The sequence below is a fragment of the Carassius auratus genome, unplaced genomic scaffold (assembly GCF_003368295.1).
Source record: "Carassius auratus strain Wakin unplaced genomic scaffold, ASM336829v1 scaf_tig00028583, whole genome shotgun sequence".
Classification (NCBI taxonomy): domain Eukaryota; kingdom Metazoa; phylum Chordata; class Actinopteri; order Cypriniformes; family Cyprinidae; genus Carassius; species Carassius auratus.
The window spans coordinates 117,229-365,523 of NW_020525705.1; the positions used below are offsets into that span (position 1 = coordinate 117,229).

The 248,295-nt window shown below is 35.6% G+C and overlaps 16 protein-coding genes across 18 annotated transcripts; 9 read left to right on the forward strand and 7 right to left on the reverse strand.

Moving 5' to 3' along the window:
* Positions 1 to 33,388: 33,388 nt before the first annotated feature.
* LOC113079576 (uncharacterized) lies at positions 33,389 to 45,884 on the reverse strand. Its single transcript, XM_026251815.1, has 6 exons — positions 45,820 to 45,884; positions 44,695 to 44,921; positions 42,779 to 42,938; positions 40,496 to 40,654; positions 37,315 to 37,526; positions 33,389 to 33,965 (listed from the first exon to the last, which is right to left on the reverse strand). The coding sequence occupies exons 1-5, from the start codon at positions 45,824 to 45,826 to the stop codon at positions 37,321 to 37,323; spliced, it is 759 nt and encodes a 252-aa protein (XP_026107600.1). The 5' UTR covers positions 45,827 to 45,884; the 3' UTR covers positions 33,389 to 33,965; positions 37,315 to 37,320.
* On the reverse strand, positions 45,877 to 71,196 carry LOC113079577 (zinc finger B-box domain-containing protein 1-like). The gene is made up of 15 exons (XM_026251816.1): positions 71,130 to 71,196; positions 70,380 to 70,494; positions 69,974 to 70,087; positions 65,939 to 66,020; positions 65,745 to 65,796; positions 64,554 to 64,666; positions 61,952 to 62,047; positions 57,943 to 58,125; positions 56,167 to 56,320; positions 54,642 to 54,753; positions 50,101 to 50,204; positions 47,182 to 47,300; positions 46,977 to 47,041; positions 45,982 to 46,730; positions 45,877 to 45,908 (listed from the first exon to the last, which is right to left on the reverse strand). Exons 2-15 carry the CDS (start codon positions 70,439 to 70,441, stop codon positions 45,877 to 45,879), a joined length of 2,037 nt encoding a protein of 678 aa, XP_026107601.1. The 5' UTR covers positions 70,442 to 70,494; positions 71,130 to 71,196.
* Positions 71,197 to 106,485: 35,289 nt separating this feature from the next.
* On the reverse strand, positions 106,486 to 116,124 carry LOC113079573 (programmed cell death protein 10-A-like). Its single transcript, XM_026251811.1, has 8 exons — positions 115,987 to 116,124; positions 112,155 to 112,309; positions 110,786 to 110,839; positions 109,857 to 109,974; positions 109,161 to 109,287; positions 108,376 to 108,454; positions 108,205 to 108,287; positions 106,486 to 107,036 (listed from the first exon to the last, which is right to left on the reverse strand). The coding sequence occupies exons 2-8, from the start codon at positions 112,242 to 112,244 to the stop codon at positions 106,955 to 106,957; spliced, it is 633 nt and encodes a 210-aa protein (XP_026107596.1). The 5' UTR covers positions 112,245 to 112,309; positions 115,987 to 116,124; the 3' UTR covers positions 106,486 to 106,954.
* Positions 116,125 to 116,481: 357 nt separating this feature from the next.
* Positions 116,482 to 129,939, forward strand: LOC113079584 (neuroserpin-like). Its single transcript, XM_026251826.1, has 9 exons — positions 116,482 to 116,585; positions 124,882 to 125,151; positions 125,394 to 125,624; positions 126,600 to 126,794; positions 127,431 to 127,635; positions 127,762 to 127,871; positions 128,189 to 128,275; positions 129,253 to 129,342; positions 129,602 to 129,939. Exons 2-9 carry the CDS (start codon positions 124,899 to 124,901, stop codon positions 129,673 to 129,675), a joined length of 1,245 nt encoding a protein of 414 aa, XP_026107611.1. The 5' UTR covers positions 116,482 to 116,585; positions 124,882 to 124,898; the 3' UTR covers positions 129,676 to 129,939.
* A 3,178-nt stretch (positions 129,940 to 133,117) lies between these two features.
* Positions 133,118 to 136,278, forward strand: LOC113079572 (protein tilB homolog). The gene is made up of 4 exons (XM_026251810.1): positions 133,118 to 133,232; positions 133,668 to 133,810; positions 134,538 to 134,735; positions 136,030 to 136,278. The coding sequence occupies exons 1-4, from the start codon at positions 133,143 to 133,145 to the stop codon at positions 136,139 to 136,141; spliced, it is 543 nt and encodes a 180-aa protein (XP_026107595.1). The 5' UTR covers positions 133,118 to 133,142; the 3' UTR covers positions 136,142 to 136,278.
* A 1,125-nt stretch (positions 136,279 to 137,403) lies between these two features.
* LOC113079570 (Golgi integral membrane protein 4-like) lies at positions 137,404 to 154,972 on the reverse strand. The gene is made up of 16 exons (XM_026251808.1): positions 154,381 to 154,972; positions 151,597 to 151,671; positions 151,265 to 151,314; positions 150,985 to 151,038; positions 150,683 to 150,833; positions 150,378 to 150,460; positions 149,452 to 149,535; positions 143,914 to 144,054; positions 143,567 to 143,806; positions 142,281 to 142,531; positions 141,339 to 141,415; positions 140,891 to 140,955; positions 140,207 to 140,395; positions 139,953 to 140,021; positions 139,776 to 139,862; positions 137,404 to 138,778 (listed from the first exon to the last, which is right to left on the reverse strand). The coding sequence occupies exons 1-16, from the start codon at positions 154,565 to 154,567 to the stop codon at positions 138,638 to 138,640; spliced, it is 1,944 nt and encodes a 647-aa protein (XP_026107593.1). The 5' UTR covers positions 154,568 to 154,972; the 3' UTR covers positions 137,404 to 138,637.
* A 283-nt stretch (positions 154,973 to 155,255) lies between these two features.
* On the forward strand, positions 155,256 to 164,681 carry LOC113079583 (CUB and zona pellucida-like domain-containing protein 1). The gene is made up of 13 exons (XM_026251825.1): positions 155,256 to 156,700; positions 158,019 to 158,212; positions 158,427 to 158,564; positions 158,700 to 158,829; positions 158,983 to 159,175; positions 159,798 to 159,939; positions 160,257 to 160,412; positions 160,496 to 160,551; positions 161,281 to 161,456; positions 161,549 to 161,949; positions 163,310 to 163,406; positions 163,492 to 163,666; positions 164,197 to 164,681. The coding sequence occupies exons 1-13, from the start codon at positions 156,575 to 156,577 to the stop codon at positions 164,349 to 164,351; spliced, it is 2,139 nt and encodes a 712-aa protein (XP_026107610.1). The 5' UTR covers positions 155,256 to 156,574; the 3' UTR covers positions 164,352 to 164,681.
* A 1,857-nt stretch (positions 164,682 to 166,538) lies between these two features.
* LOC113079571 (integrin beta-like protein A) lies at positions 166,539 to 170,127 on the forward strand. Its single transcript, XM_026251809.1, has 6 exons — positions 166,539 to 166,733; positions 167,679 to 167,872; positions 167,962 to 168,102; positions 168,236 to 168,374; positions 168,813 to 169,107; positions 170,057 to 170,127. Exons 1-6 carry the CDS (start codon positions 166,539 to 166,541, stop codon positions 170,125 to 170,127), a joined length of 1,035 nt encoding a protein of 344 aa, XP_026107594.1.
* Positions 170,128 to 170,170: 43 nt separating this feature from the next.
* LOC113079582 (CUB and zona pellucida-like domain-containing protein 1) lies at positions 170,171 to 173,836 on the forward strand. The gene is made up of 9 exons (XM_026251824.1): positions 170,171 to 170,571; positions 170,651 to 170,792; positions 170,903 to 171,046; positions 171,130 to 171,185; positions 171,582 to 171,760; positions 171,851 to 172,251; positions 172,367 to 172,463; positions 173,311 to 173,494; positions 173,583 to 173,836. The coding sequence occupies exons 1-9, from the start codon at positions 170,211 to 170,213 to the stop codon at positions 173,729 to 173,731; spliced, it is 1,713 nt and encodes a 570-aa protein (XP_026107609.1). The 5' UTR covers positions 170,171 to 170,210; the 3' UTR covers positions 173,732 to 173,836.
* An 8,216-nt stretch (positions 173,837 to 182,052) lies between these two features.
* On the forward strand, positions 182,053 to 185,585 carry LOC113079575 (uncharacterized). The gene is made up of 9 exons (XM_026251814.1): positions 182,053 to 182,723; positions 183,182 to 183,323; positions 183,414 to 183,557; positions 183,655 to 183,713; positions 183,808 to 183,983; positions 184,342 to 184,742; positions 184,845 to 184,941; positions 185,080 to 185,269; positions 185,432 to 185,585. The coding sequence occupies exons 1-9, from the start codon at positions 182,183 to 182,185 to the stop codon at positions 185,572 to 185,574; spliced, it is 1,893 nt and encodes a 630-aa protein (XP_026107599.1). The 5' UTR covers positions 182,053 to 182,182; the 3' UTR covers positions 185,575 to 185,585.
* Positions 185,586 to 193,926: 8,341 nt separating this feature from the next.
* On the reverse strand, positions 193,927 to 195,724 carry LOC113079585 (regulator of G-protein signaling 9-binding protein-like). Its single transcript, XM_026251827.1, has one exon. It carries the CDS (start codon positions 195,032 to 195,034, stop codon positions 194,306 to 194,308), a length of 729 nt encoding a protein of 242 aa, XP_026107612.1. The 5' UTR covers positions 195,035 to 195,724; the 3' UTR covers positions 193,927 to 194,305.
* An 8,317-nt stretch (positions 195,725 to 204,041) lies between these two features.
* LOC113079574 (palmitoyltransferase ZDHHC7-like) lies at positions 204,042 to 213,573 on the forward strand. Its single transcript, XM_026251813.1, has 8 exons — positions 204,042 to 204,208; positions 205,401 to 205,477; positions 207,138 to 207,431; positions 207,519 to 207,643; positions 208,534 to 208,630; positions 209,394 to 209,475; positions 209,812 to 209,942; positions 210,600 to 213,573. Exons 3-8 carry the CDS (start codon positions 207,144 to 207,146, stop codon positions 210,774 to 210,776), a joined length of 900 nt encoding a protein of 299 aa, XP_026107598.1. The 5' UTR covers positions 204,042 to 204,208; positions 205,401 to 205,477; positions 207,138 to 207,143; the 3' UTR covers positions 210,777 to 213,573.
* A 494-nt stretch (positions 213,574 to 214,067) lies between these two features.
* On the reverse strand, positions 214,068 to 216,940 carry LOC113079581 (60S ribosome subunit biogenesis protein NIP7 homolog). Its single transcript, XM_026251823.1, has 5 exons — positions 216,793 to 216,940; positions 216,396 to 216,482; positions 215,630 to 215,768; positions 215,051 to 215,191; positions 214,068 to 214,398 (listed from the first exon to the last, which is right to left on the reverse strand). The coding sequence occupies exons 1-5, from the start codon at positions 216,846 to 216,848 to the stop codon at positions 214,279 to 214,281; spliced, it is 543 nt and encodes a 180-aa protein (XP_026107608.1). The 5' UTR covers positions 216,849 to 216,940; the 3' UTR covers positions 214,068 to 214,278.
* Positions 216,941 to 216,987: 47 nt separating this feature from the next.
* LOC113079579 (conserved oligomeric Golgi complex subunit 8-like) lies at positions 216,988 to 222,872 on the forward strand. 2 transcript variants are annotated; one of them, XM_026251819.1, is made up of 5 exons: positions 216,988 to 217,354; positions 218,283 to 218,490; positions 219,332 to 220,150; positions 221,221 to 221,389; positions 221,556 to 222,872. In XM_026251819.1, exons 1-5 carry the CDS (start codon positions 217,020 to 217,022, stop codon positions 221,894 to 221,896), a joined length of 1,872 nt encoding a protein of 623 aa, XP_026107604.1. In that variant the 5' UTR covers positions 216,988 to 217,019; the 3' UTR covers positions 221,897 to 222,872. The 2 variants fall into 2 exon arrangements, with proteins under 2 accessions (XP_026107604.1, XP_026107605.1); XM_026251820.1 differs by having other exon boundaries at positions 221,492 to 221,723.
* Positions 222,873 to 223,174: 302 nt separating this feature from the next.
* Positions 223,175 to 227,449, reverse strand: LOC113079580 (RNA-binding protein NOB1). The gene is made up of 9 exons (XM_026251822.1): positions 227,311 to 227,449; positions 226,142 to 226,274; positions 225,892 to 226,025; positions 225,729 to 225,800; positions 225,193 to 225,333; positions 224,858 to 225,115; positions 223,915 to 224,012; positions 223,682 to 223,826; positions 223,175 to 223,534 (listed from the first exon to the last, which is right to left on the reverse strand). Exons 1-9 carry the CDS (start codon positions 227,377 to 227,379, stop codon positions 223,268 to 223,270), a joined length of 1,317 nt encoding a protein of 438 aa, XP_026107607.1. The 5' UTR covers positions 227,380 to 227,449; the 3' UTR covers positions 223,175 to 223,267.
* Positions 227,450 to 227,460: 11 nt separating this feature from the next.
* LOC113079578 (GATOR complex protein WDR59-like) lies at positions 227,461 to 241,620 on the forward strand. Of its 2 annotated transcripts, XM_026251817.1 has the most exons (27): positions 227,461 to 227,562; positions 228,130 to 228,179; positions 228,368 to 228,503; positions 228,738 to 228,823; positions 229,120 to 229,200; positions 229,283 to 229,320; positions 229,411 to 229,499; positions 229,612 to 229,728; positions 229,843 to 229,920; positions 230,823 to 230,979; positions 231,064 to 231,143; positions 231,222 to 231,351; positions 232,115 to 232,239; positions 232,356 to 232,520; positions 232,605 to 232,706; positions 232,794 to 232,938; positions 233,541 to 233,610; positions 233,753 to 233,906; positions 234,331 to 234,387; positions 235,341 to 235,474; positions 235,621 to 235,702; positions 237,845 to 237,957; positions 238,035 to 238,185; positions 238,330 to 238,408; positions 239,474 to 239,597; positions 239,673 to 239,815; positions 240,892 to 241,620. In XM_026251817.1, exons 1-27 carry the CDS (start codon positions 227,509 to 227,511, stop codon positions 241,125 to 241,127), a joined length of 2,976 nt encoding a protein of 991 aa, XP_026107602.1. In that variant the 5' UTR covers positions 227,461 to 227,508; the 3' UTR covers positions 241,128 to 241,620. The 2 variants fall into 2 exon arrangements, with proteins under 2 accessions (XP_026107602.1, XP_026107603.1); XM_026251818.1 differs by lacking the exon at positions 234,331 to 234,387.
* The last annotated feature ends 6,675 nt before the right edge of the window (positions 241,621 to 248,295 follow it).

Here is a 248,295-nt window from a genome sequence, read left to right on the forward strand (position 1 = left end):
CCTATATACTAAAAGGCCAATTTTGAATTGTAATGAATAAAGAACCAGCATCATGGTGAGGTTGCAGTATCTAACTGCTAAATTTAACCAGCCAAACATCCAGCCAAATCACCTTTTTAATATATATATATATATATATATATATATATATATATATATATATATATATATACTGTATGAATTAGAGCTTTAAAAATGCATATAGACGTGCAGTCCAACTATACTCAGCTTTTGTGCTTGACCTTGATTTGAAAAAATAAATAAATATAAAATGTAAGAAAGCAAAAGAGAGAGAAAGATTAACACAAAGACATACATCCCAACCTGCAAAAAGTCATTTCTGGGAGGTATCCCGGAAAACATGTTGTTTTCATGTAGCCTTTGCAACTAGCCTGAATAATATGCAGATGAAATGAAACTTGTCAACTCACCTCAACATGACTTTTGCAATCGTTTAACCTGCCATGGGCAATGCTTGAGCAAGACTGTCATTATGTTTTACGTCTATAAGACAGGGGTACACTTTCGTGTAGTCTGCCATAAAATGTGTTTTATACTTTTTTTTTTTTTTTTTTTTTTTTTTTTTTGTGGCACTTTCCCTCTGCCATGGTGCTCCTGTTCTAGAGCATAGACAGTAAAAGAAATGGACACAGCGACCCCATTGGAACTCAATTGAGACAAATGAAGCCCAGTTTTAGCGTTTTTTTAGCACTTCCGTTTCTGACGCGCAGACTCAAACGAAGCTTGACGACGTCAGCAACCTGTCTGACAGATGTAAATCCTCTAGTAGCTGTGCGTGCAAACTGCCATCGTTAATCTTGCAGAGACGGCGAGCTTGAGCGGGGAGTTCTTTGTCGTGAGTGAGCAGGAGTAAGTCTTCTGATTGATTATTTTGTATAGTATTTTAAAATGTAACGCCAGTATGCCATATTAAGTTAATTGCCTGCGAGCTTCTCCTCATGTCTGTACGGTAATGCGACAGAGAGCCGAGTGGTTATGACGCAATCGTTAGCCTATTTTTTACAAAAACTGTTTATACGGGGCCATAATGTAACATAGAAGGTAATGGAGCCCTTTATACATTGTCGTGTATCTTTAGAAATAAATAATGGACAAACAGAGTCTTTAAACGCCTCAGATGTAAAGTTATTCGCTGTCAAAGTGACGCCAAATTGAATGGGAGTCAATGGGAATGCTAACGCAAGTGAAGTTCTGCTAAAAGATGGCAGCCCCCACCCGACTTCAACTTCCGGTCGAGTTCCTTGCCCCTTGTTCTAGATAGATGTTAACTGATTAATTTTGTTCGGGAGAAGAGATAAAAGCCCGCCCACACTGACAATTGATTGGTTGATTTGCAGAAACAGGCCAATCAGGATGCTCTCTGTCTGACATGCGCTTCGCACACACGCACATTAGCACACACACGCAAGGTCTCTCGCTCCCTCTCCCTCTCTGCCGTGCGCGCACTACACGGTTTGAGACACAGTATCTGTTTCGCTTGCGTGCTTTTGCTCGCTCGGTCTAGATTCCGGGAGATTTTCTAATTTGCGGGTTTCAGGGAGCCGCTTTCTATATGCGGGAAACTCCCGGAACTTCCGGGAGACTTGGGATGTCTGCACCAAAAACCAACCTTTCACCACTGGGTCAACAGGACACTTAGCTGATGTGACATTTACATTGGGTTACGGAGACCGCCAGCAGGCATTTATATGTTCTCACAGTCAAGAGGGCACACAGGATCATGAGGTCTCATGATCATGATTCATCTCTATCGGATCTCCTATAAAGCTGTCCGTTTCACATTGTAAAGCTCAGGATTGAGACACACATGCTGGGGGAAGTTCGGGGTGTATATCGCATGTCAGTTTGTCCTTTCAATAATTCCTTTCTGTTTCTAAGAGGCCCGTGTCTTTTTGATCTCAAGCACACGGTATGGCTGCGCAGTCATATCTGACTGAAAGAAATCACTGCAGGACTAAACTGTGCGGCTGGGAAAGCAGCACAATAGATAAATGCAGGTAAGGTTTCTGAGAAATTCAGTAATAGATTTCAGGGTCCTTTCTGGGTGATATAGTCACACACATTGTTGCACAATGTCAGGCTGAAAAAGACAGTTTCATTCACTGAGGAAGTTCAAATTCAGCAAACAGAGAGCCGGTCCATTGGGACATATTTGCTAGATTCAAAGTGTAAAGTTAGCCTTAATCAATGCTTTCAATGATTACTTTTCCTGATGTATATATGTACACACAAAAAAAACATGCACTCCAGTCTGGATGACCAAAATAAAAGAAAAAAGAATAGAGAACATAATTAGAATTTTAATTTTACTACTTTTTATTTATAAATAGTAGTAAATATGTTTCAATGTGTTTATTGAATTTCTTAAAACATACAACTCACTTGCTTAATGGATGTGGGAATTTAATTAAAAATAAAATTAGTAAATAATAAATATAATGTATCTTTTGCAATCAAATAGGTATTTTACTGGAAAACAACTCCAAATACACAGATTAAATCCGAATACTGATTTACCAAGAAAACTGAAATATCACAGTTGTTTCATTATAATTGAGGTACTATTAAACCGTAGTTTTAAATATTATTTTTTTTACAAGAAAATCTGTTTTAATTTTAAAGTTTTAGTTTATTATTATTATTATTATTATTACTCTTAAATTTCTTAAATAATATTTCTTCAGAAGTCATGACATCTACCAGCAGGGGTTAACTGGATGCTAAAAAAAAAACATTGACCCCCTTTTTTTTAATATCCAATCTACACTGCAAGCAATGTGCTGCTATGCAAATAAAGCTACTTAACCAACCATGATCTGTCACTAATCATTCTTCTGGGACATCATAACTCAACAAATAAGCAGTGTTGTGTCGTCCGGGCTGGAGCTCATGGCTCATGTCTATGGCCTATTTGTTTCAGTGGGCAGTGAGGTTATGGTGGCTCTCCTTCAGCACACATCACTTCATGAGGCTGGACTGCAGCCCAGATCACAAGCACACACTGGAGAATTGCTGATGGAAAGCAGCAAACAATCAAATGAAACAGCAGACCTCAATGAAATGAAATGTTGCGTTTCATGGTCCGCAAAGGCTCTCGTTTTTCACAGCACTTTGCATTTGCTAATTTCACAATCCACTGGCACTGTGAAACCAGGTGAATCCCAAAAAAACACTCAAAAGATGTTTGGGTGTCAAATTGTATCGCACCCTAAAAATACAATGAAAGAAAAAAATATATAAGTCTATTTAATGGACCATTAAAATTATAAGCTTTATTAAAAATAATTTTCAATATGACAATGAAGCACAATCTACCAACTCTTAATACTCTACACTGTAAAAAAATTTCTGTAAATTTACAGCATATTAACAGCGTAAATATACAGTACTGAACTGTTTTCTAAAATTACGGTGTCTTACCGTAAATGCACACGTGATCGGTGGGAGAGGGGGAACCAAAGGCTAGCCAACACATGGAGGAGCATGGTTTCAGTCAAAGTTTTATGGATTTCATCTCAAGTTGAGGCTCATTTACAGGTAAGCAGATCAAAGTCTGAATACATTTTTATCTTAAACTGCAGCGTTTTTTTAATGTGGGAACAATATTTTAATTTACCTTTGACAAATCTTGCTAAGACGGTGAACTAGCATGTATGCAATTTTTACAAATTTCTCCTGAAAGTTAAGTGTGTATGAGTGTGTTTGTGAAGGATTTGCATCGTTTTTTTTTTCTTTCCTGGTGTAAAATCCTGTAAATGTTAAACTTGTAAATAGTTAAATATAAAATACTTGCGTTCGCTGATTATTTAATTGGATATGAATTGAACATATTTGGCAACTTTAGAAGATGAGCACGTGATCGGTGGGGGAGGGGAGCAACGGTTAGCGTCTGATACCAGAGAAAAGCATCATCAGTCTCTGTGAATAAAACGGATATTATCTCAAATATAATCTCTATTACAGATTGCAGATAACGAGGATATGAAGTAAGTGTGTTTTCCTGATTTTCTGAAACACTTATTTGCACAATTATATTTACATTTTGCATTGGCGCCAACCCAGTGTAGTTTAAAATGGAGGATTTGTTTTATTTGCATTAATGTTGCTAAGTTAGGTGCGTATAAAGTTGGTAACTTATATATTATCCTTATATGTTGGGAAATCGAAAATAGGCCTGTAAACTTAATTTTACTTAGGAAGCATAAACTCATCGCCTTTTGCATGAGCACTTGACTGGATAGATGGAAAGAGTAGCGTTAACGTTATGGTGAGAAACGTTTGTTTTTTATGGAAGCATATGGGTAGCATTATTCAATTTGGGATGTAATATGCAAAATGACAATGCAATATGTAAAATGACAATGCATTTCTGTATTTACATTTACATTTTCCAATACATTTGTGCAACGTTTGGTGCAAAATGAAAATGAAAATTAAATTACATAATTTTCATTTGCCATTTACTACACCAGTTTTAATATGTAAAATGAATATTAATTTTAACGCTTTATAAGTTGCAAAATTAAAATGAAAATGTATTACTGAAATGATTAGATATGTCTAACATGTTAAAGCAAAAACTGTGGCAAAATGATCATTTAAATGCTATTTTTCTTAATTGCATTAACACTCACAGTCAAGATACTTACGATTGCATTTTCATTCGGTGTCCCGCAATGAATGTAGCAAAACTCAATGTGCACATTGAAAATGCATTCCGAGCCGATCACGTGTCCCCGCCCTCGCGCCACGTCAATCATTGTGTGAACAAGGCGGGGCTTGCAGAAGGTCAGAGACTCAAGAAGAGGATTCAATCAAGTGAGACAACATGGACAAGACAGTTGGTCCGTGTATGTTTTGATCATTTCGGTTTATGGCTTCAATATTTCATTCGGACTTGTGGGCGGAGCTGAAACGCTGCTTTCATCTGATTGGTCGAATCGGAAAAGTAGTCAGTTGAAAAAGACTGGTGTGACTCATTTTGGCTACTAACTTTTTTTTTATTTTTTTTTGAGTACATGCACACTATTAATCAGTTTAGTTGGTCCACTAATGTTGCTCAAATGCACCGTTACCTCTCCGTCCTCTAACCGTTCACCCCACTTTATTCCGGGACCTAGCAATTTACAAATTAAGTACTGGTCATACTAATAGTGTGGAAACAATGAGAAAAAAAAGAGAAAAGAAGCATTTCCCATTTCTTTGAATTATAAAAAATTGTATGCAAGCGCTCAACTTTGAAAAAAATTAAATAACTTTTAACTTTTGCGAAAAGTATATTATAAGTAAATTTGACTGTTCTAATATAAAGTGCAACTCACCTGTCATTCTCAGGTAAAATCTGCTTAATATTTAACTTAACACTCATGAAGAAATTAAGTAAATATGTTTTATAATTTTTTTTTGTTTTGTTTTAACTTTTTCAAATTACATCTTAATGGTTAAAATACATTTCAGAAATATGTTTTATTCTCAAATTCCATTTTTATTCCTGTTACAATTAAAACATGGAATAACAATTGTGTAATTATTCCGTAAACATCATTTTTAATGATTATTATTATTTTTATTACTATAATTCTTATTTGTATTATTATATTACTTTGAAAATGACATATTCTACTGTACAAAAGTGATATATTTCCATCACAATCACATCACATTAGACCGAACCTTTATTTTGAAGGATCGATGTGAAGACGCTTGATTTTTTTTTTTTTTTGTGTATGTGGGATAGAGCTGCAACTATTGATTATCTTTTCTGTAAACTAATGTGACGTGTGGGCGGAGCTAAAGAATCACGAAAAAAAACCATCATCCAAAACAAACCATGGTTAACAGTCAGATTCAGCCGTTTATTTATGATCCAGAATCAGATCCTGAGGCTGAAACTGAACGAAAGCAGCAGCATCAACGACTCGCTCCGAGCGGGGCTCGAACCCGGGTCTCCGATGGGAGGTGGACGCACTAACAAGAAGGCAGAGATATTTTAAGCAGTTTTACTCACCGCCTGCGGTTCCAACACACGATTGTGACCCTTTTTCGTTGGGATTGCATCATCCTTAAGAAATAAACGATACGCAAATCCGTTGTCAAACTGGGCCTTGTTTGTAAAACAAGCATCTTCAAAATGCAGGGAACAAACACAAACACTTGCACAACTCCGTTGATGCTCTGTAAAAATAAACTCCATCCACTGGTCCCTTAATGCTGTTTTTTTTGGTAATCTGTGCAGCGTTGTCTTGCCCTGGCAACCAAAAACACACTTCTTTTGTGACTTCTCGCAACGCTCTCGCTCTGATCAGTGAAGTCTGTTGTGCTCTCAGTGCTCTGCTATACGGGAGCACGCGCTCTTCCGGGAGAAATGCCCTCAGGACCCATATAAGGAAATTCCGCTCCATCTAACGTCACACAGAGCCATACTCGAAAAAAACTTTCCCAAACTTGTGACAAACCGAAAGGAGTATTTTTGGAACTTTGTCGATGTTTAGCATGGGAATCCAACTCTTTAACAGTGTAAAAAACTCAGTATGCATGAAATAGCATTTCACCCCCCCCCCCCCTTTAATCTAGTGTTCCTTTTTTTGATTAACTAATTAATCATTTGGATAACTTAACAAAAATTATAAGTACAACTTCTAACATAATATTGCAACTTTTATTAATTAATACACTAATCCACATCGCGATTTCAGTTAGTGTACAACACTATTTTATTGTATTCATCACAAATGTGACAAATTCTGTGACAATCCACATTATTTGCCTAATTCCATTTTCATGATTTGATTCTGTGATTGCCTCCATGTTTTTCACATCGTGGAAATCGTAGGGTCCTAAGTTTCTGAAATGTTTTATATTATTATACAGTATACATGTTTTTTGTTACGTTCTATTAAAATTCTGCTGATGTTATTTTAACTTAAAAAGGATTTTTCTCAATGTTTATGTTTCAGACTACACCCCTCCCTGGCTACACTTGCATCAGAGTTGGTGACAGTTTTATGCTTCTGAAACGTTCTTGGACTGTTCTACAAATCCTTCCCAGGTTTTGACTTATTACACCAAAATAAGATTCTTGTTCAGAAGTTGTTTGCCATTTCTTAAAGGCTGTTTTTAGGGGAACGTACACTCCAAGCCCATGCCCATGCATTGTCATACTCATAGCACAAAGCTAGACCTAAAACGGCTGCTTGTTTTGTGTTTTATATGGTCAACTTAAATTAGTTTAAATATGTCCACAGACTTCTGCAGGGTTCATTTTGCACATTGTCTGTTTTGTAAATTGGTTAATTTTCTTCTCTCTTCATCTCATCTTTCTCTAACACATACAAAGACTGATTCTTCCATTTTGATTGCTTATTTTTTTTTTTTTTTTTTGAGAAAGCATTTGAATTATTGGTTGGGCACTTAAATAAATAGTGTTCTATAAGAAATACCCCCTTGGTCCTCTCTTTTCTGTCTATTTGCTGCCACTTTTTAGTATAAATGAAATGCCAGTTTGTGAATTTGTTAAAAAACAGGTATTTTTAATAAAGTTAATGGTTGGCAAAATTGCCAGTTCTACGGTTTAGAAAAAAAAAAAAAAACTAGAATACAGTAATGATCCTGAAAAATTACGGTACACCGCTGGAAACCCTGCTGCCAGTATATTACTGTTAATTTACAAAAAAAAGCTGTAATTCAGAAAACTGTAAAATAACGGTACACAGCTGGAAACCCTGCTGCCAGTATATTACCGTTAATTTACAAAAAAGCCGTAATTCAGAAAACGGTAATAAAACTGTAAAATTACGGTACACTGCTGGAAACCCTGCTGCCAGTATACTACCGTTAATTTACAGGACAATTTTTTACAGTGTACTGCAATGCTAAAAAAAAATAAACTTTAAAGTAGAAGATTTTTTTAAGATAATGTAAGTATAAATTATGTAAAGTAAATAAAAAGTAAATAGATAAAAATACAGTAATGAGAATTTATTATACAACATATATATATATATATATATATATATATATATATATATATAATATATATATATATATATATTATATAATATATATATATATATATATATATATATGCACTAAATCTGACTCATATATTTCTAAACAAAATGAAGCCCACCCATCATCCTGCTATTATTCTTTAGGCAGTTAAATACATCCACAAAACACATTGCAAAGAAATGGCACAAATGTGAAAAGCTAATACTTGGCAGTCTGAGAGCAATTCAAGGATATTTCGGCCTTAAACTGTGTTCAGCCACATCAACGGGAGACTTGCTTAGCTGCCAGGAACAGTCTAACGATTTCTCTCCTCTCTCTCAATCTATTTTGCTCACTTACTTCCCTCTTCTCACTAGTTCTTTAATATCATCAATCAGGGGATATGTGAGAGAGCAGTCATTTAGAACCGCATCGATAAGATGCTTTATACTGCCATTTTCGAGATAGGATTTTCAGATGGATTCCTCTTCAAGGGCTTGATTGGAAAATAAAGGAATGATGGGATAGAGCCTCAGAATCTGAGCAGAGCAGGATACGCAATCAGCTAAACACAGTGTGGATTTCACATGTTCCAACACAGTCAGACGGGAAGCTCACAGCACTGTTTCCAGCTGAATTAACCCATAAACTGCTCAGATTTTGGTCAAGTGTTAAAATATGCATTAATGCAAACAAAATGCATTATTTAATAGTTGCTGATCCCCTTTTACAGTCAGTTTTCAGAAACTGTGTTATGCAACAGACCTTAATGACGTAAAATATTAATAACCTCAGGGGAACAGTCTCTAATGAACTACATTAAATTAACAGATTCAAACAAAGAAGATGAACTGCTTTACTTAAATGCAATGTCAGACATGTAGGATAGTGGATATGATAAGATAAGATAAGATAAGATAAGATAAGATAAGATAAGATACATTAGTTAATTTAAATTAGTTCAAATTCAAACATATTATTATATAATTCAAATTATATTCCTCTAAAAAAAAACTTAATTTGTAAAATAATAAACTCAAAAAGTAAACGCATCTTCTGCAATTATAATGCATCTATTTTTATTGGAAAACAACATATTAAATTAGAATAGTTTAATATAATATTACCAGGGTTATTTTAGTATCATTGAGATATTATAGTATCATTGGTCTATTAATATGTTGATCAGTTTGTATTTTATATATTCTGATTTCATTTTCATTTTAAAGTTTTAGTAATTGTGTTAGTTCTTGTAATTTATTATTATTATTATTATTATTATTATTATTATTATTATTATTGTTGTTGTTGTTGTTGTTGTTGTTGTTATTTTTATATTTTTATTATTATTATTATATGTCCACATAGTTTTCATAAATTTTTATTTCACTTTTAGTCATTTTGATACATCAAGTTAAACTAAATGATATTTGCAATGGCAGCTGCCTGACTTTTTTTTTTTTTTTTTCAAGTAACACAAATCTTTTTATGGCTTTAGATTTAGTTGTAAATTAAAATAGAGAAATACAACAACATGTTAAAGAAAATTGTGCATGACAAACCATTGGGTGGGATGTTTATGAAACGGATTATTTTACAGCATGCATTGAAATGATGAGAAGAGGGGAAACATCAGCAAAGACCCCTGGCAGACGATGATCTACTATAGGCCAGTGAAGATTAGAGATGAACAATCGGCACGTCACACAACATCAGTCAAGGACAAGATGATTCACAGCTCTGTTTAGATGCCGACTGTGTTCATATGTTGCTCTGACAGCTCTTTAGAAGCTCTGTTACTGTACGTGTCACTGCAAACACATCAACATGAGAATGTCGCTCTGATGTATTACAGTTAAAATGGATACCAGAGAAGAAAATTACACAGTTGCCCATACAGCCTCAGCCGCAGGTAAACCTTCCCAAACTCATGAAGCACACAGTATGCATGTCTTAATTTCATCTTTTCCTGTCTCACTCTTCCTCTGTAATCTATTAATTCCCTCTACTTGACCTTCTCCTCTTGCCTCTTGGTACTCTGATATTGTCAGCTATAATTAACGGCTTCCTGGATGCGTCTGAATATCTTCCTGATGAAAGGAGACTATTGACTATCAGTTGTGAAATTGACTTATTTACCCAGATACTATTCCACCTCATACTGTACAGATCCTCTCGCCAAGCGTGACTGTGGTTTAGGCGAAGGTCGCACTCTGTTCTGCGCTTTGTTCTGCTTGTTACTTTGCATGCCTGGTGAAGAATTATGTTCATTTAAGACTTAAATGCATTTATGCACTTACCTGGACTGCACATTTCTACACAGGTTTAAGGATTATCATCACATATTTGGGAGGTAAAGCTACAGGACTGACTCAAAAACAAGTTGAGGACAGCGCTTTGTTCTCTTCAGGGTAAAGTAGGAGTGAGAGCTGGTGAATTAACCTATCACTCTCCTGTTATCGGCTCAATCGCTGCTAATCTCTGTGCCAACAAACCACAGTCATCAAAGTCAAAGTGCCACCGCTCGATATGTCACAAGGAGATGGCCAAAGCATTCACAATCTTTATATTTGAGTGTGACTTCACACGGCACTTCAGTCATAAGACAGTCCCTAATGCACTGGGAAAAGCTCACTGGATGAAAAATGTATTGGATTTTAAAAAATTGCATAGTTGTAAAAGTCAATAATTTTAATGAAATAATTAAATGATTTTAAAATTATCCATTGTTAATGTTGTTGTGTATTTTTATATGTCAATATAATTTAATGTGTTTTAACAAAAATGTTTATTTATTTAATCTTATTTTATTTGACTGTTTTTTAAAGATAGGACCAGTTATTGAGAGGAGGCTCAAAATATGTTAGAAATTAATTAACAAAATAATATTTTATGTAATATACTATACTATAATAATTATGTATATAGGTAAGACCAATTATTGAGAGTGCTTCAAGTTGCATTGCCAGTGCAAATGAAAAAGCCAATAAACAAAAATAAATGACTTTTTTGACTACAACTTGCTATCGGTGGGAATGGCCCTGTGAAAAAAACACTGTCTACAGGTAGTGAGTCAACTGACTAGTAGATTTAACGTTTCGGAGCAGTAAACCGGCAGACGACCGTTAGTTAAGAGAAGACTAATCACCTTGATAGATGCACAGGGTTGTAAATAAGCAGTCATGATTAACAGTACAAACATGAACAAATCAATCAGTGCTTTCAAAACAGGTCTGATAAAGACTCTTTTTCAGCTCCCTGTGGTCCTAATTAATTGGCAATACAACAAAAAATACAATATCTGACGCTTTCTCACTTACACACACTACCCTGCCAGTCAATGTAAATTTTTATCACCTCCTTCTGTAGTCAGAGACGAGGAAGTTACAGAAACAGAGAAAGTCTCTCAGCATGAAAATTGTGTATTAACAGAGACTAAAGTGCTTAAAAGGAAGAGGGAGATTCAGTGAACCTTTATTCTTCCGGGTGTCTTTGTTTAAAGGCGTCCACAGGAGTCGCACTGGCCTTCGGCGAGTGGACTTCAGATGCTCCGGCATTAATGATCGTGGGCTGCAGTTCAGTTTCCAGCCCAACTCTTATTACCGTCAAGGACGTGGGCCACTTTTCATGAAAAAGGAGAAAGTTATCATCATTTTTTCTCTTATAGCAAAGCCATCATCTATCCGAGATCTTAATAAAGGAGGATATTCATCGAATAATGTTGAATTGAATTTAGCAGTGCTTTCAGAGAGGTTATTTAAGTCAATGTCAACCTAAATTGCTTGATGACTCAGTATTTGTTCAGAGGTCTGTGTTGTTAAAGACTCATAAAGTTCAGAATGTGAAGAGACTTTGCTTATATTTCTATCATACTATATCAAGCAGGTCCTTATAAGAGGGTTCCCACACCTGACTAATGCATTTTCCCAAATATAAATATATTCAGCAACACTCTGATGTCATGATGTGTAACTTAATAAGACCAGGATTTTTTTAGGTACAAAACCAATCTCAACAATCTGAATATTCTCAACATTTCACTGAAAAACTTTTACTTTCAAACAATTATCACTCAGAAATTGCTAGTCATTTTCAAAAATAACCAAAGTAACTTTTGAAGACTGAAAGAGTATGTTTTTGTAAAAACATACTCTAATAATCTTTATTTACAACTTCAAAAAAAAGTTTTACCATTCGTAACATTTTTGAATCATCCAAATGATTCACTATGAATCAGACTGCTGAATCGCTTCTTTGTGTTAGTTAACGAGTTAATCTTCACCTTCTCATCTTCCTCTGTTCGCCACTTGATCTGCTTTCTGTTCATTCTGAGCTCACACACATGAAACTCTGGGCTCTGTGTGTGTTTATTATTTCAGATCTTACCGCTTATGCACAGGAGAAATATTGCGCTCGCGTACAACATTAATAGCTGCACTCCATTTCAGGTGCTGAATATTTCATGGCCCACAATATGAGAAACTGTCCTGGTTAAAAATCAGCACGCATCTGTAAAATGAGAGCTGGGAGCTCGTATACTGTAATCTGATTCATAATTCATGGATGTAGTTCTCTTTATGCGCCGGAGATAGGAGACACCTGTAAAAAATAGAAATATATTTTATGATTAGAATGAAATGAATATGAAGTTATGTCACTATTTGTATCCTCTAATGCATGTTTTATTTTAACAGCAAGATTGATTAAATCAGAACACTGACCTGGATATTAGTTTTTTTACACATATATTACATGTGATTGCTCCCTTGAACTATTCATTTATTCTTTAATTGCATATTTTAATTATAAAGTATATTCTGATAAAAAAAAAAAAAAAAAATTGATCTGAGTAGGACATGTGCTCATTTGTCATGAAAATATTAGCAATCTGGGGTGAAATTCACCCTGGGCATTTCTTTGTGAGATTTACCCAATATACTGTGTTAGGAAGCCCATTGTATTGATATTGACAGTACGATCTATCCATATATGTTTTATCCATAACAGTGCATCCTATTGACGGGAAAACAGCTAGAGCAATTATTTTCCCCAGAAATCGATTTGTGTGTCATCGTATCGGTGCGATACACATCTGAGAGGTAAGAAAGTCCTGGAGTTCAATGGACAGAGGAAAACCATTACCTGTTAACTGATGCTCACAAAAAACAGCAGATAATGAGATTGATTATCTTCACGGGAGAGCTCAGGTGCTGCTCACAACTGCCTGAAACCAGAGCAAGCAGAATTATTAAATGAACACTTGAAAGCACACGCTATGTAAGAAATGACATGGAAAACATTAACAGCAGGGAATGTCAAGGTACTTTCTGAAACGGCTTTTCAAGGAAATAAAGCAGGTCAGAGGGTGACAGCCCAGACGACGACCGCTGGAACACTGAGAAACTTTCAGCAAGATGCTTTTCATGATGAGAAAGGACAGGAGTGTGAGGTGAGGTTAACAAAATCTGCGAAGCATATCAAACGGATCCCTGCACGTCTCTACACACCTTTTTTCTGTCTCTGTCCTTTTCTGTCCAGAACTGAAATGTCCAACTATTACCTGCTCTGTTGGACTCAGTGTGGCTTTCAACAGCTCGCTGCTCCTGTAGGGGGGTCCCGTTTCTGCCTGTCAGGAACTCTGAATAATGGCTATTTTCGCTCTTTCACATTCAGATCGGTTTTCCTGCTTACATTTCTAGGAACCCTTTGATTTATTTTCATCCATTCATTTAATAAAAGAGTGATTCAAAAACTGGCTTCTCGTTGCATTAAAAGTTTGTGAAATTGTGCCTTCCATTATAGAAGTTATCTCGAGAGAGAGTTTGAAAAGGGCAAAAGAACTGTTATTTTACTAGATTTGAATCGAAACCAAGTCAAAACCTATTTCAACAAATAAAAGAGGATTGTGCACACCTAAGGCCTGAAAAACATGTACTGTATAGGGATTCACACATGCATGATTTCTCATGAGCACACACTATGATGCCGGACAATAAAACTCTGTGTCCATTAATATGCTCATAGAGAGGAGAGAAACAGCAATGTGACTAAGTAACCACTGCAATAAAGTATTGTCCCAGAACCAGTCTGAAATTGTGGGAACTGTTAAATGTATTAATTACGCAATCCTCTGTCCTTTACCTACAAGCAGTCATACCTGGGACACAATGAATGAGTCTATCAAACTGAGCGGCTATTATGAAGTGCTATATTGCTGAAAGGAGATGGCTAAGATTTTGTTTAATGGAAAAAAAAAAAAGGATCTTTTGTTTTCAAAAAAAAGATTATTAATAATATATAAAGAAAAAAGTATACTCAAACACATACACACATAAAGAAAATCAATTCAAAAGCTGAATGGTTAAAAATGGCTGTAAAAAATTGCTGACTCTATTAGACAACATGCAACAAGGGTTAATCATTTGTATAAAAAAATTGAGAAGTAAAAGTCTTGCCACAGGCAGTGAATATAAAAATCTCACTAAAGATTGATTTGTGCTTAAAACAAGACAAATCAAATTGTCAGTGGGAATAAATCTTGCTTTAAGCAAGATGGACAAAAGCAGTATTTACGAAGTCTTAGTTTTTATCCTTCCAGAAAGAGCTACTTTCTTTTCTTTCTGGGTTTGCCTTATCTGTGAAGGATATATGTTGGTCCGACACAAACTGGGCCAAAACTTTGAAGGCAACATACCTACTTTATGATGCATAAAAATGCTGTTCAAGTAGGGAGCTCACTAGAGTTTGGAACAAGGCTGTAGAGACTTGTTAACATTATCACAGACATGAAAAGCAACCCAGGAGTGTTTTTTTTTTTCTTTATGTGAAAGCTCTTTGGAATACTTCCAGATAACCGAAGCACTCACATACAAACCCAGAAAGAGATGTGTCTTCATCTTAAAGAGCTCATAATCTCTGTCTCACTGTGGCATCAGTGTGTACAAGTGCCAGAGAGTCAGAGATGCACAGCTTTAAGTCTAAAGAAGCCACTGGAAGAGCTGTACGCTTTAGAGAGAGCATCTGAGATAGCACAGCATCTGTCAAAGCTTCAACATATCTCCAGGGTGCTACAAAAGAGATTTATATATATATATATATATATATATGTAACATAAAAAATTATTTAAAAAACTGAGAACAGAGTTTTAATGAAAAAAAAACTATAATAGTTTATCTAAAATAAAACTAATCTAGTGTCTGTAAAAGCTGTCTGTGACTTAAAATCACACATACAGCTCATTCAGAACATTATTTGTGCAAAAAATATGAATAGGAGCCTAAACATAATATGCATATTGTCAAACCGGTGGTGAATGTGAATGATTGCTCGTCACTGCATTTGTTTTTGTAATGTCGATTGACTTTTGATAGACTATTCAGAAAAGCACCTCTCTCTCTCTCTGAGCTGTAACATAGCAGTCTCACAGCATCCAGCATTCAATGCTGCTGCCAACCCTTACGAAAGAAAAATATATTTACCAATATATTTCTTAAAATATATTTTGATATATTGTAATATATTATTTTCCCTTTTTATTTTCTAATATTGAATATATTTGAATACATTTAATAATATATTGATGATACATATATTATATAATACATTGCAAAATATACAAATGATTGCCGCTTTTAATATATTGCAATTTATTGGAAAAATGTAAATATATATAAGAATATATGCCTAATATATTACATGATATTTTCCAATATATTGCAATATATGTTTGTTTCATAAGGGAAGCACTAAACCCTCAAACTCTCCCTTCACACATTCTTCCTTTCTCAAACATACAAGCTCTTATGGACTGTGCCAGCCAACAAGGCATGGCCTTTTCCTGGCACCCCACCCAGACTGAATTAGGTCTCTTAATTAAAATCTCTCAGCAGTGGCCCCAAGCGCTCTGAGTTCTCAGTTGCTATGATCTAAGCCAGTGGTTCTCAGCTGGTGGGTTGCTGGTTTTCTAGTGCTAAACAATGCAACTAACCATTATATCATGTGTACTTAGGAGGACAACAAAACAAAAAGGCTTATCGACTTTTAACAAGAGGAGAAAAAGATTACAATTTATTTTGTTGATACCAAAGACTTTGAGTCCAATCAAACTCCTCTTTCATTTGATAAAAACTAGTCAAATTAGATATGCCAACATACTGTAGATAGGTATAGGTTTTGCGACATCCTCAAAACCCATTAGCAAAACTATGCAAAATAAAAGTATTTAAAACACACTTGCAACAAGAATACTTTATATATGGTTTGTGCTGACAAAAACAGTGAATTATTTTCAACCAAGAAAATGAAACTAAATTACATAGGGATTGAGGTGTCTGAACCAGAGCATTCAAATCGCTTTCACGTGTTTGTTTATTCATTGACTTGAAGCATTGTAGCGCACTTTGGTTTTTTTTTTGTTTTTTTTTTTTGTTTTTTTGTTTTTTTTTATTTGTGCGCAGCGACGCTTCAAGTCAATCGAACAAACATACACGTGCGCATATTTGCATCGCTTTGAACATTCCCTCTGGACCTCACTTTCTCACACACAGCCCCACGATTGGTCGATTATGTACAGTACTTGCATGTTATTGGTCAAACTGCTCTGGATGTTTTAGGCAATATTAAAATCTTGGCCAGGACGTGTTCCATATGAATGGTGCATATGGCCACCTTACTTATAAGTTTTAATTGTACATACCACATGTACAATGTTACAATAAATGTTTTGTACAAAGTATAATAACAAAGTATAGTAACCCTTTGTATAGTAAAGCCTTCCTACCGGCCTTAAATGGGTTACCACGTCCTGGTCAGCTTGTAAAAACATGACAGATATAGCATTTGTAATTCACCAAGGCAGTCTCGGGTCACACTCCCTTGACAGGATGGCACATCACCTCCTTTTATGGGCACAGTCCATCTCCTCTTGCTGAGAGCAGTTCATGTGCCTGGCAGACTGGACCAAGGAGCAGACATGCTGTCCAGGGACAAATGATGTGGTCTGTCTACCAGGAGGCACAGGTAGACCTCTTTGCCTAAAAAGACAACGTTCACTGTCCAATTTTCTTTTCAAAGCAGCGAGATGCCCTGGCCCAAAAATGGCCCAGTGCCTGCTTGTATGCCTTCTTCCTGGTTGCCCTGCTCCCTCAAGTCAAAAGACTGGTCAGGGAAGTCAGATGCTCCTTGAGGCGCCACTCTAGAGGAATCATATATGGTTCCCCAAGTTGATTCAGTTCCTATCGGCAGCCCCTAAGTCGATACCACTGAGGACGGACCTCCTCTCACAAGTGAGAGGAATGATTTGGCATCCCTGGCCCGAGATATGGAGCCTTCATGTTGGGCCACTTGATGGGAACCTTTACAGCTCTGATGGAAACTCAGAGACTGAATCCGGCTTGTCCTCATACTGTGCCGACCTGCGACCCTCCCTTTGAGCCATTCCAGTTGGCCAACTTGCGGCACCTGTCACTCAAGTCCACCCTCCTTTTGGCATTAGCATCAGTCAAGTGAGTAGGTGACCTGCAAGTACTGTCAATCAGTGATTCGGGCCTTAACTCTGGGCCTAACAACTGTAAAGTCATCCACAAACCAAGGTGTGCCTAAGGTACTCTCAACCCCATTTAGAGCACAGGTTGTTAACCCTTCTCACTCTTCCTAATTCAGAAGATGAGCAGGGTCCCAATCCATTCTGTCCAGTTTTGGCTCTTAGAGTGTACATTGAGTGTCTTGGCCCATTTTGGCACTCAGTGCAACTATTTCTATGCTCTAAAGGGCTACAGTTACGAAGCAAATAGCTGATGCCATAGCCCTGCCTTATGCCTCAGAAGGCTAACAGTGTCCTATCCAGGTGAGAGCCCACTCCACCAGAGCGTTGGCCTCATCCTGGGCATAGTACAGTGAGATATCTGTTGGTGATATCTGTGTGGCCAGCTAGTCATTGTAATCAACCTTTACTAGGTTTTGCAACTTAGACATCCCTACCCTCCAGGCACAGTTTTTGTCTGGGATTCAGAGATTTTTCAGATTTTGTCTTAAATCACCTATGTGAATGGAAAGGGTTCTGCTATGCAGTCCCTAGCTGGGTGGCTCAGGTCTCATAGTTAGCTCATGCTTTTTAAAAGCCATCATTACGGGCACTCTGGGGATGGTTTCAGAGAATGGCTCCGTTCTGCATTATAGCAGAGCTTTACTGGATGTATTCCCAAATGGATGTGCAACGGCTTCGGTTACTAACATAACCTCAATTCCCTGAGATAAGGGAATGAGCATTATGTAAACTTCCATGCTATTAGACTGGCAGCGAATCGATGGCTATCACTTTCAGTCAGAAGATTCAAAAAGCATCCACGTACACAACAAGTATTTAACTCCTCAGTGAATCGATGTTTAAATGAATCAGTGCTTCTGTCATTAAAACAGTAACATGTTTGGTTACTGAATGAATCAGTGTGTTTGAATGATTCAGTTAAATTATTGATTCAATGATCCACCCATAAAGGCTTGTTTCAGTACTAAATGATTCAAGGTTTTTGAAAGAATCGATCGAATTAATGATTCATTGTTTAATAAAGAAAGACATTTATTGCCACCTATAAAAATGAAAAATCCCACTTAACAATTAATCAAATTTGTACAACAACTGTTGTATAAAACAATATGAACACATATTTCAATGTTTTAATGACATTTTTGTTCACTCTTGTCCAACAAACAGTTGCCACTTGATGTTCAATATGAAATGTGTGTCCTGATGCCAAACCAATTGAGAACCGCTGTCAGAGAGCACTCAACATCTGCCTTTGAAAACAACCCTCACTCTAAACAGTCAAAAAAAGAGTTTTGGTTTTGAGGATAAACCATCTGTGGTTATTTATAATTGAATGAGAGGTGAAAATTGGTATGGAGGTGAGAAGGATCAAAGAGATTTGTGTACCGCTGGTGCATGATTGCGTGCGTACTTTAGTCAATAGCACTTTACGAGTGAAAGTGATTCGATGAGGCACAGAGGTAATGCAATGCAAAGCCCTTTTCCTGAGAAGATGGACAGATGACTGAAAGAGTAAAGCATGCTGCTTTCATGCGGTAAGAGCTGTAGCGCAGAGGGAAAATGTATGTGCAAGGGGGTGTATTTAATAGAGAAAGTGGTGCAGATGGATGATATTCAAGGGTTGACTTTGAAAACGCTGTATGGACTCAATGCCAAAGTATAAGACGACAGGAAAAGAGCTCAGGCTGTACATTTTCTGTGTGCTGTTTGTAAGAGCAGGAGTGAATTGAAATCAAGAATCTAAAAGCTTTCAAGTCATTTCAAATTGATGTTTGCTACTAATTTTAAGATACTTATTTAATGTGATCCATTGTTAAGAGGAATATGATATTTGACGAGAAAATAAATGTAAGGTGGGACTGAATTTTATCCACTGGGAATTGGATGGATTGTTAAATTGGATATGAAGTTGCAAAATAAGACAGACCAGAATGTAAGTTTGATAAAAGCAATGTCTAAACAGCTCTTTGGCTCTTGGTCAAAGCTATAGCAAGGTCTTGGGACCAATGTACAAAACTTATTTTATTTTGAGAAATTCAATAAATAAAGGGTTGGATTTAAAATGTTTTTTTTTTTTTTTTTTTTTTTTTGTGAAGTAATCATTTTGTAAATGCTTGCTAATCATTTATATTGAAAAAATACTTACATGGTACCTCGCACTCTTTCAACTTTGACAAATATCAAATACTGAGGAGGTGGGGGGTGGTAATTTATAATATTAAATTAATTTCTAATTATTAGGGTGGTTACAGCCCTGCTATTGGTTAACTGTATCCAATGGCCTGCAGGGTACATTTAAACAACAATGTACTACAAAAATAAATTATTTATTTTTGTGTTTTTGAAAATATTTTTATTAAGAATGACATTGTTGTCAGAACGATCGTTTCTCACAGATCTACAAAAACGACAAAAAAATGCTGTATCATTCATGCCAGGCCAGTTGGTAATGTCCTTTTGTACAGAAACGCTACATATCTGCGCATAGACCGAACACATAATATGCATGAAGCCACCTTTTTCCCAAATATACATTTTTAAATGTTTACATGGTATAATTTTCAGAAACTTACAAACCCATTGAAAAATGTAAGCAGGTTAAAAATAGTTCAAGTAAATGCTTTTAAATTACAGCAGCAGAAAGGTGGGCAGATCTAGTTAATTAGGTTGATATTATTGAATTTGAACCAATAGATGTGCACATAACTCACCATGAATAAATAAATAAATGCTCATGCTCATGCTCAACTAGTTTTCTGCAAAAAAAAAATGGGGGGCCTAAAATTCACTGCAATTAGCTACTGTGAATTAGTCCCAGTAAGAGAAAGGGCCCCATTTAAAACAAGCACATTTTGAAGATTAGATGAGCACACAGTTGAACTTTCTCTCCAGTAAGAGCAAATGTTCCAGCTGTGACTGCGGGATTGTGCTTTGATCCGGGACATCCAGTATTAAGGAAGGATAATGTCTTTGGAGAGACACTCTCTGCTTGTTACCAATGCTTTATTCTTTTGTTTGACCTCTTTGGACAATAGAGTACAGAAAAAAGATCCAGATAACAGAAAAATGAAGAAAAGAAACAGACATTGTTCTTTAAAGCTGTATAAATCCAAATGAACTTCTTCTGAACTTCCATTCGACATTACAAAAAACATGACAACTACTGTTTGCCAACCAGAGGGGTGTCTTAAAAATGAAACAAAAGGGTTGTTGCTATTTCATCTCAGTGTTTACCCTCAGTCCAGCAAGTCTTCCTCGTTGAAACGGTTTTACGTTGGTCTCTGGGGTCTCTGGAGTCTCTGGGGTCTGTCATTTCAAAAACACAGCTACTAATTAGTGGCTTCACAAACCTTGTAAGTCTTTATAACTCAACATACTGAAAGCTAGGGTTGGGCGATATAGCTCAAAAGATTACACTTCAATAGTTGTCAGTTTTTTTTGTATTTGGTACTATGTATATTATTATATATTTATGTTTATTTATGCATTTGCTTCTTGCCAAGTATATTCAAAATGCTTCATATGTGATACTTAAATGAAAACTAGTATAAATATAGTTTAAAATAAAGCATGTTGTTCTGAAGTGTAATAGTTTGGGGTCATAAGATTTTTTGTCGAAAGAAGGGCTTACCAAGGGTGCATTAATTTGATAATAGAATAGATTGTGAAATATTAATACCATTTGAATGTATTATTTTCATGTAGTAATATTTTCTAAAAAGCAATTTAGTATAGTATAGTATTTTTTACATTACTATACAAGTTATTAAGTAAAATTATTATTTAAGTTGTAAAGTTGTCCTTTTTTTAAGTGGAAATAGTTAAGTGACGAGTTTTGTGTTACTAACGTAATTCCTGTGATTATGCTTATAAAGTTGTTTTTAATTGTATTTGAATGTTTATTGTCAGACATCATGCATTATTTATGCCCTTTTTAAATTATTTTTTGTGCAAATCAAGATTATACTGCTTTAAAAAAAAATGTGTGAATTTAGCAAACACAGACTATATCCACATTGACTTTATCCATTAAAGGTAAATACAGTTTATATAGAAAGTTAAACACAATGACACAACTCCCTGTCTGTTTTTCTTTCTAGATTGAGACTCGCTTGCAGTTACAGGAGGGCAGCTTATCTTAACACGTTCCCAAGCTTTGGGAAAACTAACTGAAATTTTGATTGAGTTTTAATGTTGTGTTCATATCCAAAAGATGCAGGTGACAGTGTTCCAGTCTGTCTCTCGCTTCTCTCTAATGTTTCCCTCTATCTGTTTACTCGGGGGGTAAAGCTAAAATAATAGAGAGGCTTTTGTAAATAAACTAGCCGTGTTTTCCTTTTGATATTCATTTCAGCTCTGATGGAAACTCTCTGTGGATGCGGCCAACAGAGGATTCACATTTTCACTCTGCGTGTTTGGATGAGAATGACTAGAAGCTGTGTGAACCTCAGTGTTCACCTGTCAGCAACATGACTGATGAGTCAAGTTGACAATGTTGTCTTGATTAGGTTTTTGATTTAGAGTGAAATTAATAAATGACAAAACACTGACTATATTGTGGAAAATAATTTTTTGTCAAAAGAGTCATAATTGCATGCTGAATTCCATCTAAAACTATCCTGTAGAGACAAGAAAATACCACTTCAGTCTTTCTAATTCAAAATGTCATGGTTAATTTGATGTGTTACTGGGTGTTTGTTTGTAATTGCACTCGAAAAAATGCTGGGTTGTTTCAATCAAACTCAGTCATATATGGACTAACCCAAACGATGGGTTCATCTTGGGTTAATCCATTTTTGACTCACTTGAAGTACACTGAAAAAAAAAAAGGTTTAGAAACAATTTTTACTAAGAAAATAAATGTGGACCCACACTCAATTTAACATGAATTTTTTAAGACTGAAATATAAGTATCTTTTGTAAAAGACAAGTGTCTTTTGTAAGAAATAGTTCAGTAAATGTAATTTTATTGGCAATTCTTATTTTTATTTTATTAATTATTATTTTTGTAGTGTATTGTCAACAGAAATAATGCTCATGTCATACACTGAAAAAAATTAGTATATAAATACTTCAGAAATTAGAAATGATTGGTAAATTTCTCAAATAATTAAAAAGAAACAGTAATTAAACACATTGAGTTAAATGTCAAATTTATGAGTAGAAAGACATACATAGTGTGTGTGTGTGTGTGTGTGTGTGTATTCGACTTTGAAAAGATAATTGTATACACTGTACGAATGTTAACCTAAAATTTTGATTTAAAATAAGTTCATTTACCAGTATTGGGGATGGTAAAATTTACGCTGAATATAACTGAAATTACATATCAGCCTAAAATAATGTTATTTCTGATTGTTTGGCATTTCAGCATATGATTGGGTCACTTACAACAGCAGTAAACGTTTACAGCATTAACGCTTTGTAACATTTGTAACTGTCATTTACTCACCCTCAGGTTGTTCCAAACCTGTATGAGTTTTTCTTCCGCTAAACACAATTAATGAATTTTGAAGAATATTGATAACCAAACGTTTGCTGGTAGCCATTGACTTTATAATAAATAAATAAAAATGTCTCCATATTATGGAAATCAGTGGTGAGCAGAAACTGTTTGGCTAACAACATTCTTCGAAATATTCTTCTTTTGTGTTCATACATTTATACAGGTTATGAACTTGAAGGTGAGCAAATGATGACAAAATGTTCCATTGTTGGGTGAACTGTGCTCATCTGTGAGAAGGAAGAGTCAGGCTTAGCGCAGACAACACAGTTGTATTATTTCAACCCCAGGTGAGGACATGATCTTTGCTTGACTCTGAGCTACAGCGTTTGCCCTTTGACTTTTCATCTTTTTCTCAGATACAGATCACACAGTGTTGCTTCTAATGAGACTCAGCCACCAAAGAGCATTCACATTTTATTAGATTTATCTCTCTGTCTTTGTACAGCAAACTTATATAAACTTGGCGTCTGCACTTTTATTTTAAAGGACTGAACATGTGAAGAAAAACTATAGGAGTTTTAAAGTGAATAGGTTTGAAAGAAACAGGAATTTACTAAAGAAGACAGAGAGATGCCTTGTGTTTTACTCTTCAAATCAGTCCCACTTTGTTCTTTAAATAATTCCTTACCATCTATTTTATTCAATTTTTTACCTTCATGTTAAAATCAATTATCCTTTGTCACTACCGCTGAGCTATTTTCAGAGTTGAGCTGAGCATGAAGTGAACTTTTAATGTTCGCTGCTCATTAAACAAGTTTCTGCGTGATTGTCTTAAGCATGTCGCTATCATATCTTCTCAAATTGGGTTGGCTGACTCAAAATCTCTCCACCTGGAAGAAGAGTGATGAAATAAGTCTTTTGAAGAATTTTGTCTTGATGTAGTGCATTCATCTTTCAGAGAATAATTCATTTATAATCAGTTTTGTTGAAAACTCTCTCAGTTTAATGATATTAACGATTGAGCGGGTCTTTTTAAGTGAGATTTCAGCCTATGGTTACATGTGGAGCCCATACAGACGGCCCTTCCGCAGATCGATAAATCTCCATGTATTTTTTGATGTCGATCAATAGAGTTGCCCTCTCAGCAAAATACTGTCTCACATCTACCTCGAGTCACCTAAAGGTTGGGAGAAATCCATTCTGCCTCGCTGTCAACAACACTGATGTTATTTTTATACTGGTTGAGAGCAGCTGAAAGCGTACGCGGTGAACGCTGTACTTTTGCGTCAGCCATCAGCTCCTGTCTGAAAATGTGAAACTTTGTAATTGGATTCATGCCTCGTTTTAACCTCGTGCATGTGCTGTTTCCTCTTAATCAATTGTTTTAACCATCACACCTCTAGACAGTCTTTTGCAGTGCAGCAAAAAAAAAAAATTACAAATCACAGTGCAACAGGGTTAGAAGTTAACCATGGTAAAATAAATTTGGCCATTTTAATCTCACAAATGTCCCAGATGTGGGGGCATATAATGCCTCTGTTATCTAACATTTGATGCACTTCATAATATCCTATTCTAGTCGTGTCTAGTTAAATGTTTAATTCATCTGCGGAGACCGCAGTGACCTGTAGCTGTCAGATATATCTCAGAGCTGAGCGTTGTTAGACTTGTGGCTAATATGAAATGCTTTTTGATGAAAAAGATCTAAAATCAGCTCTGAAAACACTGGAACAATTCAAAATAACTGCTGAACCTCACATAGGGACAATGTTGATTTAATTCAACAGATAACAGTGAGATTCCAGATCTTGACTTCTTGATCCTGCATGTGTCTTCATGTGTTTATATGCCTAAAAAGATCTGTGACCCAACTTCCTCCACAGCAAACTGGGTGTTAAAAGAGTTGACAGCGAGCCTTAACACAGGCCATGTTATTTTAGACATTGACTCTTATCTCTCCAGCACCCACGTTTCAACATGGCATTAAACACAAATTACTCTGCACCTTTGATTAAATGTTATTTTACATAAACTGAGTGCAGTGCCCCAAGTAATGAGATATCTCTGTTTCTCCTCTCACACAGCTCTTTGACTTGGACTAGTAAGGTAAAAGTTTTACATGTGCAAGCACCACTTGCATTTTCTTTAAAAAATGTGGTTTAAAATACTTTAAAGTGTCCCATATTGGATGGTCTTCTCCAATTTTTAATGCTCATGTATCATTTCTGAACGGTCTGGTTATGTGTGGCTGTGACTGGCAGTTTTGGAGAGCGTAGGGCTCTTGACAGAACTCCCATCTGCCTCTTCCATCCAAAATCCATCAGAAAGCAGTTCACTATAAGAGGCCTGAAGGAGAGCGGAATTCTAATTAAAAACTCCAGGGGCATCAGGAGAAGGTTCTGTGGTAACAAAAAAGCCAAGTTTAATTCAGTCCAGTTAATTGAATCTACAAGCCCTCCGACACTTTTTGCTGCTCAGGCGTTCTGCGGCGTTGGCTCTAAAGGACCCTTCTTTCTGCACACGTTTCCTTTCCAGTGCTTCTCAGGGATGAAATCAATTTCATTCAGAGGTCACTTTTGAGTGCCCTTCTGTAACATACACAGAGCTCTTTAGTAAAGGGTCACCATTGACATTTTTAGTGCATGTAATGCCAATGTTTGGTTAGGCATGGCACGAACAGTGAAAATTAAAAGGTGTCATTAATCACCTTCACTTATGGGGCTGCCATGTGGCCTGCTGTGACGGATTCAGACCTGACGATGCAAAAATTAAAAACAAAACTCCAGCCACACCTGGTTTATGTCTAAAAACAAACAGTGGCAAAATGCCACTTTCACACCAGCCATATGAACCATACTGCAATAATGCTTTTTGATGAAAAAGATCTCAAATCAGCTCTGAAAACTCTGGAACAATTCAAAATAACCGCTGAACCTTACATAGGGACAATGTTGATTTTAACATGGTTAATACCAAAATCTGTGGTGTGAAAGCACATCAAACACTCCAGAGATTAAAGCCAAAACGAAATCACAAACAACCTTGTTTATTTCCTTAATGCAAATTTCAAGTCATATTTTGGATGTTATTGCAAATACCAAATTGTTTGGTTTTACGATCCAAATTCATTAAGAAAAGAAGTGTATATATATATATATATATATATATATATATATATATATATATATATATATATATATATATATATATATATATATATATATATATATATAAATAGTTTATATTTATTCAAACGTATGTGTGTGTGTGTGTGTGTGTGATATAATTTACAACATAAACACATAAAGTATATAAAATTTTAGTTGTATTATTGTAAATTATATTTATTATAAGATATATATTTAGTACCTTTGGTTTAAGTTTTATGATTCACTAGTTTGATTAATCAAACGCATATCATTCTTCTATTAAAGTTTAAATTAGAGATTAATCATCTGTCTAAACTCTGATTTACAAGACAAAGAATGGTCACAAAACTAATCTAATGTCTTTTGGAACTTGATGAAAAAATAAAAAGTGCATTTAAATGATTACAATGTTGCTAGAGTTCATGAATATTTGATATATTGCCCAGCAAGTCCATGTTACAAATCCCTTCAATTTGTTTCTATTAGCACGGAAGAATAAGTCTATGATCTTATTCTGTCAATGTGAAGTGCTTTTCCTGCTTCTCCTTAATCTAAATTAACATACTTACTGCCCATTCGTACAGCTCACAAAGAAGCTGAAATAAATGATGAAGCAAGACAGGAGGAGAAAGAAAGAAGAGAAGGTAGCAATCAGAGAAATCGATATCTTGATATATTGTTCAGTGGCAGATAATGAGATTTTCATGACATGGTGGCGGAGTTATTGAATTTGGTGAGATGGCAACATGCTTTTGATGACTGTCGATCCATCCAGGATAACTCTAAAGATCAAACAGATTGTTGGCCATTTAACCTTCTCACCTTCCCAGTCGATGTTTCAACAATGTCGCATCAAATTAGCTCGCAGAATTCACCCATTCGTCTACGTGACTCTTATTGATGCGGAAGATCAGACTGGTCGAGTCAAGAAGGTGCAGCAACAGTAGATTTTGATTATGGTGCTGGCGACTGTTTCAAATCCATAATTTTTCTGGGAATAATGGGACTGACATCAACCTATCCACAAAATAATAAAAGGAGTAAAAAGTAGGAGCACAAATTAGCTGTTAATGAGAACACAAAGCCTCTGCTGTCGTCCTCTTATCCAATCAGAATGCTCATTAGAGACTCTAACATTTGAAAATAACGTTACACATGATATTTTACAGATCAGTCAGGAGATCTAATTACATTTTAATAGGCCTACTAACCTAAATTGTAATCTGTCTCATTCCTGTTTCCTTTTTAATACCTCAAACAAGCACAGCCCATGAAGTGTCCGACACCTGAACAAATGACTCTTATGAACCGGTTCATTTTTAACGAGTCAAAAGGATTCGAAAACTAAATTCGTTCTCACTCTTCATAGTTTTGAAGCAGACTCACTCGGTTCACTCACTCAGTCGTTCAAGGCTGTTACTGATTCCCTTATTGAACTAAGAGTCATTTTTTGTTGATGGCCGATTTGAAATGAATAGTGATACTTGTTGCTCACATGATCATTTCGATTTGTGTTGTAATAGAGAGTATTTTAACAATAATATAAATATTTCACAAAAAAAACAAGAAATACTACTGTTCATTGAATGTAATTCAAGCTGCTGGCAAATAATCATCTGAATGAAATGATTCATTAAAATGAATCACAGATTTACTGATTCATGTCAGGCCCTGAGTGAGTCATTTTATTTTATTTTTATTTTATTTATTTTTTTGTGTAGAAAACTAGATAATTCTGAGCATGAGTATGTTTTATTTATTTACTGTATATTTACTGGTTCAAGTTCTATATCGTCCTAATTAAGGCCTTTAAAATAAATGATAATCTAAATTATAAATAAATCAAGAATAATATATATTTATGAAAATGTGTATATTTTTAGAAAAGCATTACAATTATATAATATCATTTTTATTGTTTTGTAGAATTAAGTCCAACAGAAATTTTTGGATCGATTGCTTGAGATTAGTGATTGAAATATCTGAATCAACACTATATTCGACACAAAATGTATTTATTTAACAGGCATGGATATTCTTAAAGAAAAGAGTGATATTGATTGGCATAAATACAATCTTTTCTTATTAATTAATTTATTTTGGCTCTTTTATCCAACAATTAATTTTAAAAAATTAACTGTAATAAGTATACTGTAAGTTCCTTTGGATAAAAGCATCAGCTAAACTGCCAAATTAGCAAATGGCACAACTCATTATGTCTTTATAACAGGAAGGTGTTGTTTCATGTGTTAGGTCACCACTTCCCTTTTGCCATTCGAGTCACACAGTGGGCTAAAGCACATCACTTCAACTAAACGCAGCATTTTTAACTCACTTAATCTCAAAGGCTCGGTGTCGAGTGAGGGCACACAGGTCAAAGCACACACTCGGCCACTCCATGAGCTTTAATTGACTGTCACTGGAGACAGCAGCCCAACTATATAGAAACCCACTGCAGTCATCATAGTGATCGTTCAGGACAAATTAGGAAGCTGTTTGAGAAGTCTCTTTACCTATTTCCCACAGAGAGAAACATCTTGAAGCGCTAGGATAAAAGACCTCAGTGACTCTCCACAGCTTCCACATCCCTCTGAGATGAATCAATACATCACTAAAATGGACTGCTGGCCTAATGTGTTTAACTGGCTCTGCCCCTCCCTCCTGCATTGGTGCAGTCCAGGTTACTGCACTGGCAGCAGCCAACTGAGGGAAATAGGGGAATACAAGCTTAATAAGAAACCTATCTTCTGGGCACAGGATACATCCATCAGACTAATTAAAATCAGGTCAGATGAAATGATGGGAGCCTAATGTCATCCTGTGTATCGATGTGTATCATTTATCTGTGTGCACAAAGAGAGGGTTGTTTCTTGCTTCTAATGGCAAAATTTACAGTAATGGTTGGACAGGCAAAGTATATGATTCACTGGATCACTTAATTTTGATTAGTCAATCATAGCAAGTCTATTTTTATATATTATAACTCAAAATGACTGCACAAAGATGGCTTTGAAGGACTTTAGCAGTCTAATTATTTTCAACTCTCAAGCAGGAAAAATAAACACTTCAGCTTTTACTCTCAAAAGCAATTAAACTATTGTGAAAAGAATAGAAGAATTCACGTCAAATTAGATAAATGTGTCAAGTGCATTAAAGAACATTAATTTTTTTTATCTTAAATACTCCAAACTTTTGACCAGTAGGCTACTGTAATTATGACTTTTTTTTTCATAAAATCCAGTTTTTATTCATAAAATACTGAATTCATGACGTGTAAATTTTATTATACTGTATTTAAAAACTGTAATAATTTAGTGTATGCTTAATGCCAACAAATGTATTTAAAATGGAGTGTAACATGTTTAAAAAGTTGGGGTTGATAAGATATTTATTATTTTTATTATTATTGTATTTTTTTTATTATTTGGGTTGTGAAATAAGTATCTCATGCTAACCAAGAGTGCATTTATTTGATCAAAAATATAGTAAAAATGTAATTTTGTTAAATATTTTGGGTGCTTAGTATTTTTGTGGAAACTGTGATTCACTACGATATAAAGGTGTAGATGTATACTTTTAATTTAGAAATGATGCATTAAACTGATCAAAGGTGAGATTAAATATTTGTGATGATCATGGGAAAATAAAATCATAATTTTCACAAATGATATGAAGCAGCACAATGCCTTTCAACACTGAAAATAATTAATGTTTCTCGAGCAGCAAATCTTGAATGATTTCTGAAGGATCATGTGATACTGAAGACTGGAGTAATGATGCTGAAAATTCAGCTTTATATATTCAGAAAAGTTATTTTACATTCTAATAATATTTCACAATATTAATATTTTTGCTTTATTTTTAATCAAATAAATGCAGCCTTGTTGAGCATAAGAGACTCTTACATTTTGAACAATAGTGTACAGTATTTTGTAAAACTCTCGCTCCATTTTAAAGTCAAACTAACGCTCGCTAATGCAACACATTCAGATGTGCTCGCTTGTTTGATTTCTGGCATTCTTGTCTTCAGTAATGAGAAGCACCTGTTATCTGACCTCTGTCTTCAGTGCCCATTACGGTGGTCTGCTTCAGCTCTCCCACCCACTGAGAAAACAGCACACACCCCGTTCATTAGCTCATCCTTCCCAGCACAGCTGATTGGAGGACAATGAGACGTGACAAACAAACAGCCTACGTGACCTTCCGGTACATGAAGCAACAGTCTAATGAAAGCACAGCGAGACCTCAATCAGCCCAGAGACTGTGTGTTCAGATACGAGGTTATAAGAGGTGAAATGCTGGCAGTAAAAAATGTACTTATTTTATGGATCTGAATATACATTTCTGGTCATAACATTTGGACTCTTTCAAACATGCTCATATACATGCAAACATGAGTGGATGAAGACATAAACATGTATTTGAGTGTAAACATATACATCAACAAACCCCTCGTGACATGTAATGGCATGAGTGGGTTCATGAGTAATACCTGCTGCTGTTCTCCAGTGCCTGGTTTATGCACAGGGTGGAAAAATCTGTGTGGGTCCAACTGGAGACCTGTCACCGGAATGACAGATCAGCTCTGGAGCGACAAACACACGGAAAATGTATTCATAAACACATGCATTTGGACAGCAAATAAGTCATTTCCGTTGACCAGTTTGCAAATAAATGCACATTTCAGCTGACAAATGCCTTGTTTTTATTCTAGACATGCTTCTGCTGCTGCTGTCTGTCAGAAATCACATTGTGTTTTCAAACATCATATGCATTAATTGATTACAGCACCATGCATCATCTTTGCCAAATAAAATCCAATACTTGTATCTAAAAATCAAAAAAATGTTTTGTTCTAGCACGTCACATTTTCTCATAAAAATATGATGCATTTCATGGCATTTTGTCTTTCGATAACCATTTCTAAGAAGAAGTCTTGTATTATCCCATAATCAGTATAAAACTGATTTCTGTCTCACTCTGAGCCAGGTTGGAACTATTCTAAGGTTAGAATTATGGCCAGTGACAGTGACAGTGCTTATTTTGCAAAGTTATTTGACATTAAATACTTTGCAGATTGTAAGTTGAACTGAATACTTATTTTTGACTGTTATTTTGATAAGTGCATTAAAGGGGTCATATGATGCTTTTTTAAAATATCATTATTTTGTGTATTTGGTGTAACAGAATATGTTGACATGCTTTAATGTAAAAAAAAAAAATCTATATTTTTCAAATGCTGTACATTATTGAAGGTCCTCTATGCCCTGCCTCTCTCAAACACATTGTTTTCTTCAAAGTCCCTCCTTCTGACAAGCGCAGTCTGCTCTGATTGGCCAGCTGACCCAGTGCAATAGCTGATTCAGAAGCACCAGATTGTTGCACCAAAATCAGAATTACATCCTCTCCTAGGTTCAAGAAACAGCCAAATAAAATGCTTTTGCTTTCACCTAGAAACACACAGCATCTTCCTGACATGACTGCTTCAACACTAACTGTGTTACTGAAACCACAACTTCTTTCTTTGCGTGAACATTTGGGTGGCATTACACAAATATTTCCACATAGTGACATAAATATGTGGGGGCGTGTTTGAACGAGTCATTTTACTTACTCTTGGAGTCTTAACTTTGATAAAGAATATCTCTTTGGATTGAGACTAGTCTTTGCAACTGTACAGATCTTCTTCATGCACCAAGAGCTTGTAACACTCAAAAAAGAAAAGAAAAAATGAAATCGCATCATATGACCCCTTTAAAGCTGATACATCATTTGAAAAAAAAATACATTTAATTTTGTGTTGGAAAGCTTTTATTGATATTTTTAGTTATTATGCTGATAACTCAGCATCATTAAATTAGATAATATATGGCCTTTTTCCCCCAAGATGCAGGACTGTGTTATATTTTGATTATTTATGGGCATTTAGTATGTTAAACCAATTGAGTTGGAGTGGGAGACATTTATTAATGCCTTATCTAAGTTTTATATAGTTACTTTTATCTTTCATGTTACACAATTGGTTTGACTGTATTTGAGTCCAAAATGTCAGAATCCTTGTCTAGTTCAAGTACAAGTCCATCAGAGTCCAAATACTCCAAACCGTATTTTGTATAAGTATATATTGGAGGTATAAGGCAGGACAAAAAATGTGGAGTAAAAATATTCTATGGGGTGTGTGTGTGTGTGTGTGTGTCCTCTAGGCAAAATCTTGCATTTACATTTGGCAGACACTTTTATTCCAAGCAACTTGCAGTGCATTCAGGCTATACACATTTTTATTTTTTGATCAGTATGTGTGTTACCTGGGAATTGAACCTACAACCTTATGTACTGCTAACACAATACTCTACCACTGAGCCACAGGAACACATGAGTATGAGTGTTAAAACCCCAGCAGCTCTTTCCCACAGTGCATTGAGAGTGAAAAGTGAGAGTGTGGTAAAAAAGACAACAGTGTGTTTTAAAAATGTAATAGCTTGTATCCGTCACAACGGGCACTTTCATACACTGCCTCTGCAAGCCCGTCTCTGATAGGAATCAATGAAGCGGGTCACGGGCCGCATCTCTTGTGTCTGCTCTGAGAAAACAGACCCAGTGAAGGGTGAGAACTATAAAAGGCATTGTTTTCAGAGAGCAAGGGTCCATGGCTGCAGGAACTAGCTGTCCTGGGAGAACGATGACCGAGTTAATTCTCACTTTCTCCGGTTATGAAGGCATCAGGATGGGAGATAAAGAAACGTCTAATCATTTTGAACCTCCAGATCTGTTATTGTTGTGATTGTCGTGTTTTTCTGATATTTTTATATTATCATAAGTGCTTCAGAGAACATCAGCAGGGTTCCCAAACTAAAAATCCCCACGGAAAGATTGATTTGTAATGATAATGTATGAACCTTACAGTTTTCATACGAATTTAGACAAAAAATAAATAAATAAATAAATAAAATTAATGAATTGTTGAAATTGACAGGGAAGCGAGATCCACAAGTTTTTGAAGGCTAGCAGAGGCTAGATTGGTACCATTATATTTTACATAAATATTTTTTGTCAATTTGACCATCAGAGAACCATGAACATGCAACAGTGTTGTAAAATATTCATATTTTAAAATCCCAGTGGGAATTTTCAGTAAATATTGTACGTTTAATTGGCTCAGGTGACAAAATATATTTGGGAAGCCCTGGTTTGAATAATATAATAAATAGAACAAATATTAACATATTTGATTTTAAAGACATTTTATATTGAATATAGCCATTGAAAATAACGCCCTACTGAATTCAAGACCTATCTGCACAGTACTGACTCTGTTCTGCTCGCCTGATGTCCCTTAAAATGAGGATGTCCTGTGGGAGGTTTCCTGTCTGCGCTCAGTGACCACGTGTGGATTCTCTTTCTCTCTGTAGGGGAAATCCCTCTGCTTCCCATGCCTTCATTTGCATGCTGCCGCTTCATGCAGTCTTCAGTGCTTTCATCTTCCCTTCCTCCAGAACCCTCATGAACCCTGTCAAGCTATAAGCAGCTAATTAGAAAAGCTAAAAAGGCAATTGCATTCTTGTCATTTAGCGGATACTTTACCAGTAACAAAAGCAAATCTTTCAAAACAGTTTCCATGAAAACAAACTGAATATTGTTGCAATTTACAACCAAAACTATAACAACATAGGAAAGCATTGGGGGACTGCAAGGTTTGGACTTTGATTGGCTGGATTTCAGGAGCATGGTGAGAGTGCTGTAATCAGGGCCTGGAAATCAGTCTCAGGTCATCAGACGCCTCATATCATTCTTGATGAAGATCTCCTCCTCTTCATCCTGTCACATCAAAAACAGAGACGAGGTTTGAGCCGCCGGGTGCCTGGAAACAACTAAAAACCTGCACACGCACATACTGTAGTCACAAAGAAATGTCTAGAAAGAGATGCCATTTGTCACCTCAAAATGAAAAATATGAAATATATTTTGCATTGATGTATTTATAGTTTTTTTTTTTTATGTAAACCAAATGAGAAATTTAGAAGTTAGAAACTGAAATATAACAAACTGAAATTTAAGTACTAAAATTACTAGAACAAACCAACATATAAATGCTAACAAAACACAAGATTTAAGTACCCTTAGGAAAGGAAAATATATTTACCAATATATTTCTTAAAATATATTGTGATATATTTTAATATATTATTTTCCCTTTTAATTTCTATATATATTTGAATACATTTAATAATATATTGATGATACATATATTATATAATATATTGCAAAATATACAAATGATTGCCGCTTTCAATATATTGCAATATATTGGAAAAAATTAATATATATAAGAATATATGCATAATATATATCATGAGATTTTCAAATATACTGCAAATTATACTTAAACTTATGTCTCTAAATAAAAATATAATGTTTCTTCTCTGAATCGAATAATTATTAAAACTGAACACATGACTCTGTACAGACACTCAAAATTATCTTATAGGATATATATTATAGGATTTGATCATGTCATCATCTCATGTCATTTTTTAATTCTTCACAAAAAAAAACTAAACATAAAATTCCTCCTACTTTTTCACCTTAGAAATGTTGTTCTTTATGCAAACTGAAATTTCTCGTTGATTTTGGAGTGAAATAACCAGGACATTTCTCTACAGTTTTCATGAGATTCAGCCACACACACATGCTCTCGCTGTCTGACATGAATGAAACATGAGTCAAAGTGTGACAGAAATGAATGTTCTTGTTTGAGAGAAATTTTACAGGAAGTGAGAGAGAACATATAAGAGTAAAGATGTGTTTTGCGTGAGCTCAGCTCTGGGCCAGTCTGAGAGCATGTGTTGATACTCACACACACACACACACACACACACACACACAGAGCATGTTCAGTAGGCCTTATAATCCAGTTTCAGCTCCACACAGCACACTAGGCTCCAAAAGCAAAGCAGCAGTCAGCCTCCAGCGGAGATTTGTCTGTCTAATCATGCACAAACACGTACACAAAGCACACAAATACACTCAAACACAACCGGGGCTCACAGATAACGCCATTTTGCAGGCAACTCTTGAGCCACGCCGGAAACACAAAACACTTTCCCAAACCATGCCATAGATTTTAGACATGCTAATATTTCATTACACGCATAATTTTGTCAGGAAAGGTAAAGCAACACTGCTAGAGGAGAAATCTGTATCATACACCATCATTACAGCAGCAAACACACATGTATAATAACTCTTACATTATTGCTCAAAGCAAGCTGTCATGGTTAAAGGTTTACAACTAATGCTTTAACAAACGCTTGTGGCAATCTTGAATTTTAAGAACATGGCTGACGGCAACAGAGGCGGAAGGAGTTTGGTGAATCTGGAGCTATTTAAATTACTGACCTCTTTATAATTTGATTAAAAGAATTTGGAATTTATATGTATGTATTTCTAATTAGAATTTTGAAAAATCAGCATATTAGAATGATTTCTGAAGGATCTTGTGACACTGAAGGAGTACTGATGCTGGAAATTCAGCTTTGCATCACAGGAATAAATTACAAAATATTTTAAATAAAAAAAAAACGCTGCCTTGGTGAGCATAAAAACAACAACAACTTATTTTAAAAACATCAACAAAATGTTTCATTATACTCTACCGAATACCAGTATTGATAAAGTAATGAATCAAATACTAAAACTGTTCACTCTAATTAAAAATGAAAAACTTTACCGTTAAGCATGTTCATTTTTTACATTTTGCTACCAACTTTTCAGCTGCCACAAATATGAAAATGAAAATTCTGGTTATAAAAATCTCTTTGAAGACATGTTATGAAAAATATGCAAATATTTCCACTGGGTTTATTACTTGTTGTATGTCATTACTAAATTACTGAATCACTTAGGGTTAGGGTTAGAAAGTGAATGAGAACCATAAATCACTGATATCTGGCTAGATTTAGCTGGATTTACGTGTGTGTGTGTGTGTGTGTGTGTCTGAGAGAGAGCGCTGAACCTCTCCGGTTGGTCTCACCAGTTGTATTTGTGTGTACGTGTATAAGTGTGTCTGTTCACCTGATGTGAATGAATGCTGAAATAAGCAAATGAATCAAGGCTGAACGCGTGTGCTGGGCTAGAGAGGCTGTTTTAATGAGTGTGCAGACTGAACACTAATGAGCTGACTCTAATGAGGGCATCTAATGAGCGAGTTGCTGTGGTAGCAGGTACCCGGCGCGTGGTGTGTGCTGTTTTGCGGGACACGTGCCTCTCTGAACCAGACGGGCTATCAGGAACATAAGTGTGTTCTTACTGTGCTAGGGAAAAATCAAGAACCTATGCATGTTGTAGGTAACACCTTATAAGGACTTTCATTAATCATTCATTATAGTTATTATCAAACTTAACATCAATTCTTAATAATGCTGTAAAATATTTATCCCACACACACGCACATACACACACACACACACACACACACACACACACACACACAGTATATTATATTAAAATGATTTCTGATAAGTAATGAAAATAAATAATAAATTACACCTTAAAATATATAAATATATAGATAGCAGTTATTTGAAATTGTAATAATGTTTCAAAATATTACAGTTTTTACTGTATTTTGTTTCAAAACTATTTTGAAATAAATGTTTCAAAAATATTCCAAATATTTGATCAAATAAATGTATGTAATAATCAAATGAATGTATAAATATCAATTTATTTTGTTATTATTAATTTGTGTTTATTATATAATGTTTAAAAATATATCGGTGCTACGATATTAAAATAGATATCTGTTGCAGCTTGTATGATTTGGACATGACTAGGTATAAAAAAATGAAATTAGTTTCTTATTCAATTAGAAACAAAAGTGTCAAAATTCCCTCTGTAATATATATTTAAATTTTTGCATGATGCAACATTAATAGCTCTTAATAATTAGTAAAACGTTTCAATACAATGTAAAAGAAAGAAAAATAAATGCTATGAAAGCCATTTTATACTATATAGCTGTTTAATAGGCTAACAACAACTGTAGACCTAACTTTTACTTCTTCTTGTCCTCTATTTACACACTTTTTAATCAATTATCACTACTCTTAATGTGTGTCACTGCAGTCCAGACAAATCTAATCCACTGGAATGTGTCCATCCTCACCCTCATCTACTGTAACTGTGTAGTGCTCATATTTCTGAATTCTTCCTCAAGGCAGGCCAGAGCCAGGACATCCTCCTCATCCTCATCAGAGTCCTGGAGGTCGAGCTGCTCCACCGACTGGACCTCCATGATCTCCTGAGCGGCACGAGACAGCGGCCGGTTTGATGGGTCTGGACGATAAGTAGAGAGGGGAGAACATCTGCTTATGGTGCCTAAAAAAGAATAATAATAATAGCTGGATGAGGTAATGAGAGAAACATGAAGAAAACAGCTGCTAACACACCCTCTGATTTGATGGTCACCCAAGTTTAATGTTCAAATATCTAATGCCAAGTACGAGCAGCAGTAACAGTGATGGTTTCCTACAGTTATCCTGCTTGTGACTGTGACATAGAAATGATGGGAAAAGGAAACACAGAAAGACAGCTGGGATTGGCGGCTTGAATTAACGGGGTCAGGATTATTTACTGTCACCTGGTGTCTTAATCAGCTTCAGTCGAACACAGCTTTAAACGCTCTCTGATCCAGCAAATCACAATAATACACTCACACACGTCTCTCTCTTCCATGTGACCTTTTCATTAAATTCCCTAGTTTCTTCTTGTCTTGTGTGATCTTTCTCTTGCTCATAGTGAAATTAACTCCAATTAGACAACTCTACGTTCACCAAACAGCACTCAGCTAACATTACAGTAGTAGTGAGGATACTGATTCACCAAAATACTGCTTCAGATGTATTTAGTGACTTTAGTAACATCACACCTCACACCACTCAGTGTTTATGCATTAACTGTGGAGTCAATCAAATCATTTACTCATCAGATTCATTTTAAAAACAGTGTTTAATTATCATAAGCATTTTCTCCATGAATTATATCACCAGATCTATTACTTTGTCCAATTCTGGGATATATCAAGCTATAAAAAAGAGAGATGAAATAAATTGATTATGAGTCATTTATTAAGTTTATAGTACATACACTACTGTTCAAAAATCTCTTGTGCTCACTAAGGCTGCATTTATTGAATCAAATATACAGTAAAAACAGTAATATTCTGAAATATTTTTACAATTTTAAAAAACTGGTTTCTATTGTAATATACTTTCAAATATAATTTATTCTTGTGATGCAATGCTGAATTTCGAAATCATTCTTTTATGCTGATTTGCTGCTCAAGAAACATTTCTGATTATTACCCCAATGCCCCAAATATCTTAATATTATTGTGTGGCTTAATATTGACATTTTTTCAGGAGTCTACAGCATTTACTGGAAAAAGAAACATTTTGTAACAATATAAAATCTTTTCTGTCACTTTTGATCAATTTATTGCATCCTTGCACAGTTGCATTATTATTTCAAACATTTGAAAAATACTGTAGAAGCTAATCAGAATGATTCCTTCACCGAAAAGATTTATTTAAAAAGCGAGTAGCTCACAACTGAAATGCCCAGATGACACAGCAGGAGTGATCATGTTTTAGCTGATATCGCCTCCCATGATTTGGACTCGGGAGGCCGACGGCTTTGAGTATCCTCTGATGCAAAAGGCTCAATCTAGCGTGTCTAACCTGACACGAGTGTATGAGATATACAGAGAATGAACAGGAGAGAGAGAAAGAAAGCAATGCATGGACAGATATCTGACGCTTTGATTTGCACCAGCCGAAATCACAGCTGTCAAGCTGTTAAACAGATTATTTCTCCCTCCTCTGCAGACCTGCAAGTGATGAGCCGAGAGACAGAGAGGAAGATGTGTCGCGAGGTAGAGAAAGCGAGACTGATAAACCGAGCTAGCTAGCTGAGCTGAGAGATTGAGGAGCATGTAGTTGGCCGCATTCCCTGCACTCCTGCACGCTGCAACACACAATAATCTCTTTATGAAGCCTCAGCCGCGTGTGCTGGCGCAGGAAGCTCAGGAATCAGCTTGGCTTTAATTACGGGCACAAGCCAATAAATCACACCACGGCTGAGAGTCAGCGCGACTCTTCTACAGCCATGTTATTGATGTCCCGTTGTCCGAAGGCTCTCTGTAAATGATCGTTTAGTCACGGCAAAGATATAACATCAGACAGGCTCAACATTTTAAACACAGGTTTAGCCACATAAGTCTGGATTAAGTCTGCACACAGAAAGGAAATTAAGAAGAGAGACGAAGGTTTTATTTTACTCAGACTGTTTTCTAAGGGCCTAGATTTGGGAAATAGACCAGAGGACGCAATTAATAGAATTGATCATTTCGATTAAAAGGACAGTTCAACCAAAAAATGACAAATCTGTCATTGTTTACTCATCATCATGTCAATTCCAAACCAGTTTGAATTTCTTTCTACCTTGGAACACTCAGAAAGCGACATTTTCTTGTCCATTCAATAAATACAGACCATGACCAGATGCTTTCAAACGCAAAAAGCACCATAAAAGTAGTTCATACGACTTATATCATTATATATTTTCTTGAAAGAAATTCATTTTTATTTAGCTAGTATGAATGCATTGAAATTGATCAAAAGTGATAGTTAATACATTTATAAAGTTACAAAAGATTATGTTTATACAAAAGGATTTTTTTTTTTTTTTACTTTTAGGTTCATTAAAGATTCCTGAAAAAAAATATATAATTAGTTTTAATATACATCAGCACAACTGTTCTGAACATTAATAATGATCAGAAATGTTTCTTGAGCAGCAAATCATCATATATTAGAATGATTTCTGAAGATCATGTGACACTGAAGTCTGGAGTAATAATGCTGAAAATACATCTTTGATCAAAGGAATAAATTACAGTTTAGAATATATTAAGACAGAAAACATCTATTTTGAACTGTAATAATATTTCACAATATTGCTGCATATTGCTGCATTTTGATCAAATAAATGCAGCCTTGGTTAGCATAAGAGACTTCTTTCAAAAATATTTAAAAAATCATACTGATTGTTTTCCAGAATTTCTCTGAGCATTTTTTCTCATAGCCTTTTTTGACAGACAGTCTGAGAGCATGATGAACATGTCAACGGGAAAGATATTTTCAATGTTTTCTTTTCTGAAAGATTGATACACCGGTATGACATACAGAACAGAAAAGGTTATACTCTTCACAGCCACTTTTTCATTCAGATTGAATCTGGTGTCTACACCCATGTCTGTTGTTGTACAAGAAATGAAAGCAAATGACCTTTGAAACACAGCCTCTGTGATGATGTTCTTCCACGGCATGGTGTGAACGTACGAGGAGTGCTACTGACGGGCCGAACGTTCATCAGCGCAGCGACCAGCTCTTCCTCTGCGTGATGCTGAAGACTGCTGCTGGAGCTCCAGGACTCCTGCCCTACAACTACAGATCAAACAAACAATGAGATCTCCACACAGCAAGACACCCATCATGATGTGTTCAGAGCTAACATAGTTTACACAGGTTACTGTACATCACAGCTCTAAATATCCATACTGAACGTGGAAACCTTCTAGCAGTAGACGCAGACTTAGATAAAACATACTCAGCATACTCAGGCTACACGACCACATTCAAACAAAAGACTTTCTCAAGGACAGAATAGCAGTTCGCTGCTCACTCATTTTTGGTTTCATACCAGCAGCCTACTGTTAACAAACCCCAAACCTATGCTGAAAAACCTTGCGCCTGTGATAGCCTGACGTGACATGCAGACATGCCATCTTAAACGCCTGCTGTAATTAAGCCTTTTTCCAGTCGACTGGCCGCTGCTCCTGTCAGTGTACGGCAGGGATTGCAAATGCACAGACAGGGCGATAAAAACGGCTGGACTGTGACAGAGACAAAAAAGATGGGAACAGGAAAAGACTGCAGAAAATTGACGGAGTGACACAGCAGCCAATGAAAACAGAGATGACAGAGACGGAAGTGAATCAGGGACTTATCTGTCCTCTGTTTTCATCAACCTTGAAGCTCAGTGAACCAAACAGATGCTTCATTTTTTACGGTTTATTAGATAAAAAAAAAGTGCCTTTGCATATATCGATTCTGCATACTCAAACAACGGCTTTAAATAGAGCTGTTTAAAAAGAAATATTAGTGTTTACAGTCAAGCTAATGGCCTTGCCAAGGTAGCACATTAGGAGCCAAAGGAGAATGCCAGGAAATGACTGAATGAATAAGAGAGAGGCATAATTTATACTCCTCTTTAAGCTAGCAGCTCTCTTCAATGGCCAATCTATCTAAGTATGCAATAATTAGGTATCTAAATAGCACGAGCAGAACAGAATGCACGGTTTAAGAGAGACGTCAATGGTTCTCATTAAAGCGTGGTCATATATTAGTGTTGGAAAAAAAACGCTGCTTTCCAAATGTCTTATCTCTATTATTAGCATAAAGGATGTATTAATGTTGGGAAAGATGTAAATAGCACACACTGAATGTTTTAACTAACACCTAGAATTGCTTTTGTGGTAAGTAAGATTTTATGGGCATGATTAGTGAGGTGTGTGTACACTACTGTTGTTTTTACTGTAATGTTTCAGTTTTTTATATATTGTTTTATTCAGCAGGGCTACATTAAAATGATCAGTAATAACATTATAAATGCTACAAAATGTTTCTATTTCAAATAAATTTTGTTTTCTATTCATTAAAGAATCAAAACTAAATCATGGTTTTCACAAAAATATTAAAGCTCCGTTGAGAATATGCGTAGCTTGCATATTGCTTGTTTTCAATGTGACAATGACAATATTAAGAAATGTTTCTTGAGCTGCAAATCAGCATATCAGAATGATTTCTGAAGAATCTCTTGTGATCCTCAAGACTGGAGTTGATCACAGGAATAAATGACTAATATGAGGTAATAATTATTTTTAATTATAAAAATATTTCACAATATTTCTGTTTTTAATGTATGTTTTATCCAATAAATGCAGAGCATAAGAGACTCCTTTTATATTAACACTGAAAAATCTTAACCAACCCCAAACTTTTGAAAGATGGAGTATATGTTTTTAAAATAGCTTCTTATTAGGGCTCAGACTTGATTCCTTGTTGGTTTCGAGAGCTTCCATGGCAGTCATCTTTCTGAAATTGTTAACCTCTGGTCTCTGTCAGATCATGCGGTACCATGCAGTATAATGGATGCGGATCTTAACTCAACAGAGCTCTGTCATTTCTAATGAAATACATATTAAGTGTACTTGTGCTCCTGTGAAAAGGAGATATTCTGCTGCAAGGTCAGTTCTTACAGAATAATCTGCTGTGTGTACAGTAACACTTGACTATTATGAACCTTACTAAGGTCTAGACAATGTTTCATTTCTGTACGAACGTCATTAAGGCATCTTGACCCAAACATCTCTGCACACGGAAATGTCAAGAGCTTCCTCATAATGGCAGGCTCTACGCTGACTGAGTGATTTTAAAGAATTTCCACTTGTATTAATATCTGAATCTTGCCCTTTAATCCTCAGCAGTCTTTATACTGTATATATATACCTAGCAAACTTCCTGTGTGGCTCTGCTCTTCTCTAAAGGTTTGAGCTGGAGCTGGGCTAGGCTGCAGGACTCCAGGGTCCACTCCCAAAGTCAGGATCCCCTCTAGGTCTTGGTACTGCCCCGACTGGATGTCCTGTCGCTGGGCTACAGAATGAACAGCCTGTGGGAGAGAAGAAAAACAGAAAGAACATTAGTCAGTAGTAGGTCAATGACATGGCGCTAATGTTTTCAAAATGATATAAAAATGCAATTTATTCAGACAATGACTTGAATACTTCTCTTATATTTGTTGGAAATATTTTCAATTTCTGCATTAAAATTAATTTAACATTTCTGTCAGGCTTAAAGTAAATAAATAAATAAATAAGAAAAATAAATTGAAAAATCAAATTAATCAAAAGGCTACTATTGTTTTTTTTTTTTTGTTGTTGTTTTTTTAAGTTATCTGTTATCATTCACGTTTATCTCAGTACCATATATACTAACCTTTAAATGTTTAAGGTCAGAAAGACGTTTCAGAAAAAATGATAAACTAGACTGTAGATTTTGTATTTATTGTTTTATGCAGGAAATTAAGTTTAAATTAACTTAAACTAAATGTAGTGTTTATTTTTCTTTCTTTTTAAAATTATAATGGTAAGGTTTTATTTCAAATAATTTCAGCCTTCACCAAGGCTGAAATTATTTGAAATAAAATACAGTAAAATCAGTATATTGTGAAACATTATTACACTTTAAAACAACTGCTTTCTATTTCTATAAATTTTTAAATGTAATTTGTGATGCAAAGCTGAATTATTAGCATCGTTAATTCAGTTTTCAGCTTCACATGATCCTTCAAAAATTATTCTAATATGCTGTACTATTTGTGCACAATAAACATTTAATATAATTATCAATATTGAAAACAGTTGTGCTGCTTAATATGCAGGATACATTTTTTCAAGATTCTTTAATGAATAGAAAGTTTAAGAGAACAGTATTTCTTTGAAATGTTGTCACAATGTAAAATAAAAACTTTTATTTTAATAGAAAAACAAAATTGTATACTCTGCCTGTTTGTGGTAATGTTTTGCTCATTTTTGGGCATTTAAGCACGTTTTTATTTCTTATGCAGGTTAAATTAGGCCGAATTTAATTAGTCAATTTCAGATGAAACACATGGACAGACAGATCTTTTTAAAAGAAAAAAAGAGTTGTAAACTGAAAGGAAATGAGAAACAATTATGTTTTGATTGAGTCCCAGTCAGTGTCCTTTAAATGGAAAATGAGGTAGGGGAAAAAGAATGGCGGGTGGTAGTTAAGGACACAAATTTTCTGATCGCCAGACAAAAGAGCAGAGATAAGGCCGCTTTCTGATCAGACATTTAATTTCAGCTGTTTAATGTACTTCATTCTCTTTTCTCTCTCTTTCTGTTATGCTATTAAACGCTGATGGTCCATTTACAGTTATATTTCCAGCAGAGAGTCTATGAAAGCTCATGTTTTTCATGATATCTTGTGGCTGCATTTCCATCTTCATACAATCAATAGACTAACAAAAGTTTGGGGACAGAAATATATATATATTTTTTTTAAGAAATCAATATTTTAAATGATCAATGATGCATTAAATTTATCACAACATTTATGTTAAAAAATATGTATATTTCACAGAAATACAGTTCTTTCAAACTTTCTTTCTATTCATCATAAAATCCTGAAAAAATAATAATAATGAAATTTGAAACCTGGATATTTTAACATTGATAATAATAAGCAATATTTTTGACAAGGAAATCAGCATTTATATAATAATATTTCACAGTTCTTATTCTATTTTTGTTTAAATGGATGCAGAGTCAGTGCAGACTCTTGGGTTCTGGGTAATCTTTTACAAGTAACTGAGGTTGAGGAAGCGACAGGTCTCTGATCACCTGGGAAGATCCTGTAAACAGGTCCGGTTCTGTGTTGTCATGTTCTGACTTTGTGAGGTGTGTGCAAGTGAAATGAGGGTCTGCCAGAGGCGTTGTGGTCGGACACGGAGAGGGAAAGCCATTCTTTTGCTTTTCTGCATCTGTGATTCGCCTCAGTTCTTCATCAGATGAGTCTTCCTCACTGGGCACCAGGCAAGCATCTTCACCTGTCATTTCTTCTTCTGAATCTGAGCAGTGACAAATAGTGAGAGAAGAGAAACCATGAGGACAGGAGGAGAGAAAACACTGAGATGTTTCAGCAAACACACACACTTATCTAATGCTCGCAGTGAGCCGCCTGGACATGGTCTAGCAGAGCCTGTGTGTTTCTCTTCCCTGCTTCCTGACTGCTGCCTCCTGCATTAATAATGCTTATCCTACACAGCTTGAAGTTTCCATCACTCTGCTAGTCAGCAAATACTGAAGAAACAACCACTGTGTGAATGAAGGCTGATGTCTACACTGGTGTTTTCTCATCATCTTTGTGTGCTGGACCCCAAGGGATTGGTTCTAAATCAGGTTTTCTGTCATTTGTTAAGTATTTTTTAATGTTTATCAAACAGCTCTTTGGAATACTTGATTTGGATTGGTCATTCATGCATATATTATTGTAAAAAGATGATAAAATGTATAATTGTCCAACACATCCTTCATATCTGTACTAGTTTCATGTCTCTCGTCACTCCTCAAATTCATATTTCATGCCATACCCAAACATGACCCTGAACTTGTGAACGGTAGTGTATATGTTACTTATTATTTATGAAATTATTTATTTTACCATATTGGTGTTGCGTCATTTTGCATTGGTTAAATGTTTAAGGCTAAATAACACCGCTTAAGCATAGTAAAGTCTGTAATGCACAGTCAGCTTCGTGTGGTATATATTGGTTTTAAATATATTTCAACTGCTATTAATTACAAAGGAAACAGTTCACTCACAATCATTTTCAAAGAATAATTATAAACATGGTGGCTAAAGCACATCATGGAAGAAAAACAAAACTGCAATTAGATACTGCCAACTAAACTTTTTCAATGTTCAGACAACTTCAATAAAAATGTACCTATATAAATCTTACTGACCTGACATGCTCAGCTGTAAGGACAGCACTGTAGCTTTGGGTGACCTTCGCGGTGCCTTTAACCATTTGGAGACTGGAGGTGAACGGTGCCTGTAAGTATGAGAGGATTCAACTCTCAGCGTAGAGGACCTGATGGAGTCATAGATAGGCCTAGCAGACGTACTTCGATCTGAGACTAATCCAGACTGTGATGATTCTCTAGGTGACGGATTTAATGAAGGAACTGCAGTGCTTTGGGAAGTGATAGCAAATTCTGAAGACAGTTGAGCTAATTTTGGTTCAGAAACAGGTGTTGAATGAGTAGGTATGGACTGGATTGGGTTGACTGGAGAGGAAGCTGATCTAGACCCTGGGGATGGAGAATCTGGAGGTTTAGGACTTTGTTTAGAGACGAGAAAAGCAGGAGGATGACATTGAGAAGCCCTAACAGATGGCACTCTACCAGGAGAGGGGGTGACAGTGGAAATATGGTCCTCAAAGCCTGGGAGAGTTTGTTTTAATTTGGGTGTTAGGAGTGAAGGAGATGATGTTGGCAGAAGCGCTGAGGGTTTATCCCATTGTGCTGCGGAAGATCTCGTCCGTGGGCTCGGTTTTGGAGAGTCACTGAGTTCTACTTTCTGGCTTCCTGTTTGTGAATTCAACAGAGATGGCTCTGAGGTAGTCGACAGGTGCTGTGACTTCTGAAGCCTCGTTTGAAGTGGAGAAAAGCTTTCTGATCTTGGCAATGATGGCGAAGATTTGTCGGTCTCTTGAGACTGGGGCCACATCTCAGAAGAAGAGCTGATCTCTGTGTCAGAATTACATTCACTGAAGGATCCTTTGGTCATCTCAGAGAAATACGGTGTGGAAGGCAAGACCGAATATCCAAAATCTCCTCCTTCAGATAAATCTTCATTTCCTACAGATGCAAACCTTAAGGAAGAAAAACAGACATGCATATATAACATCTAATAACTTACTCCCACAGTTTTATTTCAAGTCTAGTTGTGGCTGATATAAATGTAAATGTCAACATGACTGTATTTGTGTCAGTTCTGAAATAAGAAAAACACAGCAACTTCAATAATATTGTTGCTTCAACACGACACTCCTACTGTGAACTTTTCTGTCGCTTTCTTTCAAAGCATCTCATGTTTGCCTTGATCTTGAGTTTCTTACATTTTGCTCTCGTTTCTCTGCTTGACTCCAAAGGATCTGTAAAATGTAGCATCTCCAACCATCTTCTGGAAAAATTAAAATGACAAAAACAGTTTTTCAGAAGAAGACAGAATGATAAGTGTAAAGAAACATTACTGAGGAGTTATTCTCTGGCCCCCACCCAGCAGTCCATTAGAGAAACTGGGGTGCTGGGGTTCAGAATTACCTCATCTAACTCTATGATGCTTAAACAGGGTTCTGCAGGGCTGTTCGCTTTCCCAGCATCCTCAGCGGGAGGGATCGTGAACAGAGAGGTAATGTATTTATGCAACTCCATCCGCTCTGCTGCAAATCAGAGATGCAGTAAAACAGATTTATGTTTAGAGTTAAACACTGAAATTAAATCAGCTAAATTTTCAGTTTGTACACACTTATTCATAACACAGAGTGACAGATCTTATTTCAGTCCATGCCCTGTGAAAATGTTTATTTATTTTTATTTTTTTAAGACATTAATTTATTTTCTGAATAAACACCCCATCCGTGCACAATTCATTCATGCATATATTACTTAAAGAAAAAATGTTTTCATAATATTTCAAAATACACTACTGTTTAAAGATATGGGATCAGCTAGATTTTCGTATTTTTACCAACAGTAAATACATAATGTTAATAAATGGAATGCATTTTTAATATTTATTCCATTTAAATAACAATGTTTTTCAGTTACTGTAACAGTTACAGTTGCTGATCAAATAAATGCATTATTGGTGAGCATAAGACTTTTGAATGCTGGGGTCTTGAAAAAAAATCAGAATACACAGGATGCGTTTGAAAAAGTGACTAAAAAATGTTTTGGGTGTGAGCATCATGGAGGGCTTTAGAAAAGATGCGACAGGCTTGGGCTGGTGCTGACGAAGAGAGATGCCACTCATCGTGGGGCTGTTTGGGAAAAGCTGAATGTGGTCAGTTCCTTGACAGCTGTGATCAACCGGCCTCCCAACAGCACCTAGAAACTTCTCTCAATCAGCTGTCGGAGTGCTCTGTCAGACCATCGCCCTCCCTCCAGTGTAATAAGAGCTCTGTGATTACCCTTCAGGGACGGAGTGATGGATCCGAGTTGCTGGCTGTGAGAGGAAAGCTGCCCTCTGCAGTGACTCTTACAGCTCATTTCTCCAACTTTTTTGGTGAGAGTGCACTTGTACGGGTCTATGTGAATCACAGCATGTACACGACCAGTCACCCACTATTCCTTGTCATCCATTTTCTAACCCAGGTATGATGAGAAGACAAGTTTACAGTGACAAAAAAAAAAGAAATATATATATATTTGCAAACGTATTTTATATATTTTTCTGGTCCTGTTTTGTACAATAAATTCACATCAACAAACAGTTGACGGTAGCCATTGGCTTACAATATTTTTCCAATGGCTACAATCAACTGTTTGCTTTCCAACATTTTTCAGAACTTCTTCTTTTGTGCTTAACAGAAGAAAGAAACTCATACAGATTTGGAACAACTTGAGGCTGAGTAAATAATGACAGATTTTTGGAGAGGGTTATCCCTTTAAATGTTTGCAAGAAGAAGAGAAAAAGGTAAATATGAGCAAAGAAGAACAAAAATCTAACATTTCACTGAAGTAAAACAGTTGAAAGTGGGGGGGGATATACAGGTGAGGACCTCACCTGTATATTATGAGGACTGTCAAGCAAACTGGATTCAAGAATTTTAGAGAACTTCACAAGGAATGCATTGAGGCTGGGGTCAAGGCATCAAGAGCCATCACACACAGAAGTGTCAAGGAATTTGGCTACAGTTGTCGTATTCCTCTTGTTAAGCCACTCCTGTACCACAGACAACGTCAGAGGCGTCTTACCTGAGCTAAGGTGAAGAAGAAATGGACTGTTGCCATTGGTCCAAAGTCCTATTTTCAGATGATTATAAGTTTTAGATTTCATTTGGAAACCAAGGTCCTAAAGTCTGGAGGAAGGGTGAAGAAGCTCAAGTTACTTGAAGTCCAGTGTTAAGTTTCCACAGTATGTGATGATTTGGGGTGCAATAACATCTGCTAGTGTTGGTCCATTGTGTTTTTTGAAAACCAAAGTCACTGCACCCATTTACCAAGAAATCTTGGAACACTTTATGCTTCCTTCTGCTGAATAGCTGACTAGCTGACCAGAAGATACTGATTTCATTTTCCAGCAGGATTTTTCACCTGCCCACACTGCCAAAAGCACCAAAATTTGGTTAAATGACCATGGAGTTGATGTGCTGGACTGGCCAGCAAACTCACCAGACCTGAACCCCCGAGAGAATAGATGGGGACTTTTCAAGAGGAAAATGAGAAACAAGGGACCAAAAAAATGCAGATGAGCTGAAGGCCGCTGTCAAAGAAACCTGGGCTTCCAAACCACCTCAGCAGTACCACAAACTGATCAGCTCCACGCCACGCTGAATTGAGGCTGCAGGTAAAGCAAAAGGAGCCCCTACCAAATATTTAGTACATGTACAGTTAATTAACATATTTTCCAGAAGGCCAACAATTCACTAAATGTTTATTTTTAATTGGTTTTATGAAGTATTCTAATTTGTTGAGATAGTACATTGGTGTTTTTTTTGTTAAATGTGAGTCAACACTCCTTGTGAAGGGTGTCAATGATTGTCGGAGACTATTTTGAAGGCTCAGGAAACCTTTGCAGGTGTTTTGAGTTGATTAGCTGATTGGAATGTCATCACATTCTAATTTGTTGAGATTGTGAATTGGTGGGTTTTTGTTAAATGTGAGCCAAAATCATCACAATTAAAAGAAATCAAAGACTTCAGTCTGTGTGCACTGAATTTATTTAATACATGAGTTTCACAATTTGAGCTGAATTACATATGCATGAATATAAATAAATATAAATAATTTGTATATTTACATTCATATTTACGTTTTTTTGACCTTTTTACAAAGGGGGCTAATAATTCTGACCACAACTGTATGCATATATATATATATATATATATATATATATATATATATATATATATATATATATATATATGAAAATTGTGTGACGTGAATGTCTATTATCAGTTTACTGTTTTATTGTGTGTGTGTGTGTGTGTGGTGTGTGAGATGAAACCGGCCACACACCTGTCAGTTTTCGGCTCAGTTCATCTGTCTCTGCGGGTGGAGGTGTGGGTGGTTCTGGTCGGCGTTGGACAACAGACCGGGGCTGAAATTCTTCAATTTGTCCTCTGAGGGAGAGAAAATAATGCTGCTCCCAGTAAATCACACTCAGAAATTTGAGGATAATTAATCAGGCTCCCTTTCCTCAATGGTACAACTATAAATAAACGACATTTCAGCACAGCACAGCACTTTAGTAATAGCTTTATACTCCTCTGAAAAATATTTCCACAGTAGTAAAAAATAACATTAACCAATAATGCAATAGCCTGACATGTTTTACGTCTTTTCAGCATTTTTTTAATCGATTCCTGATGCATAAAATCAAGCCTTGCCTTATATTATTTTAGAGATGTGTACAACTACACATTTTCAAAAACAGTTGGCTGGTGGGCTGTTTGACTGAGTAGTTAATTTGCCCATGTTGTAGGTATGTAAAATTAGGCCACTTTTGGTACAAATACAATTGAGCGTCATTGAAGTATAGAGTAGCTGAGTGACATACCATGATTTATGAATGTGACAAATACGTAATCATTGTCTTATTATTTTTTCTTGTGTTCTAGTATAAACATCTTAACTTCTTTGAAACAAAATTTACTCTAAGAAGAAAAATTAGATTTTCGAGGTTTTGAGGTTTAAGATGAAAGAAAGAAAACCATGTTTATATAAAACCTGCTTACATAAATACTTACAGCAAAATGTATTTTATTCCTTTTATCAAATTGTCTAATCATTCCTCGAGTCTTCAGTGTCTCATGATCTTCAGAAATCATTCTAATATGCTGACTGGCTTCTCAAGCATTTCTTATTATAATCAATATTTAAAACAGTTGTTCTGGTTAATATTTTTGTGGACATCTTGATATTTTTTTAAAGGTTATTTAATGAATACAGCATTAGTTTGATACAGAAATCTTTTATAACATTATAAATGTATGTCCTATCACTTTTGATCAATTTAATGCCTCCTTGCTTAATACAAATATTTATTTCTTTAAAAAAATATTACTGGCCCCAAACTTATGTCACAATATGAAAGTTAAATGTAAATGCTGTTTCAACAGAGCATGCAAAGAGTTTATTCTCTCCTCAGTTAATACAAAAAAGCAACATAATTTCAATCCAAAACAAATGAAATTGGCTGAAGGAAGTTGATGACCCAGACTTCCTGGGTCCGAGAGTAAATCTCAGCTCAGCCAGATTTTCCTGACCCACAGGTTTAGTCTTTTAAACCTTACAACCATACAAACGTCTCTCTCTTTTATTCGTTGTGCTCTCATCTCCCTTCCTGAAGCCAACTCTTGCTGCCTGCTTTCCTCATTGCATGTGTGTGTGTTTGTGAGTGTATGAAGGGATTAGACACCCCTATCACACACTCCGTTCCTCCAGAGTGTGAGCTGCAGCCCTGGGCCACGCGTCTGCCCTCCTCCCACAGAACCCAAATACACAAATGCACATGCTGGAAAAATCCAGCTTCCTGTTCCGTGATTCTTCACAGAAAGAAGGCAATTTAACGGATTCACAATTAGACCCTTCTTAAATAGCCGACCTAAATACCATCTCTGCCAGAGATACCATAACGCTCAAGAAGCGGTTCAAAGCACTTAGGAGGGTTTACAGATACTGTGTTTGTGTGTTTTGCTTGCTTTTGTCAGGCTCTCTCATTTCGTAGGCGCGCATCACAATCTTTTTCGGGGGGGCAGAACAACCGTTTCACTGGCTCTTTTTCGAAACTTAGTATGCTGTCTTCAAAAGCAGCACCCTAACTGAAATGGAAGACCTAGAATGTACTACAAAGGGTTTATTTTAGTATTATTCATACACTGTTAAATTTTTTAGTGTGAATTTCCAGGTTAATATTTGCATTACTTTCCCAGTGGGACTTGAACAGCATCACACTGTGTATCTACAGTGCATATGTACTCTGAAGGCACCCAGCAGGCAACACTTCATGAATAGAACATGCTGTAGATTTTTCTAATTCATGTTGGTTTTATTTGTGCTACTGAACTTGTTTTTGGTTCACTTTTAGCAATTTGTGCTGTTTGTTTATTTTGTAACGTTGACTTATGTTGTAAATGTTGTTTTTATAGTGTTATTGTTCAGTTTTGTATGTCGAGTAATACAATTTTAAATTTAAATTTATGCATTTAGCAAAGGCTTTTATCCAAAGGGACTTACAGTGCATTCAGACTAACATTTTTTACCTAACATGTGTTCCCTGGGAATCAAACCCACAACCTTTTACACTGCTAACACAATGTTCTACCACTGAGCCTTCCACAAACAGCTATGAATAGAAAATGCTAAAATTTTGCTTAAATAATGCTTAAATAAAATTTTATCATTATTTATCATCATTTTTTTTCATTTGATACACTTCAGATATGACTAGATCAGAAATTAATGAACATGCAAGTTCAAAGAGTCCAGAAAAATGGGATCACCATTATGGTGACTTCAAAACAATTACAGTATAAACATCAAAATTTCTCCCAGTTAAAGACAACTTTTGTATGTATATATTTCATATATGTTTGTTTTAATTTGAGTAATTCTGTTATGTTCGTTTTTCATTTTTACTCATTTTTTAGCTTTTTTTTTATTATTATTCAGTTTTGAAAATTTTAGTACTTCAACACAAACTTTTTTATTATTATTATTTCAGTTAGTTTCCAAGGTTTTTTTTTCAAAAAAAATATTTTTTCTTTTTTTATTTTTTTATTTTTTTTGCAAAACATGCATATACATACAGATATTTAAGTATTTTAAGAGAATGCACAACAGATTTGTCTTTAAAGGTTTATAGGTTATTATTAAAAATCAATTCCCTATGAAGAAAATCAATGGAGTTTTTACTTCTGGGGCCCAACTGCTGCACTCTATGCTGCCTTTAGACTTTACTGCCCTTTACTATTTGGAACATTCTTCATGTTAGGAGTAGGGCTGTGCGATTAATCGAAATCGCGATTTCAGCTGTTGCTATTTGCTAATCGCAAAAGCCTGCGATGTGGACGCGATTTTACGCGGTTCCAGAGCATATGCAAGACTGCCAGCCTTGAATGGAAGTCTTACTAACCAATAGAGTGAGCGCACCTCTGTTCTCCCCAATCAGCTCTGTGTAAATGCCCATCATAAAAAAAAAAACTACTAAAAAAACAAACACAGAGAAAGCAGGAGAGAGACAGAGTGGGATTATGGCGTCTACAGGGTCAGACCAATAGTTAGGCAAATTATAACTAAACAAAATCGTTATGTAAATTAAGCTTCGAAAAGACAGACAACAAACAAAAAGATAATTTGCAAGAGCTGCGTCACAATGCATATCAAGAGCATCCCTTATTGCATGTTCGCTATTCCCAATTCAGAAGAGCGCACACACAGCCTGTGTCTGAATGCTTCTCATTCTCCCTCCTCTCTTCCCCACGCGGCGTGAATCCCGGGTCATAGACGAGTCGTTCACACTTGCTGCACTCACACAGTCTGTTTCGTAAAGCTCGGTTATATTCTCGCGCGGCCCTGCACCGCAAACCTCCACGAGCGCATCTGGCAGTATGGATGGCTGGATGCATGCACGCAACCTGGCTCTGCTTTTAAAACCAATGTAAATTCAGTCTAACCGCTTGCTAATTTCACTTGGATGAAATGAAACATTCAGCACATTTTCCACTTGTTCTTAAAATCCCAAATACAATGTATCATGTAATACTTTAATAATTTACTAAAGAAATAGAGTTCTTTATTTATACAAAAATTTAAATCTTTCCAGTGAAATGCAGTAATTAATTTGATTCGGTAAAAGTAGTTATACCATTATAATCTTGTCTGCTTAATATATATATTCTGCAGACCTCTGAATAAATATATATTTGTCCCAAAACACAACTGAAAATGTAATGTATTTCAGGGTCATAATGGGATTTGTATTGGTGTAATGTAAACTATAATGGTGTCTACTTGATAGATTCCTATTGGAATAATGCCTAAAACAAAAAGGAATTTTGTAATGGTTTAATGGAAACTGTAATTTCAGCTTTTTTTCAGCAGGGTAATGATACTAATACTGTGCTGCACATTATTGACAATATTGAGCTGAAGCTTGCCTTTGCAAATTTAAAATCGCAAACCAAATTGCAATCGCAATATCTGTCAAAAAAATCGCAATTCAATATTTTCCCCATATTGCACAGCCCTAATTAGGAGTGTGCCTATAATATCTTAAAATGGTCCCTACATAGGCAGCTTGCTAGGTTTGTGTGCCAGTGTGTTTGTTTAAGGAAGATTTTACAAATATAAAGCTATACCATGAGGCTTTGGTGCTGATTAGCTCAATAAATTCCAGTGACTCAACTTAAAGGTAAGGCTTTGTAATTAGCAGCCATAAGTCATTAATTGATCTTAAATGGACCTTAATTTGGGCCTGGGAAGGTAAATGAAGCTTGTAATGCTCTTATTCAATGGGTGCCTGTTCGGTTATAAAGTGTTAGGTGACAAGCACTAACCTGCGGTGCTTTTTCAAGAGGAGTTTCTCCATGTAGCACAAAGTGTCCTCCTTGAACTCCACATAAATTAACGGCTGGGATCCTTTCTCTGTTTGTGTTTCCATCACGGACACTAGAGAGAAAACCACACCAATCAAGCCTTCAGTCCAAACTCTGTGTGTACAGAACAGGAAAATAACCGTACACTGAAGTGTGCATGTAGCCTAGAAGTCGTTCACACATTCTTTTTAGCAAACCCTTTTCTTTTTAGCCTCATGCAAACCACTAAAAAATTTATATTAAACAAATACTCGCTGTTGAGTGCAGTATTTATTTTTTTTTAAGTTATTTTGCTGTATTGTGAGAATTTAAAGGGCGGTTAGACTTCAGAGCATCTGTAACCCCCTTAACACAATAGTCATTATCACAGTGAGCACAAGCCAAGCACTGCAGCAAGAGAGAGAGGGACAAACACAAGGAGTCTGATGCATGATACGGACTAACTTTACTTTGCTGCAGTGTGATTCAATCGAGTGTAAGAACGGCTGTCCTATTCAGCTTTAAACCCAACTATACATAAACAATGTTTGAAATTACAGGCAAGCATATATATATATATATATATATATATATATATATATATATATAAATAATCAAATTTCACATAACACCATGTCTACACTGGATGTGAAATATGTGTCACCATGGATCAAAATAAATTTCTCCTCTATTAATTCTGACCGTTACATCAAGGCCAGCTCATGACATTTCTTGTCTCTGGTTTACTAATTTAAATAACAGTTTGCTTCAAATTATAATTGTATGCAGCTGTAGCAATACTATGTACTATAAATAATAAAATCATTGCCTTTGCATTAATGTAAAGTATTATCATTTTCCCTTTGATAAAGTCGAGCATCAAGATCACAGCTGATTAATCTTCTAAGCTTTATTATTATGAATCTGCTACTAATAAACTGCAAGATAACCTGATGAGATCATTGTGATGAGGTTGTGATGTTCGTCATTGTATAAAGTAAACTACTCCTAAAGCATAGTAAGTTTAGAATTAACAGTATGCACAAGACCTCACGTCTGCTCTCATTTAGCAACAAATATCCTGCTGTTCTTGACTAATAGCCCTAACAGATTGAATTTCTTGTGAACTGGCATCATCATTCAAGTTTCTGAGAATAGTTTTTTAAACTCATTGAATCATATGTTGTCAAATCATGGAGGCGTTTCAGCAAACCGCACGCAGCGCCTGAAAACACACACACGTTATCATCGAGAACATGTTTGTCATGCATATACTGAATGTAGTTACCTGGCAACCAATCAGCAGCCCTGACGCACTTGCAGCGTGCGTTCTATCAGTCAATGCCACACATGAGTGTGCTTTATGAGAGACTGTTTGTGTGTGTTCAGACAGCCTGCAAGGGTATATATGTGGCAGCTCACACCAACCGGACAGCATGTCACTTTATTACCGTGGTTTGACTGTAGACCCTCCACACACACTCAGATGCATAAATGTGTGTGTTACCTGGTCTCTGTCTTCCCTCTCTCCACTCTTTCAGAGCCTCCTGGAAGGACCTGGCTGACTCTTCTTCATCAAAGCCTCCTCTCTGCAGAGAGCTGTCCTCTTCCTCACCAGCCTCCTCATCCTCCAAGTCAACACCGTCATTCATGAACAACACCTGAGGCGAGACACAGAGAACACAATAAGAGTGACAGAGACAGTGAGAGATGGAGATTCAATTAAATGGAGCACATGGCCAAGTTTCCACAGGTTTTGTGTTTAAATGTTGACTTCATTCCTGCCAGCAAGAACACAAGATGTATGCACTGAACTGATCAGATGTTGCAGTACTATACATTTATATGTTGCATAGATTAAAAAACACAACAACAAAAAAACCTGCTGTTCTTTTGAACTTTCTATTCATGAAATTATATGAACAAATGTCCTTATTTCCAAAAAATGGCACAACATTTATGTGTAACATTGAAAATGTTCCTTGCGCATCAAATCAGCATATTAGAATGATGTCTGAAGGATCATGTGACACTGAAGACTGGAGTAATGATGCTGAAAATACAGCTTTGCATCACAAAAATAAACTACATTTAAAAAAAAACATTTAAAACATTTACAACTTTTTTAAATGATAATTATATTGTACAATATGGTTACACTTTAGTAGAAATCTTCATATATAATGCATCATAAAAGTATATTTAATGCATTAATTCTGACTTTTAATGCACCTTGTAATGCATTGTGTGAGCTCATCTATCTATTCCTTGTTACACAGAAAAAGTAATGCATTAAAGTAACACCAAACTTTAAAAAAAGAAAAATAGGCTAATATTCCAACTCCCCTACAGTTAAACCGTTGAGTTTTACTGTTTTCGAATCCATTCAGCCGATCTCCGGGTCTGGTTGTAGAACTTTTAGCTTAGCTTAGCATAGATCATAGAATCTGATTAGACCGTTAGCATCTCACTCAAAAATGACCAAAGAGTTTTGATATTTTTTTCCCATTTAAACTTGACTCTTCTGTAGTTAAATTGTGTACCAAGACCGATGGAAAATGAGAGTTGTGAATTTCTAGGCTGATATGGCTAAGAACTATACTCTCATTCTTGCGTAATAATCAAGGAACTTTTTGCCGCCGTATCATGGATGCTGCAGGCGCAGTGATATTACGCAGCACCTGAAGATAGTGCCCAGCTAGTTTGTGTAGTTGCTGCAATAGCAGAGTTGCTGGGGACGATTTTCAGGCCTTGCGTTATAAAGTGAGACTTTTTTTCAAAAATAATGGAGTGTTCCTTCAAAACACATTTCTCAAAAGATCCATTTCAGATGAACCAAATCTGAAAATATAATATATTTTAACTTTGGTTATAATTATTTATGAAAATATACTGTATAATGCATTGCATGTACATCATAAATACCTTTATAATGCACTGTACAGAAAAATAAACTTCTTTCCTTTAAAACTCCTTAACTCATGCTTCTAATGTCTGTCGTTGTTTTGTTGTTTTTTTGTGAACATGTGCTGCTAAAAAGTTTGATATACAGTACAATGCATTATAAACATTTTTTTTAATGCCTTAATAATGTTTTTCAATTTCAATCTGCAAATATTATAATGCAGTTTAAATTTGGTTACAATTATTTATGAACAGAAATAAAAAATTACAATGTACATAATAAATCCGTCTTTAATGCATTTTCCATTTCTAACTGGATTTGACCTAAAGAAGCTAAATGTATGATTCACTGTTCAACCCCAAACAATCAGTGGCTCACCTGTGTGTGGTGTACATTGTTATCAGAAGTGGGCCAAAGGCTCCTAGGAGTTGATCTTTTCTCTGTAGCTTTACTTTCATCAGCAGATTTGGGGGACGCTCCTTGTTGATTCTCCTCGCCGCTTACCTGCTGCTGGAGGCGGCCCAACACATCCCGAGTGCTGACAGGGGTCTGGAGCTCTGCCTGGAGGACGAAGCATAGATTTCAGTCAGACTTTCAGTTCAAAGTATACAAATGCATCCTGTTAATGATTCGGCTAATGTACTGATGCAACTGAATGAATGCACACTCTTTATAGGTAAAGCATTCATCCAAGTCATTAAATGGGATGTCCTGTGTTCAAAACACATCATCTGTGACAATTGTAAAATACCTGTTAGTTGTAAAAACCAGAAACAATAATGTAGTCTAGTACTTGGGACAGCAGGGTTAAAACTAAAAAGAAAACTTGAAACTTGAACTTAATCTATTTTATTTCAGCTCATTTGTATTTAGATTAACTATTTATATAGTACAGACCAAAAGTTTGGAAGCATTACTATTTTTTATGTTTTTGAAAGAAGTTTCTTCTGCTCATCAAGCCTACATTTATTTGATCAAAAATACAGAAAAAAAGTAATATTGTGATATATTATTACAATTTAAAATAATTGTTTTTTAAATTTATTATACTTTAAATTATCATTTATTTCTGTGATGCAAAGCTGAATTTTTAGGATCATTATCACATGATCCTTTAGAAATCATTCTAATATGAAGATTAATTATCAAAGTTGGAAACAGTTCTGCTGCTTAATATTTTTTCAGAACATGTGATACTTTTTTAGGATACATTGATGAATAAAAGTAAAAAAAAAAAAAGAAGAAGAAGAAGCTATGTTTTTAAAATATAAATATTTTGTGATAATAATATACACTACTGGTCAGTAATTTGGGGTTTGTCTTTTTTTCTTTCTTTTTAAAAAAAAAAATCAATACTTTTATTCAGCAAGGATGAGTTAAATTGAAAAAAGGTGATTATTAGTGTTATTGATCAAATAAATGCAGGCTTGATGAGCAGAAGAAACGTCTTTCAAAAACATTAAAAATAGTAATGTTTCCAAACTTTTGGTCTGTACTATATAAATAGTTAATCTAAATACAAATGAGCTGAAATAAAATAGATTAAGTTCAAGTTTCAAGTTTTCTTTTTAGTTTTAACCCTGCTGTCCCAAATACTACACTACTACACTATTTATATAAAAATATAATAGTGTCTTATATAATGAAATGACACTAAAATAACACCGTTGGGCAGGACATTGTACACACTGGGGGAAAAATGGTGTAGAAGCAATTTTCACTCAGAAATTGCTAACAAATTTCACAAACAATTGCAAAGAAATGGCAAGTAACTCACTGCATTAAACGTGAAATTTTCTTATATAACATCCAATAAAATGTGCTTTATGTACAACTTTGAAAACAAATTAGTGCACTTTTCATTTTAAAAGTAGTAACCATGAAATATGTCGTACAATACACTGCGAAACCTAAAACCCAGAAAACACTTACATGTAGCATGGTAGGGTTCCTTTAATTTGATCATATTTACACTAGGTAATTGCTCCTTTTATTACTGATTACTGCAAACATTATCAAATCTCGCCGTAAAAAGTGCAAATGAATAATAGTCATGAAGAAAAGTTTGATTAAATCATATATTACACCCAATAACTGGTACCCAGACAACAAATTCCTCTTTATGACATTATGTCCTTAAGATAACATTGTTAGTGGCCATTACGGTGGTCGTGGCTGCTGAATAATGCTTTCTCTTACCTCACCAGATAAAACCTTGACTGTCTTGTGAATAGATTTTTATTATGCACTCAAATTACAGTAAACAATAGCAGATGAATTAGTTTATCTCTGCATAGTGATTTTCAGACAATAGAAAGCAATAGGAAACTATTAAAGGGAGAATAAATGTGTGCAGTTTGAGATAAAAGAGACTGAATCAAAAGCAAATGGACAAATGCCTCTCTATCAAAAACAGACGGAGACAAACCAAGCTTGCAAAGAACAAACCCTAGGGACAAAAATATTAATATTTGTTCCCTTTTCCCCCATGGAAGCAAATTCAACTGGATTAGGATGCATAAAGCTGCATCAGAGCCCAGTGTAGTTAAATACAATTCTTAGTTTCTTGCCAAGACTGCACACTCCCTTCAAGCAGCACCCAGAAAGGACAATTTTGTCATAATTTACTCATAATTTATGTTTTTTTTTTTTTTTAATCCTGTATAAGCTTCTTTTCTTCTGTTGAATATGAAAGAAGATATTTGAAAGAATGTTGGTAACCAAACAGTTGCTGGTAGCCATTGACTTCCATAGTGTGGAAAAACATTACTATGGAAGTCAATGGGGACCAGAAACTGTTTTGCTACATTTATCAAAATATATTTTGTGTCCAACAGTAGCTAGAAACTTACACAGGTTTTGAACAAAATGAGGGTGAGTAAACAACAGATTTTTTATTTTTGGGCAAAAAAATAATACATGTAATACCTTTAATACATTTTCTAATGGTATATTATACTAAAATAACAGCGAGGAAGCTCACTAGAAGAGAGCCTATGGGTTCCTCTGTTTCTCCTCCATCTGGACTTGTTTGCTTGTGTTTGTGTAGCTACATCTTTCAGTATGCGGCAGTGCAGGGTGAGCGTCGCACAGGGCAGAAGTAAGTTTGGTGGTGCACATTTGCTGCCTAATGCTGCATGATGGGATATAAACATGAAGACAGATGCGAAGGGTTTATGTGGGCCACTCAATGTCATCTTCTCAGAAGAAGAGCTGATCTCCACACCATTCCAGCATACCCATAGTGTGCAATAATTGGAGCACCTCAAATGCTACGATCAACACTGACACACACATGATGATGCCTTAACATATTTGTATGCATATGTGTAGTGCTTTATGACATGGGGTCATGGTGAAGTATGTTCCCTGCATGCCCTGGGGTCAGACTTTTCCCAGTTGACTCAACAGTCTGACTGACTGAAATACAGTAAAAACAGGAATTTATTTTCTATTTAAAATGTAGTTTTATGCAAAGCTGAATTTTTAATTGTGTCACATGATCCTTTAGAAATCATGCTAATATGCTGATTTGCTACTTAATATTTTTGTGGAAACCGTGACACACTATCATGCAATATTTGAAGGTCAGTAAGAACACTTTTATTTAGCAATGGTGCATTGAATTGTTAAAAAATGACAGTTAAGATAATTATGTTGCAGAAGATAAAAATAAAAAAGTCTAATATTGTAATAATAATACATAATATTTATTTTTACAGTTTTGATCAAATATATGCAGCTTTAATGAGTTTAATTGAGAGTTCAAAAAAACTAAATAACCTTAATGATTCCAAACTTTTGACGATATTGTAAATGGTTGTATTAATTATGATTGTACATAGGTACACATAAGTGTGAATAGTGTCAACCTTCATTAGTCAATTAAGCAAGTGTAGATCATAGTGATAATATAATAGTAAAATCACATAGCTAAAAGGTAATTTAATGAGCACAGTTGTTTTAACATAAAGTTCATTTAATGGGAACAAAAAGAAATGAAGAAAAAAAAAATTATGCTGCTTATTTGTTGCATTGGCTAAGGCAACCTTCCTGAACGAAAGTGGTCAGACTTACAGTTTTCACCTTATAAAACCATGGGGCCGCTCAACTCTCTAAAACAAACTCAAGCTGACGGAAGCGAGTGTGTGTGAACACACATCAGCTGTTTGTGTTTGTGTGGCTGTTCTCTAACCTGGGAAAGGTGTGTGTAATTAGAGTTGGGTTCGAGTGAGCAGATTGTCCACTAATGGTCACCAGCATTCTGCGTTTCTAAGAAACGGCATGGAGGAGGAAGGCTGAATCTGGAGGTTTGTGCCTGTCGCTGCTGAGGGTGTGTGTGTGTGTGTGTGTGGGATGGAGGGTGGTTGTCAGAACGCCTCCTCACCTGTACGGGAACCATACGATGGCGCTTCAGTGCCCCCTTCTGGTGGAATCTGACGAAGCAGCCCACACAATAATCTTCTCCGCATTCTGCACACGTCTGAAACAACAATTAAATAAGCCCAGGATTTCTACAGCAAGGTACATTCACCCAAAAAAAACTTTAATATCAGCAATATATATTTAAATATCTTGCACTTTTTGCTTAACACGATACATATTAAAATGGAGAGAAGGGAGCCGCACATATCTTAAGGGAGCTCATTATTTTGTTACAGATTGTAAATGGATGCGGAGGATGATAGGATAGGCCGTTTGATGGACCGACGGACAGATAGAAAGACAGACTGCATAGCAGCACAAGAATTTCAAAACCCACTATCAAACCCACAGCTGAAGAGCCACTTGTAAATGAACCCAGCCTGCTGTCTTGATTCATTCGGTCTGAACATCTGTATGATGATGCAGCACTTCAGCTGGAGAGATGCATGATGCTCGGAAGAGTTTCAATTCCATTTGGACAGACTTTGGATATGTTTGGAATATTATATCTGCAGTCTACATGAACATTTTTGCACATAGTATGTTTGTATCCAATATCTATTTTACCTATTACATTTGCCAAAATGTGGAGGCAAAGCACGGTGCATGAAATAATGTATCCCACAATGCAGTGTGCTTTCCTTGACCTTCCGTTACCAGCATGACAAATTAATAACACTGACTATAGTCTGATAAATAGTTTTGCAACTTAAAATAGGTGGAAACATATACAGCATACACCTCACAATATTCTGTCAGATAAAGATCAGCAACATATAGGTAGTATGCTCTTCTGTGTGCAGCCATAGTTCATTAGGCTAAAGGTCAAGTGACCGGTCACAGTTTGGTTTGTTTTACATGCTGTTTAAGGAAGAGCTTATCCAAAGTAGTAAACACCAACTCATTCAAATAAGTGGAAATGTGTAGACTTCGCAATGTCTGTCCAAACATTTCCTATATCAAAGTTGAAGTTCTGCATCTTCAAACTGTACATAGCAGATATTTACAGATAATTTCACAAAGCTGAATATACAGTTCTGCTCATGGATTTTGGTTTACTTTCAACTAACTAGTGGATGTGCCATGCAAGCCAGTCAATCACGAGAAACTGGAGATATCAGCCATTTCTATGTACAGTACAGTATGCATCTTATTTATCTTACTTATCTGAGAAGTATATTTCACATATTGAAAAATTAAGTAGGCAGGCAGTATCCAGTGTTACATGAATTTTAGAGTAAATAGTATAGTACATTCTATTCTGAACAAAACAACAGCTTTCAGTTCAACTTTAGCTCCTCTAGGGATGTGTGAGTGAGCACGGAGGAAACCCTTAGGATGCCTTGGCTCTACAAATCCATAAATACATCGAGACAGACATACACACACACCCCGAACATTCACTTTAACACACTTGCTGTCTTTGACAGCCAAATGCCTGTGTGCAAATTCCACAGGTACATTTCCCCTCGAGATGTCTGTCTCAAAGCACTCAAGCAGAGCATGAAAGTCCCAAATCTCCCAAGGGTGACAGGGTCCCCTTTAATACGGCCACACAAACACGCACACACACACACTCACGGTGAATAAAGAAAAGGGTAAATACAGTGCTGCTCTGTGAATCTACAGCTGTGCCCATTACCGGCTCCTTTAATGGCCACATAAAAAAGGTCTAATTTCAGCACGACACCACTGAAATAAATGACAGCAGTGGCATTCTCCCCAAACTGATTTTTAAGAGGGCTTCCGGACAACAGAATCTGCACTTCATGTCTTCGTTGCTGAGAAATCCTGTTGGATGAGTAGAAATATATTTGCAGCTCTGTATTTATCAGCAGTTCAATCTAGTGCTGCCAAAGTAAAAAGTGGAATCTTACTGTTAGGAGCTAAGGAAGCTCTTTTATTTGAACTGATGAAGGATAACAGACCCTTATATCATGCACTTTAGTCTCGAAGAGACAGACTCTGACTATCTGTACCTTAGTCTGGTTGAAAAAGCTACTTAACCGATATGTCTGACTAGTGATGGGTTTATTTGAAGTTCATGGTAGTTCTATAACAGCGTGGGAAAACAGTAATATATGAAGTGGCATGGCATTCTTCATGAAAGATCTGTGTAATGTCGGCATGTGCAGAAATAATTGTATAGAAAAAATGTTGTGTTTCTCAAGGATATTTATATTAGTTGCAGAAACACTCATACCAAAAAAAGTTCAAAAGGTCAGTGATATTTTTTGGAAAACAATTAAATGCTTTTATTCAGTAAGGATGCATCAATTGATCTAAAGTGACAGTAAAATGTGCAAACTGTAAATTTTACATACTGTAAAATATTTTACAGTTTCCACAAAAATATTAAGTACCTTTGTGTCACAGGAATACATTTCATTTTAAATGGTAATAATAATTCACAATATTACAGTTTTTTATCAAATTAATGTAAAAAAATGCTAACTTTAGAGCAGCAGTGTATACCTGAGACATGATGCGTGATGAATGAAAGGGATGGATAGTTTGGAATTAAGAATAGTTCTGTTCACATAACAGAACGGATGAAAACTCACCAGTCCGGCCAGCTGAACTTCACACTGTCCACAGACTTTTCCCCTCAGGTTGAGCTTCCTGTTAGTGCCGTGTACCTTGGCGACTCGTTCCGCTATTACCTGCTTCTGTACTGCTGAAGTAACAAAAACACACAGACACACACACACAATTCAGAACTCTGCACATGAAATCTGCATAGGATGGTATCTTCTGAGAGAATCATGCCATCTGACTGATTTGGAATGTTCCACAATGGCATCGACTCTCTCAACAGTTCAGCACGTGCATCACACATGTGAGACTCAACAGTAGATTAAAACAGAGCTGGTGCATAGCATGTTACTAAGTTAATGATTCAATATGGAAGTAAATCCAAACTAACGTTCCAAAAAGTTTAACCCAGGGAACAAAGGATCCTTTGTAATGTGTTCATTATGTGCCATATAAACTAACCTGCATGAATGCTCTTAAAAACAAAACTTTTGGATAAAATAGTCAATTAATTAATAAGACGGGGCCATTTTCATCTAGACTGTGCCAAAATGGCCAATAATGGGTGGACTCTTTGTGTAAGCTATTGAATGTGTGATCAGCATAAAGATAGGTATCCGATGAACTCAATTAAAATTTTGTTATGTGCAAAAGTTATAACGATTTGAAAAGTGAATTTTTGAACTGGTGGTGTCACTATAGAGTTGGTCCTAGGGACCCCAAAGTTGGTCAGATCACTACAAATGTGCTAAATTTGATCATTTTCCTATGTTCCACTCTTACGGCTGCCGTAGACTCACACTGCAGTAGACAGCTATAGAGATGGCCCCTAACCACAGCCCCTTCAGGGCTTGGCCCCTAATAATTCAATAACAAATCTTATCCTATTCAGTGTGTTGCTTCTCCAGTATATTTATCTAGTTATAAGGATGTTTACTGGAAAATAAGTCAAAAATAATGACCAAGAAAATAACTTTTTGCAGTGAAATGTCTGCAACAGATACAGTACACATGTTGCCTTAATAATTATGTACCCTACTGTTTTGTTTCAGTTACTAGACGTTTGACTTGTAACATTTGGAAATTCCTACATAAAAAGAAGGGGTTTGTAGTTAAGGCTTCACAATGCTTGTATCCAAGTGATAAATGAAAATGAGGAAATGGGAAAAGGAGTCAAAAACAAGCCAGGCAAAACACACGTCAGACTCCAGTCCACCCACCTGGTACAGGCTCGTCCTTCAGCACTCTAATCTTCATCTTGCCTGGAGAGAGCTGCCCGAAACAACACATTTCAAACACAGTTTCATGCAGTTACTTCTAGAAAGGCTATCCCTGGCATGAATGAAGCTGAAGTCAGCCTAATTTAGACTATTTGAAACAGAAACACAGGCAGACAGATGTTTAAAACTCTTACTCTGTGAGGTGAGTTCTCCTTGTTTGTCTTGACGCTCTGAACTCCGGGCTGTGCTGAACGCCAGTGAGAAGCTCCCATCTTCCTGTGTGGAAATATCATAGAAAGTTGCTCAGTTTAGCATAGAACTGCAACTAGTTTTAATAGCTAATGGTGTGTGTCTCATAAAGCAAGAAACATTTGGAGGACTTTTTATTACTTTTCGAAACCCCCCTAAGTAATAAAATCTTGTGCGTAACTCATGGTAAACTTTTAATTAAGCACATATCAAATAGTGGAAAACAAACACAAACAGTACATGAAAGCATTTGCCCTACATAATTCAGCCCGATACACAGACGGAGGGTCGACTTCATTTGTTTTCTGATTTGTTGTTTTGGTTGCCACATCAAATCAACAGTCTAAATAATTCACGGTGTGATTGCGGGGGAAGCCATTTGTTTAGAGTGGGCTGTCATACTGGCGTCGAGCCGCAAGCCCGAGTGTGTTCAAAGGATGGAATTGAATCTTATGTGTGTCTGGCTGTACGATATAATTTTGCAAGTAAAGAGGTAACCGTGCTTTTGAAATGTCTCTTTCTCTCATATGGGTAGTGAAAATTCTGAAAACTATAAATCAGGAATGAGACTGTTTAATAATAAAAATCTCAGAGGTATGTGTTGTTGGTGACAGGGCATATGACTGTCTACTTGTCTACTTTTACTTCACTGACCAGGCAAAATAATAAATCTAATCGCTCAGTAAAGTAATACTGTAATACTTAGGAGTTTGTTTAAATATCTAACCCCAAAAGCAATAAGAAAAGTCATGAATAGATCAAACTAAAAATACACAGCTCAGCAGCTCCACTAAAATCCATCTCATTTTATAAAAGAGTGAGATAGTCAGAGACTTTGGAAGGGGCCAGCAGGGAGAGAGGACACTTCCTCTGCATGCTGTCCACTCTCATTAAGGGCTGTTTATGTGCTGGCCTTTATCAGTCTGATGGAGACGGCGTTTGGGACGGGGATTAACTGCGCTCAAGCCTGCCTGTCAGCATTATGGAGAAATGCACAGGCAACGTGGCAGTTGTGCTAACAACTGGCGGATTACCATCACATGCACACTGAGTGCCAACCAGCAAGACAAACACTTATCTCCAGTCAGGGTCACAGACATCAGACCTCTCTGCTACTTGAGTTCATTGCGTGGCAGCAGTGGGACAGGTGAAGGGTTATTATACTGCACATTTAACCTGGTGTTAAATAAAATTTCAGAGTGATAAAAAAATTACCTCTAAAAGTGTTAGTCTTTTCAATAAATGAACTTAAACTTCATTTAATATAACAAATATTAAATTGTTTAAAATAGTCCCATTTTAATCATCTTGTACTATTAATGGAAATAGATGTATACATATATTAACTTTTTAACTCCCAATACTATAACTTTTTTGTATCATAATTTCTTCTCAGAATTCCAAAACATAAACTCAGAACTGCAAGATATAGATGCAGAAGGGCAAGCTATAAACTTACAATTTCTGAGAAAAAAAAAGTCATAACTGAGATAAAATGTAAACAGAAAACAGATTTGCGAGATGTAAGCTGAAAATTCAGAGAAAAAGCTTGCAATTGGGATATGTAAACTAAATTCCCATTTATCTCACAATTCATATATATATATATATATATATATATATATATATATATATATATATATATATATATATATATATATATATATATATATAATGTTTTTTTTTTAAGTTCAAGTTTATATTTCTCAATTCTAAGCTTAAGTTTCTGAGACAATTCTGAGATAAAACATTTAAATTATGAGATATAAACTTGCAATTACAGAGTTCGAAAAAACTTTAAGCTTTAAGATCCAAATATTTTCTAACATTATAAAAGTGTTTAATCTTTAACCTTATTGAATAAAAGTATTAATTTCTTAACATCCTTACTGACCCGAAACTTTTGAAATGTAGTATATACTGATGTTCAGGTCTGAAGAGAGAAGCAACAACAAAGTTTTTAAAAAGAAACTACAAGTTTGCTTCAGCGGTCCACTTTGTGAGTACAGTTTATTCACCCATTGAGCATAAAGCCCGAGCCCATCGGCTCTCATCTGCTCTTATGAATTCAACTGTGGCCCTTTAGTCCTCTACCTTCGCTACAGTAAACAGCAAACAGGTTGAGCGAGGAGGAAGATAACATCAACCATTCCCAGCACGGCACCAGCAACAGAAGTTCTGCTTTGATTAATGGCTGCTGATAAGAGCTAATCTGAAAGAGTTTTATTTAATAACATCCGTATGGAGGCAATAGTAATTGAGATATGGTACCACTCACATCCCCTAAATAAGACAGTTCCGGTACGTGGCCCAGATCTCGCAGGCATCTTGTCTATAGCTGCATTCTCAATGCATTCATTCCTCTGATTATTGCGAAGTGCTGTCTTATTTTATTGATAAAGGTGCACATCCTTTATAGGTCCATAAAGCTCCATCCCCATGAAGAACTCACAGGAAAACCTTCATGCTATTGTCTCCGATTGGCCTTCTGCCTTACTGATATATCTGCTTTCCAGACACAAATATTTAAAACAAAATTCGACTGAATATATATGTTTGCATTTGTTCGGTAGCATATATGAGAATATGATGTATTCACTGTATCTACCCCATTCCTGTAGTGTTTGCATCCCCTGCTGCATTACGAGCGAATGACTAAAACAGCCACCCCTTAAAATTCATGAAGTCACATTTTAGTGTTATTAATGAAGAGCTGAAGGAAAGGGGCCGGGTCGAGAAGAGGGATAGAGAGAGAGACATCAAATTAATAACTAGTGATGTTATTTTTTCCTATTCTTTTATTTTGACAGAAAACTAATTTCCTGTCTTCCTCGTTTTGGCACAGGGTTTCACTTAATCTTAATTTGTTTGGGAGAAATGGGAAGACAAGCATGGCGATGCAGCGAGAGCAGAGCTGCTGAAGCCGAGATGACTCAATTTCCTTCCACTCGATGGTTAAGCTGATTCCATCACACCAGATCGCTCTGAAGTCAAACCATGACCCAAGATTACCTGCAGGAGCTGCATACTCCATGTGACGATCAGATTTCAAAGCTAATGGCATCCCTGTCACTCCATTTCCAATTCTTTTCTACCTTGACTACATACACTTGCATTTTTTTTCCTCTAACGTTATCCAAAGTAACGAATGTCAAGTTAGATTAATATTTATTTGCAAAGTCAAATAAAAGTATAAAAAGTATATACAAAGTATAAAAGTGACTCAGACAGGTACGGAAAATATCAGATCTAATGTGTATTAAAAATAAATATGTATAACTTTAACATGACATCACATAAAGGAGGACCTTCAATGCAACACTAATAACTTTAGGAAAAAGTCTGCCAAATAAATGAATGTAAATGTATGGCTTTAGAGGAATTGTGTGAGATGCACTACTTTTAGGAAGATTTTGTTGTTGTTGTTTTTAAGTTTGACAGCCGTAGTCACTTTAAACTGTCATTGTATAGGGGAAAAAAATATTTGCATACAAGTTTTGGAAAGGTTAAAAAACCCTAACAGAATGTTTATTTAAATGGGGACGTCGTGGCCCTGTGGTTAGAGTTTATGACTCCTAACTCTAAGGTTGTGGGTTTGAGCCTCGGGCCGGCAAAACCATGACTTAGGTGCCCTTGAGCAAGGAAGTGAACCCCAATGCTCCCCGGGTGTGTGTGTTCCTGGATTAAATGCAGAGCATGAATTCTGAGTATGGGTCACCATACTTGGCTGTATGTCACTTAATTTTGGGTGAAGTATTTGTTGAAGTCGCTCTGTCCTTGCCAGCACACTTACCCTCACAGTCTTTCTCTTGCTGTTTCTTCCTACGTTATTCATTTTATTCATTGTCGTTTCATTGTTTACATTTCCTCTTTTATCTCAGCGCTCTCTGTCACAGTCATTGTTTGGCCCGTTAATTTATTCATCTACTCACTCATTCATTAATTCAACAAGCTGTCCCACCCCTCCCTGTTTCACTCACTCCCTCTCCTCTTTCTCCTGGTTCATACACTGTCTGAGCTCCTCCAGTCTGCTCTCCATCTCCTTGGCATGTTGATCCAGCTGCACTGTTTCCATACGCAGTTCCCGGAGATTCCTTGGAGGGAGAATAGACACACACACATACATATACATATATATATATACTTTTTACATGCTATATATAAACTTGTACAAACCAGTTTGACTGACTTTTTCCTGTTTTATTACCACCACTCTGCTTAACACAATAATTCAACTAAATACACAAAATCATGGTATTCTGCTAAAATGAACAGACTACTCTGAACTTTTGGAGCGCCGCCATTTACAACCGTGACGTGTAATGTGCTAATAATGTGAAAAATCTGAAGCGTGAAAAGAAACTCAAGGGAACCGACTGTTCAAACCTGACATTTAACTTCATTGACTTGGGCTTGCTGGGAAGTACCACAAAGTTGTTTAAATTCATGGTGCTCTCTGATCAGACCGCAAGCTTCACAGGCTGCAATTTTCCAAAGTGTCCTGAGAAAATAGAGATCTGAGTGAGAAACGCACAGCGCACAATAAGACAAATTTCACTGAATTAACCCACAAAGAGGCCAGTGAAATAAATAATAGCAGCAAAAAAAAATGTAAATAAAAGACATGGAGCACTGATGGTATGAAATCATGGTACTGAATGATTTGCATATTTATTGGTATTTTCATGGTGTTCAAAGATATCTAAATGAATACCAGGGTACCACAATGTTGCATGGCCAAAGAACCATGGTAACAATGTAATGTTTACGTTACATTTGACATAAAATATACCATTATTATGTATTTGTAAGCTCAAACGTAGCCTACTTCAAATAATATTTAAACTATCATCTATAAACATTTCATAATTCCTTACTTTTTATGTACGTCAATCGTTTAAGATTAAAGAATAGGCAGATTATAGAGATAAATTGTCATATAACGTTATATATAACGTTACTCATTAGACTTCGTTTCCTGTTCATTTGGGCGTAACTAAATAGAGCTTTCTAAAACAAAGGCGATGGCTGTTAAAAGGAACTAATATATTTGTTTGTTGGTTTGTTTTTCAGAGATAAAATATTCTAAATCAACAATTCTTTATCAGAATTTATGAGGCTTTTAAAAGTACTTACACCAACAGCGTCCTTGTCCTCGTCCAAACTACCGCTTGTGGAAACTGTGTACATGTGTCGTTATAGCAACGCGTCGCGTATTAGCGGGCATGCGCACGTGCTCGTGCATTGAACTACTGATTGCCACAACAAAGAACAACAGCGATAATAATAATTTATTATTTTTATTAATTTATTTAATTTCTCTCTATATATATATATATATATATATATATATATATATATATATATATATATATATATATATATATATATATATATATATATTCGTATGAAATGCTGAATTATAATTGAGCAATGATTCAATGCATAAACATGAACCCTTAAAAGAAAATGCTACAACGGCGAAATTACTTGAGCTCAGGAGGGTTGTTGAGGTGTTTCCGAGTTTAGAACGCGTGAGGAGTTGTTAAAAAGTTTCTTGGGGGAAAAAAAAAATGTATGCAGAGATTTACTGTTTTCTTTGTGCTAATGAAGTCCTGACGTACATCAAGCGTGCTGTGTCTTTCTGACACAGAGGAGAGAGACCTCTGTTGCTCCTATAATTATGGACAGCTTGATCTCTCTAATTAAAATCATTTCAGCACTAAAATCAAATTTCATGTGGATGTTTTGATTGCAGTCATAAGAACTCTCATTAAAGCGTCAGCATCTTCTGTCTCAATTAGTCTACAAAAATCTGTCTACTGTTTTGTTTTCACTAGTTTTCAGAGTTATGCATTTATTTCACTTCATCAAATTAAAATAAAATTTTCAAATGTATTCATCTTTTCAAACACACTTTCATTAAATCAATGTAAACTCTGGCCATCATTTGTATATCTCTGCCCAATGGCCAAATTATCCAGATGTAATAATAAACTGATTGCCAGAATAAACCCTCGGAGCCACACACAGATATTTTAAACCTGGTGTTTATTAAAAATCATTTTCATTTCAAAATATGTTTTGCATATTGATCCTAAACTGTATGATTGAGCATCATCCCAGCAGAATGATTTTCAACACAGCTGTGATAGTTTCAAGTTTCTCGTACCACTCTGCGCTCTCTTTCTGCTCACTTAATAAACTCATTTAAAATCCAATCAATATTTCATGTCCAGTTATTTATTTATATGCAGCCGTGTAATAATCACTCGTTATTGAAAACGAAAACCCCAACATTAATGTGATCAAGACCCTGACGTGAAGTGTGTGTGTGCTCATGGACAGAAACTTCACAACACAGCCCGTCCTCATTTGTATTCGGCTGGAGTTGAAACTTTCAGATCTGCTATTGCAAAGGTACTCTTCCAGATCTGGTCTTGCCTCTCCATTCCTCTTTACTTGCTGCTTCCCTGCCTCTTTCTGTACCAAGACGAAAGAGAGAGGGAAGCAGGCATTGCCCTCCCTTTCTCAAGGCTACACTCCATCTCACCTTCCAGCATGACACTGACCAGAGAGTTTGTGACCCACAGATGGATCCCGTAATATTTGTGATACTTTCTACAAAAGTTATACAACAGTTTTTATCAATCTATATTATTATTTATATTAAAAAGAAACCTTACATGTGCTGCATTAAGCAAACTGAGATTTTTTATATATATTGTTATGTGTGTGTGCGTGTGTGTGTGTGTGTGTGTGTGAGAGAGAGAGAGAGAGAGAGAGAGAGAGTATTTGCATGACAGAGGTGAACTAAAATCGTCATGGTCTTAAAAATAGGCTTTGTTTTCGTTAAACAAAATATAATCTCTTATGATACAGTATAAGACCCAGATGTGGTCTTGACAGTTTCGTGAGATTCAGTCTAATATCTATTCAAATCTATCCTATGCCACAACTTTGGCTCCAGCCACCTGCAAGATAGTCAGACTAGCACAGCATACAAATGAGCTGGACATCGCAATCAGAGAGAGAGAGAGAAAGAGAGAGAGAGGGAGATTAAAAGCACAGAGGTCATTGGGTGTAACAGTGACAGATGAGAGGTAAAATGTGGCGCATGTGCTGAAATGTCAAGGCTATTTAATCCATTATGGTACTCGATCACAGAGGCTTATTCAAATGTCATTTGTTAACGCTGGCTTTCATTCGAGACGACCGATTTTAAAATATTGTGAAATCCGCTGAGCTATGACCAGAGGGCGGTTAACAATTTAAAATCATTAGTCTGACTATAGGCGGCAATGTAGCATATTAATAAGATGTTCTCTTTCTCAGCATTTACATACATATTGAGCTGCACATATCTTACACATTCTCGAAAATGGCAAGTCGTGGATAGTTGAAGAGACAAGAAAAAATGCTGAAAAGAGTATTGATAAAATAAAAAACTGATTATTGGAACCAATATGTTTGCGTACTATTTATTTATTATACTAAAATATGCCTATTTTAATTATTAACTCTATTTATTTTAAGGTATTTGAAAGTTCAGTGAAAAAAAAACATAAAAAAATATATAAAATCTGGAGAAAAAAAAAAGACTATTTTAACTCATATTTGTGCACAACATTTATTTAAAAGTGATTTTTTAAACTCAAATTAGTCAAGAAAACATTTTAAATGTACATTGAAAACTTGATAAAATACCAAAACTGGATAAAATACCAAAATGTGAATCTAAATTCAATGAAAAAGTTCATTCATAATAATGAATGCTGAAAATAGAAAATAAAATGTTCCAGAAAAAAAAATGGATAACATAATTAACTTATTAAAGCAACTTTACTGTACAGTATGTATTTTAGGGAAGTCGTGGCAAGGCAACGAACCCCCAGATGCTCCTTGGGTGCCGCAGCATAAATGGTTGCCCACTGCTGTGTGTGTGTGTGTGTGTGTGTGTGTGTGTGTTCACTGCTCTGTGTGTGTGCACTTTTGATGGGTTAAATGCAGAGCATGAATTCTAGGTATGGTTCCCCATACTTGGCTGAATGTCATGTCATGTCACTTAAAGCACCCAACTGTTAACATAATTACAGTAGATTGCTTAGACAGTAGATTACAGTAGATGCATGCATTTGCTACTGTCGTAAAGCAATTCATTCTTTTTGCCGAATTTCACACCAGATATTCCCAGAGCAGACATTTGGAAAGAAACAAAAGCCATTCGCCTTATTTGAGTCAGTGTACCATCCAGATTGATTTTAAAACTTATATTAAAAACAAAAACAAAATAAGTACATTATTTTGCTTTAAAAAGTGACTATTTTAACCAATATTTGTGCATGCTATGTATTTCTATGACTAAGCTAAGAGGCATAGAGCATGCTAACAACAGTGTCTATGGAAATCAATTATAAGTGGAGGTCCTGCCTATGGAGAGCATTCCAAATCAATTACTTATGCGGTTTCATTTCAGTTAGGATACTGTTTTAGTAGACAGCTGCCTGTGGAGGCAGGAGCGATAGCGATGACCTGATCACGGTGCTTAGAAAAGTAAAAAGACATGCAGACCTTGTAATAGGTGCTGTGGTGACAACATGATGGGTCAGTTTGACAAGCTAGTTCAACCCGGTCAGATTTTTCTCACCACTCAGTGACCTCCACCATGCTGCCAGTGAGGAGAGGTCAAGAGGTCGTCAAAATTCAAAGGGCGTGGTGGTCAGAAGCGTCGATCTTGGAGCAGCCAGAGATGAACGTGATATAGGGGCGAAAATGCATGTAGTGCTGACTGCTCCAGGAAAGAAGTGGGAAAAAGTGATCTTTTCACTGACAAAGCAGATGCTTTTTTTGACCACTGTTAGAGAGAGAATAGAGTTAGAGAGATAAGCATGCTTTGAAAGATAGTCTATGGCAGTGTGAGAGATTATGTTGAGAAATATGAAACTGATGGAAGTCAGACAGGCGTGAAAGTTCCTCTGATCTGAGTCTGGCAGCCTGCGGCCCGTTGGGCTCTACAAAGCCACGGGCCCGAGCCAAAGCAGCCGGCTGTGACGGGCTAGTGTTGTGATGATGCTGTCACTGGCTCACATCCACTGACATCATAAGTGTGTTTTCACTCTTCACATTAACACAACACACTGTCCTGACAGTCCTCCTGAAACCTGGAAGTAGAAACATTAGAGGACATAGTTCTAATAGTTCTCATAGTTCTAATCCTGTTTACTTTCTTAAACCTGCTCCAGGTCATATTGTGAGTGCATGTTGTTCTTGTTGTTCATGTCTTTCATCAAACTTCCTCAATCTCTGAGACAACCTTTCTTCTCTGCTGAATTCACTAAGGCCTGCGACAGTTTTATACTGTTGTGCATTAATTGAATATAGAGTATGACAAAAGCAAATAATTATAGATTTGAAAAGTCTTACCTTTAATACAAGGAGACACTCTGAAGGGAAAGTTTGACCTTTGACCTCATCGCCCAGGTCAAAAAGCCTCGTAAAAGTACATTCAAATCTACAGAATCAAGTTTGCCGAAAAACAATTATGGAGGGGATAAGAAAAACGTTTACAGAAAATACAGAGAGAGTATGGATAAAATAAAGTTATAATTTATTCCAAACATTATATATTTATTTGATAATCGATAAGTCAAGAAATATAAGAAAAAAGTATACTGAAAATACAGAATTATTATTATTAATTTTTTTAAGGTTACTACTTTGACCATTATGTATTTATTTATTTAGCCATTGAAAAATACATTTAATTGTAATTTGACTTTTAATATTAATTGGCTTATTTCTTTTAATTCATTTAATAATTTTAGAAGTTCATTGGAAATAATCATTTAAAGGGACACTAAGTAGGAATTACTCCCATCTAGTGGTGAAATTGTATTTTGCATTCAAACTAATTTTGCTCTCCAGCGCCTCGCTTTTTCAAATGCGCGTTGCATCTACGGTAGGCGATATGTACCAAAAAGCTTTGACAGGATGTCTTCTAATAGCACTTCGTCGAGTTTTCCTTCAGGTGAACAGGTGTGTTATTTCAAACAAACTGCAACATGACCATAAACAAACGAATGTTACAGTATGAATTACTGACTGTGGAAAACATGAAATATTGTAATTAGTAGTTATGTCTTCTTTATTCGTTATATTTTCTGAATAATGTGCATTGTTAGATATAAAAAAAATATTGTAATATAGATTGTAACACTGACTTACCTGTCGAGAAGAAAACTGGCCACTTCAGCGTCTCTTTTGAAATCTTTATCCAGCATTAGCTCTTTCCACCTAGAAAAAGCTTCCCCGACATTAACTCTTGTTTTCTGTAATCTACACGACGATGTTTTCTTCTCCTGTGGCGCGGCATATGTATGGTCCATAATAAGAATGCAATCCAGACTTTTAAACTTGCCGGTGCAGTTTCAAGCGCCTCTCACTGCTCTGCACCTGCGTTTCTGGCTCTGACCGAAAACGCGCTGTGGAAACGCGTTGGCTTAGTACTTTTTGTCCCTCTCTGCTATTATAGTTTTGCAAGATGGCGGAACTACATGGAAGCCTCCGTCAACCTACCCGTCCCATGTATATAAAGATAATAAATTCTTCATTTACGAGGATTAGTTTAAACATTGGCATAGGTATTTGTACACCATTGAGGGCATATTTATGAATAAAAATATTGATTTTAGATAATAAAATACCTAAAAAGTTACTTATTGTCCCTTTAAGATTATGGACAAGCATACTAAAATACATTTAAAAAAATTGAATGCAGAAAATAAATGATAATTTAACTGTTTTAACAAAGGTTTTTTTTATTTTTTTACAGAATTTCACTGAAGAAGAAAAAAGCATTTAAGATATGTAATTTTCTATCATACAATTATGCTTAAAAAAATATATGATACTAAAACAATACAAATGTACTAAAAATGTGGACTATTAATTTAATTGAAATGGACAAAACAAGAAAAATATTCAAAAGCAAATTGAAAATACCGGTAAGGAAAAAAGAAGAAAAAACATATATGATAGAGTCAGATCTGTAAAGCAGAGTGTGCTAAAGCACTGACACAGGAACCTGCCAAAAGTGTCAGGCCTCATCCTGTGTTTCAGAGCTGGCAGACAGACTCTTCACCGAAGCCCCAGGACTTTGAGGACACACTTCTGCACTCCAGACAACGTCCATTTCCATCCAGTGCAATCTTTTTTAGGGTGTGACCAAACGACTTTGTTATGATGTTGTTGAAAATTAATGACGTTCCTATTTCATCTCTACAGGTGCTGCCCGGTGTCTGAGGAGTAAATCAGCCCACAGCCCTCGATAAAAACACTCCGGCATGGCTTCTTCCTTCCAGGATGTTTTCATATGCTGCTCATTATAATCAATGAAAACAACACCATTTGACCTTCAGTAACCTTCCCTTTTCAACCATTTGCTGAACATTGAACCTGTTTGGGTTACATATAGAACAATTCAATATCTTAGAAAGAGTCAGATTAATGTACTTCACTGCATTGCTCAGCTAGACTTTTTTAATAACCACACTGCCATCTAGAGGTCACTACTGGAACTAGTAGGACTCTATTTGTCCAGATCTTACCAAAATGACTTCTTTCACAGGATCTTTAATGTCCATTTTGCCATTTTTCTAGCCAGAATTGATTAAAAATCTCAACCCATCCTTTCCTTTCTAGGTCAAAGGAGATTAGCATGCATTTGATCCTGCTTTATAGGCTATATTTATTTGGCCAGCAGGCTGGTTTCTCACCTGAGGTTTAATCTAAGCAGGATTTTTTTTTTCAAGACAGCATAGAGATAAGTGTGAAACCTCTTCAGAAAGTCAGGGCTGCTGTGGGGCGATAAGACATGTGTCCTCATGTGACCAGCGGCTGTGGATGTCCAACACGGGGGACACCATTCACCAGATACTGATAGTCTAAGGTGGGTTTCGTTTAATAATCGTGTGACTATATCTGTGCACAGATGCTCAGCTACTCCTTATGAAAGTTTACCATGAGTCTACCATCATAACACTTGCTGTAGTTCCTATAGCATTTAGGAAAAAATGCTGATTCAGATATGAATGACAGAAATGAATGATTTCTCAAATCATGCAGTAAAAAAAAAAAAAAAAAAAAAAAACATTTCAAATACATTTTATACTGAGGATATTCTGATACAGCCAGGGAAATATTTTTGATATTCTCAAAAAAAAAAAAAAAAAAAAAAACCTTGAAGACAGAGATAGATAGATAGACAGATATTTGTAATTATACTGTTTGTGCCTCATTGTATAGTAAAATGTATCTTATTAAACAGAGAGCCACAATTACTATTAAATCAAGTCTCATTGCCCCTGGCACATTAATTAAAACTGTGTTATAGGTATCAAATGTTCAGTGAGAGAACAATGAGTTTAGTCTGGAATTGACTATATACAGCCGTCTCTATCAGCGCCACAGGGCTGCAGCGTCCTGCAACTCAACAGCCTTTGATGGACCACTAAATGATGCTGTTTTCCTATAAGGTAATTTTTTTTTTCTTTATAATGAATGGTCTGAAAAGTGATGAAGTGCCCCTCACAGGAAAACCTGACACACACCGAGTACTTTTCTCTCGCCTCTGAGCACAGTTATTATTATAGCATATAAATGGCTTGCATTATTTATAATAAAACTTTGGTGATACAATGCATCATTGTAATCTTCTTAGGATAATCTTTTAATTCCCTCATTATGAATTAGCAAATGTCTTACCTCAAGAGTAAGCCAGTGGAAACATTAGCTTAGCCCTGCTTTGATGTGTTACTGAGATTTAATTAGCAGAGTAGGCATGAGTCAATCTCCCCCACAAGATAAACAAACCCACAATGCTTTGTGCCACGTTAGACAGCTCAACAACAGCGTCGTCCTGCACAGAGCCTCCTGGAGTTTTCAATCATTCCGATATAAAACTACCTCCTCCCAAAATGTTGAGTTGTTTCTGCCTTGTTGAGTCTAAAATGCATCTAAACATTCTGATTAAACACGTGGAGAAAAACATTAACATAACAGCACATGCACAGCGGCTTATGCGGCATAAATGTTTATAATTTCACTGCAAAAAAAGTGTTGTCTAGGGTAGTTTCCAAGGTGTTGCTAAGGTGGGCTGAGTGTTGTTTTACTAGTGTGTTGTTATGGAGTTGCTAGGTAATTTCAAAACAAAACAAGTCGTTGTTAGGGTGCTGCTGGAGTGTTCTATCGATGGAAGCTTATTTTGGCCACAGGATAAAAAATGTAAAATTAAATAAATAAAATAAGGTAATTGTGACTTAATTTCTTTTTTAATTCTGACATTTATTTTTTGCAATTCTGAAATGATATCTCACAATTCCGACTCTTCTTTTAATTAAGAAAATCTCTGAATTGTGACATATAAATGCCGAATTGTGAGATATAACCATGTCAACTTCTATTTATTTTTATTTTTTTCTGAATTAAGAGAGAAAAGCCTGAATGGAGATAAAAAGTCACCAATACCTTTTGTATTTTTTTTATTCTGTGGCAAAACAGGCATCCATACCTCTCCATACATACATCCCATCAATAGAATAATACAGTTTTTCAGATACTATTAACAGAAATGAGGTCATAAAAATTATTTGGTTCCATTATTTGTTGCAAAAAGGGATTCGGTTCTTGATTCCAAATTCTAGTCTCAAAGCAACTGAGACCAGTCACTTAAAATGAGTGCTTGCTGACAGCACCCTGTTTGTGTGAGTGGTTATTATTCAGAGCTCTCTGAGCGCCTGGGTGTCTCTCCAGAGACTGAGACTGCAGTGGGAACCAGAGGAGAAAGACTAAATGTTCTGTATGCATAACCCCTCTCGTGCCCCTCTGCCCCGTGCCCACAGAAATTGGACAAGGCAAGATATTAGAGCTAAAGTTATATCTGTGGACGTGGCCGAGGGGCTGCACTGTCACACTGCATTCTGGGTATTTTTCTGCCTAAATGATTAAACACACTGAAATGACACAGCACCAACAAAGTAATATCCAGGCATTAATGCATCTCCTTAACGCTCCCATGTCGTCTGAACAGAAAATGCAGTCTGGCCACATTATACATTATTGTGGTAAACTCATAGGAAAGTCTCGGGTTATTTACAACTTAATGTGAACAGACAGCATCTGCAACCCACTGTCTGCTATCACAGAAAATAATTTTGACTCGTCCCTCAATGTATAAAATGAATGGGTTTACAGTAATGCACAAAGCCAAAATGTGCTGTTTGTATTTCTGTTGCATAAAACCTTGAGTGGAAATGTTTGTTATTTGAGTCGTAAAGTGGTTTACATCATCCTTTGGGGAGGAACTTGTGTTTATGAGTTACTGACTCATGTAAACAATTCTTTATAGATAGTTACATCATGTGCCGTTAATTTACAGTATCCTCTTATGATGCTGCTTTTCTACCATTGTTCTGAACAGTTCCCATTTTTGAATGTGTCTGGTTTTTTAAGTTTGAGTTATTTTTAACTTAGCCATTTGCAGTTTTTTTCATTCCAAAGCCCTGCGTCTTGTATTTTCAAATGCAAGAATGTGTTCAACAAAGAAGTTATCTGTTTGTTAATGCAAAGACGCATTGTGTGTGAACACAGGGTAAGGGAATTAACAAGAATTACACTGCTTTCCCATTGTTTTTCTATGTAAACATGCAAACACGTGTAATGTTTAATAGTTGCATTATACTTTCGGTATTTTAAACATTCATTTAAGGTGCTTGAACTGCCTGAGGGACGAGTCGAAATTATGTTCTTCTTCTCATAATAAACAACATGCCTCAGAAGAAGTACATGAAGATTAGCGTGAAAACACACTGCCAAACCACCTTTACCGGTAAATGCACCTGTCTCTCAATTTTTTTATTGAGAATTTTTAACAAATGCACCATCTATATAAGGGATTGCTCACCCAAAAATGAAAACCCTCGTAATTTACTCACCCTCATTTCGTCCGAAATGACTTTCATCTGTGGAACACAAAAGCAAATTTCATCTGGTTGGGTGAATTCAATTCATCTGATTGTTATATGTGTGGATCTGTCTCATAAAGAAGATTTAAAAAAACATTTAATCATAAATCAGTGACCTTGAAGATGGCTGCAACAGTGGCTCCTTAAGAATGAACCCCACACACACATGCACAATCTATCAATCTCAGTTGGGATTGGTGGGCATAATCATCTGTCAGTGTCCTAATGGCCTCTCCCTCACGTCAAGATGATGAAAGTGCCGGGTGGACGAGGGATAGCTTGGGAAAAAAAGAGTGTGTGAAGCTTCAGCTCGGTTCCCTTCCTCATTAACCTCAGTGATGGTCTGACAGACAGCTGTCACGATGAACAGTTGACTAGTATCTGAAGAAGAAGAACGGCTGGGTGGAAGGATGACAAAGAAGAGATCGAGAGAGAGCGGGGAAAGAGCAATGAGAGACACAGCAGATCAAATCAGCCAGAGAAAGATTGAATAAGCTACTGACACGTCATTAGCTTCACAAAAAGATCTAGATGAAAAGTTCAGGTCAAACTCAGCTGACTAATCCCAGAGGCTGCTCTTTCATAACTTGCTTAATCAAATTCTTAATCATGATTTATTCCAGCTTCAAATGTCTCATGATGTTCTTGAAAGAAAAAAAAATATTAGAAATATTTTTTGGGGGAGGGGGTGGTCCTCATGGGTTGTCAGGGTCTTCCTATGTTTGCTAAGGTGCTCTGACTGGTTTTAGTGTGTTGCTGCTACAGTATATGTTTACTGTACAGTACAGTTCAAATAATGCATCTGAATTAAAACTACACTTTAGACAACGTATGGTTCCATAAGGAAACTTTAACATCTACGAAACCTTTTTACTTGCAGAAAAAAAAAATTATTAAAGGAATTATAGTGAAAAAGGTTCTTCAGATTATTAAAATATTCTTTATGCTAAAGGCATCTTTACATAGTACAGTTAAGACTATGCTGTGCATGCTTAAAATACTTTTTTTTTTTTACTATTGGGCCAAAATACAAATACACAGAAGATACAAAGTTAGATGCACTGAATGAAACGAAGCACACTCTTAAAAATCATTTCTTTATTGGCGTTCAACTGGACAAAATGTTCTTGAAAGTGGAAAAGGTTTCTTTAGGTTGTTAAAATGTTCTCCACACTAAGAATGTTTTTATTTTTAGGACTACACTGAAAGGTTCTTTGAGAAACCAAAAACGGTTCTTCTGTGGCATCACTGTGAAAACCCACTTTTGGAACCTTTATTAGCATAGTAAAATAAAGACCTTTAAAGCAGCGAGAAAATATTTTGTTAATGTCAAAGACTGTGTGTCCAATAAAACACACACATGCACAAATTCTTCATTATTTAAAGGACTGTTTTGTTTACTGTAATAAAACTGTTAGCGGTGAATGTTAAACAATATTCTTATTGTGTTTGGTCGCCATTGGATGCCCAATGTTAAATCTTGGACCGAAGCAAAGCCAGATGGGAACCACTGATGTAGGAGAAACAATTGAGGGCCAGGCCACTGAGGGTTCGGCATGAGTCAGTTTCCCTGCACACGGTTTGAGACAGCTAAGCCGCGGTCTTAATCACTCTGAAGTGTGTGTAAGTAAGTGGGCATCCGTGGGCACGGGGTGGGCTGTGACAGTCTGGCCATCTCGCGGTAATGAGAGTCAGGAAGAGGGTGATCAGAGACGAGGAATCACATCATTAGGACCACATTCTCTTGCAGTCAAGAGCCAGAGAGAGAAAGAGACAGTCAGTCACTCCACCGAACAGATCAAACTCTAATGAGGCTGTCTCTTTGTTCAGCGCCAAGACCTCTGATGCACTCCTGCCACACACACACACACACACACATAGAGTAAAGGCAGAAAGACTTACAGTATACTCAAAAAAAAAAAACGTCTACACATGAAGAGACTCCCTGTGCATCTTTATTTGTCTGAGACTCTAAGTTATGGCAGATTAAGGAATAATGGCTCTGTTCCAAAACCTACTGAGCTTCTTTTGTAGGCAGCATTTTAGCATTATAAGTGTGTTCCTGAGGCAAAGTCTGTTCTGAAAAGTTGCCAGTAATATTATGCTGCCTCTTTGGTCTGATTCTAAAGTATGTACTTGACTTTCACCAGTGAAGTATGTACTTATAGTCCATATCGCAAGAAGGCATTTGTTTTGAAAGAAGTCTCTTATCACATTGCCATAAACAACAAGCTCCAAAAGTTCAGGGTTTGAAATATATATATATTTTTATGTTGAATTATACCTTCAGTGTTACATTATGCTTCAGAAATAATTCTTATATGCTGATTTACTGCTTAAGAAACATTTCTGATTATTATCATTGTTGAAAACAGTTGCTGCTTCATCTTTTTTAAGAGACTGTTATACTTTTTCAGGATTTGTTTTCATTAATAGAAAATTTAATGTATGAAAGTAAAAATCTTTTGTAATGATTTTTTTTTTTTTTTTTTTTTTTTTTTTTACTGTTGCATCTTCCTTTTTAATGGCAGTATATGCATTCAAAGCTTTTATCGAAAATCGACTTACATTGCATTGCAAGACATTTGATCAAGTTGAATTCCCTGTGAATTTAACATGTGATCTTTGCATTGCTGGTGCTTTACTGTTTGTGCTGGAGAAATCCCCGGCAGAGTATTTTGTTTACAAGGCTGAGTAACTTTGGGGTTTAAAGTCTCTGAAATGTCCTACCTGTCATCTCTGAGCCTTCAACCACAGGGTCAAACATCCCCCTGATATTAAGCAAAAGCATAGGCTTCTGATGCACCTGAAATACTAAAAAATTAATGTCAGTTTAAAAGCATTTTCCTCTGGAAGATGTGCTTATCCAAAGCAACTTACGGAGCATTTAAGGTATACATTTTATCAGTATGTGAATTCCCAGAGAAGCATCATGCTTTATCAACTGAGCAGTCTGTACTCATTGCTATCAAAAATACTACTCTGTCCAGACTTCGTCAGTGTGCAGTTCACCGTATGAGTACAGCATGTTGCTCTTTGTGTGCCTTCTCCTTGAAAGTGTGTTTTGTTCTTATTACCAGTAACCTCTAATCTGCCTCTGCCGGCAGAGAGACGTGAAGAGGCACTTTTGACACCTCTTCCCCATCTGAGCTCCAACACAAAAGCCTCCTGAACAAGTTCTTTTCAGATTGCATTTGCTCTCAGCCTGTTTATCTCCCCGATTGCCCGCCGTCCAGAGGAAACCCCACTCTTATCTGAGCAAAGAGAGAGACAAAAAACGTGTGCTTCGAGAGAAAGAGGCAGAGAAGGAAAAGTAGTCTCAGATCTTGTTACCTCTACGCAGAAGTAAGGAAGACAGGCGGCTGAAATATACATCTCTTGACGTCTCACTAATGGACTGCCTCCTCTTTTATTTCACTACCATCATTCATCTTTGCTCTGTGGACCAGAAGCTTTCCAGACTCCTCAGGAACCCCGCTGAGCATTTTCTATGAAAATGCAAACCACTGCATGTATTATACCTGAGCTGGTGATCTTCTATGACTTACATAACCTTCACAGTCTGTGGTTTTCACGAGTTTCTATGTCAAATCTATGGCTAAGATGACTATGTGGCACATACAGGAGTTAAAGCATGCCCAAATCAATATGGCATGGCACCTTTCAAAATCAAAATCTAATATAAAAAAAAGTCTTAAGTATACTTGCTCAGAAAACAAAACTAAAACAAAGGAATACAAATACATTATTGAAAAATGTAAAAGTTAAAAAATATTAATAAAAAAATGTAAAAAAAAGGCAGGCCAGAACAATATGAAATGGCACCTTTATTATGAAAATAAAATAAAGAAATAAAATGTAAAAAGTCTTAAATGTACTTGCTCAAAAAAAAAAAAAAAAAAAAAATTAATTAAAAAGTCCTAAAAATTATATATATATATAATAAAATGAAAATAAAAGTTCTCAAAGAAGCAGGCCGAAAAATCTGAAAGGGCAAAAAAAAAGCAGTGGCATTGGCAGTGGTTCAAAACCCGAAAGAATCAATGAATGCCAATAAACACTTTTTGTGTTTGTTTTCCAGCAAATATATTTATTATTGCCTACTGTACACATAGCACACTGTAGACTGTAAATAGTCAAAAGTCCAGCTATGACAGAGAACCTGTATGAAACGATTCCATACACCTATACACAAACACAACTCCTTTTTATGCCTAATTGGCCGAAATCATAGATAGCAATTCTACACATGCCAAAATGACAAGTCCATTAGCAGCTGCAGTGCAGAGAAGGTTATGTTTACTGGCAATCAAACTGCAAATAAAAATGTGAATCAGCAAACCAATGCTAACGACTTAATGAAGAACAATAAGTGCTCTCTGAATTAATTTGCATTAAAAGGGGCAAATGAGGACATCTTAAATGGTCCAATCATATTATCTTTACACTTATTATAATCGACATCCCTCAGGGGTAATAGATTTACACACCACCTTGATTCATTTACACAGCTCACCTTTTTAGTTCATAAACAAAGAAAAACTTGTTTATTTTTTGTAGACTATAACTTTAAACCTTGATTTCCATTGTAAGTGCATTACAGTAAATATTTTTTGGTAGTTTTGTCAAACTAGAAGTACATTTTGAGTCATCAGACACAAGGATTAAGTCTTGATTAGCTGTTAGGACACTAGAATAGAGTGATGAGAGTATAGAATAGAGTATTAGATTTTTGTCAAGTAAAAATGATATTTAGTGTTCCTGTAGCTCAAGTGGTAACGCACTGAATTAGCAAGTAGCAAAGTTTGGGGTTCGAATCCCAGTTAACATATGTTAGGAGAAAATTGTTAGCCTGAATGCAATGTGACTTGCTTTGGATAAAAGTGTCTGCTAATTGCATAAATGTAATTTAGTTGACTAAAACTAAATTCAAATTACTAAAATATGACTAAACCTAAATGAAACTTTAGTCAAAAGACTATGACTAAAACTAAATAAAAGAATTGTGTTGAATTTAACACTGGTTTGTTTGCTGGCTTGCAACAGCTGCAATACACTGCGTTTCCCGCCAACGTTTAACCCAGGGTTTTGAAATCCTATTGGATAAACTGGCAGTGGGCGGAATCGCACACCAAAATAAAAAGTCATCCGGACACGGAACACACATTTCGTTGCTTTTCTGAAAAAACAAGTATGTGAATTTAGCATGTTTCCAAAATATCTGCAATCATAGTATAGTTTTTTTAAAAATAAAAAATTACATTCAGTACTTTTAACTAAAGCCCATTTTGGTACGATGGAGCCGGAGATCTACAGTATGTACAAATCTGATTTAAAAAAAAGAATCGTCAACTGGGCTAAAGAAACAACTCAATGTAAAACCCGCAGGACACAAAAAAACTGACAGTTTCTACGTCACTCTCTACTAAGCATCTACAGCAGAGTGTGTTTGACCTCAAATCCCCAGATTGCTATTGTGTGTGTGTATATATATATATATATATATATATATATATATATATATATATATTAGTAATATATACCTGACATAAATCCCATAGAAAATCTATGGAGAGAACTGAAGATCAAAGTTCATAAAAGAGGCCTTCAAGATTTAAAGACCATTTGTGTGGAAGAATGGGCCAGCATAACTCCTGAGCAATGCAGACTGGTCTCTCCATACAAGAGGCATCTAGAAGCTGTAATCACCAACAAAGCCTTTTCTATAAAGTTTTAAATAAAGCGTGTTCAATACTTATTCCCAGTGTCATTTCACTTTATTTATTATGACTCAACTTGTATACTTAAAAGTTCTAAATTCTTTGAATGAATTCAATATTTGGCTTGATGGCTACATCTGGTTGAAATTTTGTGTCAATAGCCCACTTAGAAATCCCCTTACTGATGTGTCAAATACTTATTTTCCCCGCTGTATAAACTGTACATGACAGTTCACAAGAACATTTAATGGAGACATACGTATATATTATGCATGCATGCATACATTAGGATTTCCATATGAACACTGTATGTTTTCAACAGAATACTAATATGCTGGTGGATAAAATAAAATATCCTGTTCCTGTTTGAACAAGTTTTCTGCACACAATCTGTGAGTTTGAGTGTGTGTGAAGAAGCATCTCCTCACGCAGAGTAATCTGCATAAATTCCAGCCCCCTCAGCATTGCACTTGTGATTCGAACAGAAATTCAATTAAAGTATTTTTTTCTCTCCCTCATATAAAATTGCTTAATAACAAACAACAATAATGACACCATATCAGCGAGTGCTGTGAGGAAGGACAGAGAGTGGGTATTAAAACACCATCTTTGATGCCTCGTTAATGTTGTGACAGTGTAGAGGACCGTTAGGTCTGCAGTAGGCGTTTACATTTATTAATCTTTCAGGACATTAAATTTTATTTGCCCAAATGAACCACTTCTGCAATGGGTCTCAGGGGAGAATATTAAAGATGAAATGAATTAAAAATTAGTTTTGTGGTTCTTAGTCCATGTCTGTTATCTTTAAGGATAATCTATATGCTATTGCACACCTTTTGATAAAAGTAAGTTTTGGAACATGTACAGGATTTAAATGTAAAACTTTTACACCAGGATTACAAATTACTGACAACTCGCTCGCATGATGTCAGAATGAGAGTCCAAACAGCTGATAAAAACATCACAATAATCCACAAGTAATCCAACACCACTCTAATCCATCAATTAACGCCTTGAGAAGTGAAAAGCTGCGTGCTTGTAAGAAACAAAACCATCATTAAGACATAACTTCCAAACTGTCGCTTAGCGTTAAAATTTGAGTCCATGACCCATAATAACACTTCCTCCAGTGGAAAAAGTCCATCTCCTGTTGTCCTTTCACATGAAAATCCACAGAAACTTCCATTGAGGACTGTTTTCACTCATGAACAGTACTTAAACTGTGCAGATTTCTCTCCTGATTCATACAAGAAGAAAGCAATATTATGAATAGAGGACTTGTTTGAGGTTAAAAACGTCCTAACGTTGGATTTTTTTCTTACAAGACAAGACTGATGGACTGGAGTGGTGTGGATTACTTGTGGATTATTGTGAGGTTTTTATCAGCTGATTAGACTCCCATTCTGATGGCACCCATTCACTGCAGAGGATCCATTGGTGAGTAAGTGACGGAATGCTACATTTCCACAAATCTGTTCTGATGTAGAAAAAAAATAACTAGGAAGGGTAGAACCCTTTTTGTAAGTGTTCAAATAAATACTGGAGTAAAAAGAGTCTGACTGCAGTTTTAGGGAATGCAAGACAAATAACAGTGGTCTCTAGAAAAGAGCACCAGGAGCGTCTACGCTGCTTGTTTAAGCACATGACTCAATTTGAAATGCTAATACTGGCACAAAATGCCTTTCAGGCAATTACTGTTTTTGTATTTTGCCAAAAGCTGTAAGCAGCACATATATTATACGCTGTGGATCAAATTAATAGAGAATCTGGGCCTCAAATAATTCATACAGGGTGCATTTGAATTTCAGATGAGTACAATGGCGTATTTTCCCCCTTCATGAGCATGCTTCTTCAGGCAGCTTGAGGAAGCTCCGAGTTTGCAGAAAGAAGTGATGCGAGAACGATAATGAGTTTCACAGCATTCATCCAGCATGCATTACTGAGATCATTTTAGCAGATTAGTTCAAGTGAAACCGCAGCACCCAACAGCCCATCTTAATGGTGGCAAAATGGGGCCAAACGCCAGTGATTGAGAACGACATGCGTAATGAGATTGAGAAAGCTCATGCACTACCTCTTAGAAGAGCCAGAGCTGGAAAAAGTGCTGACAGTGAGCAGAAAGATGAGAATAAATGAAGACGAAAGGGGCAGTCACAATAGATTTTAGGTGTGCAAAATTATTTCTGAGCCTACAATAAATTTAGGCAGGATATGAGGCTTCTGTTTTGAATAAATAATGATAAATTCAGGCTGTCCCACAACTCTCTACTTAACTGAACTTTGCCAATAAAAGAATTTTATTCTGAGGTCAATCTGTGGTATTTACATCCTCTACTGCGCAAACATATTTTGTTGTGCAAATCTGCAGGTCCAAGTTCACAAAACTTGAACATAAATGACAATGAATTGGACATAAAGTCTAGCGTATTCATCCATTTAACACGATTTTTGCTACCCATGAAATCTTTAATGGTTTCTATAAATTTCATGATGTGAAGATGCAGTTGGATAGTCTGAAAATGGTTCTATTCGAGGGACATTGACTGCACACATAATGTCTAACCTTTTTGAAACAGATGTAGAGTCTTACAATTTCCACGATGCAGAAAATATGGATCAAATCATGAAATCCAGTCATGAATGGAATTCACTTTTTAATTTGGAATTAATTTGGATGCATAAATCAAGACTGTAAACACAATGAAATCACAATATGGACTACAGTTTGATCCTTTTTTTTTTTTTGTTCTCAAAATGGGAATCCGCTGATTTATATTATATGAATTCAGCTAAATTCATAGTTTCAGCTAAAAATCTTCTACTGTTGTACTGAAGAAAAAAAGTCACCTACATCTTAGATGGCCTGAGGGGGAGTTCATTTATAGAAATGTTTCATTTTTGGGTGAACTGCCCCTTTAAAGAGCCTTTTGCGCAATGGAAAGTTTCCATGGATGTTAAAAGTTCTTAAGTGACCCACAGATGCCAATAAATGATCTTTATATTTAAGAGTGTAGCAATACGTTGGAATAGAGAACATTGTATACTTACACTATATACAGTAGATAGACCAAGCTTTTATAATTTAGCTAAGTTGTAATCTTATTTCCGTGGTGACCGTCTCCCATCTCTAGGGACTCCAGAAGCAACAGGTAAACTCAGAATCTGGAATACATCACACACAGGAATGATTTGGTTAGTATTTGGCTTCTATCCACATCACTTTTGACTTAACTTCCCTCCAAAAGTTCCTCAACTTTAATTGACTCTTCTGCCAGTGGGGGCACAGGCGGAATCTGTCCTCATTTCTCTCATGGTTATTCAAACCCTCTGTGTCAGCTGAGAGATTAGACGGCCGTACGGAGCCATCAATAACAGCACTGCTGCACCCGTCTCACGGGCCAGCGCTGATGATGGAGCGAGCAGAACCGTTGCTTGGTAACGGATGGATGGTCTTATTCAAGGCAGAATCACCGCTCTGATGAACTGCACCCATTTTTTCTCCCACAGACTGGCTCACATCCAAACACCAACCCAATTGCTTCCTGTGCAAAGCCGAGTAGAGGAACTTATCTCTGTTGAGTTTGGTAGCCCGATTTTTAATTTTCTTCTCTTTGCTTTGGAAGCCATAAAACTCCAGCACCCGAAACCTGCATTGCTTCCTGTTTCAAAAAGATAACCACATCTGTTGCAGAAAAAAACCTGTAGCATCCCGTTTGGATTCTTCCATATATTACAGATCTCCACCTGAGTGAGAACTCATTGCACAATAATGCAGAGGTCATTAACTTCATTCATTAACTCCAGAGCACTTACTGTATAAATCATTCTGATACTTCAAATAAGCTCTAGTCACAAGACTTATATCATTTTGGGGTTACTTGTCAAACCAAGCTGCAGACTCTATAATGTTACACCAACCAAAATCACAGCACTTTCAACAGTCAAAGACCCAATGAAATCAAATCATTTAGTTTTATCAGTCTTAAAAAAAGCTAAAGCAATTTTGTTGCTTTAGCTTTTATCACTGAAGCAGTTTTATTTACTATATATATATATATATATATATATATATATATATATAAGCACCCATTTACACATATATGAGTGTAATAATAAAATATTTATAATAGTTATATTGTATAATGTATCATTATTACATTATGAATAAAGTTATATAAAGTATAGTATAACATTTACATGTAATAATAATATTAATATCTATATTATTATTATTATTATTATTATTATTATTATTAAAATTAATAACGTTTTAACGTTTGTGAAATGGATAGGCTCCACATAATAATAATAATAATAATAATAATAATAATAATCATCATCATCATAATCATTTTATATAATTTTTATATACACTAAATTATAAATCAATCAAAAATGAATATATGTCAATTTCTATTCAATTTTTATGAAAAGTGATTTGATGGCATCTTCAAAGCATATACAAAGAGATAAATTAATGTCACTAATCTCACGCATTTTATCAATCTTACAAAAAAACCAACAGAAGTAATAATTGATGAGTGAATATTTAACAGATTGGAACTGACGTGAAGGCGCATACATACAAACACACACATACACACACATAGGACTAGATGGACACTCACACAAACAGCTTGAGAGCAGATCTCAGAAATTTGCTAATGTGCTAACTCAAGGGCAGGGTGATAACATCCCAGTATGCAGAGACACACACCATAGCATCTGTTCAGCATGGCCTGCCAAAACACAACACCTAGACACACACGCACACACACAAATGAACAGAGGAGCCAAAAGAGATGTAAATCTATCAGATCCAGCTGGATTCTGCTACTGTTCCACAAAACAACACAATTAATGGAAACTAGTTCATTCCAAAGAAATATTACCAAAGGTTATTCAAAATTACAAAATGCACGTGTGTGACATTAATGAGCAATGTTAAAACTAATAATAATAGCAATTAATATTATTATTAAAAAGAAGAACAACAACAACAATAATGCATTTTGCATTAAAACCAGTCTCATAGGAGTAGAAGTATTACAGTCTGTGTTTAATGGACAGTAAATTCAGAATTTCTCCTGATAGTAAAAATGTTAAGTATGAATGCTTTTTGAATATCCTTTTCCAAAATCCCAGCCACCATTTATGATGTTACAAACATCAATGATGATTTAAGACTTAGCAACTTGGTCCATGACAGTACATAAAGCCAATCATAACAGAGGTCATATAAAAACTGTATACTTTAAAAGCATTATATTAGCTGCATGTACAGTCTAACAAAACCGAACAGATGTGATAGAAACAGAGTATAAAAGGACAAACAGGTGACCTGCATGTCTGTCTAAACATCTGGTGTGGCTGAGACATTACTCTAGATTCATATGTACAGTTATTAAAGCTTGTCTAGGTCGAAGCAGTCTGTCTTTAGCTGGTTCACAAAGATGCAAAGACAAACACGTTTGAACAGTCACAAATAAAAAACATGACTACAAATGCAGTGAGACTTTCTGAAAGTGCACCAGCACATACTTTTGAGGACGCTTTTGACCTGGATGTGGAGGCTCAGTTAACATCTTGTGAAGAAAAAAAGCTGCATGTTTGTAAGAAATAAATCCGTCAAGATGTTTTAAAGAGTCCTCTATCCATAATATTGTTTTCTCTAGTGGAAAAGACATCTTATTTTGAATCAGGAGAGAACTATGCAGAAATCAAGCACTGTTTACAATCCAAAACTTTGTAGGTATATAAATATGTAGGTTAATTTCGATGTAAGAAGACAACAGGAGATAGACTTTTCCACCGGAGAAAGCATTATTCTGGATTATGAATTCATATTTTGCCCAGAAGGGACAAAGTAAAAATGCCTTAATGTTGGATTTGTGGTTCACAAAAACACAGCATTTTGCTTCACAAGATATGAATTAATGGACTGGAGTGGTTGAGGATTAGTTGTGGATTATTGTGATGTTTTTATCAGCTGTTTGGACTCTCATTCTGACGGCACCCATTCACTGCAGACGATCCACTGGTGAGCAAGTGATGTAATGCTACATTTCTCCAAATCTGATGAAGAAACAAACTCATCTACATCCTGGATGGCCTAAGGGTAAGTAAAGCTTAATCAAATGTTCATTTTTGGATGAACTATTCCTTTAAGAAAAATAAACACAGCGGATTATGCATGTCAGAGATTAAATGAAAACAGCAGCTACACCTATTTAGATTTTGTTCCTGATATACACATGAAAATCCCTGATTCTCCTAATTCTGTAACAAGAATTGATCTCACTGGGATCCTCAGGGAGTTATTAACCCTGATGTAGTTGTCACGTTGCGAGCTGTTCCTCATATCCGCTGGAAATCTCATAAATCTGAGCTGAACTATAAATGTCACAAAGGTCTTTGCATTCAAACCCAAAATGAGATAAGGCCACTGGATCAAAGAATAAAAGTGAAATATAAATATATATATATATCCAAACCTTGCTGAAGTTACCAGTTTACCAACAAATCCAGAGGTCACGCTGAATGCTGACTTAAGCTTCCGGCCCCCTATTAAAAATGCATCTGCTTTTCAAGTGCACATATTTGGCTCAGCATGATGTAGAAGGTTAATCGCACTATTTTTCAAGAGCAGATTACCACATCCCTCAGATCCAGTGCATTCACAGTTTGTCCTGACTCCGTATGTGTGTTCTCCTGCAGAGGAGCAATGCAAGATGTAAATAAGCTCTTCTATATTTCATCACACAGATTATTAACAGGATATGTACAGTCATAAATAATATATGCATTTAAAACAGAAAGCATGAATCTTGCTGTGCTCTAACTACTCTTAAGTTCATTCAGGTAATATTATGGACTGCCCTTTTCAGTAAATTATGGATAAGTAATACTGTATCCTGGTGTAAACTCGGTTTGACCAAAACTTGCATTTTTACAATACTCGAAAATGTGGTTTATGTGGTTCTTTCAAGAAATTAATGTAGAGATAAAAAAAAGACAAACAATAATAAAATTAATTTGGATTACAGTAATGGAGAACACCGTCAAACCAGCCTGACCTTTGACCCCTTTCCATAAAGTTAAGTTTATAAAAGGCAAATCAGTTTAAACACAAATTCGTATCTCATCAAAGAGAGACAGATGGGTTTTGAACCGCTGCCACACTCTCCTGGAGAGATACGGTAGTAATCCATTACATGGTCTGTTAGGCCATTACATCAAACAAGCGTGCTGTCGAAATGCTAAATGTGAGGCCACAAATTATCATGAGTTGTTAAAGCAGTAAAATGAGAATGAATACCCAATCCATCCTCATTGGAAGGAGCCGTTACATTTCGGCAAAAGTTATGAGGAATTGACAAACACCCTGCTCTGGAGTCATCAATCACTCTGTTGTGATGTCAGGCCCGCTTTGTCTCTCAAGGACAAAAGGGTACATCCGACAGTAGCGCTGATGAGCGGGAACATTTCTCTCCCAAAAATATCACCCGTCATGAAGATGGTAATGATTTTCTCTTTTTTTTTTTTGAGTTGTGCTTACAAGCAGAATCAATGATTTTAACTTAGAGGGAGGTTTATAGCTAACGTGAGAGACATGCATCAGCTTTTACTATTATCATTCATTCAGAAGACACTTTTCCATTTCAAACAATCTCCTGGAGTTAAAGGGATAGTAGACCCAAAATAAAAAAAAGACGAAGAAACTCAAAGAAGATGTTTCCTCCACTTGACCTCCTGGAAAAACCTACTTCTACAGTAGGATTATGGTATAAGCTAACTACCAAAACTATCCTGTCATACAAATGTTTTTGGACATGTTCATACCATGGTGTTATTTGAAGGTCAGGTCAGTAAGCTTTTTAAAATTAAAATTAAATTAAATTAAATTAAATTAAATTAAATTAAATTAAATTAAATTAAATTAAATTAAATTAAATTAAATTTTTAATATGTAATATTTAAATATATTATTTATTACAATCAATGTTGTTGTTGTTTCAGTATTATTTGATGAATATAAACTTCAAAAGAACCAAATTTATTTAAAATAAACACCTTTTGTCTTTGTTTTTTTTTTCAGTTTTGATCAATTTAATGCATCCTTGCTGAATCCACACACACACACACAAAATCTCACTGACTCCTACAAATCTTGAAAAACCATCCTAACACCATGTACAATACAAATACTATAATTGTACCATCATCATTTTGATGCTACTAACTTTGTGTTCCTCCATGAAAAAGGGGCTGAAGTCCTTTACATTACAGAACACAGCAGAGTCCAAAATGAAGCAAATAAATGAGCAAAATGACAAAATGAGGTCTTTATGTATGATTGTATTTACAAGTTAAGCACAAATTAACGAGATCATAAAGTTAAATTGAGCACTGGATTTTCTTCAAGCACTCAATGTGAAAATTTCAAGTAAATTAGTATAAATCATAAGTTTTTAAATGTGATTGTTTTACTCATTAGATGTACTTTTAATGAAGAACAGCAATAAAGCTTGCTCATTTAGTCAGTTTATGAGGAGGCACACTCGTTCAGCCAAACAACATTTCTCTTCATTCTCTGTGGCAGCATGAGAATGATAAAATACACTGAGATTCAGTTACACACCTAATGTGCATCCTTTGCTCTTTTATTTGTTGCTAAAAAGCCTCCTGCATTTGTCAGTAAGTGATAGAGAGAGAAAGAGATATGAAATCTGACCAAAATCACCTCTTGACAGAATAGTTCACCAAAAAATGAAAAACTGCTGAAATGTACTCACTCTCAGGCCATCCGAGATGTATATGAGTTTGTTTCTTCATCAGAACAGATTTGGACTGCAGTGAATGGGTGCCGTCAGAATGAAAGTCCAAACATCTGATAAAAACATCACAATAATACACAAGTAATCCACATCACTCCAGCTAATTTTAGCAACAGTTTGAAGTTTAAAACAGTCGTGGTTTTTTTTTTAAAATATATTCATCATTTTTGCTTCTCTAGATGGTAATTGATGGGCTGGAGGGATATGGATTATGTTTTTATCAGCTGTTTGGACTCTCATTCTGACAGCACCCATTCAGAGCAGAGGATGAACATCAACTATATTGATATTCTGCTCGCTAAAAGGGTTTGGTTGAAAGACAGAGCATCTGAAAGCTCTGCTAAGTTGCAAAGTGCATATGTTACAACGACTAAAGTTTTGCCATCATCCCTTAAAGTTTCCGCAGGGCATTTTCTGAGCTGTTTTTCCATACAATCATCTTGCGGTTTCAGCTCCTAACAAAAAACACCATCAAACTCTCATTTCAAAAAGTTCTTATTGTGTTTGTCAAACTCAGACGCAGATCACACGGGAGCAACACGAGGAATGTTAAAGACGTCTGTGTTATGGCTTCTGGTGTGGAGAAAATGAGCCACGGCACTCAACTTCCATTATTCATCTGCCCACTGGCCATATACTTATTCAAGGTCCCGAACAACTGTCCCGTACATGCTATTCATCCACCCCAATCAGTGTGATAATGCAGCCGCTGAGGTGTGCAGAAGAGGCAGTGGCCGGCATCTCAACTCTCCTGAGAGAATATCGTATACTAAACCTTGTGATTCACAATGTGATTATGTTGAAGGAGTAGTTAGATAGTTTTGTGTGATAAACCAAACCAATATTTAGGTTGTAATTAAATGATAATTGGATGATCAGACCACTGAATCATTTGAGTGCAAAAACTGAATCAGTCCAAATTATGAATGATTCACTTGAGATCAGTTTTATGTACTGGATCTACATAATTACTCAAAAGAATGATTCAGCCACGAAATATATAAATACATTACCATTCAACATTTTGGCAACAGTATTTTTATTTTTATATGTGTGTGTTTGTGTTTATGTAGCAATGATACATTGAACTGATCAAACGTTTTTACTGTATTTTATGCAATAAAATAAATAAATGCAGCCTTGAAAAGCATAAAAGACATTTAAAAGTTTACTGACCTCACACATTTTTCTGCCCTTTATGATGCTTTTTTGCTTTCACTATATTAAAAAAAATACAGAAAAAGTAAGCCACAAGGATTTAAATGACACGAGGGTAAATAAAACATGACATAAATCTCTTTTACTCCTTTACAGAAACACTTTGTAAATGTTGGTGCTCTAGCGGTTAATAAACAAAACTGCTGCACGCATCCCGCGGAAGAACATTCTAACCGGAGCTACTTCTTCAAGTTTATATCTATGGCGATTCACGCGGGTATGTGTTACTCCGCAGCGGTGACGACCCGAACAGGCTACAATAGTCCAAAATATAATCATTTCTAATTAATGTACCGTAGTGATTTGGGAATACAAATTTATGATGTACTCGTCTCGCTCATTATATACATCTTGCAAATTTTGAACACAGAAAAAGTTACATAGTGTTTAGGCATGGGTCTTTGAGATATTCGTGCCTGGAATTTCGTTATTAAGCTAGAAATAAATATGGCCAATGATTTGATTTGATGTACAGTAGAGTCAATAAACACTTAACAAGCAGTGAAAAAATGTTTTGTGTGAAGAAAAAAAAAAAAATCTTACGGAGCCAGAGTCCAGGCGTGCGCTGTCGTAGCTGTTTCTGTGAGAGAGAAAGTCAGGGAGTTTGAATATTGACGATGAGAGGAAGAGTCAAAAGAGGCTCTTCTCTTATGCAGATTCACTGCGCCGCCGTCCACGCCTGTGACGCTCCAGTACACATAATTTAATTTGAGCATCAGGATAATCCAGACAGGAGGAATGTTTCAAATAGCTTGTTAGTTATGCTCCGTTCAGACTGCAGTGCATCCTCTTTTTTTTTTCTTTTTTTTTCAAACACACAATGTTTTGCATGCTGCTTCTTCTCCACTTTATCACCCTCTAATTGTCTCCTCAGTGTTCTTTTGAATTGCAGGACAAACTGAACCCTGGTGCGACCTTTCTACTTTTTTATAGCTTTCAAAATACTATACCATGCAGCATATACATGGTACATTAATCTATAAAAAAAAATAATGCATTTAAAAATAGATATTATGAAGAAAATGTAAGTGGCGTTCACCAGTGAAATACCTGGCATCATGATGCAAGTCTGCTTCTAAAATGCACAGCAACTTGTAAAACAAAACAAAATAATAAAATATTAACCCACACACACACACACACACACTATATATATATATATATATATATATATATATATATATATATATATATATATATATATATATATATATATATATATATATATATATATATATATATATATATATAAAACAATAAAGTAAGTAAATTAAACATAACAATTAAAAAATGCTAATAAAAAAATAAAAATAAAATTTAAAACAAAAAATATATAAAACAATAATCCAATTAATAAACAACCTCAAAACACACCATAAAATAACAAAACATTTACAAAAGAAAACAAAAAATGTAATAATAAAATAGATTATATATAAAACAACATAACATAAAACATAATATAAAAACAATAAAATGCAGAAAATAAAATACAAAATTAAATCAACAATAACAAAATGAAACAAATAACATAAGCTAAGAATGGAATAAAAAAATAACAAGGCAAAAATAATGCAACAAAAATATATAAATCTGAGATGAAATAATTTTACTGTGCACAGAAGAAAGGCTAACCAAATGATAGTGGTCACTGTACTGCAGAATGTCACAGTCAGAATAGTAAAATTTTCACAGTCTGTGCTGTCATTGACAAAACCCTATAAAAATATGTTTTTGCCTCCCGAAATGATTGTGTAGAAGGAGATAACTTGCATTATTAAAGCCAGTGTGCGTGTTTGTGTGTGAGTTGAAGTGGAGTTCATTACGCTGTATAAAATGGATTGTTTCCTTTGGAGGACGACAACATGCGTTTCAGCATCACAGAGAGGAAGTGAAGTGAACACACAATCACACAGCCAGCTTTGATAAAACAAGAGCAGCTACTAATGAACCTTTTATCTTTCCCAGATTCTTTTTCAGTGCCCCAGCGAATTTGTTTCAGATCGTCTTTGAAGAGCATGAGCGTTCAACACAGACACACAGACAGACAGACAGACAGACTTTCATTTACATAAACGCAGACTGTTCCGTGTCTTTCTGAGACACCCAGACAGAGATAAAAGCGAGCTGTTTTGATTTTCTCTTTGATGAGTCTTGGACAGAGACAAGCACATTATGTTAAGATGCCAAATAACACTGGTGAAACAGATGAAGCCTCTTCAAACACCCCCTGCTGGTTATATCTTCAGGAAATGAGGGCGAGCGAGACGAGGGGCCATAGGGCACAGGAGGAGTGTGGGACACGGGCAGAATGAGAGAAGAGATGCGGTTATGTCTGCCAGGAGCATCACTGCACCCGTCCACCACAGGTGGCCAAAATAAATACAAAATAAATCACCTTCACACTGGGCCCTAAAACCTGCTGTTCGTGAAAGATATCATTAATGTTATAATAATGGTATATAAGACCCATTATGATCAAGAAAGATGTCATCACTGGAAATCAATTAAATGCAGTCTTGATGAGCATAAGAGACTTTCACAAACATAAAATAATCTGACCGACCCCAACTTTTGAAAGGTAGATATATATTAATATTATGGACTACTTTTCTAGCAAAACACATACTGAAGTAATACACAATAAGGTGACGAACACAGCAGTCCAGTCATTTTTATTCCCTACACATCTAAAGTGCAGTATTTAATTCACAAATATTTGTCTTTACTTAAAACAAAATCACATTACATTTGCATTTAATAAAACTAATAATGCTGAAACATAACAGGAATAAATTACATTTTTAAATATATTCTTAAAAGAATAATTTTTACCGCAATTTTGATTGGTGAGAATCAGACTATTTTTTTAAAAATCCAACAACTCTATACTTTTGAAAGGCAGAGTATGTCAACACAGTGAGCAAATAATGATCATTTTCATTTTCACATCAACTCTTCCTGTGGAAGAATCAGCTGTACTGAAAAAGAGGGGAAAACAGTGAGAGAAAAGAAACAAAGAGAGACATGTGTGAGTGAGAGAGAGAGAGAGAGAGAGAGAGCCACAGGCTTCAAGAACCAGAAGCAGAAGACAAGCCCAAACAAACATTTCCACTCTCTCTGTCACATCTGCTGCTCTGCCTGTTCTTCCCACCGAGCTAACAGTGTCTCAAAAATAAGTGATTTAACCAACAACAAACGACTTTGTTCCATCAGTATGAGAAAAACGAAAGATGAACCTGCTGCCAGACACTGACACACAGAAAACAAATGTTCAGGGAAAAAAAAAGAAATGCAGAAAAAGACAAACCCTCAGTCCTGTTCAGATGATATGATGTTGTCAACCTCCTGCTCACAGCCTGTAATTAGTAAACCAAACACGTTTCATTCATAATAATGAAAAAGTATAAACTAGTCTTAAAATGTGACCCTGCAGAACATTTCACCTATTAAATGACCTCTGACCTCCCGCGTCTGCAGTGAACCCATGTGTCTGTCTGTCATCCAGTGCCGTGGTTAAAACCTCTGTGCTGCCATGACAACGAGTAAATTGGCTGACCCTTTGACTCACATCCATCAGCAGCACGTCACTGGAAACCCCATAAATGACCTTAGAGGAGAAGCACAGATTACATGATCCTGTGCTGCTTCAGTCAAGTTTTCAATTAGTGGAATAACAGTCTAGAGAACTGACGAGTTACTGTCCTCTGGGTTCTCTCATATTCCCAGTGGAAAATTACGTTTAGGTATCAACCTGATCTCTGATGTTCTTCATAGAATGAATTAATTACTGTAGTGTAGACCATGGTGTGTCATACAATGAGAAAGTTAATTCACGTAATATCGCTTTAATTTGATTAGAACTGTTTGAGTTCATAGTGAAATCTTTGTCTTTTGACTGCAGACCAGTGATATTACCTAAAATAAAAGCCATAATAAAAACATTTGTTACTTAAAACAAAATAAGATTAAATTTGCATTTAATAACATTAATGATGCTGAAACATAACAGGAATAAATTAAAATTTTAAATATATTCAAACAGGAAACAGGAATTTTAAATTACAATATTTCAGGGGGGGGAAATGTGTATATATATATATATATATATATATATATATATATATATATATATATATATATATATATATATATATATATTTTTTTTTTTTTTTTTTTTTTTTTTACATATATACATGTGGGTTCAGAATGGGAGACAGAACATTAACTTGTGTGCATTAAAAAAAAAAAAAGCTATTTCTCTAAAATAACCACACTAATAAATAAACTAATAAAAATTAATAAAAGCTACATAGGCATATTAAAAAAAAATGACAAGAAGTAGCTAACTAAAAATTAAAAAGAAAACAGTAAATCCAGTAAACACATTCCAATTCAAAATTATCTATCTATACATTCTACTTATGCAAACATTCAATGAATGCAGTGCAGTGAAATCCACTCAAACATCACAAAGGTTCGAATCGAATCTGTTGCGCAGCTCCACACTGCCCCCTCCCGTCTGAACACGCCCTCTACACGCCGCAGAGGAGCAGTGTGCTGGAGAGAGCAGCTTACTCACTGACATTACATGTTGAATGCATCACGTCTTATAGGAGATAAGAGAGAACTCACATGATGTTGCCAACAACATCACACTGTAAAAGTCAAATCATTTGTTAACTGTGTTAAAACAAAAAAACTACCTGAGTACATTTTCTCAAACACATCGCAAACCTTTCCTCTGCAGTCTCATTTTCTTCTTTCGTTTCAAACTATTCTGTTTCTCACAGCTCTCACCTTGACACTTCTGTTTGACACCTCCTTCTTCCCATCGCCTCTTCAGTTCTTTGTCACCTCGACAGTTTTATTTCCTCCGTCAGCATCTCTCCGTTCTATCATTTTCCTTCTTGTTTTTCCTTCCTTTGTAGAAACTGAACAGGGTTTCTTCGTCCCCAAGAAGACTCAACTGCTGTCTATAAATGTAATATACATACACTGATAAACAAGAACAGGCCATTGCATCTTCTCTCTCCAGGAAGAGGAGAATCAGCAGGTAGTTCAGTAAACCAGAAGGGAAGGTAGAATTTTTTATTTATTTTTTATCTTAGTGTGAAGAACATTTGAATAATTTAAAGAGCACTATAAAGAATCTTTTGTGCAATGGAAAGATTCCATAAATATTAACGGCTCTTCATGAAACCAAAGATGCCAGTATTTTTTTAAGAAGAGAAAAGCTTCCCCTATCATGTCAAAAAGGGCATGCGTCCAATCAAATTCGAAAGTATCTTTGTGCAAAAAAATTCAGTCATTTAGTGGAAGCTAATCAAATCCATACCGATCACAGTAGTACAGTTTTTAAGTTTTCAAAGTAAAATTCATAAATGTACAAAACATATGCTTTGAACGCTAATACAAAGCTTTAGAAACTTTCTTGTATAAACGTTGATCCATGAAGGTTATCCTTAAACTATTTATATTGTTTTACGCAATTAAGCATGCAATTAATCATGCAATTAATCACAAAGTGTGAAATGTATTTAAAATAAATACCTTTAACATTAATTAACATAAAAATGCCAATGATTTACTGGTTCAATAAGGTTCAATTTGTTGCCATAAATTAAAAAAATATATATTGTAGAGCATGCATTAATCCTAATTTCTATGTAATCAATTTTTTAAATTTCAAGTTAAATAAATTAACATCGTTTACCATTGTATCAAATCGTTTCAGCACCATGCTGAGTGACTAATGATGTCAAATCTGCATCCTAAAGCACCGACTATAGAGCTGAGAGATGCACTGGCTCTTGATAAGTATCAGATTGAGGTTATATAGTGAAATTAGGACGTGCATATAACAAACAAAACCCTCCAAACTGAAAACAATCAAACGCTGATGCAGTATGCTCAAGAGCTACTGAGGGATTATGGGAAATAGCATCTATCAGGCCAGACTGCCAACAGGATTGGGACTCCACACACACACACACACACAGAGAGAGAGAGAGAGAGATGCTGAGACGTGCTGCATGTCTAATCCTGAACACTAGACGATTCCACAGGGAGGTGAGACTTCAAAAAGGATCCCGCCCACAGCTACAGAGATAAAGAACCCAACATTTTTCAATTAACTAGTCTTTTTCATGTTTCGTTGAGTTCCCTCGGTTTGTTTGTCTTGTTTACTTCAAATTCCAATTTTCCATCCTTCCTCTCACTATCTTCCGGGGCAAAGGTAACCACACATGGAGAGACGAATGCATAATGTCTTCTTCACGCTGTGAGGTGCATATAAAGCACCAAGTTACGGTCTCTTAGTGTAACAATTACAAATAACGATAATGGCCCGCATCAGAGCACTTGCTTCAGGCTACTCACCCAAGATATGTGCTGTTTACTTCTTGTTGTGCGTGTCTGTCAAAAACATCTACAAAAACCCTGGAAAATGCTTCTCCCTGGCAAGTTGCACAAGTAAATATATGCCTCAGGCCTTGATTTTCGGTGGATTGAGAAAGGTCTAATATTAAATGAAATTTAAAAGCAGTCAACAACTAATCTACATGTTGGCTGAAGATGCATCTCATGACAACCCAAGCACATATTTGATGACAAGGCCAAATTGTGAGGCAAATAGGAGTGTTGATAGCTACCGAAACACTGAAGTGAGCAATCGCTCGAGGGCCTGCATCACCAAAAAGCGCTGAATGAGTGACAAGGTGGACGCCTGCTGAAAAAACGAGTGTTTATTATATAATTCAACAGGAGGGCATATATGAGCGCTTATACGGGAGCAAGAGCGAGAACATGATGTTACATATTAGGGAGACATTAAAACTCCTAACTGCCCTGTTGAAACTCATCGGGTGTGACATCAAAAAGACATGAAAGTAAAAAAAAAAACAATAAACCATCTACTTGTTTGCCTTGAGTAAAAGGCAGCTGCTTTGTATATTAATTGATATACAGGATGATAAGAGGAGAATAGCGGCGATGTGAGATGAAGCGTCCTTCAAACTCTCCGTCTGTATAAACACGAGTCGGCACAACATGGCAGAAGATATTTAGATGCTCAGACAATGAGGTGTTCACTACCTGCGGCTCTGTGTGAAAGAGAACAGGAACTTCTCAAAGTGACAAAAAGGAAGTTGAAATATGTTGTGTTGAATTATATGTGGAATACGGTCAAACTACAAATGACTGAAATTAGAAATTTCAGCTGTGAAGCAGCAGTATTTGATGATGAGAACCAAGTCCTGATTAAACCAAAGAATTAAGAAAAGATTGGCCACTTTAATCTACAAAACATAACACAATGTGTGTATAATGTATAAAATCGACTTCAATCTTATTTAGGGGTCTAAATCCTTTGTGGTTTAAGACACAAAACAGTTACACACTGCATAAAAGTTTGGCCTGAAATAAAATGTGTACCATATGAATGCATTTTCATGTTTTAAAATACTTAAGCCATTAAATTGATCACGTTTGATTATTTCTTGTGCATAATAAAATCAAAATAAACATTCGGCTGAATTTTAGCTTAGGTTGAAGTTAACATTTTTAATAATGCATGTAATTAAAAATGAGTATAGTACTGTATTAATGCATTTACTTTACAATTCTCACAAAGTCACTGAGATAATCAATTCTGAATATTTTTGGTGTTTACTTTTAATGCTTTTTTTTCCTCACAAAAATTTGTTTGAGATCAACTGCCTACCACCTGTTGAAAACACCTCGTATATTTTACAAAAATATCATCTTGATGAAAATGCACAATTAATTTTTTGACAAAATATCAAAGTTGGAAAAAAACACTTGAAAAACCTTTGTCCAAATGTCAATTAGGAATCTTTTTTATGACTCTGTGAACGTCTCATAAATTAATGCAATTCGTCTTTACGACCTCGTGTTATTTATTTAAAAGACTGGCGGAAAGTCAGACTTTTCAATGCTGGTATCAAAAATGATATTCAACACAGTAGTGCAAAAACATTTGAATGTTTCACAAATCATGGAAACAAGTATCAGTAAACACGAAGATCAGACTAAAGTATTCTGAGCTTGAATGGAGAGCTTTAAAACTCCAACATGCTCTATCAAAGTGGACTTCAAAACACCTGCCGCTCATGTTAAAATATTTCCTCTCACAGAAAGAGCCTTTGCATGTTCACAAGGTCCTCTCCAGTCAGAAGTCATTCCAAACGCTCACGGTCTCCCTGATTTCAGTCCTTAACAGCTGTCAATCAAAGTGCACTGGAGAAGGAAGAGGTTGCTCTGGGACATGGGGCCTAGAGTTTATACGGGGAGAACATGCATTATGCATAACAGCAGTAGAGAGAACACCTGAGGAGAAGCAGTAGGACATGATGTGAATAAGATCCTAATGCACTGCAGTCTGGCTACAGAGGAAAGAACCTCAAGAGGAACGGCAAAACTGTTCCACTGCAGGAGACTAAAAGCATATAATGGGTACATCCACAGTATTTCCACACAGATGCCTAGATGTTCATATTTTAGAACCGTGCAAGTAATGGACAATCTCTTGGTGCCGTTTAAAAAGTTAAAGAAACCCTGGAGGTTCTCAAGGAATCGGTGATCATAAAGAGAAGGAAGAAACGTCATAAAAATGAAAAGAAGGACCATTGAAGGTCTTCAGATTACAAATTGCCAGAAATCTTCAGGGAACCTCGAGGCATACTTTAAGTTTTTATTTTTAAATGATTTGAATCATAAAGGGAAGGAATAAACACTATAAAAATAAACATCTACCAAACCAAATGAACTGGCTGTGTGGATACAAATGTTGCAAAACCTTTACCTATAGACTTAAAACAAAATACTAAACTAGCCTAAAACTAACCACTTATTATCCAGTGTCTCCGAAACTTTGTGGACCTCAAGTTCAAGCAGCTGGAGTAATAAGAGCACTTCCGTCAGAAGGAAACCGTAAGCGAGGCATGAGAAGGAGTAAGTCCAGAAATTAAGAAGGAACTGTGAGTAATCTCAAAGCCCACACGTGTGACCCTTTCTCTACCAGTACTCTGTCTCAGGTATGTTTCATAGCAACCAGGATGTGAGAGAGGACTGTGTGTTCCTCCGTTCACACTGATGCTGGAGACACACTGACGCTGAAAAGCATTTTACAGTTACACAGCACCGTTTCAAAAACCCTCAAGTGGTGAAGTGAAGCTTGGATCTTGTTCAACTTTAAATTAGATCAGACAACACATCGTCTAAAGACCCGTTCACACCAAGCAGGATAACTAACTAGAAAGATTACGATATAAGCGTCCACACCAGAGAACGGTATCGTCTGGTTTTTTAAGCACATGCGCGTCTGATGCTTTAAATTCTCTTTCTTTGTTACAGCAGGATGGATTTTGATTGGCTGTAAAGTTTGTTTTAGAAAAAAAAATCTTAAATGGATTTAAGTTTCAATTCAGTAAAAGACAAAACAAGAAAAAAACTACTTATATTTGTGCACGCTCATGTCCCTTCTACAAAGTCAGTCTATGTTTTTATTAGCATGACCGAATTATCAATTATGCCCCATGTGCAACCAAAGCTTAACACTTGAGGTTAAGGCTTTTGACTCAAAAGTATGAGATATAGTAATAGTGATGCCTACCTTAGCATATCTTTAGGCTGAAATGAGGCCGAAAAAATAAAATAAATAAAAAAAACCAAAATCTTGAGTTTGACATGTGCTGTGTTTATTTGAACAATTCTGTTACCAAATATCTATTAAATATACATCTTTCATTCAAGTTCAAAGCAGGAGACAGCTAAACCCCAGCATTTACAAGCACGTCTGGACGCCCCGTGTCCCGTCCCGTTAAGGCCCCCAGGCATTTGGCTTTCTTTTGGACTGACCAGACAGAACGAAACACGTCGGAAGCGAGACAGGAGGAGAAAGCAAGCGAGAGCGCCTCCACAGCAATAGCGTGACTTTAAAGCTCAGATATGAGAAACTCTGGGCGGTCACTCCAGCTCATGAAGATTAGATTTAGATGGGGTTAGAAACATAAGAGAAGCCATCTTGTCATATGTGTTACCGCCAGGAGACAAGAATCATAAATTACAGTCCAGAGGATTTTTTTGTGTTTTTTTTTTACATTGTTCATATAAAGGTTATATTAAAAAAAACATTTATATGACTCCTACGCAACAGTTTTGAAGGTCTGCAGTATCAAGTTGGTTTGGTGGATGAGCCGGTTGGCACTGGTAAACACGTTTATTGCCCTGGAACAAAGACGTAGAGGGAAGAAACACAAATTACATTTGAACACGAACTAATGATGTATATGAAATCATAAATGCTATGCAGTGAAATTCCAGGGCTTTTTTCAGGCAAAGACCTGGTTTAGGTTAACACTTTATTCAAAATGAGCTTAAAAATACCAAAAAGTGCTGTGTGTGGGTGAAACGCCCATTTTCCAAAAGTTCACATATTACGAGTTCAAAAACCATTACCTCCAGTTTCCAAACCAAACCATTTTCTCCTCTGCTCTTATTATAATATAATAGATAACTTCCAAAGTCATGCAGTGATAATAATATACACTGCTGTTCAAAACTTTGTCAGTAAGATTTTTGTGCGTGTGTGTGTGTGTGCAATAGATGTATTGAATTGATCAAAAGCGTCAGTAATGGCATTCATATTACAGATGTTCTCTTTTAGAAATGCTGTTCCTTTGAAATCTCTATTTATCCCAAAATTGTTTTTAATACTGATAATAATTATAAATGTTTCCTGAGCAGCGAATCAGTATATTAGAATGATTTCTAAATGATCGTGACACTGAAGACTGCAGTAATGATGATGAAAATTCAGCTTTGCATCACGGGAATAAATTACATTTTTAAATACATTTAAATGAAAAACAAGTTTTTAAATTCAAATAACATTTTACATTATTACTGTCCTATTGCATGTTTGATCAAATAAATGCACCCTTTTTCAAAAATCTTATAGAGCCCAAATTTTTTTATTCTATTATTTATGTTATCTAACACACACACACGTCTACAAGGTACTTAAGTTATAGTTTTTACTTTAATATGCCACATTTCTCCATGCTTTATTGAAAATAATGTAAAAAGCAACAAAATAATGAATTATGTTGAAGCTGGTTCTCAATAATTCTTTTTTTTTTTTTTTTTTTTTACAAAAAATGATTAAAATTAATCAAACATTATTATGTTATTTAGTTCATAACAAATCATTAAAACCACAACACTGCTTATCTGAAGCCTCGCCTATGGATTTGTCATTTATTTAATTTGAATGTTTCTGTTGTGTTGACATACTACCAAGAACTTGCCGTTTCAAATATGAAAGAACTTTTTTTGCAAAGAAAAAAAGCAAAACAGGTGAAGATAATGAGGTAATTCTTAAAAGCGTCCATACTTTCCGTCTTTGAAGTATGTTTTCAGAGTGTCACTGAAGCTTTTGGAGTGTTTGACAAACTCTTTCTTCTGATGCTCAAGTGCCTGGAAAACACAAAGATGATGTTATACAGTATACAGACTGCATCCATCTCATAATGACAGCGTGTGTGTGTGTGTGTGGGTCACTTACCCTTCTGTTCTGATACTGGTATTTCTTAAAGACGTTGTTCACTGTGTCCAGCAGTTCTTTTATGGCACTGGCTATATCTCTGTGAAAAATCAGACATACTGTATGAATGTCTCAATCAGGTGACGTTTTTTGCTTTTTATCAGCAATATTTATGACCTTGATCAGGGAAAAGGAATAGAGATGAATACACAAGATTTCAATGTTAATATTAACTTTTCCTGTTCTTTTTTTACATACAACTAGGATTGTCGAAAGTACAGATGTCGGTAGGGAAATGTAAAAAAATATGACAATGCCAGGATTTCTGCTAGTATTCTGAGCATTTTTGAGAGGATTTTTAAACACCTCTGATTGGCTGTTGTGTTCACACGCTCAACACTGGCTACAATGATCCTCGCTTCACACTTTTCACAGAGTGCTTACTTACACAGACACACACGGGAGTTTTTGAAAAGTCATTATTACAATTTATGACAATTTTAGAACTGTCAAAAATAAAATTTCACCCCAAAAGGTATAAGAAAGAAGGGAAAAGAAATCAAAATCCTATTACTCTTCATAAAAAAAATGTAAAAAAAGGCTTCCCATCATATTTCTTCTTTTGGATTTTGGGTAAAATATGAACCAGTTGTCAAATATTGACTTCAAATATTAAAGAAACTCTGTCAGGGCACATGCACACGCCAAAACTGATGTAATGAAAGACAAACCATGATGCAAAGGGATAAAAAACAAAGGTAAGTGAAACTTTTTGTGAGTATTTGTGGTCCTAAAAACGCTCTTACTTGATTGTCTGCAGGAAACGGACTCGGTCGTTGATCTCATCAGGGATTTTGCTGAGGATCTGTTTCAGAGCGCGAGCTCTTTCATTCAGGTCCTGGAACTCCCGCTCAGGCCTGTCAATCTTGTACTCTGCACACAAAGAACACGCCCACAGGAAACACTCAGTCACCACAGAAACACTTGCCTCTAATAGCCTACCATTAACATGCGCTACACTTAAAGACATAATGGAACTTTTAACTACTTTCACTGGTTTTTGACAGCCATCAGAGAAACTCGAATGCGTTCCCCTGAACAATTCTAGATTATCCTGTAAAGTACGGTAACACAGTCAGGCACCTCACAAACACAGCGTTTACAAGGATAGATTACAGCAGGAAGATCAAAACGAGGATTTTAAAATGGGCTTGGATTAAATTAGGAAGTACATTTATTATTCTTTACATTTCAAATCAACACAAGTGAGCATTTATCTGGAAACCCGGTGCGTGTCTGCGCATTCATTAGCAGTATAAATGTCAAAAACACTTGCACAAGATCAAATTATGAGGGAAAATAGTTTGCAGTCATTCCTGGGGTTTAATTCATGAGGAAACAGCGCCCCCTAGAGGCACGAGGCCGCAACGTTAACTACACTTTGCATTGCAAACCATACAGACAGTATTCTCCTCTTCGAAAATGTGCAACATCATACACACCCTCAACATCGTCGGCAGCCATTCGTAATAAAGACTCGGTGAAGTTGATCTCCACGTTCTTCTTCTCCAGAATTTTCATGATGATATCCTGAGTCAGTCCCGGGTTCTCCTTTTCTGCCTGACGTGAACAAACCCAGAGCACGAGTCAGTCCAGCGCAACCACAAACAAAGCAAGCAGCAAATCAGTCTTATAAAGATTTGACACGAGCTGAATTATGAATCCATATATCAAACTTTTCATCTCTTCAAACTTAAGACATCATTTCATTTGATTAAATATTGACTTTCAATCGATCTTCTATTAGGCAAAGAAAAATAAAAACCTCAAAGCGCTTTCATGATTTGTCTTCTAGCATTATGATTTATATGACTGTTACACAACAATATTGCGGCTCCTGAAACTTTCTTCTTCTTGACTTTCTTTCTGAAATCTTGTGGTAAGAAACCCAGAAGACTCCTAATCAAAACTTTTTCCTCCCCTGTGATTCATTTATAATGTTAGTCAAGGTGCAGAACTGTTCCTCGTGACTAACTTTCTCTGGTCCTTATAATTAAAATGTTAGGAGCTCTGCTATGATCAGATGCATTGGGATAGGCAAAGGTGCTGAATAGGCAAAGTTGCTCTTCCAAGAGAGCAAGGAAAATAGAAACTACTCCTTATATAGCTACTTGACTTCTGACTAGCATTATTTTCTGGCCCTGATGACATCAGCAGAAAAGGAAAGTCGTTTTAGAGGTAGAGCAGTTACTACATTATGAAAAAATAACATGCTGATAACTGATTAATCCAGGAACAAATAAATGGGATCCGGTTTGATTTCTATTTGATGTAGATTAAATTCTTCAGATTTTCTGACACAATAATACAAATAAAAATACAAATTAAGTAGAAGAAATGCTAATAACTGAACGGTGTCTTATTTCCTCACCTTTATGAAAGCTGCTCTCAGAGTCTGTGCAGCAGACAGGTTTACTCTCTCCAGCTGTAAGACACACAAAAGCCATTTGAATTTACTGCAAGATGAAGAAGGCCGATTGGTTTCAGTGTCGCACACATAACACACAGTCATTATCACCACATTCAAATGGAATATAGTTGGCTGAAGGTGTAGATTTTACCTCTAATTAAACAGAATCTAATTGATCCTCAGAAGTACATGTAGGCTGTGTGTTAACTGTGCACATATATATGAAGATTATAATGTTAAATAGATTTCTATTTTAAAATAAAATGTTTCTTGAGCAGCAAATTAGTATATCAGAATGATTTATGAAGATCATGTGACACTGAAGACTGGAGGAATGATGCTGAAATTCAGCTTTTATCACAGGAATAAAATACATTTATAATGTTTTTTTTTTTTTTTTTAGAATATTTCTCAATATTACAGTTTTACTGTATTTTTTTATCAAAGAAATGCAGGCTTGTTGAGCTTAAAAGACTCATTGAAAAAAAAAACATTTTAAAAATCTTACCAACCCTACATTTTTGGAAGCTTGTGTTACAATCTAGAAACTAAAATATTTAAAATATAAAATGTGCTTTTCTTAGAACTTGGACACAAAATAATACACAGTTTAAACCTAAAAGATAAAAGTGATACTACAAAATGTTATTAAAGTTAAAAACAAAGCAGATAAATACATTGAAATACGTACATTTTGCAGGCAGTCAGTTGAATTTTATTCTAAATTTACACACATTACAACTAATAAATTTAAACGGTGTATTTTATATTGAAAGACATTGAAAACAGCCAAATGTAATATTTAATATTTAACTTAAAGCAATTATTTAGCTACAAAAAAAAGACAATGTCACACAAATGTATTTCTTTTTCTAACTTCTCAATAAATTGAAAGAATTGTACCAAAGAAACTAACTGCTGAAATAAATTATTATTATTTTCATTTTTACAAGTCCAACTTAGCAAAGTTCTTTGTTTTAGTTATTCACATTCCAATGCTGATGCAGTCCTCATATCATTGGAAAGCTGAAATCAACTGAATTAAACGTTCTCATCTTAAGTTAGTTCTTCAATGTGTTGTAAAAATGAAAAGGACATTTCATATTTATGTTAAAAACATTAATGATAACTTCATTTATCTTCTTATCGTTCAGTCTGTTCAAATAATGTGAAAGCATCCAGACCTAGTGTTCTCAGGACAGAAAGAGAGCAGTGTGACCGTGTGTAGTCCGTCCTGAGCACGAGGGTGTGCATCATTTGCATCTGAGCTTCAGTTTGTGTCAACTCAACCATCACTGAACTCTCTCCTACCGGGGACTAACCACCGTACCTCATTGAAGACAGGGTACATCACAGCATACAGCGTCATGGATACCATCGAGGTCGCGTCCGCTTCATTCTTCATCTCTTCCATTGTCATCCTCGTCAGGGCGTGGGAAGGGATGGGGGGAGCGTCATTCACTCCTGGGGGCTCCCAGACAATCGCTGAAAGAAAACCCAATGAGGAAGTGATTATAAAAGGGTAGCGGGAATTAATTTTACTGTTAAGGAAACAACATTTTCAAACTGTGTTCAAAAGGTAGAGGTGATAGCTGTGGGAAAAGAACAAGTTTTCATTGAGATTTACGCCCCTTAAAATTAAAGGAATGAGAGATGTGGCCAGTGAAAGAAAAATCAAGGCTGTTTCCAAGACATGCATTAGAAAGATTTTTAATTAGCCCTATCATGTTGTACAGACCAAGGAATATAATGATGTTTTGATACTTTATTGTTCAGTCATACTTTATACATTAAGGCCCCATTAGTTAATTTATTAGTAAAACATAAACTGCCAATGAAAAATTATGCTAAACATTCATTAATCTTAGTTAATTTTAATATTTAATAACACGTTGCTAAAATCAATAGTTGCTACTGTGCTATTTAACGAATTCGAGCTAACAAGAACTAGCAGCTGTATTTTTTTAACAAAGATTAACCACGAATAAATTTAATTAACTTCTGTAGCAAATGTAGCTATTGCTCATTGTTAATGTTAGTGCATTAAATAAGATTAACTAATTAGATTTTACTATTGGTCTTTATAATTCTTTTGCAGTTTAATCTTTGTGAAATTATTTACTTTATACATTTTTGTGTGTATTTGTGTATTGCTTTATTGTTTTTAAATGTTCCGTTTGTTTCTGTTATAAGAAAAAAAGTTATTAAACCTGATGTCAACACTTATAATACCATATACCGTGATAAAAGCATTAGCATTTAATCGCAACATGAAAATTTGACACAGTCACATGCCTATAGCAAATAAAAACTCATTCACAAAGCGAAAGGGGAGCAATTTAGTGTTCACACTAACGTACGAAAATCTTCAGTTTATTATAAGTACATGCTGCAGTTTTATCGTCTACTGATTTAAATTCTCGAGTGGATCCTGATTGGTTGTCAATGTTTTTAAACGTTCTTCAGCTAGAATAAAATCATTCTGAAAATGGATCCAACAATATCAGTCGTTACCGTAGTTATGGTGTGGGCTTATTCTCCTCCCCCGGTGGGCGATGTTAAGAGTCAGATTGCAAAATTTTAAAAACATAAAAAACTGCAATATTTTATCATTAAAACTTTTTTTCTGATCTTGACAAAACATTTTCGAAAATTCTCAAAGTTCCATATTTGGTAGATATTTTGTGATAGAAGTAATACCGTGACAGAAAAAAAAAAAAATACAAAATAGTAAAAAAAACTCAATTTTTGTAATAACAACTTCAAATTTGGAACATAATCGATTTTAGATTCAAAAATATTTTGGCAAATATTTATTTTATATGAAAAATATTTATTTATAATATTAAATAGTACAGTAGAGCATTTTCTTTACAACATTATAGGATTTTTTGTTTATTATAAGCATGAGCTGTAGTTATGTCTCCTGCCTCTTTAAATGCTTGAGTTGATTCTGATTGGCTGTCATTGTTTTTGTCATCAGCTGAAAAAAAAAATCAATTTTTTAAATGATTCCAACAATATTGTTCCTCAATTTGATTATCATTATAACTGAAGTATGGATGTTGGTGTGAACAGGCCTCGAGTCACCTTATTTTTCTCAACATCCACAACAACATGCCAACGTGTTTATTCCTTCACCCGACACGTGTGAAACAATAGCGCTTGTTGTTATAAGGTCACGGTTCCTCTCAAGCTACAGGGAACATTACAAACCACTGAAAGTGAGGCACGCTTATCTCAATGCTGTTGATTGAGACTAACTGACAGGAGGCCGAGTCATTCCCAGCTGATCAGAAGGCCTTTGGCCCCGCGCTGGGAAGCGCCTTATCTGGGATCGCTGTGATGTCATCACATAGAGCAGGACTATGGTTGGAAATACCAGCACTCCTCTTATAAAACATGGTTGCCAGGTTACACATGCATTATAATAGCGCACCTTTTTCCTCCTGACAAAGGCCAACCAACACCTGATTCCTATAGAGTCTCTAGTCAGAGTCTGACCTTGGCACTGAAACGCCCTAACGCAGGTGAATCCTGAATTATATCCACCTATACTACATTGTCACCATATAAATGCATAAAAGATTAATTAAGCTAAAGAAAGTTAGTCAACATATTCACTGTCAAGTAAGGAAAAATTCTGCCATTTAATAAACAACAGCATTATTAAATTAAGCAGCTATGCATGATAATATTATTTTTGATTTAGTTTATTACACTGTTGCATTTCTGTTAGTGAATTTTGAGTGAATAGTAATAATTTCAATATTATTTTTATATATAAGAACTGCCACTTTACTCAAAAGATGAAAAAAAAAAATCCACTAAAATCACCTTTCAAAAAGAAAAAGTCAGAATACAATGGTTTCTCAATCTGATGTCGAAAAGCTGGCTCAAATCATAGAATCATATAGCTGGCTTATACATATAATAGTTATGAATCAATTAAATTTTTCAAGTAGTCATATAACAAATAATTTTCCACACCATTAAAATCTTTGAGAATGTCTTCTAATGTGATTTAAAACAAACATTTATTCCATTCAAGATTATAAATAAATGTTGCAATAATAATAATAATGTCTATCTAATAATATAAATCTATCTATCTTTATACACACACACATTTTAGAAGATCAATAATCACTAATTAGAAATGAGTTAATAACTACAAAAGCCATGAAAATGTTTCTATATTATACCGTATACATCTTCTCCAGGCAACTCAGGTCTCCTTTCATTTTCCAAACAACATTTTCCATCAGTCTAGCCATTTTTTCTCACACAATATAAACGAATCTTCTTACTTTGATCTTTTTCTGCCTCTTATATAAGTGGATAACAATTCTGAGGGACATCAAAACAGTGACACTGAGCTCTCTAAAAACTAGTCTCAATTCCATTTATAAGAAAGATCTGATCATCGACAGAAACACAAACTCGGTGACAGCTTACCTACAAAACTCTAAAATAAATCCATTTATCAATCCAACGCCGTAAGCATTTGCCAGACTGATTCAAGCTATCGAGATGTTTCAGGTTAACACCACTGATGTATAATATATAATATACACACAAACACACACACACACACACATATATAGATCAGTGGTTAACACCCAAATGTGACGTCATCATATTTATCAAAACTGCAGTTGTGTGAAACACTGTAACAACTGCCTAATTCTCATATCCGATCTGAAATAGATCTAGGATTTCAATACTTCAACATTTGTAATGATATAACAGCTATGTAATCTGATTCTGATTACTGATTGGTATAAGATCAAAGGCTATTTCGTGGTAAATTTTGTCATTCTAAACCTGATTGTTGTTTAATTACATCTCGTCTTCAGCAGGCCTAACTTTTGCGGTCTTTAAACCGGATTTACTCCACATTACAGTTTGAAGCCTGGAAAATACTGATCTGAGATGGGCTACCTGGCATTGGACAAAACATATAATCAATCAAATTTAAACATTATTACTTTTCTTAGTTTCTGATCTGTTGTGAGGGTCTGATTAGCTGGATTGCTAAAGTCACTGCTAGCTAACGTTAGGTAACTGCCAACTAATTTTTTTTTTCATAGAAATCGCAGCGAAATGAACACCGTTAATAACAGGTTGAAATTACAAAATGTGTTTTCAGCCTCTCCTACCTGCGTGAAGCTCGTAGTAATGTTTATTTGACTCCTGATTAGCTCGGTAACTCTTTTGAATATTTTCTTTTCTGTGTGGAATCGCTCGCCAAAGACGGAAGTTTTCTGCGTGACCAATCTAAAGAACGAGGGGCGGGGCTACGTGTCGGCGAGAGCCAATCAGCAAACAGCCAGGGGATAGAACGACGCGAGGTGTGACGTTCTGTAGTCAATTTAGAAGACCTCAAACGATGCAATGCTAAACCCAGAGGCTTGACTAAAAACTACAACTCCCATAACCGCTATTTTAAAACCTCACAGTCAAGAGACTGGCGTCTGTTTCGACATATCGCAGCATTTATATTTATATGGTTAATATTTATTTATTTAATTAGTTGTTACATTTAATGCAAAATACAAAGATAGCACGCTAAAGGTAACAAATAAAAGACAAACAAGTCTGTCAAAATGACTGCCAATTTAAAGCGAACGTTACGCCTGACCAATCAAAAGAGAAAAGGGGCTGGACTGTTTCTTACAATAAAGGTGTGTGAAGAAGCAGAGACTAGCAGATTTAACATCAGCAGACCGGAGCATCAGCATCTCTCTGACATCTCAAGGTAAGAGCTATCCACGCATCGTCTATTCATGTAATCCAAATGACATCTATCCAAAATGTATCCTTCAAGTTTTATAATTCATTAGTGCGTTGTATTTGGTATGATGGGCTTATTTTCTACAAGAGAGGGTGTGCAGATGTGAATTTCCTTAACAAGTGATGGGTCTGTACATTATCCATTTAACCTTCCTGAAATTTTACATTCATAACATTTCATTTTGGCATTTGCAGTTTTGCATGTAATTCAGATACATTCTGCACAAAACAATTTAATTTTGTAGAAATAACCAAAAACATCAAAATGAACCATCATAATCCTTGCTGAAGGAAATATCATCATATTCTTGGCTTTATCTTCATTTTCTATGTTTAAACCCTGGATTTAATCATTAAAATGTTTGTATTGAATATGGATAGCACAGGCATGCACACATCTGGGCATGGGGGAAGGGATGCGTAAATCACCTCCTGCAAGAAAATCCTATTTCATGTTTCTGTAAATGAGACACGCAGGGAAAGCAGAACGGAGAATGTGCCCCCCTCACTACTGCTGGTGTGAAAAAGCTGGTTTGTTCTGCGCGACGCATTCACATGGAGATCAGGTGTGTTGGAGAGTATGTGTAATCTGGACTATATGAGAGACAGAAAGAGAGAGGAGGCCACTAAGTAGAGGGGAGGGAAAATGAGGTGTTAAAGTGCAATCGGTTTGAGTCGGGAGGCAATGAAAGCAAGGGATCGATAGGAGAAGGATTAGGAAAGAGAGAAAACTAAGAAAGCAACAACGGTGAAAAAACAAGCTGCATAAAGGTGCAAAGTGGTTGGAATGGAATTCCATGGAAATGGAATGGAAACACACACACACACACATACATGTGAACTCCTTGGTGGTCACATCCAATCAGTGGATATTGATTCCCAGATTGATTGCTGGTTTGCAGGCGTGCATGAGCCATTTATTTAAAAGAATGAATAACAGTGACAGTTCAAGTGCTTTCTCAAATGTACTGACACTGTTAGCAACACAAGATATGAAATATTGCACAAGGTTTTCTAAAAAAGGATGAGAATAACACAAGCATCGGTTAAAATTGGTCATAATAATGGTTAAAAAAAAGTCCATAAGCCAAAGGATTGTAAATCTACCTGCAAAAAAATATAACACTGAAGAACGTTGGTTAGCTATTTTATTTTATTATTTTATGTTATTGTGTTTTATTTTGCATGGTGGATGATAAAATATGTTTAAAATGTTGAAATAGGTTTTTGTGTCCAAACAAATTTATTTGATCAATGCTTTGGCTGATGTTTTGCTGTTGGATTAGTATGTGATTTTTTTTTTAATAAAATAAATAATATTAAAAAAATGTGCTGTTACTTTCACAAACAAGTATTCACATTATATTTCACAAAGTGTTTTTTTTTTATTTTTATATTATATTTAATTTTGCATGGTGGATGACACTTTTTTTTTTTTTTTCTTTAAATAGGTATAGTAGTTTTTTGTGTCCAGATTTACATTTTCTTTTCATAAAATTTTCTTTTTCATTTAGACTTATTTTTTAATTAGTTTTAAATTCATTTGATTGATGTTTTGGCTGATGTTTTCACTGAACACTGGATTAGTATGTGATTTTTGGAGTTTAAATGAGTTGGCTCATTGTCAGATTTCATCATTGGCGAGGCCGACAGAAACCCAGGGATTGTGTCTTCTCGCTAACACTCGTCTCTTGGCCTCAGGACAGCACAGATGGCATAAAGAGTTTTAAAAACATCTGCGTTCTCTCAAAGGCTGTGTCACTAAGTGTGTGCAGAATATACTGAACTTCACTGTTGCTCTCTGAACATGTTCCTTGAGCATCTGTGATGGCCTTTCCTAACATATGCAAAGCTCCAGTTATTGATCTCTGTTCAGTTATGTGTCAAGCCTGTGAAGTGCATCTGCTAAACGTGCCCTACAGCAGAAAGCAGACCAACATGGACCAATCATTTCTCTGCTTCTGAGAAGATTCCATCAGTAATAATCCATTAGATTTGTGCAATGCTAAATAGTAAGGAATACTAAGGAGATTCACAGGAAGCTAAATAAGAAAAGACAAAATCCACACTCCATGGTGTGGATGAATTGTGGAAGATCACATATGATTCATAACATATGATTTTTGTGTATAAAATTAAGGCTGTTTTCCTTGAATATAATTTATTAATTTAAGAATAAATTGCTATTAAACATTAATATATGCTGAGACTAATTTATCTGATAACCTTTGCTTAGGTTTTTAAAGTTGGCATGCAATTGTATCATAGTCTTATGTGCAATTAAGCGCAGTCAAAATTAACAAAATTAACCTTTTTTTTAAAAAACATAGTTATAGTTAATTGTTATATTTGGGTTTTTTATTTATTTGTTTTTCTTAATTGTTTTTAATAATAAGCTGATGTGAACCCATACTATTTTAATATTTAGTAAGCAATGGTATGCTTGTTATTTAATATGTTATTTATATTTAAATACTTGATATATTTGCATTATCATTATTAGATTATTTTTAGGACTTTAAGTAGTTTCATATTTCTATTAATGTTCTTTTTTAGAAATAAATTTTTAACATTTCTATTTGATAATTATTTAAAATATCTGATTTATTATTTTACTATTTTTATTAGTAAGCTCAAGTGAAGCCAGATTTTTTTAAATAATTTTTTTTTTATTTAGCAGTTTAAATTGTAGGACTTTTCGATGCATCAATAGGAGCATTGCTGATTATAGCTGTCTCTGCTGCTGATAAGCATTTCCTGAGTTGATGTGGAGATCTGAAGCGTCTGAGCAGTCCGTGAGGGTTTGTTGAAGGGCGTCTGCATTTCTGAGTCACGTCTTCTCTCGTCAGCACATGGAGGAAGTGACTCTGCTGTTGAACTTGTGTTGCTGGAGGACATAGAGCCAAACTCCGATAACCTGCTGTTTCAAAGAATCCGTTCACTTGAAAATGATCATTCTGTTTTCCCATTCCAGACCCCTCTTCTGTGGAACCAAAAATATATACATTAAAAAACAGGTATTATTTGGTCAAGATGTGGGTTATAGCTATTATAACAACTATTATGATGATTTTTCATCACTATGTTGTCATTATAAATTGTAGTATGCTATGCGAGCGAAATGCTTGATTTTTGCTGAAAAGCAACTGAGGATGCGACGTGCATCAGTCTGGTGCTCTCTATGGTGGCAGTGATTTTTGGCCCGGATTTGTTTATTGGGCAGTGTTGTTGGACCGCTGTGACAGTGGAGATCGAAGGAGATCATATCACACACATACTGCGGTTAAAGCCTCTTACGCTGAACCTCTGCCACAACGCTGTCAGGAGGACGAGGCAGATGCTAACCCTCTAATGATAGACGCCTGCTGTCATGTGTTGACCTGAGTGATACAGGACCGCTGGCAGGATGAGAGCTTGCCTACTGTAAACCCATACAATCTGGATCTCTTTGGTTCTGGGAACTTTTCCCAGCAGACTGAGATGGAAACCATGAAGAATTGAGTTCAATGATTCTGCATGCTTAATGGGCTCATTAACAATTTTGTAAGAACTTAAATGTTTGGATAATAGAAATGCCACTACATTGTTAAGTGCTCATTTTAGTGGTCAGACTTTTTCAAAAAGCTTCTAAAAAACAGAAATGAATGACAGTTATACAATTGTACTGATAAATGATATAATTTCCCTAGTGCACTTGAAGGCAGTAAAACCTGTTTGAAGACTTCATATGCCCGTTTAGCTCAGTTTCCTGCATCTATTTCTCTACCTGAGGATGAAGATCAGAGTGATTACAGTGCTTTGGTTCCTGTGGGTGTTGATTGCTTTAATAGAGTTTAATTAAAGCTGGCCCATGTCTTGCTCTTCTCTGGTCTCCAGTGGATCTCTCACACCTCTGCGGTGTCGCTGCATGGCTCTTAAACTCCTCAACTAGTGTCTTCTCATCTGCAGCTTTACATCTGAATATTTGGTCTCGTTCCAATCCCGCAATGTACATGACATTTCACCTGCTGTCAAATCCTGCTCCGCAGCGTCCTGTTTCTCCGTGTCCCCATCGAAATAGCACTGCACCACTGGGTCTGTCCTCTGGAGGCTTCTGGAGCCAGGATGGGAGAGCGATGGCAGTTTCCCCAGCATGCTCTGCTCTATCTGGGCCATCCTGTCAGGATAAAGGAGGCTGATGGATGTAGATCGAGTGTTCTGGTGCCACCAACTGTGTTTCTCGCTCTGATGATGGCAGATCCGTTTGTATGAATGAACGATCATCTTTGGGAAATAAGAGCTCCGTTCCGAACTTGATGGAAAACCATGTTTGTTTGCTTTGAATTGCCTCCCTTATTAAAGATGAAAAATGTAAAACTAAGAAAAGAAAAAGGAAAACGGAGATCTCTGAAATGCCTTAGTTGTTTCTTGTACCAAGCAGTGCGATTAAATGAAGAGCAAATGTAATGCTTCTCAGGTTTTTTGTCAATATCACGAATTGTCCTCTAATTTGTCAAGAAAGGATTTGCAATTGTAGAAATTTAAATTAAATGAATAATATATATATATATATATATATATATATATATATATATATATATATATATATATATATATATATATATATATATATATATATATATATATATAAAGGGTCATGTGACACTGGAGACTGGAATAATGGCTGCTGCTTTGCCATCAGGAATTAATTACATTTAAATATATAATATTATAGACAACTGTTATTTTAAATTGTAATATTTCATAACAATGTAACAACTGTATTTGTGATTAAATAAATGCAGTCATAACATAATTAAATAAATGTAATATTTCATAACAATGTAACAACTGTATTTGTGATTAAATAAATGCAGTCTTAGTCTTTTTCTCTGGTGTTTCCACTTGGCTTCTTACTACATTTACCAGTAAGACATACTAGGTCAACTTCACTAGAAACGGCATGCATTCATTAAGTTGTATTGGTTATTTGCATGGCTATCCAGCATGGACATTCATGATGCTGCTAGCTATAGTCTAGCAAGCCGTGTTCTTTGTCCTTCTGCTCTCTTGTGCTTCAGCTCCAGCTCAAAATGAAAAGCGTAAAAAAGGAAGACCTAGAAAAGGTCTCCTACGCTGCCCCCGTTTCAGAAACATCTTGACTATGTGCTTGTTAGTACAGTTTTGAAGGCAGTTGGGAGGATATAGGACATATTTAGAGCAATTGCTCTGTACATGTGTGAAAGGAATAGTGTTTTGTGGCACTTTGAAGCTTGATTTCACTTGAGCAGAAGCTTGACTCGACTTTGCTTTAGATATCAGTGCATTGAGGTTATAAAAACACTTGCAGTTTCAAAACTATTAAACTCTGCCGGCTAACTCATTCCTCACTTTTATGCTATAAATTATACCTCATTAATGGTATCTTGCAGCATATTATTTTCACCTGGCAGACCAGAAAGGACAGCTCAGGATTTCTTGGTTGCTGATTTCTGTCTGGTTGGGTCCATTAGTGTGGTTGGTGGTCTCGTTGACTTCTCCCAGGTGGCGGGCAGACCTTTGTCCAGAACTTGGCACAGGTGAGCAAAAGGTCAGGCAGGTGCAGGCTGGTGCTGTTTTCACGTGTACCTTCTCTTGTCCCCACCGCTCACAAGCGGCCATCTGTTTTTCAGTCCAGACCTCGATCACCAGGGTCAGGTCCAGTTACACAAGACAATCCAAGATCCAGTGTTCAGGTCCTGAGAGATCAGGAAAGCTCAAGGAATGAGAACAGATGACCGGAGTGCTTCAGATGATTTTAGATTTAAATACCATCTTAAATCACCCTAGGACTTTTGAACACCCATAACACCCTAGCAACAACAAAACAACACCCTGCCAATCACACATAACACACTAGCAACTGCACGGCAACACAGCCACTGAGTTAATAATAAAGTTTATGGCAGCATTTCAATTGGTGGGTCCAATGTCACTGCTGTCACTAAGGTTTTTTTTTTATTATTATTCATACGAGAAAAAAAATCATACAGGTTTAGAACAACCAAGACTACCGAGACTCAAACCCGCGACCTTGGTTTACAAGTCTCAGACTCTCTAACCATTAGGCCACAACTTCCCATAAGGGCAGACCAAATACCACAAAACAAACTGTGCACACATCAAGTTCTAGACTTTTACATAGTGCATTCTTGTTCCCCACACTGCATTTACACACATTTCAGCTCAACCTGTTCACTCTCTCTCTCTCTCTCTCTCTCTCTCTCTCTCTCTCTACATCACAGTGGCACAAGGCCACATTCTCCCATGCATTCTTGGTTTGTGTGGAAAACACTGTTGCCAGGCAACGACTAAAGCACTGAGACTGTGCTATGCGAGGATGAAGGTAGAGCTATATCTGTGGATATGTGGGTTTGTTCAATTGCATGAGCAGGTATATGCTGGTCCATTGAGCCGTGGCTGCACATCCATTATTAACTTCCATTATGTGGTGCATTATGCAGAGTGAAACAGGTTATTCTCAAATTTCATACATTATTAATGTCAAATTGCACCAGTAACTGTAACAATACAAACACAATTTAATTCCCCCATGTACTGTAAATAAAGGTGATTCATTACAAATGGATTCAGTAAAAGTCACCAAAAGCAAACAGTTGATTGTAAGAAATTGACTTACAGAGTATTTTATTACTATGGAAAGTCAATGGCTACCAACAATGGTTTGGTTCTTTAAGCCTTAAACCTCTAGCCTTTAGGGCTGAAAAAAACACAACACAGCTTTTTAAATTCAAACTGATTGCAGTAAAAAAATAAAAAATAAAAACTGGGCTTCAAACGCTAAATGGGTGACTTTAAATTCGTCAAGGTCTTTGTGACACATGACAATTAAGCAATGTGTTTTAGAATGGGCTCATGTTTGATATCCTCTTGCTGGACTGAATCACAGTCTGAAGCTGAGTTTGTGGTCATCAGGGCCGTAGCTGGGGTCAGCGGGGCCCCGGTGCAGGTTGTACCAGTGGGCCCTGCTTGAAAGTGTTTAATTTGTATGTTTGTTCTGTTTATTTGTTTGTGCTATTTACACAATGTTTTAAAGTTTTTTCAAGTTTGTAAGTGTCCAGGTATAAAAAAACCGAATAATTAAATGTAAAATAGCACTGCATAGTCTTCACTGTAAAAATTAAATATACAGTCAAGCCAAAATTTATTCAGACACCTTCAACATTTCTCACATTATCACAGTTTATTTGCTATAGTTAAGAAAATGGTAATAAAATATTACAAGAACAAATTCATCTTAATATCATCCTAATATCAGATAATTTTGATAGAAGATATGTAATGGATTACAATCAAACTAAACTTTGGTCAAACAAAATTGGTCAACTTTGTTGACCAATTTCCAAGCAATGATTAATTTTGTTCAGTTTGTGGTGTGAAAAGGTTGCATAAGCAATTCCGGGAAAAACACGTAAGCAAAACATGGTGAGGTCAAAGTGTGAATAATAATTGGTCCCAAATATATATATATCAATTTCACTAGTAATCCACTGTATGAAAATGTTATGGGTATAATATGCCACAGTTCGCTTTATTTTGCTATACTCACTTACATAAAAAAAAAAAAAAATACAATTTCAAAAATGTTTACAGTTAGTGCTTTTCTTTCTTTCTTTCTTTCATTTTATTTTTTATTTTTTATTTATTTTTTTCATTGGATTAACATTACAGCAGCTAGTAGCTACAGTAAATTAGGCACGGTCACTTTAAGAGACAATGAATGCATCCAATATAATACTCATTTTACGAACATACTTTCCATGACAGTTATTTTAAGTTGAGATTTGTGTTTGCTTTAAACGCTTTTGGATTTTTAAATTGGCAAGTGGCAAGTCTTAAAAAAAAGTGAAAATTATAAGCTTCCGTGACGACACGCAGCAATGGCCTGTCAACTGTCCTGATCGTCCTTTTTAGACTGGCTTCTACCAGATGGTTGAGATTGTTGGGGGTCACCCCTCATTCCCCGGGAACACATGATAGGTAAAAATTGATAGCCTGAATACACTGTAAGTCACTTTGGATAAAAGCGTCTGCTACAGTAAATGCATATTTTTTTTTTATATATATATACCAGCCTTTAGTTTCCATAAATATTCTGGCTGATCAAGGAAGTTTTGCATTGTGAGTGTTAGAATATGTTAGAATATAGAACCTATTTTTCATGATATAGATGTCCTTCTCTCTCTGACCTGACTCACTCTTTCTCTCCTCTCTCTCTTCAGCTCGTCCCTCGTTCACCATGTTGCTGCTCGGACTCTTGCCGCTGATGCTTCTACAGGGGTGCGGTAGTCAGGCGGCAGACGTTCCCGAGGATGTGACGGCAGAGTTCTCGGTCAGACTGTACCACCAGCTCCAGATCACAGAGGGAGAGGAGAACATCATCTTCTCGCCCCTGAGCGTGGCCCTGGCTCTGGGCATGGTGGAGCTGGGCGCCCGCGGCTCTTCTTTAGAGGAGATCAGACAGGCCGTGGGCTACAGTCAATTCAGAGAAGGTAGTTATCTCATCTGTGTAACATATAGTACCTGTTCTCTTTAATCTTTTGAGTTTTTCTTATTGGCTACAACAGCGACCACCCACTTTTTCACAATCACTTTCTCCAGAAGTATGACCCTTGACATGTTCTTGACAGGTTTAGAGAGATTCAGAATTTTGAATGGGATTATTACTTCCACGACTGTAATATTGCATCACATTGTACAAAAACCCTTTTCTTGTTGTCTTCACCTGCTTCAGATGAGGAGTTCTCTCTGTTGAGTAACCTGACCCAGGCCCTGTCCGCAGACGAAGAGCAGTACGTGGTACGGCTGGCCAACTCCCTCTTTCTGCAGACGGGGGTTCACTTCAGCGAGGACTTCCTGCAGCTCATGAAGAAGTACTTCAGAGCGGAGGTGGAGACGGTGGACTTCAGCCAATCAGAAGCTGTGGCTGATCGCATCAACTCTTGGGTGCTGAACCACACGGAGAGTAGGTCATCTATCATCACAGAGAAAAGAGTGCTTTAATGTATTTGAAATAGTATCTTTGTTATTTACTAAGACCTGACTAAATGGCTTGAAAACGTTTTTATTCTTGAATTAACATCTTTCCTACTGACTTTGAAAGTTGGGATGTAGTGAAAAGGTTTTTTTTCTTTTATAGGTACAAGCAGAATTATACAGATGGCCTCGAAGCTAACAAACGTAGAGTAGAATTCAGGAAATTCTTATATATAGTTATCTACTTGCATTACCCTTAAATTTGGGGTCTGTGAGATTTTTGTACTTTTTTTGAAAGAAGTCTCTTGTGCTCTGCAAGGCTGTATGTATTTGTTTAAATAAAGTAAAATCAGAAATATCTGAAATAATATATCACATTTAAAATGCCTAAAATACTAGGATTCTTTGATGAATAGAAAGTTCCAAAGAACATTTATTTAAAATAGATATATGTTTCAAATGTATTTACTGTCAATTATCATCAATTTAATGCATCCTTGATGAATAAAAGTAATATTTTCTCAAACCTTTGAACCGTTTGTGCTGGAATATATATATATAAATGTTTACCTTTTAGATTATATGCCATTTAACAACTGAATACAGTCATAGTTTATAATCCCATTTAGAATGATTTTACTTTCAACTAAAACTCTCTTCAAAATGAATAGATGGTGTTAAGAGGAATTAATATGAGTTTAGTGAAGGAGGACACTAAAGTAGATAATGGCAGATCAGTCATATTCTGCATGATAATGACATTTCCAAGCCATTTCCAGGCAGATCCATTTTCTCACAGTCAGCTTTGGTCTTTGCAGGATTGTCAGATAGCAGCACAAATCCCAGAGCTTTGGAAGAGAGATGATTTTATGCCACTGCAGAGATCATGCCGTCTTTCCTCTTCTGAGAAATAGAGGATTGTGACGTGCAGCGTTTATTTCAGTCCGAGTTTTTGTCATTGCAGGCAAAATCCAGAACCTGGTGTCTGCGGACGACTTCAGCAGTTCCACTATGATCATGTTGGCGAATGCAGTGTACTTCAGGGGCAGCTGGAAGAACCAGTTCAGACCAGAAAACACCAGAACCTTCTCCTTCACCAAAGACGATGGCAGTGAAGTTCAGACCTTGATGATGTACCAGCAGGGAGATTTCTATTACGGTATGTTCAACAGTCAGATGGAGGTCAGTGACAATGGTAGAGTACATAACCTTAACTTTAAAACATGAGGCTAAATTACATGATTAGCCGATAGGATAAGTTCTTTCAGATCCAACACAGCATGTCGATCCAGAAAAATGTCATACTTGGCAAAATTATGTATTCACACTCCAGGGTTATTATAATTAACTAAATTATTTTAAAAGATTTAAAAAATTGAAAAAAATATATATTAATTTAAAAAAAATCCAAACATTTTCATTAAGTTTACCTTTATGTGCTCATATATTTTTTTTATTTCAGGTTTAGTTATTTATTTAAAAACAACAAAAACAAGAAAAAATTTAAAAAAAAAAAAAATACAATAGTATTACAATGATAATAAAAATAACAATCACACCAATTATGCTCTCTATCTCAGGGTTATTATTGTTAACTAAATCTAAAACCAGAAAAAAAATGGATAATAAGATGTACATGTGTTTGTGTGTGTGTATACGTGTATATATACAGTATGTGTGTGTGCATATATATATTAGAGAGAGAGAGAGAGAGAGAGTGAGAGTGAGAGAGAGATCTTTCCATCCTCAAACAGACCGTTCTAATCACTAACCTCACCATGTCCTTCATCCTCAGGAGAGTTCAGCGATGGCACCACAGAGGCGGGTGGAGTGTACCAGGTGCTGGAGATGCTCTATGAAGGTGAAGACATGAGTATGATGATGGTTCTGCCCCGTCAGGAGGTTCCTCTGGCCTCCCTGGAGCCCATCATCAAAGCCCAGCTGCTGGACGAGTGGGCCAACAACGTCAAGAGGCAGAAGGTGGAGGTCTACCTGCCCAGGTGAGAAACACAGTGTTTTCATTTCACTTATCAATACATTTGCTTTTAGATTTGACTCATATAATACCTGTTACTTGTTGTTTCTGGACAAAGTTCACGCTGTCCTCATCATTTGGATTTATTTAGGTTCAAGGTGGAACAAAAGATTGATCTGAGAGACACACTGCAGCAGCTGGGCATCAAGAGCATCTTCACTAAAGATGCCGATCTGACGGCCATGACAGCCGAGATGACAGGTAATCCATAAAACACACGTACTGAACGCTGTTATTCTGCTCACGCATGCACTCAAATGCTCAAGATGTGATTGACGGCTCAAGGACAGGATGTAATGCACTTGTTTTGCTCTGGCAACAAACCAACATTGCGATGGTGATTTGTGCTCGCACAAGCACCACTCACATTTTCATTAGTACATTTATCTATCTATTATCTTTTTACTGTATATATGCAAATAATTTAGTTAAGCATATTGAGTAAAATTTATCAAGCATATTGAGCCTTTTTTCATATTCTGTGACCTTCTTAATTTCTATGTTCTGCTTGTTTACAGATGGACAGGATCTGTTTATCGGGAAGGCTGTGCAGAAGGCTTACCTGGAGGTGACGGAGGAAGGTGCCGAGGGGGCGGCAGGATCAGGTGACTTTTATTTCCATTCTGCCACATTTTACTCTAATTACATTACACGTTTAATATTCACACTGTCTTCCTACACAATTCAAATCATCCTATGCAATTCTAATTAAAATGTTTCTTTTTCAAGCTCTCTTATTATTCAATTGTACCTTTTGTGCACCTTTACTTTCCTCCCTGTGCTTTTTTTCTCAAAGCCTAGGTAAATTGCTTTGTGAAGATTAACACATACTAAAGCGCCCCCTCCTGTTCAACATGTCTTTTTTAATTAAGGCTAGTTAAGGTTAATAAGGAGTCATCATTTAATGTTGCTTAATTCCTTTTAATATTAGTTTTCAGTTCTGCATTGACGTCAAAAACAAGTAAAGAGGTCTGAGATTATGAAAAGGAATTAAAAATAATTATTTATGTATTTATGTTGGTTTAAATTAAAATTAAATGTTTATATTATACCATTTTCAAAATAAAATTGTTTAATTACTCAAATAGTATACCGTTTAATCAGCTAATTTATTCATCTACTTATTCTATATTATTATTATTATTATTATTATTATTATTATTATTATTATTATTTTATTATTATGTTCAAGGTTATACCAGTTAAATAGCATTTTACAATTTAAACTAAGCTTACCATCTCTCTCACACTTACACACACACACACACATATATTTCTGGTTTTACAGCTTTTCTTATAAAATAAAGGTCACACAGCACTGCCTGTGAATTTTTTTTATAAAAGATATTAATAATATTTTATCAAAAGGTCATGCTAAACACATTGAATGAGACTTTTTTTTACCATCTAGACATTTTAAATCCACCAAAAATCACTTTTAATTAGAATTTTAATTATTGTTCATTGTAGAAGAGCATCAAATTCACATAATTCTCTTTTTGCACTGAAGTTTTTTTTTTATATATATAAATCTCAATCTAAATAATTGTTTTACATCACTGAGCTACTATCTTTTTTGCAGGTATGATTGCATTGACGAGGACACTGGTGCTGTACCCACAGGTCATGGCTGACCATCCCTTCTTCTTCATCATCAGAAACAGAAAAACAGGTCCATGCCATCTTCAAAAACCTATGACCATAACACATATTAAAAATTAAAACAATATATATACTGTCATTCAAAAGTTTGGGGTAGGTAACGATTTTTTAAATGTTTTTGAAAAGGTATTTTATGAAGTCTTGTGAAGTCTTTTATTATGAATTTATATTATGACCCCAAAATTCTGACTGTTTTACAAAAAGATTTGTTTCTGTGAATGTATCAGGATTTGATGTTTAACCATTGTTCTCATTTTGTTTTCTCCTAGGATCCATCCTCTTCATGGGCAGAGTTATGAACCCTGAAGTCATTGAGCCCTTCGACAATAACTTTGACATGTGAAAGCCCAGCAGCAATCCCAATCTGACACTCACCTCAGTTCATGCGTATCTTTAACATCGTCACGGAAAGCAAGCTCATTACATCGCCATGGTTTTCTAAACACACAAGACAATATTATATAAACAGGATATTTATATGATAAAAGTGACTGTGTTTTGATACTCGTAAGCTTTAACCGCACCAGGAAGTACAGAGCTGTAAATATTTGAAGTTCCTGTGTTTCTTCTCTTGTATATTTGTGTTCTGTAGAGAAACACAGTGATATTTATTGGCAAGTATGTGAGCACTTCTCTATGTGTAGACTCACTTAATGTCTTTTCATTCTTTTCTCTCTTTTTTGGTTTTGTACATGGCTGAATACTGCTGACATACTAATATGCCTTATTATATAAATATGAGTTTTTGATTTCATGAAAGGTTGCGAATGTACAGGTACGTGGAGCGCTGTTGCCATGGAGACTCAGGCGAACCGGAGGAGAGTGCATTTGATATAAGGGATGAAAAAATTACCAGCTGTATTCTCTATTTCAGAAATAAAGATGAATGTCTTCAACTTGTCGTCTGGTGCTTAATTTTAGAGTTGATATATATATATATATATATATATATATATATATATATATATATATATATATATATATATATATATATATATATATATATAAGAAATGTAGGCCTCTGTGCTGTTCACACAATCTCAGCACACGCTTTTGATGTTGAAAATAACTTCTTCTGAAGACTAGAATTGTGCACCTCAAAGACAACAGATGCACTCGATGGAAACAGTCAAATTAATGTCATAGGAAGTTAATGTAAAGGCAAAATGCATACTGAATCAGGTCTGCAACATTCAAAACATGTCTGGTGCTCTATTTTGCATGATAAATGTCAGTCAGATGTGTCTCAAAGCATGAGAAGATGCTCAAAGCAGTGTTCAAACAGAGCAATGATAAGAACAATGGTTTCATTTCTACAGAAACTAGTTGATGCTTTGTCTGCTGATTGATGACCACTGCCACGACCTGCTTAATTGAAGCTGGAGCTCTGTGCGGTTCATTTCTGAAACACAACATTTGTCTTAACCTGTGGAATACAGTAAGCTTAGGCAAATAAATAATAATACAAAAAATACAAATAACTTTCTATGGTTGGTTTGTTTGGCCTTTTTTGAAAAATTAGCTCCTTTGTTAGTTGCTGCTAATTTAGTTTTTCTAGAAAAATGTAAGCAGTAAAACAAAAAAATGCAATTAAAATTGTATAAATTGTAAAATTGTAAACATTTTAATGTTACATTTTATCTGTATTCTATAAAAAGCATGATTGGGGACACTGATACTAGTCACTAAATATTAAATTTATTTGTTGAATTCTGGAAGCCATAGAATCAATACTTTGTTCTTAAAATATTTGTAGCTTTATTCATTAGGCTACAGTATATCATTATCATAGGATTATTTCTTTGTTTTATTAAACTACATACAATATTATGCAGTAATTTAAATAACGTTCCAGTTTGTTATTTTATTTATTAATTTATACATTTCAGTTTATTTAAATGGTCCTGTGTACCATTTATAAATTAAATTAGATTAAATCAGATTAAAAGTACAAAATTGTCGAGAGGCATAATGTTAAAACTGCTGCTGGAATTGTCTCTCTCACAAAGCCTGGGGCTAGTTGCATAAACCTAGCCATTAAGACGGTGTCTTAAGATCATGTTTGACCAACTTGCAGTTAGCTAAGGGGTAAGAAGTTCAAGTTAGACCAAGCTGCTTTTTAATGTAAACGTTAAACGTCTTTAAAAAATAGATTACTAACTTTAAGACTAATCAAAGCCTTTTATGCAACCAGGCTCAGCATACAATTAAAAATTTCCCAAAAGTCACTGAAGTGCAACCTGACGCCCTGACTGACCTCGGATCAGTGAAACCGACGCTGCCTCGCGCATGCGCAGAGCTCACACTCACCTGTCTCACTTTATTCATCCAGCATCACTGCTAAACCGCGCTATATTCCTTGTAAATAATTCACTTCACTGCGTGTGAAATGCCAAAGGGATTTGTCAGAACCAACGGACATGTCCGAAAGGTAGGAAAAGTTTTGACCTAATATTAAACGCATTTGCTGTTTTATTTCTGAACACCGTCTGGAAACGCGTAACTCCTTATTAATCGTCTTTTTTTTTTTTTGCATAATTCATTGGAATTATCACTGGAATGAAGATTAATAGGCTACTACATGAAGATCGACATTTAGGGCTAATTTATTCATGGACTAAAAAGTAATTATTATTATATTGTTACAGTTATTAGACATTATATAAACGATTACTTTTATAACTACTACATATTATTTAAATTACTTGCTAAGTAAAAAGCAATGTGCATTTACAGGCAGCAGTTTCACAACACATAGACCTACTAGCTACATAATCAATAACCACTACTAGCGTTAAGATGTGGGCACAAATTCTAAAATGTTCCGATATGATGTGCCGGTGTGCTCGGGTGTCGTGGGTGACTTTAATCCGGATCAGGGTGCAGAGTTCACGGTAAACCACACCAGAACCTCAGCTCAGCGGATGTAAAGACGCGCAGGCTCGCGTTACACACAAACTCTGTCTCAAAACCTGCTGAGCGCCCTACATAGGCAGCACACTGGGGAAGCGTAGGTGCGTGGAGTATTAAATGGTTAACAGCCTAAATTTTATAATCATATTAAATTTTCATGTAACATGATACACGCTGCTTATTCCCAAAATGCCTTCTAAATAGTCAGCTCGCTAGGTTTTGGGACACAAACAAGGATTTTCCCAAGGACTCTATTCGTGCAAATGTTTTGAAATTGAATACATTTTTATTATAAATTTACTCTTAGTTAAAAATATATTCAAACTGTGATTAAAATACATCAAATTTGAATGTAAATGTACTGATATCTGATCCATTAAGCATTAGGCCTCTGTAATGTTAGTTAATGGCTCCGGTCTCTCTCAATCTAGTTCCTCTGGAGTGAACACCAGCAGTGAAAGTCTTCCAAAGTCACACTCGCACTACTCTGAGTTAGGCGACACACACACTCCTTTCTCTGTGGAACTGACTCCAGACTCGGGCATTGTTGCCACTCCAGTAAGTCAATTCAAACTCAGTATAATTGCGAAGCATCATGTGTGCTTTGATTGACAGCTCACGTGTCTCTACGAACACTGAATGCTGTCATCGTGTTTGTTCCATGCAGCTGCCGTCCGGCCGGTTTAGGTTTGCCTCGTGGCACTGGCTAGAGGAACATGATGTCCGTGGAGACCAGCTCGCCTGCCCCAGGGTCAGAGAGGGTAAGAGGTCATTCGGGGTCACCCTTCTATTATATTTATATTTCTCAGTGTGAATAAGATACAGTCTCTGGCCACACATCAGTGATGTCATCAAACAGGTCCTGCTGAAGACGAGCTGTCTATTAACAGTGAAGATATGTTTCTCAGAGGAGGCAGGAGGAAGAGGAGGGAGGATGAAGGACAGAAATGGGAGGAAAGACTCCAGGAGAACTGGGAGAACTGTGCGGTGAGACAGCAATCATCTATCTATATCTATCTATCTATCTATCTATCTATCTATCTATCTATCTATCTATCTTTTTTAAAGAAATTTATTATTCAATTCAAGTTTAGTAGTATAACACTTTTTACGATGCAAATCATTGCAAAGCAACTTTACAGAAGCTTCTACAATATTTAGTAGTAGCTTATCAGTGGTTAAACCTGTATCCTGTTTTCTGGGTAACATTGAGAATATCACAATATACTGTTGCAACATCTCTGCAATGATTTCTGAAGGATCACGTGACACTGAAGGCTGGAGTAATGATGCTGAAAATACAGCTTTGCATCACAGGAATAAATGACATTTGAAAATATATAAAAATGGAAAAAAGTTCTTTTCAACCAGCTGGTTATCTTCGTAATGCGTTTATGGTTCTGTCTCTGTGCTGTATCCCAGGTGCTGAACTTGTCTTATCAGGACTTAGGAGATCCGTACCAGCTGGAGAACTTCATCCGCATCCTGAGGAGACTGATCCGGGTGGAGCGTCTGCAGCTGGTGGATAACGCACTGAGAGATCTCAGCTCTGTCAGACTGCCAAGGTAGCAAACTAACTTCTACAACTGGCAGATGTTTTCATTTTAGTGCACGAGTGTCGTTCTAAACGCTGCTGACACTGTAAGTGTGTTATAACCATATAACATATAACACAAATTCCCTCTTGATCCTTGAGGCTGTCCTGTCATATTGCATTGGTTGTTTTGTAACAGTGCGTGTATGGCTGTGTAAAAATACATGTAATGCTGTAATCTCATATGACGAGTTTATTTTACAGTACAAAGGAAACTGTTAATTATGTACAAGCATCAAACTCAGCTTTAAAAACAGCCTTAATCACATTATTTTATTGGAATATGGGTCTTACTGATAGAAGATTAATTTACCATTGCAGATTTTCAAATTATTTGTGATTCTGTGAAGTTTTGGGGGGAAATGTAAAATTGCAGGATGTTTGCTCTTTTTTTGTCCTACAGATATTCAGGACAATTTCTGGAATCAAGTGTCTTTTTCTGGGAAAACTAAAAATGGAAAATTACATTTCTTAGTAAATTAGGTGTTGCCATGCTAAACGAGACTTGTGGTTGCAGTTTCTATTTGGACACTAGATAATTAGACATTTATCCTGCTTGCTTTCCTGTTTTGTCATCTAGTGCAGTGACATTCATACAATTTTAAGCATCAATTTTGGGACCAGTGTATATGAAGTAGAACTCTGTGTAACATTACTAACAGCACTTGAGAATGATTGAGAATGTGCATTTGTTATAGATGTAAAATCCTGAATCTTCACCGGAACAACTTGACGTCCATTCGTAAGCTGCCAAAGGTTCCTGAGATCCAGCACTTGTGCCTGTCTGAGAACAGTATTTCCTCTCTGGGCGAACTGACCCTGCTGAGGAGCACGCCGCTCCGATCTCTGACCCTCAAACGCAACCCCTGCCAGTTTCTGGAGGACTACCGCTCACGGTGAGAGGAATAGAGAGCTAAATTATGTTACTTATAGTTATACCCTTGTAGAAAATGTGTCAGCATGCTTTTAAAAAGAGTACTTACTACAGAAATATATATATTTTTTTAAATAATAAACATAAGAGCGAACTGAATGTAGTTTTCAGACACTTATTTTCATTAATTTGCAATTAAATGATTATTATATGATATGTGCAAATAAATAATTGCAATAATTATAATACAATTTATATTAAATGCAATTAGCTGAACTTGAGAATGACCCAATTTAAGTTGGGTAATTTCTTAATTTCTTACATTGTCTTGGAAATATGCTAAGAAATGTACTGTCGAACTTACACGTACTGACAAGCATTTATAGTAAACTAAAATATACGTTGTTATTACTATTGAAACTTGTATGTCATGTATTTAATGTATATTTTAATTACACATTTGTAATTATGAAGCTGCAGTTTGGTACATTTATAATTACTATGTGTTTTAGTTAGTCAAAATAAGTGCTTTAAAGAACAATAAGAGTATGATTAAGACATGATTTAAATAAAACTTTTCATTTGACTTGCGTACTTAAAGGAATAGTTAATCTAAAAATGAAATGTTGTTCCAAAACTGTTTGAATTTCTTTCCTTGTGGAACAAAATAAGATATTGTGAAGAATGTTGGCAACCAAACAGCTGTTGGTAACTTTTGGCTTCCATAGTATTTTCCCCCTACTATGTAAGTCAATAGCTACCAGTTGTTGTTTGGTTACCAACATTCTTTAAAAAAATAATTATGTCTCACACAAGAAAGAAAATAATGACAGAATGTTTTCATTTTTGGGTGAAGTATCATTTTCAGTATGTAAAGAAACAATCATAAAAGTGTTCACTACATATACTTAAGTGGCCTTTTATTTAATGAATATTATACTATTGAAAAGTTTTTTTTTTTTTTTAAATATACTTTTAAGATTTGATGTGCCCTACAAGTGTACATTCAATTAAGTGCACTTTTTTTCACACAAAGGTATATAGAACACCAATGAGCTTTTAATAACTTGCTGTCAAAAAAGAAGATTGATTAAAACTAATCAGCTAATTACAGCTTTTAATTAATTTAAAAAGCCATACACAGTCTGTCTCCAAAAATCACATTATGTTCCAAGTTAATATGCCTGAAGATAATATCATAATTAAAAAAAAAGTTTTGACCAAAGATGTGATCGATCGTTCCAAGTGTTCATAGAGAGTCAAGAGAATAATTGTCTTAAGTCGAAGTCTAATCTTGAGACACGTTTCCTCTGCAGTGTTTTCTCCTGTTTGCCAAAACTCCAAGTTCTGGATGGCATCCCAAAGCTACAGGAGGATTCGATGCCTCTCTCTTCACCAGCAGCGTCCAGATCTTGTACCATTCTCTGAGGATGCAACAGGAGAACCTGAAGCCAAGATCTGAATCCAGTGTAATGTACCATCAGAATTAACTCGAAAGCTCTTAAAATGCACTTCTAGCTCTGTAAACTCTATTGAGCTGTTAAAACTACATTTATACCACTTAATAAAGCTATTTTTGTACTTTTACTTCACTTTTTCACATTTCAGTAACTCAAAATAAACCTGCATTTGACTTTGGACAGCAGCAGCCAAGATATAAATGAGAAAAGACAATTATCACATTGTATTTAGGTGTGTTCAAGGTCAAAGCATGTCTGTTGCAGGTAATTCAGGCTATTTGGTGCTCAATGACATGCCAACCCTGAGCTTTGTTAAGTGCAAACTTGTCCTGAGGACTGTTTTGAAAGACAAGTCCTTTCTTAGGTGGTATTGCTTGATGCCCGGCTGACATGGTGTGAAAGAAGGAGCACAGAGATTAAATCAGATACAGTCACGTGACACTGTTAGTGGCAGACAAAACTGATAATATCAAATTTACTTAAAATAGGACAAATGTGCAGATCAAGCTGCCGTCAAAAACCTGACATGACGGCAAACAGAATGGCCAACATAAACATTAAACCAATTTCAGTGTGGGATCACCCCAAATTGATTTATTTACTATGTTTATACACATTCAGTTGCCTTTGTCGTGTGAAATTCAGCTCATCCTTTCAGTAATTCATATGCGCTTCAGTGTTTTGTTATAATTTTGGTGTCAATTTCAGCACTGCTGAAACCCGAGCCGAGGAGACTGTGTGTGCAGGAAAGCGAATAGCAGAGGGATGACAGATCTGACAAAATTATACAGACTATTACAACTGTAAAGTGGCTTTGTTTGTCAGCAAATCAAGTCCATAACAATTCAGACACAGGTAGGCTACACAAAATACAACCAATTTAGTGCTTTTTATGAAGAATGAGAAGCAGAAAACAGTTTTGATGTACTATTCATCCGGAGCTCTCGTTCTTCTGACTGACTGAAGAACTGGGTCTATATGTTCCCTCTCGGTCACTTACTGCAGCTTCTCATCATCAGCCTTCCAGGAACTGCAGGATGACAGCAGTGTAACTTTACTTTGGGTTTATCTTTACATTTGTGTTAGACAAAGAGATTTTTCCCTCTGCTCAAGGTCACCAAACATCAAAACATGCCAGAATTTGGGCATGATTAAAAGAGCACGAGTATTAAATCCACCCATATTTATTCCGCTCACATTTCCTTTATCAAAAAAAAAACAGCACAAAAATATTACTCAGAATGGTTTTATTTGACTTTTACAAAACTTTGGAGGTGGGGTCTGTACACATATAGATATTCATTTTAAATATAAAGTATTAAAGCTGAACACTTGACAGGAGAGCTGGTTTAAGCAATATTACAGTACATTAACTAATAAATCTAAAATTCTTATGCGTCCTGGAAAAAAAAAAGATTATTTCATTTATATAAAACTAAGTATATACGAAAAAGACAAAATAAATAAAAATTTTCAGTATTGTAGTGATTTAGCATACATTCAGAACAAATCATTTTGAGTAAATTAATCCAGCAATTTTATTTACTCGTCACATATTCTAGATCTACATGTGAATATTATGTCTCATCAATTCTCATTTCCAATGTACCGTTAATTCTCTGCTGTCTGATGTTGTGTTAAAGACTTACAGTGACAATAAGATTTTTTAGGCCCCCGTTCATTAGCATGTAGAATACTAGTACTAGTTTATACTAGAATAGAAGTTGACAGGTCCAAAAAAAAAAAAAAAGATAAAAATGTGTTTCCATAATGGAGACATTGGACAAAGTATAATATAATCTCTGAGGCACTTAGTGAAAAGCAGATGAAAATCAGTATTAAACTGAACGATTTTGGTTCTCGTCTAGGCATCATATAATCCAATTAAGGTAAATAAGCACATATAGTAACTTTTAAAAACTTGAGCTTTCGACAGCTACAGTTATCGGCTTGAATTACTTGTAAACATTCCTGTTGACCCAAGCATCTTTCCAAACCCATCCTGCATTATTCATCGATACGATGGATGAATTAGCACCACGTGTTTGGGTAGGGCCAGGAGAAGATTCAATGCTGATTGGTGACTGCTGCCAGTCCATCAGAATAAGTCTTAACTACTAAAATAAGGCTGTTTAATTTCAAAAATGGAATATATCTTGAATTTGGAGCGCGACTGATCAAAAAAGGCACTTGGCAAAACTTTCAGTGCAAGACTTTCTGGTGGTTGGAATCTGATCTGTCGTCCAGTTAAAGAAATCATATCAAAACATACTAACTAGAAATGACAAGACAGTATAGACAGAGCATTTGGTCTGTAAATGGTTGGGCATTTAGGTGCATCTTGGTTTCAGTGTCTCAAAGACCAGAAGTGAAACCCGTTTCCTATTCCTCAGAACAACCCAACAGGCTGGGAAACCCAATCCAAACAGGTAGCAGCGATTGGCTGTCCTTGCTTTCAATCAGCTCACATTTCTGCCCTGCTATTGGGTGGTTTATCACCGTTGCCTCCTTCCTCCTCTTCTTCTTCTTCGTAGTTCTCCTCATTGGGATGTTGAGCGGCCTGATTATCCTGCTTCACCGCTACATCCTGGTCTCTGGCCTCTTCCTGTACAGACAAACAAACAGAAACAAAAATATTAAAACAAGGTTGCTTGCTACTAACCACTTAAAATTTCTGTTTCATAGAGAAAAAAAAGGCATTGGTTTAGTCCAACATGAGGAGTAAATGATGACACATTTTTAATATTGGGTGACCTTTCCATTTAAAAGTGCACAGATGTGGATAAAGATTCCCTGAATCTAAGAGAAGAGGTGAAAATGGAGGAGAGGTGTTTAAAGTGAAGCTGGACTCATGGCAGTAACCGGACACCGTTGAGAACGCTGCAATCGATCCGACTCACCCAACAGTCTACAGTTACTGCGGCAGATTGTACAGAAGAAGAAGTGAAAACCTACAGACGTAAGCACTACACAACTAACCATGACACATTACAGTAACCATAAACTCTTTGTCTTTGAAACAACGGTTTCTTGTCAAAAAAGTTAAGCGGTTATGTATTTAATCTATTTTATATATATGTGCTACTGTTTAAAACATTGGGGTTGGTAAGAATTTTGAATGTTTTTCGAAAGAAGTATTTTATGCTCATCAAGGCTGCATTTCTTTGCTCACAATACAGTAAAAACTGTAATATTGTGAAGTATTATTACAATAAAAAAACTTTTAGATTTCAATACATTTGTGTAAAATGTAATTTATTCCTGTGATGCAATGCGTAATTTTTCACTTCAGTGTAAATCATTCTAATATGCTGATTTGCAGCTCAAGAAACATTTCTGATTATTGCCAGTGTTGAAAGTCTCTTGATGCTTAATATTTGTGTGAAAATATGTTTTTATGTCAAATACATTTTGACACTGCGAATATATCTTTTAATCAATTTAAAGCATCCTTGCAGAAAAAAAAAATCTTACTGACCTGAATAAAGGAACAAAGAAGAAATATTAAAAACAAATATTAAAGATTTTTCTACTGAACTAAAACAGTATTGTATAAAGCGCTATATAAATAAAGGTGACCTGACTTGACTTGACTTTTATACCTGTTCTCCATTCTCCTCCTTATACTGGTCTCCCTCTTCCTCCCGCACTGCCTCACGCTTCTGATTATCTACCAGCTCATCCTGAGCCTGGAGAGAGAAAGCCATCACAGTAAAGGAACAAATAACAATTCTTAATTTGTTTTAGGACTGTGTGTGCATTAGCACTTGTTATCCGACCTCGTCATCTCCATCTTCCTGGTACTGCTCATCCAGAGCATCTTCCTGTTGGTCTGGGTTTCCAGCCATCTGCACAAAACACACAAAATCAATTTCTGAATTTCTCAGGTACACAATAAATAACCCACAGAAGTCAACAACAGGGAATTCTCACACTAAATCAATGTATACTCAGTTACTTTTTATGTATCTTCAGCCACAGACAAATCACATTACTGCTCCAAATGCATTTTATAAAGTACTCGGTCACTTACCACCGGCTGTTCTTCGGCGGGTGGCTGGTGCTGATTCTCTACGGCCAGGTGCATGTCAGGGTGGCCAACGGGTGCCACCTCTTCTTCCTTCTCTCCCTCATGGGGCTGCTGATGCTCCGCCTCCTCAAATTCATCCTCGCCCTGGTTGTTTGGGTCATGCGCCGGATCAACTTCTGCTTCTACAGGATGCTATAACAAAAGATATTTATCATCATTACACACACTGGGTTAAAACAAATATATATTTTTGAAATATATATACAGGTGCTGTTTATATAATTATAATATCATCCAAAAGTTGATTTCACTAATTCCATTAAAAAAGTGAAACTTGTATATTTTATTCATTCATTACACACAGACTGATATATTTCAAATGTTTACTTCTTTAAATTTTGATGATTATAACTGACAACTAAGGAAAATCCCAAATTCAGTATCTCAGAAAATTAGAATATTGTGAAAAGGTTCAATATTGAAGACACCTGGCGCCACACTCTAAACAGATAATTAATTTCAAAACACCTGCAAAGGCCATATTATATATATATATATATAAACAATTGATCAGTGTTTGTATAAAGGTCCTTGAAAAATGTGTTTATGCAGTTTATACATAGTAAACCTAGCCTTGTTTATACTGGTGCATGTACATGTTTTTATAATAACATAAAGGCAACACACCTCATCTTCATGATGAACATGCTCTGCTTCATCTGGCCTCGCCTCCTCATGGTGCACATTCACCTCTACAATTGACAGAGAAATGAAAAATATGTCTTAGGTTGCTGGGGTATATTTGTAGCAATGGCTAAAAACACATTGTGTGGGTCAGAATTATAGATTTTTCTTTTATGCTAAAAATCATTAGGACATTTAAGTAAAGATCCTGTTCGATTTCCTACCGTAAATATATCAAAACTAAAGTTTTGATCAGGAATGTTCATTGAGAAGTACTTCATTTGGACAACTTTGATTTTTTCCATACAATTGAAATCTTATTTATTCAGCCTTCGGATGATGTATAAATATCAATTTCAGAATTTTCACATATAATGCAAAGCCAATAAAACTGTACCAGAGTAAAAGAAAAAGTAGCACTGCTAGGATGTAAAAGCACATCAGCGGTCACCTTTCTCCTCAGCTATCTGTGGCTCTTCTTCTCCCTGGACTATATCAGCATCCATGTTTTCATACTGTGCCTTTTCCCTGATAAATACAGAAAATAAAAGGATTTATAAAATAAACCGTAAGAGTTTCCTAGTTTAGATCAGTAACAGTAATACACACAACCAATGAATGCAGAAAGAAGCTTGCTAGTAGTTTTTTGCAAAAAAATAAAAATAAAAATATTTATTTACTGATTTTCATTTATTATTACTCATTTGGATCAAAGACGAAAAGGAGTTTTCAAGCACCAAAACAGTAAAAATATTAAAAAAAAATAAAAATCCAGCTTAAATTTTTTTTCATACACTAGAATGTGTTCGGTTTAGTTTTGTTTCTGAACAAAAAAAAATTCTACCGTGATTTACTGAAGACTCCCACTAAATGACATTCAGTGTAGTTCATATAGAACAAGAATCTTTATTTGACATTAAAAGACTATTTAAGGACCACAGTGCAGCCAACAAAAACTAATTAACTGTAATTTTACATATTTTCCAATCTTTGCTACTATCCTTCAAACCACTAGGTTTTACCCATTAGTCAGCAAGAAGTTTCAAACTATTTTAAATATGATATTTATTATTTAATTTTATTATATAAGTACAGGTTGGAATAAATATGTTAATTTTTACATAAATATGTTTGTTGCACTGAAAAGACAATGGAACATTATTTCACCCGTATTATTTGATATTCACAAAAATGGTTTGAAATGTTAGGAGACCAACATGGGACGTCTCATCTTCATGTATATTATTTCTACAATAAATTGTTGTCGCAACCATTTCAGTGATTTGATACCCAGATTGCCCACAACTCTCAAAAATATTCTTTAAATATTCCTAATAGAATTCACTTTTTGAAATCAATTCCTAACTGCTTTACTCAAGGAAGGGTCTCTGACCGAAGCATTTCTTGCTGGAGTTGTTGCTCTTTGAGATCGGCTTCTCTGTTGTGCTGTTCCTCTGTCTCTCTCTGCAGACGCAGCTTCTCCTCTTTCTCCTTCTGATGCTGCAGCTGCTGTTTCTTCAGGGCCTCCTGATGCAGGTTCAGCTGTCTGCGCTCCTCCTCCAGATGTGCAGCTAGACGCTGCTGCTCCTGCTGCTGTTCATACGCTGACTTCTCGTGCTGCACATGAGCCTCAGCTGGCGCCACCTGGGGGAAAAACTGAAGAGCTTACAACAGAATGCAGATCGAGTTGGAGGACAACGCATGAATGGAAGACTGTTAAAGATGACAACTCAGTATTCATAAAAAGCATAAAAACATATAGCGCATACAAATATTGTATTAAATAATGATAATTGAACTGCTTTCTAGTGGTACTTCTCATCACAGAATAATGCATCATTTCTATAATTTTTTGCCTTTCAAATTTAGTTGAAAATAAGGCATCTTACAAAACAGCATTATTTGGCTGCCAACCTTCTGGAACAAATATATTTCTTAAAGCAAATCATCATATAAGAATGATTTCTGAAGGATCCTGTGACACTACAGACTGGAGTAATTCAGATTTGCATCACTGGGATAAATTACAGTTTAAAATCTATTAAAACAGACAACAGATTTTTTTTTATTATAGTAATATCAAATTTAGTAAGCGTATTGATCAAATAAATGCTGTTCTGGTGAGCTTGTCTTTCAAAAATCTTACTACAAAATCTTTGAGACCCCAAACTTTTGAAAAGGTTATGTAGGCACACTAGTTTATTAGTAACCTGTCTAACATACATTTCACAAAAAGAGACAAAACTCAAAAAAATCTATCTTGACTGAGGACTGTCTGCCAAAAGTTAACATTGCAGTATATTAAAATCTACTTCTATTCTCTTGCTAAAAAAAAAATAAATAAATAATAATAATATATATATAGAATATAGCATATATATATATATATATATATATAGCCTCCCCCCCCATTATAAAATAATAATATTATTATAATAAAAATAAAACAACTTTACAATAAAAAAGCATTTTTTTGCCTTTGCAGTTAATTGAAAAAAGGTAAAAAAAAAAATAAATAAAAAATTATAATAATAAAAATAAGTTAGATAAATGTTTTAATTTAAATTAAATATAAATACTTTTTTTTTTTTATATATATAAAAAATAAATCACAGAACAACTTTAGCCCAAGGGGCCCTATTTTTGACCACTAATGTTTGTGTTTGGAAGAGTTCTGACCTCATGACCGTGATGTTGCTCCCTCTCCAGCGCGTTCTCATCTGGTTGGTTGGCCTTTGGCTCCTCCTCCTCTGCTTCATTATGTGCCACATCAAACTCCTCCTCCAGTTTCTGTGGTTGCCCGGCCTGCTCCATCTCCTCCTCTGCCAGCTCTCTCCTCCTCTCCTCAGCTCCTCCCATTTCTCCATCCTCCTCCCTGTGCTGCGACTGAGGCTTCTGAACCTCATCATGCTTCTCCACCTGACGAGATCCACATGAGACAAACCTCAGTGACAGGAGTGGTTTGAAAAGAAACAAAAAAAAAAAGAATACATTTTGAATGTATGATGGGTAAACAGCTTCAACACCTCTGGCTGAGCCTCTTGGGGTTGATGGGGCTCCTTTGCGTTCCTGTTCTGGACCGGCTGGACCATCTGAGCAGATTCATGTCTCAAACTGGGCATTTTATTGAGCGTTTCCTTCAGCTGTTTATATTCATCCAAATGAACCTGGAACACATGGAGACCAACCACATTAGTACAATATAACACATTAGAATGACAGCGTCATATACACTGCTGAAATGTTTGGAGGTGAGCGGAAACAGGACACAAAGCAAGCTGAAATCAAGAACCTGACAAAAGGCAGAAGAGAAAGAGATTTTAAAGACCATTATTAGTGAAAGACACCAAGAACAGAATGAAAGCCAAAGCAATCTACCCTGTGTGCAGAATTATTAGGCAAATGAGTATTTTGACCACATCATCCTCTTTATGCATGTTGTCTTACTCCAAGCTGTATAGGCTCGAAAGCCTACTACCAATTAAGCATATTAGGTGATGTGCATCTCAGTAATGAGAAGGGGTGTGGTTTAATGACATCAACACCCTATATCAGGTGTGCATAATTATTAGGCAACTTCCTTTCCTTTGGCAAAATGGGTCAAAAGAAGGACTTGACAGGCTTCGAAAAGTCAAAAATAGTGAGATATCTTGCAGAGGGATGCAGCACTCTTAAAATTGCCAAGCTTCTGAAGCGTGATCATCGAACAATCAAGCGTTTCATTCAAAATAGCCAACAGGGTCGCAAGAAGCGTGTGGAAAAACCAAGGCGCAAAATAACTGCCCGTGAACTGAGAAAAGTCAAGCGTACAGCTGCCAAGATGCCACTTGCCACCAGTTTTGCCATATTTCAGAGCTGCAACATCACTGGAGTGCCCAAAAGCACAAGGTGTGCAATACTCAGAGACATGGCCAAGGTAAGAAAGGCTGAAAAACGACCACCACTGAACAAGACACGCATGCTGAAACGTCAAGACTGGGCAAAGAAAAATCTCAAGGCTGATTTTTCTAAGGTTTTATGGACTGATGAAATGAGAGTGAGTCTTGATGGGCCCGTGGCTGGATCGGTAAAGGGCAGAGAGCTCCAGTCCGACTCAGACGCCAGCAAGGTGGAGGTGGAGTACTGGTTTGGGCTGCTATCATCAAAGATGAGCTTGTGGGGCCTTTTCGGGTTGAGGATGGAGTGAAGCTCAACTCCCAGTCCTACTGCCAGTTTCTGGAAGACACCTTCTTCAAGCAGTGGTACAGGAAGAAGTCTGCATCCTTCAAGAAAAACGTGATTTTCATGCAGGACAATGCTCCATCACACGCGTCCAAGTACTCCACAGCGTGGCTGGCAAGAAAGGGTCTAAAAGAAGAAAAACTAATGACTTGGCCTCCTTGTTCACCTGATCTGAACCACATAGAGAACCTGTGGTCCATCATGAAATGTGAGATTTACAAGGAGGGAAAACAGTACACCGCTCTGAACAGTGTCTGGGAGGCTGTGGTTGCTGCTGCACGCAATGTTGATGGTGAACAGATCAAAACACTGACAGAATCCATGGATGGCAGGCTTTTGAGTGTCCTTGCAAAGAAAGGTGGCTATATAAAAAAAAAAATTATTTAATGCTTTTGAACACCATATATATTTGTAAATAAACATTTCTATAAATATTAAATAAATACATGAATAAAAAAAAAACTTGGTTTTGTAGTATTTATTCAATTAAATTTTGCTTTAACTTTAAATTATATGCTTTTTAACTCACTGTTCTATAAACATTAAATGATTAAATGGGTATTAAATATAAAATTAAAACAAGTAGTTTTTTAGCATTTGTTTTAAATTAAAGTTTGTTGTAAGTTCTAAAAATATACTTTTGAGCACAATTGATTTAAAACATGTTAAATGTTAATATTAAATTATTAGATATGTAAATAAATTTCAGGCACTAAATGAATTTAAAGAAGTAGTAGTTATTTATATACAGGGAGTGCAGAATTATTAGGCAAGTTGTATTTTTGAGGAATAATTTTATTATTGAACAACAACCATGTTCTCAATGATTCCAAAAACTCATTAATATCAAAGCTGAATATTTTTGGAAGTAGTTTTTAGTTGTAGCTATTTTAGGAGGATATCTGTGTGTGCAGGTGACTATTACTGTGCATAATTATTAGGCAACTTAACAAAAAACAAATATATACCCATTTCAATTATTTATTTTCAGCAGTGAAACCAATATAACATCTCAACATTCACAAATATACATTTCTGACATTCAAAAACAAAACAAAAACAAATCAGTGACCAATATAGCCACCTTTCTTTGCAAGGACACTCAAAAGCCTGCCATCCATGGATTCTGTCAGTGTTTTGATCTGTTCACCATCAACATTGCGTGCAGCAGCAACCACAGCCTCCCAGACACTGTTCAGAGAGGTGTACTGTTTTCCCTCCTTGTAAATCTCACATTTCATGATGGACCACAGGTTCTCTATGTGGTTCAGATCAGGTGAACAAGGAGGCCAAGTCATTAATTTTTCTTCTTTTAGACCCTTTCTTGCCAGCCACGCTGTGGAGTACTTGGACACGTGTGATGGAGCATTGTCCTGCATGAAAATCATGTTTTTCTTGAAGGATGCAGACTTCTTCCTGTACCACTGCTTGAAGAAGGTGTCTTCCAGAAACTGGCAGTAGGACTGGGAGTTGAGCTTCACTCCATCCTCAACCCGAAAAGGCCCCACAAGCTCATCTTTGATGATAGCAGCCCAAACCAGTACTCCACCTCCACCTTGCTGGCGTCTGAGTCGGACTGGAGCTCTCTGCCCTTTACCGATCCAGCCACGGGCCCATCAAGACTCACTCTCATTTCATCAGTCCATAAAACCTTAGAAAAATCAGTCTTGAGATTTTTCTTTGCCCAGTCTTGACGTTTCAGCATGCGTGTCTTGTTCAGTGGTGGTCGTTTTTCAGCCTTTCTTACCTTGGCCATGTCTCTGAGTATTGCACACCTTGTGCTTTTGGGCACTCCAGTGATGTTGCAGCTCTGAAATATGGCAAAACTGGTGGCAAGTGGCATCTTGGCAGCTGTACGCTTGACTTTTCTCAGTTCACGGGCAGTTATTTTGCGCCTTGGTTTTTCCACACGCTTCTTGCGACCCTGTTGGCTATTTTGAATGAAACGCTTGATTGTTCGATGATCACGCTTCAGAAGCTTGGCTATTTTAATAGTGCTGCATCCCTCTGCAAGATATCTCACTATTTTTGACTTTTCGAAGCCTGTCAAGTCCTTCTTTTGACCCATTTTGCCAAAGGAAAGGAAGTTGCCTAATAATTATGCACACCTGATATAGGGTGTTGATGTCATTAAACCACACCCCTTCTCATTACTGAGATGCACATCACCTAATATGCTTAATTGGTAGTAGGCTTTCGAGCCTATACAGCTTGGAGTAAGACAACATGCATAAAGAGAATGATGTGGTCAAAATACTCATTTGCCTAATAATTCTGCACACAGTGTATTGCGTGTATGTGTGTGTGTGTGTGTATGTGTGTGTGTGTATTTTTTCTTTACATAAACTTTTTTTTTTGGTTTTTTGCTCATTTCAAAATTGCACCAATTCAAATTGCTAAATTTGAATAGATGCAAAAACCAGTTAGAGAGAAGAGCTACACAGGAAGTAAGTAACAACTAAAACTTTGGATCTGATATTCAAACAGTGCTAGTGTCTGGTCAAAACATTATTCTTTTAAACCATACTAATGTTTTATCATCCTCAGTTCATACCCAAATAGCCTCAATCCTAACCTAACCTATTTCCCCCCACTTCTCCTTCACTTGGGTACCTGTTTTTTTCTTTTCTGGTTGAAAGGCAGCTGCTGGAAGCATATGGAAGGAAAGTAACACTCAGAATGTGTGAGTTTGAAAAGAGAAAAAGTGCAAACACAAACACGCTAAACCCACTTCCTCCCAGCATCCTTTCCCATCATCCTGAGAAAGCAGATAGTGACAGTCCTAATTAACAAGCATCTGTTCATCTGTTTCACAGAGCCGCAGAGACACAGCGAGTAAACAGGAAGTACAGCATGTATTGCTTATCAGAGTCATGCACATTTTTGCATATTAAACCAGGGTAAGAAGTTCTGTAGAGCAAGTGAAGGAAAGAGAGAGTGTGCAAGAGATCATTACGGCCTTGTGGAAAGGAACTGGACTTGAAATGCAGGCGTAGGCCTGTTTAACACAGCTCAAGCAAGTGCACTGCAGTCTAACATTTTTGATATTGATAATTGATATGCAATACTATGCAAAAAATAAAAATTCTGGCTTAACATATTAGCTCTGCATCAAAACCTAATGAGTTGCCTTGCTGCCTATCCTAAATGCCAAGGAAACACATAGACAACAGGCATAAAAATAAAATTTCTCAAGCAAACTGCAAAAGAAATGCAACTTAATTGTTGCATCTTACAGTAAATGCCAAAAGAGTTAGGTTTATGTTGTTAAGCATGAAAATGCACAGCACCCACAAATACTGTGTAAAGGAATTAATTAATAAATTAAAATACATGCATACAAAGTAATTTCATTTAATTAAAAAGAATATTTCACATTTCTTGCACTTTGTCCACTATCTTGAATTTACATGTTCAATGTCATATTTATTTAGTTATTGGTGTTTTTGGATACTAGGGACGGTACAAACTCATGACTCCAGCCAAAAAATTAATAAATAAATTAATAAATAAAACTAAAATAACTAAACTAAATCTGAAAAAAATAAAATAATAAAATATAAATATAAATATATAAATATAAATAAAATATATATATATATATATATCTACTAGAATGACACAAAATAACAAAATTTATAAAACATTAAATTGAAATTGATATAAAAAATGTATATTAATAAAAACATATTTCTTAAAACTATAATAGCATCTTAATGATACTAAAATAACATGATAAATGATTTTGTTAAAGTTATACAATTATTTTGTGTATGTTTGTACAAACAAAATACAATAATTTCACACTTTCTGAGCTTCAGTAATAATTACATTTCACCAAACAAAGCATTCAAACAACTGTATTTTTATCTATTTTTATGTAGACTTAGTATACATATATAACCATGGGCATCTATAAGAGTAATTATTAAAGTGTAAAATATTGCAATGGATCATGCTGATAAGTAGGTTTACAGCTCATGTTCACCATATTTTCTATTTTCGCTTCTGCTAAGCGTAGCAAATATTTATCTTGTGCAGCAAAAATAAGGTCAGTCCTGAAATGCTACTTTCATCTACAAATCTGATAAACAGCGTTGCTTTGCTTACACACACAGACACAGTGTGACTACTGGAACCTGCTGATATGGGTGCAGAAATAAATACATGCCATTTGCACGCTGCTTACATGAGCTATGTGAAACTAGACTTGTATTTCCCACAGGATATGCTCTGCTCAATGATTCATCAGTCAGTAGGATGCATACACAGCAAACACACACTCCTGCACTCGCTTAAGCACATACACACACACACACACACACACACACACACACCCTGACCTGTGCTGCAGCCAGCGCACTCTTGTGGTCCTCCAGGGTCAACACAAGTTGGTCGTGGGTAGATTTTAAGTTCTTGTGCTGTTGCTACAAAAAAAACATCACAGGCAACACAGATAGAAGCTTTCAGTACAACCAAACTGAATGCAAGTATGGATAGTGCAACTGAAGTGCAACAAGATGGATCAAGAAACCAAGGATCATGGCTAAATAGAAATTCTTATAGGGTGAATTTCATGCAAAATTGTCAAAACATTTGCGGGTAATTTCACTCAAAAATCTAAAGAAAAATATATGCATATATATTTATCATTAAAAAAAATAAAAAATAAAAAAAAAAGTAGGATTTTTTGCAATGAGGAATTATTTCACATTCATAACAATGGAGCACAATTGCTCCCTAATTTGTAATGTATTGGAATTGTAAGCACAGTAACAATTACATCATTATAACATCTGTTGTACTGATTTAATTAAAAATATTTTAAACAAATAAATATAATATTTATTTATATTAAATTTTACTTATTAAATAAACACTAATTAAATATACATTAATAAAGAAATAAAACTATGTACTTTTATATTGACATGCTTTGAAAGTGCATTTTATTGACGTTAAACATTTTTTTAAAAATCAAATCGCTTTTAAAAAGAACTCAGTTTCTTCATGCAAAATATATTTTCAAATCGTCATATTTATCTTTATTTTATTTTATTTTAGGTGAATTTTACAGCTACTATATCAGACATATCGTGACTTCACAAGATTATATTATTCATCTTTGGCAAAAGGCACCAATGGCTTAATTAGACTTACAACCATAACACATATTTTGTACTATTGTTTTAAAAAGAAGTTGCTTTTACTTTCAAGCTGAAGCATTGTGCTAATATAAAACAAAACCCATAGTGCTTTTCGGCATTACCCTGGTGTCCTGGAGCTGCACATAGACTTCCTGATGAGCTTTTCTCAGCTGCTTGTTCTCCTCACGTAGGTTTAATATATTCTCTGGAGAAGAAAAGAGAAAATAGAGTCAGCTGAAATGACCACAGCTGGTAACTCCTCCATACAGACTACAGTAGGTGGCATAAACGACTGTGGGATGCACAGGGCAAAATAAATGTTCACATTTCTTGCCTGTGCAAAACACACCACCTTGACTCTTTTAGTTGACGGATGCAAGGGTGTTAATGTGTGACTGCTATGAAAAAGATGGTGGGAACGTAATACCTTTGAGCTTGGAAATCTCTGACTCTTTAGTCTGATGAACCTCGTCGAGCCTCTGTTTGTGTTCATCTAATGCCTTGTTGTGTTCATCTTCTTGCAGCTGATGTTGCTCTTGTAGCTCATAAAACTGCTTTTTTAGTTCGTCGTGCTGGTTCTGATGGTAAGCAAACACACACACACACACACACACACACAACAGTGAATTATTTGTGTTTGCTGTGGGAAGAAAAGACATGCATATTTTACAGTACATCACAAAGCATTATTTTTGAAAGCAAGCATGTAGATGTGTTTTTCCCACTGACCTTCAAAATCTGATGCTGGGAATGCAGAGAATTAAACCTGACGCCGGAGTCTTGCTGTAAGCAGACAAACACAAACAGACCTGGTTATTTTGTATGCACAGCATCATTGTGCATCTAAACACCATGCCAGAGAGCCACAGGCCGTGATATCTGAGAACATATGAGTCATTCTCATACAAACAACCAGATGAGCATTTGACTTCAGGGCAAAGCTTCTCCTGCATTTCACAACTCAAGTTTTTACTCCATCCTTTATGCTGTAGATCTCTGAACGACAAACCTTTTCTTTGCTGAGAGACTGCTGAGCCTCTATTTTATACACAAGATAATCTGTGAGGAAAAAGCAAAAGCAAGTATTACAGCAGAGTCCAATGCAATACTGTTTATGCCATCGCATGTTATTTTATTTCTACTGCAGTCATGCATTTTCAGTTTGCCATAAAAGTTTCCAAATGCTCTTAGGATCCTATTAACGTAACAGTTGGCATAACATAGCAGCTTTGGGCTGCCCCAGTTTATCCATCATGCAAGCTACAGGATTTCATTACACTTCATGGTTTCCCTTTTCATCTGTTAGTCACTGATGTTGGCATACATCACAAACAAACTTGCCGTCTTTGGATTTTTTATGCTCCAGACGCTCCTTCTGAAGAGATTTCTCCAACCTGGAGCGATGCTCGTACACAACTGAGAGAAAAAAAGTGAGAGAAAAATAGATTTGGTTCTGGTATACTGACATCCAGCCCGACTTCAGAGTAAAAGTGCATCCTTAAAGATTCAAAGAGGCAACTTTTTAGCAACACTGTTCTGGGTTTTAATGCGTTTTAAGGCTTGGTAAGAAGTTAAATATCTAAATCCATCCCCTCTAAATCAGTGCAGATACAGCCATCGAAGCACTGGTTATGTAACACTCATTCACCTCAAAATCAGCACTTTATTGTAACTGAAAGTCCTGAGTGCAATAAATGTTTTGGATAAAAATTAGAATCATATGAGAGGATCGTGATCTCAAATCCCATGGAGAAAGACAAATCGTGAGTAAGAATCATGCAGCCCTAAACCCCACATCAACCAGAAGCTTTGAGCTGAGCTATTTCTGAAGATTTTTCCCACTGTGTGATCCACTGACCCGTTGAGTGCCACATCCGACCCTCTTAATTTCTCACTAATGGCTTCAGAATGAAAGGTTGCCCCTGCTGCTCTCGTTTTAAATGTAACATGAGATGTGAATGTGCACAGCAGCCCTCCTTCAAAATCTGAGATGCCACAGGAAATAAAGCCTGACTAAACTTTCCCTCTCATTATTTATATTAGTCCAGCATTGTAGGTTGTTTCTTGATCTTGAACTACTCTATTACAGTGAAGACGTGGTCTGCATCCTCTGACCCTTGTGTCTGGTCTTGTATCCTCCCATTACAATCATCATTACATTACTGGCACATAAAGTAATGATTATACTGATTAAAGAGGCTGTGCAGTGATTATGACTCAAAGCCAGTAATCACAGATGACTGTCAAACACAGTCTCAATATAAGACCTCCTAGTGGTACAATAAAAGCATTCATGCTCAGGACATAAGAAACCTGTTTGACTAAAGATTTAATGTCCCAAAGCCCATAATAAACATCTGTAACAAACTTTTTTTGTAATTTATATTGTTCATATGTTGCTGTCAAGACAAATATGAACTATATAAATATGGGACAATTTATTAAAAATGACAATTATAATTAATTCTAAAATAATTCTAAAATTAAATACTTAAAACCTAAATCTCTTCCCACAGGAAGTTCAATAAAAACAAATTATTTTATAAAAACATTTTTATTAATAAAATTTGTTGATAAAGACAAAAATCAGAACCATGTAAATAAAACAATTTAATGTTAATTTATAACATTTATTTTAAATGGCTGTTTTATTTTTATTTTTTAAATTGTTTTATTAACAATTTAATTTTTTATTATATTTCTTGTAAAAATCTTATTGTTGAGCTCTGAGCATTTAAATGCATTTATTTTTGTTAAGGTCCACATGGGAAAGCAACAAAACTGTAGTTTAATCATCAACAGTTTTAACATAGATCTACTTTTGATCTAAAGGCAAAGGCCATTTCTTCTTGCCCTTTCAGCAGCAATCATATCGAGCTTGGAGTGAGGGCAAACAACGAAGCCCATCTCTGTGTGACAATAGAATGAAAGACTGTGAAATTAGGCACAGGTTGAAACAAGCTGGTTGCCAACATAATGTTTTGCATAAAAATGAGCACCTGCAGGGAATCAATGCTGTAGCTACACAGAGACAAGCAAACATTTCTGGGATTTAAATACATGATTTCAGACCACTTGATCAGTTTCAAATACATCTTACTGTGTGAATTGCGGCAAAGATGGATTTGCATCAAAACACAGTTTGATTTGCATGAAAAGGATTGCAAACTTAATCAATGAATTTCTTTGAAAATCTATTAGTCAAGCGTGTAGAAGATCAAATGTGTGTATTGCTATATTGAATCGTTTAAATTGTTTGAACACAATCATTTGATTATCTTTAACCAATATTCATATTCAACTGCCCAACAATTTATTTATTTATTTATTTTGGAAAGAAATTGATAATTTTATTCCGTAAGGATGTTACATTTATTTTTAAAAAGTAATAAAACTATTGCTAGAAAAATCTCTATTTTTAATAAAGGCTGTTCTTTTTAACTTTATTCAACAAAGAATCCATGAAAAAAGTATCACAGGTTCTAAAAGAAATATTAAGCAGCAAAACTGTTTCTAACACTGTTATTAAATCAGAATATTAGAATGATTTCAGAAGGATCATGTGACACTGAAGAATGGTGTAATGATGATGAAAATACAGCTTTGCATCACAGGAATAAATGGTATTTTAAAGCATAGTAAAATAGAAAACCATTATTTTTAAAGGAAATAATATATTTCGCAATTTTACATAGGTTTGGTCAAATAAATGCAACCATGATGGACAAGACGCTTCTATATGTATATAAAAACAATCTTACTGATCCCAAACTTTTAAACAACAGTGGAAGTTTTGTTTAAGAGCCTAGATCTTTCTTAACCAGTAGGCAACATTCTATTTTCATGAATGGGTCTTAAAACTTGCAGAAAAGTTAGAAATTCAGTTAATGTGTATTCAAAACATGTCATCTATCATGTTAGATTCCTTTATGTCACTGAAACCTAAAACTTTTGATGACCTCTCTGAAGCTTTAACCACAGCGCCACAATCAAAGGCCCAACAGGACGGTCACTAACATTTAAAACAAATAAATAAATAAGATAAAAAGTTTCTTAGCTCGCTTTTTCAATGTTTCACAGAATGTTGCTTGCGTCGTGACGTCATCGCGCGACATGTGTTTTTACCTTGTAGCTGAGCGGAAAGAGACTCCTGGTGCTGCTGGTATTTCACGGCCATCTCTTCTGTCCTCTTCAGCTGTTTGTGCATCTCGTAGGAAAACATCCCACCGTAGATCATCCCAAACACCACTGTGAGCAGTAACAGAGACTGGGAAATCTTCTTCTGCTTCCTGGAGCACGCGCCGTTGCCCATGTTCCCTCCTCTCCCGGATTCCACAGAAACTTTCCCGGGAATTATTTTCTCTTCACTCTTCAGTGTAGAAAAAGCTGAGTTCTCTGCCAGATTCCTCGTGAAACATTATAATTGCATCACAGTTGCTCTTGCGACTTTTTTATGTTTGAAATGTTTACAAAAGTCTCACGTTTCGCTAAGTTTTCCAAAAACAGATTGAGCAACAGATAAAAAAATAATAATAATGAACCCGGTTGTAGTCGGTCCTCGTGCTTAGTCAAAGCTCTGTTAAGTTTCCTACATAATGAAAAACGGTCTTTTTACTAATTAAAAGAAGTTTAGAGAGGCCTAATCGCACCTTTAGTTACGTGTCACGTAGAGCTGCGACAGCGAATCATCCAGAAGGAACTCCCGCCCCTCACAAACATTAAATTGCTACGATTGGTTAAAGTTCGTGTCAATCAAAATAGATTTGCTCTGATGGGAGGGGCGTGCGTGTGAGAACGTCTCCAAAAATGTCCAGAAGGCAAGGAAATGTTTTCAAGTGCAAAAAAAAAAAATATATATATATATATATATATATATATATATATATATATATATATATATATATATATATATTTATTTATTTATTTTGTTATTTTAAACTGTAAAAATAATAATACAAATGTCATTAACTTTGGAACACCAACTCTATTTTTAAATAAATGAATAATTTTATTCAAAAAGGAGGCATTAATTTGACAGGAAGACATTTGAATAATGTTACAAAAGATAGATAGATAGATAGATAGATAGATAGATAGATAGATAGATAGATAGATAGATAGATAGATAGATAGATAGATAGATAGATAGAAGGTAATTATTCTATATATATTTTAGCTGGCTATTGAATGATTAATTAACTACCTAATAAAACTGGTTTTAGAGCCCTTTAACAACAGCTTTTTTTAAACTTTCAAGACATGCCCAGTTAGAGAAGACATTGAAACTCTCCAGAAGTGTTATCCCCAAGAATAAAACAACACTTTTCCTGTTTAGATAAACACAGCAGGAGGCAAATTTGCTGAGGAACTTTTGTCCACTTCAACTGTTTCTTATTAATCATTTTGAAAAAAATTTAAAAACATCTAGCTCTTCGTTAAATTCTCTCACATTCTTTTCCTCTGAACTTTTTTATAAGAAATGTGCTGAATACCATCCAAAGCTACTGTTTCTCTGAGTAAACAAGTCTATTAAAAGGCAATCTGTTTTAATTCAAAAGCAACTTAACAAAATCACTATACTGAGCATTAGGATAACAAATCAGTGCTGACTCGTGAGGAGAGAAGCCTACATTCCCTTTCACTATTATAAACCTCAACCTCATGTTGCTCAATGGCCACAACCTTCTCTTCAGTTAAAGAGAAAGGCTGATCTAAAAGTGTTTATACAAACCTGTATGACTGGTTTTTTCTTCTTTTGATCACAAAAAGAGATGTTAGGGTTTGACAGCCTTCACACATGAAAATGCAAGGCGTTAAAATGCTTAACATCTTCAGGCAAAAAAAGAAAGTATAGAGGTTTAGAAAGACATAAGGTTTAGTAAACGATGGGCTAATTTTCCTTTTTATCAGATGGTAGTGATTCACGGACTGAAATTTAATCTGAAAATCCTCTGAAATATCTGATATCATGCTTGAGGAATGTGAATTTCCTCTTGATTGGAGTACAGACTGCAAAAATATTATTTCTAAACAGTATTTTAATATTCTTGTGCAAGAAAAAATAATTCAACATGTATTAATTGATTAATTTGACAAAACTTAGATTTTTTTAAAATGTTAAACATGATGAGAATGTATAATGTTTCCATCATAGGAAGTCAATAGTAATATAGTAACTGGATAAAAATAATCTCTGTATGTTCCTTTTAGAGGAAGCTAATTCCTGTCATTAATCACGTGCATGTCTTCAGCTGGTTTAACAATTCAAACAATAACTTAGAAACAGAAAGTATTCACCCATTTGATTCCATCAGACACAATGGCACACAACACAATGTTGTTGCTGCTGATCAGCTTGGCTCTCGCTCTGGGACCAGCCGTAGGTTTCTATGGGGGTTCCATGACATTCACACCTGGAAACAGATTTCCAGATGGATCATTGGAGGTAAATCCAGTTCTGAAATTTTTTAATTTAATGAATCTCATTTTAATTAGTTTATTTCTGTGTTACTTTCATGCAGAGCATGTAAAATGAAGGAAGCTTATATTGTGAATGCTTAATTTCCTGAAATTTCTCAGCTTGCTGTTGTGCAAAGCAATTAAATTTTATTATTATTATTGTTTATATATTATAGTATAATATTTACACTTTGCTTTTATTTTTATGTTTTAAATTTTTACATTTTAGATTTTTTATATTTATTTTGTTGTGTGCTTTTGATACATATATATTTCATTTATTTTCTGTAAGTTTAATACTTTAACATATTTATTTAAATTATGCCAAGTCCTTTTTTATCTTAGTTTTCATCCAGTAATTATATTTTATATCATCTTTACTTAAAATACAGAGTTAAAAATAGTTTTAGTTAATAATAACAACACTTGATATGTAATTCATGTGAAACATGTGAGAAGTACAGGTGCTGGTCTTATAATTAGAATATCATCAAAAGTTGATTTATTTCACTAATTCCATTCAAAAAGTGAAAATTGTATTTTATATTCATTCATTACACACAGACTAATATATTTTAAATGATTATTTCTTTAAATTTTGATGATTATAACTGACAACCAAGGAAAATCCCAAATTGGGTATCTCAGAAATTAGAATATAACATAAGACCAATACAAAGAAAGGATTTTTAGAAATCTTGGCCAACTGAAAAGTATGAACATGAAAAGTATGAGCATGTACAGCACTTAATACTTAGTTGGGACTCCATTTGCCCGAATTACTGCAGCAATGCGGCGTGGCAGAGAGTCGATCAGTCTGTGGAAGCTGGAAGCTGTGGCACTGTGTGCAGGTGCCAAGTCCTGTTGGAAAATGAAATCTGAATCTCCATAAAGTTGGTCAGCAGCAGAAAGCATGAAGTGCTCTAAAACTTCCTGGTATACAGCTGTGTTGACCTTGGACCTCAGAAAACACATTTAATTCTATTAATGTGCTTGGTCACAGAGCTCTGTGCACAGCCAGCCCTTTTTGCAATTACTTTTTGTGTCTTGTCCTCCTTGTGCAAGGTGTCAATGGTCGTCTTTTGGACAACTGTCAAGTCAGCAGTCTTCCCCATGATTGTGTAGCCTACAGAACCAGACTGAGAGACCATTTGAAATATATCAGTCTGTGTGTAATGGATGGATATAATATACAAGTTTTACTTTTTGAATGGAATTAGTGTAATAAATCAATGTTTTGATGATATTCTAATTATATGACCAGCACCTGTATATCCCCAGTGTCCTCTATGTGTTTTTGGCAGATGCACTTTTACTATAGAGAGTCCAGTATGGGTCCATGTGGTTCTCAGGCTGACTGGATCTGTGAGAGTGGATCGTGTGGCATCCTCACTAACACTGAACCTGTGGTGACCGACAGCACAGCTCAAAATCTGTGGTGCCAATCAGAGGTTCACATTGCCACCAATGTCACTAGTAATGGTCCATTCGTTCTTAGGTAATTCTGATGCTGTTTTTATAACAGAACTATTATGCTCTGACTTAAGTCATTGATAACAGTCTTACAGTAATACACATTATAGATAAAAAACAAATTAATAAAAAGGATTGTTAAAAGATTGTCATATCAAGTTCTGTAGTTAATGCATATTCATAAGCTAAAACCATAAATGGCATAAATGCTCATGCATTTTATGAAATATCTCTATTAGCTCCTCTGGTTGCTGCTGGAAGGATAATGTTCATGGTGTCGGTGGATGGACGCTTCGCACTCATGTTGACACTGGCCGTCGATCTGACACTCAGTCTCCAAACAGATCCCCAGTTTCAGCAGCAATTCCAAACATAAGGTGTGTGCTTTTTAAAATGACATCATGAAAATGTATTAATACATGTTTTTTGCATTTGTATTTTCATTGACAGACACATCCAGTTCCGTAAATAAATAATGCATCATGACGCATTGTCTTTTTGATAATCCTCAGGATTCCTCAGAACTGCTTCCAGAACATACATTTGCTGGCACATGATCCAGATAACGATGTTGTGAGATGCAGGTTTAATGACGCCAACTGCACAGTGTGCCATCAACATCAAAACATACATCTTTATCAGGTAACGTCTTCTAATTGCAAACTCTTCAACTTGAAGAAAAAAACTCAAATTGGAAGGGTAAATGCTTAGTTTTAAAAAACCTGATAAATTTCCCCCTGTAAAAATTATGTTCCTTGCCCCTTTGTATTTTGAATGGTTTATTGTGTTTTGTAGGAATCATGCACTTTGCACAGAGAAGATTCTCTGGAAGTGGGTGTGCATGTGTTTGAGCTCTTGCTGGAGGATTATCCCATTTCCAACATAACTCTGACTGATGAAAATGGGGTCTTCTCAGTCAGTAATGCATTCAATGTCAGCAGTAACACAGCCGCTCTCAGTCAAGTGCCTCTGCAGTTTGCAATTGAAAGTGAGTGAGAATCACATTATCTGTAATGGGTCAAACAAAGACTCTCCCTCATGCAATTAAATCATTTAGGATGCTATATAGATTTTTAGAAGAAATGTATAGAAATAACAAAAATGTGTTCAAATTAAGTAAAAAAGGAAGAAATATTAAGAGCAATATTTAATTTTTTATTTTTTAACAAATCGAAAGGAATACCATTAGGCAAAATTTGGTGTAAAAACAACTTTCATTCAGAAATTGCTAGTTTATTTTACAAACAATTACAAAGAAATGTTAAGTTATACATTGACTACGGAATAATATAATCAATATTCAAGACAATGATCACTTCCAGAAAACCAATAGACATTCATTTGATTTTAACTGACCTGAACAACAGGTTTCTGTCATTTAAAAGAATGCATGTCATTAGCAAGAGCCAAAACAATGCAAGATATGTCAAAAGAAAAGCAGTGGATAAACAGGTTAGGTTTTGCTTTTGTTAATTGTGTCAGAACACGCAACTGAAAGCAGAAGTGAACTTATGCTGCACGTACAATAAATGTTCGTCTGTTGTGAATTGTGTAGCGCTGATACTTTGTGCATTTCTATGTATTTAAACATATTCCACACAATCTTGCAGTTCTTCCACCATCTCAGGGTTGTGTACCAGGTGTGAACAAACCAAGTTTCTTGACACCTACTCCTCTACATGGAGATGTGCATCATGCCGCTGTGGGAGAGGAGCATGAGATCACCCTGCGAGCACAGATCTCCGACAACAGGTCAGAATAATGTTCTGTGGCAAAGTATTTCTCTTCTGTAAGTTTTTGTTATGCCAACGTTCCGTTATCTGCAACATCCAGATTTAATTGCATTTTGCTTATTGGTGCCAGTCATAACAGATTTTGAATCCATTATTTCTTTGCATTTCTAAGTGGCGTGATTAGATGAATTTAACTGAATTCCATTTTATATCACTAGATCAAGTCGGAAAGAATACCTTGACATGCTCAACTGACAATGTTTGCAGAATCAGGTTTTCCATTGAAGCCTCTTGAGTTAATGTTATCTGATCTTTCTGTTCCTTCTGTCTGTGTAGCATCTTTGACTTCCAGGTCAGTGGCCCCTCTAATATGTCTAAGACCTTGACAAGTGAGAACAATGGGGTTTTGGTTGCAACACTGACTTGGACTCCACAGAAGACGGATTTGTACCGTCGTGTACCTGTGTGTTTCGCAGCAGAGGCACTTCACAGGTAAAATGGGGTCTGTATTTATATTCACTGGTTATTTTTATTCTCTGGATAGTTTCTTAAGAGTTCTTGTCTGTCTTTATCAGTCAGTCAGAAATGAGGTGCATCATTGTGGCTGTGGCAAAAGCAAGGGTTCTTTCAGGTAAATACATTAGCAGAAACATCTTTAATGTAAGGTTTTGAATACAAATGCGAATGCTTAGAAAATTCCGGGGTTTGTTCGCAAACGAATCTGTTTTTCAAAGAATCTTTTAAGTGAATGAATCAGTGACACGTTTTATTCAATTAAGTTTAATACTTTTGAAGCACGTACCTGCCAAACTTTCTGTGATGTGGTAAAATATTAGATGACACAATACAATGACGAAATTATTTATTAATTTAAGCTAGAGAAAATAATGCTTTAACGTTAGTTCTAGAATTCTTTACTTTAATGTTTTTGCAGACAAGCAACCTACAGACATAACAATGTAACTTACGGAAATAGCCATTGAACGTTACAGTGAACGAATCTTTTTGGTGAGTGACTGCGGATAAATCAAACCATCACCATCAATACTAGCAAATGCAAAACTTGTACACTGTCTTGTTGTGACAGTAACAAACCTCAGTACTAAAGCAAGTTTCCTTTAAATGTACTAAACCAGGTGATTTATTATTCAGGTAGTAAGTAAAACAGTCAAATTAAATGCCTTATCCAATCGAATGCATCGAGTTTTGCATTGCTCTTGTGTTCGTTGTGCAATTCTTGCATGTCTCAATGCATTTGCATTCACACAATTGTATAAGTCATGTTTAATGCCTTGGTGTTTTTATGATTTTAAATGCAGGTGTCATAAAAATACTTAATGAATCAGTCATATTTTTCAAGGTGAAGCAAAGGTCATCTGTGACGATAACAGTATCAGCATTGTAGTCAGTAAAGCCTCCATGGATGGGATTGACCAGAACTGGCTCCAACTTCGAGACCCCACCTGCTCCCTTACCTCTAATGCAACCCACATCCTGGGCACGATGTCCCTAAACACCTGTGGCACTACAATGGATGTATGACAACTACACACATAGTTAAATATTTGAGTACTGCATTGAAGCCCCTTACATTATCTTACTTTATCTTTGGTTTCAACACCAATCAGGACTCTGGAGATTTCATCGTCTTCAAAAACGAGATCAACTCCTTCGAGAACCAGAATGCTGTTATCACCAGACGCAATCAAGTTAAATTCGGCTTCTCCTGCCAGTATCCCAAAATGGCCAGCGTCTCCAACCGCTATGTTAACCATAAATCTGACTACATCTTCACTGAATCTAGCTTTGGCACGTTTGGTTACTCGTTTGAAGTTTTCACCGACAACAGCTTCAGAAGTCAGGTGGATCCCAGCCTGTATCCGGTGCAGGTTCAGCTGATGGACCAGATCTACATGGGCATTGAAGCTCGTACTGCTCTACCAGAGGTCACTCTCTTCGTCGAGTCCTGCAGAGCCACTCCAGAAGACAATCCATTCAGTGCTGTCTTTTATGACATCATCAAAGATGGGTGAGACTTTACGATGAACCAGATTTGGATGTTTTTAGAATAGGATGTTGTCCATTTTATGGTCATCCAGCCATAAGTATGAGCAATAGAATTTACTACTGAAAGAGTAAGTAGGCCTGTAATTTAACACCAGAGGTTTGTTCATTATATTCCAAGCTTGTCGTTGGTTATACTAAAACACTGCAGGAACTTTGCAAAATTATAAGCTTGCTAAATTAAGCTTTTGGCCTACTGAGAAAAAGGTTTCAGGTTCAAGCCCTTGTAAAAAAGTGGGTGGTCTCCTTTAAATACACGGTCGACCTAAAAGGCTTTGTTAAACTTTACAGTGGCTTTCCTCAGAGCCGTTTATCACAGGTGTGGATTAGTAATGTGAAAAGCTAAAGATTGATGCTTGTATTTGTGCACCTAATCCTGTTTCAGTGCTAAACACACTTGCAGTTGGAATCAGCTTCCAGAAGAGATCAGATGCATTAACACATTAGCCACATTTAAATCTAGATTCAAAACTCATCTGTTTCGCTGTGCATTTATTGAAAGAGCTCTGTGCTACATACGAACTGATTGCACTGTATTGTATGTATAATAATTTACTATTTTTAATTTTAAATCAATTTTACCATTGTGTATGAAATGTGCTATATTAATAAACTTGTCTTGCATTGTTTACACGGTTGCACTTTATTTTACAGTAGGTGTACTTACATGTACTTATAGTGTACTTACAGTGTATTAGATAAGAAAGTTCTGGTAATACAAGGTAACTACATGGGGTAGGGTTAGGTTTCGGGTTAGGTTCAGGGTTAGTACTTAGTTATTAGTTAATGTAATTACTATAATAAGTACATGTATGTACATGAGGAACAGGACTGTAAAATAAAGTGCTACCGTTTACACTGTAAAAAGTGAAAGAAAACAATTGTCATTTAATTATAAGGTCAAGTTACTCACAGCTTAATCTGCAAAAACTTGATTTGCTGAGAGATCTTAAAATAGCTATTCTTAAGTTATTAAAACTTTTATTCAACAAGGATTGCAATAAATTGATCAAAAGTGACAGTCATTTATAATGTTACAAATGATTCCTATTTCTGTTAAATGCAGTTCTTATAAACTTTCTATTAATCAGAAAATCATTGTAATAATATTTCACAATATTACTGTTTATTTCAGTTTTTTTTTTTATCAAATGTATGCAGCCTTTGTGAGAATAGACTATTCAGTAGTGTACTGTACACAAACTTGTATTTTCATTTTGAAAAAATTAATGCACAATTCTAATTTTCTTACATAGGTAATAATAAAGAAACTGAAGAATGATAGACGTCAGAAGTCATTGATTTCTTTGATTGTGTTATTTCAGGTGTATTTTGGATGATACAGTTAAAGCTTACCCAAGCATCTCCACAAAGTATGACTTTGAGATCCAAGCTTTCAAGTTCACTGGAGGCTTTGATGAGGTACAACACATTTGCATAACAATGCCTGTGTAAATTGTGTTTAGCAGGAACATTACACTAAAATCCTCTGAAATCGTGGTGACAGGTGTACATTAGCTGCTCCGTGATCCTGTGTGCAAAAGACAGCTTAAACTCCAGATGTGCCCAAGGCTGCCTAAGTCAAGCAGCACGGAGACGTAGGCGAGATGTGAGCCAAGAAACTGCCAGGCACTACATCACCCAGGGTCCCTTGTGTGTGGCAAGACAGACTCATAATTCTGGTATATCAATATATTTTAATAGAATAGTTAACTGGAAGTTTTATTTCAGTAACGCTTTATAAGGTTCCATTATTTAAATAACTTAATGCATTAACTAACATTGAGTAATATATTACTTTTATTATTTATTCATGTTTGTTAAATGAATTTTTCTCCCAAAAATGTGTTGAAATTTAATCACACGTAGGCCATTCAAGATGTGAGTTTGTTTCTTCATCAGAACAGATTTGGATTAATGTAGCATTACTTGCTCACCACTGGATCCTCTGCATTGAATGGGTGCCGTCAGAATGAGAGTCCAAATCCACACCACTTCAGTCCATCAATGAATGTCTTGTGAAGCAAACAGTTTTATGTTTGTAAGAAACAAACTCATCTACATTTTGGACGGCCTGAGAATGAGTGTATTTTTGCACATTGTCATTTTTGGGTGAATTATTCCTTTAATTAATGTTAACAGTGTAAAGTGTTGCCGTGATTTCTATGCCATAATCTTTGATTTAACTCTTTGTCGCTCTTTTATTTTGTAGCATCAAAAGACAGTGGATTTCTACACATCAGCACAAGCACCGGGGTCTTTGCAGGACTCTTTGTTGTCTCCATTGCCGTCTTGGTGGGGATTTTGGTATATAATGTCAGAAGAACAAGATCTATTGACCGCATGCATCTACTGTCCACTTTCTGAGATCCTTTCGTGGCTAGTTTGAGTAGACGCACAAAGAACTAGATTCTTTCAGTTTCTAGTGTATCGCATACATAAGCAGTAAATGAACAGGGTTTTTTTTTTTTTTTGGAGTAAATGGTATAATCACACAACAATGATCTTTGGTGTGGCTGGTATTATACTAATTCTTAGATATCATCTTTTTTTTCCACTTATTTCCTTCTTTACTTTCACACAACATGCCTCACTGAACATAACACCGTTATTAGGATATATAATTACAATACCAAGAATTAGATGGCATTACAGTGCGTTTGGGAGAACATAACCTTTACAAATGAATGTTGGTTTTAAAATAAAATGCACATTTCAGGATTTATGATGTTGTGGTTATTTGCCAAAATACACTCTTTAGTCCATGTTGTGTGCAGAAAGTGTCGTTCACTTGTTATTGTATGTACTGCTTTACTTTTAGTCATAATAAGAAATGGATTTTGAAGAGTTCAGCTCACATATAAAAATGAAACAAAGTTAAACTACACTGTAGAAAATGCAACTGCACAATTTCCAGCTAACGAAACCTTTTGGGTCTCCAGTTTTTTTAAGTTTTCTCAACAGTTTATATTTAACAGTGTAGTTTTATAGTACTTTTCACACACATGCTTTTGTGAAAATAGAAACCACATACCACTCAAGAGAGAAAAAAAAAATATTTTTATGATATTAAACAAAAACTAGTAAACTAGTATCAAACCTGTTTAGTGATTGAATACTATAGTAATCTCAAAAACCATCTTGCATTCATGTCACCTAGATCAGGTGACTTATGAGAAAGCAAAACTTTCTGCTGAAAAAAAAATTATGTGAAAACAATGCAGAAGCTGCAGGACTGGAAGTGTGAATACTCTTTAAAGTTAATTACCTATCAATATCCTTAAATGAAAGAGTTTTAATCACTTTTATCTATAGACCCACTTTACTCATCATATTAGCAAAAGCAGGTTTATATGTTAAAGTCATATGCATTAAATTATTTACTGTTGATTTACAAAAAAAAAAAAAGGTATTTGCTAGTGAAGCAAAGGGAAACATGAGAGGATTAAATATTAAAATGAATTAAAAGACTACAAAAGTGTTGCTTGTATTTTTTTATTATAGATTAAGTTTACATTTTACTCAAACTCTTTTTAGGTGTGAGGAACATAATCAAATATATGTATTTGATAAAAACACTGATAAAAAATATTTTTTTGACATCAATGTAATTTTTTTAAAAGTAAATACAACAAAGATAAGATATACATATATATACTTTGTATGCGTATGTATATATAGCACGGCAAAATTTCCAAATATCCAAACAAATGAAATCTATGACAAAACTGGATATAACAGATTTGATGAGATTCTTTGACTAGAGAAGTGATTACAGTATTACAAATATATTACAGTGATTTAGTATAACTATTTTCAATCAGATATTGCTAGTAAATTTCACAAATAGTTACATTTAAGTAACATTTATTTAAACATAATTTTTTTTATTTAAGAAATGTTTCCTTGGCAAATAGCTAAAATAAAAGAAGTTCAAGTTTTTATTTAGTTTTATATATATATATATATGTGTGTGTGTGTGTGTGCGTGTGCGTTTTAATTCATTCAATGTTTATTGCAAGTACAATGGTTTTACTTTCAGTTTTAGTTAACTATAATAATCCTGATTTGAACTGCAGTCAGAATTAAGTATTTCACCCACATGTTAAACTGATGATTGACATAATGAAAGTGCTGCGGATCAATAAAGTTTCATCAGTTGTACGATAATTTACTTGCTCAACTAGCTCAACTGGTCCATTCTTTCAGGGTGTCATGTGTCCTCCTTAGCCTTTTTTTTTTTTTTTTTTTTTTTGACATGATCAACAGATCTTTCATATTCTGAACAAAGAAATAAAAAATTATAATTTAAATGGCAACTCCTCTTTAAAACAAAACCAAAGAGACAGATGCACGTTTGTGGTTGCATTCTTTTGCATATGCAATTTAAATGTTTGTGCAAATAATAAAAATAAAGTGCAAATAAAGTGCATATACTTGTATATGCTATATTAACATATTTCAAGATGTAGAAAGAAAATGTAATTTTTTAGCAATAATTAAACCAAGATGATTCAATGGTTTCCTTTTCTGGAATTCATGACAGATGAAATCATGACTGTCATTTCCTCCATCAGATACAATAAAGAAACCTGTTCCCAGATGCAGAAGACATCAGTTCTGATCAGGATGTCTCTCACCTCTCTGCTCTTGGCCGAGCTTCTGCTCTTCACCACAGTAACAGCCTCACACTTCTTTGGCGGCTCGATGACTTTCCACCCAAGAAGGAATCATGATGGATCATACAAGGTGAGAACTCCTGAATTTTAACTGTTTGAATTACATTTATAAATGTATGCATTTATGCATTTGGCATGTTTTTGTTTTTTACCGGTTGTTAGACTGGTTTCTACACTCACAGAAAAAGGTACAAAAGCTGTCAAACAGGCAGTACCTTTTCAAAAGGTATGAATATGTAACATAAAGGTACTAATATGTACCATTTAGGGGTAAATAAGGAAACAAACGTAAAACTTTTTAAAGGGTATCACCCCAGTGACAGTTTGTACCTTTGTGCATTCATTTAATTCAACATGCTTCATAAAGCATGCCTGAATAGTCTTATTAAAAGTTAATTAGAGTTGAATGAACTACCACTTCAAGAAATGTGATGCATGAAGCACATTTTTGTGCAACAAGTTCTTTATACTATGTCAGTGTGTCAATGTGTCAGTACTGTTTTGTTTGGGTTAAATGTGACAAAACTGAAGACACCTAAAAAAAAAGCTGAACACAAAACTTCTTTAAACAAACAAACAAAGAACTAAATAGAGCTGAAGAATGTATTAGTGTGTACTCATATGTACCCAATCACACACACACACACACACACACACACACACACACACATATATATATATATATATATATATATATATATATATATATATATATTATAATGGATTATGGGTATAGCAGAATTCAGCCAAAACAATGGTTAATTGGCAAGTTTTTGTCAGAAAATACAGTCAATTTACCAATTGTGTGTATAAAATCCTAAGTAAATATTAATGAATAAGATAATAAACCACACTCAACAATATCTTTACCACCAAACTTCTCATGTCAGCTCTCATGTAAGAAATATAAACTGTAAATCCATTTTGGCTGTATAATTCAAAAATATTTGTACTTCCTAATAGCAGATTTTGACAGCTAGAACTTTTTTTAGTCATAATCCACTGAATTCTTCAGGTGGAACTTCGCTTCAAGACGACCTACCATTCCTGTTATGAGTATGATTACTGGCCGTGTGGCTCTGGAGACTGTGGAAATGATGTCAGTACTGTGATTGGTCAAGTAGATTCGAGTCCGAATGGCAACAACTGGTGTCAGTCTGAGGGAGTGATAACAAAGATGCTTTCCACCAACAGCCCATTCCAGCTAATGTAAGTAAATATATTTAGAAGAACATTCACTAAAAATATAGATCTGAACAAAATGTAAATATAAAATGTCGACATGCATGTTTCAACAGCAAAAGCAGTTGCTGCTGGATCTTCAACACAGTCACAAATTCTGGAGGCTGGAGTCTTCTCACTTACATTGACCTTGGAGTGAGATCAGACACCTCAGAGCCCAACCGATCGCCAATAACCACCACCCTACCATTTGTTAGGTCAAACAGCTGTTTATAAGAATTAATGGAAGCTTCTATTCATCTTTTTGTTTAATCATGATGTACATTCAACATGATAAAGTCATAGGATTCTACGTTTACATTCATGTTGCCGTATTGTTTTTTGTTGCAGAGTTCCTCAAAACTGTCCAAGGAGGTACAATATTTTAGCCTTTGATCCTGATGGTGACCATGTCAGATGTAGATTTGGACTTGGACAAAACCAGGAATGTGAAATCTGCAACCAACCTGCTGGTTTTACGTTGGATCAGGTGAAGAAAATAATATGTCTGCATGACTGAAGCAGGGATATTAAATTTATTTCAGAAGTAGTAAGTAAGGTAGTATGTTCAGTGTATTTAATATATATAGACAAACATAAATGCAGTAATCTATCAAATCAATTGAAAAACATAATTTAGATGATTTAGACTTCCATTGCTTAAATTAATGACAAAATATTTTTTGATTGCTATAAACACCTTTGAGCAACCATTTCATCTCTTAATGTCTTGAGTTGTGCTTACTGTTTGTGTTTACACTTTTGCCCGATTTACTAAACAATTCTATGCCCATGACTGAAGTTTATATAAAAAAATAAATTCTGTAGTGTATGCTGAGAAAATAGTATGACATAGGTCATAAGTATTTCAGTTCAGTCATATCTTTGATTTTTTCATTCACACTTTTTAATTTTCTTCTAAATGTAGAATAACTGCTCTCTATCATATTCGCACACCTGGGTGCCTGGAGTTTATTCATTTGAGCTGGTGCTGGAGGATTTCCCCATTCAAAATATTACTCTGTCCTACACCAACCAACTTTCAAAGGAAATATATGCAATCAGTTTCATCAGAAGCAGACGTGCTGTTAATTATCATGCGACTGCAGCTATTCCACCTCAAGCATTCCCACTTACAACAACCTCTACAACACGTTCATCAACCACTGCAACACATTCAACAACACCTACAACAACTCGTACAACAACAACCACTACAACACGTTCAACAACAACCACTACAACACGTTCAACAACACCTACAACAACTAGTACAACAACACCTACAACAAACACTACAACACGTTCAACAACACCTACAACAACTAGTACAACAACACCTACAACAAACACTACAACACGTTCAACAACACCTACAACAACACCAACAACAAACACTACAACACGTTCAACAACACCTACAACAACTAGTACAACAACACCTACAACAAACACTACAACACGTTCAACAACACCTACAACAACTAGTACAACAACACCAACAACAAACACTACAACACGTTCAACAACACCTACAACAACTAGTACAACAACACCTACAACAAACACTACAACACGTTCAACAACACCTACAACAACTAGTACAACAACACCAACAACAAACACTACAACACGTTCAACAACACCTACAACAACACCTACAACAAACACTACAACACGTTCAACAACACGTTCAACAACACCTACAACAACTAGTACAACAACACCTACAACAAACACTACAACACGTTCAACAACACCTACAACAACTAGTACAACAACACCAACAACAAACACTACAACACGTTCAACAACACCTACAACAACTAGTACAACAACACCTACAACAAACACTACAACACGTTCAACAACACCTACAACAACTAGTACAACAACACCTACAACAACCACTACAACACGTTCAACAACGCCTACAACAACTAGTACATCAACAACTACAACACATTCAACAACGCCTACAACAACTAGTACAACAACACCTACAACACGTTCAACAACACCTACAACAACTAGTACAACAACACCTACAACCACTACATCACATTCAACAACACCTACAACAACTAGTACAAAAACACCTACAACAACCACTACAACACGTTCAACAACCACAACGACAACAACTATTACAACAACGCCTACAACAACCAGTTATTCTACATTACCAGCAACAACCACAACACTTACAACCACTATGTTACCAACAACAACAACTACAATAACCACTACCTCACCAACAACAACCACAACAACGCCTACAACAACCACTACATTACCAACAACAACCACAACACTTACAACCACTATGTTACCAACAACAACCACTACAATAACCACTACATCACCGACAACAACCATTACATCACTGACAACCACAATGTCCCCAACAAAAACCACAACAACACCTATAGCAACCATTACATCACCGATGACAAGCAATATGTCACCAAAACCAACCACAACAACACCTTTGACAACCACGGAGACAACTACAAATACTAAAACACCTAAAATAACTACACCTACAACAACCACACCTGAACCTACTAAGACCACATCTGAACTCACTACAACCACAATACCCACAGTTATACAAACAACAACCACTGCGGCAACAGAAACAGCTTTAACACTGAGCAAAATACCCCTTCAGTTTTCTCTTCAAGGTGTGTTTGGAACATTTGTAAAGTATGCTTTCAAATTATGCTATATGTTTGATTAAATATATACTATACATACTTTCAGTTGATGGTCCAGCACCATCTTGCACAGAGGGGGAATATCTACCCCGGTTCCTTCACCCAACACCACATCACGGAGAACACCTGCAGGCTCGTGTGAATGAAGAGCTTGAAATCAGAGTGAAAGCTTTTGCATCTTTTTCTAGGTATAAAAAAAAATCCGGACTGTCATTGTATAATTGCAAAGAAATTTTAGAAAGTTTCTCAATGTTTTTGCTTTATTTTTTGTGTGTTTTTTTCTTTCTTTGTCATTTAGAATCATTGATGTCATCATTAGTGGACCACTGAACAGCACAAAGTATAAAACCACCACTGGGGAATATGTGATCTACTGGACACCAACTGCAGAAAACTATGGACAACACTTTCCATTTTGTTTCATCGCAGAAGGACAATACGGGTATGTTTACTTAGTAAATGTAATTTTTTATTCTTTTTAGCCAGTTTAAAATCAAATTATGAGAAACACCTTTCTGTTTTAAGGTTTGATATTTACCAGTCTGAGATGAGATGCGTTGTTGCAAAGGTGAATGCTGAAGGTGTGTAAATCAGTTTATCAATTTAATTTATTAAATTAATTCCTTTTTTCCATAATGCATACCTCAATAATAATGGAATTCATGTGTGACATGAAGTAAATGAACTAATTAATTAAAAATAGGTAATTAAATGAATTATATGAAATCAAAATTGACATTGTGTGGCTTTTAGACCATGTCTGTTATCATCTGTATGATAGTGTGCACCTAAATGTTGATTAACCTTTGACTAATAAACACATTTAAAATGTACAATATCTACTAGAGAAACCTGACCACAAGAATTGTTGACTCATCTTGTACTACACATTTGTTTTTCCGCTCATTTGTTGCTGTTTTTTTTTTTCTTGCTTGAATGAAATTTGTACATTTGCATGTGATTAATATTATTTTCAGGACCGGTGGCACATGTAACCTGCACTCCAAACTCAATGTCAGTGACAATTGAGAGATCCTCCATCAAAAACCTCCATGGTGACCATTTGAGACTGATAAATCCGTCTTGTCAGGTTTACACCAACAGTACCTACGTGTTCACCAACACACTTCTAAATGAATGTGGTACTCAGATTGAAGTGAGCCGTTTTATAATCAACATTTACAATCAAAATCAGATCCTGTGAATTCCAGAGCTAAACTATTTCACAACTTCTGTTTCTTCGTAGGAGAACAATAATGAACTCATCTTCAAGAATAAAATCATTACATTCGATGATCCCAGGGACATTATAACCAGAAAGAATAAGCTAGAAATTGAAATTCTGTGCAAGTACCAGAAAAGAACCAACATTACACTGGAGTTTGATACTCACAGACCACCAATCATCATCTCAGAAAAAGGTTTTGGCACATTCAACTATCAGTTTGAGTTTTATGTTTCGGAAAATTTCCACACCAGCAGAGGCTCAGAATCTTACCCGCTTGAGTACGACGTGGGCGATAAGATCTACATGAAGATCGAGCCTGTCACTCCAGTCCTAAACACTGAGATCTTCCTTGAGTCCTGTGTGGCTACACCTTACGATAATCCCAATTACCCAATCTCCTATCCCATCGTAAAGAACGGGTGAGATTCTACAAACTTTATTGATCATTTACACTTTTTACTCATGCCAATATTACAGGTTACACTTGGCTTATCAGTTTGTCACAAATTAATCAAGTGATTTTCCGTATTTCAGATGCAACGTGGATGAAACTGTTCAGTTTTTCTCAAGCCACCAACAATATGTCCAGTTTGAAATGGAGGCCTTCAAATTCATTGAGTTCCATGACCAGGTAAGGTTAGATTCGCATTTAGTCCAGACACACACATACACACACAAACATACACACACACAGAGAGAGAGAGACACAGATACACACTACAATTTGGGATCAGTAAGGTTTAAGTCTCTTAATAATGGTGATGGAATAATGCTAAAGGAAGGCTGAATTTACTATTTATTGCAAAATATTATTAATTTAAAATATCTGTATTCTTTTAGAATATACTTTAAAATAAAGTTTATTCCTGTGATGCAAAGCTGTATTTTCAGCATCATTACTCCAGTCTTCAGTGTCACATGATCTTCAGAAATCATTCTAATATGCTGATTTGCAGCTCAAAGAACATTGCTTATTATCAGTGTTGAAAACTGTATGTGGAAATAAAAATTAAAAAATGTAAAACATTCTTGCTGTATGTCAAAAGAACAGCATCTATTTAAAATAGAAATCTTTACTGTCACATTAAACAATATAAAGTGTCTTTGCCCAATAAAAATATTAATTTCTTAAAAAGAAATTGCAAACCCCACATTTTTGATGTTGATTGATTAATTAGTTAATTATCTGGGCACAATGTTTCATATAAGTGCGAGGGCGATGCATTAGTAAGAACTGAAATTTTGAAAAGACAACACATTTTATTTTTATTGAGAATGGAACATTTTACAACAAATCTTTGGTTGCCCCATAGCCCCCATAACATGTTTTAAACATTTTTCTGAAAGCGAGGTTTCACATATACTCTGATATAAACTCCATTAGAGAATACAGCACATATCTACAAGTAAAATAAAATAGAAATATTTCTGTTTAACCCTGCCTTCTGCCTTTTTGTCTTCCTCTCTTTCCTCTCTAGGTGTTCATCAGCTGCTCAATCATCATATGCCAGGCCAACAATCCCAACACCCGCTGCTCTCAGGGCTGTGTCAACAGCACAGTGGCTCCACCGTCCCACCACCAACACAAAAGAGAGGCTCCCATCCAGACCAGCAGTCACTTCATCTCCCAGGGGCCCCTGCGGCTAAAGAGGAGGGCATCACGTAAGACATCTCATTCATTCAGCTTACGGAGCAGATAACCGTACTGAACAAATGGTGCTAACCGTTTCAAATTTGACTCACATTTCAGAGGCCCCCGTAAGCCCGGGACTGAATCTAAACCTCGTCGTCATCGCTCTTTGTCTCTTGGCAACAGTTACCATGGTGTGTGGAGTGATCGTCTACAGAGTCAGAGGGCAAAGGATGGGATACAAACCTGTGCCATCACATGAGTTTTAGTCATGTCAGCTGATTTTTTTTCAAAGCATAATGCTTCATTTTTCCTGTGAAAACAGACAATTAACAAAACTACCAGTGTGCTTTCAAAAGTTGTGATGGAATGCCTGGTCAATATGTGTATTGTCCTTCTTTTATAATTATTTTCAGTAAAGTAATATGAGTTAAAAAAAAGATTGGGAATATATCAGCCATCACACTTTAGATTTGGGAACAGTTTGCCCAATCAACTAACAATTAACTAAAACTTTTTTTAATATATATATATATATATATATATATATATATATATATATATATATATATATATATATATATATATATATATATATATATAATATATATATACAGCACAGACCAAAAGTTTGGACACACCTTCTCATTCAAAGAGTTTTCTTTATTTTCATGTCTATGAAAATTGTAGAGTCACACTGAAGGCATCAAGGGCTATTTGAGCAAGAAGGAGAGTGATGGGGTGCTGCTCCAGATGTCCTGGCCTCCACAGTCACCGGACCTGAACCCAATCCAGATGGTTTAGGGGTGAGCTGGACCGCACACAGAAGGCAAAAGGGCCAACAAGTGCTAAGCATCTCTCGGGGAACTCCTTCAAGACTGTTGGAAGACCATTTCAGGTGACTACCTCTTGAAGCTCATCAAGAGAATGCCAAGAGTGTGCAAAGCAGTAATCAAAGAAGAACCTAGAATATGACATATTTTCAGTTGTTTCACACTTTTTTGTTATGTATATAATTCCATATATAATTCCACATGTGTTACTTCATAGTTTTGATGCCTTCAGTGTGAATCTACAATTTTCATAGTCATGAAAATAAAGAAAACTCCTTGAATGAGAAGGTGTGTCCAAACTTTTGGTGTGTACTGTATATATATTACAGTTTATATATTACAGTAGCAAAAAATGTAACCAGAGTTTATTCATTTCTGTGAATCAGTTTAAACTGTTTCAGTGAATCAGAAGACAACAAATTCAATTCAGTTCATTTGTGTCATTCACTACTTCACAAAACTGCACAGAAGTCTCTTGTCTTCTCTTGTTGTTGTTTTTGCAGTTTTATATGTTGGTCAATATGTGTTTATATTATGCTGGTATGTTGTTCATTTACAGTGAAATCTGATGCCTAATTCTTTTAAACTAGTGTTACTGTATTTTACTTTGTTCATTATTATTATTTTTTTTAATTCATGATGGGTACAGTTAGTTTTATTCAAATTATGTTATTCTGATTCACATTTTAAAGCCATTTCAGAGTATACACACTGTACATTGTGAAATATTATTATTATTTGGCTGCATATATTACCTAGCTGCTGTATAATAATATAGGCAAGCACCAAAATGAGATCTCACAGAACCAGACATGCAAAACAATCAATTCATTCAAATAGTAGTGAAAACGTCTCCATGAAAGGTTATAGAGACAATGCAAAACATAAGAACCATCATAACATTCAAAAATAACCACATTTGTTTGACTATTGAAAGACGTTTTGGTTGTTCAGCATCATGAGCATGAGTTTTGTCCACCATACATAAAGGATTGAACAATGCTTATATTTTGAGCTACCTTTTAAATAAAGACTCACAATAGCTTGTTAAAGAAAAAAGGCTGTGTCATATGAAATGTGTCATATACCACCCAGCCAAGGAAAATGATTTATAAATAACTGCTCCAGGTGGCTACCTAAAGATACTTTTGTTATTTGATCAGTCCTAATGGGACAGTACAGGTCAATACGAGAAAGAGAAAGCCAGTTTGCAATAAAGGCCTTCAGATCCTTAAATACACAATAAGAAAACATTCGATTCAATCTGTGTCCTGGGAAAAGGTACAAAGTATAAATAGTGCTCAGATTAATTATTGCAAAAAGTTTTTTTTTCTCCCCAGGTTGAGACTAAGCAGGCATTAGCCTTTTTAAAATGCCACGCAAAAGCTTTTGTTTTAACTATCAGAGAAATATAATGCCTCGGTTTCATCCAGCATGTTCATGTGTTTATTGCAAGATAACTATTATTTTTTATTTTTTTTATTTTTTTCTGATGACTGTTTTTTTGCTATGCTGTGTTGTCACTTACATCCAGATTCAATCCAATACTTGTTGAATATAACATTTCTACATGCACAATAAATAACTTGTTTTTGGAGTTTTTACCCCCAAGAATCCCTGAATTTGAAAAATCTCCCTTAATGTTTCATCAAGTCACTGTTTCACATTGAAACTTGTTTCCAAAATGAAACACATGATCAATGTCATCCATCAAGATGCACACCCTTAATTATCCAAAACATCAACAGCATTCAATAGAGCCGCAGAAATGTAGCAGGTATCAAACAACATACTTGTGGTTTTCTCTAGCCTAGAAGAGAAACAAAATGGCTTTGTTTTCATTTTGAGTCCTACTACAGACGAATCAATCAAACAGCCAAACCCAGCTTTTATGCATCGGTATTTGAGTAACACATTTGTCACGTTCTGCTCTGTTCTGTTCTTGTTTCTTTTAACTGTTGACCTAGTGTTTGCCTGTTATTCATGTAGTTTCCTTGTTTAACCAGACATTTAAACCCCGATTTTTGTGTTCATTGTTCTCTGTCATTGGTATTTTTTGTGATTTGTGTGCTTTACACTGTAAAAATGTACTGTAGAATTTACAGGATTTTACTGGCAAAAAAAGCTGTAAAAGCTATTCTCATTGAAACAACAGTCAATATTGTGTCTAAAAAGTAAGTTACTTGTTAACTAATTGTATATTGAACAATGGATTTGCAATCGTGATACTCTGCAAAACAGCTCACTTGTTATGCTACTTATATCATATAATATGTTATAAATAAACTCAACAGTTGAACATTTACCTCATGTTTTTTTTTTTTTTTTCTCATGAGTTTATGTGTGCCGTTAAGCTTGTTTTGATATTAAATGTAACTTAATGTTAATATAATGAGAATCAGTCTCGCGTTTCGATGCTTGCTTTGTTTTTTTTTGTTTGTGTGTTTATTATTCACTCAAATTTGAATCAGACTAACTTGTCCAGTTGGGTATTTAAATATGTCTTTCACTTAAAAAATGGCTCAGACAAGCTTTAATGTCGACTACAACTACAGTAGTATACAAACTTAGTCATTTACATGTAGTTACTAATTATAGTAAGGCACCACCAATATGGGACAGTTGAGCACATACTGTATAAACAAATGAAATTTCACATAATTTGCTGTTCGTCAGTTATTTCGATAGTTACTATGACAATCGTTCGCATTGGGCTTTACATTAAAAGTTAGGTAAACACTACTTTAAATGCTCTTAATAAGAAAATTTAACTGCCAAAATGAGAAAAACTAACTATGCTATGATAGCAATTTCCAGTTTACTGCACAGAAGTTACCATGGTCTAAATCAAATGTCATGATAGGAGGCTATTGTGACATGACATTGCTTATATCTTAACTTAAATAAATATAAAAGGATATATTTCTTAAGGAAAATTAAGTTAATTTACCAGGAATTATGAATAAAGCCTCTAATCTTCAATCATTCTTGCCTTGCTTCAGTCAGCTGGATTTCAGATTTGAATGATGCGCGCAATCCCATAATGCCACACTACAGTAAGTTACTATAAAAAGCAGGAGCTACAGTGACAACACCTGCTTCTTTTAAATGAATTGCAGTTGACATGGAAATATACTTTTAACAACTGAAAAAGCTTATTTGACCAATAATGCATTGCGAATTACAGCTACATCTTGTAAAACAGTAATATTCTGTAAAAATTTTGCCGTAGAAACTTTTTTTACAGTGTACTATTGTTCTTGTTATCCTCCTGTACCAGTTGGATTTATTAAAGACCATTTCTGTTGTATTCTCTACATTATGCACTTACTACAGCAAACTTTGCTGACAAACTTTACAATAAGGTTTGATTTATTAACATTAGTTAATGTATTTAGGTATCATAAACTTTGAGTTTGACCTTTAACCTCCCCATCTTGACCAAAAAGCTTCCCAAAAGTTAATTCTATTACATAAAAAAAATGACTTCAAGATAATGTAGGAGCAGAGAAAAATGTCCATAGATAATACACAAAAAGTATGGATAATATATTTAACAAATATCATAGAAAAAATTCAAGATAGTGAAATATTTGAGAAATATATAAAAAAAATATACTGAATGTGCGAAAAAAAAATTGTTGGACTTTTATCCAGTATTTCTTTAAACAGATGCAATTAATTTATTTAGAAGGTCATTGAAGTATTTAAGATAGTGGATGAATTAAGAAAAATATTAAAAAGCATACAGACAAATATGGATTGAATAGTTTTATTATTATTATTTATTACTATTTGACTATTTTATGAGTGGTCATGTATATGCCGTGACTCTCTATGATAGCACTGTGCCTGAGCAAGTAATTAACTGAAAGTGAAACTAAAGTAAAAATAACCAAACACAATACATTTGTTGTTACATTAAGGTTGGGTATAGGACAAAGCACAAGCATTCTTATCATGATATTTAAGGTTTTACAAGTCATTTGGTATTAGTCTGTCATCATATGGCATTCATCAGATCCCATTAATTTACTGTTTAGATAATAATCTAAACTACAGCTCTGCATTCTGCCATAAACACAGAAATTCTCAAATAATGATTTTCCTGCAAAGATCCATGTAATTAAATTTAGATTAGAAGGATTTGGGATGTCCCATGTAGCCAGATTTTTGACTGTCTGCATTAATCTGGCCTAATTCGCTACCTATTTTGGCCCACATAAAACAGAACATAGAAAAGTACATTTGAAAAGTTAAAAAAAGTTTAACACTTCATGAAATGTGTGCACATAAAAAAAAGTATTAAATACTGATTATTTTGCCACAATTAAAACATAAAACACTAAAAATAAAGCTGAATAATATTGTGCACTTAACAATCCAATCCAGATCTTAAAGTTTCATTTCTAAATAATTACAGAAACCGGTTACAGAAAGACTCTTTGACCCCTCCAGTCTGGAATTCTCAGAATACAGGTTTTACCTGATTGCATTCACATTGTTTTCTGTAATAAACCTTTCCATCACTGACACATCCATCACTCAAAACAAACCACATTATTTTCCCCTCAAGCTGTATCTTTAATATATGATTTTGAGTTGAACAGTCATATCCTTCCAATTTTTTAATGAATGTATCAGAAAGCACTCTTCAATGTCTGGAGTCCTGAGAAATCCATTTCAGATCTTTGTTTGTTTGCGATTCACTGCACCGTGGTAAGGCAGGTGGCATTAGAGAAAGCAAACAGCTATTGTTTAAATAGATTAGGTCAGGTCATTGTTATGTAGGAGTGCTGGCATCCAGGGTGAAAATGATAATAGAGCTAAAAATATTTAATATTCAACTCAAATGTTACTCTGTAATTTTGTGCAATGAGATTTTATTTTTATTTTTTTATTCAAAAAAATATTAGCATTTGGCATCAAAGTTGTGCAATAAAACATAAAAGCAATAATTTTTCAGAGCATGTTGCCTCTAGTGGACTCTCAAGACAATGTCATACTTTGCGTGTTCATGAAGAGGTGCGTGCTTTGTTAAGTGAGTTTTGATCAATAGCTGGTTTCAGATTTGAATCATGTGACTTCTCAGAAGAAATTCAAGTAACTACGCTATACAAGTTTGAGTGTGATTCAATGCATCACACGAGAACACTTTTGAACCCATCCCTGAATTCCTGCTCACCTGAGATGTATAAAAGCAGTTGCTCAGATGCGATTCACAGGTGAAGTGAGCTCAGGGGCTCAGGTACCATGATGTCCTCAGCTGTGGTGTTGAATCTTCTGCTTCTGGTGTCCATTGCTTCCGCAGGACACCATTATGGAGGCTCAGTGACCTTCAGCCCTAAAGGAGCCAACACAGATGGGAGCATGAGGGTGAGAATTTATTTCGTACTTGCATTTCAAAAATGCAGAATTATACATACATTTTTATGCAACACTTCTCTTTGTTTATCCAATTAATAATAATTCAAGAAAATTTAAGAATCTTTTAAAAAATCTTTTAGAACTGCCTTTATGTATTCTTTTTAAACTAGATTATAGCTATACTTATTCTAAAGCTGCATTATTAAAATGCATCACTGTCAAAGACAGGGAGATGTAATCATGGAAATAATTCAGATGAAAAAAGTATTAACATTGGTAATTGGTTAAAATAACCTAATAATATTTACTGATGAAGAGTATGTTTCACTGAACTTTGACATTAATTGGCTAAACAGAGATATCTGCAATGGCTTATATTATTAAAGATATACAGTATATAATATTTTTTAGTTATTTCTAGTGGGTGCAGGAAACTATAGTTTATTAAGTGAGGATAGTAAAAAATGTGACATATTATACCCAAAGATTCTTCATAAAGAGGACTACCAGTAAAACTGACACAAAAAATTGGGACCAAATATTATCCAGACACTTTGTTTTTCATCTGACATCATCAACATATATTATCAAGAATATAACACAGTTTAACTTTGAGTTTGTGTCATATTGTATTACCATTTTCTAAACTATAGTGAATAAACTGTGTGTCTGAATAATTTTTGGTTTGACTGTATATAATTTGATCAGTTTAATTTGTAAATATTATATTATGAATTACATATTATGATTTTTATCAAAGATTTAATGCTGTCATATAGTGAATTGTATTAATGACTGATCTATAGAACACTTAAATATATAAATAGATATCAAAATAAACTACCAACAAGTGTTCTACCAACAGGTTGAGTTTCGAATCAAGCGAACCTATGACTGGTGTGATGTTAGTTGGTGGTCCTGCTCCTCTGGAGACTGTGGCTATGAATCCAGCAGTCAATATGGTCAAATCGATAGCAGCTCTAACGGCAGAAGTGGTTACACCAACAGCTGGTGCCAAGCAGAAACTGTCGTCACAAGAAACATCCATGGAAACACACCCTTTGCCCTGCAGTGAGTAACTGAATTTGTTTTAAATCTACATTGAAATGTACATTCAACATATTCTCAAATACACTATTGTATCACAGGGACTCCTCATGTTGCTGGGTGCCCACAGTCAACAACGTTAATTGGTGGTTACTCCAGGCACACGTAGATCTAGGCATAAGAGCTGACACCAATCAACCCAACCGCTCACCTGTCACCACTACTTTACAACTTCTACGGTAATAATTATTGTAATTTAACAGTTTTCTATAAACAGTATCACTCACTAATGAGAATGCATGTTAAAACATCAGCCTATAGATTTTGAAAGCATGATGAAACTATGATCTATATATATTTCTTTTCTTTTTTTCAATAGTGTACCCCAAAACTGTCCTCGTACATATCATCTGATGGCTTATGACCCAGATGGTGACCAGGTCATATGTAGATATGGAGCTCAGCAGCATGTCGAATGTGCCACATGTGACCAGCCAAGTGGTTTCCACCTAGATGAAGTAAGTAACAGACAAAATATCGCCATAATAATGTGACATATTGTGTACTGGTAAGGTCAGAGGTCGGTGGGTGGATTTTGTGAAATGGGGTAATGTCAATGTGGGCTTTGAATGAAAGAGATTGTACATTCGACAAACCTTGAAAAAAAAAAATCTACATTTATACTACATTTAAATAAGAGAAAAGGAAAGAAAAAACTAGAATACAACATTTTATTACCATAACTGATTCAACGGTATATTAAAAAAAACACTTGAAATGCTTCATTTTGGGGGAATTTGTCCTTTTGCAAGAACCGTTTGAACGAAACAACTCATCAGAATGAATGAGGTTTTCCAATGCTACGAATGAGAGAAAGAGAGCCATTTAGGAGGAAACGTACAGCAAAGAACTGAGAAACACGTGTGCAAACATCCCTTGAAATTTGTCTTTGAACTTTTAGAATTTTGGCTATAGTGTTATAACTTTACTGTTGAAGAGTAATTAGATAAAGTTATCATATGCGTTATAATGTTTAAAGATCAGGAAGCGGTTATTCATAAATTCATAGGACCTAAGCTTCACGCTGTGTAAATACATTCGGAAGACACAGTCAGTGCTGAAAAGGGGCGGGGCTATAAGGTCTATACAAATTAGATTTACACAGATACACAGATGTGGTTATTTAAGTATATGATATTAAGCTTTTGCATTAATCTGGTGAACTGAATGGTTTGTTAATAAAATGTACAAATGAACATCAACTAATATGAACATCTCAATTCTCCAATAGCGTGCCTGCACACTAGACTACAACTATGCCTACACAACAGGCGTCTACGGATTTGAGCTGATTGTGGAGGACTTCCCGAGGAAACACACCACTCTGGCCTACACTGATGGCTCCAGCTCTAACAGATTCGCTCTGAGTGGTGGAAGACACCAAACGTCAATCAGCGTGACACCGTACCCATCATGGTATTCCCAAAGTACCACAACTGGTCCATGGTGGCAACAAACTACATCTGCTCCATCATGGTGGTGGTGGTGGTACCAGCAACAAACGACCACAGCTCCACCTACAACTACACCATGGTGGTGGTTTATCAGCAACAGCAGCAATCGACCACCGCTTCACCTACATCTGCTCCATCATGGTGGTGGTGGTGGAACCAGCAACAATCGACCACCACTCCACCTACAACTACACCATTGTGGTGGTTGTATCAACAACAGCAGCAATCGACCACCACTCCACCTACATCTCCATCATGGTGGTGGTGGTGGTACCAGCAACAAACGACCACTGCTCCACCTACAACTACACCATGGTGGTGGCAACATCAACAGACAACCACTGCTCCACCTACAGCTGCCCAGTGGTGGTGGTGGCTGCAGACCACGACCACAACCACAACCACAACACAGCCACCTCAAGAGTACACAACTTCCATGACTTCACATCAGGGTTCTTATGAACCTTTCAGCAAGCTCCCTCTGCAATTCAGTTTTCTCGGTAAGGCTTTCTTAGCCAACTACCGTATTTTTCGTACTATAAGTCACACCTGAGTATAAGTCGCATCAGTCCAAAGATACGTCATGATGAGGAAAAAAACATATATAAGTCGCATTGGACTATAAGTCGCATTTATTTAGAAGCAAGAACCAAGAGAAAACATTACCGTCTACAGCCGCGAGAGGGCGCTATATGTCTTCAGTATAGACTACAGGAGCACTCAGCAGCATAGAGCGCCCTCTGGCGGCTGTACACGGTAATGTTTTCTCTTCAGGTCTCTTAGTTCATTTCTCTTGGTTCATGTTAAATTAATTTTGATAAATAAGTCGCAGGACCAGCCAAACTATGAAAAAAGTGCCACTTATAGTCCGGAAAATACGGTAAACAAGAAAACAAGGTAATCATGTTAGCAGCATAAGTGTGCCTAATGTGTGTCTTTCTAATCTGAATCATTGCAGTTGATTCAGCTGCTCCTTCCTGCACCGAGGGACATTACATACCTCAGTTTGTGTCACCGACTCCACTCAATGGAGATGAAATCCAAGCTACGCCACTCCGTGAAGTGGAAATCCGGGTTAAGGCTGCAGCAGCTTATTCAGCGTGAGGAATCATGTGTGAAGGAAATCAATGCATCAAGTTATTTCGATTATTAGATGGTGTATAACGTGTTTTTTTTTTGGTCATTCCCAGGGTTACTGATGTAATTATCAGTGGTCCTCTGAACATAACTAAGCACGCTTTGAGCACTGGAGAGTACGCCATCAGATGGACACCAATGAGGAGCGACCTCGGCGATCATTTCCCTGTGTGTTTCATCGCTGAGAGCATGAGCGGGTGGGTAAACTATTAATCATATTCAAAAATCTAGCAGCTAGCAACCTTTCAGGTGAACTGGAATTCCTAAATATTACTGTTTATTATTGATTTGCAGAAGCAGTGTTTATCAGTCTGAAATGAGATGTGTCATTATCAACGTTGGACACCAGACTGGTTAGTAATTAGCTTTTACTTGGTAATCTAAGTTTTGCCTGCATAAACAAAGCATATTTTGGTAATCAGTTCTAATGATTGATCACATTGACAGTGGAGGCTCATGTGATTTGCTCTGCAACCAACATGGCTGTTGAAATTGAGCAGTTGCACTCCGTTGAGCTCCACAAGGACTATCTGCGACTCAATGATCCCGCCTGCACTTTGGACTCAAACGGCACTCATGTGTTGGCAAACATCTCCCTCAATGCTTGTGGTACCATGATTGAGGTAAAGCTTTTCTCACTGACTCAAAAGGAACAATTTACCAAAAAAAAAAACATCTTTATCATCAAATACTCATTGTCATATCCTTTCAAACGAAATTTAATTTCCCATGTTCCATGAAACACACAAGGCAGAACTTATCTTTTCCAAACAATGAAAGCATAATGTATGGTCAATTTGACTTCTTTTGTGGTCTTTCTTGGTGCTTTTTTGGTAATAAGTACCATCCACTTTTGTTGTATGGTAAACAGAAGCTTGGACATTCAGGTTGGAATGGCACTGATGTGCACAAATGATGACAAAAGTTCCATTTAGGCACTGTTTAAACCATTAATATTTCATACTCCATTTCCTTCTACAGGAGGATGAAGAGTACATCATTTTCAAGAACCAAATTTTCTCAACCGATGACCCGAACAGCATCATTACCAGAAAGCACGAGGTGGAGATTGAGTTCTCCTGTCGCTACGAGAAGAAAAACAACATTTCACTGGAGTTCACTGCACGAAAACACATAACCACCATCACCGAGAAAGGCTTTGGCACCCTCACCTACAGCTTTGGACTTTTCAAAACAGAAAACTACTACACAGAAATCGACGTGACCGCATATCCAGCAGAGTACGAGCTTGGGGAGATGATTTACATGCAGATCGAATCCCAGTCTACAATCAGCAACACAGAGCTTTTTGTCGAATCATGTGTTGCGACACCATACAATGACCCCAACTACCAAACATCCTACACAATCATTCAAAACGGGTAAGAACAATCAACCATGAGCTGTAGGCACATTAGCACAATCAAATGAAATCACAATGGATCTCTATATATCACATCTTCACCAATTCCTATGTTCTTCAGCTGCACCTTGGATGAAACAGTTGAGTTCTACACAAGCCACCAGCCAATGGCCCGCTTCGGCCTGCAAGCCTTCCAGTTCATTGGAATGCATGAGCAGGTAAAAACTGATTGATTGGATGATAATGAAAGCAGTTAAGCAGTCAACATACTGTGTCAAAACAATGCTGCTTCTGACTGACCAATCAGAATCAGGTATTCCATACAGCCAAGACATCATCGCTCTCATCCTCTCTAGGTGTTCATCACCTGTTCGGTGATTCTGTGTGAGGCAAACAATCCCAACACCCGCTGCTCTCAGGGCTGCGTCAACAGCACAGTCGCACCACCGTCCCACCACCAACACAAAAGAGAGGCTCCCATCCAGACCAGCAGTCACTTAGTCGCCCAGGGGCCCCTGCGGCTGAAAAGGAGCATAGAGCATGAAGGTAAAACCTGAGAAATAAGTCAACACATCAGATCATTTCTATGGAATGTGATAATATTCTAAAGGTGCATAATGTATAGCGCTGGATGTGATGTGTTGTAATTTGTGATTTAATTTCAATACTCACAATGTATTAACCAGCACTGTTGTGTGTTTTCCACAGTGTCCTCCACGGTCTTGAACCTGAATCTGGCTTTCATTGCTGGATGTCTCCTTGCAGCTGTTGGCATGGTGTGTGGTGTTCTCTTCTACAGAACCAGGAGATCCCACGTCAAATATCAGCCTCTTAAGTCAGATGACATTTAATAGATCCTCTCGAAGACTACAAAGAAATGTGTCCTCCTGTTTTTTCTTTCTTTCTTTAAATAAAATGTATTATAATCCATAAATGGTCGTTAGGGTTGTTTTTCATAACTGTCACTGTTTAGGTCTATTAGTGTGTTTCTTTGTATTTCACCCTTCACTCTGTTGATGAAAATAAAAATCTATAAAGAGTGTCAGATTGATTTATAAACAGTTCAGATAATGCATATAAAAGACAATAAATTATATATAATAGCTCCTGTATTGCTGTTTTAGTCTGATTATTTACCAAAGGCCATTTCTCTGAATACAAGCTACATAGAAATGCATGCATTATATAACTGCATTCTAGAATTAGAATGCAGAAGAAATGCTTTCACACTAATCCAATTAAATACAAATATTCAACATATAGCATCATTTTTATAGAGATATGTAGAATTTTAAAGTGTAAGGCTCACTGAAATGGTTTTGTGTTGTACTAATTCTTTTGAAATCAAAATCAGATATAATAAAATAAATGTAAAATATACAAATTTATGAATTTTTTTTTTTTTGAAAATATCTCTGAGATTGATGACTGATCCATACAATCTCATGTATTCAATGGTGAATCAAATGGTCAGTCTGTTCAAAATCAAAGTCAGATGGACACAATAAATAGTTCTCAAAAAGGATAAACAATTATGGTATACACTACACAAATAAAATCATAGACATTGTCAGTGTGCAGTTTTTATGTTCCAGTTAACTCGCTCACAAAGAAAGCTGTAATCATGTTGGGGTGGGGGGTCTTCATCAGGTTAAAATGCTGATGTCACACTGAGAAAACTTTCAAAGCAGCTTCTAGTGTGATGGCGTGACTGGGAAACATTGAGATTGTCAGCACAACACTGCATTGTAATGAACCGTATCAATCAACAATTGTTGCATATGTTTACCATGTCTCGTCTGACATGACAAAACTATCACACCTGATCATACAAGTCCTCAAAATGAAAGCAAAAATGATCAGCGACAAATTATTTTAAATAATCAGTATTTACAGATAGTATGACAAAAATAATTCACTATTAGGGCGAGAGCTGCTCAGTAAACTTACACTAAGTTGAATCTTTTACTGGAAATAATGTATTGCTTTCTGTTCTTTTTTATTGTTCATGAAAGAGGCAAACATTTATTAGAGATGTCAGTCAGTGTCAGACACGGGTTATGATACATTACTGTATGTCAAAATGGCATTCTTCTTGTGAAACACTCTGTCTTACTTGTAGTTTAATGAATAGAAATGTAAACGAATGCTCTGATTATGTAAAGCAGTTAACAAGAAATTATTTCATCTTATTTTGGATTCATGTCAAACCCAATAAATGCTGCGTAATATAAGTACAGGGTTTCTGCAAGTTTTATGAAGGTAAATTTTAGACTTTAAGACAATACTTCAATACGGTATTTTCAAACTTTAAAGTATAAATAAATAAATACAACATACAGCTGATCTCCATAACTTTTTAATTAATTAATAGGTTCACAAGAATATGGAAATAACATTTAGAGAGCCTTCTGATCACACTGCCCATGTGATGTTGTTCCTCACTATTTTTGTCTTGTCCTCCAGTGCAAATGTCTAGAAGTTCTTAAATCAAGGTAGATGCACACAACATGACATATGATAAGAAATCTTGTTTTGAGAAACTATCAAAATGTAGTGAATTTATGATAATACTATAATTTCATACCCCAAAAACTATAGAAAATAACCCAAAAAGTATTGATAAAGGTATTCATTTTTACAGTGCATGCAACGTTTAATGCCTTGACTTTATGAGTTTTAATGAGTTTCTGTTCCAATTGAAGGTACCTTTTAAGGACTTTATTAGTGGAAGGGTAAATTAAGACTTTTTAAGACCCACAGAAACCCTGTAAGCAGGGTTATTCAGGACCTAAGGATTATTAATCTTAGTTAAATCACATTTGACTTGAAAAATATTAATAATTGTCAGTTTGCAATTGATCATGAAAGAATCTTCCACACATCCAGTCTGAAATCCTTTTGTTTCTGAGCTTGATGATCTTTCATTTCATCGCACAGTTCCATCACTGTCATGCTGCATTCTTCATGCAAAACAAAAATACAAAAGCATTCGTTTCTTTAAGTACTTTTAAAATGTCATGTGATTTAAGCCTAATGCAACGTAAATGCATTATGTAAATGCAGCAGCAAGTACTTTCAAAGTTTTAAGTTCAGAGAGATTTTCCGCATTGTTTTTAAAGTTTTGAACTCTTGGTAAACCCGGTGGTATTTCAGCAAACAGCCGTTGTCTAAATGGATTTATCTCTTATTTCAGGTAACTGTTGTGGAGAAGTGCTGGAATTCACGTGAGAAAAAGAGCAAAGATAGCAGGAATCGTTCCCATATTTTTCAAACCAATATTTTTCAAACTCATATTTTTTCAAACCAATTTGCTGTCAAACACAGAACATTTGGCATTGAACTGCAATCTCAGAACTTGTTCAAATCTACTGGAGACAATGACATGTTCTGCAAGTGTGTGAGGAGATATTTGCATTGACGAGGGTGAGTTTCAAATTTAAACCAGGATTTCTCGGAAAAGGGCTTTAGTCTTTATACTCAATTCAAAAGACAGGTATACACTACCATTCAAAAGTTTAAAGAAGGATGTGAATGTTTTTTTTTTGTTGTTGTTGTTTTTTTAAGCCATATGTAAAGTGAGACGAGAGAAGAATGCATGACAGACAAATAAAGTGAATTACTTGTTCTTTTTGTTTTCACATGCCACTTAAAGGCGAGTAAATAGACCGGTATGGGGAAATGGATATTAAATAATACCAAAAATGAAAAATGTGGAATCTGTGATCAGAACTCCTGTGCTGATTTCATTGAAGAAAAAAATAAAACATGCACATATCAACATAGTCCAAAAGAGAGAAAACCTCTGGAACTATTACCTCTGGAAAATCTGTTTTGATCCAATATTAAAGTTTCAGCTCAGTCAATGAAATGTTCACCTTCAGTGAACCTATCACATTTTCAATCAAATACTGAAAGTCCTTGTTTAGACGGAAAGAGTATTCGAAAGACTCGTATAATAATTGTGCTAGAGGGAAAGTGTATTTACAGTTTTTACACATACTATGACCCATTTCTCAATAATTAGGTTAAAAATGAAAAATACAGCAATTTGATATATTTCTATTAGGGGTGTAACGGTTCACAAAATTCACGGTTCGGTTCGATACGATACACTGATGTCACGGTTCGGTTCGGTTCGGTTCGATACGTTTTAGATACAGCAAAATGTAAAAACATCTCAACTTTTCAGAATGCCGCAAGCGCACCGCGGGTCATGTGACAAGAACCAACCAATCAGCTTCATCCTTTCCCGTAACAACGTTGAGAGCTCAGCCAAGATGAAGGAACAGCTGATCGTAGTTGTATATGGATTGCAATTTTGAAATAAATTTAGTAGCAGAGCTACTGCAAGCGATTTTTAGAGCTGCAAATCCATTTATCCTTCGCTGAAATTTCCGCGTCTCATGGAGAGAGCACGTCATTGTTGCTTAGCAAAGACAGACGCCTCATGAGCGCTTCTGCCCGAGCGCTTTGGAAAGGAGGAGAACGACATACCGTTGTTTTTTTTATCCACCACTCTCTTGCCATCACCATTATAGCTTAAAGGGAATCCAAAGTGCACCCAAACACCAGACCTGTTGGTTATTGGAGGATCTTCTCATTTCTAGTCTGTTAAACGCATTGGCTATTTTGCAACGAGCCTTCAGCGCGTACTGAGTGAGCGAGCGCCTGCTGAGTAGCCTAACATAAACATATAAGATGGTGTTTTTTTCTTCTTCGGGAGTGTCAGGGGCGTTGCCTGTTACGTTGTTTGGGTTATTGGGCTACCTTGTTGAACGCATATCATTATATTTCTTTCTCTCTCTTTTTTTTTTTTTTTCAAATATAATTAATTACTCCAACGAACCGTTCGGTATACATAATGCGTACCGCGTACCGAACCGAAAGCGTCGTACCGAACGGTTCAATACGAATACGCGTATCGTTACACCCCTAATTTCTATATAGCAAATATGTTTATATTTCTATGTAGCAAAAATTGTATACTATATTAAAAATCTAAAAAACAAAATACTTATACTAATATAGGTACAAAACATTTAGATGTGGAGTTAAATTTCATTACCATCTGCAAAATTTGGGAATAATTGTGTACTGCAGGCACGTGCACAGGTAGGGCTCAACCTGTGCAGAACACATGCCCTTTTTGCCCTTACACTCCGAAGTGCCCTTTTTTTGGTGTTTTTTTTTTTTTTTTTTTTTTTTTTTTTTTATCAATGCTATTGGTCACCCTTTACGTCTGTCTGTCTGTTTTACAAATATTTACTAAATGAAAGTTCTTAAAACGAGCTTGTGTAAATCTTATTCGTTCCTTGTCATTAAGCTGATAACTCCGCCCCCTCTATATTCATTGAATCAACACGCAGTACAGTAGACAACAACTGAGCTGAACAAAGTTTTGCGAAGGGTAAATAAATGTCTTGTTGTTTGAATAAGTACTACTAAACACAATGTCTATAAAGGCTCATATTTTATTTATTTGATGTCTGACTGACTGAGACATGTGGGTAAACATTCTTTTACTGTCTATGGTGGGAAGTCGCCTGAGAGAGAGGGCTAACATTTGCCATCTAGTCATAGCCATTGCCAATACATAGCCAACACTTAAATAGCCTGTGCATACAGTAGCATTTCATCTTTTATAAAATGCGATTTTGGCCAAATGCATTTTATCACAGGAAAAACTGAGCGCTCCGTCTATAGCTACAAAAACTAGTTTGTAACCTGTAGATGAAAATGTAATGTGATGCCGGCAGCGGCAGGCACCGTCGCCGTTTTAATGACGGACAAAAAAAAATCACATTTGCACACATTCGCTGGTCAAAAACTGTATATTGATAAGTAATACAACAACATATAATTTGTTTTTACCATCTGAAAATCATAACAGGGTCGCCCCCGCGCTGTTTCGTACTGGAACTTACACAAAGCGACGAGTGATCCTCGTCACCTAGATAACTATATTTCTAAGAAATTTCTTCTTTGATTTGTGATTGCTGATACACTTAATTTATTAACATTTAGGCTAATCATGTTATGGTATACTCTCCGCTCGTCCTCACATGTATAAAATGTAGTAAAACATGGTTTTACTACAGTAATGTAGTAGTAACTAAAATAAAATTACAGAAGATCACTGAAATCTTTATATTTTATCATGCAGAATGTAATTCATGATTCATTCCAAGGCTTCATTTATTTGATCCAAAATACAGCAAAAACAATAATATTGTGTAATATTTTTTTTTTAAAAATTAAATAACTGTTTTCTATTTGAATATATTTAAAAATGTAATTTATTTTTGTGATCAAAGCTGAATTTTCAGCATCATTACTCCAGTTCAGTACTCTTTAGTGTCACATGATCCTTCAGAAATGCTTTTCACTGCAACTGTACTTTTCACACTATTTTTATTTATTTTTTCATTGCTGGCTTATTTTAAGGAAAGTGTAGTTAATAAGAGACCTTCAAGAGACCAACATCCCTGGTCCACCACAGTATCAAATTTTTGCCAGGTAGGCGGATACATGTTGGAAATGTTATAGTAACGGTATGGCTATAGTTTTTTATAATCTGGAATTGAGTTGGACATATATTACTTAAATTATATTTCAAAAAAGTTTGTCAAAAATGCTTGACTCATTGCTCACCTTCCCCTCTTCAATGTCATTCATAATCATGTTAACCAAATAATACAAATAAGCTTATAAAACCAAACAGAATAGCTAAAAAAGAGAATATATATAATTTATATAAAAAAGGGAGGGGGGGGCCCTTTTTCAGTTTCAGCACATGCCCCTCAAAAGGTCTGTGCACAGCCCTGGTGTACTGAAATGTCAACAGACATTATTATATAAGAAATAATGTGTAATGCTACCTATTGTAGGCTAAGTAATTTTGTAGTTTTTGCATTTTTGTATTTGTCCACTAGGTGGCAGACCAGCATTATAATGCTTTTGAGAATAACCATGCAGTAACAAAATAAAAAAAAATACAAAGTTAATTTCTTAAAGGGCACTGAGCAACCATCAGTACTTTCTGTTAATTATTTATAATCTAATGTAACTTTATACATAGCTGTAGACAGTGTTACCAAACTTTTGGACCAATGACCTTTCTCGACATTCATGATTACAAGATAGTACACAAATATATAAGGATATATAGGCTATAACTTTTTTTATATTTCAGGTGCTTTCAAATGAATTGGTTTAGGAAAAAAATTACATATATATAATTTTATATATACAAACAATATCCAGAAATAAAGATGATAATTTCCTTACAAAAGCACAAAGTTAAGCAGTAAAGCGGTACATGCTGACAGAAAAAAAAAAGAAAAGAAAAAAAAAAAGACCTACATTTGGAATGATAAGATAACAGAGTCCTCTTTAAAGGTTATGATGATCTGAAAGCATGTGTATATTCTGCCCATCGGTTATAAAAATAATAATCATAGCAATGTCTGTTCCTTTTGTGGGACAGCAGTTTATATAAATGCATATTATCTTTCTATGGAGCTTCAAACTAACCTGATTTGGTATTTCACAGGAATACTGTTCATCCGTAGATCATATACTGGAAAACTGTAACATTGGCAATATCAAACCAGCATGAGAAGTAAAGAACAAAAGTAAGATTTCAATTGATATCAATTATCATTCTTATTACAAGTATATAGCAAATAAAAAGTAAACAAAACCCATGTAATGAATGCTTGAATACCTACTGTACACATAAACCGATGCATCCATGGGGATCTATGCCCAAACTTCCAAAAGTTGGAAGTTTGTGTGCAGCTTATTGTAATCTGAATGTGCAATAAATATAAAAAATTAAGCTTTTTTACATATTCATGTTGAACTGCAATAGTTATTTTGCTTCCTGTTTGTTGACTAAACACGCAGAATTGTATTCGTTTAACAAATAAAGAAATCATGGACTTCACATATAGCTGTTTGCATGAATTGCTGCAGTTAAAATTCCCTCTCAGTCTCTCCTAATGAATGTTTGATATCTGCGTGTAACTTGGCCTTTAAATGGCATCGATTTTCTTACCTGATGCTCCATTCTAGGACGCCACTTAACAAGCAGTTGTTCCAATCATTATGGGCTCCTGAGTCACATGGCACAGCGGGAGACTAATTAATCGATCAATCTTGGCTAAAAAGCTGGTTTCAAGGAGATGATGATGATGATGATGATGATGATGATATTAAACAGAACGTGAGTTTCATCACCGTGGATTTTTTTTTGACAAAGACTAATAACCCATGTTTTTCATGCACTTAACATATATTTAACTGAAGTTATATGAGAAATAGTTTTATGAACAGAAAACACACAATATTAGCATTAGGCAGTAAAGAATGTATTGTGCACAGCTCAGAACAAATCTTCCTTTGGTTTAAAGAGGACTAACAGCTAATCACATTAACAGGCAAAAAATACAAGGTCTGCTCTGTGCCTATAAATTCTTCTCCTATAAATAGCTTTTTAATTAGTTCAGCAAGAAGTATCTGCCAATAATACTTAATCCTTAAGTCTGAAAATAAACTAAGGGGATCAGAATTTAAAAACAACAATGACTAAAGAAAGTTCGCTTTACCTGTTTGCATAACCTAAATGAGAACTGATATTGTTTCCCAAAGTGCCTGTCGGACACCGTTGAGATCAGTAAATGCTTAAATAAGGTTAAAGAAAACCATGTGTAAGCTTGAGACACTATTTAGGGTACCATTAGGCAGTATGGAAAAAGGCTAGGTATTTTATCCAACATCATAGATTAAGTTTTGAACATAAAGTGAATGTTTAATAGAAGAACCTAAAAACCCAAACAAAACACAAGCATCATTTACTTCATTTATTATAATAAATATATTGTATATACACTTATTTAACATGAGTACAATTCATATGTATCAATAAACTATAATAGACTTTTTCAGAACACACCTAAGGCCCATTTTCAAAAGTACAAGCAGTCAAACATGGGCCATCTTCAGAAACTTAAACCGATAGCTTGCAGATGGAATAACAAGAATAACTTGGTGTGAATCCTCAGGAGGTCAGAAACACATTGAGCAACCTTAAATACGCCACCTATATAAATAAATACACACACATATATATATATATATATATATATATATATATATATATATATATATATATATATATATATACAAAAGTTGTAATCTTCAGATTCATCGGCGAAGGATGAAACGGTCAGTTATGACAGAGTGACAATTCACTTAGAATTCAAAATGTAGCTTAAAATTTGCTCAAATAAAAGCTTTTATGTGGCAGTCCAACTTTTGATTGTGTTCTGTCTAGTTTTTCCCTTCATGGGTTGAGGAACCAGTCATGGAAAAGTTTTTATTCATTTTGGCTATTCCCTTTAAACACTGATGCATTTTACTGATGTCCGTGGAGGTGATCTGCTTATCTCCACACCAGGAGCATCATACTGTACATTACCTCCACGATTTCACTCACAGGCCAAACATAGCAACATGTTGCTTCCTCCAAAAGAAAACCTAAAGCCCACTGTCATCCAGATACACTATCTTCATCCACTATAGATTAATCACCAGATACCCCAGAATTCCAGCTATGAGCAAAACAGCGGTGAAAATGACCCCTGCAAATACTTTCATCAACCCAGTTTCACCTTCCACCGTTTCTTTGGGTTCCTCCTCGCAGATCGAGATGATACCAACCGATGAATTCCCAACACTGACGGTGGATTTCAGCTCGGCTCCTGCCTCTTGCTTCGCCTCGACTGTCCACGGGGCCACCTGGACCTTCAGCTCCATCTCCTCCATCATCTGGTCCACCTGAGCGATCTCGGTCTCCAGCTCCTTGAGGTCCACCGTGTCGATGTTTGCGTCGGCTTCGTACTTCATGTTTTGGACGCTCATGGCTCGAGCAGCCACGGTAGTGGTGCTGCCGGTCATTCCCGTCTGGATGAGGTGTCTCCTTGGCACCTTGAGAGGAAAATCCTGCCCGATCTCCAATGATCGCTTCATGTCCACCTCCAGGAGCTCCACGCTGCTGGTGAATAGCACCCAGAGGCGCTCATATTCGGCTCGATCATCTTTGCTGATGCCTTTGTCCTTCAGAAGAGACGTGAGCTTAGTCCTGTTGGCCACGGCCAGCTCCTGTGCTTTCGTTCGGGTCTTTTTAAGTTCCTCTCTGAGGTTTTGGGAATCAGATGTGCTTCCCAAAGCGATGACCAGATGCCTGTAGCAAGCTGTGACTTTGTTCAGCGCGTCCAACATGGTCTTGCATTCGTCTTTGCCCATGTTTGTGCACGTTTGAAAATCCACAAAACAGCCCGAGGCTAATGAATAACGCGCTGGATGATAGTATCTTTTAGTTTCCAAGGGAGCAGAGCAGCAATACGAGTGCACTCATCATCATCCTCATCATCGCCGTCGCTCTCGTCAGTGCAAATTCCTCACCACCCATGTTCCCTGTCGATGCAGACAGACAGCAGCAGTCGGGCTTATCACTAAATGGATCCCTAAACGGCTTTAGTTGCGCTCCCGGAGATTAGAAGGCTTCAGTGCGTCCGCGTGAATTTAAAACGTCGCCTCTCTTCTTCTTTTTGCGCAACGTGCATGCCATTTGCAACATAACAGGTGTTCATTTTAAAACTCCAAACAGAACGTCTGTCTCCATGACGTCACAAAGGCATTCCGAGAGAGCGATGTTAACGGACTCTGAATGTAAACAAACGCCCGAACGTTCTAAACGCGCCGCAGCTGTTCTCGTGTAATGTTTGTCGGTGTCGGTGATGATGCTGAGGGTGATGGTGGTGATGCTGATGCTGAGTTTTTCAGAAGGCAGCAGCAATCCGTTATTCGCCAGTCATCTGTGATACGACGTTAAACACGAGTAAAGGCTTGCCAGGGAAATAACTGTTCTAGCACTCACATCCTGGAAGATCAGCCAAACCTGTCCCGATTGGTCGGCCGATACCATTTGATACCGTTTTTAGAGGTCTCTCAAAATAAGCACTGTCTGGAAATTTGTTTTTGATAGGCGACACCAACAGCTTTTTTAAATGAATCTGTTATATTATTTGAAAAAAAAAAAATGCTTCCATATAACATAAAAAAAATATTAACCGTTTTAAGCTTCTCTGGATGATACCTTTCGCAGTAAATGTTTTGTAGTGAAGGAACAGGTGGCAGTGCTACCTATTTTTTCTTAAAAAAAAAAAAAAGAAGAAGAACATACAGTCCAATAGGCTATTTAATCAGAGCTGATATTCATAAACCATTACACTGATGGTGTAGCTGAAAGTGTCTGTATTAGTTGTTCCTTTATTAATTTAGATACCTCTCAAGTAGTTTTGGATCACCTTACAACTTTAGCTAGTGTTGATTGGATTAAGGTTGCTTTTGTTATCAAGCAAGGCTTACAGGAGCTTGGAGTAAATTTGGGCTTTAACTGAAATTGTCACTCTTATTTTAGCTGCAAACATATCATAATGATAGGTTTTTAACAGCTTTTTGCCTCACAAATAGACCCCCAAAAATAAAACATATTATATGATTCAATATTGGTGAAGAGATGCACACTATCATTACAGAGTTCCCCTGTGAAGCATCTATGAGGACTTCAGGTGGAAAACCTTACTTTTTAGTACTGGATGCTAACAACAGACCAACAAAGCAAGCTTTTAAACAATGAGTCTATGAAAAATTAATTTATACATATAAAAAGTTTTAATTAATTTAAATAAATTTTTTGTCCTTTAAAGAGTTTTTTTTTATTTTATTTTTATTTTCATTTTTTTTTAAAGTACTACACACTTTTTATTAACTTATAACTTATGCATATATAGCTTATGATTTCTTGGACTAAAAAAGTGATGTACTGTAGCTTTCATTACCATTTCTCTCTGATCCTTAGAAGATTATATTATTTTGGGAGTCATTCAGTCCCAGAGGAAGAATTTTCTTAATTTATAAAATGGAGAACCTGAATTGGATAAATTTCAGTAAAGTAGAAATATGATTTGAGATGTCTCCAAACTAGTCTGTTTTATGTGCTGTCTTTGTATGATTTTCAGTTAAAGAACAGCTTTGTTTTCTATATGGGTCACTTTCACATAATCACCATTGGCAACCACTCAGCCATGTGCTAGCTGCTTTCAAAAGCATCTCATTTCAAAACATCTTATGTCAGATCAGATCTCTCATTAACAGACAGCCACTTGTTTTATATAATGAAAATAGAACTAGATGCATTGTTCTCTGTGAGCACTTGTGCACAGACGAATGATATGGATCTCATAAATAGACAGAAATATTTACACAAATCTCTCTCTCTCTCTCTCTCTCTCTCTCTATCTATCTATATATCTATCCTATTTTATTACACTTTTTTCAGGTAGTCAGGGTGAGTGTTTCCTCTAAACTGAATGAGAGAGCATGTGGAGTTGAGAATGCCAAATATATTTGAATGAAGGATTAGTCATGCATTAATAAGGAGGAAATATTGATTTTTGTTCTCCGTTTACCCTTTCCTAGGAGCATATGCAGATACAGACCTGCAGGCTGTGTAATGGATCTGTGCTTCCATCACAAATGCCGTGAGCATGATCCCAGACTGGGGAAACCCTCAGCTGTAGCTTTCCTTTTGTTTTGTCCCTGTAAGAAAGACACCTCAGCCTAGGTTTGCTCCAGCGGGACTGTCTCTGCAATTAGCTCACTGGGAGACACTCTGAATAAAAAAGCCACTGCCAAATAACAATTAACTTACAGACTGCCTCTGTCTTGTTTTAATTGATAATTATAGTGTCTTTATAACATGTAGGGATAGGGATAAAGTTCCTTTTCAACTGAGATGTAGATTGTTTTGCTGTACAATAAGGGCAATGACGTGTCTGAGACTTCACCTGCTGGGAGACCCGGAGGAAAAAAGCTCCACATAAACCTGCTGTGTGCATGCAGAATAGGATATGCCATGCAACTGCTGCCCCATATGGTGAAAAACAGCACGTCCCTGCAGGCCGCTAGCTGAGTCAGCCTCCCATCACATCTGCCAGCTGTGGCACCCCAAGAGACATATGGGTGATTAGAATTCAGTACATTTGTATTCAGTTATCAGTGTTTTTTATTTTTTCAATTTATTTTTTTAATGGTTTACAAACATATAGGCCTAACAAACCATGGTTTTCTTTGGATGAATATCGTAACCATTCGGTATTTTAAAAAAAAGGTATGCATTCAGTAGTTTGGTAACCTTATAGTGCAATTAAAATTGAAACATGGTCATCTGGTAACCTGCTTATCTAATGTCAATTTTTAGAGAAGTCTTCTAAATTCAAGCAGGATGTTAATATGCTGTTGTTCAAAAGCTTGAGATCATTTTTTTGGAAATAAATGTATTCTTTTATTCAGAAATAATGCATTAAATTGACCGAAAGTTACAGTAAAGACATTTCTAACATTACAAAAAAGATTTGTATTTTAAGTAAATTAAATGTTAAATAGTCATAAAAAAAAATTATCACAGTTTATATTAAATATTAAGCAGCAAAAACATTGATAATAACAATAAATGTTTCTTGCTCAGCTTTGCATCACAGGAAATAATACAATTTGTAAATATATTAAAAGAGAAAAGTTATTTTAAGATCACAATATTTTACTGTTATTGGTGTATTTTCAATCAAATAAACAATCTTATTGAGTAAATTTATTATTTAATTTTTATTAATCTTATTGAGTTATTTTCTTTGTTTTTTTGAATTTATTTATTTTTTCTTAGGAAAATAATTATTTCTACATTTTTGCATTCATGTTAATTTAATTTAATGGTACCTCATCTGATACCATCTGTTTGAAAGCTATCATGACATCTGGTGTTGGCCGTTTATTGTTGTTTTCATAACTACCTTCACAAATTCCATATTCATTTCTGCGTTGAACTGATTTGATCTCCACTTACACACAACCAACCATGCTCCAGAAAAATACTTGATGTTTAGTGGATCTTCTGCAGTGGATGGAGAGGTGACCTGAAATACACCCTCAGCAGGGAGCTCTTAGAAGAGAGAGGGCAAATGAGTTCACCAGCTTCCAGATGCTTTCCTGTCATAAGCAGTAAGGTTCGTATTGGCAAGTTCTTTACTTTCCCTGGATATGTTGAACTTAAAATGTACTCTTTAAAGGTAAAGTCCACCCAAAAATGAACTTCTTTCATGTTATTCCAAACAGTAAAACTGCTTATAGCTGAATTGTTCTGATGGATTTAACTGTGTGCATTTATTTCTTCTTTAGAAGGTAAAAGAAGATCCGTTGAACGTTGTTGCTAACAATACCAAAAACATTTCCCTTTGACTTCCATTGTGTGGACAAAAAACATGTAGCTTTCAAACAACATGAGGGTGAGTAAATTATGATAGAATTTTATTTTATAGTGAACTATTCCTTACTGATAACCTTATCAGCTATTTCCAGCCGTAGAAGTGAAATAAGTGTGTTTACTGGTCCCTTTGAGCATTTAAACATTCATGAAAGCTTACAAATTAATGAGGAAGGCAGACGATTGTGGGGGTTTGCTCAAGCAGTTTCACATAAGATCAGATATTCAAATGGTACAGAAAAAATGCTAATGCAGTATAAAGATGGTCTTTGTCTGAAGGGTCACCAGCCCAAACCACACTATGATCTGCACATGCTGTAATCCAGATTACCAGGTTACTAAAGGCCCCTGGATTAACACTATAATGCTTACTAATGCCCCTTTCAATGGAAGTAGCCTTTTCCTCACTCATCTTCTGACCATGTGAAGATTCTTCAGATTAAAGTTCTCAAAAGGGATAGAGCACTTAGTCTGAGGCTGTAAAATACATTTATGTGAATCTACAGTACAGTCTATACTTTGAGAAATACAAAGATTAATCAAGTACATTGAAGTTCATAATGATATGCAAACACAACATTGGATTTGTGTGGTTGAAATTACTCAAAAATAAATTTTTACTATATGTTTGCAAACAGTAAAGTTCAATGAAATTAAAAACATTTTATAATATTATACGCATATTAAAATATATATATTTTAATATTTGTATGCATTTAGAAGTACTTTACTACTGCATTCTTGATTTTATGCGTTTGTGGCCATTCAACATTATATATACAGTATATAGATAGATAGATAGATAGATAGATAGATAGATAGATAGATAGATAGATAGATAGATGTACGGATCACGTGTCATGTTTGATATATGAAGGTCGAAACCAAATATATTTTCTATTAAAAAATAAATAAATAAATATATATATATATATATATATATATATATATATATATATATGTATATGTATATGTATATGTATATGTATATGTATATGTATGTATGTATATATATATATATATATATATATATATATATATATATATATATATATATATATATATATATATATATATATATATATATTTATTTGTTTATTTATTTATTTATTTTTTAATAGAGAATATATTTGGTTTCGACCTTCATATATCAAACATGACACGTGATCCGTACATCTATCTATCTATCTATCTATCTATCTATCTATCTATCTATCTATCTATCTATCTATCTATCTATCTATATACTGTATATATAATGTTGAATGGCCACAAACGCATAAAATCAAGAATGCAGTAGTAAAGTACTTCTAAATGCATACAAATATTAAAATTATTTTAATATTTTAATATGCGTATATTTTAATATGCGTATAATATTATAAAATGTTTTTAAAAATATAATTTATTATGCAACATAAGCATCTTGGAAATACACATAAAAGTTTACACAATATTTGGCTGTTTTTTTTTTTTTTTTTTTTTTGTTTTTTATCACATTGGTGTGAACTCGTAGCACTGCACTGATGTATTGACCAAAAAGTGGATATTAAAAATCATGGCTGATATTAATATTCTGTTCCATGTTTCTTTGTCTGGACATTCACATAGGCTGCAGTGAATATTTAGAGTTCCTTTTGGAGATTTTGCATTAAAAGAGATGAGTGTATTTTCGGCCGGATATGAAGAAAAAATAAAACGGCACACCAGCCAGATGAAAAGAATGGGAAAAATGAGTGCTTGCCTTCTTTATTGAATTATTAATACTGCACTCCAGAGATTCACAGACTGCGTATTTCCAGGCAGAGTCCTACACGCAATATCTGATTTGGAGTAACCATTATTTCACATATCCATACTAGTGCCATATCTGATTGTTTTATAGCCTCATCATGGATTTTAAACCCAAGGAAAATCTCATTTGCTTTTCAATCTATAGTTAACCCTTCCTGTCTGTTTGCACATCCCCTCTACATACCCCCTTATATTCATTCTGTAACTCATTCTTTTAACATAAATCTGCTGATAGTCTCTCACAGATGACCTTGATGCCATTGCATTATGAACCATGACCATGAGAGACGATGTTTGTCCACACCAGATGAAACACACCCGTTTCCGCCACATACTAAAAAAGGTCACACTTACAATTCACACTCTCAGAATTGAATTTATATCTCACAATTCTGACTTTGGAATAGAAAACCTAATTTTTGATTTTTGAATATTAAAATATGTTAACTATATATATATATATATATATATATATATATATATATATATATATATATATATATATATATATATATATATATATATATATATATATGTATATATATATATATATATATATATATATATATATATATATATATATATATATATATGTATATATATATATATATATATATATATGTAAACATACTGACTGATGCAATTTTTGTAATGAAATACACTTGAAGTTCATAGTCATACTAACTGTTCATGTTTCCGATCTGAGGTAAATTATCCATTGTTGCTTTCAGTGTAACTATAAAGGTCACAAGGTCATATAGTTTGTATTGTATGTTATTGCTCCAGCCATGATGTCACAGAAAAAGAAACCATTTCTAAAAGACAAACACTGAATATTACCGTATCTTCACATCTGACTAAAGCACACTGTAAAGGTTTGTAAAGCTCACAGAAAAAGAGCTTATCTTAACATTCTTAAAGTCAGCGAGAACACTGATTTAATCACATCAGAAAGTGTTCATTTACATGTTTTAATGTTGTTGTTTGAAGGCTTTTGGGTAAAAATGTGTATAAATTAATTCAGAGGGAAACATAATGTAAATGTCATATTACTCAAGACCTGTCACTCTAATTACTTACAGCAAAAATGGAAAGCATCTCATTGCATGAAAGAAAAAGCAGGCTTGTGCACTTTTGTTTCTGCATGCAGTTTTGTGCACAGAGAATTCACTTTGTCCACAGAGGCCATATCTGAAAGGCTTTTAAAAAAGAATTAGCTCTGACTATTTTTTTTTTCTGAGACCCAGGTTTTAATGCAGAGGGGCTTGGGGCATTAGTAGCATGTTTAATAATTCAGGTTTAGTTAAAGATGTTTTGTGCAGACTGTTGCAGCGCAGCCACCTGCCATCTGAGTCATTATGAGCCAAAGCACTCACTGCTCACTGCTGCTTCAGTTTGGCCAGGTGACTAAATCATTATCACTTCAATGCACTTTGCATGCTACAAGTGGCATGAAGCAAAAGAACGACACAGAGAATTATGACGAGGTGTTAATTTCACACTTCACAAGATTTTTAAGTAGTAAATTAAATCTTTAAAACCTGAAAATTACCTTTGATCAGATCATTTTCATTTTCATTTTCAGATCAACATTATTTTCACATTGCAAAATTTTATATATACATACAAAAACTATCATGTTTGAATTTAGGCAGAATTATGACCTGGACTGGACCTGGAATTTACATTTTATAAAATATTATATTGATATGATTAACATAATCTTTTACATAAATCCCAGAGTGATATTGCTAATATATGATGATCATATCATGGTGTGTTTTCAGTGGGTGCATGTCTGTGAGCCGGATGAGCTCTGTTTCTGATTTGAAATGCACTGTGGATGATGTTGTGTTAAAGCCCAGCTGTTGCTCACACAGACACTTTTGTCAAACGCAGCCTGCGTGTTCCTGAGCAGAGATGCAGTCTGGGAAATGCTCGCACGCTTCAGCCTTTAATCTGCTTTAGGCTTCTGCCAGTGTGTAGCCGTTGACTTTTACTTATTTATTTATTTGTTTGTTTTTGGTGTGAAAGAGGATAACTGTTGGGCCACACAGTTCAGGGGTGAAACAGGAAATGGTTTACCAGGAAACGGTTAAGGGAAATATTCATAGTTGTGACATTAGTGATAAGCCTGGTGAAGCATTAAAAGCATCAAGACATGATAAAATACGTGAAGGTGAAATATCACAAAGCATCATAATCACTGCATGTGCATGATGTCTTCAGGTTATGATTCATTACGATTTAAGATGATCTTTGAAAAGCTATCGAACGAGTCAGGGATGTCATTATTTACAATTACACAACATTTTAAAGTGGGTGTTCCTGGGTGCTTTTATCCGTACAATGACTTTCCATTTTGACAAATAACTATACTCTTTCTATAAAAGATGATAGGCAGAACAGTTGGTACTGTAGGCAAGGTGTGTGAGATGATGGAGATCTGTAGCGCCACCCAGTGGAGAAACAAGGCAAATATATAAGATAACATTTTTGCACAACTGTCTAATTTTTCAGACTATAAGTGTTATTTATTTATTTATTTTGGACATTTGAATGACTGTGTTCACGTATCAGTAAAGTTTAGCAGTATCTATAATGAAAACATTTACACATTTTACATATGCAATGGATTTGGATCTATATCATTTGGTTTGTGTACTTTGTAATTGTATGTTTTCATTTCCAACCAGTGCTGGACTTTACAAAAAGGACAAAATAATAATACAAAAACAATACAAACTGTTTAATAATTTGACCGATTTGGCCTGTATCTCATGAAATGCCATACTGAAATAATAGTTTGCTATTTATTAATCGCTGATACGTTCATGCAGTTGTAAATGACAGTTACTTGGCAAGAAAGGAACATGCATGAATCCACGTTTCAATGCATGATATTAATTTGTCATTCTGCACATTTTTCCCCTTTGAGGCTCTTCTCTTTAAAAGAAGGATCCTAGAATTACCGCTGAGACAGAAAGTGAGCAGAGGGCACCTGAGACCTCCCTGGAGCCTGGAGGTCCTTATTAAATCAGGAGGCTCCCAGCGCGCTGCAGCGCTCCGGATCCGCCGGCAGGGGTCAGATGTGAGGCGGCGTGTGCTCGGGCCTGTCACTCATCAGACAGCAGAAGCAGCAGATATGCTCGCACTGGACCCCGGAAGTGTGTGTGACCCTCATCATTATTTCTAACCCATGAAACCCTTTAAACAGCTCGAGAAATGAAATTATCTGTTTCTATCTTCCCATCGCTCGTCTGAGAATCACAACTGGTGGATATAATCTCATTTAGGAGGCGGTAAGCGAAAGACAAAGCTCTGTATTCCGATGAAGAGTCAAGTGAATCAAGATGATGTTTGTACGGCTGCGATTTATCAGCCGATTTAAATGTGTTTATAACGAGACCATAAGAATAATTAAAGGCTTGACTGCTAATAGCAGTTCTGATGAAGGCGGGCTGAAAATGTAATCATAAAACTGAAGAATTAGATGAAGGATGCGACGCGAGATCAATCTTATAGAAGTAAACAAATATGCCTGTGTTGGAATGATGCTATGGAAGTTAACAAAATAACAACAAATAGTCAGAATGTGAGTGTGCCTGATTATTATTTTTTATAAATCTAAGACTTAAACACATTTTCTAATAACAGGCCAGTGACACTTCAGTTGTTTGTTTGTACGTGAATGAGAGAGTTTTTGTCTGTATGTAACGTTACTCCAATATTTTTGAATGCATTGCTCTTTTAAACGTGACTCTTTTTTTGATTTAGTTGCAGCTGACTGAGAGAAACTTGTGGTTTTAGCTGTTTAGAAAATAAACCACAGCATTATCTGATCTGTCGAAGAGGTGGGACATGAAACTGAGGTTTATAAATCTTAAATAAGCATATTTTCAAAGTAGCTTTCCTTATTAAGGACTTAAAACCTTCATTTACTCACCCTTGTATTATTTACAGCTCTGAAGGATTCAGTCTGAGCACTACATATATTTCATGACCTTGGGTTAAACGCAATGTTTTTCAAATTATAAGTTTGAGACATTTCATAACCCGGTGTTAAAAGTCACTAAACAAAACAAACTGACATTATGTTTGAGGCAATATTGAAATTAACATGTCCGTAGAAAGTTATTTGCAAGAAACGATCCGAAATTATTAGATGAGAAAATATAATTAGACCATTATTCTCAAGTCAAGTCTGCTTTATTGTCAATTCTTTCATTGTCACTTCTATAATTAAAATACTATATAGTATTTTATAATTACTATTAAATAATTATATTTAACTATGAAATATATTGTGTGTATGCGTGTTGTTTTAGGGTTCGGATTTAACTTTGTAAAATAAAGAGATGATAGCTAGTTCTGTATAAGGCTGAAAATAAGGCTCCTTCTGCATTGCCCCGCTTACTGACACACTTTCCTGTCTTGCCGCGGGTTATAATCGCTTATCCTATGATTCTCTGTTTCTGTGTGTGTCCTCTACAGGGTCCAGACTGTAGATGCCTTTGAGTTCAAACCCGACAGGGTTCGAGAGGATGTCATTGTGAGGGACACTCTGTGTGGTGAGTCACTGAGAAAGAAAAGCATCACTTAAACAAACCCCTCGCTCTATATTAAACTTCAGTTTGTCAGAAAAGCAAAAGCATGCAGGTGAGCCTCTACTGTAAAGAATCTCAGTCTTTTTCAGTCTGTTTTCTGCATCAGAATGAGTGTAGATTGTCATTTTTGGCACTGACCATTCGCGTCTCTCTTTTAGGCTGTTTGGCCTTTTGTTTTGTAAGCGATTTGCATCTCAAAAGTATTTATGTAAATGAGATGCTAAGTTTCAGCCCAAGCCTTGTTTCAGTGACGTTCCAGTGATAGAAACTGGTTACCACAGCACTATAAGAGAGCTTCATTTCGAAGATGGCTCACTGAAACTTTAATCACAAAAATATGATTTCCACTTTCACTGTATTTGTGTCTGTTTCTCGGGGTTGGATTTTGGGAATTTAAAATATTTAGTGTGTTATTATATTATTTAGATAGAAGCGCATGCTTGATTAAAAGTTTGCTATTCAAAAGTTTGGGGTTAGTTAGTTTAGTAAGTTAGTAAATGTTTTGGAAGAAGTCTCTTTTGCTCACTAAGGCTGTGAAATTTTAAAATGTAATTGATTCCTGTGAGTTTTCAGCATCATTACTCCAGTCTTTCAGTGTCACATGATCCTTCAGAAATCATTCCGATACAGGGTTACTATAGTTAACATAAACCATGAAAAAAAAATTTACTTAAAGGGATAGCGCACCCAAAAATGTAAATTCTGTCATTAATAATTCACTCTCATGACGTTCCTAACCCGTTAGACCTTCATTCATCTTCAGAACATAAATGAAGATATTTTTGGTGAAGTCCAAGAGCTTTCTGACCCTCCATAGACAGCAATGCAACTGAAACATTCCCAGGCCCAGAAAGGTAGTAAGAAGATTGTTAAAATAGCCCATGCGACATCAGTGGTTCATCTGTAATTTGATGAAGATTCGAGAAGTAGTTAAACTTGACATACTAAAATAATGATTAAATAAATAAATAAATAAATATATATAAAAAAAATGTGAAAAACACTCATGGAATGGAAATGGAAAATACAAAATTTATCTAATTCCAAATATTAAATCTGGCTGTTTACTTACACAAGACAAAATAGTGCCTTTGCTATTTTGATTTATAGATATGGCTAAAGTATTTTCTTTATGGAAGGTTTAGAGATTTTTGAACCCATTTTTTTAATTTCCCCCCAATAATGTATATTCAGTCATTTATAAAAGTAATAACACACCTCTCCTCAACAAGCCACACAATTTGAGGTATCATTCATGTCCATAGCACTGCAAAAACATGCATTCCCTGGAAATCAAACCCATGATGTTGGAGTTGCTACTCAAAGTTGTAAATAAAACAAAGATTATTGGGGTACGGGAGTTATTTACCTCAAAATGACACGTTTGATTTGAGTTACTTGCCATTTGTAATGTTAAAATTTATGAGCAATGTCCGAGTGATTTATAGTTTCTATGCCAGTTTTTATTCACTGTTTTTTCATGCCATGTATTGCTTTCCAATGCTTAAAGTACCAGTATAGACTGGCATGGGAGTCAGTGTTATGTCTGTCTGGACAATGGGAGTCTTGCTCGTCCTGCTCACCCTCTCTCTCTCTCTCTCTCTCTCTCTCTCTCTCTCTGCAGGTGAGAATGCAGTCTTCAGGACACCGGTTGAGGGATGTGGAGCAGCACCAGCCGCTGCTCAGCGGAGGGGAGGACGAGGTGGCAGCCAGCCGTATCTGGTTTATCCAGGACAGCTGCGGGATGGTGTGCGCCTTCATGACCTGGTTTCTTGTGATGTACGCAGGATTCGTGGTGAACTTTGTCATGCTGCTCCCCTCCAAAAGCTTCTGGTACTCTCTCATCAACGGTGTGGCGTTTAACTTCCTGGCTGTGCTGGCGCTGACATCGCACCTTCGAACCATGCTGACGGATCCGGTAAGAAAGGACCGTTATTTCGGTTCAATGTGCTTATGAAGGTTTTGTGATGGGTGTTATTGATGTGAAGTGTACTGTTTTTACCAGGGAGCTGTTCCTAAAGGTAACGCCACTAAAGAATACATGGAGAGTCTGCAGCTGAAGCCAGGAGAGGTCATCTACAAGTGTCCCAAATGCTGCAGCATTAAACCAGAGAGGGCGCACCATTGCAGGTAAGACCATCATCTGATTAATGGCTGGCAAAGCCTTTGCTGAAAGTGTTTTTATATGCAACGTTTGTTGCAATTTAAAATGTCAGACCAGGTTTCTTGCACAAAAAATATTTTTTCCACCCTTTTTAATTTATTCATTTAGCAGATGCTTTTATCCAAAGCGACTTACAGTGCACTTTTACAGGATTTTCCTACTACTGCTGTATCGTTTTGCACATTGAATTAATGGTTTTTATTCATTCAATGTGCAAAACGATACAGTAGTAGTAGGAAAATGGTACCTGTCAATTTACTAAATACCACATTTATATGTAAACACATATTGATAAATACAAATGTATATGTAAACGTGGGTTGTTAGAACTAAGTTTGATCTTAAAAGTACATTAGAATTATGAAATGGTTTTGCGATTTCAAGTGATTATAAAATGTATTTTATTCCTGTGATGCAAAGCTGAATTTTCAGCATCATTACTCCAGTCTTCAGTGTCACGTGATCCTTCAGAAATCATTCTAATATGCTGATTTCCTCAAGACTTGTTTGATATTATTATACATTTTGAAAACTGTTGTAACCGTTGAAACTGTGATCCTTTTTTTCAGGATTCTTTGATTAATAGAAAGTTAAAAAGAGCAGCATTTAACTGAAATGGAAATCTTTTGTAACATTTTAAATGTCCGTGCTGTCACTTCTGATCAATTTACTGCCTCTTTGATGAATAAAAGTATTATTCTGTAAAAAAAAAGAATAATAATAAATCTAGTAGTGTATAGTTGACAAAGGAGGGAATTTATCCCTTCAGATGAAGACCAAGCATCAGTGACTTCTAGGCATTTCTCGTCTTGTTTCATAAATGGCATGGTCTTTTCTCCTGTTTTGTTTGTTGTAGTATCTGTAAGAGATGCATCAAGAAGATGGATCACCACTGTCCTTGGGTCAACAACTGTGTGGGCGAGAACAATCAGCGATTCTTTGTGCTCTTCACTGTGAGTGTGTCTGAGACTGCTTTCGCTTGTCTTACAACATTTTATGCTGGAATTGCTAACCTTCTTATGACTCTTAACATCTGTTTGCATGAGAACTTGAGCACATTACTATAAATCAGTTCTATTTCTCGACTGCAATTTTTAGTTTACAGTATTTCCGGGACTGTAAGTCACACTTTTTATCATAGTTTGGCTGGTCCTGCAACTTATAGTCAGGTGCGACTTATTTATCAAAATTAATTTGACATGAACCAAGAGAAAACATTACCGTCTCCAGCCGCCAGAGGGCGCTCTATGCTGCTCAGTGCTCCTGTAGACTACACTGAGCAGCATAGAGCGCCCTCTGGCGGCTGGAGACGGTAATGTTTTCTCTTGGTTCTTGGTTATAAATAAACATGACTTATAATCCAGTGCTACTTATCTATGTTTTTCCTCGTCATGACGTATTTTTGGACTGATGCGACTTATAGTCCGAAAAATACGGTATATAGTCAATTATTTGGCTGTTACTACTTTGACAATTAATTCAGTCAAAAAAAAATTCTATGTATAAGCTATTACTTGACAGAAACAAGTGTTATTGTGATCATTACTAATAATAAATTAGTAATGCTATCATTTACACTTGCCCTTAATCAGTGGCCTACAACATTTTGAGGTTTTCATCATAAGGAACCAGTATTTTAAAGCATGACAAAAGCATTTGACATTTATTTTTGAATAATATTTAACTCCAGTGTGTTTTTTCTTCCCTTCTTCTCAGATGTACATAGCCTCTATTTCATTGCATGCACTGTGTCTCAGCGGTTTCCACTTCTTCACCTGTGTCAAAGTCCAGTGGAATGGTGGGTAATAGACATTTGAGATCGGCACTCCATTACTGAATCACAGAGACTATCATGTCATAAGAAGTCAAGAGCAATGTATTGACATTCACTTTGTGTGTCATTGTAGCTTCTTTTGCTGATAAGCAACGTTGGCCTTAAGAAAACACATTGTGATGACACTTTCTAAATTAATGTGCTTACTGTGCCCCAACCTCCTCCCTCTCTCTTGTCATTTATTACTGTTCTTATGATCAGAATTGGCCTTTTTTGCGGTTCTTTTATGCTTTACACAAAGCACTTGAGAATTTGATGTCCAGCATTGGTTTTGACAGCGTCATCTCGTCTGTTCTGCAGAGTGTAGTGATTTCTCTCCACCTGTGGCGGTCTTGCTGATGATTTTCCTGTGTCTGGAAGCGCTGCTGTTTCTCACCTTCACTGCTGTCATGTTCGGCACTCAGATTCACTCCATCTGTAATGATGAGACTGTAAGTCGACGTACACACACCTCCAGAAGTCCTCTGACCTGGTTACTAGCATTACTTCTGATGGACCTGAACTTTTACAGCCATGCATTGTATTATAACCTGCAGAATTATTCATATTAATACATTTTATTTGTATGTATTAAAATATTTTATTTTAATTGTATTAATCATAACAATTACAAATATTTTTATGATGTTTAATAAAGCAGTAAAATAAAAATATTTTCATTTTCAATATTTGAATCATAAATATTTTATGTATAAAGCAGTAAAAATAAGATTTGCATTGTATTCCACATTCTCAAATTCACTTCATTTGAGTTATAAATTATTTATATCAATATATATGTATATAAAAATATATGTATTTATTTTATTTTTATTATATAAATCTAAATATAAAATAAAGCTGTAAAAAATATATATTTTCAATTTACTCTGTATTATTTCTCAGAACTAAGTAAAAAATTCTAATTCTAATTCTAGTTCTAATTTATTTATATTAATATATATATCTAATAAAATATTACTATTTATTTTTTATAATAATCATACAAAAATAAGATATTATTGAATACTGAAAAGAAGATATTTGCTTCATTTGTTCTGTAACAATAGGCTGAGTGTACTAGCCTTAACTTTTCATCTCTCGCACAGGAAATCGAGCGATTAAAGAACGAGAAGCCCACGTGGGAGCGGCGGGTGCGATGGGAGGGGATGAAGGGTGTTTTCGGCGGGCCGCCCTCTCTGCTCTGGTTCAACCCTTTTGCTGGACTCCGTCTTCAGGTACTGATGGTTCGTGCCCGGAAGAACGGGGCCGAGTTCTCAGTCTGAGCGCAGAATGCTGTCTGCCTTCATGCCTATTACCCCCCTCACATAGGACCTAGGACTCCTTCCTTTAATGCTGAAGCAGATTCGGAGGTACTACGGTGAAAACCTGTTAAATAACTGATGCCGCCCCTGGAACAATGAGGCTACGTCTCACATATTATTACCTCGTAAGGCGGATCATATTTGTTATGCTCATATTGTCTTCATGAACATTCATTTATTTTTGTTGTTCGGAAATTTGCAGAACATTTGAAAGGCGTCGATATCCGTTATCCAGCCTGAAGAAATAGCATTTAGAGCTACCACGTGACACAAATAACGGTTGTTTAAAGAAATAGATCATAAACCAAACTGCAATTTGCAAAGGAATGTGTTTTTGCCAGAAAAAACTAAAAAAAGTTTCTTTGGTGAATCTCACAGAAGCTTTCAGGAAATGTCCAGGAGGTCACATCAAAATCAAAATGAGAAAATAAGAAATTATATTGCACTATATTGCCTAATACTATTTTATTTACGTTGAAAGGAAATGCTTTATTTGCATTATTGTAATGCAAATAAAAATAGATAATCTATTATTTAAAATGTTAAGTATTTATACATCATTTGTACTCAATTTAATTTTAGTGACTTTTTTTTCACACTACACTGATAATTTAAGTTGCTCGATTATACGTACAATAATGCACAAGAAAATCTTTTTTTTTTTTTGTTATTTAAAATATAATTAATAGTTTTTTTTCTTTTGATTTGATTTGGTTTTGAAACACGAACTGGACATTTCCTTGTGAGATTGGCTGTTTTAGAGGTTAAGTGTTTGCGGCTTTAGTGCATAACCTAAATGATAAAGTCAGTCTCATCTTCATGTATTGTAGAGATAATAATAGCCTCATTCTGTCTTCAAATGAATGCCAATCCCACAAAGAGCTTGAATGGACGTGTGAATATATATATATAATTCTCACAATGACCTTAAGCTGTTTTGTGAGAGAAATAAAGACAAATCACATTACAGCACACATTATTAATGTATGTAGGCCCACGGCTGAGCCAGGAACTCTAATAAACGTGTAGAGTACAATTTTAACACACGGCGGTAAAATGAGCTGACGTGGACGAATGCTGCACAATTCTATCACTTTGTGTTTTATACTGTGTTTATCGTTAAATCGGGTTTCATCGTCTTCTTCACTTTTACCTTTAGCTTAGAGAATCGCTTCATGGTGACCACTAAGTTTTCCTTTTGGAGAATATTTTCATCATATAACGCTGGAACGATGTGTGTGTTGCTGTGCTTTTCAAGGGAATCTCACAAAATCCGTCAAGAACATATTTGACGCCCAAATTATTTTATTTAAAAGTTGATTTATATAAAAAGTGAATTTCATTCACTCCTGGTTTATTCTCGCTGATTAATTATGAAACCTTGTCGGATATCAAATATAAAAATCAATCCATTATTTTTTTTTAAACTTAAAATGATAATTTACAATGCCATAAATCCTTATTTTCCTAAATATATACTTTTTTTTGTGTGTGTGTGTGTGTGTGTGTGTGTGTGTGTGAAAATATGTCCTGGATCTGTTCTTGACTGGCTTAGTGAGATCGCCTTGCTGTATGATATGAACGTGTTTTTACTTTAAGAATATATTTTAAAAATCAACAAAAAGTACATTATATCACAGCACTAAAAGGATTTTAAGAGGCTTAGAAAACCACTCCATTTACCAAGCAGAACAGATGTGTGTTAATGCTCTCGGATATTAAGTTTACAATATTTGATTATGTATTGATGCTTTGGTTCTGGTATCACAGCCATTCAAGAAGTCCAGTGTAAAAGATGAAGCCAACTGCATTTTAGCACAAAAGACTAACATTAGATTATTCGATAAATGATTATAGATCAAGTAAAACTACAGGAACTAGTGAGATTTATGTTACTCTGCCATTAGTAATTCCAGCATTTTATTTATGTTTCAATGAGTTTATGCCAATTTTTGTTATTCACTGTTAATGTAACGACTCTCATTTTGCAATGCAACTTTGTTTTACACATTCCCTTCTCAGAACAATGCTCACATTGAACTAGAATGGCTTGGTGTCGCTTATTTTTACTGTAAAGAAGCATTTCGAGTCTTTCTAAAGTCTACGAGTTATTCATTTTCTGTGAAGGGAATATGTACAATATGCAGAAGCTCATGTTTTGATTTGATATGAGAGGACTTGTTTCTTATCAGCACATCACTAAGAGTGTATCTCATGCTTTTTATACCTTGTGTTAATTGGGTAGAAATGGTACTGTTTTCTTTGCATTAGAATAATTAGCGAGTTTTGCATTCTCTACTATTATTACAACTGCAACAGTATTTGCCTGACCTCAACTCTATTTTTAAAACATGTTTAAGTGATTTTAGATGATACCTGACTGTAAACTGACTTTAAAGAGGGATGTTTGCTCTTAAATGACCTTCATTAACCTCAGAAGAATTATTTCTTGGTGGTTCTGATAGATTCAGTCTGATAGTATCAACAAAATCTGGAAACGTTGTCTCCAACTTCCACCTTTCCCCCACATTAGATGTTTAGAGTTCTGCAGATTTCAAGCTTTGAGCTCGTTTCAGCGGTGTCTGAACTTGGAAATGTTGGAAACCGGGTGTACAGCCACAGAGATGATGAAATTATGTCTGTTATAAATGGTGTAGACCAATATTGTTCTGATACTTTCAGGTGTTATGAAGTTATGTTCTTTCTTATGTAAAGTTCTTTTACATAATAAAGTCATTAGATTTAAAAGCTATTGAAACCTAACGTGTGAACCTGATTTTTTTTTTCTTATGTTCACCAAAGATTTACATTTATTTGAACAAAATATAGTATTATAATAATAGAGCTGTATTGTGAAATATTACAATTTATAAGACCTGTTTTCTATGTGAATATATTTTTAAATGTCATTTATTCCTGTGGTGTAAAACTGAATTTTCAGCATCATTACTTCAGTGTCTGTCACACTATCCTTCAGAAATCATTCTAATATGCTGATTTCGCACTCAAGAAACATTTACTAAAATGCTACTTAATATTCTTCGATTAATACAATGTTCAAAAGAGCAGCTTTTATTTGAAATATAAATATTTTGTAACAAGAAATGTTTGTTCTTTTATCGTTTTGAATTGAATGCATCCTTACTGAAAAAAAATTATTTATAAAAAAAAAAAAATTCTTTAAAAAATGTATTCATAAGAAAACATTTCTATTTGTATAAAATGTTATAGTTAAAAATGGACACCAAGCTGTGTAATTCGAAAATAATTTATTTCATTGGCAATAAATTGTACAGTGTTATTTCTTTCACAGTAACAAGTTGACACACTGGGAATTCAATGGAAAGTCACATAACAAATATTGTTTAAACACTGAAAACTGTCCAAAAGAATGCAATGTTGGGAACATCCAATCACCAGAATGTAATGAACAGTCCATGAGCACTGGAGATATTATATCGTCTTATGTGAGAGTGTCTTCACTTCTGATGTACTCGCCGATATCAGCCTGATGGAAAACCACGATGGACATGGGGTCGACCTTCCGACACTCCTGTGTGGTCTTCGCTGCCACTCCAAAGCCCTGAAAAGACATGACGATTGTGAGAGCACCATTCAAGGTCACTGAATACTTTAAGAAACGGTTCACATAAAAAACTGAATTTGAATGTTAAAATGTACTCGCCCTCAGGCCGTACAAGATGTAGAGACGTGTTTGTTCATCAGCACAGATTTGCAGAAATATATCATTCCATCACTTGCTCAGCAATGGATGCTCTGCAGTGAATGGGTGCCGTCAGAATGAGAGACCAAACAGCTGATAAAAACATTACAATAATCCACACCGCTCCAGTCCCATCAAGTGAAGTGTAAAGCTGCGTATTTGTAATATTTTTATTTATTTAAATGTTTGTTACAAACACACAGCTTTCCTCTTCTCAAAAAGTTAACTGCTGGACTGGTGTGGATAACTTGTGGATTATTGTGATGTTTTTATCAGCTGATTAGACTCTCATTCTGACGGCACCCATTCACTGCAGAGGATCCATTGCTGGGCAAATGATGGAATGCTACATTTCTGCAAATCTGTTCTGATGAACAAACAAACTCTTCTACATCTTGGATAGCCTGAAAGGGAATGCATTTCCAGAATTTTTGTTTTTTTTTGCGTGATCTATTTATTTAACATGACAACTGTTGTTCCACCTTGAGGATTTTTAACAAAAATGTCTCACCAGCGGTACATCTGCCATCGAAAAGACCACCACTCCTTGGTACTGCGCTGTGTTTTCTGTGATTCTCCCCAGGCCGGACTTCATGATGTGGTTTCCATACAGGAATGACTGCTCTGATCCCGGCTTCACCCACACCTTAAACTACAGTGGCACGTTACATTATCAAATATGATCCACTATATTCACATAGCCAGTCAAAACTTTGGACATACTTGATTGTGTCCAAGAAGACTTGAATTAATTTATGTCATGATTTTAAAAAACACTGATCTAAAGGCTTTTGCTAAAATAGTTAAAAAGTGTATTGAAGACAAATATAAATCATGCCTACATGTTTTGTTTTTTTTTGTACAAAATGAAATCTTTTCGATATTATTGCTTTTTTTTTTTTTTTTTGAGTCGCACAAGAAGCCAAAAGAAAAAGAGCCAAAAAGCTTCTATAAATAAATATAATCAAGTCACATTTATTTCTCTATAGCACTCTACACAATACAGATCATTCCAAAGCAGCTTCACACCAGTAAACAGGTAAATAACAATGATAGTGTTGGAAAATACATAATCAGAATGAACATGTACCTTAGCATATGGCGCGAGGAAATCGAGAGCGGTGGTGTGCAGACGAAACTTCTGTGTTTTCGTGAACTTTCCAAAGCACGTGCCAACAGATACCAGTTTGTCTCGGGAGATATTTGTAGCCAACTTCAAGATTTTATCACTAAAATTGAAAAGATGACAAAACAAGATTACTTTGCAATTTATTACAAATTCATATTTACATTAGCATTACATTAAAGACTGAACGAAAGCAGCTTTTTAGTGTTATTTGTCCTCGTCTGTTTACTTTAAGGTCATCTATACTGTACTCCTAATTGTTGATTACTTAATTTGTAACAAGTACATGCAATTAAAACAAAACTTTTTTCTATGTCCAAAATATCAACTGTTTAAACAAAAGTTTGGACTTGATTGTGTCCAAGGAGACTTGAATGAATTTATGTCATGATTTTAAAAAAACAATGATCCACAAAGCTTCTGCTAAAGTAATTAAAAAATGTATTGTAGGCAAAAATAAAAAAAATGCATACATATATATATATATATATATATATATATATATATATTTTTTTTTTTTTTTTTTTTTTTTTTTTTTACAAAATGACATCTTTTCGAAATGTTTGCTTTTTTTATTTTATTCTTTTAAGTTGCACAAGAAGCCAAAAGAAAAAGAGACAAAAAGTGTCTATAAATAAATATATTACTTCCACAGGAGAGGTTTATGAGACCATATTTAATGACACAATTATTATGAATATTAAATAACAAAAATAGCAAACGACCTTACCTCATATAATATACTCGATCATTATGAAGTCTGAAACAGTAAGTCCCATCAGGACGATCAATAAGAAGTTTGATATTCTCCCCAATGCTAAAAACACAAAAATTGGGCGCACTTAATGCAACTGGAACTAAAACATGCTTTAAATCATAATTTTGAATAATGTCTTATGTACATGCAAATCATATCGATGTAAATATTTGCAAATACAATACAAATAACTGTAAAAAAAATAATATCATAAAATAATTTAATAAAAGCCATACAACACTATTTCCTAATACTATACAATATATAACAATAAATTACTTAAATAAATAAACTATACATCTTAAGAGAGTAAGTTAGAATAGTTTAGCTTATGTTTAATAATTGAGTCATACCGAGACATGTCACTTACTATTTAGAGAGTTTCTCAAACATTGTTTTGGTTTCTTCGTCTGTTAACGGACGCATGATGAAAATAATAATTATATTCTTGCTAAAGAAACTCAAACATACACAGCAGCAGCTCTCGCAGGGCACGAGCCACGCGGGTTAGGTCCGTCCGTCGCACACAAGTGACGTTGTGCCGTTTAACTAGCAGAGTTTGTCATAAGGTTTGCTTCTGAATCAACACTTTCGGTCATGGCTGCCGTAGGCGTAGACGTGGAAGATGAGAGTATCCTGGCCTCGATTTTCAAAGACAGCTTTCCGGAGAACTGGAGCGCGAATCCGGATTTCGCGGCGTATTTGTCGCAGCTGAGCTCGTGCGGTGTGGAGGAGTTGAACCGGGAGCCCGAGCGTCTGGCGGAGGAGCGGGCGCAGATCCTGCAGCAGACCCGGGAACTGGCCTTCACCAACTACAAGACGTTCATCAGGACCGCGGACTGCACGCAGCACATCTACACCGACTTCAGCACGGTGGAGAACTGCCTCTCTAAACTACTGCACAAACTCCCCAGCTTCACCGAGAGATGCAGGTCAGTGCTTCGCGAAGAAACGATTGACGGACAGACAGGTTTTTACAACAAATTTACGTTTCGTCGGGCCTCCCCCTGTAAAAAAATCGCGTTCCAGAGGGGTTAAAATATAGTTGTTGTTTTTTTGACAGGGTTCCTCTGGTAAAATTCGCACTCCAGGAGAAAAACATGTTAAAGTAACGTTAGCCCAATTCCGCGGGAAAACCGCAGACGGTAGTTTGATTTGATGTTGTACCGTTATTTGTTTTGTTTTTATCTTGATGAATTCGTTTTAATTTATTTGTTGAATGCGTGAATTGACAACATTAGTTGTTATTATAACTTATTTTTATTCTTATTATTATTAATAAACACTTAATTGATCATTAATTAACGTATTGCAAATTGCAGATGGATTGTTTTGATTTTGATACAACGTTAACGTTAGACAGATTTGTAACAGTGTGATAACTTTGAATTTATTCTTTATTTTATTCTTTATTTCTTCAAAAAACATAAATTTAAACCCAGTGCTTAAAAGATCATAATGCACTTTAAAATAGTCCAAAAATATACCCATGTTTGATCTGTTTTCATATTAATGTACACTGTTGTACAATTGTTTGGGATTGGTAAGATTTTATAAATAGTTTTGAAAAAACACTCCAGTGTTCAGCAAGACTGCATTTATTTGATCAATTTTACAGTAAAATTATGTAATATTATTACCATTTGAAGTAACTATTTTCTATTGTAATATATTTAAAAAATGGAATTAATTCCGGTGATGAAAAGCTGTATTTAAAAATGAGAGAAAAAGTCTCCAGTGAGGAAAAAAAAAATGCATTTCAACAGAATCCAAGCAAACACATTACAGTGCAGTATTCATTCTAAAACATGTTCAGAAATGCTGTAAGTAAGTGGTTTCTGTTTTGTCATTTCTTTGCAGAGGTTTTATTAAGGAGGCAGAGGAGATCAGCGTCAGCAGGCGTATGAACAGCCTGACACTGAATCGACACACGGAGATCTTGGAGATTCTGGAGATCCCTCAGCTGATGGACACGTGTGTGCGTAACGGATACTATGAGGAGGCGCTGGAGCTTGCTGCTTACGTGAAGAGACTGGAGAAAAAACATTCATCACTTCCTGTCATTCAGGTAGTGTTCTGATCAGTAATCAGTTTTTCACTATTACCATAATACCATATTTTCTGTTCAATAAGTTGCACTACATTGTTGAAAGAAAAAATGGTATTGGTGAGTTAGTCAGATTTTAATTTTACAATCAGAAATAATGCAAAATACTGGTAATTATTAAAGTTACTCGAAACCTGTGTGAGTCTCTTTCTTCTGTTGAGCAAATTCTGAAGAATGTAACCAAACAGTTGCCGGTGGCCATTGACTTCCACAGTTTGGCTGTCAGTCAGAGTCAGTTGTGTTAACTGTTTGGTTAACCTTCTTCAAAATATTTTGTGTCCAACAGAAGAAAGAAATACATTGCGATTTGGAACAAGGGTGAGTAAATTATCACAAAATTTACAAAATGTTCTGTTTCGGGTGAACTATCACTTAAACCTCTCTTCAGGACAGAAATTAAAATATTAATTAGTTACATTCATTATAAACATTTATAATTAAAGCCCAGCCTAAAAATGTAATAAATGGCACTTTACTCACATGTATGGAGGACCAAACCTGCAAAAAAATATATTAGGTAATAACTGTAACAGTAGGAAAAAAAAATCTAGTAAAAGGCTATAATAAAAAAAAAAAAAACATGATTAGTCATTCATTTTCCAGTTATTTATTTAAGTTGCTTTGGAATATACATTGCAGATGATGAATATAACAACCTAAATTCCAGAAGATGTGGTTACTTTTCTTGTGCTCTACTTTTGTAGGTGATAAGACTTCTCTTTTTTTACAAGGTGGACGGTAAACATGTCTGAAAAACAACAAATATTTGATACTAAATAATATAATATTGTTTGTGTCTTAGGGAATTGTGCATGAGGTTCGACTGTCTGCTCAGCTCATGCTGAACCAACTTCTTCAACAGCTGCGTAGTAACACACAGCTGCCGGTTTGCCTGCGCGTGATCGGATACTTGCGTAGAATGGACGTTTTCACTGAAGCCGAGCTGCGCGTAAAGTTCCTGCAAGCCCGTGGAAGTTGGCTGCGATCTGTTCTCGGTGCCATCCCAGATGATGACCCCTATTTCCACATTACCAAAACCATCGAAACCTGCCGCGTGCATCTCTTCGACATCATCACCCAGTATCGCGCCATATTTTCAGACGAGGATCCGTTGCTGCCACCTGGTGGTCAGGCGTTGAACGAGAGCGCCATCTTTCACGGCTGGGTGGTGCAGCAGGTGGCACAGTTTTTAGAGACCCTCGATCGGGACCTGCAGCGGGGCGTGGGAAGCCGCTTGGACTCTCTGCTCGGTCAGTGCATGTACTTCGGCCTTTCATTTAGCCGGGTCGGGGTGGATTTCCGTGGCCAACTCGCTCCCATATTTCAGCAGGTTGCCATGGACACATTCCGGAAGGCTATTCAGGAAGCGGTGGACAAGTTCCAAGAGGATATGAACTTGTACACGCTGACTTCTCTGCCGTCGATACTTGGAAGCACCATTCCTCCAGCAGTCCCGAGCACCCAGCCGGGTGCACTGCAGCCCCCCATGAACTTGCTGGATTTCCCACCTCTAGCCTGCTTCCTCAATAACGTCCTGACAGCCTTCAATGACTTACGACTCTGCTGCCCTATCGGACTTGCACAAGATGTTAGCAGATGTGTTGAGGAAGCCCTTATTAAGGTCATTAATTACATAAATGTTAGAAATATATATATATACTACAGGTATTGTTTTTTTTTCCCTCTTGTGACCATTGAGGCAATATGGAGGCCCGTTTCTGCCACTCAATAAAAAATATAACCAGGTAATTGTGACACTTTATCTCACAATTCGGACTTTTTTTCTCAGATTTCTGGATTGCGTGGGATCAACTAGCATTTGCTAGTTATAAAGTCAGATTTGTGAGATGAAAAAGTTGCAATTTCCTTGTTTTATTTTTTATTTAGGGGCGGAAACGGGCTTCCGTAATATTCCAATACCGTTCCCCTGTGTTGTTATTGTTGTGATGTGGACTTCCATATTCTCACATTCTAGAATTAGAATTTATTTTTTAAAGCTTTATAGTTTTCTTGGTGTGATTTTTAAGAATCTTCAAAAAAAAATAGTAGTGTAAAAATAGTAGTATAGATAGACTTAAAGGTGCTGTAGGGAACTTTTGTAAAAAAATATTTTTTACATATTTGTTAAACCTGTCATTATGTCCTGACAGTAGAATATGAGACAGATAATCTGTGAAAAAAATCAAGCTCCTCTGGCTCCTCCCAGTGGTCTTATTGCCATTTACAGAAATACATCGCTCCCGGTAAGAAACAACCAATCAGAGCTGCAGTCCGTAACTTTGTTTGTGTTCAAAATGTAGAAAAATGTATATAATAAGCGAGTACACCATGAATCCATTTTCCAGACCGTGTTTTTAGCTTGTCCTGAATCACTAGGGTGCACCTATAATAAGTGTTTATATTCAGACTATTTTAGATTGCTTCGGGGATACCGCGGCGGAGTAACCCAGTACCTTTGTGATTCTTCATGACATAAACAGAGAGAAGTAGTTCCGGCTACGTTGTTCTTCCGCAAGACGCAAGGAGTTATGTTTATTAACCGCTAGAGCGTCAAAAGTTCCCTACCGCAGCTTTAATTCAAATTGATGACAATGAAAGGAAGAGATTTAGACAAATTACTTTTTTTCTTCCTTAAACGATAATTCTCTTGTTTTGACATATTCTGATGTAACAATGTTATTCTGTTCTTAGGTGACCAAGCTGATCCTGGTTTTCCATCGAGCCGAGGAATCTGCCTTCAGTAGCCGTGAACGGGAGTTATTTGTACAGTTCTGTAGTGCCTTTGCTGAAGACATGGTGCCTTTCTTGAACCGATGTTTACAAGTTCTCTTCCCTCCAGCCCAGCTTGCTCTCATGCTAGGTGAATATCCTCAGGATAACATTGACATTTTTGTCACATTGCAAAGATAAAACCGCACCACTTGATGTTGACTTGCAGGTTTGTCTTGTATTTGTATTGTAGGCATCCCTCCAACCCCGCACCACTTGATGTTGACTTGCAGGTTTGTCTTGTATTTGTATTGTAGGCATCCCTCCAACCCAGGTTCATAAGTGTGGTAGTCTTGGCTGCATCGATGTGAACACAGTCCTGAAGCCGCTGGAGTTTGTTCTGCCCCAGAAGAAGCCTGTGACCTCTGTCCTGGATCTCTGCACTGATCTGAGCAGCCTGACCACAGCTGAAGCAGATCCCTCGACTGTAGTCAAACCTGTAATACTTGAAGAAGAAAACCCTGTCTCTGAACACCAAGAGCCTGTGTCAGCATCTGATCCTCATCAGAACATTTCTGCTGAAGCAGTCAGTACAGATCTAAACCACCCGAGCCTAGAGACTGAAATGAGCTTTGATCAACAGGACTTCTCGAAATAAAAAGCACTACATGCAGTGTGCATTTTTAGGAGTTTTAAACAATTAAGATTTGTTTTTATAGAAAAATAACCATCTGGACAAACTTTTACCAGGGCTTGGCTTCCATTTTTATTTGCAACTTAAATTTTTTTGGTTGTTAATGTATGATGAAATTCAAAATGGTATAATATATTTAAGTGTGGGAAAAATTATGTCTTTGACTCACGTTTTCCATGAATTACAATGGTCCCAAAAAGGATTGGGACACTTGTCACCCTTAAAATGTCTGAATGTTTTTGAATTCGATATTATATGCCACTCAAGTTTATATCTTGTTAAAATAATAATAATAAGATGGAACTTTTAAGCAAAACATTTTACAAAAATATGGTGACATGATATACTGTTCAAAATGAAAAGAAAATCAATGTTCTGTTTGAGGTTAAGAGGAACATATTCGTAGTTAATGTGATGACCTAAACCTGTGGTTTCCTTGCTAGAACACCTGAATGAATTTGAGAACTTGAGACTTCACATGCATACTAAAAATCAAGGGCGATTAGTTGGTGAAATGTCACTGAAAAACAAAAAATGTAGTTCTGAGAAAAGCTTGCTCTTCCTTCTTCTACAGACACAGTTTATCTAATGCACAGACATTAAACCATCTACTTGTTCCAAAGCTCTGCAAGTTTCTTTATTCTCTTGAACACAAGAATGAAGAATGTTGGGAACCAAACCAAGTAGCCTTTGAAGTCTTGTGTTTTCCCCACACTATTGAAGTCAATGGCTACCGCCAACTGTTTGTTTACCAAGATTCTTTAAAATATATTCTTTTGTGTTCAACAGAAGAGACAAAACCACAGAGGTTTGGAACAACTTGAAGGTGAGTAAATTATTTTTATTTTTGAGTTGAAAGATCTCTAAGTTTGACTAACGCATTCATATACCTTTGTGGCTCTATGTATTTTTAATTTGATTACATATTCGATCTGTTGTATGTTATTTGTTTGTACATATTTTCTAGGAGTGCTTTGTGGGAAATATTTTCTTAAAATTAAAGAATATTGGCCTGTTCTTTTTGATATTCATCAGAATGAATAAAAAGTGTTCTGTTTTTCCAACAAAAATAGATGACTTTCCATTGAATAGCAGATCGTCTTTGCAAAGAATCATTATTTTATGTACACCAAAAAAGCAAGTTATTAAAACTTGGCACAAAATAAGATTTCCATTTCACAATTCCAACTAGTATGAGGGTAGAATTAAGAAAATATTCTGTAACAAGAGTTAAATCTAAAGTCAAGAGAAAGATGAAATAGATTTATTAGGATAAATCACCACTAACATTTTATTTCAATCAGGAATTCAGCGTTTCAGGCTTCCAGAACAGAATCACTTCTTAACAAACTTCTTGCGTGCTGCGTTAGGATTTGTTCGTCGTCTTCCTCCTCCAGTCTGAGCGTCCCGCAGCTGTAAGCCGGCTGACCTGCTGTAGATATCGTGCTCGGAGAACGGAGAGCTGCCGGCCAGGTAATCTGGGTCAAACACATCAGTCTTCTGACGAGCCTTTTTAGACAATCTCTGCTGGGGGAAACGCTGATCGTCCACCAAGTGTGGGTTGTCAGCGTGTTTTCCTCCTTGTGGCAAAGGCAAAGAGTACTGCAGAAATCAAGAAACAAATCATAAGTACATGATCACTAACATTGATTTATATGATACTACCCATGCGAAGCCTTCCACATCCATAACCACATTTCTAATGCATTTATATAACTTTACTGTTACAACATCCAAAACATAACTCACTCTCTTTCCCTTTGGATTGAGCGCTTTGGGATTCCTGGAAAAATGCATCTGCATGGTGCCGTCCTCTTTAATGCTGACAGCAACCTTCTTCAAGGTGTCGTTCCCACAATGTGGACAGAAAGATTTGTTCATGTTTGTTGTTGTCCTGAAAATATGAAAAATGTATTACAGTGACAAAGTTACACACATCACATGATGTTCTTATTATTTTTCGTGGTGGATCCGTCACTTACTTAAAGCAGGCATGACAGCGCAGAATGTAACTCCTGGTGTTTTTAATAAGCATGCCATTAACAGACAGCACATGCAATCCAATCTGAATCAGAACATTCTGTCAGGAAAACAAGAAGACATTAGGTTTTTGTAAGGGAATGGACACAATTGACCACACTTGCTTAATGTGCATGATTATAGAAATATTCTAGCATTCCATCACTTGCTCACCAATGGATCAGTGAATGGGTGCCGTCAGAATGAGAGTCCAAACAGCTTATAAAAACATGACAATAATCCACTCCAGTCCATCAGTTAACATCTTGTGAAGTGAAAAGCTGCATATTTGTAAGAAACAAATCTGTCAAGACTTTTTTTAATTCAAACCATTGCTCCCGTCTTAAATATGATTTCATAATGCATAATAATGCTTCATCCAGTGAAAAAGTCCATCCTCTGTTCTCTCATCAAAAGAAAGTGTTTGTTTCAGATTTCACTCCTGATTCCAATGTAATGACTTTGTCAGCACAGAAAGCAATATAATTGATTACGGACTCGAATTTTAGCTGTTAAGAATGTCTTAATGATAGATTTGTTTCTCACAAACATGCAGCTTTTCACTTCACGAGCTATTAACTGTTGGACTGGAGTGGTGAGGATTATTTGTGGATTATTGTGATGTTTGTGTGGACTCTCATTCTGACGGCACCCATTCACTGCAGAGGATCCACTGGTGAGCAAGTGATGGAATGCAACATATCTCCAAATCTGTTCTGATGAAACAAACTCATCTACATCTCGGATTACCTGAGTACATTTTCAAAAGTTCAGCACACAATAAGACGACTAATTTTCACAACTTTTTCTGTTGATGTAAACAAGGTTCGATATAATATAATAAAATATATTATAAATACATGTTTTAAATGATTATTTCCAATATGTCTAATCAATGACAAGTACCTGCATGGCAAAGTCAGTGGTCACGCAGCCCACTCTGACATCTGCTGTCGGTTCCCAGTTTCCAGCATCCATCTGGACTTGCTTTATGTTGCTGGGAGTAATCCACCCTCCACCATCAACACCTTCCTCCTCCTCCTCCTCCTCGCTGCTTTCTTCTTCTTCTTCATCATGTTGGTCTCCACTTGTGCCATCTTGTTCTTCAGATTCAGCCAGGTCAACGGACTCTAGTTTCTCTGTGACTCTGATGGCGTCTGCTGCCTAGAGAGAAGGAGAATATGATTTATTCTGGTCTAAAGTGACTGTGGCAGCGGTTTGGATGTTGTCGGATTCCTCACCAGCAGGTCCAGAAGGTCAGTCTCAATGCTGGGCAGAGGATTCCTCCAAAACTGAAAGGTGTTGAATTGTGAAGTATCAGGGTCTTGTGGCTCGTTTGTTGTAGATGCGATTCGGGCAGCTGTGCTTTGTTTACCTGAAGACTTTTTTTGGGGAAAAAAGATGAAATTAATAGAGGCCTTCAAGGTACATCTGCATTATCATTACACATTATCTGCTGTCTATGCATTTTTGTCCTTTTCTATAAAAACATCCGTGTCAAACTGGAAAAAGCCTTGGAAATTCATTTTAATAACATTACTCACTTTCTTTTAAGGTGTCCTTGTTACAGTCTAATTATACATTTAAGTACTGAGTAATATTAATTAACTACAAGCACTTACTATATAGTTAGGATTAGGGTTACTTGCATGTAATTATGCATAATTCCTTGTTATTAAAATAGTAAGTACATGTAACATCTCTAACAAGGACACCTTCAAATAAACTGTTACCCATTACTCAAATACAATGCTTGCATTTGCAAGTAATGTCTTACTTTTGATGGAAAATGGAAACCTGCCATGCCAACAGGAGTCTCCGGATGCCTTTGTGTACTTAATATTTGGACCTGAAACACAAAGAGAAAGGAGTGTTGAAATCTAGAACAGGTGTGAATGAATGTGAATTCAGATCTGAATTCACGAATCAATCACCAGTACCTTTTTCTCAGGTTCTTTCTTCAAATGCTCAGTTCCCACATTCTCTGTTTCCAGCTGATACGTCAGAGCCAGGACCTTGATGTCTGTTGCTGAGAGACTGGGATAGTCTCCGGTCTTTTTAGCAAATTCTGTAACTGTGTTTCAAAGTAAATCAAAATTTATATGCATAAATCACCACCCATAACACACTTACAGCATTCAAATAAAGACATTTAATATAACAAGCATTAGTCATAGTATAAGTTATTACCAAATCGTACGTGCTCTGGAAACGGTTCTTTGAAATTGAGCTTGTATGGCAAAAAAGCCAGATTCCTTTTTGTCTGTTTATCCCGAATTTCATCAACAACATCCTTCAAGGTATAAATATTCTTTCCAATTTCCTAAAAGTAAAACAAACATGTCAAAACATATACAATGTCCGGTATTTATACACACGCACATATATATATATTATATATATATATATAATGCTGTTTAAAAATTTGTGATCAGTAAGATTGTTAATGTGTTTTAAAGAAGTCTCTTTATTAATTTAACTAAAATAAAAACAGTGATATTGTAAATAGTATTACCATTTAAAATAATGGTCTTCTATTTTAATATACTTTATTACTTACTTTAATATAATTTATTTCTGTGATGCAAAGGAGATTTTTCATCATTTCTCCAGTCTTCAGCATCACACGATCCTTCAGATATCTTTCTAATATGCTGATTTATTATCAGTTGTGCTCACTAATACAGTTTTGGAACCTGTGATATATATTGGTCACTTTTTATCAATTCAACACATTCTTGCTGAATAAAAATAAATGAATATAAATATATATTACAGGCCCCAAAATTCCTGAAAAAATATCCTGAAAAAAGTATCACAGGTTCCAAAAAATATTAAGCAGAAAACTGTTTCCAACATTGATAATAAATCAGCATATTAGAGGGATTTCTGAAGGATGTGACACTGAAGACTGGAGTAATGATGCTGGATACAGCTTTTGTGCTTTTGTAAAATTATATTTTAAAGTACAATAAAATAGAAAACAAATATATATAATTTAGATGTAAATACATATTGGAAGTCTTCCATAATTGTCATCATTCTCCATGGTGAATGAACTGACGCACCATGGTAAAATACAAGTTTACCCAATGACGCACTTTGCAAAAACAAGGTAGTCCCATGATATTTTTGATACTGTGTCGCATTTATGCAATCAAGTACACCATAACCGTGGCTAACCTAGATATGATATATCTATTATTTACTCTAACTCCAGTAACTTGGTCACAGCACCGCAGTGCAGCACACGTGTCATCTCTGTAACATGTAGTGCGTCACAGTCCTTAAAACTGACATTTCTGGACAGCAGTGATAAAGATTTGAAAAAGAGGTCAATGTCATCAATAATAACTCACTTGCAAAGGTGCCATTTTGATGAATGCGCCAGCATCTGCCACAACATGATCCACCACGGTCGCGACCATCTTGCCACTGCCAGTAGATAGAAGCACAGACACGTGAATGGATGCAAGCGGCCGAGACACGAGTTCTCGCGAGAGTACACTGTAGGCTCGTTAGAATCACGTTGTTTGTTGACGTTTTAGTGGGTGAAGATGGCGGCCCGCTGGAGTAGTGAGAATGTGGTGGTGGAGTTTCGAGACGCGCAGGTAAACAGTCACTACAGATAAAGACATGCATTAGTTGCGTTAGAAAATTATTTTTCACAAGCATTAGACCAATAACCATGCACAGCTGCCATGTCAATGCTATTAAGCATTGAAGTGGATGACGGATTTTGTTTATTAAGGTGTATTATCCTTCCGCACGCACCGTGGTGAACAGTACTTTCAGTTATTACTAAAATTATAATAAACCTGTTCTCAAAAATAAAAACTTGTAAATAACTTGGGATATCTGTGGTTCAGTTTAATTGCCTAATATATAATTTAAATTGCTTCAAAAAGCATTTGAACACTTAAGTTACATTTAAAATGTCTCTACGTCACTGTATTACATTATATCAACTATCAAACCATGTGTGATTTATTTTAGAAAAGATAGCATAAGTGCAATTTATGTGTAGCTTGAAACATGTTCTCCTGTTATGTTTATAACTGTGACATAACATTGCAGTTATACTCGACAATGCAATGGAATGCAATCAGTTTAGAAGGATAAAAAGAAAAGTATAAAGTTTTTTTTTTTTGCTTACTGACAGACTTTTCTGTTTTCAGGCCACTGCAATGTCAGTGGACTGTCTCGGCCAGCACGCTGTTCTCTCTGGGTTTGTACAGCCTCGGCTAATGCAACTTCTTCATGTGAAATTATGAACTCACCCTTATGGAAAATCTGTAGCTTAAGTTTAACAATTGCATCCCATTTCATATCTGTTTTTAATTTTGTAAATGTCTTTCTGCATGCATTATTATACCACAGTCTATTTACTCTTTCACTTGTGAATGCTTTGAACAGGAGACGATTCTTGTATGTTGTAAATCTGGAGGCGCCGTCTGAAGCCCCACGCAAAATCAGCCGCCAGAGCAAATGGGATGTCGGGACAGTCCAGTGGAATCCGCACAAAACTGAGGCCCATTTATTTGCAGCATCTGTACGTAAAGAAGATATTATCTCCTGCTGATTCGTGTCACATTCTTGGTTTCGCTTGTTAATAGAATAACACTTTATGATAAATTTCCATTAGTTAACTACATTACTTTACTAGAAGTAACAATGAAAATATTTCTAAAGCTTTTATCAGTCTGACTCAGTGGTAATCAGGTAAGTGTTATCCTTATTCTATAAATTTTCTATATTGTCATTCTACATTTTGTCATCTCCGCAGAGTAATCAGCGGGTCGACCTGTACGTTTGGCGTGATGGATCCGGTGAACAACATACGTCTTTGCAAGGCCACACACGTGTTATAAGGTAACACGGATGACGGCAAGCTGAAATGCTGCTTATGAAATCTGACGATGATCCAAAAATGACTAGAAAATGCTTAAGCAAATAAAGTTTAGACCTTTAGATTCATGCCACATTTATATTATACCATCGCTCAGCTCTAAACAGCTAAATTGTACACAATTAAATTATGAGTCTCTGTAAGGCTCCTTTTGTGTTACAAAGTGTATTGTGGAAAGCATTACAGAAATGATTTGGCTTGAATCGATCTGACTTGAGAATGTAAATAATGTATTCTAAAATCATGAATAATGTTTCAGTGATTTGGACTGGTCATGGTTTGAACCGGAGTTTCTTGTCACGAGTTCTGTCGACACATACATCTACATATGGGACACAAGGTGAGCGTGGACAAAGAATGTACGATAAGGGAGATTTTTTTATTTCGCCATGATTAACGCCTTTGTTTTTGATAATTTCCAGGGACACTCGAAAGCCAACCGTGGCTCTGTCTGCCGTGGGTAAGTGCTAAAAGCAGGTATAACATAAGTTTAATTGATCTACAACATCTGTCCATTTATTTATTTTGTCATGTTTCTTCTGTATAATAGCTGGCGCCTCTCAGGTGAAATGGAACAAACGGAATCACTATTGTTTAGCATCAAGTCATGATGGTGATGTCCGAATCTGGGACAAGAGGGTGATTATTTAACTTGCTGCATTATGATTATATAATCATCAATGGTATTGGTTATCAAGTAATCAACCTTTGTTTGCCTGTTAATCTATATGCTCACCGTTCTGTGCTTCAGAAGCCCAACACTGCTGTGGAATATGTAGCGGCCCACCTGTCAAAGATTCATGGGCTGGACTGGCACCCTGACAACGAGTACATCCTGGCTACTTCCAGTCAGGACAACTCTGTTCGGGTGAGTATAATCTCAATTATTGATTGTATTGTATTATCTTTGTATTATTGTATATTATCTTTCTGCAGTTGAACTTATATCTGATTCTGTGTCTCTATTGATTTGCTCCAAAAGTTCTGGGACTACAGACAACCCCGGAAGTACCTTGATATCTTGTCATGTCAGGTGCCTGTGTGGAAGGCCAGATACACGGTACAGTTAGAAATATTATTTAAATGTATGTGTGTATATATATATTATATATATATATATATATATATATATATATATATATATATATATATATATATATATATATATATATATATATATATATGTGTGTGTGTGTGTGTATATGTGTATATATGTATATGTGTATGTGTATGTATATATATATGTATATATATATATATATATATATATATGTATGTGTGTGTGTGTGTATATAAATATATATTTATATATGTATATATATATATATATATATGTATATGTGTATATATGTATGTATGTTGTATGTCTATGTATACACACATATACATGCACACACACACACACTCACACACACACATATATATATATATATATATATATATATATATATATATATGTATATGTATATGTATATGTCCTGTAGTTGCACTACCAGTTTTATATTTTATCATGTTTTTGAAAGATATCAATTTACGTCTGCATTTGTTTGATCAAAGATACAGTAACACTGCAAAATATTACAATTTAAAATATATGTTTTCTATTTGAATATATTTTAAAATGTAATTTATTCCCATGATATAAAGCTGAATTTCCAGCATCATAACTCCAGTCTTCAGTGTCACATGATTCTTCAGAAATCATTCTAAAATGCTGATTGGTTGCTCAAGAAAAATTTTGTTTTCTCAAAGCTGAAAACAGTTGTGCCACTGATTAACATTAATAATAATAAAAACCATTAGTAATAATTAAGCACCAATCATCAAATCAGCATGAGAGCTTTATTGCAAAAATGGTTCCCCTTATACTTGCATCATTGAAATGTTGTGTATAATGCCAGTAAACATGAATTGTCATACTATAAAGTCCTCACTGTATCCTCGTCGTTGTCTTCTGTTCAGCCTTTCTCTAACGGCCTGGTTACAGTGATGGTTCCTCAGCTCCGGCGAGAGAACAGCCTCCTCTTGTGGAGCACGCTTGAGCTGAACAGTCCTGTTCACGCTTTCGTGGGCCACGACGACGTTGTACTTGAGTTTCAGTGGAGGCCGCAGAAAGAAGGTGAGAGGAGCAGCCAGCAGATGGTGATAATTCTGTGAACTGAGTGCTTCGTTTTGAAGAAACACAACCCATTCTGTATTTTAGGTTCCAAAGACTGCCAGCTGGTCACATGGTCTAGAGATCAAACCCTGAGGATATGGAGAGTAGATCCTCAACTTCAGAAGGTGATGCTCATGAGCTCAGTTCTTTTAGTTCAGCTGGTGACTTTATGTTTGAGACTGATGGACTCGTGTGGTCTGTAGCTGTGCTGTGCCAATGACATCGTGGACGCGTTGATGGAGGGCTTGACTCTCACCACAGAGACGGAGAAAACGCTGCGCTCCCAAGACTCTGAACCTCCACTCAGCCCTGGATTCACAGCGAACTCGCAAGGTGAAAAAAAGGGAAGAGTTTGATGCATTGTGGTTCATTCATTCATTTAATTATTTTGTCTCAACTCATAATTGTTGAAGACGTAGCTGTGAGCACTGTGTGTCTTATCACTTCTATTATATTTATTTCAATCTATTACATTTTATTAATGTGTGTCGTGTGGCTAAATAGAATAGAAGAGAATCGAATAAACAAATAGAATTCAATAAATTAATTACAAATAAATCTGCACAGGAAGTAGATTGGAATTGGTGTATTTTTATGAAATGTATACATATATAACAATTTATTTTTTTATTTAAATCAGTAAATTAAAATTATGTCTGAAGGATCATGTGACACTTTAAGACTGGAGTAATGATGCTGGAAATACAGCTTTGATCACAGGAATAAATGACATTCATAAAATATATATTAAAATAGAACACAGTTCTTTTGATTGTAATCATATTTAACAATATCACTGTTTCTGCAGTATCTGTGCACATTAAAGACTTCTATTAAAAACATTATAAAGATCATAACAACCCCGAACTTAAAGATATATAGTAATTTGTGGATCTGTATTTGGTAGATTTTTAACTGATATTAAAAATGTATTTTGAATAAAAAATAATGCATTGAATATTTTATAATTATTAATGGTTGTTAGATCCATTTGTTTATGCATTGAATATTCGTTCTTCATTTATGGTGATGTGAAAAAGTGGATGTTCCAGTCGGATCCTAGTTTGAATGAATGTAAGCGACTGTCTGTTCACAGATCAGTTTGAAGGCCCTCAGTCTGGCCTGTCGTCCAGCGGGAAGAACGATGTACCAGGTTTGCCTCAGACCCTGCAGCAAGAGTTTTCTCTAGTCAACTTACAGATTCGTAACGTCAATGTAGAGGTCAGTCACTCTGACTGCTGAAAACGCTCTGTTGTGTGCAGTGTAGAATTCTAATAAATGGGATGCAATTCTAACAGTTAAACATAAATAAGAGCGTGACGTTATTGTGCTTGTAGATGGATGCCGTCAACCGCAGCTGCATTGTGTCGGCCGACTGCGGAGCCAATTGTGTTCGTCTCGTGGTGAAGTTTCCTGCCCAGTATCCCAACAACGCAGCTCCATCTTTCCAGTTCGTCTCTCCGACGAACATCTCGTCTTCCACGAAGACTAAGATACAGAAGGTTGAAACTCTAACACACTTATGACGCTTGCCTTGAGACTTGGTCAAAGCCTGTCATGTTGAAGCAGCCTGGTCTCTTTTGTAGATCCTGACAGATACGTCGCTTCAGAAGGTGAAGAGAAACCAGAACTGCTTAGAGCCATGTGTTCGACAGCTGGTGTCTTGCTTAGAGTCAGATGGAGTCATGGTGAGTTAGCTTCACTTTTGTACAAACACATTTATGATTCGGTTCCATGATGAGTTTTTAACTCACTGTCTGGTCTTGGGTGTCCAGGAGGACAGTACGAACCCTTATGTGCTCACCAATCCAGTGACTCCTGCACTTCCTGCTTTCCCTCGAGTAAGCAACACTTACGGCTCGTACCAGGACTCCAACATCCCCTTCCCACGCACCTCAGGGGCACGCTTCTGTGGGACAGGTGGGCCAGGATATGACCCTTTTCTTTTACTATGCATAATAATTATATGCCTGTTTGTTTGCTAGCATGCATGAAGTAAACATTTTTTTTTTTCTGTCTGTAATTTAAAACATGTAACATTTATAAATATACTACTGGTCACAAGTTTGAAATTAATACACTTTTTATCTCTTCTAAAGAAGTCTCTTGTGTTCATCAAGGCTGTGCTTATTTGATCTAAGATGCAGTAAAACAAGAACACTGTGAAATGTTATTACAATTTAATGAACCGTGTTCTGTTTTAATATGTAATTTATTATGATTTATAATGTTACAAAACATTTGTAAGCAGCAAAAAAATGGTTTCAGAATGATTTGAGAAGGCTGGAGCAATGATGCTGAAAATTCAGCTTTGCATCACAGGAATGATTAATATTTGGAAACATAAAAAAAAGAATAATGTTCTTAATTTTTATCTTAGTTTATATTATAACCTTGTTATTGATCAGATAAATGCAGCCATGATGAGCGTATTTACGAGACTTAAAATAATCATAATTATTCCACACTTTTGTTTTAAATTAAAATCCAACACATAAATCTCAACTTAATTTGCTTATTAGGTTCCTTGGTTTATTTCACACGGCCCATAACTATGCATCGTACAGTCCCTCCGACTGAACCTACTCCCAGGTGAATATTCAATCCAGTTTGCATGTTTTATCAGAAACACAGAATGATCTGCTATATTATTATTATTATTATTATTTGAATACAATGAAAGACAGTTTAGCACGTGTCATAAGATGGTGTGTGTGTGTGTGTGTGTGTGCAGGTCGCTGTCAGCTCTCTCAGCGTATCACAGCGGGGGGATGACACCCATGAAAATGCGAACAGAGTCTCAGACCACCCTGAGGTTATATAGCGGGAGCCCAACACGCTCAGACAAAGACCAAGTGTCCATATCATCTTTTTACTACAAAGAGCGGGTGAGACTCGTCACACAGGACTAAAATTAGTGCTGACGGCAAGCTTATATTATTATTATATTCAGCAGCCATGGTCATGTGGTTAGGATTTGTCTATTCTATTCTATTCTATTCTATTCTATTCTTTTCTTTTCTATTCTTTATGTTTTTGGGAGGGCTTTTAAAAGTGAAATGGCCTGTCTGCAGAAATGGTTATACTTGATTTCTTAAATGAGTTTGACTTTTTTAACATGTATCTCTACATTGAGTTCTGTTCTGAGTTGTTATTCTCTCCTTTCACCTCCCTCCCACCCATCCACCCACTCATTCCACCGGTTTTCACATTTTCATTATCACTGTTGTTCTCTGTGCTGTCTTTCTCCTGTTGAGTTTTGGTGGCATGTGTCCCTCACTCATATTGCTGTGGTCTGTTTTATCCAATCAGAAGCCCCCTCTGTCTGCCCCCCGCCGCTGGTCTGTGCAGACTATTCATGACTGTCCGGTATTGACCCCTGCCCCTCCCTCACACTTATTCTGTCTCTCTCATCCACTTGCTCTAATGCCAAATGTTCTGTTGCTTGTTATTTGCTGTCATACGTTTCTTGTATGACACATCACAGCTCTACATTTTACCCCTTGATTTGCTGCTTTGAAAAAAAATCATGACTAATTTAGCAGTTGTTTACAGATCATTGAAATGAAATCACATGAATATGATTCTGTATCTAACACTGAAACCAATCAGTTTGTCACCACAAAAAAAAAGTCAATAAGAAATAATTTTGTGTGTGTGTATATATATATATATATATATATATATATATATATATATATATATATATATATATATATACATACACAAAATTATTTCTTATATATATATATACTAAAATAATTTATTTATGCATATTATATATATAATTATATATATAATATATATGTATATATATATATATATATATATATATATATATATATATAAAATGCATAAATAAAATATTTTAGTACTTGGTCACATTAAAGTTTTGTTAAATATTTTAATTTTATGGCTGGTACTGAATATTTTAATAATTATAGACCCTAATGATATTTCAAATTATGCTTTAACTTCTGTCAATCTTAACAACTTTTTAACATTCATTATAATAATTCAAGTTTTTTTTGTGCATTTAACAAATATGAAGCATTTAGAAAAATTTATTTATTTATTTTTAAATCGATTTAATAAATGATTATGGTAATTGTAATGATATCATTACGTGCATAATAATAATAATTATATATATATATATATATATATATATATATATATATATATATAATGATTTATAATTATATTCTCGAAAGGGTTTTTCTTTTACTGACAACCATAGGATTCATTTAGGATATGATTTATTGATTTATTTTGATCAGAGAGTGACTGATCCTGTTGGTTATTATTATTGCGGTGTTCAGAAATCCCGCCGCTGGAAAGGCAAGCGAGAGGGAGGAGACTACAGCAGCAGACCCATCAAACTGGCTGGCAAAGTCATCATCCAGGAAGTCTCACGTCTGCTTCCTGTGCACAAAGCCCTCGGGGAAACCTATGTGTATGTTGTGTTTCTTAGATAGAAATGCATTCCAGGTCATGTTCAGATGCTATTGTTCTTGTTAGTAACAGCAATAACGTACAGAATCTGCTTTTGTTCAGATGTCATCTTGATCCTCAGCATCTTTTTGTTTTTCTTCACCTCAGGCTAGATGTTAATGACACACAGGACACGTGTCAGAAGAATGGGGCAGCGGCTTTAGCAGTGGGCCGCAGGGATTTAGCAAAGGTTTGTGATATCAGTCAAATGTTTGGAATAATTACGATTTTTGTAATGTTTTCTCCAGAATAACCACAAAATATAGACTTTTTAGAAAGTATGACAACAGGATTTAAACATTATATGTGTTACATGAAAGCAGTGTGATCAAATCCCCTACATATACTGTACTACCATTTCGGGTTGATAGGATTTTTTATATTTTTGTGAAGAAAGAAAAAGTGTCTGAAGCTTACAGATGTTGCATTATTATTATTTTTTTTTTTAAATTAAAAAAATATAATTTAGCAATATTGTGAAATATTATTACAGTTCAAAATAACTTTTTTTTATTTTAATATATTTTAAAATGTAATTTATTCCTGTGATCAAAGCTTTATTTTCAGCATTGTCTTCAGTCTTCAGTGTCACATGATCTTCAGAAATCATTCTAATATCCTGATTTACTGCTCAAGAAACATTTCTGATTATTATCAATGCTGAAATCAGTTGTGTTGCTTAATTACTTTTTAACTTTAAAAAAACTGATAAGTTTGGAGTTTTCAAGAAATTAATACTTTTAGGAAGCAAGGGTTCTTTAAAGGGGGGGTGAAATGCTATTTCATGCATACTGAGTTTTTTACACTGTTAAAGAGTTGGATTCCCATGCTAAACATGGACAAAGTTTCAAAAATTAAGTTGTACGTTTGAAGGAGTATTTCTGTTCCAAAAAAACCTCTTCCGGTTTGTCACAAGTTTCGTTAGATGGAGCGGAATTTCCTTATATGGGTCCTGAGGCACTTCTGCCGGAAGAGAGCGCGCTCCCGTATAGCAGAGCACTGAGAGCACAACAGACTTCACTGATCAGAGCGAGAGCGTCGCGAAATGTCCCAAAATGAGTGTGTTTTTGGTTGCCAGGGCAAGACAATCCTGCACAGATTACCAAAAGAGAAACAGCATTAAGAGACCAGTGGATGGAGTTTATTTTTACAGAGCATCAATGGAGTTGTGCAAGTGTTTTTGTTTGTTCCCTGCATTTCGAAGATGCTTGTTTTACAAACAAGGCCCAGTTTGACAACGGATTTGCGTATCGTTTATTTCTTAAGGATGATGCAATCCCAACGAAAAAGGGTCACGATCGTGTGTTGGAACCGCAGGTGGTGAGTAAAACTGCTTCAAATATCTCTGTGTTGTTAACTTAGCTATCGGCGCGTAAGCACATCAAGTAAACAACATGCGATGTTGTCATCAAACTGCACTTTCCACATGTACAGCTTAAAAAAAAAAAAAAAGACGACATAAAGTGGAACTTAGTCATTTTCCAAAACCGCTTAACCAATATATACAGTTTCAGTACATACCACATAGAGACGCTGTTGTTGCTGCTGCTCTTGTTAAATTTCAGCCTCTGGATCTGATTCTGGATCATAAATAAACGGCTGAATCTGACTGTTAGCCATGGTTTGTTTTGGTTGGTTTTGTCCTCACTAATGTCACAGCTTCCAAACGCTCTCAACGCAAAAGCCTACTGGCGCTCGTGATTCTTTAGCTCCGCCCACACGTCACGCCTCCAGTCGGTCGTGTTTTTCCGGGAAAAATCGGTACAGACTATCTTTCTCTTATGAATATAATAAAACTAAAGACTTTTTGGAGTTAAGAAGGATGCAGTACTACTCTATAGGTACTCAAGATTAACAGGATATTGCGTGAAAACGAGCATTTCACCCCCCCCCCCCCCCCTTTAAATATCAGTAAAGATATTGTCAAAAAAGATTGGGTTTTTTTTTTTTTTCAAATAAATGTTGTTGCATCCAACTTTCTATGCATCAAAGAATCCTGAAAAAAAAATGGTTTCTACAAATATTTTGAATGGCAAAAAAATCTGTTTTCAACATTGATGATAATAATAAAAAAAATGCAGCTTTGGATCACAGGAATAAATTACATTTCAAAGTATGTATTTAAATATAAAACGGTTATTGTAAATTGCACAGTATTACAGATTTTACTGTATTTTTTTTGTCAAATACATACAGCCTTGGTGAGCATAAGAGACTTCTTTCAAAAACATGAATAAGTCTTGATTATTTCGACCTGTAGTGTATAAGTTAGCATGATTTCTGTACCAGCCATTATTACAGCTTGTTCCATTTCTCCATGATCTGTCTGTAGGTATGGGCACTCGCCTCGGCAGCCACCAATCTTGACCTCAATCCCGATCCTGACCCTGATGCTGGAACGCCCTGGGCCAAGCATCCGTTTGGGCGACACCTGCTGGAGACATTGTGAGTTGCAGCTCGTAAACTGGTGACTAGGTGTCTTTGTTTCATATGATCTGTGACTTTCTCTCTGTCCTCCACAGGCTTGAACACTACAGTCAGATGAGTGATGTTCAGAGTCTGGCCATGTTGTGTAGTGTGTTCAGAGGTCATGGCAGCCCTCAGGAATATTTCACTCTATACGGACATCAGCAACCTCGAGCGGCGAACTTCATGCCCCACCACTCCCGCTACGTATGTCTGTAAACCTCATTTATCAATGAATTGTGTAGGAATTTCAGTTTAAATTAGGATCAGTGTATTTCTTTCTTAACTGTATTGTTTTCAGCTTAATATCTGTGTTTATCTGTTTCTTTTGTGTTATTAATGCTCCTTTAGCCCAGTTTCACCTCGAGTTCTGTCACATCTGGATCGTGTTCAAGTACCTCGGAATCTGCAAATATTCCGTGGAACATGGGTGAGAGATCATGAGCTTGCTCAAAGATTACCTTTCAGTGCTAAGTGTTCATGAAAGAAGCAAAGTTTACATTATGTGTAGCTCTGTCACATCCTTTCTTTTTCCCCCTTTTGTCTGGCTTTGTGTCACAAGCTGTATGTTTGACTGTTCAGAGTTTCCTGTTGATTGGTTTAATGGTTATTGATTGATATAATATTTGGACATTTATGCATTTAGCAGACGCTTTTATGCAAAGCGACTTATAATGCATTTTTTTTTTACCAGTATGTGTGTTCCCTGGGAATTGAACCCACAACCTTTTGCGCTGCTAATGCAATGCTTTACCACTGAGCCACAGGAACAGTCTTATATTAAGATTTTCATAATATTGAAGATAATGACAATAATAAAGGTCATAAATATAATTGTTATTCTGTTATTTATAAATGGTCATAATAAAATAGATATTTTTTTATTTGGCATGTGATTAATAGTACTTCATATAAATGGGCTCATATTACATTTCAGATTATGATATTATTATAATTATGTAAGCAAAAAAAATAGGATGGTTAGTATTATTATTGTTATATTTTTAAAAATATAATTATTAGTGGTATTTGTAATATAATAAACATGTTTATACTAATATGAATATTATTATTTATAAATAAAACAACAAAAATAATAACTAATATTGTAATTATATAATAATTATAATTATTAGTACTATATACTAATTATTATATAATAATCGTAATAATAATCTGTAAACTATTATTACTATATATTTATTTACTATCTATGAATGATATAAACATTGTTTTCAGAATTAATGACTATATTAATACCAAACCTGTTACACATTAATATTAATCACACAATATAGAATGATGTTTTATATCAAATCCACCAATTCCAGATCCCAGTTGTTCATGTTTGTTTTTCCCTTACAGTTGCATGTGTTCTTTTTTAATTAATTCAGATGAAGTGTACCGAAATGATTCCACATAATGACAAAAGGTTGGATTTATGACTCGTAATAGAACTGTTAGAGCAAACATCTCCAAGCTTGTCATCTTTCAGGTGGACGTGAGTCAGAACACGCTCCTCCCTGGGGAGAATCCTCTCCGGATGACTATCGCTACCCAAACCAGATATACAGCGACCCCCGAGAACGAGAAAAAGAACAGCACGACATGAACAAACGGTGAGTGTCCCGTTCAACCAGTGATCACATTAACACTGCACTCCTAAACTCTAATGAGTTCCTTCTGATCCACAGATTGCTGGACCCCTCCAACTCCTGGCAGTTCGACGACTTCAAGAAGTGTTACGGTGAGATCCTGCACCGATGGGGCATGAAGGACAAGAGGGCAGAGGTGCTCAAATTTGTCTCCTGCCCTCCAGAGCCACACAAAGGCATCGGTAAGTTAAAGAAACAGAGTTCCAGACACCTGTCAGACCGCCGCAGGAAATGTTTTCATCTCATTACTCCGTTTGTTAAATCAAGCTAAAGGTGTGTATAGTGTCCTGCACTTATAAGAGAGTGTAGAAGTAGACATGTGCATCCTGGATTGTTGTTAAAGCACTTGTATATGAGATGTAAAGTTGTTGGTGGAACTAGGGTTCTAGATCGTTCTATAAAGCTTCTGGTTATTTTTTAGTGACAATTCCTGAAAGTAAGTGTGTGTGTGTGTGTGTACCTAGACAGTAACAAGAAATTTTTTTTTTTAATATTTATTATTATTATTTGGTGTTTAAATGATACAGTTAATAAGCTAATTATTAGACTATTATTGTTATTGATAAATAAAAATAAGAATAATTATTATTGTTATTATTATAATACTCATTTATTATTAAAATCAAATAAAATCAAAAATCTAATAGTTAATTTAATTATTATGCCGGTAAGCACAAAAATATAAAGCACAACTATTTTCAACATTGATAATAATTGGTGTGTAATTTAATAAAATGTTGAGATGTAACGTAATATTATTATTATTTATATTGTTATTATACGTATTATTTACTTTATTTAATTAATAAGAAATTATTTAATTGTTATTTTAGTCATTATAATTATTAATATAATAATCATATTTAAATTTAGGTAATAATTGTTCTTTATTATTTGTAATATTTATATAAATTTTTAAGATGGCTTGAACAAACATATTTAACAGTTTTCAACCGATAATAAAAAGTAATGTTTCTTGAGCAGCAAATCATGTAACACATAAAATACTTTCTAAACTGTATATTTAACATTTATTCTGGTGTAGGCTTCCAATGTTTTTTTTGTTTTTTTTTTCTCTTTGGTTCTTTTTGATTAAGGAATGAGTTCAAACTAATTTCTGTGGTAATGAATAAGAATTCCTTTGTGGAGTAAAGCATCGCCTCACATTTCTGGAATGTCGGTCAATATTTAACTCCTGAACAGAATGTTTAACACTCACATGTATGAGTCAGCATCGTGTCTTTGCTCTCGTACACAGAGTTTGGCGTTTACTGCTGTCACTGTCGCAGTCAGGCCCGCGGCACCCAGTGCGCCGTCTGCAAGCGCTTCACCTTCCAGTGCGCCATCTGTCACGTGGCCGTACGCGGCTCTTCTAACTTCTGCCTGAGCTGTGGCCACGGAGGACACACTAGTCACATGATGGACTGGTTTCGCTCGCAAGAGGTCTGTCCCACCGGCTGCGGGTGCCACTGCCTCCTGCAAAGCACTTTCTGAACATTACAAACAACAGAAACTTCAAGATATGCCTCGAAACTCTCAGTACTGTAGCAGCTCCTCGCTGGAGAGACGTCATTGAGGATGGACGAACCGCTTTTCAAGTGTAGAGTTATATTCTAATGAGGAGCTGTCATTATATCAACCTTATAATAGGTCAAACCAGCCTTGTTAGTACGTGACATTTTTTTACAGTGCTGTTTTTTGCACTTTTATACCTGTTGATTTGATTAGAGCATGTATTTGCTCTATAAGGTGCCATGGAAATTGATATGTGAAAGGGAAAAGTTGCTGACTTTTATGGTTATGAAACTACAAATATTTTTGCATATGTACGCATTGATCGCTCTTTTCAGTTGAAAAGAAGCTTTACAAAGTTTTGTTTCCCTTCAGAAGACAATTGTTGTATGCTTTGAAGGATTAACATGTACTATATGCGTGCCATAAAATATTAATAAATTGGACAATACTGTGATTATTGCTTCATACACCACTTGATTTGTTCTATTCTTGGAAACATTTCTTGAACTTAAATTTTGCTCATAAACGTGTATTAACGGTCATCACTACCTCGTAAATAAATTACACATCACATTTTTTAACAATGAATAAAGCTAGTAAGATTATAACAAACTTGTTTAATATGAATTTATGTATTGATTATTGTCAACAACATTGTTAGAATAGCTTCTTAACGTGTTTTTCATTATATTAATCCACATTTCTGTAAAACGCAATAGTCAAATGACACTAACGAGAGAAAGTATTCATCCAAAAGGAGTTTTCCTCTGAGTTTGAGGATTTTCTTCTTTCTTTAGTTGTCAAGCATGTCTTAAAAGGTTTGTTTGTATTCTTGAAAGGCACTTCTGAATGTTTTTTGCTAATGCAAGAACGCTCTCATCATTATTTCTTTCATTCAGCACAGAGGAGACTTTTTTTATTATGCGGTCTTGTGTTTCTCCTTCATGCTAGCTCTTATTGATGTCAGCTTGTTTATTGTGTGTATTGAGGAACAGCAATATTAAACATCAGGAAGGACAAAGCATAAGGATAATACAGTTATTTAGACATTTGCATATCAGATGGGAATAGACTATATAAACTTTTGCCATAATTCGGAAACTCTGTTCAATATTTTCACAGTATTTTCCATTATGTATGTTAGAGTTTCAGACTGGATTTATAATATCATCCACTTATAATGTTTATTTGCAAATGAATAAACCCAGAACATTTGCAAGTGTAATCATATATAAAAGCAAAGCTGGAATGTCGACATTTCTGTGCAGAGAAAGGGAAAGACACTAAAATGGATTTTCTCAAACAGTGTAAATATTGAACATATGTACAAGATGCATTTATAACAATATAAATGCAAAACCGTAATGAGCAGGCCTAAATCACAAACTACAAAAAAACAATATGCACAATAAAAAATTAATCGCATAAATAGCATATCAGCTTGACAAGATTAGCCATAAATAATCTTGTGTTATAAACTTTGATAAAGATACAGAGGTGTTTCTGTTAAAATTATTGATAAGAATAAGAAACTGCATGGGCTGAAATTATGCCAAGGAGAGACATTTAAACTTTTATTATCTCCGCATAAACCAGAGGAAGTGTTTTGAAAAGCTATTAGAATTTTATTTTATTTTTTCTTGTTCATGCAATTTCAAATATTCATGTTGGTCATCTGAAATCAGACTTTCGAAGAATAGAATATAATTGAATTGACAAGTTTATTCCAGTAAAATGTTTCTAAATTCACTGACTCAACCTTAATCTTTAACGTTACTTTTTATTATTAATTTTCACATTATATTATATTATATTTACTATAGAACAAATAAATACATTTTAGACAAATAAAACGTGAAGAATTTATTGGTTATAATACAGACCAAATTATTATATCTAACAGCACAAACAGCTCACAGAATGTTATGATTCACATGATTTCAGTGGTGAAATGTGAGCAATCTTTTTTATGGAGATTAGATATGATCTGATCTTTCTCATCAAGTTTTCTGAAGAGGTCTCCAAAATGACTGATCCCACTATGACGAAGGCCTAACTGATGAATATTAATTTAGTCTTGCAGGGGTTGCGTGGTAACTTTCCCGGAGTGTCCGCTTACTAAACTTAATTAATATTCATAATCCATGCCTTCTCTGTAGTAAGATTCGTTGATTGGACAGGTGTTCGAGGCTTATTTACAAACGTCAGTAATTCAGCCAATCAATAAAGCTTACTGGGCTCACGTCACGAGGCGTCATTAATATTCATGAGCACATCCTTCGCCGCAGTAGGTTTGGCCGGTTCTTGCGGAGTCCTCAGCAGCAGGAGGAGTGAGAGGAGCTTGATTCAGCTGTTTGAGGTTGAAGATGGCGGCGTGTGGACGTGTTCAGCTGCTGCTGCTACTGCTGCTGCTCTCGTCTCTCTGCCTTCTCACCGTGCAGGCTCTTAAACCTCTTCCAGGTTTCGGGAATGTCCATCTTCCGGCTGCCGCTATGCACCAGCAGTTCAGAGCGGCGCAACCGATTCCCGGGAATAACGGCGCCGCCGCCGCGTCCTCCGGTTCTAGAAGATCCACCGGCTGGAAGCTAGCAGAAGAGCAGGCCTGCCGGGACGACGTGAACCGGCTGTGTCCGAAAAACACCTGGACAAATAACCTGTCCGTACTGGAGTGCCTGCAGGACAAGAAGGAGGTGAGCAGCACCCTAATGATGATGCTGATGCTGACGATTGTGCATATTATATGTATAATAATTATTAACAAATACATAAAAATTATAATATAATTTTATGTATAATTTAGGTATTTTATTTATAATTGTATATATTTTATATAAATAAATCTATTAATTGATTTATTATAATTATATTTATATAATGAATATTTATCATTTGTAGTTATTCATAACATATTTAAATCTATATATAATTACAATTTTAAATATATATATTTAAAATATTAATATAATTTATCATTATTATTACTATATAATTGTATTCTTGATAATATCATTTTAATTTTATTATGATGATGATGATTATTATTTTATTTATATTAGTATTTATTTATAATTTTATATAATGCATCTGACATAAATGTATTATTTTCTAATTATTATAAGAATTATATTTATATAATTCATATTATTTTATTTACATAAATATATATTTTATTTTATATATTGTCATAATTTATCATTTTAAACAATCTTTTAAATATTAATATAATTTATTGTTATGATTATGATTACTATATAATTGTATTCTTGATAATAGTATGTGGTTTTATTATGATGATTATTATTATTATAAACTTTATTTTATTTATAATTTTATATAATGCATTCATTATTATTATTATTTTAGTTTTGTTATGATATTTATATTTCTATAATTAATATTTATAATGTGAAGTAATTTATAATATAGACAATATTTTATATTATATATAATTATAATTTATAATTTTAAATAATTTATTTTTTATATTAATGGTATTACTTATTATTACTTAATAACTGTATTATTTACCATAATATGATTTTTTAAATTATGATTATTTTTATTATTTTAAATGTGAACACGGGGGTGAATACTTTTATCTCTTACTATTTGGGTTTTTGAATTTCACATTGATATATGAAGTAGAGAAGATATGAGCTTTCCATATCGAAACTCCTATTGAAACATTTCTTTTATTATCTATGTATCCATTTATCTATTTGTTTATAGCCTTGTCTGTCTGCCCTGTGAAGACCAAGAAGGTCAATTATACCCAATGAAAGCTAAATGTTAGCGTTTCCTGTTTTTTCTCTATAGCAGGTTCTCAGTTCTGCTGCCAGGTTGTTTTCATTCAATCATTTGAGATATATATATATATATATATATATATATATATATATATATATCACGTGACTAATTACTGTGGAGCTGCAGGAAAATGACATGCTGACAATGATGATTGGCTCTTTCAAGCCCATCACTGGTGACTACAGTGACTCTTTAATTGCAGGTGCATACATTTACATTTTTCTTCGGCTTTTATACAGCTGCACAAGCACAGACCTTTAATGTGGATTAGACTCATTTAAGAACAAGTGTTAAATCTACTAACTCTACTGTAGATTTGTCTTTTGTAGTTTTCCATGCCGTGCTGTTTGACACAGTGACCTAGTTGTGTGGATGAGGAAATGATTGTAGGAGGAACTTTAGTTCAGACACAGCGATGTCCTGTCCTGTGATAAGTCTATTGTTGGAACAAAGTTTAATCTTCATGATCAAACTCTTACAAATAATCCAATAAAACTTTCCAAAATCCATCTAATATGTTCAAGAATCGAACTAATAATCTAACAAAAGGAGAAAAACTTTCCAAGTGCTCAGGACAGTCAAGCACCAACAATGACATTATTATTATTATTATTTAATGCTTTATTAGGTCTTTTCATTAAATTCATTTCTTTTATAAATAAATAAAAAAAAATCAGTAATTTTTCACTTTTTATTCTTCTCCTTTCCTTTCTTTTCTTTTATTTATTTTTTAATTTTTTGTTTTTTTGGTAATATAAATACTAAAGTCTCATTATCATATAATCTCATATATTATCTCATAAAGTCTCAATAAAGCTTTGTGTGTGTGTATTCCAAGGTTTCTATAGCCATGAAATAGTTTTGTGCAGTAAACACATTTTCAACTGAAAAACTGTCCCTAGATAAACAATGTTTTATGACACTTGTCACTGACGTGTCTTGATGCAACATATTTGAATGTATGCAAATTAATTTGAATTCGAGAGCTACTTTATCAGAGAGTAATTTGTTTTACTAGTTACACAGACTTTACACGAGCTATCATCTGGCTGCTCATCTGTAATATAGTGTACAAGTCAAACTAACTACTTTCAAAGGGTTAGTTCACAGAAAAATGAAAATTCTGTCGTTAATTACTCACCCTCATGTCGTTACAAACCAGTAAGACCTTTATACATCTTCGGAAAACACAAATTAAGATGATTTTGATGAAATCTGAGAGCTTTCTGACCCTGCATAGAGAGCAATGTGAACATCAGAGGTTCAACCGTCATTTTATGAAGCTATAAGAATACTTTTTGTGCACAAAGAAAAGAAAACTTTTTTTTTAGTCAGTCCCTGGTTATTAAAATGCAGCATAAGCTTCATCCTCATTTGAAAGTCCGTCTTTATCTCTGCAGTAGATCTTAGATGTGTATGCACATTAAACATGATCCATATTTCTTAAGTGTTTTGTTTTGTGCTGTTTAAAGCTGCTCCTCCCCCCACTGCTTGGCTCTGATGATGCTCCACTTTTCATCTGGCAATCACAAGGGCCAAGGTTCATTTGCAGCTAGACACAAATTCTTTTAGGCTGAAGAATATCTTAGAGCAGCAGTTTTCTCTACTGGACTTTCACAACCTCTTAAGCTTTCTGCTTAAATGTCTCTCAAATCGGAGTTCTCACCCACAGAATGGCAAATTCCAGCTCTCATTAGTCACTGCTTTAAAAACAATATTTATGGCACTATGCCTCTCTTCTGTAATTCTCTCTCTCTTCGGTAATTCTCTCTATCTCGGTAATTCTCTCTATCTTCGGTAATTCTCTCTCTCTTCGTAATTCTCTCTCTTTCGGTAATTCTCTCTCTTCTTCGGTAATTCTCCTTTTCTTCGGTAATTCTCTCTCTCTTCGGTAATTCTCTCTCTCTGTAATTCTCTCTCTCTTCGGTAATTCTCTTTTCTTCGGTAATTCCTTCTCTCTTCGGTAATTCTCTCTTTCTTCGGTAATCTCTCTCTTGGTAATTCTCTCTTTCTTCGGTAATCTCTCTCTCGGTAATTCTCTTCTTTGGTCTCTCTTCTTCGGTAATTCTCTCTCTTTGGTAATCCTCTCTTTCTTCGGTCTCTCTCTCTCGGTAATTCTCTCTCTTTCGGTAATTCTCTTTATTTGGTCTCTCTATCTTCGGTAATTCTCTCTCTTCGGTAATTCTCTCTTCTTCGTCTCTCTATCTTCGGTAATTCTCTCTCTCTCGGTAATTCTCTCTTCGGTAATTCTCTCCTTCTTCGGTCTCTCTATCTTCGGTAATTCTCTCTTCTGTAATTCTCTCCTTCTTCGGTCTCTATCTTCGGTAATTCTCTCTCTCTTCGGTAATTCTCTCTCTCGGTAATTCTCTCCTTCTTCGGTCTCTCTCTCTTCGGTAATTCTCTCTTTCGGTAATTCTCTCCTTCTTCGGTCTCTCTCTCTTCGGTAATTCTCTCTCTTCGGTAATCTCTCTTTTTCGGTCTCTCTCTCTTCGGTCTTCTCTCTCTTCGGTAATTCTCTCTTCGGTAATTCTCTCTTCTTCGGTCTCTCTCTCTTCGGTAATTCTCTCTCTCTTCGGTAATTCTCTCTCTCTTCGGTAATTCTCTCTCTCTTCGGTAATTCTCTCTCTCTTCGGTAATTCTCTCTCTTCGGTAATTCTCTCCTTCTTCGGTCTCTCTATCTTCGGTAATTCTCTCTTCAGTAATTCTCTTTCTTCTCTCTCTTCTTCGGTAATTCTCTCTCTCTTCAGTAATTCTCTCTCTCTCTTCGGTAATTCTCTCTCTCTTCAGTAATTCTCTCTCTCTCTTCGGTAATTCTCTCTCTCTTCAGTAATTCTCTCTCTCTCTTCGGTAATTCTCTCTCTCTTCAGTAATTCACAGACTCCGTTCTATTATTACAGTTGAAGCGAGGTCTTGCTCTCTGGTCTATGATAACTCATTTCAACACCTGAGGGACATTTCAGATGGAGGTCTGTCTGAAACATCACTATTATGTGTGTCCCATTTAGGGTGTCAATTATGTTTCGCCATTCTTGCCTCTGAAAATTAAAATGAGGGTGGCTAAATGTCTTATTCAGATGTATTCGGTGGTAATATGCTGATATTAATTGGTCTAAAATGAGCAGTGTGCACATGGTGTGTAGCTTGCAGAGAATCTCAGAATGTGTTTGAAATCATTTCAAATGAATAGCTTTCATAAAGCAATAGATGACAATGATGAACCTGTGTGTGTGTGTGTGTGTGTGTGTGCGGGTGCGTTTGTGTTCGTTCCTGTGGTAGAGCATTGCGTTAGCAGTGCAAAAGGTTGTGGGTTTGATTCCCAGGGAAACATGTTAGGTAAAAA

What these genes read in the sequence shown, in the direction of transcription:
- LOC113079579 (XM_026251819.1), top strand. Translation starts at nt 217,020, where the DNA reads ATGGCTGCCGTAGGCGTAGACGTGGAAGATGAGAGTATCCTGGCCTCG. An exon ending in AGCTTCACCGAGAGATGCAG is followed by an intron (nt 217,355 to 218,282) that starts GTCAGTGCTTCG and finishes ATTTCTTTGCAG; the next exon opens with AGGTTTTATTAAGGAGGCAG. An exon ending in CCAGCTTGCTCTCATGCTAG is followed by an intron (nt 221,390 to 221,555) that starts GTGAATATCCTC and finishes TTTGTATTGTAG; the next exon opens with GCATCCCTCCAACCCAGGTT.
- LOC113079575 (XM_026251814.1), top strand. Translation starts at nt 182,183, where the DNA reads ATGGTATTCCCAAAGTACCACAACTGGTCCATGGTGGCAACAAACTAC. An exon ending in TCTGCAATTCAGTTTTCTCG is followed by an intron (nt 182,724 to 183,181) that starts GTAAGGCTTTCT and finishes GAATCATTGCAG; the next exon opens with TTGATTCAGCTGCTCCTTCC. An exon ending in AAGGAGCATAGAGCATGAAG is followed by an intron (nt 185,270 to 185,431) that starts GTAAAACCTGAG and finishes TGTTTTCCACAG; the next exon opens with TGTCCTCCACGGTCTTGAAC.
- LOC113079571 (XM_026251809.1), top strand. Translation starts at nt 166,539, where the DNA reads ATGACTGTCATTTCCTCCATCAGATACAATAAAGAAACCTGTTCCCAG. An exon ending in ATCATGATGGATCATACAAG is followed by an intron (nt 166,734 to 167,678) that starts GTGAGAACTCCT and finishes TGAATTCTTCAG; the next exon opens with GTGGAACTTCGCTTCAAGAC. An exon ending in AACAACAACCACTACAACAC is followed by an intron (nt 169,108 to 170,056) that starts GTTCAACAACAA and finishes TACAACAACCAG; the next exon opens with TTATTCTACATTACCAGCAA.
- LOC113079581 (XM_026251823.1), bottom strand. Translation starts at nt 216,848, where the DNA reads ATGCGTCCGTTAACAGACGAAGAAACCAAAACAATGTTTGAGAAACTC. An exon ending in TTTGAGAAACTCTCTAAATA is followed by an intron (nt 216,483 to 216,792) that starts GTAAGTGACATG and finishes TTGTGTTTTTAG; the next exon opens with CATTGGGGAGAATATCAAAC. An exon ending in TCCTCGCGCCATATGCTAAG is followed by an intron (nt 215,192 to 215,629) that starts GTACATGTTCAT and finishes GTGCCACTGTAG; the next exon opens with TTTAAGGTGTGGGTGAAGCC.
- LOC113079574 (XM_026251813.1), top strand. Translation starts at nt 207,144, where the DNA reads ATGCAGTCTTCAGGACACCGGTTGAGGGATGTGGAGCAGCACCAGCCG. An exon ending in GAACCATGCTGACGGATCCG is followed by an intron (nt 207,432 to 207,518) that starts GTAAGAAAGGAC and finishes TGTTTTTACCAG; the next exon opens with GGAGCTGTTCCTAAAGGTAA. An exon ending in GATTCTTTGTGCTCTTCACT is followed by an intron (nt 208,631 to 209,393) that starts GTGAGTGTGTCT and finishes CCTTCTTCTCAG; the next exon opens with ATGTACATAGCCTCTATTTC.
- LOC113079583 (XM_026251825.1), top strand. Translation starts at nt 156,575, where the DNA reads ATGGCACACAACACAATGTTGTTGCTGCTGATCAGCTTGGCTCTCGCT. An exon ending in GCACAGATCTCCGACAACAG is followed by an intron (nt 159,940 to 160,256) that starts GTCAGAATAATG and finishes CTGTCTGTGTAG; the next exon opens with CATCTTTGACTTCCAGGTCA. An exon ending in TATGACATCATCAAAGATGG is followed by an intron (nt 161,950 to 163,309) that starts GTGAGACTTTAC and finishes GTGTTATTTCAG; the next exon opens with GTGTATTTTGGATGATACAG.
- LOC113079585 (XM_026251827.1), bottom strand. Translation starts at nt 195,034, where the DNA reads ATGGGCAAAGACGAATGCAAGACCATGTTGGACGCGCTGAACAAAGTC.
- LOC113079584 (XM_026251826.1), top strand. Translation starts at nt 124,899, where the DNA reads ATGTTGCTGCTCGGACTCTTGCCGCTGATGCTTCTACAGGGGTGCGGT. An exon ending in CTACAGTCAATTCAGAGAAG is followed by an intron (nt 125,152 to 125,393) that starts GTAGTTATCTCA and finishes CACCTGCTTCAG; the next exon opens with ATGAGGAGTTCTCTCTGTTG. An exon ending in CGAGGGGGCGGCAGGATCAG is followed by an intron (nt 128,276 to 129,252) that starts GTGACTTTTATT and finishes TCTTTTTTGCAG; the next exon opens with GTATGATTGCATTGACGAGG.
- LOC113079578 (XM_026251817.1), top strand. Translation starts at nt 227,509, where the DNA reads ATGGCGGCCCGCTGGAGTAGTGAGAATGTGGTGGTGGAGTTTCGAGAC. An exon ending in GTCAGGACAACTCTGTTCGG is followed by an intron (nt 229,729 to 229,842) that starts GTGAGTATAATC and finishes TTGCTCCAAAAG; the next exon opens with TTCTGGGACTACAGACAACC. An exon ending in TAGAGTCAGATGGAGTCATG is followed by an intron (nt 232,707 to 232,793) that starts GTGAGTTAGCTT and finishes TTGGGTGTCCAG; the next exon opens with GAGGACAGTACGAACCCTTA.
- LOC113079572 (XM_026251810.1), top strand. Translation starts at nt 133,143, where the DNA reads ATGTTTCTCAGAGGAGGCAGGAGGAAGAGGAGGGAGGATGAAGGACAG. An exon ending in AGAACTGGGAGAACTGTGCG is followed by an intron (nt 133,233 to 133,667) that starts GTGAGACAGCAA and finishes GCTGTATCCCAG; the next exon opens with GTGCTGAACTTGTCTTATCA. An exon ending in CTGGAGGACTACCGCTCACG is followed by an intron (nt 134,736 to 136,029) that starts GTGAGAGGAATA and finishes TTTCCTCTGCAG; the next exon opens with TGTTTTCTCCTGTTTGCCAA.
- LOC113079577 (XM_026251816.1), bottom strand. Translation starts at nt 70,441, where the DNA reads ATGAATTTAAACAACTTTGTGGTACTTCCCAGCAAGCCCAAGTCAATG. An exon ending in AGGAGAACTCACCTCACAGA is followed by an intron (nt 65,797 to 65,938) that starts GTAAGAGTTTTA and finishes TGTTTCGGGCAG; the next exon opens with CTCTCTCCAGGCAAGATGAA. An exon ending in ACAATGTACACCACACACAG is followed by an intron (nt 56,321 to 57,942) that starts GTGAGCCACTGA and finishes GTCTCGCCTCAG; the next exon opens with GTGTTGTTCATGAATGACGG.
- LOC113079576 (XM_026251815.1), bottom strand. An exon ending in CCACACAGGAAGTTTGCTAG is followed by an intron (nt 40,655 to 42,778) that starts GTATATATATAC and finishes TTTGATCTGTAG; the next exon opens with TTGTAGGGCAGGAGTCCTGG. An exon ending in ACAGAGGCTGTGTTTCAAAG is followed by an intron (nt 37,527 to 40,495) that starts GTCATTTGCTTT and finishes ATTCTTTTTTAG; the next exon opens with GCACCATAAGCAGATGTTCT.
- LOC113079582 (XM_026251824.1), top strand. Translation starts at nt 170,211, where the DNA reads ATGTTACCAACAACAACCACTACAATAACCACTACATCACCGACAACA. An exon ending in CCTTCAGTTTTCTCTTCAAG is followed by an intron (nt 170,572 to 170,650) that starts GTGTGTTTGGAA and finishes ACATACTTTCAG; the next exon opens with TTGATGGTCCAGCACCATCT. An exon ending in TCATTGAGTTCCATGACCAG is followed by an intron (nt 172,464 to 173,310) that starts GTAAGGTTAGAT and finishes TTTCCTCTCTAG; the next exon opens with GTGTTCATCAGCTGCTCAAT.
- LOC113079573 (XM_026251811.1), bottom strand. Translation starts at nt 112,244, where the DNA reads ATGACAATGGAAGAGATGAAGAATGAAGCGGACGCGACCTCGATGGTA. An exon ending in TGTACCCTGTCTTCAATGAG is followed by an intron (nt 110,840 to 112,154) that starts GTACGGTGGTTA and finishes TGTGTCTTACAG; the next exon opens with CTGGAGAGAGTAAACCTGTC. An exon ending in GGCTGCCGACGATGTTGAGG is followed by an intron (nt 109,288 to 109,856) that starts GTGTGTATGATG and finishes CTTTGTGTGCAG; the next exon opens with AGTACAAGATTGACAGGCCT.
- LOC113079580 (XM_026251822.1), bottom strand. Translation starts at nt 227,379, where the DNA reads ATGGTCGCGACCGTGGTGGATCATGTTGTGGCAGATGCTGGCGCATTC. An exon ending in TCAAAATGGCACCTTTGCAA is followed by an intron (nt 226,275 to 227,310) that starts GTGAGTTATTAT and finishes TTTTACTTTTAG; the next exon opens with GAAATTGGAAAGAATATTTA. An exon ending in CGCTGTCATGCCTGCTTTAA is followed by an intron (nt 223,827 to 223,914) that starts GTAAGTGACGGA and finishes TCATATTTTCAG; the next exon opens with GACAACAACAAACATGAACA.
- LOC113079570 (XM_026251808.1), bottom strand. Translation starts at nt 154,567, where the DNA reads ATGGGCAACGGCGCGTGCTCCAGGAAGCAGAAGAAGATTTCCCAGTCT. An exon ending in CTCCAGCAAGAAATGCTTCG is followed by an intron (nt 141,416 to 142,280) that starts GTCAGAGACCCT and finishes TGTATTTATCAG; the next exon opens with GGAAAAGGCACAGTATGAAA. An exon ending in CCGCCGAAGAACAGCCGGTG is followed by an intron (nt 140,022 to 140,206) that starts GTAAGTGACCGA and finishes TGTTTTGTGCAG; the next exon opens with ATGGCTGGAAACCCAGACCA.